The following is a 288,358-nucleotide window of genomic DNA, read 5'->3' as shown; positions in this document are numbered from 1 at the left end:
AAAGAGGTCTTACCTTGTGAGGGGTATTAGGCCTCCATTAGCGCTATCAGTGTACTTTCTTTGAATATCAATACAGATACCCATTCTTTTTATAGTGTTAATTCTTGTTTGTGTGTGTGAGTGGGTTGTCTTAGTTAGGTTTCCAACTCAGCAACCTAACAGAATATCTGGTAGGAAATGTTAATATGTAATGAAAAATTGCACATGCAAAGGGTTGATGATGGGTGCACAAACAAGAACAAAAACAACAAAAGAAAATAATCAAACGAAAATCAGGTTTTCCACCGTAGAGCTCAAACTTTTAGGAATGTTAGCTCGTGACATAATATTAGAACCTCTTACCACCCTCATTCTTTCAATAAAGAAATAAGATTTTGTATAAGTACCAAATACTATCTTTATTAAAATGTCTTCAAAAAACCAAAAGGAGATATTTTCATTAAAAAAATTATTTAAAAGTAATATTCTTTTAAGCTGTACTTGAGCAGCTGAACACGGCAAAACTATTCAGTACAACCAAAAAGGACAATAGTTCAAGAACAAGATATCACAACTGAAAAAAATGTGAAGTCAAGTTCATAGAGAAGGAGTCAAAAAAAAAAGAAAATAAAAACCAGGCCTCAGTTCAAACAAATCATTATTTAACATAGTACACAAGTACTCAACATGAACGTTTCATCAAATAAGTTAAATATACTATAAATTGATAATTATATAAAATTGAGAAAAGTTTGTGAACCTACAAACCTTTAGTTCATCAGCCTCGCCTTCAAGCATGCTTCCATAGTTACGGTGAATCTGGAAGGATTGGTCAATCTGCAGGAATAACTGCCACTTCGTCATACTAATGGGACCAACTTCCAGGTTAAGTCGTAATTCAGTCACTGTTTCGTTCAAAGGTATCAACTTATCCCGGAGTAACCAGAACTCATTGAAATAAACAATTGGATAGTAGTTCCCAGTGAAAGGATCAATGTTCAAGTCTGGGAACCCAAAGTTAAGGAAACTAGGTCATATAAACATATAGTCAGCTAACTTGGACGAACACACCAGTTACTCTGTCGATATACTGGAAAGTCAAACAAAAAAAGAGAAACTCAAAAAAATAAGAGAAATGTCAAAAATAAGACCTTACTGAAAGTGAAATGACACAGAAAGTATTCAGTGATCATCTATAAGTTCTTCATGATTCAATATTAATCTCACATAATGTGAACATTCTATGTTAAATGATAGACAAGACATCCAGAAACCAATGCAAAGAAAGGGAGAAAAATTAAAAAAAAAATAATAATTAATAACAAACAAAGTAAATAATAAGGATACATGGAGCAATGTTTGGCGCTACACCTGTTTTTGGGTACCTACAAACAGTAAAAATATATTATAACAATATGCAGAATCAATAAAAAATACATCAATTAAATGGCTCAGCTACAAACAAATCTAGAAGTTGATCATGGGATTGGTATAGTACAATATATAAACCATAAACAACTATTGATAATTTCCGTTGTAGTTTCAAAAATGTATTAAGATGAGTCAATACATTTCTACCACGGTTGCAATGGCAACTATATGTCTATGGAGCTGCTCACAAGAGCTATTATTACCAAGGTAACACTAAATAAAAATTATTTTAAATTTAAAAAAAAAAACAAAAGAGAAGTACTGTTTAAATTAAATATACAACTAATACCTAAGAGTGAGATTACATGCATAATTCCACAGATATAAATACCTGTTCATCTAGTGCTGTTCAAACAGGTTTGGGAAGGGCTTGCCCCATCAATAGTGGGATAAAAAAACCAAAATCACATTTGGGTTTTGGCTTAGTAGGTTTAACATGGATCAATCAACCCATCAAAACCACAGAGAGAATTATGTGGTAATACTTCACAATGTAACAGTCCATCTGTTAAAAGCTCAAGTTTTGTCTCAAAATACAAACATCAAACACCTTCCCACGAGCCAAAAACTGACAACTAGAAAGAAAACACAGAAATTTAAACAGTAAAAACTCTACTACTAAGATTCATCATAGCATACCCAATTCTGATTTCATCTCAAATTTCTCACTGTTACCAAAGGCTACAGCAGTACAGAGGAATACCAACAAGAATATTTGTCCTTCCTATATAAAGGCACAGAAGGCTCAATCTAAAAAATGCTAGTGAGATGGGCATTATACAAAAAATACTATGGAGAACATACAATTTATGATGAATAAAATAACCTTTTGAGTAGGGATCTACTTAGAATAGATAGTGGGCCAGTTATGAGTGCAGGCCCAACACCAACCCCCGCAAAAAAACCCTAATTTGTTTCCCCCATCCTATCCACCTTTTCCTTCTTTATTCTTTAAGAATAGTAAGAAAAGCAGCAGATGAACTCAATGGTCAATTAAAGGAGACTGACTAGCAGAAAGGCACAAGCTTAGAAGTTGTCACCTCCCAAAACCTCCCTTAAATGAACCTGGTTTCAGGGGTACTTTCATATTCAATGGCCAAAAGCTGGAGTGGCCGCAAAACCCATTTTAACTGCAATTTCAGCTGCAGATGGTGGTGCAACAGTCACTATAGCAAGGAGCTGCTTCATAGTGACTTCCTTTTTGATGGGGTGGCGGCTGCTCCACCACCTAGCAATCGTGGCACTAAATAGCAAATAGGTAACTACGATGGCTACAATATAGATAACCCATATTCCACACACAACTGAAAAATAAATTAAGGACAAATTTATCATTAATAATTGTTTGAAATATGAGAAATATTTGTTCATATTATTTTATAATAATTTGGAGTATCCTAGATGATTTCTTGGGAGTTATTCTTTTATATTTTATGATTTGTTTCCTTATTTAATCAGGATCATCATAATCATAGGGATATCTGATTAGAATTAGACTTATTAGAATATGATTTAAACACAAAGCATATCTATACAATCTCCTATTTCTATTTATTGAAATCAGCTTATATAAAACAGACTCCTTGTGAAGTGGATTGAAGGAGCTAAGATGTACCCTCTAGAGATGGAAGGTTGATGGCAGAGTCATGGGTCACAAATATGTAGGATTCTGATTCATAAGATGTAGATACAATGCCCAGAAATTTAAAGAATTTAGCTGATTTCTTATGAAAATATAATGTTCTTAGTTTTGTAGATTGGATTACAAACTGATGGTTAACTAACTGAATCTTCCACATTACATTTTGTTTAAGTTCCAAACCTACAACCCAATTCACACCAAAAATGAAATCTCATTCCAAATGAAATGCATAACTATTTGCTAACACCCCTCTTATACTTCATGCAAAACTAAATTAATTTATCTGAAATCTCTCTCAACTCCAGCACAACACTTCCTTCAAAAAATTATAATAAGCAGTCATCTAATTTAAACAGAAATTATGTTAACGAAAAAGGCAGAACATATAATTAAAAAAATGTGCCAAAAATTAAATGAATCCCAAGAAACATACTGAGTGAAGTCAGCAACCAAGTTAATTGTTATATTTGGTTTCCAATATGAAACCCATTCCACAGGACCATCATCCTTAGAATCATCATCTTCTTCAGGTTCATCAACCACCTAACAAGAGAACAATCAGTAACATGTCATCATGGAAAGCACTAAACACTAACCAAATGAAAAACTGACAACATGATTGATACCAAACTCATTAAGAACAAAGTAGTTGAATCGCAAATCGTATCACGTATTGGAGACCTTAAATTTAGAATCGTGAATTGTTTATCATGAATAGTAAGATTCATCAACATTAAAAAGTACAATATATATTTAAATATATAAATATGAAAAATATATTTATTAAATTGATTTATTATATATTATTTTACCTTAAATATAAACATCTTTCATTATTATATAGTATGGTACTTTGCGAATACCAATAATGCCTCAATACCCGTCTCTCTGCCAATGTTTTTTAACTACACTTTCCTTTTCGCAAACCTAGAATTTTGCGTTTCAATTTCTCCTTTCTCCTATGGCCACCACGGCATTCAAATCCATCACCAAGAGAACTCCACTGGGAGCCTCCTCCATCGAAGACTCCGCTTCCTCCTCCTTCCTCCACCACCACTACTCCCACAGCTACAGCCGTCCCACCCGCCACTTACTCCCCTCCTGTGACGACGACTGAAGCAAAAAGCGATCCATGGTGTGGTTCAAGCCATAATTCCGGATTCGAAACGCGATTCATGCAACAAATTGTGCGATTAGAAGACAATTTAGGAGCAAAAATGATTCTTCATGCAATTTGTATCATCGCCAGTGAGAAATCGTATTGTTTCATGTATCCGATACTTACTACTATGATTAAGAAAATAAAAATATATTGATTGGTCCAAGTTGTTCCCTGTAAACATACTGAGCCAAATCATAAGGATTAGATCTAGGGGCAACTCTTCTGGCCAATAAGGTTAAGATATAGGATTACAGATTAAGATTTTAACAATAAGTTATGGCCAAAACTTGTAACGACTGATAACAACTACAGAATTAATGACAGCATACTATATGCTTCCCCAAAAGGCTCCATGAATAGGGGGCAAAAGGAATATGAAAACTGTACATTGCATAACAAAATAATACATGGGTTAGATCGTAAGACGAAATAGGATATTTAAAAAGGTAACTGAACTTTTGACATTATGCAGAATAAAATATGATATTTTTATGTTTAAAAAATCAATCACTATAATAAAGATCTTGAGCTCAAGGCAAAGTACCATCATAACAGTTTCACATCAAGCTAATTATAAAAGTGTAGGAGCAATAACAAACCTTGGATGTCACTTGAGCCTCACTAGAATCTGGCGAACTTCCCAACAGACTTTTCTTTTTATCTGCCTTAGACTTGGGCAAGAACGTCACAACAGCTGAGGCCAACAAAAATAAACACAACCCGTAAACGAACTTTGTCATACATATTTAATGCTAAAATATCAATAAGAAGTTAAAAAGGTATACGATGTGTCCTTCCAAATGCTGCCTGAGGCTGGTATTCTGGATCGCTTGGGTCGGGTGAAAAGCCAGAGTGTGCGAAGAAAACATGAGCATATAGACTCCCATTATGCTTCAAAGACTAAAGTAGAAAAAGAAACCATAAATTATGGGAACTAATTTAACCTTTCTTCGAAAAGGAGTGTAAATTAGCCAGGGATAGCTAGCAGTAAGCATTTTCAAGTTTCAATTTTATACCTCCGATGGATTATAGTCCAGAGTAAGAGTCCTGGTACTCTCAGGTCCCCACACAGCATACGGAATATTGCTTTCATGCCATACAAGTGAACTTTCAGAACCAAAGTCATTGAACTTCTCGTTCTCGGAAAGATAAAGCCACATATCCTGAAAAAAAAAATAGCATCCAGAAGACAACCTAATTAACAACAAAAGCAAAAGAACAACAACTAGGAAAGCCTCTGCAGCTCGCGTCAGCATCAGAACACAGACCAGTAAGATAATTACACAAAAACCTAATTTCGATTTTCAGTACAAGTTACTTATTGATACTTCTGATCGTGCACAAAACTACACACTTAACTTCATAACTCTTCATCACACTACGCAGCGAGGAAATTGAAATTCCACTCAATCAAAAATCATAACCTAAAAGTATCATCGAAATCGTATAAGTACCTAACCTACGTACAAAAATCAATCTAAGTGACTGCAAGACAAGCGAATTTAGAGAAATAATAATAATGATAAAATCGAAGTGAGATCATGCAATAAAAGTTGAGTTAGCAGCGCTGAAAGTGTGCGTGTGTGTGTGTGAGAGAGAGAGAGTACCAGAGGCTGTGCTTTCTGAAAGAGATTGGAGATGAGAGCGGAAGGTTCGGTAGGTTTTTTGGGAGAGAAGAATTTAGAAGCGAAGTACCAGAAAACGACCATGCGTATGATTCCTGTGAGGCCGAACCCTCCTTGCGGCTGTTGCTGCCTCCCTTGCGGTGCCTGGCCGCCTTCAACTGCTGCCGCAGGCGGCGCCATCTTCGGCGGAGGGAGAGAGAGAAAGGTAAAGAAAGAGAGAAATATCAGTGATGCAATCGAAGTTTGAAAACTGATACTTCGAGTAAGACGGTATACGAGAAGGGTATTAGTAAAGGGAAAAAGAAAAAGGGAATTATTTTAGAACTCGGTGGCCACGCAATCTTCTCCACCCTCTTTATGCAAATTACGGTTACACTAACCAGCTTACCTAAATATATAAAAACTTAAAAAAAATCATATTTGAAAATCTGTTCCAACAATATTCTCAAAAAAAAATTTAATTTGACAAAAATTATTCACGTAATTATAAAAGTTATCATTCAACGTTATAACATAAAAGAATCATAATCCAATGGTTTATTTATACTTTCCTAATTCAATTTTTGTTATATTTTATAGATCAATTAAAAGCACGTGATTTGTTAAATAAAATAAAATCATTATAATAAAATGAATTTAAATGACCTTTTTTATTATTTTTATGACATATAAACTATATTGGTATTATATATTTAGCAAATGAGTATATTATGAATATATATATATATATATATATATATATATATATATGTATATATATGTATATATATATATATATATATATATATATATATATATATATAAGATACCGGAATGCACAGCACGTAATTAATGAAATTTGCAAAATATTGAAAGTTATGCATTTGAGTAAAAAATATTTAACTTGATATATAATTAATTTGCAAATAATAAATATTTGATAAGTTTTATTGTGAGTCTAAAACTAGCTAATATAAATTCAAATATCAATATACCGATCGATATTTAATTGTGAGTATTTGACAATAGTTCGTAAAATATACTAGTTTGTGTTTGAACTAAAATTAAAATCCAACATCACATCGTATCAGTAAGTATATATGCAGAAAAAGAATTATGCATCTTAAATAGAATATTGATTTTTGTTAGAAGGAAAAACTTTAACTATGAAATACATGAATTATGAATACATATAGCAAATTCTATTTCTATTTTGGTTTAATATCTATTTTAGTCTTTCGGTTTGTGTCTTTAAAGTTGTTTTTCTTTCTTTTAAAAGTTCACTAATGTCCTGTATTCTGTAAAAATGGTTCACGTTAGTCATTTTTTCTTATGGCGTTAAAAACGCTAATGATAGAATTGTCCCCCTAGTGAAAACTGAATGACTTGTACACTTATTCACTATGTGGCACGCTCAACTAATGAGGAACTGCCACGTGGCAGTTTCCTTCCCACTCAAAACTAGAAGCTTCATCACACTTCTCCTTCTTCTGCAATCACTGTAACCTTCATCACCATTAATCAGCCACACTGAATATAAAGCCACATTGCAACCTCCATCGCAACTTCTCCTTCATTACCTTTAGGTTAAAATCCATTCACGAATTGAGGTTGAAGAATATGCTGAAATTGATGTTGAAATTAGGTTCGTGGCTCAATCTAGGCTTTTAGGGCTGCTTTGAATTTTGTTGCCTGGTTGGACTGCGTGACATTAACGTTTGGACTTTCTTGATTTCGTTTCAGGTTGGAATTTGATTATGCTCAAAAGAAACATAATGATGATCTTAGTGATATACCTAAATCACCACAAGTCCCTACTAGGAGGTCAAATAAGTTAAGGAAACCATCTTCCAGGTATACTTCAAATGAGTATGTCACATTGACGGATTGTGAGTGTCGCAACCGAAATCGTGACGGGACAACGATCCAAAAAGAAACGAACGGAGTTTGAAAAGAGATTTTGGAGTCGCCACCATAGTTTATTATGAAAAACTATGGAAAAACCATAAAGAAAGACACGGTCCGCGAAAACCAGATTCTAGGTTCGGGAGTCGGTTACGCGTAGGGAAGGTGTTAGCACCCTACAACGCCTGCCCTACGGCAGTACTTTAACTAAATGCACGAATATGATGTGGTTTTCAAAATGTTTAACTATCCCCTAAAACACAATTATAAATAAACAAAATATATTTTTTAGTTTTTTGGGCCCGACAAGGATTGACCTTGCTCCTACGTATTCTCATTCAAAATGAGAAATCAGGGTTACGTAGTTCTTTTGGAAACTACTTGAAAATTTCGTTTGGAAATTGATTAAAAATTTGTTTTGAAATGATTTTGGATTTTTGGGAAGTGAACCTGACAAGGACTAGCCTTGCTCCTACGTATCTCCACTTTTGGTAGAGAATCAAGGATCACGTAGTTCTGGCTAAAAGATTGTTTTTTGTTTTTGAAGATTTTATACTTTTTGGTATTTTTTTTGAGAAAAAAAAGGTGAAAAGGTTTTTAGCACAAGGACGATGCGAGTGATCACACATGTGCATAACCTTTAAAACATATTTTTATAATTTTATTTGAGAAAGAAGAAAAGGTTTTTAGCACAAGGACGATGCGAGCGATCACACATGCGCTTAACCTTTAAAACCTATTTTTATAATTTTATTTGAGAAAGAAGAAAATGTTTTTAGCACAAGGACGATGCGTACGATTACACATGTGCCTAAACCTTTAAAACATTTATTATTAAATTTTTTAGAAGAAAAGAAGAAAAGGTTCTAACACAAGGACGATGCGTGCGATCACACATGTGTCTAAACCTTTAAAATATTTTATTGTTTTTTTTAGAAAAGAAGAAGAAAAGGTTTTAGCACAAGGACGATGCGTACGATCACACTCGTGTCTAAACCTTTAAAATATATTTTTTTATCATTTCTTATAAAAGTGTATTTTAAAAGTAGATAAATATTTAAAATGGGAACAAAAGAGAGAAGAAGAAATAATAAAATACAAATAAAAATAAAAAATAAAAAAAATAAAATAAAAGGGTAAATAAATAAATAATGAAAACAAAGTACAAAGTAAAAGGATAAAATAAAATAAAAGTAAAATAATAAGTAAATAACATATATATATATGTGTATATATATATATATAAAGGGTGTGAAGGTGCTAAATAAGAAACAGGGGTGCTTAGACAAAAAACAAACTGGGTCAGAGCCCAGGTGGGGAGGGGTGCGAAAATAAGAATAAGGGGGTGCAGGGAAGAAATTCGTTTTTTATTTTTTGGTAACAGAATGGGCCTGAGCCCAGACCAAGGGTATGGATAGAGGGTGCGCGGGTGAGAAACGGGGGTGCGCCAAGGAGAGAAATGTTTTTTATTTTTTATTTTTTTTTATTTATTTTTTTTTAAGCTGGATCAGGCCCAAGGCCCTTTTCACTTCTCAGATTTGGAAAACCCTAGGGGTTCTCACGTCCTAACCCATTTCAGACGCGCACTCCAGAAACTCAAGCTTCTTCCCATGGACGAGAAACCCTAGAGGCACTCAACACTCACTCTGCCTCAGCCTTTGTTCAAACGGCCGACCACCGTGACGGACCCCCGCTCAGCCCAAGGTGTCACCGGCGACCAGGCGCCACTGCCTTCTCTCTCTCGTTTCCCTTCGAAAATGGTAACCCAGGGAGGGGTTCGCCTCCGCCAGCTTACGCACACGGGCCGCCGCCTCCATCGAAACCACCCACTGCGAGTCGCGGCCCGAGGCGTCGCAAACACTCTCGCTTCCCGTCATTCGTCACCGGAGCCACCGTCCGCCACGGCGCCAGGTTCTCTTGTCTCCTTCGTCCACCCCGTCGGAGCAGCTCTGCCCTCCGTCTTCCTTCCTTTCTCTTCTTCACGCACGGCCCAGATTCGCCGTCGGTACACACGGCTGATGCCGGCAACTGCCCTGACTCTACCATCAACGGGCTAGGATGCTAACTGGTACTTCTCTCTTTCGAGTTGGGCTTACCTTCTCACAGATACACCGCCGCGAGACGCAACTTCTTACCAGTACCGTTGATCACCATTACTAGACCACGACATCGTGGCTGGAAATATGGTGCTTCTTGCTTGAGGATTTCATTTTGTTGATGATTGGAGATGGCTTCAGTACAGAATGAGTGAGGTTAGGGAAATGATTTTATCTGTTGAAGATGGTAGGGGCAATGAAGAAGGTGAAGTGTGGATAGAAAATAATGAGTATTGTGTTGTTCTATTAGAAGTGCAGGTGATGAAAGGATGTCGTTGTGTGATGAAAATGGAAGAAGAAGGTGAGGCGTGATTGGGTCATGGTGGAGGCAGGATGATGATGCTTTCGGTAGTGGGTTTGTCTGCGGGTGTGTGGTGATCGAGTGAGAAAAATGGGATGAATTTGACAAATTCTAGAATGGAAAGGGTGGAAATCTGAGAGGGGCTGGTCGATGGACGAAATTGACGAGGATGAGAGTAGATATTGCCTTGTATTTCCATTCCTAATTGAGTTACAAGAAACTGAAAATGAAAGAAACCTTGAATCTGATTCTGAAAAGAGTTTCTTGATCATTAGCTTTCATTTTTCTCTATTCTTGTAAGTTTCTTATGGATGATGATGCTCTCTGGTTGAAGGTTCAAGAAATATTGGTTTCGAATGATCGCTTGATGGATGAAACAAAAGGATGTAAGGGTGATGAAGTAACATAAATGGAGGATACAGAGATAGCATGAATTGACCAATGAGAAGAGTAATCGAGGATAAAGAGGTGTAATATTAATTATCAAACATATCAATCACACATTATATACTCCAGTTAAACACATTTCAAACATTCACATTAATCCGAACCGCCACCAAATAACATAGTAAACTAGATTACATACCTATTGTTGCCACCTTCTCTGTATTGTTTCTTTTTCATTTTCTTTTTCGGTCCAAATCTCAGCCTCTCGTTTTTCTCCTCTTTCTCAGTTCTTAGAAGCCCTTGAAGGAGAATCCCCTTTCCCGTGGTCTGCTCTGATCTCACCCTCTCGTTCTTCTCCCTCTTCTCCCTTCGAATGAGGTTCACCCTTTCCCAGGTTCACCACCACGAATCGTGACTCGTCGCCAGTGAATCCAAGTTTTTGTGAGAGGCGAATGAGTGGGTTCTGTGTGTTGATCTCCCCCCTTTTCTGTACGAGAGGGAGACTTTTGTTCTTGTGGTTGGGCATGATGGAGGAATGAGTTCTTAGCTTCTGAACAGAATCATTTTTTTGAATCTTTCTTTTCCCTTTCATAGGCTAAAGTCATTTGCAACCACTCTACAATCCAGCCATCCTTCCCCCGGGCCAGAGAAGTTCTTTTCATTTTTGTGGTAATCCAGCTAGAGGTAGAGTAGGTATGTGCAAGGATTTGCATCCCAAAAATGGGAGATAACGTAGAGGAAAGGACCGATTTCAGAAAGCTGACTTTGCCTAATCCGTGTTCCATTTTTTTTGCTTATTTTTATATGTTGGACAAGTTATTTAAAGTAAAGAAAGATTAAAATGACAAAAGAAAATAACACTAAATAACAAATTAAAATAACAAATTAAAATAACAAAATAAAAATAAAAATACAAAAGAATAAAAATCTAAAAGATAAAATAAAATGAATCAAAATAACAAAATAAAGGGAGTACAATGAAATAAAATTAGAATAACATAAAATCAAATAAAATAAACAAGATCAAATAAATTTAAACATTATTTATTTAATTAGTTACCCGGACGAAATTGAGTGTTGACAGTGAGAACTTGAGTGTTTTGGAGAAACTTTGGACAATGAAGAGAAATAAAAGTGTGGTTGGATGCAATGTAAGATGATATGAAATCTTTGAATAACAATCACACTTATGACTTGGTAAAATTGTCTAAAGACAAAAGGGATTTAGAGACTAGGTGGATTTTTAGGGTGAAATAAGATGTTATTAGTGGTGAAAGACTTTAGACAGAAAAAAAGGTATTGATTTCAATGAGATTTTCTCACTTGTGGAGAAAATGACATCCATCATAATTGTGTTATGTTTAACTACTACTTGATAAGTTGTCATTGAAGCTATCAAATTAATACTACTTTTTAAGGCAACTTCAGTATTGCCAAGTAGTATTCAAGAAAGTAGATAGGGTTAAAGTAACCCTGAGTCGTCTCCCAACGAATACGAAATTTCCTTTTAATGTTTGAATCTTATGAATGCAATGCAATGTTCAAGAATAAAAATGATGTTTGGAGAAGGTTTAAAGAACAAATAAGAAACTTAAAAATAGTTATGATTAAATAGGCTAATTCCACTGCTTTTCCAAGATAGATTTGTCATCGGTTATTCACGAATAATTGTTGAATTAATTATTGTTTAAGTTTCAAATTAATTAAAGTACATTCTTAATTAATTTGAGGGCGATCATGCAGTTAACCAAAGTAAATTCTCAATCAAATGCAAAACCTTTCTAGATTATTCACAATAAATTCAACCAAAGTACATTCTCAATCAAATTCTATTACGTTTAATCATGTCTATTCTTAAATCTCCTAACCAAATTAAAAGCTAATCAATCAAAGTAAATTCTCAATTGATTAGAGTTGAAATTATTACTAATCAATCAAAGTACATTCTCAATTCATAGTAAAAACCATTTAATCATATGAAAGTTCCTAAATTAAATCAAAGTAGATTCTCAATTAAACCTAGAAACCCTAGAACTCATATAATCAATATGCATGTAGATTCAAACACATTATGATGCAAAAATCTTTGCTTTTAATTTGATAGAGAGATGAAAGACATAGAGATAGAACAACTTAAATCAATAATCAAAATAAACAATTGCATTAACTCAATCTAACCTCAGAATCCATAATGGAATTACAGCAGAATGGCCCTAGATGCTTAGCTCTCCATGAATGGAGTTGAATACAAGATGAAATAAGAGAGAGAAGTGGTGAATGAATGAATGAAGTCAAGTCCCCTTTTCTGCCTCCCCTGGGTCTCTTTATATAGGGATTAATTGGGCTTGGACTCTGAATATTCAATTGACAGAATCTTTTATTTTATATATTCCAAATAACTAAAAGATTTAGATAATTATAACATTATTTGGAAGATATTTTCTGTTGATATTCCCAAATTAAATTAATTCAACAACTGAATTTTATCTTTTAGCTTTTCTGACTTTCCAAAATTGCACAAATGCCCTGAAATCTCCTCTATCTGCACTTTAGCCCCTTTAGAATTCTCCAAAATTGCATCAGAACCCCTGTTTGACTAACTTTGACCAGACTTAAGCAGTGTTGACCAACTTTGACTGAGGAAGAGCGCGCCCAATGAGGGACTGACACGTGGAATTCCCCCTTTCTCCCAAATTAGGGTTCAAATGGGAAAAGGGCTTGCACCTGCGCCTCTACAAAAGAGAGAACGCGCTATTCTTTGTTCGAGACCATGGCTTCGGCCTATGGTGGTTTTGCTAGTGACGCATGGTAGTGGTACAAAGAAGATCATGGAGGCCCTGGTCTTTGGTGGTTTGTTTCTGGATTTGTTTATTGCAGGTGCGAGATACGAAGGTGATGGAGGCGCGACATTGGCGAAGCGGCAATGGTGCGAGGAAGATGGTGGTGTCGCGCCGTGGATAGGATGAAAAGCGCTATCGCTGTGTGCTTTTGGGTTTACTGTGGTGATCCGGTTGCGGAGCGGAAGTGACTAGCGGCTGGCAGTGCGGCGGCGTGGAGGACTCGCGATGGTGGCGGCTTGACGGTGGCGGTTGAAGATGGTGCGACGGTGGCTGATGGAGTAGTGCGTCTCTTAATGGTGCGACAGCAAGGTGATGAGAATCGCTGTTGTGCGTCAATGGATGTTGGCCGTGGCGATGATTTCGGAGGAGGAGACGAACGGTGCTCCGGCGATGGTGGCGACGACGCATGGCCTGGCGGAAGCGGAACGACAGTTGGAGTTTGGATTGGGAATTAAAGTTTCAGATTGTTTGGAGAAGATGATGATGTGGTAGATGGGGGTGATGTGGCAGCATGTGGTTGGATAACACTTAGGGTTTTAGATTGCCACATAGCATGATCTGGTGGAGTCTAGTTTAGGAGGGGTATGTATAGGAAACTTAGGGAGGTGTAGGAGAAAAGGCTTAGTGTTTGGGCTTGGTTGTTGGCCTGTTTCAGAAATAGGAGTGTATGTAGGGATTTTAGGAGGTGCAAATGTAAAGAGTGCCTGTTTGGCCTATTTGAATATTATTTTCCAAACAAAATCTTAATTTGGGCCTTAATTTGCTATTTGGACCAATAAACTTGTAATTTCAGCTGCACAAATAAACATTAGAACATCCAAGAATAATTTATGCGCTAAAACTCACTTTTTACGTCTCTCTAATTCCCAAACCCAACAATTCCAATCATCACAAATTCACTTAAAATCAACCATTTAAGCACATGAATTTTATCAAAAAATTTAATTTTAAAGCATAAATGTGGGCATAAATATGCACTCATCACTACTCTTGATTTAAAGGTTGAGCACATGGATGTGAAGAAAACTTTCTGTCAACACCCAATTCCATCCAGGTGAACAAAAATGTTTTTAGAAAACAAAACGTTTAATAAAAAGAAGGAAATAAAAGTTTCTTTGAAAATTTTAATTTTCTTTTTATAAAAAAAATAAGATAGAAATAAAAAGAAAAAGAAAAGAAAAAAGTTTTATTGTTTGATTTTATTAGGCCCAATTTAATTTTGACATTTTCAATCTCCCATTTGTGTTTTCCTTTTATACCTTGGTTTTTTTAGTCCATTATATGTTATCCACTCATACCACTCCATTTCATTTTTAAACCTTTGTTGACTCGCCTTGAAAGCTTTTGTAAGCATTCTTTTAATAGGCTTCTATGCTTTTAGGCTAATGCTCTTTTCTTTCTATATTACCTCATCATATTATAGCTCTAATTTGTGTACCTTAAGGATTACAACCAACTCTTCTATGCTCATTCCATCTATGTTTTTGATGTTTTGAGCGATTTCACCTGTGGTCTCCACTATCTAAGGAGATTGTGAAAAATTTTGTCAATATGATCAAAATTATCATATGAATTACCGACAGGTTTGAGCTTGTTTAGGATCATTTGTAATCTACTAAATATATTTTGAATGTTTTCATTGTCTAACATGGTAAATAACTCATATTGTCTAGTCAGCAAGCTTAGCTTGTTCCTTTTCACTCGACTCGATCCTCCGTAGGTGATAAAGAATCTTCAAGGGGTACGAATTTGAGGACAAATCCTCTTCAAGAAGGACGATATGATATAAGACTATCTCCTGAAACATATATGAGAAGAACTTGAAGAAGAACATTTGCATCTTAAAGGATCTATGACAAGGTCAAAGATCAAAACACGTCTCCTTGAATCTTTAATCTTATAATCTTTCATGAAGAAAAGAATTTAAAGAACATGAAGATCATAAGCATAATTGAAGAATAGTTTAGGAAATTAAATAAATTTTATTTTTATTTTAATTGCAAACAATTTGTTTATATTTTTCAAGTTATTTTTGGACCTGGTGTCTTTGGGCTTTGTTTTAGGGTTTCTTAGGTGTCTTAAACATTTGTACCTATATACAGGGATATCAAATACACATGTAAACACTTTTGAGTCGTAATATATGCATTTGCGTTTTTGAGAGAATATTCTCTTGGTTCTTGGATTAAAACTCTAATTCTTATAAAAAATTAACATCTTTGTGGTGAATCTTCACTTGACTTATCAATTTGCTAGATTGTGGCTTCCCATGGATAGGATCGTATCATTAGGTGATGACAAAGGTGTCCCAGATTTCTTTAGCCCCCTTGTAGCACTAGTGCGGAAAGGGGTTTAGACGTCCGTTCTTTTGGCCTTTTGACGTTCGACGTTCGCCCGACGACTATGTGGGTGACGTTACTCAGACGTCTGTTGTGTCAGGACGGACGTCTATATAGACGTCCGTCCTAACACAACGGACGTCTATATAGACGTCCGTTGTGCAAGACCGGACGTCTATATAGACGTCCGCTGTGTTAGGACGAACGTCTATATAGATGTCCGGCTCCTCCCTCCCCGGACGTCTACTTGGCTGAATTGTTTGTGGTAGGGGCTGGGGGTTGGACGTCCGTTTGTAACGGACGTCTACTGGGCATTTTTTTTAAGAAATTAATTTATTTTTTCAATAAAACCACACCTGAAAAGCAGAAAAATGTCCCAGAACAATTTTGCAATAATATAAATATGCGTTTCATATAAACAAAGTTCTACTTAATGTGGGGTTCAATCCACTACCAAAACTATCAACATAAAACTTAAACTAAAACTAAACAATGTTCAACAAGAAATAAAACTATTCCTAACTCCATCTTTGCAGAAGATAAGCGGTCCACTCCTGCCTTATCTGTTTAATTGTGTCCTCTGGAATAGGCGATGTACTCTTGAAGCGCTGCAAAATTCAAGAAAGATTCATTATGGTTTCATATATGTTGAAGATGAATTTGATTTGTAATGTATTGAAGGTATACATCATTACCTCATTTCAGTCATCTGTAATGACAGCTCGAATGATGGTCTTAATCCAACACATCACATAGAAGCCACATTCCCATGAATCTAGCTGCTGGTTACACTAAAATCACAAACTAAATAGTTAAGAATTTAGATCATTCAATAACATAGAAAATGAATTAGAAACTATAAATGACTTACAACCTTTGGATACAAAATTTGAACCAGTTGACCACGAGATTTACCAATAACTCTATACATATTGAAAACACAAAGTATAATTAATATGACTATTTTATCATAAAAGTTGAAGGTGAACATCAAATTCAAAGTCATTTTTGAAGAAACACTTACCCTTGAAGCATGGTTCTCAACTCATTTTTCATCCTCCTGTGCAACGAACAAAACCATATAATTTTACATTGTTTGGGAATGATGACCATCAGCTGCCAGTGCGACCTATCACGAAGGACAAATAATTATTCAACTAATTAAGGAAACTATAATAATGAACTGACCACATATAACAACACCTACCCCTCAATGTATGGCACAAGGTATACGTCTCTTTTTGACTCATCCATCCATGTTTGCAAATAATGTTGTCTGTTTTGAAGTGTGTTACCAGACGGTTGAATGGTCTGAGGTTCAACAAATCCGTACATGGAAGACCGACCTTGGTCTACAACGATTGTGTCCATTGACTATCTTACATGCACCACAGTTGAATGATGGAAATATTCAACATCCTGTCTCCCCCAATCACCTCCAATGCATCAGAGAATGTGATATAAACTGGCACATGTGGGGGAAGACCAAATACTCTCAAATCCCAGTATAGTTCTAATGATGCTTTCTTCAATCTGGGTAATTTTGTCATTAACTTTGATAGAGGATCATCCTCCGCTTCAGCCATCTCATCATCTACATCATAAAATTGATAAGATTTCGGCAGCATTTCGCATTGGTCTCCTAAATACATGAAATGAGAATAGTCAACGATGACCACAATCAAATATGCATCCGGAGAACAACACAAGTACTGAACCGAAATTTTATCAATCTTATCCGTAAACTCCAATTGACATCTTATTGCAAATTATGAAAATTAATTTTCTCAAACTGTCCAATCGGACAATTCAAAATTTAACACAAACGATTAAAAGATTAATCGTTTGTGTTAAATTTCAAACGGGAACTAAGTGTCACTCAATGATTTGATACTTATAATAACACAACTAATACATGCATATTCAAAATCCAATAACACATGCACACTTTAGAGTAAAAAACATGCATACACAAAACCCAATTACATGCATACAAAAATTTATCAATAATAACAAGCTAACCTGAAAAGTACATTCGAAATGAAAGGGAGGGAAATCGAGGAGGGAACGACCTAAAACCTCGCCCAAAAACAGTCAAAGAAGCCTGATGACAAATTTATGAACACCGAAAAATGGCGCCACAAACTTGTTTAACAATCGGCAAGTGTGACTGAATCGTATCAAGTAATAAAACTAGGTAAGACCAAGTATCGTTTTCCCAAAGGACTCACGGCCTAGTTAGCTATATGATTTATTGATTATTTAAGACTTGTTAACAATTGATTGTAGGGTTTAAATGCAAAAGACAGTAATTAAACATGTATGCATGAATTTGATCAATGGAAAAGAGGAACACAAACACTTGAATGAATTAGATGGATGAGTATGTTGTTGGGGTTATCAATTTCATCTTATCCACTCTCATATACTTTTAGGAATTCATCATTCTTTTCATCTATTGCTAATGCCACTCTCTAAGTCACCTTGCAAGAAGGCATATCCTTAATTACGAGTTCATAAAATTCCTAGCATTCCTAGTAATTAGTTCTGAAGTGCAGGAGCTTAAAGGTAACCAATATGCTATTGGGAGAAATTCCCGGGATCTAGATTTCCCCGTACGTTCCTGTCAATACCAAATTTCGTCCGGATCGTTTTTGGCTGTACTATAATCTATTATTTATTTCTTTGTATCTTTATTTTTGTTCTCGTTTTTGTCTTGTATTTATTTATTGTTACTTGTTTATTTGTTTGTTATTATTATTTATTATTGTTTGTTTTTTTTGTTTTTATTTATTATTATCGTCATTTTTGTTTTATCTATTTTTATATGTTATCTTATTTTTCTCCATATATATGTATATATATTTTTCTTACGTTATTTTTATTTTAAAATTTTACTATTTAGTTATTGCTTTTATTTTTATTCTATTTTCATTTTAGTATTAAGTAAAGGAAAAATATAAGAAAAAGATTTGAAAAAGAAAGGGAGGTTGGCTGGAACGTGGGGAACAGAAAAGCAAGAAACCGTTTTCTGCAGAGTGGCGGGGGTGGCAGAAGCGTTTTGGTTTTTACGTACGAAATCAGTACGGGATTCGGGCACAGAGAAAGGATCAATAAACACATAGCGAGAGGGAGCAGAGGGGAGGATTTTTCTGGTTTCGGACAGAAAAGAGAGGAGAGTTTGGAGGAAGAAAAGAAAAAAAAGGATTGGACACTGCTTCTGAGGTCCACCATTGTTGGCGCCCGCAAAGAAAGACAGAGGTCGGCTGGGAAGAAGGAGAAGGGATCACCGGCTTCACGCACCTAGCAATAACACAGGAGCTCCAAGAGGTAAGGAACTCCTTCACTGGTTCATACTGTCATATACACTGGAATAAGCACACCTTGCTCGGACCCTGTTCATATAAGCTGGCGACATTGTATGTCATTTTATGCTTGATTTTGCTCTGTTTGAGTATGATATTATGGTGTGAATGTTTCCTTTCTCTGGTCCAATGCATAAGCACACTTCCCCTTTAACCTGAAACATGCTGGATCCATTCCTTGTTTCCTATTCCATCTCTGCCCCCAAAATCATCACCATCTCCATTTTCATCCTACTTGATACACCTATTCACAGTTCCCCTGCATTAAAAGACAACAACAAAACCCTGAACGGAGGAAACCAAATCCATCCCAACTCACGCACCACATCTATCATCCTCCCCAGCCACCACTGATTTCAGTTTCTCTGCTCTTGAAACTCATCCCATTCGGTCAACATGATCACCTCCAACACAATCATCCTCAACCTGCATTGCACAAACCCAACGCCTTCATCACCCGTCATATAGAAACTCATAACTCCAGCCCACCGTTTTCATTTTTACCGTTTGGCCAAAACCATCTCCAACACTGAGCCGTCACCTATCGTCTGCATCTTCGACACCTCTACCTTCAACCATAACCCAGCATTCACCCCTCACATTCATATGTACACAACACACACTCGTAATTTCCAATCTCGTCGAACCAATCAATGCCAAATCAATCAGTAGATAAAAAGGAGAAACGATGAAGATTAGGGGAAGAAGAGAGGGAAAGGTGGTGTTGCAGGGACGGTTAGCAGTCGAGAGAATCCTCGAACGGAGAGGGAGGAAAGTGACGGAGGTAGCGCCGGTGAGGAAGCGCGCTCCGGTTAGAGGCGACGGTGGCCGGCTCTGGCAGAGGCGGCGGCAGGAGGTGCCCAGCGTGGAAAAGCCTCAACCCTAGGCTAGTGTGGGAGAAGCGAGGGAGTGAAAGCAGTGGCGCCGCGGTCGTCAGTTGGGCTGGTGGCGCGAGTTGTCGCCGGCGAGGCCAAGGCGTGTGCTGGTTGAGGCGATGGTGGCCGGCGCTGGTGTAGGCGGCGGCGAGCCCGCGAAGAGAGTAAGAGACCTTGGGTCTCTGGAGAGTGTGTGAGTCGTGGGAGTGAGCTTACGGGAGAGTGTTTGAATCTGAGTGGGTGAGGAATGGAAGGGAAGGTGCCAAACCCCTAGGAGATTCTAGGTTAGAAATCACCCGGGTGGGCCAAGCCCATAAATAACGCACGTTAAGCCTTTTTAGAACGTTCGTCCCCTACCTCCTCAACGAACGTCTGTCCGTCCACTTCTTGGACGGACCATTTGGTGACCAACTCCCAACCGAACGCTCGCCAACAACGAACGCTCGCGAACGCTCGTCATTCAACGACAACAACGAACGCTCGCGAACGCTCGTCATTCAACGACAACAACGAACGCTCGATCCAACGAGCGCTCGTCATTCAACTCCTGACCGAACGCTCGAGCGCTCGTCATTCAGCCCTTTCCCAACGAACGTTCGTCCCCAACGAACGCTCGTCCCAGCGAGCGCTCGTCATTCAACGCCAACAACGAACGCTCGTCCCAGCGAGCGCTCGTCATTCAACTCCTGACCGAACGCTCGAGCGCTCGTCATTCAGCCCTTTCCCAACGAACGTTCAACTCCAAACCGAACGCTCGTCCCCAACGAGCGCTCGTCATTCAACGCCAACAACGAACGCTCGTCCCAGCGAGCGCTCGTCATTCAACTCCTGACCGAACGCTCGAGCGCTCGTCATTCAGCCCTTTCCCAACGAACGTTCGTCCCCAACGAACGCTCGTCCCAACGAGCGCTCATCATTCAAATCCAAACCGAACGCTCGTCCCCAATGCTCGTTCCTCCTCCTCATTCTCAACGAACGTTCGTTAATCCCCGAAACGAACGCTCGTTATTTCACTCCGTTCCCAACGTCCGTTTATATTTCCCCCAACGCTCGTTATTTAACTTCATTCCCAACATCCGTTCATAATTCCCCCAACGCTCGTTATTTCTCCTCATTCTCAACGTCCGTTTATGATCCACCCAACGCTCGTTATTTTTATTCGTTTGTTTTTCTTATTTCATTTTATTCTATTTCATTTATTTTGTCTATCTTATTTCATTTGTTTTATTTATTTCTTTTATTTTTATTTTATTTATTATTTTATTTTCTTCTATCTACTCATTCTACATATTTACTTATCCTAAAATATATATTTAATAATGCAATATTTACAATTTAAATAAAGTAATTTATCAAAATACGTTTTAAAGGTTTAGGCACATGTGTGATCGCACGCATCGTCCTTGTGCTGAAAACCTTTTCTCTTTCTTAAATAAAATTACAAAAATATGTTTTAAGGGTTTAGGCACATGTGTGATCGCACGCATCGTCCTTGTGCTGAAAACCTTTTCTCTTTCTTAATTGAAATTACAAAAAATATGTTTTAAAGGTTTAGGCACATGTGTGATCGCACGCATCGTCCTTGTGCTGAAAACCTTTTCTCTTTCTTAATTGAAATTACAAAAAATATGTTTTAAAGGTTTAGGCACATGTGTGATCGCACACATCGTCCTTGTGCTAAAAACCTTTTCTTTTCCTTAAGTAAAATTAACCAAAAAATATGTTTTAAAGGTTTATGCACATGTGTGATCGCACGCATCGTCCTTGTGCTAACAACCTTTTCTCTTTCTTAAACAAAATACAAAAAAAGGTATAAAATCTTCAAAAAAAAAAAAAACCCGAAAACATCAACAATTTTAAACAACAAATAGTCTTGCTACCCAGAACTACGTGATCCTTGATTCTCCATCAAAAGTGGAGATACGTAGGAGCAAGGCTAGCCCTTGTCAGGTTCACTTCCCCAAAAATCCAAATTTATCCGTAATCATTTTCTCAAACAAATCTTTCAATCAATTTCTCAAACAAATCTCTCAAACATTTTCAAAAAGAACTACGTAACCCTGATTTCTCATTTTGAATGAGAATACGTAGGAGCAAGGTCAATCCTTGTCGGGCCCAAAAAACTAAAAAATATGTTTTGTTTATTTTAGTATTTTATTTTAGGGGATAGTTAAACATGTTGAAAATCACATCATATTCGTGCATTTAGTTAAAGGTACTGCCTTAGGGCAGGCGTTGTGGGGTGCTAACACCTTCCCCACGCGTAACCGACTCCCGAACCCAATCTTTGGTTTTTGTGGACCGTGCTTTATCGTTTTATGGTTTTTCCGTAGTTTTCCAAAATAAACTATGGTGGCGACTCCAAAATCTCTTTTCCAAAAACCGATTTCTTTTTGGATCGTCGTCCCGTCGCGATTCCGGTTGCGACAGATGGCGACTCCACTGGGGAGGGCGAGAGTCAGGCCATTTAATTAGATGCGCGAATTTGACATGATTTTTCTTTGTGTTTTTCTTCCCCCGTTTTTTTTCTTTATTTGTGTTTGATAGTTGGAATAACTGCATGTGAATTGTTGAATATGGAACCCTAGGGTAGAAAACATGTTTATATCTGCCTGGGAATTTTTTCTGGTTGTTTTGCAGGTGGAGGGTTTGGGTATGCATTGCATTCTCCCTTCACACACACACTTTGTGCATATCATGAGTGAGGCCCTATACCCGGGTCTGAGCGTAACTTAGAATTAGAGGAGTTGTGTAGCGGTGTCATTCTGGGATGTACTTCCTGTCTGGCTATCGTGAGAACTCCAGCTAGAGTTTGTTCTCTTCACTTGTGTCTCCTCATCTAGTTGATTACTCGACTGTTGTGGAGATGCTATGAAGGGGGCCATAGCTCTAGTGACCATTGACCTCTAGGTTCAGGAGACCATCCTTGTGAAATTGCATGTACTTGACCTCGAATCCAAGCCATTGAACCTTTATTAGGGCACAAAGGGAGAAACATGTATTCTTGTAATCCTCACGCTGTTCGTTCTCTTTCGAAAATTATGTTATTGCATTTTCATGCCATGCATGTATTTGATTCATCGTGTTGTTTTATAATCATGCATCATATTCATGCATCATTTAGTAACATGTTGGTTTTAGGGGAAATCACAGGTATACACTTGACTTCACACGAGATGGATGTTGACACCAGATCTGATGCTACACTGCATACCAACTCCGCCATTTTAAGAAAGAAGTCTAGCCTAAGGACACATGTTGGAAATTTGACCGGGTTGATAAATTTAGGCCGAAGACTCAAGACCATACAAAGAGAAGCCTTCGGGAGGAAATATGGGAATTTGTTGAGTTTAATGGAGGTGAAAGTACAGTTGCCCGCTATTACAGCTCTAGCTCAGTATTATGATTCTCCCCTGAGATGTTTTACCTTCCAGGACTTCCAGCTGGCACCAACTGTAGAAGAATTTGAGCATATTCTGGGCTGGCCATTAGAGGGTACCAAGCCATATCAGCACTTGGAGCATCATGCCTCTGTTTCTACCCTTGCTGTTATAATGAAATTACAGCCCAATGAATTGGAGAACCGGTTGATAACGAGACATCAAATTCGGGGGCTGACACAAGGTTACCTTGAACAATATTTGCACGACCTGGGCGATAGGGAAGAATGGGAGACCTTCATGGATGTACTAGCCCTCACTGTGTTTGGCATTGTCCTGTTTCCCAAGCTGGAAGACTTTGTAGATTACACTGCTATTGATGTCTTCGTGGCAAAAAAAACGAGATCAGAAAACCCCGTAACAGCAGTCCTCGCAGATGTGTATGGGACTATGAGTTTTTGCCAGGAGAGAAAAGGGAAGAGGATTCTTTGTTGTATGCCGGCGTTATATGCGTGGATGACGGCACGAGTATTTAAGGGGGGTAGTCGATGTTAGAAGTTCACCTGAGAATCTGTCGCATCAAGGAGGTAATGGGTGGGCTCTTTTCTTTGCCGGTTTGAGAGAGGGAAACGTAAAATGGCGCCTTCCTTGGCTTGAGACTAAACCATCTATCCAACATTGTGGCAACTTCCCTAACATACCTCTCATAGGTGCTAGGTATTGTATTAACTACAACCCTGTTTTGGTCCAGAGACAGTTCGGATATCCTATGAAGGGAGCGCCTTCACCAGATTATCTCACAGCCTTCTTCATCTACTATGAGGACGGACATTGTACTGAAATGTTGAGGAGAGTCAGAAGTGCCTGGGAAAATGTGGTGCGAACAGAGAAGGACCTGAGGAGTGGAGTGATGGATAGCAGGGTTAGTTACCATACCTGGATTCTGGAGAGGGTAAGAGAAGTCAAGTTGCCTTTCAAGCCCATCAATGATCAATCGGCGAGTGAAGGGACATTCCAAGCCCCAGAAAGTGAAGAGGTGAAACAGCTGAAGGTTGAGGTGGAGAAATTGAGGGTGAGGAATGCAAGGTTAGAAAATGAATTACAGAAGGCTCGCAATGATTTTGTGGATATGAGGAATGATAACGAAGAAAAGTCACGGGCTTATGAAAACATTGTCAAAAGCCAGAAAGCAGAGAGAGATTATACATTCCGAGTAAAACAGGATCTTGCGGCCGCAAGTAAGGAGTTATCCATGAGGGTGAATGAGAAGAATGTGGCTTTAGAAGAGGGCAGACAGTGGAAACAACTCTATGAAGAAGCCAAGAGGGATAAGAGGGAAGCCCTAAAAAGACTAAGGGAAGCGCAAGTCCAAGTACAAGAATCGGGGCATCAAATGAAGGAAATGGCTACATCATTTGAAGCGGAGTTGAATCAGGAGCGCTGGAAGCTGGCAGAGGCTGAAGGGGAATATCGAGCCATGTTAAAGCAAATGGAGGATTACATCGAGGAGCAGGAGGAGCGATGGAGGTCGATGGATTTTGAAGAAAGGCATCAGGCCTTGATAAAGCGAATGAAAGAGCACATCGCAGAGCAAGAAACGGCCGTAAAGCATTGGAAGGAAAGCTTCTCTCAGTTGGCTACTTTGGCAAATGGGGCAATTGAAGACATCCCCAGAATGGTGTCGGAAGCTGAAGCGAGTACCCACTTCTATAGCCCACCAGTAGAGATAGAGCTTTTTATTAATCACTGTAAACGGTTGATAGACGAGATGAAATCCCTCATCACTCGGGATAGGAATTGATGTATTTAGAGATCTTTATGATTTGTTTCCTTTAGGAAATGTAATGAACTTGTTTCCTTTTAAATGAAAGGTGTGGGATGTTGTTTAGCATCTGCTTGTGTTAATTTCCATCAGTGATGTCATTACAATCTTGTGATTTCCCCCTATTACTAGCATGCATCATCCTTTCTTTTGTTCAGCATGTTTCATTTCCATCTAATTAATTAAAATAATAAAACAGTACGCGTGAGAAAAAACGACGACCAAATTTCCACGACATCCCTACCGGACCCGGGCAAACTCAAAAGCCATGGCAAGCTGGGAGGAGTCACAAGAGTCTCTCAAAACGGATGTTGGCCAGTTGAAGGACCAGATCGGCCAGATCTTGGCGACGCTTGAATCCATGAAGACTGCTGGAGAGTCTTCATCTACGCATGTTGGGGGGAATGCTCACCCTTATCCTCCAATGTTCAACGCTGCGAGCCAATCAGTTCCTTTCCCACTGTATGGTTTACCTCCGGGTTACGCTCCTCCTGTAGGAGAGTACTCAGAAGCTGAGCACGCTTCATTCTCGTTTCCCGCGACTGTCAATGTACCACCAATCGGCACTCAGGGACCTGTCTTAGTGTCGGCTCCCATGGTGGGCACGGGAATGAATGAGACCAACACCACTGATGGAATTCGGGTGACCCCAGTACCGCCTGTGGTTGCTAGGGAGGATTTTTCAGCCGAAGCTGCACCACACGCCACGGTGGTTGGGGGATTCGGTAGCCTCGTTGGAGCTACGGGTAGGTTGGAAAGTCTGGAGGCGAGGTTGAGAGCTGTTGAGGGGGTTGAGAGCTACGGGTTTGGAGATGCGGCCAGATTAAGTTTGGTTCCGGGCTTGAAAATCCCACCTAAGTTCAAGGCGCCGGAGTTTGAAAAATATAGGGGTAACACTTGCCCTAAAAGCCATGTGACCATGTACTGCAGAAAGATGGCTGCGTATGCTCATGATGAGCAGCTACTCATCCACGTTTTCCAGGAAAGTTTGGCTGGGGTGGCATTGAACTGGTACACCCACCTGGAGCCATACCGAATTCGTTGTTGGGCGGATCTAGCTGACGCCTTCGTAAAACAATATGTATACAATACTCATGTTGCTCCGGACCGTCTGCAGCTGCAGAATATGACAAAAAAGGACAATGAAACTTTCAAAGAGTATGCCCAACGATGGAGAGAGTTGGCTGCGCAAGTTGAGCCGCCGTTGTTTGATAAGGAGATGGTGTCGATGTTCGTAAACACACTCCAACCGCCGTTTTATGAGCATATGGTTGGGAATGTATCTGTCAATTTTGCTGACACCATCATCATTGGTGAGAGGATAGAAATTGGATTGAAAAACGGGAAGATAGCATATGGCCCACCTGCAGCCACAAACTACAAAAAGCCCAGTTTCAATCAGGGGAAGAAAAAAGAGGGGGAGGTACATGCTGCGTCGGTAATGCCTGCGTGGAGAGGACGAGCTCCCAATCCTAATTATCGACCATACTTAAACCCACCTCCTTATGCTGCTAACACCACGTTTGTTCACCAAGCTAGGCCTCAACAACAACAAGCGTATTATCCACCGCAGCGTATCCCAACCGAAGCTGCAAGACCGGTCGCAAACATGGGCCCCAATCTGAATGTGGGTCACAACAACAACCCAAGGGGAAATCAGTTTGTTAGGTTCACCCCAATCCCTATGACCTACACTGAATTGTTACCTAACCTAGTCAAAAAGGGTCTGGTCGCCATTTGTCCGATGAAGCCTGTACAGCCGCCGTATCCTAGGGGTTATGACGCGAATGCCAGGTGTAGTTATCATGCAGGAGGCGTTGGCCACTCGACCGAAGGATGTATGGCTCTCAAATACAAAGTTCAGGCTCTGATAGATTCGGGTTGGTTAAAGTTTCAAGAGGACCAACCCAACGTCAATACTAATCCATTGTCCGGGCACGGGAGTTCCTCGACGAACGCCGTCGAGGTTGGAAACCATGATCTGATAAGAGACTGTGGGCGAAATCCGAAGTTCTAGGAGGTTTATCTTTGAAGCTTTGTTGAAGAAGGGCCTAGTGAAGGGCGATTATGATCTGGGTATAGCGTGCGCACTCCATCCGGAGGCCGAGCACTCTATTGAGGAATGTATGGAATTCAAGATTTTTCTACAAGACTTACTTGATAGAAATCTGATGCAAGTGTGCCGCAAGGTCAGAGAGGAGGAAGTATTTGCACAAATTGGTGGAGAATCTGATGTGACTCTACCCGAACCTTTGGTGATCCATTTTACTAGGACCACCCCTGCACTGGTAACTGAAGGAAATCCGTCTGTGGTCATCCGAGTGCCAACTCCTTTCCCTTATAAGAACGAGAAAGCCGTCCCATGGAGATATGGGGCAACTGCATTAGACGAGGGAGAATATGCAAATCCGACTGTGGAAAACATATCAGGCATTGGTGGAATGACCAGAAGTGGTCGAATCTTTACACCACCAGAATTGGCGAGAGAAAGAACCAATGATAGGGAAGCATCAATGGCTGCAAAGGCAAAGGAGTTCTTGAAGGGGAAGAACGTGGAGGCCGAGGAGACCCCCGACACAGAGGAGAAGAGGGAAATATCTGAAGAAGAAGTTGGTGAATTCCTAAAGTTCATACAACAGAGTGAGTACAAAGTGGTGGAACAGTTGAATCGCATGCCTGCCCGGATCTCCTTGCTAGAATTACTCATGCACTCTGCCTCGCACCGAAAGTTGTTGATGAAGATACTCAGTGAGGCTCATGTAGAACAAGGTATTTCTCTGAACAAGTTCGAGGGCATTGCTTGGCAACATCGTTGCTAATAATTACCTCACCTTCACTGATGAAGAGATACCTGTTGAGGGGAGAGGTCATAACAAAGCCCTTCATGTCTCTGTGAAATGCCTGGATCACGTTATAGCGCGTGTCTTGGTGGACAATGGCTCCTCTCTGAACGTCATGCCAAAATCGACATTGGAGAAGCTCCCCTGTGATGGAATGCATATGAAGCCGAGCTCTATGATTGTGAGGGCATTTGACGGCAGTAAAAGGGTAGTGATGGGAGAAATTGAATTGCCCGTTCAAGTCGGTCCTTGTGTCTTTCAAGTGACCTTTCAAGTTATGGATATCCTCCCGGCTTATAGCTGTTTGTTGGGTCGCCCGTGGATCCATTCTGCAGGAGTTGTGCCTTCCACACTACACCAAAAGCTGAAATATGTTATGGGAGATAAGCTGGTGATAGTATCAGGAGAGGAGGACCTCCTTGTGAGCGGACCATCATCCTCCCGTTATATTGAAGTAGCCGAGGAAGCTCTCGAGGCAACTTTCCAATCTCTGGAGATCGTGGGAAACACCTACGTGGAGCCATTCGCGATCAGTCCACATCTGTCGCGTGCTTCTATCATGATGGCCAAAGTCATGTTAAAAGAAGGTTACATGCATGGGAAAGGTTTGGGTAGGTATGGACAGGGGCGAGCATTCCCTCTGAAGGTCGTCGAGAACAAGAATAGGTATGGCCTGGGATACAAGCCCACCAAGGAGGATAGGAGAAGGCTGATAGAAGAAAGGAGGGAGCGCAGTCTGGCTCGGATGGAAAGACGGGAGCCCAAAGTGGGAAGAATTCGTATCTGTGACCTCAAGGAGAGCTTTCGCAGTGCTGGTTGGGTTAACACTGGCCACATAGCAGCTGTGGGAGATGAAGATGGATCGGAAGGTTCCAGTTTCGTGTGGGCCTGCTCCCCGGATGCACGACTCGACAACTGGGAGATGCTGGATTTGCCCGTGATGCTTAATTTGAATAAGATGTAATAACTTTAATTAATCCTATAGCTTTACCCGGGGCTTTAGGATTCATGACTTACGGGTTGACGCTTTTAGTTTATTATGCTCAGCGCGATAATCAAAGTGTGTTTGTTTGTGTTTTATCATCATTTTGCATTCCTCGTCGTTTTTCGTTTATTTATTTCCTTTTCATAAACTCAAATAATGCAGATATGACAATGAATGTTTTGAAAGTAATTATGTTGATATTCCTGATTTTGGGCGCCCCGTCAATAATACGGAAGATGATTGTGATGATGACCCGGAACCCCCTCCTGAACTGTTGAGACTAGTGGAACAAGAGTGTAAGGAGATGAAACCTCACCAGGAAGATGTTGAAGTACTCAATTTAGGGAATGGGGATGAGGTAAAGGAGGTGAAGATCGGTACAGCCATGAAAGCAGAAGTGAAAGAAAAATTGCGTGACTTATTGAGGGAGTTCAGGGATGTGTTTGCTTGGTCTTACAATGACATGCCAGGCCTCGATACAGATATTGTACAACACAAGCTCCCACTCAAGCCGGAATGCCCACCGGTAAAGCAAAAGCTAAGAAGGATGAAACCGGAAATGTCCTTGAAGATCAAGGAGGAGGTACAGAAGCAATTCGATGCAGGGTTTCTAGCTGTGGCGAGATACCCAGAATGGGTAGCAAACATTGTACCGGTGCCTAAGAAGGATGGTAAAGTTCGGATGTGTGTCGATTATCGAGATTTGAATCGCGCAAGCCCAAAGGACAATTTCCCATTACCACACATCGACACCCTGGTTGATAATACAGCCAAGTATTCACTGTTTTCGTTCATGGATGGTTTTTCGGGGTATAACCAGATCAAGATGGCGCCAGAAGATATGGAAAAGACTACTTTTATTACATTGTGGGGCACATTTTGTTATAAAGTGATGTCTTTTGGACTCAAGAATGCTGGGGCAACATATCAAAGGGCGATGGTGGCACTTTTCCATGATATGATGCACAAGGAGATTGAAGTTTATGTGGACGACATGATCGCGAAGTCCGAATCAGAAGAAGAACACGTCCTCAACTTGAGAAAGTTATTCGAGAGATTGAGGAAGTATAAGCTTAGGCTGAATCCCGCCAAATGTACATTTGGAGTGAAATCCGGGAAATTGTTGGGCTTTATTGTCAGCCAGAGGGGGATAGAGGTGGATCCAGACAAAGTGCGAGCGATAATGGAAATGCCTGCGCCTAAAACGGAAAAAGAAGTTCGAGGGTTTTTGGGTAGATTGAATTACATTGCTAGATTCATCTCCCACTTAACTGCTACTTGTGAACCACTGTTCAAGTTGTTACGAAAGAATCAGGCTGTGGTGTGGAATGAGGATTGTCAGGCCGCTTTTGAGAGAGTCAAACAATACTTACAAAACCCTCCTGTATTACGTCCACCAGAACCAGGAAGGCCACTCATTTTGTATTTGACTGTATTGGACAAGTCAATGGGTTGTGTGTTGGGTCAGCATGATGAGGATGGCAAAAGAGAGCACGCTATATATTACTTGAGCAAGAAGTTCACAGACTGCGAACAACGATATTCATCGTTAGAGCGGACTTGCTGCGCATTGGCGTGGGCCGCTCATCGTTTAAGGCAATACATGTTGAGTCATTCCACATGGTTGATATCCAAGATGGATCCTATCAAGTATATTTTTGAAAAGCCTGCTCTTACTGGAAGGATAGCTCGATGGCAGATGCTATTGTCAGAGTATGACATCGTATATGTCACTCAAAAATCTGTCAAGGGTAGCGCACTAGCAGAATACCTGGCTCATCAACCCCTTTGTGATTATCAACCAATGCAACCTGAATTTCCTGATGAGGATATCATGGCTCTATTCGAAGAGAACAAAGAAGACCGAAACGAAAAAGCGTGGACGGTGTTATTCGACGGAGCCTCGAATGTGATGGGACATGGAATAGGGGCAGTGCTTATCTCCCCAGAGCGTCAGTATATACCAATGACGGCAAGGTTGTGTTTTAGCTGCACAAATAACATCGCTGAATATGAAGCCTGTGCCATGGGTATTCGAGCAGCAATTGAGTCTAAGGCAAAAATTCTGGATGTGTATGGAGATTCGGCTTTGGTCATCCATCAACTGAAAGGAGAATGGGAAACTAGGGATACAAAATTAATTCCCTACCAAGCTTACATCAGGGGATTAATGGAGTATTTCGATTCCATCACATTTAACCATATACCTCGAGAAGATAATCAATTAGCAGACTCACTGGCCACCTTGTCGTCAATGTTTGAGGTTGATCAAGATGCAGAATTACCAAAAATCAAAATGAAAAGCCATGCAGAGCCAGCATATTGCCACTTCATCGAGGAGGAGTTAGACGGTAAGCCTTGGTACTTTGATATCAAGCGTTATCTTAAAACCCGAGAATACCCTGAGGATGCGTCTGAAAACGATAAAAGAGCACTAAGAAGGTTGGCCGGCAGTTTCATCTTAAGTGGGGATGTTTTATACAAGAGAAACCATGACATGGTCCTCCTCAGATGTGTGGATGCAAAGGAAGCCGAGTTGATATTGAAAGAAGTGCACGAAGGTACATTTGGTACACACATGAATGGACATTCGATGGCTAGGAAGATCTTAAGAGCTGGTTACTTCTGGTTGACCATGGAAAACGATTGTTGCATACACGTGAGAAAGTGTGAGAAATGTCAGATATATGCAGATAATATCAATGTGCCACCCACTACTCTGAACGTGTTGTCTGCACCATGGCCATTTTCGATGTGGGGAATAGATGTCATCGGAGCTATAGAACCAAAAGCGTCAAATGGACATCGCTTCATACTAGTCGCAATCGACTATTTCACCAAGTGGGTTGAGGCTGCTTCGTATGCCAACGTGACTAGAAAGGTTGTGGTTAGATTCATAAGGAAGGAGTTGATCTGTAGGTATGGGCTACCTAACAAGATCATCACTGATAACGCTACCAACCTGAACAATCAGATGATGGCGGAGTTATGTGAGGAATTCAAAATTCACCACCATAATTCCTCTCCTTATCGTCCAAAGATGAATGGGGCAGTAGAGGCTGCTAACAAGAACATCAAGAAGATTGTGCAGAAGATGGTGGTCACCTACAAGGACTGGCACGAAATGCTTCCTTTCGCTTTGCACGGATACCGCACATCAGTACGAACATCAACTGGGGCCACGCCGTTCTCGCTAGTGTATGGGATGGAAGCGGTACTTCCATTTGAGGTCGAAATTCCCTCCTTACGCGTGTTAATGGAAACTAAGTTAGAGGAAGCTGAGTGGGTTCAAACCCGATTCGACCAACTCAACCTTATCGAAGAGAAAAGGTTAACAGCAGTGTGTCATGGACAGCTGTATCAAAGGAGAATGAAAAAGGCGTTTGACAAAAGGGTGCACCCAAGAGAGTTTCATGAAGGCGAACTGGTGTTGAAGAGGATTTTGCCCATCCAAAAAGATCATCGAGGCAAGTGGACCCCAAACTATGAAGGGCCGTTTGTGGTGAAGAAAGCATTCTCTGGTGGGGCACTAATTCTCACAAGGATGGATGGGGAGGAATTACCGTTACCGGTTAATTCTGATGCGGTCAAAAAGTTCTATGTATGATGATTCCGTGATAAGGGGTTGCCGTTAGCGAATATTAACATTGCCTTTTAAATTGTTGTAATCTGTGTTATTTCATTCAATAAATACCGCATATTAATTTTTGTTCATACTTTCTGAAATTATTGCATGTCGCGCTGAGCTGTTTAGGTAAATAAAGAGGAATTGAAAACGAAAATAATTGAACGAATGTCAATAAAAGCATCACGGGTATTCAGTCGGCTTAGCTCGGTCCTGGTGGGTGTCGTAAAAAAGTAAAAAATAAAAATAAATAAATAAATAAAAAAAAATAAAAAAAAAAAAGAAAGCAAAAGAAAAGACACATGTTGAATTCGTTGTCAATGAGGTTGTCAAGGGCGTAGTGTTTTCGAAAAGCAAAAGCAAAATAAATTTTGAAAATACCAAAGTTGGGTCTTCTCCTGATGCAAGGTTTCGGGGGTAACCATCGTTCTTTTCCGGCTAGAGCATCTGCATTCATACTACTTGAACCCTCAACCTTTTCATTTCCCATTAAAACAAGGGGTTGTCATGAATACAATACTGGGGCAGTGTTCATCATGGTACACATCCCCAACGATCTGTTGATTGGGAGATAAAAAAAAAATAAAAAAAAAATAATAATAAAAAAGAAAGAAAAAAAAACAATGAAGTCGATGTGTCAACCACTACCGAGTTTTATTCCAGGGCTAAGGTCGCGAGAAAGTAAGGTAAGCAAAGATTCAGAGTGACGTGTGGCCATTTTTCTTTATCCAAACGTTAAAAGAAGTTTATCCAATTGCACCCCTTTTGAGCCATAAATTATATTTGTTTTCATCACCCCCGACAAGAATCATTAGCACATCGATGTCAACCTAAAGGGTACATCAAGGGCATCCGAAATCAAGGAGGGGATTTCTGAAAAAAAAAAAGAAGGAAAAAAGAAATAAAAAATATATAAAGTCTCAAAGAAGTACACAACAGAGACAACGAAGCAAGCGACCCAAAAGGGGAAGAAAGAAAGAAAAAAAACAGCAATGAAAATAAAAGGATGCCCGAAGTTTCAAATCTTTAGGAATAGTTGACTCGACACCTTGCAAATGATTCTTGTTGAAACAATTTAACCGCCAAACACTTATTTGAGCCTTCATTATCCATTTCTTTCAAAACCCTTTTACCTTTAGCCACGGTACAAGCCAATAAAAGTCCACGCTGACTGAAGACTGTTTGTCCTAATCTTTCTCACGATTTTAACCCTGAAACGAAATGATGTGGTGAATGACACAATCACTCAAAAGAAAAAAAAAAAAAGAAGGAAAGAAAATAAAAACATCGAAAAGAAAAGAGAGCAAAGACAAAAAATGTGAAGTCTCCCCGTCAATCAGGAATCGCCAAATTGGGGCAATCCTTCCTATCCGAACCTTTCCCCCTCTCCAAATCAAGTTTACTATACGCAACAAAGTTGGGGCAACCCTTGCGGGCCATGCATGTGTAGGTACTAATAACACCTCCCAAAGTAAGAAAAATTCAAATGCTAACCTTACCCACAGGTAGTCATTCAACCATCTGCCTTTCGTACTCATCTCCCGCACCCTTTTCAGGTTCAAGCTAGTGCTAGAGGGAATTTGAACCCCTAGTTACGTTCGCTTCCTTGCATCAAAGAACCCACTGCTCCTTGCCATTATTTTGACTGAATGCATTTCGAACGTACATCGCGTTTGACGTCAACATCGACAACGGATTCCAATGCATAGAATTTTCAAAAAAAAAAAAAAAAAAAAGAAGAAAAGAGGGTGTAAGAAAGAGAAAGCGAGAGCAAAAGAAGGGAACGAAACCAATGGCTCATATGCATTCATGCACCATCATAACATAACATCATTTCATAGAAAGCAAAGAAAATTGTTCAAAAATCCGTAAAGGGAAAATGAAGTGGTGAAAAAGGTTAGCAGACCTTTATATCTAAATCTCTCTAATGTTTTGCTCAGTATCTACCAATGTTTCTTCAAAAAAAATCTGAATCCCAGAGTTGTTTCTACGATAGCTCACCTCACACACAGTCATCCATAGGGTTTGTACACCCTCCACGAGGTTAGTACACCTCATAGCATTCATCCATAGGGTTTGTACACCCTCCAAGAGGTTAGTACACCTCACATCATTTGTTCAGGGTTTGTACACCCTCCACGAGGTTAGTACACCTCATATCATTCATCCATAGGGTTTGTACACCCTCCACGAGGTTAGTACACCTCACACCATTCATCCACAGGGTTTGTACACCCTCCACGAGGTTAGTACACCTCACACCATTCATCCACAGGGTTTGTACACCCTCCACGAGGTTAGTACACCTCATATCATTCACCCATAGGGTTTGTACACCCTCCACGAGGTTAGCACACCTCACATCATTTGTTCAGGGTTTGTACACCCTCCACGAGGTTAGTACACCTCATATCATTCGTTCAGGGTTTGTACACCCTCCACGAGGTTAGTACACCTCATATCATTCGTTCAGGGTTTGTACACCCTCCACGAGGTTAGTACACCTCACATCATTCATTCAGGGTTTGTACACCCTCCACGAGGTTTGTACACCTCGTTCCCCTTAAGCACGGTTTTGGTTTGACGTTTTAAGCCCAGTCTTGTCTGGCGCCTCTAGTTTTTCTGTGATTTTGGGCCCTCTGCTCGGCAATGGTCGTTTATGTTGCAATTTCACATTCTTCATCGATTTGTTTAACCTATGTTTCGTGTTCATTTTACTTCATTTTGCTTCCTTAGAAATCCGGACGAAATTAGTATTTTTTATCTTTACTTATCTTTTACAATATAATATGAAAACATCACTTTGTCATATTATCTAGTAAAATCTAAGTAAAGAGGGGCAGCTGTCAATACCAAATTTCGTCCGGATCGTTTTTGGCTTTACTATAATCTATTATTTATTTCTTTGTATCTTTATTTTTGTTCTCGTTTTTGTCTTGTATTTATTTATTGTTACTTGTTTATTTGTTTGTTATTATTATTTATTATTGTTTGTTTTTTTTGTTTTTATTTATTATTATCGTCATTTTTGTTTTATCTATTTTTATATGTTATCTTATTTTTCTCCATATATATGTATATATATTTTTCTTACGTTATTTTTATTTTAAAATTTTACTATTTAGTTATTGCTTTTATTTTTATTCTATTTTCATTTTAGTATTAAGTAAAGGAAAAATATAAGAAAAAGATTTGAAAAAGAAAGGGAGGTTGGCTGGAACGTGGGGAACAGAAAAGCAAGAAACCGTTTTCTGCAGAGTGGCGGGGGTGGCAGAAGCGTTTTGGTTTTTACGTACGAAATCAGTACGGGATTCGGGCACAGAGAAAGGATCAATAAACACATAGCGAGAGGGAGCAGAGGGGAGGATTTTTCTGGTTTCGGACAGAAAAGAGAGGAGAGTTTGGAGGAAAAAGAAAAAAAAGGATTGGACACTGCTTCTGAGGTCCACCATTGTTGGCGCCCGCAAAGAAAGACAGAGGTCGGCTGGGAAGAAGGAGAAGGGATCACCGGCTTCACGCACCTAGCAATAACACAGGAGCTCCAAGAGGTAAGGAACTCCTTCACTGGTTCATACTGTCATATACACTGGAATAAGCACACCTTGCTCGGACCCTGTTCATATAAGCTGGCGACATTGTATGTTATTTTATGCTTGATTTTGCTCTGTTTGAGTATGATATTATGGTGTGAATGTTTCCTTTCTCTGGTCCAATGCATAAGCACACTTCCCCTTTAACCTGAAACATGCTGGATCCATTCCTTGTTTCCTATTCCATCTCTGCCCCCAAAATCATCACCATCTCCATTTTCATCCTACTTGATACACCTATTCACAGTTCCCCTGCATTAAAAGACAACAACAAAACCCTGAACGGAGGAAACCAAATCCATCCCAACTCACGCACCACATCTATCATCCTCCCCAGCCACCACTGATTTCAGTTTCTCTGCTCTTGAAACTCATCCCATTCGGTCAACATGATCACCTCCAACACAATCATCCTCAACCTGCATTGCACAAACCCAACGCCTTCATCACCCGTCATATAGAAACTCATAACTCCAGCCCACCGTTTTCATTTTTACCGTTTGGCCAAAACCATCTCCAACACTGAGCCGTCACCTATCGTCTGCATCTTCGACACCTCTACCTTCAACCATAACCCAGCATTCACCCCTCACATTCATATGTACACAACACACACTCGTAATTTCCAATCTCGTCGAACCAATCAATGCCAAATCAATCAGTAGATAAAAAGGAGAAACGATGAAGATTAGGGGAAGAAGAGAGGGAAAGGTGGTGTTGCAGGGACGGTTAGCAGTCGAGAGAATCCTCGAACGGAGAGGGAGGAAAGTGACGGAGGTAGCGCCGGTGAGGAAGCGCGCTCCGGTTAGAGGCGACGGTGGCCGGCTCTGGCAGAGGCGGCGGCAGGAGGTGCCCAGCGTGGAAAAGCCTCAACCCTAGGCTAGTGTGGGAGAAGCGAGGGAGTGAAAGCAGTGGCGCCGCGGTCGTCAGTTGGGCTGGTGGCGCGAGTTGTCGCCGGCGAGGCCAAGGCGTGTGCTGGTTGAGGCGATGGTGGCCGGCGCTGGTGTAGGCGGCGGCGAGCCCGCGAAGAGAGTAAGAGACCTTGGGTCTCTGGAGAGTGTGTGAGTCGTGGGAGTGAGCTTACGGGAGAGTGTTTGAATCTGAGTGGGTGAGGAATGGAAGGGAAGGTGCCAAACCCCTAGGAGATTCTAGGTTAGAAATCACCCGGGTGGGCCAAGCCCATAAATAACGCACGTTAAGCCTTTTTAGAACGTTCGTCCCCTACCTCCTCAACGAACGTCTGTCCGTCCACTTCTTGGACGGACCATTTGGTGACCAACTCCCAACCGAACGCTCGCCAACAACGAACGCTCGCGAACGCTCGTCATTCAACGACAACAACGAACGCTCGACCCAACGAGCGCTCGTCATTCAACTCCTGACCGAACGCTCGAGCGCTCGTCATTCAGCCCTTTCCCAACGAACGTTCGTCCCCAACGAACGTCGTCGTCCCAGCGCGCGTCGTCATTCAACGCCAACAACGAACGCTCGTCCCAGCGAGCGCTCGTCATTCAACTCCTGACCGAACGCTCGAGCGCTCGTCATTCAGCCCTTTCCCAACGAACGTTCAACTCCAAACCGAACGCTCGTCCCCAACGAGCGCTCGTCATTCAACGCCAACAACGAACGCTCGTCCCAGCGAGCGCTCGTCATTCAACTCCTGACCGAACGCTCGAGCGCTCGTCATTCAGCCCTTTCCCAACGAACGTTCGTCCCCAACGAACGCTCGTCCCAACGAGCGCTCATCATTCAAATCCAAACCGAACGCTCGTCCCCAATGCTCGTTCCTCCTCCTCATTCTCAACGAACGTTCGTTAATCCCCGAAACGAACGCTCGTTATTTCACTCCGTTCCCAACGTCCGTTTATATTTCCCCCAACGCTCGTTATTTAACTTCATTCCCAACATCCGTTCATAATTCCCCCAACGCTCGTTATTTCTCCTCATTCTCAACGTCCGTTTATTATCCACCCAACGCTTGTTATTTTTATTCGTTTGTTTTTCATATTTCATTTTATTCTATTTCATTTATTTTGTCTATCTTATTTCATTTGTTTTATTTATTTCTTTTATTTTTATTTTATTTATTATTTTATTTTCTTCTATCTACTCATTCTACATATTTACTTATCCTAAAATATATATTTAATAATGCAATATTTACAATTTAAATAAAGTAATTTATCAAAATACGTTTTAAAGGTTTAGGCACATGTGTGATCGCACGCATCGTCCTTGTGCTGAAAACCTTTTCTCTTTCTTAAATAAATTACAAAAATATGTTTTAAGGGTTTAGGCACATGTGTGATCGCACGCATCGTCCTTGTGCTGAAAACCTTTTCTCTTTCTTAATTGAAATTACAAAAAATATGTTTTAAAGGTTTAGGCACATGTGTGATCGCACGCATCGTCCTTGTGCTGAAAACCTTTTCTCTTTCTTAATTGAAATTACAAAAAATATGTTTTAAAGGTTTAGGCACATGTGTGATCGCACGCATCGTCCTTGTGCTAAAAACCTTTTCTTTTCCTTAAGTAAAATTATCCAAAAAATATGTTTTAAAGGTTTATGCACATGTGTGATCGCACGCATCGTCCTTGTGCTAACAACCTTTTCTCTTTCTTAAACAAAATACAAAAAAAGGTATAAAATCTTCAAAAAAAAAAAAAACCCGAAAACATCAACAATTTTAAACAACAAATAGTCTTGCTACCCAGAACTACGTGATCCTTGATTCTCCATCAAAAGTGGAGATACGTAGGAGCAAGGCTAGCCCTTGTCAGGTTCACTTCCCCAAAAATCCAAATTTATCCGTAATCATTTTCTCAAACAAATCTTTCAATCAATTTCTCAAACAAATCTCTCAAACATTTTCAAAAAGAACTACGTAACCCTGATTTCTCATTTTGAATGAGAATACGTAGGAGCAAGGTCAATCCTTGTCGGGCCCAAAAAACTAAAAAATATGTTTTGTTTATTTTAGAATTTTATTTTAGGGGATAGTTAAACATGTTGAAAATCACATCATATTCGTGCATTTAGTTAAAGGTACTGCCTTAGGGCAGGCGTTGTGGGGTGCTAACACCTTCCCCACGCGTAACCGACTCCCGAACCCAATCTTTGGTTTTCGTGGACCGTGCTTTATCGTTTTATGGTTTTTCCGTAGTTTTCCAAAATAAACTATGGTGGCGACTCCAAAATCTCTTTTCCAAAAACCGATTTCTTTTTGGATCGTCGTCCCGTCGCGATTCCGGTTGCGACAGTTCCCATATCGACAAAATCAATAATCATGGCAATGAATGAGTTAAACAAAGCAAGCATTAAGCAAAGAGGAAAATCCCTAACTAAAGATGTAAGAAAGCATGTATCTTAATATAAGATGTTAAAACAAATTCCATATGAGAGTTTCACAAGACTACATTGATTCCCCAACAACAATACAAAGTTTAGTTCACCATATTCATGGTGAAACTAGATGAACAATAATGAAAGAATGAAAGATAGAACCCTAGAAAGAGGAGGAGGTAGCCTGAGCATCCAAGATCTTCCTTCAAGGGGTGGAAAAGAGAGTGTTTGCTTCGTCTCAGCCAAAGATACAAACCCTAGGACGTCCTAAAGCTTATATAATATTCTAAAATATACAGAAAATTAGGCCCAAGCCCAAAATAGTGCCGCTCAGCCGTAAACTACCGCTCAGCGGTAAGTGCGTGAGTTGTTTTCCTCCCCTCAGCGGCCTTTTCACCCCTTAGCGGAGCCAACGTGGGTTTTTGAGTGCCGCTTAGCGGTAAACTGCCGCTGAGCGGTAATTACGGCTTCTTCTTTTGCACTTTTTTGTCTTTTCTGATTCCATCTCTATCCTTCTTCACTTCTTTCACCAAATTCACCTTAAAACCTGCATAAAACACTGAAATCAAGCATAAACCTGTGCAGCTCTCTTATTTCTAAAAATATACCCAAAAGCATGATTTCAAGCTAGTTTCTAAGTGTTAAAGGTTGCTTTTAGTATCATCTTTAAGCATGAAAATAACAGTTTTTCAACTGTTATCACAACCTCAAACTTAGAACTTTGCTTGTCCTCAAGCAAACAAGATGTAACTCAATCTTCTAAGGAGCAACCTAAGCCCATTTTATGATACCACCGCTCAGCGGCACTTTCGTGTTGTGTTTTTCTTCTTTCTAGCTTACCCTAGGTGTCTTCTACTCATGCCCTTCACTTGTTCCCTGCAAGTAAGTTCTCAGAACACTCAAACATTCAATCCCTATCATGCAACTAAAGCAAAATCAAAACAAATAATACAGATAAAATCAATCAATTAGGTTGCTTCCCAGGTAGCTGATGGACAAATTTGTAAGCACCAAAATATGATGTCACAAACTTGTTTCACAATCGGCAAGTATGACCGAATCGTTCAAGTAATAAAACTTGGTAAGACCAAGTATCGTTCTTCCCAAAGGACTCACGGCCTAGTTTAGTTATGTGATTTCTTGATTAGCTAAGACTTAAGAAAACAATGATTGAAATTTTAATATGCAAGACGAAAATAAACATGTATGCATGAATTGATCAATGGCAAATACATAAGATAAACACTTTCAATGGATTAAATGAATGAATATGTTGTTGGGGGTCAATTTCATCTCATCCACTCTCATATATTTTAGGAATTCCTCTTTCAAATCATCATTGTTAATGCCACTCTCTAATGTACCATTCTAGATGGCTTCTCCCTAATCAAATAGTTCATACAATTCCTAGCATTCCTAATGATTAGTTCATGAGTGCAGGAGCTTAAGGCAACCAATATAATGTTGTCAGTAAAATATTGGGAGAAATTCCCCGGATCTAGATTTCCCCGTACGTGTCCGTATCAACAAAACCAATAATCATGCATTAGAATGAGTTAAACAATGCAAGCATTGAGCAAAGAGGAAAAACCCTAACTAATGATGAAAAGAAAGCATATGTCTTAATTCAAAGATTTATTCAACAAATCCATATATGAGAGCTTCAAGAGATTACATTGATTCCCCAACAAACATACAAGGTTTAGTTCACCATATTCATGGTGAACCTAGATGAATAACAATGAAAGTATGAAAGAATAAACCCAATAAAGTGGAAGAGGTAGCCTGAGCATCCAAGATCCTCCTTCAAAGGGGTGAAAGAGAGAGTGTTTGCCTCGTTTCTGCCAAAGATACTAACTAAAGGACGTGCAAGCCCTTAAATACTAATCTAGAGTTACAAAAGATTATAAAAGTCCAAGCCCAAAAAGTGCCGCTCAGCGCCATTTACCGCTCAGCGGTGGTTACGCGTCTTCTTTCTTCCCCTCAGCGGCCATTTTGCCCCTCAGCGGTTCCAACGTCACCTCTTGAGTGCCGCTCAGCGGTAGTTTGCCGCTGAGCGGTGCCTTCGACTTCTCCTTTTTGCACTCTTTCTTGTCTTTTCTAATGTCCTCTCTCTCATTCTTCACTTCTTTCACCAAATTCACCTCAAAACCTGCACAAAAACACTCAAATCAAGCATAAACCTGTCCAGCTCTCTTATTTCTGAAAATATAAACAAAATGCATGATTTCAAGCTAGTTTCTAAGTCTAAAGGTTGCTTTTAGTATCACTTTTAAGCATGAAAATAACAGTTTTTCAACTGTTATCAGTAGCGCTTGTTTAACGTCACGAGCCTGACCCAAAATCCTCCAGCACCCTTCAGTAGATGCAAATCTTTCTTACCAACACCCATCAGTAGGTGTATACAAACATAGTATCCTTCAGTAGATACTCTTCCGCCTAACATCCATCAGTAGATGTAAACCCTGTAACAAACTTATAACAAAAAAAAAAAAATACCCAAAAGTTCAAAATTACATCACCAAACCAAAAATTAAAAATTCTTAAATCACTGGGTTGCCTCCCAGCAAGCGCTCTTTTAACGTCACTAGCTTGACCCAATAAAGCTCATGTTCCATCTTCTTTTTCTTCTTTCTACTGAACTTCTTCAGAAATTTGATCAAACCAGGAACCTGTTGCAGTGTCTCAATCATAGGAACTTTAATCTCCAATTTCTTGAAGATTTCCATAAAGCACTTAAATTTCTTTTCCTTCCTATGATACTTCTTTAGATGAGGATGGCGTTTTTCATATGATTCCTTCTTATTTCCTCTCATCTTCTTTTTCTTACTTTTCTTCTCCCTAAATTTTCTCTTTTTCTTTTCTCTTATTTTTTTCTTCCCTTCTCTTTTTCTTCTCAACTTCTTTATTTTCACACAAATTTTCTTTCTCTCTTCTCTCTCAACCACTTCTTTTTCTTTTCTCTCTATCTTTTCCTCATCTCTCCCTATTTTTTTCTCATAAAAAATCTTGTCACTTTCAGTGACAATGGCTTGACCTTCCTCCTTAGGGTTAACTTCAGTATTAACCTTAAAATCGTTCAATCTCTGACTAATGTAACGAAGGTTCATCTCCATCCTTTTACATGATGCTTCAATGTTTTTCTGAGTGGAGCTGGACACCTGCAAAAACTGCTGAAGTGCGTCCTCCAATGTTGGCATTCTTGCCGATAGAGAGGGTTGTTGTTGCCATTGTTGTTGTGGTTGATTCTCAAATTGTCCGGCAGCTTGCCAAAATTGACCTTGATCCATGCTTGAGTGAGGTTCCCAACAGTGGTTGAGATTACTTTGGTAGAATTGAGTGTCCATATAGTTAAATTCTTGTCCGAATTGCATCCTACAAGCATTAGGCACAAAACTCTAGAAAATATTTGTTAGCACAAAAAGATGGAGAAGATAGATAAAGAATCAGAGATAAGAAGATAAAATAAAAACAGAAAATAAAAACAGAAAATAAAAACAGAAAACAGAAAAAAAATAAAAATAGAAAATAAAATAAAATAAAATAAAAACAGAAAAATAAAATAAAATAAAATAAAAACCAAAAAATAAAAACAGAAAATAAAAACAGAAATTCAAATTTCAAAATTAAAATTCAAGTCAAAGATAATCAATAATCATACAAATGAACTAGTTAAACCACGAGTCCCCGGCAACGGCGCCAAAAACTTGATGACAAATTTATGAACACCGAAAAACGGCGCCACAAACTTGTTTAACAATCGACAAGTGTGACCGAATCGTATCAAGTAATAAAACTAGGTAAGACCAAGTATCGTTTTCCCAATGGACTCACGGCCTAGTTAGCTATATGATTTGTTGATTATTTGAGACTTGTGAACAATTGATTGTAGGTTTTAAATGCAAAAGACAGTAATTAAACATGTATGCATGAATTTGATCAATTGAAAAGAGGAATACAAATACTTTAATGGATTAGATGGATGAGTATGTTGTTGGGGTTATCAATTTCATCTTATCTACTCTCATATACTTTAGGAATTCATCATTCTCTTCATCAATGCTAATGCCACTCTCTAAATCACCTTGCAAGAAGGCCTATCCTTAATTATGAGTTCATACAATTCCTTGCATTCCTAGTAATTAGTTCTGAAGTGCAGGAGCTTAAAGGCAACCAATATGCTATTGGGAGAAATTACCCAGATCTAAATTTCCCCGTACGTTCTCATATCGACAAAATCAATAATCATGGCAATGAATGAGTTAAACAAAGCAAGCATTAAGCAAAGAGGAAAATCCCTAACTAAAGATGAAAGAAAGCATGTATCTTAATATAACATGTTAAAACAAATTTCATATATGAGAGTTTCACAAGACTACATTGATTCCCCAACAACAATACAAAGTTTAGTTCACCATATTCATGGTGAAACTAGATGAACAATAATGAAAGAATGAAAGATAGAACCCTAGAAAGAGGAGGAGGTAGCCTGAGCATCCAAGATCTTCCTTCAAGGGGTGGAAAAGAGAGTGTTTGCTTCGTCTCAGCCAAAGATACAAACCCTAGGACGTCCTAAAGCTTATATACTATTCTAAAATATACAGAAAATTAGGCCCAAGCCCAAAATAGTGTCGCTCAGCGGTAAACTACCGCTCAGCGGTAAGTGCATGAGTTGTTTTCCTCCCCTCAACGGCCTTTTCACACCTCAGCGGAGCCAACGTGGGTTTTTGAGTGCCGCTCAGCGGTAAACTGCCGTTGAGCGGTAATTACGGCTTCTCCTTTTGCACTTTTTTATGTCTTTTCTGATTCCATCTTTATGCTTATTCACTTCTTTCACCAAATTCACCTTAAAACCTGAATAAAACACTAAAATCAAGCATAAACCTGTCCAACTCTCTTATTTCTAAAAATATACACAAAAACATGATTTCAAGCTAGTTTCTAAGTGTTAAAGGTTGCTTTTAGTATCAACTTTAAGCATGAAAATAATAGTTTTTCAACTGTTATCAAAGCCGCCCAAGAACACGCAAGAGATTGCACAAAAACGGATCGAAAGCGATTTTTAATCGGTTCAAATCAAAGATATATCATCACAATGTAATCGGATTGAAAGTCAATTTAAACGGTCCAAAAGAGAGAAAACGCACCTAGAAAATCAATGGTAGACAGCGTTCGCGGAGGGAAGACGATGAACAGTGAGCGTACTGCTCGCGGGTTCGCGTTTCGCATATTAATACTGTGAGACGTCCGACACTCTCGGGCCGGGACGTCTATAATGGAATAGACGTCCGGCCCATCACTAATATGACGTCTTTGGGAATTTAAAATTGATATTCGCGGGGGGTTTTAGATGTCCGTGGTGGGGGGGATGGATGTCTATAATATTATAGAAGTCTATAATATTATAGACGTCCGTGGGAGGGGGACAGACATCTACGAGACTGAATAACTGAACGTTTCAACTCCCTATGTCAGCCCCTTAAACGTCCGTCCTGGGAGGGCCCTGACGCCTATAATAATATAGACGTCCGTGGGAGGGGGGCAGACGTCTTCTAGGCTGAACAACTGAACGTTTCAACTTCCCATGTCAGCCCCTTAAACGTCCGTCCTGGGAGGGGGCGGACGTCTATAATATTATAGACGTTCGAGCCCTCCCCAACAGACATTTAGGGTGCTGATAGGGTGGTTGGAGCATTAATTCTCTATAATATTATAGACGTCCGCCCCCTCCCAAACGGACGTTTAGGGTGCTGATAGGTGGTTGGAGAATTAATTGTCTTCAACCCTTGTTCACCACTCAGACTATCAAAGTCACAATATTAATAACTCAGATCATCACCACTCAGACTTCAAAGTCACAATATTAGTACCTCAGATCATAACCACTCGGACTATCAAAGTCACAATATTAATACCTCAGATCATCACCACTTAGACTATCAAAGTCACAATATTACAATACATCATAGTATTAAACTCCCGACTCAATCATTTACTCAAGCTTTTGTTGTTTCCTTGAATTTTGTCGTACCAAACCTGTTTCGCAAAACAGGGTGATTCGAGCCGTCTTCCATCGCAACTTCAGACCTATCTCCCCGACTCCTCAAGGAATTACGAGTAAAAACTTCGATTAGGCGCACCCACCGAGCACTATACTCACACGAGCCGAAGTCATTGGGCAAGACATCCAACCCTCTCTAGTCCCCGCGTACGAGGAAAGGGTGACACTCGAACCTCAGTCTCCATAGAGACTCAACACACTATCGTATCGCAATACGAACACCATCGATTCGACAAAAATTCTAAGGAAATGACAGAACGCTTGCTCTCACAATATTACCATCACAACCATCACCATCATATATAAAGTCAACTCAATTCATTAACTAATAAATAATTAAATAAATTAATTTAATTATTTATCCTACTGCCGCACCCCTCTAAAATTACTAATTTCACACTTCCATGAAAAACATAATTCTAATACACCCCTTTTTTTTTCTCGGACACCAAACTCGAAATTTTTGGACAACAGGGCTAGCTGCAGTAAAATTTTTAAAATCAGAAATTTAATCTTGCTCTCGTATTCTCAGCTTTGAGGACCTCAATTCCAAGCTAGCTTCCAAAGGTTCTTAGATTTCTTATTAACCTAAAGTGCTTCCCTCTAGGAGCCTTTTTGGTCTTAGAAGGGTTTGAACTAGAGACCAAGCACACACACCCTCCATGCACACTCACATCAACCACTAGACTAGGCTCCATCCGCTGATATAATAGCGCAAACAATTATACTTAAACACTCTTTCAAACTTTTTCGAAAATTAATATAAAACCAATATTAATTTAATTTTCTTCCCTTCCTTAAATATTTCTCAACATTGATTCTCATCACAATTTATTATTTAATACCACAAAATAAGATACTTAAGGTAAGAAATCATTTTATTTATACGGGTCTTACATAATGCATGAATAATTGCTAGGAAGACAAGACATTGTAAACTAGTGATTAGGAGTAGGCTTTATTCACCGAGACATCGGGTTTAAGGTAAATTAGAAAGTGGAATTAACATTAATGAAGAAAGATGAACTCTTGAATACATGAGAGTGGATAGGATAAATCGAAAACCCCAACAACATCATCATGCCATATTTTACGTCAATCTATTTTGCTTCTTTCAATCCAATTGATCAAAAACTTGCATTCATGTTTATTTTCCGCAATTCAAACACAATAATTTCGTTTACAAGTCTAATTTAACCAACAAATCACATAACTGTCTAGGCCTTGAGTCCTTTGGCAAACGATACTTAGTCTTACCATTTTATTATTACTTGATACGATTCAGTACACTTGCCGAGTGTTAACAAGTTTTTGGCGCCGTTGCTGGGGATTAAAAATTTATTTATCAGTAATGCATGATTAGTTGCTAGGGATACAAGACATTGTGAACTAGTAATTAGGAGTAGACTTTCTTCACCGAGACATCGGGTTTAAGGTAAATTAGAAAGTGGCATTAACATTAATGAACAAGATGAATTCATAAATACATGAGAGTGGATAGTGATGCGGACTGTTGCGGCCCGTCAAATTTGTTGTGCAATAAAGAATGCAGTATAGTGTTAGGAAGTGACTTCTAGGTCGTCTCTCAAGGACAAAATGTGATTCAAGTAATAGGTCGAACACTTAGGGGGGGGTTTGAAAGTGATTTTGTGACAGGAAAATGAACTAAATTTAAGCACCAAATTAAACACAACCAAATTTAATTGAAAACATTGAAATAAATGAACAAAGCATTAAGACCGAAAGGTCCTACACATGACCGAACGATTTTACATTGACATCGAATGATCTCTAAAGCAAGTGAGGAAATTGGAAATGCAGAAAGATAAAGAACCACTTGGCTAAAAATGAAATGCACATTGCGTGAATCACTTGGAAAACAATTAATAATTAAGAAAATGCATCTTGAAGCTGGAATAAAAGAAGCTACACTTTCAGCTGGTGTGGACCAAATTAAATACACCTAAATCTAATTAATCTACCACTCCATCACCGCAACATCACTAAGCAAAATGCTTGAACAATAAACAAAATTATAAGGTGGAAAACCAAATTCATTTCAGCTGGAAAAAGAAGATGCATCTAATGCTATTAAATGAAACCTTTTAGGCTAAAACAGAAATGCACATTGTTGGAATAAAGCTTGGAAATTGTAAAACAAAATCACCACCGATTCAAGCATAAACACAATATAAAGAGACCTTTTTAGAGGTAAAGCAAAATAAAAGACAAATCTGCAACCTTAATGTGGCAATGACACTGCTAAACAATAAAATGCATCTTCTTGGAAGAATAGCCATGAAGATTCTAGCCAAGCCGTGGCACCTCTTCACCCAAAATCCAAAGAACCGTGAGTGCACCAAGCTGAAATTAGCGCTTGCTGGCTGGACGTGACCGAGTGCATCTCTAGAAGAAAGGAAATAATTGGCTCCAAAAATAAATCCCAGGACTATGCTGCTTCCTCCAATTAAAGTCAGCATTTTTCCCTTCCAGAAAAGTGAAATGTCCGCCTCCTTCCAGCACCTACAACAGCACATCTTCCTATCTAAAAGCAAATAAATGATTTTAAGCAAAGCTAGCTGCTGTCCTTGTGCTCTTCTCTCAGACAGCGTGCACCATTGATAACGGTTGAAAAACCGTTATTTTTATGCTTAAAATTGATACCAAAAGCAACCTTTAAGACTTAGAAACTAGCTTGAACTCATATTTTTACGTTAGTTTTGTGAATAAGAAAGTTGAAAGTGAATTTAATGGTTTTGTGCAAGATTCCCTTGATTTCGTAGGCTAATTGAATGATTTGAAAGAAGAATTGAAGTACCGAATGATTGGAATGCTAAAAAGTCAACCAGAAACTAGAAAAGTCAACCAGTCAACCAAAAAAGTCAACCAGTCAACCAGAATACGAAAAAAGTCAACCAGACGAGTTTTGGGCCAGTTTTCTGCGATTTTATGATCTGTTTGGGCTTGGACCCGTTTTCTATTATTTTTATGTCCTATTTAAAGACCTAGATGTCTTAAGGTTTGTATCTTTGGCTGGGAGGAAGCAGAAACACACTTTTCACCCCTTGGGGGTAGATTGGGAGATGATGACGGCTCTCCTCTTCTCTTTCTAGGGTTTTTCTATCTCTTTCATTCTTTCATTATTGTTCATCTAGTTTCACAATGAATATGGTGAACTAGACCTTGTATTGTTGTTGGGGAATCAATGTAGTCTTGTGAAAACTCTCATATATGGAATTTGTGTTTTAACATCTTATATTAAGATACATGCTTTCTTTCATCTTTAGTTAGGGATTTTCCTCTTTGCTTAATGCTTGCTTTGTTTAACTCATTCATTGCCATGATTATTGATTTTGTCGATATGGGAACGTACGGGGAAATCTAGATCCGGGGAATTTCTCCCAATAGCATATTGGTTGCCTTTAAGCTCCTGCACTTCAGAACTAATTACTAGGAATGCTAGGAATTGTATGAACTCGTAATTAAGGATAGGCCTTCTTACAAGGTGATTTGGAGAGTGGCATTAGCAATTGATGAAAAGAATGATGAATTCCTAAAGTATATGAGAGTGAATAAGATGAAATTGATAACCCCAACAACATACTCATCCATTTAATTCATTAAAGTGTTTGTTTTCCTCTTTTCCATTGATCAACATTCATGCATACATGTTTAATTACTGTCTTTTGCATTTAAACCCTACAATCAATTATTAACAAGTCTTAAATAATCAACAAATCATATAGCTAACTAGGTCGTGAGTCCATTGGGAAAACGATACTTGGTCTTACCTAGTTTTATTAGTTGATACAATTCGGTCACACTTGCCGATTGTTAAACAAGTTTGTGGCACCGTTTTTCGTTGTTCATAAATTTGTCATCAAGTTTTTGGCACCGTTGCCGGGGACTCGTGGTTTAACTAGTTCATTTGTGTGATTATTGATTATCTTTGACTTGTTTTTGAATTTTGAAATTTGAATTTCTGTTTTTTATTTTTTTTTGTTTTTATTTGATTTGATTTGATTTTATTTTATTTTCTGTTTTTATTTTTTTTGGTTATTATTTTATTTTAGTTTATTTTATTTTTCTGTTTTTATTTTTTCTGTTTTCTATTTTTATTTTCTGTTTTTATTTTTTTCTGTTTTTATTTTATCTTCTTATCTCTTATTTTATATCTTCTCTATCTTTTTGTGCTCACAATTATTTTTAGGGTTTTGTGCCTAATGCCTACAGGATGCAATTCGGTCAAGAATTTAACTATATGGGCACTCAATTCTACCAAAGTAATCTCAACCACTGGTGGGAACCTCACTCAAGCATGGATCAAAGTCAATTTTGGAAAGCTGCCGGACAATTTGAGAATCAACCACAACAACAATGGCAACAATAACCCTCTTTATCGGCAAGAATGCCAAAATTGGAGGACGCACTTCAACAGTTTTTGCAGGTGTCCAGCTCCACTTAGAAAAACATTGAAGCATCAAGTAAAAGGATGGAGATGAACCTTCGTTACATTAGTCAGAGATTGAAAGATTTTAAGGTTAATACTGAAGTTAACCCTAAGGAGGAAGGTGAAGCCATTGCCACTGAAAGTGACAAGATTTTTGATGAGAAAAAAATAGGGAGAGATGAGGAAAAGATAGAGAGAAAAGAAAAAGAAGAGTTGAGTGAGAAAGATAAAGATGAAGAAAAAGAAAAAGAAGTGGTTGAGAGAGAAGAGAGAAAGAAAATTTGTGTGAAAATAAAGAAGTTGAGAAGAAAAAGAGAAGGGAAGAAAAAAATAAGAGAAAAGAAAAAGAGGAAAAAGAAAGTGAGAGAAAAGAGAAAGAGGACGAGAGGAAGAGAGAGAGAATCATATGAAAAACCCTTTCGTCATCCAAAGAAGTATCATAGGAAGGAAAAGAAATTTAAATGCTTCATGGAAATCTTCAAGAAATTGGAGATTAAAGTTCCTATGATTGAGACACTGCAACAGGTTCCTGGTTTGATCAAATTTCTGAAGAAGTTCAGTAGAAAGAAGAAGAAAAAGAAGATGTAACATGAGCTTTATTGGGTCAAGCTAGTGACGTTAAAAGAGCGCTTGCTAGGAGGCAACCCAGTGATTTAAGAACTTTTAATTTTTGGTTTGGTGATGTAATTTTGAACTTTTGGGTATTTTTGTTTTTGTTATAAGTTTGTTACAGGGTTTACATGTACTGATGGATGTTAGGCAGAAGAGTATCTACTGAAGGATATTATCTTTGTATACACCTACTGATGGGTGTTGGTTAGAAAGATTTGCATCTACTGAAGGTTGCTGGAGGATTTTGGGTCAGGCTCGTGACGTTAAACAAGTGCTACCTGGGAGGCAACCAAGTTGATTGATTTTATCTGTATTGTTTGTTTTGATTCTGCTTTAGTTGCATGATAGGGATTGAATGTTTGAGTGATCTGAGAACTTAATTACAGGGAGCAAGTGAGGGGCATGAGTAGGAGGCACCTAGGTTAAGCTAGGAAGAAGAAGAGCACTTCACGAAAGTGCCGCTGAGCGGCAAACTACCGCTGAGCGGCAAACTACCGCTGAGCAACAAACTACCGTTGAGCGGTAGTGTCGCAGAATGGGCTTAGGTTGCCCCTTAGCGGAACCCGAGCCCATTAGGCTATTTTTATACCCTAAGTCACGCTTTTGCCTCTATTTCCAGATTCTTCTCTGCACACACACACTCCTAAACACTTTTACAAAGGTTCTCTACATTTTTCCTTTCATTCCTCTTTAGAAAGTCTCCCTTCCACTCACTTTTTCACTAGTTTTCCATCTAAGTTTAGGGTTGGGAGAGAGCATCATTGATGGGGCTGAGTTTTTCAAAGCATTAGAGCAGGATTTGTGATGGACAAATTTATGATCACCAAAATATGATGTCACAAACTTGTTGAACAATCGGCAAGTATGACCGAATCGTTTCAAGTAATAAACTCGGTAAGACCAAGTATCGTTCTCCCAAAGGACTCACGGCCTAGTTTAGTTATGTGATAGTTAAGAACGAAATATTTGGAGTTTAATATGCAAGACAGAAAATAAACATGTATGCATGAGTTTTGATCAATGGCAAAAGCAAAAGACAAGCACTTTCAATGAAATATATTGATGAATATGTTGTTGGGGGTCAATTTCATCTTATCCACTCTCATATATTTTAGGAATTCAACATTCAAGTCATCATTGTTAATGCCACTCTCTAAATTACCTTTCAAGAAGGCTTCTCCCTAATTATGAGTTCATACGATTCCTAGCATTCCTAATAATTAGTTTTCTTAGCACAGGAGCTTAACGACAACCAATATAATATTGGGAGTAATTCCCCGGATCTAGACTTCCCCGTACGTTCACGTATCGATAAAATCAATAATCATGCATTGAATGAGTTAAACAAAGCAAGCATTAAGCAAAGAGGAAAAACCCTAACTAATGATGAAAGAAAGCATAAATCTTAGATTAAGATGCAAGCACAAATTCCATATATGAGAGTTTCAAAAGATTACATTGATTCCCCAACAAACATACAAGGTTTAGTTCACCATATTCATGGTGAACCTAGATGAACAATAATGAAAGAATGAAAGAGATAGAAAAACCCGAGAAAGAGAAGAGGAGAGCTGTCACCATCTCCCAATCTACCCCCAAGGGGTGAAAAGAGAGTGTTTGTTTCGTCTTTGCAGAAGATACCAACCCTAAGACATCTAGGTCTTTAAATAGGACATAAAAATAATAGAAAACGAGTTCAGGCCCAAACAGATCATAAAATCGCATAAAACTGGCCCAAAACTCGTCTGGTTGACTTTTTTCGTATTCTGGTTGACTGGTTGACTTTTTTGGTTGACTGGTTGACTTTTCTGGTTTCTGGTTGACTTTTCTGATTCCATCTCTCTCCTTTATCACTTCTTTCACTAAATTCACCTTAAAACCTGCACAAAAACACTGAAATCAAGCATAAACCTGTCCAGCTCTCTTATTTATGAAAATATGGATAAAAGCATGATTTCATGCTAGTTTCTAAGTGTAAAGGTTGCTTTTTGTGTCAATTTTAAGCATGAAAATAACAGTTTTTCAACTGTTATCACAACCCAAAACTTAGAACTTTGCTTGTCCTCAAGCAAACAAGATGTAACTCAATCTTCAACCAATTCATATGATGGTTCACTCATTCAAAAATCCTCTTTTTCAAGATAAGTAACAACTTCACTCAAACTTATGACCAAGAGTTCAATCAAGATGTGCACATGCTTTAGTGTTCACAAAGTCATTTAAATTCCAATAAATGCTATTTTTCATGAATGATCAATCAATTAAGCATGGATGTTCATGTGCTTATGGAATATTTCCTCACTAGGTAAAGTGTTTGACTCAACACACAAGTGTATAAGAGGTAAAGTGTTTCACTCATTCACTCCACTATCACAATGTTACATGAATCAACTTTGCCTTTCATTTTACCACAATCAAAAACATTCACAAGCATGCATCATCACAAGGACTTTTCAATGGCTTATAATGTGGCTGGGCTAACAAGAAAATTGGTTTTTCTGGATCACAAAATCCTTGAGTTAAGAGAATCATAACAACACAATTTTTCTTATTCTTCCCAACTTGCCTTGGCATCTACATTGAGCTTTGCTTCTTTTTCTTTTCTTTTCTTTTCTTTTCTTTTCTTTTCTTTTTCTTTTTTTCTTTGCATATTCTTACTTTTTAGCTCTTAGCTCAATGCTTTTCCTTTTTCATGTTTTCCCGACAACCCCAAACTTGAACATTTAACAATACCACACAAGATCTTCTACTTAACTCAAGGTAAAGATTTTCAATCAAGGGTTTCAGTGTATGTTCGAGGCTAAGGGTTCAAAGGATAGAACACAAAGTGTTCTCTTTTAGTGGGCTAACTTTATGAATTTGGCCAATAAAAAGGGTTCCAACAAACGGCCTTGATCACATGATGCAAAACAAGCAATTGATTCAATCATAGAAAACCTGGGCAAAGTCATTCATGCTTTTAAAGTAATAACATTCAATCAATAAAAACTCTGGAGCTCAAAACCTCACATATAAGCGCATTCACATTTGACATACACATCCTACTTAATTTCACAATCACAATCATAATATCCTGCATTTGTTCACAAAGCTTGTGAATCACCTGTATAAGCATTTTAATGTGCACATCTATCTCAACATCAATCAATCACTAATCATCATCAAGCATTACTTATCACACAATCACAGTTAATAGCAAACCATCATAACAAACCATGTTTCCAATAGAGTACATCAAACCCTAATCTAAAACAAAAAATAAATAAGTTTAGAAAACTTAAACCAACAAAAGCATAAGCATATGATAGCATTCATCCGTAAATGCTATCTCAGCTCCTCATCAATCTGAGCTGTCCTCTGTATCTTCCTCTTCTTGGATCTTATAGTCTTGATTCTTTTTGCCCGATGAGGAGGCCATCCCTGCATCAAACATAATTCACAAAACCAAAAGATACATTGTAAAGCATTAGTAAACCACAATGAAGAAATCAGCCCCTTCAATGATGCTCTCTCCCAACCCCAAACATAGATGGAAAACTAGTGAGCAAGTGAGTGGAAGGGAGATTTTCTAAAGAGGGATGAGGGAAAAGTTGTAGAGAACCTTTGAAAAGGTATGTAGAAGTGTGTGTGCTGATAACAGTTGAGAAACTGTTATTTTCATGATTAAAATTGACACTAAAAGCAACCTTTACACTTAGAAACTAGCTTGAAATCATGCTTTTCTTCATATTTTCATAAATAAGAGAGCTGGACAGGTTTATGCTTGATTTCAGTGTTTTTGTACAGGTTTTAAGGTGAATTTGGTGAAAGAAGTGAAGAAGGAGAGAGATGAAATCAGAAAAGACATCAAAAAGTGCAAAAGGAGAAGCCGAAGTCACCGCTCAGCGGCAGTTTACCGCTGAGCGGCACTCAGGAACTCACGGGAGGTTCGCTGAGGGGCAAAATGGCCGCTGAGGGGAAGAAACGTCTCACGCACTTACCGCTGAGCGGCACTTTACCGCTGAGCGGCACTTTTATGGGCTTGGACCTAATTTTCTGTAATTTACGAATAATATATAAGCTTTAGGGTTTCCTAGGGTTAGGTATCTCTGGCTGGAACGAAGCAAACACTTTCTCTTCCACCCCTTTGAAGGAGGATCTTGGATGCTGAGGCTTCCTCTTCACCTTTTTAGGGTTTTATCTTTCATTCTTTCATTGTAATTCATCTAGGTTCACAATGAATATGGTGAACTAAACTCTGTATGTTTGTTGGGGAATCAATGTAATCTTTTGAAGCTCTCATATATGGAATTTGTTTTTGATGGACGAACGCCCGAGGAGAGACCGATAGAAGCTGTGCGAGCATGATTCGAACTACTCGAAGCTTCTTCCAGAGAGATGATGCAGCAGAATTGTTTGGAACGGAGCAAATCTGAGAATGAACACGAAGAACCCTAATCTGGACCTATGGAACCCTAGAAAGGTGCAGAACATCAAATGAACCGATTAATCGGTCCAAAACAAAGATTGAATGGTGGATAATATGAAAAATATTGTTTCAAACGGTGAAATCGAAGGAAACCTAAAGAAGAGGTGTTTTAGGTTTGGAAACTAGAAAAATAGAAAGGAAGCAGAGATCTGGACATGAGATGATACGCGAAGGAGTATGGTTCGGTGAAGAGAAATGTGTTGCGCAAATGAAGAATCCTCTCTCTGATGCGCGAGAGATTAAATGAAAAATGAAGGAGGTGGTAATGAAAAGAAGGTGTGGCGAGGCTTTGCGCGAGAGAACGGAAGACGCGTGGCTAAGGAGCGCTGACGAACGGTAATTATGTGTGATGAGAGAGAAGCACGGTGGAATGGAAAAGGAAAGTGAGAGAGGTGCTTGGAAGGTGGCTAGAGGGAGTCTTTGGACTCTCTAGGGTGACTTTCAAGAGAGAATTGTTTCTATTTCAGAAAACTTAATTCTCATTAATCTCAAAAGTCCTAATACAAGAGAGGAGTTGGGTATTTATAGTAACCCATGCTCCTTAAGAGCTAAGCTAGGAAAGGTAAAAATACAAAAGGAAGACTAAGTCAAGTAGGATTCCATCATGCCCTCCCTCTTAAGAAAAGATTTGTCCTCAAATCTGGCAATCGCCTTATGAAGAAGCTCCACACAATCTTTGGGAGCATGGCCAGCTTGGAGTGGCCTTATTCTTTTAGATCTAGTTTTCTTCCTCCTGGATCAAACACGAATCTGCAATACACATCCAATATATCTTCGGTTAATATTAATCCAAGAAAGAATTTTTCTTTAAAAACAAGAGAATAAGAACTTCTAATACTTTGATTTGTAATCTTTGAAAATTTTAGAAGTCCAAATTCAATTTTATCTTGAGTTAATTGTTTTCTTAAAGATAACAATAACTCAAGATTTGAATTGTCATATTTTGAAAATGTTTTCATAGAGAATATAATGACAATTGGTTTGAAAGAGAAGTCAAAAATTGAAAAGTAATCAATTATTGAAAAAGAAGTAAAGATTTGGAAACCTTCCCTTTTAGGTTCCATGGTCTTTGAAAGAATAGGATTTGTCATTAGTAACAATTTCTCCTTTTCTTTCTTCTCTCTTTCTTGCCTTTCTCTCTTTTCTTCTCTTCTTAATTCCTCTCTTCTTTTCTCTTCTCTTTTCTCGTTTTCTTCTCTCTCTCTCTTCTCTTCTTCTTTCCTTTCTTCCTTTTCTTTTCTCTCAATCTCTCTTTTTCTTTTCTTATCCTTGATCTCTTTAAGTCTTGCCCCAAATTCTAATTCTCTACGAAGAAACCCATGATCATTTAAACTCTCAAGAAATAATTTTCCATCATCAATGGAATCCCTAATTAGTTCTAGGTTTCTTTTTATGCTTGAAGGCACAAACTTTCTTCTCATGCAAGCTTTTAAATCATGCCAATCACGTATGGAGGACTTTCTACCTTTCCTAACATGATATTGTCTTTCATTCCACCACTCTCTTGCATGCACTTCTAACTTAGAGAGATATATACTAAGAACATAATATTCACTCTCTTCATAAAACCAAGGATTTATTTTATCAATTTCTTTCTCCCAAGCTAGGTATGTTAATGCACCTATGTCTTTACCAAATGATGGAAGATTCCTAGCTTGTTTAAACATTTCATCAACTTTATCTAACCTAGAACACCTATATGAACCATAAGAAGACATCTTTGTTTTTAAAAGTTTTCTTAATCTAAAGGGTTCAAAATTTTCACTTAGACAAGTCCCAAGTAAGAGAGGTGAGCTAAAGAGCTGCTTAAGTACCAAGTCTTGCCTTGCCAGAAATGTCTTAGGCTACTAACTAATTACCCCTTAAACTAAAATCACCTTTAGAAACAAAGTACACAACTCAAACAATCACAAACAATTAAACACTAAAAGACTATACTCTTCGAACTCTAGTGTGAAAAGGCTTAGAGTTTAATCCCTTTTAGCCTAAATCACCCCTAAACGTAGAACACAAAATCAAAGAAACAAAACACTAAGGAAACCAGCGAACTCTAATGACCCTACTGATGGACAAATTTATGAACACCAATTTATGATGTCACAAACTTGTTTTTCAATCGGCAAGTATGACCGAATCGTTCAAGTAATAAACTTGGTAAGACCAAGTATCGTTCTTCCCAAAGGACTCACGGCCTAGTTTAGTTATGTGATTTCTTAATTAGCTAAGACTTACAGATAAAATATTTGGAGTTTAATATGCAAGACAGAAAATAAACATGTATGCATGAAGTTTTGATCAATGGCAAAAAGCAAAAGATAAACACTTTCAATGATATTAATGTATGAATATGTTGTTGGGGGTCAATTTCATCTTATCCACTCTCATATATTTTAGGAATTCAACATTCAAATCATCATTGTTAATGCCACTCTCTAAAGTACCTTTCTAGAAGGCTTCTCCTTAATCACGAGTTCATACAATTCCTAGCATTCCTAATGATCAGTTCATAAGTGCAGGAGCTTAACGACAACCAATATCATATTGGGAGAAATTCCCCGGATCTAGACTTCCCCGTACGTGCCCGTATCGACAAAACCAATAATCATGCATCGAATGAGTTAAACAATGCAAGCATTAAGCAAAGAGGAAAAACCCTAACTAATGATGAAAAGAAAGCATAAGTCTTAATTAAAAGATGTAAAAACAGATTCCATATATGAGAGTTTCACAAGATTACATTGATTCCCCAACAAACATACAGAGTTTAGTTCACCATATTCATGGTGAACCTAGATGAATTACAATGAAAGAATGAAAGAATAAACCCTAAAAAGGTGAAGAGGAAGCCTCAGCATCCAAGATCCTCCTTCAAAGGGGTGGAAGAGAGAGTGTTTGCTTCGTTCCAGCCAAAGATACCTAACCCTAGGAAACCCTAAAGCTTAAATACCATTCGTAAATTACAAAAACTTAGGTCCAAGCCCATTAAAGTGCCTCTCAACGGTAAGTGCGTGTCTTGTTTTCTCCCCTCAGCGGCCATTTTGCCCCTCAGCGGATCTCCCGTGAGTGCCTGAGTGCCGCTCAGCGGTAAACTGCCGCTGAGCGGTGACTTCGGCTTCTCCTTTTGCACTTTTTGATGTCTTTTCTAATTTCATCTCTCTCCTTCTTCACTTCTTTCACCAAATTCACCTTAAAACCTGCACAAAAACACTGAAATCAAGCATAAACCTGTCCAGCTCTCTTATTTCTAAAAATATGAAGAAAAGCATGATTTCAAGCTAGTTTCTAAGTATAAAGGTTGCTTTCAATATCAATTTTAAGCATGAAAATAACAGTTTTTCAACTGTTATCACCTACGAGATACACAAATCAAATCAATATTAAAGTATACTCCTATGGTGAAGCTTGTAGCTTTGGCTAACAAGACACATTCACCTGTCTAGCTATGCTAAAAATAAAAGCAAATAAAGTTGCCAAGAGTTTGAAAGAGCACCAAGGACTCTTCCTAAACACTTGGACTTTATAAAAGGCCCTTTTACAAAACAAAAATTAAAGCTAACAGTGGCTAACATAAGCCTATTACAAACAAAATTGAAACTAAAAGAAAGCTATAGCCTATCAGCCTATTACCCATCAAATGGAACAAAAAAAAACAAACATGCACTCTGCTACGGTCTTGTCTGGGTCAGCTACAATCCACTTTTAATGCCAGTCCTTGTGCCAAAAATACGTACACTCGTGTTGCTTTTTTGGCCAGCTTTGGCCCCTTTTCTATCTTCTGGATTATCCTATAATCACAAATGCACAAAACTGCTGTGAGTATTCACTTAGTTAAAACAAATTGCAAAAGAATATACAGGGCAGTAAGAACTTCCCTTTCTCATGGCTGCACAAGTTTTCTAAACTTTCAATTAAAATTCTGCGGCTGCTCAATTAAACTTGTACATAAATTGAATTCCAATGAAAGCAACTCTGCACAGATAATTCACACCAATTCAGCAGATCATGCAATCCAACAATGAACAATTTAAATCTAAAACAGTTTAAACAGTCAGAAGCAATTAAACTAAATAATTCCCTTTAGTTCAAAGCTTCCACATTAAGTTCTTAGGTTGCTATTTTCTCAGTAAATTTCTGCTCAAGCTAAACTCTCGAGTATCAGCTCTGCACACATCAAAATCAAACCAGATTCCAATTCAGCAAATCACAACATCCAACAAATTGCAAGCTATAACACAAACAGTTTAAACAAATAGAAGCAATATAGCTAAGCAACTTCCCTGATTAATGATATTTCTAGTTGTTGGTTTTAGTGGACTTTGTTGTAGGTTCTTCCTTGTGCTCAACTAATCAGCAGATTCATTCTTCATTTTCTCCCTGCACTGATTCGGTTCAGATCTGCTCACAGAAATTACACCAACTCCAGCAAAATACACAAGGACATGGATATTAAACCAGATGCAATAGGTGTAATTCAAAGCTGAACTAAACTGATTTAAACAACCATTCAATTCTAATTTAAATTCTGATCAATCCAATGGGTAAAAAGAAGTATGTACTTAATTCAACCACAACGTCAGAATTGGAAATTAAGTGCTTTAGTCACTTCTTAAAATGGAATGATGCTTTGGCAGTTAAAACAAGTTCATGCACAAGCCTAATTACTCCAAGCAAATCAATTCATGCATAAATCAGTCCATGAACAACTAACTAGGTGGCATGCAAGGGTATGCAATCAATCAATCTGAACAAAACTGAAATCTGCATGTGACTAATACCAGGAAACTATTTTCTATATGCATTTGGAAAAATGATTTCAACAAAGAAAGAATGATGGTGCTAATCAGGACTCAACAGATTTCAACAATTGTAATCAAACCATGAAATCAGTAATCACATTCAAAACATTTAATATCTCAATGATTTCAGCAAGCAGTTTATAATCCAAAATGAATGCAAGGTCAGTTTAAGCAAATCACAACTGCTCCAATCTAATTGATCCAATTTCTTTTCCTGCACAATGAACAATCACAAAACAGTTAGATTAACAATGAATTCTCTATTTCAAAGTGCCAAGGAATTAGGCCAAGTCAGCCACACTAAACTCACTACACTCAGGCTTCTCTTTGAAAGCTTAAATCACTCAAAATGTAAAGGTTTGGAAGGGAGATTCTCCCTTGGCAGTACAAAGCTGGAAAGTCTTTCAGACCACCACCACCTAAGATGCTACCAAGCACACAAACCTTCTTTCAATTTCCAGAAATCCAGAGTGAAAAAAAAAACTTCTCAAGTAATAAAGAAATGGCTAGGCAAAGATCAAAGTACTGGACAGACAGGTAGAACAGAACAGGACAGCCACTAAAGCAAAGGAATTGACAGCACAATACAATAACCACTATAGACAGACTCTAGATTAGATGAAAAAAACAATTAAAGCTCAAATTAAGAACAGCAAAATAGAATACACATGCATTGAGACAAAACTAGAACATTCAACAATGACAAGCAAGAAACAAAGCTTTTGATCACAGTAAGCACTCAAACAGGATCCTAAGATCAATTCTAGAGTAGATTTCAAAAGCAATAAAAAGATCAAGAACAAATTGCAGAATTTTTGTAAACAAATGTTCAAACTGATTCACTTTATTTCAAAATTGTAGTGCAGCATTTAACATTGTTAATTTCAGCCTTATGCACTGTTTTATAATGAAATCAGTAGAATCAACTCCAATTACAAGTGTTACTGCTAGGTTCAAATTCAAATCACTGATTTAGTGGTTGTTTTGTACAAGATTACAAGTACTGCTGATGTGATGCAGATTTTTGTGGACTTAATCATCAACCACTTACAAATTTTAAGCCAGAACAACTTTGACACAAAGGTGCAGTAACACAAGTCAAATCAAATTTAATTCTGCAGAAAAGAAATTAAAGCACTCAGACACAATGACTCTAGGATGTACTGATGTTAGAACTTAGTAATGATCTAATACTAAGTATAGAATACAACCACACACCCAAGACACTAAGACAGATTCAATCTCGGTGTAATTGAAACAAGAGAATGCTGTGTTTTCACAAAGTACCACTAAGCTATGCCATGTATTTCATTGCTTAAGAGATGTGTACTTGTTACTGGCTAGCAGTTCAACTTATAGAACCAAACATAGTTCACAGATAACAATGAATTCAAAGGAAACTTGCAAATCAAAAGTCAATTCTAACTACTGCCAAGTACAAACACCCGAGCTCTTAGTTAAACTTTTCATAGCTCATATGGTATGCATTTGTGAGTAACAGCCAAACTCAAATTAGATATGACAATGCAATCATTCAAAATTGCCAATGGAAATCTGTCAGCCAGCTTATTCATTCGAATGAGTCATAGCTTTTGAGGCTTGACAGACATTACACCAAGGTTAACTTCAAGTACTCACGAAATTGAATACTAAACCAATTAAACACAGATTTAAAATGACAAAATAAGTAAAGCAACATGACATAGACAAAACAGAAGTAGATTTTAAAACTTAAAAGACTCAAATAAGAAGATTCACCGAATTAAAATGAAATAAGACTCAAGACACAGGAAACGCAACTTGGAAACCTAAACGCATGAAGAGATTCAAAATATGAAACACACAAAAAGGATTCGCAACAACTGAGATCAGAAAAACAAATCACGACATTAAAGGAAAATGATGAACAACTCAAAAATTAAAAGAAACAACACAAATTGCTCAGAATCAAAAGCAACCCGAGACAAAATAAGATGAATGAACACCACGTAAATGAAGAAAACGCAACAGAGATGCGAAACAGAAATGCGAAACAGAAACTCAGAATCAAGATATCACAGACACAGATTCAACAGAAGACTTGAATCAACATTACGTGAATCAGAAAAAAATGAATCACGAACAAGAACAAACCAAAAAAACAAACAAACGCGAAGCCAATGAGAAAAAAAAAATTCAGAACAGATAGAACAACTTATCTGTTGACGCGTGCTCGAACCAGGCTCTGATACCACTTGATGGACGAACGCCCGAGGAGAGACCGATAGAAGCTGTGCGAGCACGATTCGAACTACTCGAAGCTTCTTCCAGAGAGATGATGCAGCGGAATTGTTTGGAACGGAGCAAATCTGAGAATGAACACGAGGAACCCTAATCTGGACCTATGGAACCCTAGAAAGGTGCAGAACATCAAATGAACCGATTAATCGGTCCAAAACAAAGATTGAATGGTGGATAATATGAAAAATATTGTTTCAAACGATGAAATCGAAGGAAACCTAAAGAAGAGGGGTTTTAGGTTTGGAAACTAGAAAAATAGAAAGGAAGCAGAGATCTGGACATGAGATGATACGCGAAGGAGTATGGTTCGGTGAAGAGAAATGTGTTGCGCAAATGAAGAATCCTCTCTCTGATGCGCGAGAGATTAAATGAAAAATGAAGGAGGTGGTAATGAAAAGAAGGTGTGGCGAGGCTTTGCGCGAGAGAACGGAAGACGCGTGGCTAAGGAGCGCTGACGAACGGTAATGATGTGTGATGAGAGAGAAGCACGGTGGAATGGAAAAGGAAAGTGAGAGAGGTGCTTGGAAGGTGGCTAGAGGGAGTCTTTGGACTCTCTAGGGTGACTTTCAAGAGAGAATTGTTTCTATTTCAGAAAACTTAATTCTCATTAATCTCAAAAGTCCTAATACATGAGAGGAGTTGGGTATTTATAGTAACCCATGCTCCTTAAGAGCTAAGCTAGGAAAGGTAAAAATACAAAAGGAAGACTAAGTCAAGTAGGATTCCATCAGTTTTTTTACATCTTTTAATTAAGACCTATGCTTTCTTTCATCATTAGTTAGGGTTTTTCCTCTTTGCTTAATGCTTGCATTGTTTAACTCATTCGATGCATGATTATTGGTTTTGTCGATACGGGCGCGTACGGGGAAGTCTAGATCCGGGGAATTTCTCCCAATATTATATTGGTTGTCGTTAAGCCCCTGCACTTATGAACTAATCATTAGGAATGCTAGGAATTGTATGAACTCGTGATTAGAGAGAAGCCTTCTTGAAAGGTACTTTAGAGAGTGGCATTAACAATGATGATTTGAATGTTGAATTCCTAAAATATATGAGAGTGGATAAGATGAAATTGACCCCCAACAACATATTCATATTTAATTGAAAGTGTTTATCTTTTGCTTTTTGCCATTGATCAAAACTTCATGCATACATATTTAATTTTCGTCTTTTGCATATAAAATCCAAATATTTCGTCTTTAAGTCTTAGCTAATCAATAAACCACACAACTAAACTAGGCCGTGAGTCCTTTGGGAAGAACGATACTTGGTCTTACCAAGTTTATTACTTGAACGATTCGGTCATACTTGCCGATTAAAAAAACAAGTTTGTGACATCATATTTTGGTGTTCATAAATTTGTCCATCATGTGCAGAGAAGAGCCTGAAAATAAAAGCATTTGCGCAGCTTAGGGTATAAAAATACCCTAATGGGCTCGGGTTCCGCTAAAGGGTAACCAAAGCCCACTTTGCGATAGTACCGCTCAGCGGTAATTTGCCGCTCAGCGGCACTTTCGTGATGTGCTCTTCTCCTTCTTTGCTTAACCTAAGTGCCTCCTAGACATGCCCCTCACTGGTTCCCTGTAATTCAATGTTTAGAATACTTATGCAAACCCTATCATGCAGCTAAAATGAAACAAACAAAAACAATCAATCAACTGGGTTGCCTCCCAGGTAGCGCTTGTTTAACATCACGAGCCTGACCCAAAATCCACCAACACCCATCAGTAGGTGTTACACACTTACCACCACCCATCAGTAGGTGTTAAAAACTTACCAACACCCATCAGTAGGTGCAAAATTTTCTCACCAACACCCATCAGTAGCTGTTATACACTTAGCATCCTTCAGTAGATGCTATATCCAACTAACATCCTTTAGTAGATGCTATGTTCAACAAAATATTCACAAAATCATGTTCAACAGATTAAAAATTACAAACCAAAATAAAATTAAAAGTTTTTAAATCACTGGGTTGCCTCCCAGCAAGCGCTCTTTTAACGTCATTAGCTTGACCCAGTAAAGCTCAAGTTCCTTCTTTATAGTTGATGTTGTCATCCCACCAACTCCTCAGCTGTTTCCTGTGAACTGTTTTGGTCCTTCTAGAATGTGGAGACTCTATCTCTATCATCTCCTTCTCTTTAAAGCCCTTCACAACCCACAACTTGTTCTTGATTCTTACAGGTGTGCCAAGTTGGAGTCTTCTTTTCTCCCAGTCACCAGGAATTTCTCCTCCTCTTCCAATCTTTTCTTCCTTGTGTACCTGAAACAACAAACAATGGTTACCTGCAACCTTGAGATTTTCATCTTTATGGCTAGTCATGGGTGCATCTTGAAATGCAGCTTTATAACTAGCTTCTTCCTCCTGTGTTTGCGTCTCATCTTTAAAGACGTCTATAACCACTCTCTCCTCCCTGTCCTGGAGCACCACTATACCTTCGTTTACATCAATGATAGCTCTGGCCGTTTTCATAAACGGTCTTCCAAGTATGATAGGTATCTTCTTTGTCTCCATCTTCATCACCACAAAGTCTGCCAAGAACTGAAGTTTGCCAACACAAACTATAATGTCCTCTGCAATCCCACATGGCTCCTTTGAAGATCCATCGGCCATTACTAGATTAACCTTTAGAGGTTTCACATTAACATTGCCGATTTGCTCCAGTAAAGAGTGAGGTATCAAGTTAACACTTGAACCTAAATCAAGAAGAGCTTTCTTCACCCTTTTCTTCCCTATGGTACAAGGGATAGAAAAACTACCTAGATCTGTTGCTTTAGGAGGGAATGACTCTTTTTTAACAGTTATACACTCCTTTGCTTCATCATCTCTACGTCTTTTCTTTGTAGAGATTTCTTCATTAGATTTAGTGTAAACCGTAATCTGTTGCAGAATCTGTTCCCAAGGTGCATCATTATCCACCATTCTGAATAATTCTGTGAAGTCCAGTTGTTTCCCTTGATGGATTGGAAAAGGAAAAGTGCTTTTGCTCTCTATTTCTCTTCTCTCTTCTGTATCTAACTCAACTTTCTCATCATCAACACTCTCTACCACCTTGCACTCTTCTCTGGGGTTAACCTCAGTATTAGCCCCAAAATTTCTATTTGGCCTTTCTTCCACCTGTTTGGTGATCTGCCCTATCTGAGTCTCCAAATTTTTGATAGCAGCTTCAGTGCTCTTCTGGGTAGACTCAGTTTTCTGTATGAAATTGTTGAGAGTTTCCTCCATCCTCATGGATCTTTCATTAAGCATAGATAATTGTTGCCATAAGGTGGGTTGCTGCTATTGCTTATTATATTGACCAGCTTGCCCAGTTTTCCCTTGACCAATACTTGGGTGTGGTTTCCACCCCTGATTGTAGCTTCCTTGACGATACTGATTGGTCATGTAGTTTACATCCTCTACGGCTTTAACTGGAAAGGCACATTGACCATTGATATGGTCGCCTCCACACAATTCGCACAAATGGGTTTGTACCTGTGCAGCAGTGTTCAACTCTTTGGGTAATTGTGCAAGAGTTTTAGTCAGAGTCTCCAGCTGTTGAGTTAGAATTTTGTTTTGAGCTAGCAGGGCATCATGTGTCTGTAATTGGAGAACTCCTTTTTGTTGCATAGGAGCTCCTCTCTCATTGTGTAGCTCATTATCACTAGTAGCCATGTTTTCTATAATCTCTGTTGCTTCCTCTCGAGTTTTCCATTTAATATTGCCTCCTGCTGAGGCGTCCAGCATCATCCTGGTTTGTGAACCAAGCCCTCCAAGGAAAGTTAAGACTACTTCCTGATCTTCAAAGCCATGCGTGGGTGTTTTTCTTAGCAAGCTTTTGTATCTGTCCCATGCATGCCCCAGTGATTCTTCCATGCCCTGCTTAAATGAAGAAATCTCTTGCTTTCCTTTTGTCACCTTAGATTGTGGGAAGTACTTGTTTAAAAATTTTGTGACCACTGCTTCCCACTCTGTGAAACTTTCTTCTGGGAAAGAATTCAACCAAAGCTTAGCATTGCCTCCCAATGAGAAAGGAAACAAGCTAAGTTTGATAGCTTCGTCTGGCACCCCATTAATTTTGACTGTGTTGCAAATCTCATTGAAGGTAATGAGGTGCTCATATGGGCTTTCATGAGATAACCCATTAAATTGGTTGCTTTGCACCAGTTGAATCAGTCCTGGTTTGACCTCCATATTAGCTGCATTGACTCTAGGTCTAGCTATACTGTTAAAGTGCTGAGGTCCAGCTATATTGGTGTAGTCAGCAAGAGTTCTTCTAACATTGTTGTTCTCCATATTTTCTGTGCTATGAACAGAACCTTGTGGTGATGATTGTAAGAGAGTTTCTGGAGAAGGGAAAAGTTCTCTAGATGTTCGGATTCTTCTCCTCCGTCTACTCTCGTCTAGACCTTCAAGCAGAGGTTCTGTTGTTTTCTTGCTCCTTGTTCTAATTGCTTCCTGCATGCACAAGAAAACAAACCCTAGAAAAGATTTGTTAGCACAAAAAGATATAGGAGAAGATATAGATTCAGAAGATAAAAGATTCAGAGGATAAGATAAAATAATATAAAATAAAATAATATAAAATAAAATAAAATAAAATAAAATCTAGGGTTAAATATGTTTTTAGTCCCTAAACTATTGGCCGTTTCTGGTTTTCGTCCCTCTTCCAAAGTAAGGTACAATTTGGTCCTCATTCTTTAGAAAAACGTTCGTTTTAGTCCTCAAAATTTTGTTTTTAGTCCTCGTTTTAGTCCTCAAAACGTTCGTTTTTTCGACTAAAACGAACGTTTTTTAAAGATTGAGGACTAAATTGTACCTTACTTTGGAAGAGGGACGAAAACCAGAAACGGTCAATAGTTTAGGGACTAAAAACATATTTAACCCTAAAATCTAATCTAATCAAATCAAATCAAATCAAATAAAATCTAATCTAATCTAATCAAATAAAATCTAATCTAATCAAATAAAATAAAATAAAATAAAATAAAATCAAATAAGATAAAATAAAATAAAATAAAATAAAATCAAATAAAATAAAATCAAATAAAATAAAATCAAATAAAATCAAATAAAATAAAACCAAATCAAATAAAAACCGAAAAAATAAAAACAGAAAATAAAAACAGAAATTCAAAATTAAAGTCAAATATAATCAATAATCACACAAATTAACCAGTTAAACCACGAGTCCCCAGCAACGGCGCCAAAAACTTGATGGACAAATTTATGATCACCAAAATATGATGTCACAAACTTGTTGAACAATCGACAAGTATGACCAAATCGTTTCAAGTAATAAACTCGGTAAGACCAAGTATCGTTCTCCCTAAGGACTCACGGCCTAGTTTAGTTATGTGATAGTTAAGAACGAAATATTTGGAGTTTAATATGCAAGACAGAAAATAAACATGTATGCATGAGTTTTGATCAATGGCAAAAGCAAAAGACAAGCACTTTCAATGAAATATATTGATGAATATGTTGTTGGGGGTCAATTTCATCTTATCCACTCTCATATATTTTAGGAATTCAACATTCAAGTCCACTCTCTAAATTACCTTTCAAGAAGGCTTCTCCCTAATTATGAGTTCATACGATTCCTAGCATTCCTAATAATTAGTTTTCTTAGCACAGGAGCTTAAGGACAACCAATATAATATTGGGAGTAATTCCCCGGATCTAGACTTCCCCGTACGTTCCCGTATCGACAAAATCAATAATCATGCATTGAATGAGTTAAACAAAGCAAGCATTAAGCAAAGAGGAAAAACCCTAACTAATGATGAAAGAAAGCATAAATCTTAGATTAAGATGCAAGCACAAATTCCATATATGAGAGCTTCAAAAGATTACATTGATTCCCCAACAAACATACAAGGTTTAGTTCACCATATTCATGGTGAACCTAGATGAACAATAACGAAAGAATGAAAGAGATAGAAAAACCCGAGAAAGAGAAGAGGAGAGCTGTCACCATCTCCCAATCTACCCCCAAGGGGTGAAAAGAGAGTGTTTGTTTTGTCTTTGCCAAAGATACCAACCCTAAGACATCTAGGTCTTTAAATAGGACATAAAAATAATAGAAAACGGGTTTAGGCCCAAACAGATCATAAAATCGCATAAAACTGGCCCAAAACTCGTCTGGTTGACTTTTATCGTATTCTGGTTGACTGGTTGACTTTTTGGTTGACTGGTTGACTTTTCTGGTTGACTGGTTGACTTTTCTGGTTGACTGGTTGACTTTTCTGGTTTCTGGTTGACTTTTCTGATTCCATCTCTCTCCTTCTTCACTTCTTTCACTAAATTCACCTTAAAACCTGCACAAAAACACTGAAATCAAGCATAAACCTGTCCAACTCTCTTATTTCTGAAAATATGGATAAAAGCATGATTTCAAGCTAGTTTCTAAGTGTAAAGGTTGCTTTTTGTGTCAATTTTAAGCATGAAAATAACAGTTTTTCAACTGTTATCAATTTGTTTTATCAATCACTTTTGATTTTAGAATAGGATTTGATGTACTCAATTGGAAACTTTGTCTGTTATGATGGTTTGCTTATGATTGTTGTTTGATAAGTAATGCCTGATAATGCTTTGATATTGATTGATGTTGAGATGTGCACATTGGATGCTTATAGAGGTGGTTCACAAGCTTTGTGAACAAATGCATGATGTTGTGATTGTGATTATGATATTAAGCAGGATGTGTATATGTGAAATGTGAATGAGCTGATATGTGAGGTTTTGAGCTCTAGAGTTTTTGTGATTGAATGCTATTCCTTTGGAAGCATAAATGACTTTACCTAGGTTTTCTATGATTGAATTACTTGCTTGTTTGCATCATATGATCAAGGCCATTTGTTGGTAACCCTTATATTAGCCAATTTCATGATTAGCCATTAAAAGTGAACACTAGGTGTTCTATCCTTTGAACCCTTAGCCTTGAATATGATTTGAAAACCCTTGTTGAAAAACTTTACCTTGAGTTAAGATGAGAATATTTTGTGGTATGTATAAATGTTCAAGTTTGGGGTTGTTGGAAAATAAAGGGAAATTGAAAGCATTGAGCTAAGAGCTAAGAATTAAGTATGTGAAAAGAAAAAAAAAAGAAAAAGAGAAAGAAAAGAAAAGAAAAAGCAAAGCTCAATGCAAAAGGAAAGTTGGGAATAAATAAGAATGATTGTGTTTATATGTTTCTCTTAACTCAAGGGTTTTTGTGATCTAGAAAAACCAATTTTCTTGTTAGCCCAGCCACGTTATAAGCCATTGAAAAGTCCTTGTGATGATGTGTGCTTGTAAGTGTTTTTGATTATGGTTAAATGAAAGGCAAAGTTGATTCATGTGACATTGTGATAGTAGAGTGAATGAGTGAATACCTCTGATACACTTGTGTGTTTGAGTGAAACACTTTATCTAGCGAGGAAAGATTCCATGAACATATAAGAACATCTTTGCTTAGTTGATTGATCATTCATGAAAAGTAGCATTTGTTGGATAGTATGTGATTGTGTGAACACTAAAGCATGTGCATGTCTTGATTGAAATCTTTGCAATGAGCTAAATTGAGTATTTACTTGTCTTAAAACGGGAGTTTTGAATGTGGTGAACCATTATATGGATTGATGGAAGATTGAGTTACATCTTGTTTGCTTGAGGACAAGCAAAGTTTTAAGTTTGGGGTTGTGATAACGGTTGAAAAACCGTTATTTTTATGCTTAAAATTGATACCAAAAGCAACCTTTAAGACTTAGAAACTAGCTTGAACTCATATTTTTACGTTACTTTTGTGAATAAGAGAGTTGAAAGTGAATTTAATGGTTTTGTGCAAGATTCCCTTGATTTTGTAGGCTAATTGAATGATTTGAAAGAAGAATTGAAGTACCGAATGATTGGAATGCTGAAAAGTCAACCAGAAACCAGAAAAGTCAACCAGAAAAGTCAACCCGTCAACCAGAATACGGAAAAAGTCAACCAGACGAGTTTTGGGCCAGTTTTCTGCGATTTTATGATCTGTTTGGGCTTGCACCCGTTTTCTATTATTTTTATGTCCTATTTAAAGACCTAGATGTCTTAGGGTTTGTATCTTTGGTTGGGAGGAAGCAGAAACACACTTTTCACCCCTTGGGCGTAGATTGGGAGATGATGACGACTCTCCTCTTCTCTTTCTAGGGTTTTTCTATCTCTTTCATTCTTTCATTATTGTTCATCTAGTTTCACCATGAATATGGTGAACTAAACCTTGTATTGTTGTTGGGGAATCAATGTAGTCTTGTGAAAACTCTCATATATGGAATTTGTGTTTTAACATCTTATATTAAGATACATGCTTTCTTTCATCTTTAGTTAGGGATTTTCCTCTTTGCTTAATGCTTGCTTTGTTTAACTCATTCATTGCCATGATTATTGATTTTGTCGATATGGGAACGTATGGGGAAATCTAGATTCGGGGAATTTCTCCCAATAGCATATTGGTTGCCTTTAAGCTCCTGCACTTCAGAACTAATTACTAGGAATGCTAGGAATTGTATGAACTCGTAATTAAGGATAGGCCTTCTTGCAAGGTGATTTAGAGAGTGGCATTAGCAATTGATGAAAAGAATGATGAATTCCTAAAGTATGAGAGTGGATAAGATGAAATTGATAACCCCAACAACATACTCATCCATTTAATTCATTAAAGTGTTTGTTTTCCTCTTTTCCATTGATCAACGTTCATGCATACATGTTTAATTACTATCTTTTGCATTTAAACCCTACAATCAATTGTTAACAAGTCTTAAATAATCAATAAATCATATAGCTAACTAGGCCGTGAGTCCTTTGGGAAAACGATACTTGGTCTTACCTAGTTTTATTACTTGATACGATTCGGTCACACTTGCCGATTGTTAAACAAGTTTGTGGCGCCGTTTTTCGGTGTTCATAAATTTGTCATCAACCATCTTTTTTTTAAGCTAAAATATAAAAACATTCCTACATAATGAAGCACCCTCCTAGAAGAAAAGAAAGAAAAGGTTTATCCCATTCATCCCCTGAAACGGCGTATGCACCCGTTGGCAAAAGAAAAGTTGCTTCTTTTCATTCCATTGTAACAGCTTGAAGAAAGTGTTCAAAAACAAAGAAGCTCCAAACAACATTGAACAACAAAAGCTAAAGAAAATCCGAGAGAGTGGCGGCTGGACTACACCAAAGTAAAAGTCACCCCTCCTTCCAATGAAAAAAATATGTGATATAAATCTTCTCCGTTCTTCCCAGGTGGCGGCTGGACCACATTAGGCCGAGACACACCTTTACCTCCACGTGCTAGACCTCTTTCTTTGCTGCTTCTACTAGACACTGCCGCTTGTGGGCCGTGGCATTCTCTTTCCCAGCCAGCTGGACTCTCCTTCTTTTCTGGACGTGCACCCCCTGTTGCTGGACGCACCGTGCCCGTGTACTTTTCTAAAAATGAAAGTGAAGTTATCTTCTCAATGGCGGCTTCTCTTTTTCTAAGCACATATGTGCCTTCTTCAGCCAATAAAACTCGTGCCCAGGTCTCCAATTTGCTCATGGGCCCGCTGCTGCCAGCCTTGCCTTGCTGCACGTTGCCAATTCTTCCCAACGCTGGATGAATCAGCCCATCACGCCTATTGGTGGACGTGTTGCCATCTGCTGGACCTCTTCTCTCTTTTGGACGTGGCTTCCTTTTAAAAGCTAAAGACCCATGTGCACCTCTCCAACTCTGAAAGAGCGTGTGCAAGCCGTGGCAGCCGTGTGCTTCCAATGATGAAGCACCCTTTATTCTCCAAGCTAGGCCGTCACCTTTAATTTGCTGGACGTCACTCTCGTTTTCAATTGAAGCACCCCTTTCTCAAAAGCCCAAAGAATAAAATCACCGCAGTGTCCTCCTTGTTGTGCACACTTCTTTTGTTGAATTATGTGACAGCCCTCCAAATGTCCCAAATTGTATTTCCAAAATTTTCCCTGCAATCAATAATGAAAATAATAAGCTAAGATAATTCAAATTAATTAAAATAAGAATTTCTAGTCAAATTAAGAATAATTAGCAAAAATGGGAAAATACTAGACATTCAAGCACAATTCCCTGATTAAATCTAGCACAATAAGCTAAGTGAAATCAAGAAAATATTGACTCATCAATAGGATAAGTCGGAAACCCCAACAACATAATCATTCCATATTTTATGTCAATCGCCTTTGCATCTTTCAATCCAATTGATCAACACTTGCATTCATATTTATTTTCTGCAATATAAACACAATGATTTCGTTTACAAGTCCTGATTAATCAAGAAACCATATGAATTTTTAGACCGTGAGTCCCTAGGGAAACGATACTTGGTGTTACCAATTATTATTACTTGATACGATTCGGTACTCTTGCCGAAATGTTAACAAGTTTTTGGCGCCGTTGCCGGGGATCAAAAATTTTGTTTATCAAGGATCTATACACATTTGATGAGGATGAAGACACAAAAGTGTGCCTTGTGGCAAGAAACCCTAAGAGTACATCAGACGACTCTAATGACAAGGTGGATTTCTCAGACCTACATCTAGTTATTGATGCATACTATTCATCTAAATTATCTAGCACACATAGTGATAGGGAATAACATGCTTAGATAGAACTAGCCTAAGGACAATTAAGAAATGGAAATTGAAAAGATTTAAAATGGAAGAGATAAGGAAGAGATAACTTATGAACTTGAGGACACACCACTTGAAATGATCCAAGATGAGTGCCAAGGTTGGACCTGTCGGTATTAGGACAACCAATATCGTCGAGTCGCGCAGCGGAATAAAATAAGCGTAAAGCGTGTTCAGTCACAACTTAAGTTAATATGGCCCGTTTTTACAAAATAAGTTTTCTTAGAGAAATTTTATCAAACAGTTGATGTGCGAAAAATGTGAAGAGTGTAGGGAGTAGAAAAATTCAACACAGAATTTTTATCCTGGTTTGAATCAAAAGATTCTACGTCTAGTTGTTAATCGCTATAAAAAGTGATTAACGTTTTCACTAAAAATCAGTTTCACAGATTTATAATAGAGTGAATGAAATAGAAAGATAAAACCTTCCTTCGACGAATGAACCGGAAGGGGTGGTTCTTTCAACGAATGAACAAGAAGCGATCAATCTACACTTTCCTTCGACCAACAAACTGGAACAATGAGAAACAATCTTCCTTCGACCAACGAACTGGAAGAACAACAACAATGCCACCTCGAAGAGAATCTCTCCCACCTTTGACCCACAAAGCGCAAGCTTCTCCTATTCACGAGACCAAGCAATGCAATGAACTATCTTTTTGGAACTTCCTCATGCGTTCTCAAAAAGCTCAGAGTTGTTTCTAAAGTGTTTGGTGAAGGTATATAAAGCCTACTGGTCCGAAACTAAAAAGACGCATTACAACTGCCAGTGATAATCGATTATTGTAAGTGATAATCGATTATATGCGAGACTTGGAACAATTTGGATTTTTAACTCTTCAAACAATCGACTCGAGTTCTTCATCTTCTGCCGCTCGGTTTGATTTGTCACAGCCTCCTGCCATTCGGTCTTCAATTATGTTTGGCTAATGTTCAACTCCGTTCGGTCTTGAACTGCTATACACTACCAGGCCTTCAACTACTACATACCGTTCGGTCTTCTAGCTGTATTCGGCCATGAGCAGTGTTCGTCGGCCTTCAATTGCCGAGTGACCATTCAACCTTAATTTGATAGGACCGTTCGATCACGGTCATGCCTTCCACTGCTTGGTCTTGGTCATGAAGTCTACCGTTCGGTGCTTAATGTCTTCTCTTGTGTAGAAATGCTTTTAAACTCTCATACAACAGGAGTCTTCTTATTCTTGACTTTGTAACATCATCAAAATCATTATCTTGAAGATACCAATGCTCCTCATTGGTAACAATCTCCCCCTTTTTGATGGTGATAAAAAATTCCTTGTTTAAAAGGATCTTTGTGTATCTGCATAGAATACAAACTTACAAACAGGTTAGTAGTAACTGCCCTATGAGTTTATTCTTCTCCCCGTTTTTTATCATAAGCAAAAAGCAAGTAGAAGTAATCCCCCTCAAAATGTTCTCCCCCTCAAACAAACAGTTTATGCAAGAAAAAATAACAAGAGAAACTAAATGTACCAAATGAACCGTCCGGAGTTTAATTACAAGAGAAAAACCAATTACTGTGTAATTCTTAAACACCGTTCGGTAACTAATGTACTTCTCCCTATGTACCATATGAAACGTTCGGTCGATATCACAATTATAACCAGTGGAGCATGCGCCGTTCGGTAAATACACCAGACAACTGGCTTAATTATTATAAAATTTGATTTATAATAACGAGAGAGGCAAATACATGATGAAACACCAGAGTATAGAAAAATAACAAGGTTTCTAACAGCCTTATATATCTCCCCCTCAAATGGGTACCAGGTATCACACGATCATGAAATAAGATGTCAAGCAAAAATTTCTCCCCATAAATGTCATATCCCTTTGTTCAAGCCGTTCGGCATGCCTCTGTTACCGCTCGGTTACTATTCTAGACTCCATCTAGCCTATCCTATATTAATTTTTTATTACAAGTCAGGATAATCGATTATATCATGGGATAATCGATTATCTGCGATTAGAGGCTTTCTCAATAGCAAAGAATAATCGATTATACTCTTATGATAATCGATTAAAAACGCTAAGTTTACGAAAAATGCGAAAATTTCAGAAATCTTAAATTTAAGACATGTCTAACACTCTTAGCTCTCTTCTAAGTTCATAGAATCTATCTTTAGGCAGAGCTTTTGTAAACATATCTGCTAATTGATGTAAAGTATCAATGTATTCTATTTGGCAATCTCCCTTTTGAATATGATCTCTTAAGAAATTATGTCTAATCTTAATATGTTTAGTTCTTGAGTGCATTATGGGGTTCTTGATTAAGTTTATAGCACTAGTGTTGTCACATTTCAAAGGAATGTGATCAAGGAAGATATCAAAATCCTCCAATTACTGTTTCATCCAGAGAATTTGGGCACAACAATTGCCTGCAGTAATATATTCAGCTTCAGTGGTAGACAAGGCTACACACACTTGTTTCTTTGAGTTCCATGACACTAAAGAACAACCCAGAAAATGACAAGTTCCACTAGTACTTTTCCTATCAATTTTACAGCCACCATAATCTACATTAGAATATCCTATTAAACTAAGTGAAGCATCGGAGGGATACCAAAGTCCAAATGAGGTGGTCCCTTTAAGGTATTTCAGAATCCTTTTGACAGCAGTTAACTGAGATTCCTTAGGATATGCTTGGTACCTAGCACACACACATACACTTTGCATAATGTCTGGTCTACTAGCAGTTAGATATAGTAGAGATCCTATCATTCCTCTAAACATAGTTTGATTTACTTCTTCACCAGATTCATCCTTATCTAAGTAGCAAGAAGTGGCCATAGGGGTATTGGCTTCCTTACAAGTATCCATACCAAACTTCTTAAGTACTTCTCAACAATATTTAGTTTCAGAGACAAAAGTTCCACCATCCATTTGCTTTATTTGCAGTCCTAAGAAGAAATTAAGTTCACCCATCATAGACATCTCAAATTCTCCGTGCATTATATTTGCAAAACCCTCATACAATGAATCATTAGTAAATCCAAATATAATATCATCTACATACACTTGAACAATTAAGATGTGTTTTCCTACTTTCTTAATAAATAAGGTTGAATCAACCTTACCTTTAGAAAAATCATTTTTAATCAAGAAGGTGCTAAGTCTTTCATACCAAGATCTAGGTGCCTGTTTAAGGCCACACAATGCCTTTTTCAATTTATAAACATGATTAGGATATTTAAAATCCTCAAATCCAGGAGGTTGACTAACATATACTTCTTCTTTAATAAAACCTTTCAGAAATGCACTTTTCAAATCCATTTGATACAATTTAAATTTCATCAAAGATGCATAAGTAAGTAACAATCTAATTGCTTCTAACCTGGCTGCCGGGGCATAGGTTTCATCATAATCTATACCTTCCTCTTGATAGTAGCCTTTTGCAACAAGCCTTGCTTTGTTCTTTGTGATGTTTCCATCTTCATCAAGCTTGTTTCTGAAGACCCATTTTGTTCCTATGACTTGATAATCATCTTGTTTAGGAATGAGTTCCCAAACATCATTCCTTTCAAATTGATTCATCTCTTCTTGCACTGCTATGCACCACTTGTCATCTTGAAGAGCTTCCTTTATATTCTTGGGTTCTATCTGAGACACAAAAGCTACAGTTAAGCAAAAATTATTAAGATTGTGTCTAGTAGTTACCCCTTTTGATATGTCTCCAATGATAATGTCCAACGAAAGTCCTCTTGGTTGTTGATAACTCTTGGGATCAACTTCTTAATGTTCAATTTGAGTCTCCGGTGAATAGTTTTCATTTAGGTACATCTCTTCAAGAGCTTCCCTCAAATAATCCTCATCACCTGCAATCGGTTTATTTGACTCAAGAGGGTTCACCTCAAGGTCCACAATTTCATCAAAGACAACATGTATTGATTCTTCAATTATTAAGGTTCTTCTATTGAACACTCTATATGCTTGGCTAATTAAAGAGTAACCTAAGAAGATTGCTTCATCAGATTTAGCATCAAATTTACCTAGATTATCCTTACCATTATTCAAAACAAAACATTTGTATCCAAAGATTTTTAAGTGAGACACATTAGGTTTTCTACCATTTAACAATTCATAGGGGGTTAATTTAAGAATAGGCCTAATAAGCATCCTATTTAGCACATAACAAGCAGTACTAACTGCATCAGCCAATAAATATTTTGGCATATTAGATTCGTTCAAAAGAGTCCTAGCTAATTCTTCTAATGATCTATTTTTCCTTTCAACAACACTGTTTTGTTGGGGAGTTCTAGGAGCAGAAAAATTATGAGCAATTCCCTGTTCTTCACAAAATTTTTCAAATGATTCATTTTCAAATTCACCACCGTGATCACTTCTCAATGTTTTGATTTTCAAGTCCTTTTCATTTTGAACACGTTTTGCAAAAGATTCGAATGCTTTAAAAGCTTCACTTTTCAAGGTTAAAAAGAATGTCCAAGTAAATCTAGTGTAATCATCAACAATCACAAGAGCATAGTAGTTTCCACCAAAACTTTTAATTCTAGATGGACCAAACAAGTCCATATGCAAAAGTTCTAAAGGATTAGATGTAGAAATCATGCTTTTTGATGAAAAAGATGATTTTGTTTGTTTTCCCTTTTGACATGCAGAGCATAATTTATCTTTTTCAAACTTCAATTTAGGCAAACCAATAACAAGATCTTTTGAGATCAATTTGTTCGAATGTGGCATATGTATGTATGCAACCCTTTTATGCCATAGCCAAGGACTTTCCTTTTTAGCAACTAAACATGTTATACTATGACTAGATGCACTTTCAATATCAATCAAATAAATGTTATTATGCCTAACACCTTGCAAAGAAATATCAGACGAATTCTTAAAGTATACAGTGCATCTATCGCTTTCAAAAGTTACCTTGAGACCCTTGTCACATAATTGGCTTATAATTAGGAGATTGTGTTTGAGACCTTCAACATATAGAACGTCTTTTATTGTCAAGGTGTTTCCTCCTCCAATGTCTCTGCTTCCAATGATTCTACCTTTGTTGTTATCCCCATATGTTACAAATCCTTGCTTCTTTTTCTCAAATGAGATGAACCTTTTCTTGTCACCAGTCATGTGTTTTGAACAACCACTGTCAAGATACCACAATGACTTCTTTGACTTAATAGGTTCCTGCAAAACAAGTTGAGCAAGAATTTAGGTCCCTAATCTTATTATGGGTCCTTGGGGTTAGTTCATACAATCAAGCATCATTTCATAACTTTGACCCATGCATATTTCCCATTTGGAATTCCAAAATGTTTGATGTTGCATTTGTTTGACGTATGACCATGCTTCATGCAATAAAAACAACAAACATCATGCACTTTATTTTTCACGAAAATCCCTTTTTCAACCCAAACTCTACGAGTTCTCTTAATTGTAGACATTTTGTGATTATGCATGTTCTTATTATCATTATTGCTTCTTTTAAAAGTAGTTTTAGCATTTGAGTTAGACCTAGAAACCTTTGCAAGTAGATTTTCAAGAATGTCAATATCAAACATGTGACTCTTACAAGATAAACATTCAACAGGTTGTTCATTTGCACTAGACTCAGACAGTTTAGTTTCTAGATTACTAACTTTCTTTCTTAATACCACTTCTTCATCTAAAGCTTTCTCATATTTAATTTTCAAATCCTTAAAGTCCTTTTTTAGAATTTTATGAGCAACATCTAGTTTTTCAAATTCATTTAATTATTCAAGAAATGCCTTTTGTAAATCAAATTCATCACTTGACTCAAAACTAGAGTCACTTACTTGGCTTCTAGCATCTTTTGAGTCTGCCACTAAACATAGATTTGCTTGCTCATCTGATTCACTAGCGCTTAAAGAACTAGAAGCATTTTCCTCCCATGCTATATAGGCTTTCTTTTCCTTGGGAAATGTTCTTTCTTTCTTTTCTTCACTTTTCTTATTCTTAGGACAATCAGTCTTCACATGTCCTCTTTCTCCGCATCCATACCACTTGATGCTTGATGGATAACCTTGATTTTCTTTTCTTTCTTCACGATACTTATCTTTTCCTTTTACTCTCATGAATTTTGCAAACTTCTTTATCATCAGGCTCATGTTCTCTTCATCATCAGAATCATCATCTTCAATTTTTCTTAAACTTTTTCCCTTAGAAATTTCATATTTGAAGGCAAGGGTCTTTCTTTTGCCTTGATCCTCTTCTGCAGTTAGTCTATTCAACTCAAGCTTGTGCTCACGAAGCTTTCCAAAGAGAATCGCCATTGACATCTGAGTGAGGTTTTGAGACTCCGAGATGGCAGTCACCTTTTTTCCAAGACTTGTCCAATGATTTCAATATTTTTACATTCAATTCATCAGTGTCAAAAGTCTTACCCAATCCTGTCAAGTGGTTCACAATGTGAGTGAAGCTCTTTTGAACATCTGAAATGGTTTCTCCAGGCTGCATTCTGAACATTTCATACTCCTAGATGAGTGTGTTCTTTCTTGCGTGTTTCACGTCATTCGTACCTTCATGTGTGACTTTGAGGATTTCCCACATTTCCTGTGCTATCTTACAAACTGAAATTCTATAGAATTCATCAAGTACAATAGCAGATGAAATAATATTACGAGCCTTAATATGAAATTGGGCTCTTCTATTTTCCTCAACAGTCCAGTTAAAGTACGGTTTTTCTACTTCTACTCCATCAACAATACTTTTTGGAATATAAGGACCATTTTGTACAGCTTCCCAGATGCCTCTTTCAACAGACCTCATAAATATTTCCATTATGACTTTCCAGAATGCATAGTTATCACCAGTAAAAGGTCGTGGTTTGTTGATGGAAGCACCTTCGCAAAAGTTTGAAAGAATATCAAAGCAAGTTCTGATACCAATTGTCGGTATCAGGATAACCAATATCGTCGAGTCGCGCAGCGGAATAAAATAAGCGTAAAGCGTGTTCGGTCACAACTTAAGTTAATATGGTCCGTTTTTACAAAATAAGTTTTCTTAGAGAAAATTTATCAAACAGTTGATGTGCGGAAAATGTAAAGAGTGTAGGGAGTAGAAAAATTAAACACAAAATTTTATCCTGGTTCAAATCAAAAGATTCTACGTCCAGTTGTTAATCATTATAAAAAGTAATTAATGTTTTCACTAAAAATCAGTTTCACAAATTTATAATAGAGTGAATGAAACAGAAAGATAAAACCTTGCTTCGATGAACAAACTGGAAGTGTGCTTCCTTCGACCAACGAACCGGAAGTGATCAATCTACACTTTCCTTCGTCCAACTAACCGGAACAGTGCAAAAACAGTCTTCCTTTGACTAACGAACTAGAAGAACAATAGCATTTCCAACTCGAAGAGAACCGCTCCGACCTTTGACCCACAAAGTGCGAACTTCTCCTATTCACGAGACCAAGCAATGTAATGAATTAGCTTTTTGGATCTTCCTGAAATCACACTGGATTCTCAAAAAGCTCAGAGTTGTTTCTAAAGTGTTTGGCGAAGGTATATAAAGCCTACTGGTCCGAAACTTAAAAGACGCATTACAACTGTCAGTGATAATCGATTATTGTAAGTGATAATCGATTATATGCGAGACTTGGAACAGTTTGGATTTTTAACTCTTCAACCGATCGGCTCGAGTTCTTCATCTTCTGCCGCTCGGTTTGATTTGTCACAGCCTCCTGCCATTCGGTCTTCAACTATGTTTGACCAATGTTCAACTCTGTTCGGTCTTGAGCTGCTATACACTGCCAAACCTTCAACTACTACATACCGTTCGGTCTTCTAGCTGTATTCGGCCATGAACAGTGTTCGGCCTTCAATTGCTGAGTAACCGTTCAGCCTTAATTTGATACGACCGTTCGGTCACGGTCATGCCTTCCACTACTTGGTCTTGGTCATGAAGTGTATCGTTTGGTGCTTAATGTCTTCTCTTGTGCAGAAATGCTTTTAAACTCTCATACAAGAGAAGTCTTCTTATTCTTCACTTTATAACATCATCAAAATCATTATCTTCAAGATACCAATGCTCCTCATTGGTAACAAGACCGCCGCTTGCTTTGCATAAGATAAGATCCAAAATATGACTTAGAGACAGAGTTCTATCTCAAAAGAAGATAAGCAATAATGGAAATCACTCTTAAAATCCATTCAATTCAAAGGTGTCTGATAACAATTGAAAAACTGTTATTTTTATACTTGAAATTGACTTCAATTACAACCTTTATGACTTAGAAATTTGCTTGAACTCATGATTTTGTTGAATTGTTGGAAATAAGAGAGTTGAAGGTGAATTTAATGGTTTTGTGCTAGATTCCCTTAATTTTGTTGGCTAATTGAATGATTTGAAAGAAGAGTTAAAGTACAGAATGGTTGGAATGCAAAAAAGTCAACCAGAAACCAGAAAAGTTAACCAGTCAACTAGAAAAGTCAACCAGTCAACCAGAAAAGTCAACCAGTCAGCCAGAAGGCAGAAAAGTCAACCAGAGTGCAGAAATAATTGCGACCGAGTGGCGCTTAGCGGTAATTTCCGCTGAGCGCTGATGACAAATTTATGAACAACGAAAAACGGCGCCACAAACTTGTTTAACAATCGACAAGTGTGACCGAATCGTATCAAGTAATAAAACTCAGTAAGACCAAGTATCGTTCTCCCAAAGGACTCACGGCCTAGTTAGTTATATGATTTGTTGATTATTTGAGACTTGTGAACAATTGATTGTAGGTTTAAATGCAAAAGACAGTAATTAAACATGTATGCATGAATGTTGATCAATGGGAAAGAGGAAAACAAACACTTTAATGAATTAAATGGATGAGTATGTTGTTGGGGTTATCAATTTCATCTTGTTCACTCTAATATACTTTAGGAATTCATCATTCTTTTCATACAATTCCTAGCATTCCTAGTAATTAGTTCTGAAGTGCAGGAGCTTAAAGGCAACCAATATGCTATTGGGAGAAATTCCCCAGATCTAGATTTCCCCGTACGTTCCCATATCGACAAAATCAATAATCATGGCAATGAATGAGTTAAACAAAGCAAACATTAAGCAAAGAGGAAAATCCCTAACTAAAGATGAAAGAAAGCATGTATCTTAATATAAGATGTTAAAACAAATTCCATATATGAGAGTTTCACAAGACTACATTGATTCCCCAACAACAATACAAAGTTTAGTTCACCATATTAATGGTGAAACTAGATGAACAATAATGAAAGAATGGAAGAGATAGAAAAACCCGAGAAAGAGAAGAGGAGAGCCGTCACCATCTCCCAATCTACCCCCAAGGGGTGAAAAATGTGTTTCTGCTTCCTCCCAGCCGAAGATACAAACCCTAAGACATCTAGGTCTTTAAATAGGACATAAAAATAATAGAAAACGGGTCCAGGCCCAAACAGATCATAAAATCGCAGAAAACTGGCCCAAAACTCGTCTGGTTGACTTTTTCCGTATTCTGGTTGACTGGTTGACTTTTCTGGTTGACTGGTTGACTTTTCTGGTTTCTGGTTGACTTTTCAGCACTCCAATCATTCGATACTTCAATTCTTCTTTCAAATCATTCAATTAGCCTACAAAATCAAGGGAATCTTGCACAAAACCATTAAATTCACTTTCAACTCTCTTATTCACAAAACTAAAGAAAAAATATGAGTTCAAGCTAGTTTCTGAGTGTTAAAGGTTGCTTTTAGTATCAATTTTAAGCATGAAAATAACAGTTTTTCAACTGTTATCAAGCGCCAGTTTTCAGGTGCCGAAATCACCGCTGAGGGGCAAAACTGAAGTGTCGCACTTGCCGTTGAGCGGTAAAAACCGCTGAGCGAAACTTTTATGGGCTTGGGCCTACTTTTCTGTATTTTTTAGAATAGTATATAAGCTTTAGGACGTCCTAGAGTTTGTATCTTTGGCTGGAACGAAGCAGAAACACACTTTTCACCCCTTGGGGGTAGAATTGGAGATGGTGACGACTCTCCTATTCTCTTTCTCGGGTTTTTCTATTTCTTCCATACTTTCATTCCATTGTATTTCATCTAGTTTCACCATGAATATGGTGAACTAAACTTATTTTGTTGTTGGGGAATCAATGTAAATCCTTAGAAACTCTCTTGTATGGAATTTGTTCTTCAAGATCATCTTTATGATACATGCTTTCTTTCATTAATAGTTAGGGTTTTTCCTCTTTGCTCAAAGCATGCATTGTTTAACTCATTCGATATCATGATTATTGGTTTTGTCGATATGGACAGATACGGGGAAACCTAGATCTGGGGAATCTCTCCCAAAAGTATATTACTGATGAACCAATATTTTCCTCACTTCACTTAGTTTAATGTGCTAGAATTAGTTGGGGAATTATGCTTAAACGTCCGGTATTTTCCTGTTTTTCCTAATTGTGCTTAATTTGATCGGAAATTCTTATTTTAACTAATTTGAATTATCTGAGCTTATTATTTTGCATTATTAATTACGGGAAAATTTTGGATAACTTTTTGGGACATTTGAAAGCTAAATGAGAAATGGCAATTGAGCCAATGCATCTTAGCCATTTTTATTTTCGCTGGCTGCCGCGTGAATGTTGTGTCAACTTGTGTGTCTTCGTTTGAGTTCAATTCTTATCCGTTTTCCATGCAATTTTTTTTCATAGTTTCGTCTGGATGTCTATTTTAACATATAGTTTTTACTTTGTTCAAATTCATTCTGTGCTGTTCCCAGTATTTATTTTACTCTCATATGTCAGTCCAGTGATTACTGCTGTTTGTGTCAACTTGTGTGTCTTCGTTTGAGTTCAATTCTTATCCGTTTTCCATGCAATTTTTTTTCATAGTTTCGTATGGATGTCTATTTTCACGTATAGTTTTTATTTTGTTCAAATTCGTTCTGTGTTGTTCCCAGTATTTTTTTTTACTCCCCTATGTCATTCCAATGCTTGCTGTTTGAGTGATTTCTAATCTGTTGCATTGTTTGCTTGTTGTTTAGTAATTGTGGTGGCTGGAATTGATCATTGGATGATGCTAAGACCTCCCAACACTCTTAACCAAGTCCTTTAATTCTTGAATTTTAAGAAGCAAAATGGAAGGGCCCACATAGAAGCACATGGTCCAGCCGAGAAAATGAATTGGAGGTGCTGCCACGTTTTCTTGGAAGTGTCACAGCCCACACGCTGGCAGCAAGGGGTGCACATAGAAGCTGGATTCATTTGGGAAGAGGCACTTACGGCCTTGATCCAGCAAGAAGAGAAGAACACACACGGAACTAGGTCTCCACGGGAATTGAAGCACACGGCCCACACTTAGGAGGTGGCATCCAGCAAGGGGTATCCACGTCCAGCAAGCATGTGGTGGCAAAAAGAAGAAGCTGTCCAGCAGCTTAGAAGTCCAGCAGCAAGCGGATGCACGTTGGAGAGCTCCAAGCCAGCAGCTTTGAATTGGTACAACAGGCCCACACTTCTTCACGCTTCCAGTAGCTTTGGTGTGCACATGGAGGCATCAGAAAAAGGATGGAGGTGCAGCGGCCCACGCGGGAGAAAGTTGGTGTGACCTAGTAGGGGAAGAACTGGAGAAAAAAAAAAGACACGGAGAATGGAGGGCTATGGGTAGCAGCAGGAACGCACTAGCTGTAGCCACCACGGAGGATAGGATGGTTGTTGAATAGAGAGCAGCAGCAGCACGTTAGGTAGTGTGTTGTCACGGAGGGAGAGAAACACACGGCTGGAGGAGGAGAAGGGAAGCAGCACACGCTGCATCCTGGAGAGAGAGATTCATTTTTCCTTTTCTTGGCTTGAGCTGCTGCATCCAGCACGTTGTGAGCAGCAGCCTCCACACTTTCTTTTCTCATTTTTGCTTTACTTGTGCACGCTGATACATTCATATTCACTCTTGTTGGCTTTGGATAAAAGAAAAAAAAAATGTTTGCTTTCATTTTACTGGCACTGATTTCAATTTTGGAACAAAGGAAGAGACACATGTTTTCGTTTTAATCTCTCGGTCACAGCAGCAAGAAACGAGTGTTTCTTTCTTTAGAGTAGTAGCTCAGTTTTCCTTTATAGCATTTGAATTTAATTTAGTAGGTGGCAGCACGTGTGATTTGTATGAGGGAGAGCCGCCACGGAGTTGAGATGGGAGGCATGCGAATTGGAGGAAGAAGTGCTCTAGGTTTTTATTATTCCAACACATGTAGAAGATTGACTCGGTGATGGAAATTTATTTTATTTAATTGGATTGTGCCCATGATTTTGTCCAGAAGTGTCTTCAAATTTAACTAAAGCTATTTTTATATTACATAGTGAATGGATGTGCGTTGGTGCTGTGGGACCACAATGAGCATTTTATTGTTTCTCTAGTTTAATAGCTGCATTTTAATAGGACAATTGCAATTGATGATTCCTCCGCTGCATTTAATTGGTCTAAGCATTTCTTTGCATTAAAATTTGATTATAAATATTTGATTTTATTTTATAATGATGTTTCACTCTTGCAATTCTTATCTAAGCTCATCATTTGATTCAGCAACCAATGTGCATTTATGCGTGTTTCTAATTTTTCTGTTTTAATTAATTCCCACATCTTGTTAGGACCATTTAGTTTCCTGTTTTCGTCCTCTATGTTGTTTGCTCTGTTCGGGTTCTTTAACTTCTTACAATTCCAATTTCTCCACTTGCTTTAGAGGTCGTTTGGTCTCAATGTAGAACCGTTCGGTCATCGGTTGGACCGTCGGTCTTCATGCTTTGTTCATTTCTGTCAATGTTTTCAAGTATGTTTAGTTGTATTTAATTTCAAGTTTTAATTTAGTTCATTTAAAATCACAAAAACATTGTCACAAACCCCCCACTACGTGTTTGATCTGAGACTGAACCAAAATTTGGTCCTTGAGAGACGACCTAGGAGTCACTTCCTAGTACTATACTGCATTCTTTTATGCACAACTTTTGTGGGAGGTGCGACCCTCCCATCAAAATGGCGCCGTTGCCGGGGACTAATGGTTCGGTCTTAGGTCTTTTTGTTGTGTTTGTGTGTGTTGTGTTTTGTCTTGTGTTGTGATGTGATGTGATGTGATGTGATGTTCTGTTTTGTGTGTGCGTGTTTGCATGTATAAATGTGTTGTGTTTTATTTATTTCGTAATTTGTAGTATTTTTCTTTTTCCATGTCTACCTATTCTGATTTCGTGAATACTGCTTGTTTTGCTAGTGCCTCTGATTATGATTCTCCTTCTGCATGTTACTCTGATTGTAATTCATATTCTGCTGATTTCTATGTTGAGAACAATATGACTCATCCTTTAATTTCTGAGAGTGCTCTTTGTGAGCCGGTTTCACTTAAGGAGGATGATCTTCATTGCGATCTCACCCCTGGACTGATACATTTGCTGCCTAAGTTTCATGGTTTTGCAGGAGAATGCCCACACAGACATTTGGAGGAGCTCCACATCATGTGCTCTTCAATGAAACCTCCAGATGTCCCTCTTGATTACATTTTCCTGAGCGCATTTCCGCATTCACTACAAGGAGCAGCTAAGGATTGGAAAGACTCTCTTCCTCTGAGATCCGTTACCGATTGGGGATATCTTGAGCATCAGTTTCTGAGCAAATTTTCCCCTGTGCAATATGCTTACAGCAACAGTCTTGAATGGAATGACCCTACCTTGGGATGGTATGATGCTCCACAACATCAATATCAAGAACCACCATTCCAGAGTACTTTTATGCCTCCACCAGTCCAGCAATACGAGAGTCAGCAGTATAATGCTCCTGCCGAAATAGCTCCTCAGCCTTCTACTTCTGAGCCTACATTGAAGGAGTTGTTGGAGCAGATGACCATGCAGAACTTTCAGTTCCAACAAGAGAACATGCAGTTCCAGCAAGAAATAGGAGCTGCCATTCAGAGTATGACTGATCAGATAGGCCAGATGGCCACTCAACTCACTGAGGAACAGTCTCAAGATTCAGAGTTACCATTTCAGACTGTTCAGATTCCAGATGATGATGATAGTGGCATCAACATAGAAGATTGGGAGAAGAGTCATGAGCTTACTACTGTGCCATCTACTTTCCCATCATCCTATGTCCATACCCTTGCACCTGAGGAGAGTGATGAGTATTTTGAAGAGCAGGCAGAAATAAGCAGTAATCCTGAACCAGGTAGACCACCTTCATCTTCCCACACTTTAGCAATCTTCAAGGAAGAGGAGGTGAGCATACCTCAATTTGATTATATTGATGATTATGTTGTTGAGAGGTATGCTGATGATTATATTGTTGTTGAGTCTGATTTTAATTTTCCCTCTATGCATGATGAGAACCAATTTTTGCTGTCGCATCCGAATGTTTATTCTCCATGCATTGAACATGAATCTGAGTCTGTAGTTGATATTGCTTGTGATTTTGAAATTGATTCATGTTCTGAGGATGTATCTGAGGTTCAGTCTGATAAATTGGGATTGGGTGTTATACCCCTGCATGAAATTTCTGTAGAGCCACATTGCACTAACCCTATTGCAGGAGGTACAAATGAATTTGATCAACAAACACCCACAGTGGAAAATAAAGGTGCTAACACTGACAAAAGCTTCAAGATCAATAGGCACCAGCTGAACCTGCTCATCAACAATCTTTGCTTCTTAGATCCAGCTGTGGATGATATCTCCCTGCTAGATCAAATCTGGAGGATGAAGCAATTCTTCCTCAAAACTTCCTTGCTGGATCCAATGGTGGAAGACATCTCCCTGCAAGTCCAAAATTGGCAACTGCCACCATGATCAGGGGAGTTTTTCTTTTCTCTTCTCCTCCTTTTCCTACTTTTATTGCACTTGTCCATGATGTGTTGATTGTTCTGATTTCTGATCTTATGCTTATGACACATTGAGGACACTGTGTAGTTTAAGTGTGGTCTATTGGGGGAGATTTTTTTATTTTTCTTTGTTAGTTTTTGATTTCTTGGTTAAATTTTTTTTCTTTTCTAGGTTATTTTTGTCGTGTCTTGTATACAGTTGTGCATGATCCTCTTCATTTCTGAACCTTGTTTGGGTTGTAGACTTATCATTTCCTTCACTTCATTGATACTCTGAGATGTTGGAATCCTTGCTTTTCTTTGCTTGGGAAGATGGTTATGATTTTTGAGAGTTGAATTGATTGTGACAGAATTACCCTGTGTGAGATTTGAGCCACTTTATGTTCTTTCTTGTGTGTGATACGTCTCTTGATTGCTTGCGCATATGCCTTGGCTTGACTCTTGTTGATAATTCTTGATTGATATGCATGTTTGGAAGTGATAAAGGCAGTTTTGTTTTTGAGCCTCTCTAGCCAAATAAGCTTACCTTGTTCTGATCCTTTGATAACCCCTTTTGAGCCTATACTTTCCTCATTTCTTTGTTTTGAAGCTCATACACTAGCCCTAAGTGAAAAACCATGATTACCTTAACCTTAGGGAATTTTGGAGCTTTGGAAGTGTTTTGGGAACAAGTGTGGTCTCCTAGGGGTTTCTGATGAATTGGCTGGTTGGTTCCTCTTCTTGTTTTGTGTTTGTAAATATGTTGTGTATCTTGTCTCTTATAGTTGTGTCCTAAACAGAGAGAAAAGAAAGAGACAAGATGAAAAAAAAATACAGAAAAAATGAAAAAAAAATTGTGAATAATTGTGAATAATGGAGTCAAGAAGAGGATTGAAGTAGAGGTTGTGGGTGTGTTTGAATGTGTTTACACTTGTTCCCCATTGCTCCTCTGTTCCTTATGGTTTGTAGCTTCTTATCCAGATATATCCTCCCTTGTCCTTGGCCCCATTACAACCATGAAAAGACCTTTTGATTTGAACATGCGTATGTGCTTGAGTTTTGATATTAGAGGCTTGTCAAGTCTATTTGTGTTTGCTTTCTTGAGTGCATTGAGTGACATTGATTTACCTTAAACACTTGAGAGAAACACTGATAGTGCATCTGTGAGGTTTTGTTACTTTTGATTCACCTCTTGAGCTGATTGATCATTTTGTCATGATTTGAATTGCTTGGATAATTTCATGAGTATCTGCTTTCTCTGATTCTGAGTTGGATATTGTCTACCTCTTTTCTTTGTCCAGATTTCTTGAGGAATGTGTAATTTTATTTGTTTCCTTGTGAGTCTTTATTTTCTGTGTGTCGACGTTGTGTCACCTTCTTAAAAGTCCTTTGACCTATTCCCTGATTTGCATCTTGATTTTGCCCAGGAGTGCAAAAGACTAAGTGTGGTCTATTTTGATGAACCAATATTTTCCTCACTTCACTTAGTTTAATGTGCTAGAATTAGTTGGGGAATTATGCTTAAACGTCCGGTATTTTCCTGTTTTTCCTAATTGTGCTTAATTTGATCGGAAATTCTTATTTTAACTAATTTGAATTATCTGAGCTTATTATTTTGCATTATTAATTACGGGAAAATTTTGGATAACTTTTTGGGACATTTGAAAGCTAAATGAGAAATGGCAATTGAGCCAATGCATCTTAGCCATTTTTATTTTCGCTGGCTGCCGCGTGAATGTTGTGTCAACTTGTGTGTCTTCGTTTGAGTTCAATTCTTATCCGTTTTCCATGCAATTTTTTTTCATAGTTTCGTCTGGATGTCTATTTTAACATATAGTTTTTACTTTGTTCAAATTCATTCTGTGCTGTTCCCAGTATTTATTTTACTCTCATATGTCAGTCCAGTGATTACTGCTGTTTGTGTCAACTTGTGTGTCTTCGTTTGAGTTCAATTCTTATCCGTTTTCCATGCAATTTTTTTTTCATAGTTTCGTATGGATGTCTATTTTCACGTATAGTTTTTATTTTGTTCAAATTCGTTCTGTGTTGTTCCCAGTATTTTTTTTTACTCCCCTATGTCATTCCAATGCTTGCTGTTTGAGTGATTTCTAATCTGTTGCATTGTTTGCTTGTTGTTTAGTAATTGTGGTGGCTGGAATTGATCATTGGATGATGCTAAGACCTCCCAACACTCTTAACCAAGTCCTTTAATTCTTGAATTTTAAGAAGCAAAATGGAAGGGCCCACATAGAAGCACATGGTCCAGCCGAGAAAATGAATTGGAGGTGCTGCCACGTTTTCTTGGAAGTGTCACAGCCCACACGCTGGCAGCAAGGGGTGCACATAGAAGCTGGATTCATTTGGGAAGAGGCACTTACGGCCTTGATCCAGCAAGAAGAGAAGAACACACACGGAACTAGGTCTCCACGGGAATTGAAGCACACGGCCCACACTTAGGAGGTGGCATCCAGCAAGGGGTATCCACGTCCAGCAAGCATGTGGTGGCAAAAAGAAGAAGCTGTCCAGCAGCTTAGAAGTCCAGCAGCAAGCGGATGCACGTTGGAGAGCTCCAAGCCAGCAGCTTTGAATTGGTACAACAGGCCCACACTTCTTCACGCTTCCAGTAGCTTTGGTGTGCACATGGAGGCATCAGAAAAAGGATGGAGGTGCAGCGGCCCACGCGGGAGAAAGTTGGTGTGACCTAGTAGGGGAAGAACTGGAGAAAAAAAAAAAGACACGGAGAATGGAGGGCTATGGGTAGCAGCAGGAACGCACTAGCTGTAGCCACCACGGAGGATAGGATGGTTGTTGAATAGAGAGCAGCAGCAGCACGTTAGGTAGTGTGTTGTCACGGAGGGAGAGAAACACACGGCTGGAGGAGGAGAAGGGAAGCAGCACACGCTGCATCCTGGAGAGAGAGATTCATTTTTCCTTTTCTTGGCTTGAGCTGCTGCATCCAGCACGTTGTGAGCAGCAGCCTCCACACTTTCTTTTCTCATTTTTGCTTTACTTGTGCACGCTGATACATTCATATTCACTCTTGTTGGCTTTGGATAAAAGAAAAAAAAAATGTTTGCTTTCATTTTACTGGCACTGATTTCAATTTTGGAACAAAGGAAGAGGCACATGTTTTCGTTTTAATCTCTCGGTCACAGCAGCAAGAAACGAGTGTTTCTTTCTTTAGAGTAGTAGCTCAGTTTTCCTTTATAGCATTTGAATTTAATTTAGTAGGTGGCAGCACGTGTGATTTGTATGAGGGAGAGCCGCCACGGAGTTGAGATGGGAGGCATGCGAATTGGAGGAAGAAGTGCTCTAGGTTTTTATTATTCCAACACATGTAGAAGATTGACTCGGTGATGGAAATTTATTTTATTTAATTGGATTGTGCCCATGATTTTGTCCAGAAGTGTCTTCAAATTTAACTAAAGCTATTTTTATATTACATAGTGAATGGATGTGCGTTGGTGCTGTGGGACCACAATGAGCATTTTATTGTTTCTCTAGTTTAATAGCTGCATTTTAATAGGACAATTGCAATTGATGATTCCTCCGCTGCATTTAATTGGTCTAAGCATTTCTTTGCATTAAAATTTGATTATAAATATTTGATTTTATTTTATAATGATGTTTCACTCTTGCAATTCTTATCTAAGCTCATCATTTGATTCAGCAACCAATGTGCATTTATGCGTGTTTCTAATTTTTCTGTTTTAATTAATTCCCACATCTTGTTAGGACCATTTAGTTTCCTGTTTTCGTCCTCTATGTTGTTTGCTCTGTTCGGGTTCTTTAACTTCTTACAATTCCAATTTCTCCACTTGCTTTAGAGGTCGTTTGGTCTCAATGTAGAACCGTTCGGTCATCGGTTGGACCGTCGGTCTTCATGCTTTGTTCATTTCTGTCAATGTTTTCAAGTATGTTTAGTTGTATTTAATTTCAAGTTTTAATTTAGTTCATTTAAACTCACAAAAACATTGTCACAAACCCCCCACTACGTGTTTGATCTGAGACTGAACCAAAATTTGGTCCTTGAGAGACGACCTAGGAGTCACTTCCTAGTACTATACTGCATTCTTTTATGCACAACTTTTGTGGGAGGTGCGACCCTCCCATCAATTACCAACCTAGACATAGGAGTATGATAGTTGGTTGCCTTTAAGCTTCTGTTCATTATAATGCATGATTAATTGCTAGGGAGATAAGACATTGTAAACTAGTGATTATGATTAGGCTTTCTTCGCCGAGACATTGGGTTTTAATTAATTTAGAAAGTGGCATTAACATTAATGAAAAGACTGATGAATTTCTAAATACAAGAGAGTGGATATGATGAAATTGGTAAACCCCAACAACATATTCATTCATATAATTCAAATCACGTGTTTTGTTTCTTGTTACCCATTGATCAATACATGCATACATATTTACTTTTGAGTATTTGCATTAAAATCTTAATCAATCGGTTTTGCAAGTCTTAGCTAATCAACAAACCACACAACTGTCTAGGCCGTGAGTCCTTTGGTAGAATGATACTTGGTCTTACCAGGTTATTACTTGATAGGATTTGGTTACACTTGCCGAGGGTTAACAAGTCTTTGACTCCGTTTTCGGGGATTAAAGATTTTTTCATCAGTGTCCACAAAGGAGACCCCTAGGTTGCTTATATAACCTTAGGGGTGAATTAAGTGGAGAGTTTTAAGGGATGTGGAACTTACAATGCTTCCAAGTCTGACCAACAACGTCCTCAAGTGCTTCTTAGTCCCACATCTCTTAATTCTTCCATTCCTAAAGGGTTTATAAGCTTCCTAGCAAGTCTAGAAATCAAAACTATAAACTATGCATGTTTACTTGCACTACAAGCAACAAAAGGAGAAAACTTATTTATTCTTCTTTTCTTTTAAGTCAAACTATGTGAAGTCCCACATTTCTTGTTCTTTAAAGAAAAGAAGAGCTTATAAACTTCTTTACAACCAAAATAAATGAAAGAATACGAAAGAGGCAAATACACGCCAAGAAACCTATTATACTCTTTTTATGCTTCTTATCATCCTTTGCCCTATCTATGATCACATCATCCCCCAAGTTGGAGAGGATTCACCTAAAATCTTGATAAAGCTGCAAAAAAGAGATTAATGACTTGAGATTAAAACTTATAAAATATATTCTTGAAGGCTTAACAGATCCCTCTCATTATCTTCTATATATATTGAAAACACAAGAGTACATGGAACACCAAGAGTCTGCACTAGACCTCTAGGTACAAAACTAGGTACTAATCATTACTGGTCTAGCATACTCGCCTTAATGATGATATGTAACAATAATTATTCTAACACTCCCTCTCAAGCTGGAGCATACAGATTGTATGTACCAAGCTTAGAACAAATAAACTCAATTCGAGGTCCCCTTAATGACTTAGTCAACACATCTACGAGTTGGTCATTTGATCCAACAAACTCGGTACATATTTCTTTTGACAATAAATTTTCCCGAACAAAATGACAATCAATTTCTATATGCTTAGTTCTCTCGTGAAACACTGGATTTGATGCAATGTGAAGAGCAGCTTGGTTATCACAATACATCTTCATACTCTGGATGTCACAGAAGCTAAGCTCTTGAAGGAACTGCTTCACCCATATAAGTTCACATGTTAGTGACGCCATTGCCCTATATTCACCTTCAGCTATTGATTGAGCCACTACATTTTGTTTCTTACTTTTCCATGAGATAATGTTTCCTCCAAGGAAAACACAATATCCAATAGTAGATCGTCTATAAATATGAGAACCTGCTCAATTAGCATCACAATATCTTGATACCTGAAGGCTTCTTTTTTCTTCATATAACAGCCCTTGCCCGGGAGCCTTTTTCACATACCTTAGAATGCGAATGATAGCATTCCAATGGCCAACACATGGAGCTTGCATGAACTGACTAACCGCTCCAACTACAAAAGATAGATCCGACCTTGTAATAGTGAGATAGATTAGTTTTCCAACTAGCCTCCTATATCTCTCCGGGTCGGAGAATAACTCACCTTCTTCTGTTGTTAATTTTTGATTTGGGTCCATAGGATTGTCAACCGGTCTACAATCAATCATGTCTGTTTCTTGCAAAATATCCAGAGCATACTTCCTTTGGGAGATTAAAAGTTTTCAAATATATGCAAAGTGTTTCTACTTAATCGATTGCATGCATCTTGTATTCGACTAAGTCTGTTAAAGTTTTGAAAATTGTTTAAATGCTTGACATAATTGTCACAACGATCATATTTTTGAATATGTTGACCAAGCATTTATTAAAAATTGATTACATTAATTGCGCTTTCAATTAATGCATTTGACTGCTATTAATCTGTTATAATTGTGAATTATATTCGACTAGATTAATATTGTAATCGATTAAAACGCGTCTGATTTGTCTTATACTATATATAGACACATGATTTGATTTCTGTAAGAAGAATTGATCTTGACACTTTCATATCTTTTTCAGTGTGCACTTTGAGATCTTACAAAAGAGAGAAAAGCTCGAAGAATCAAGAATTACCGTGGTGATAAAGTCTTGAGGATTTCTTGTGAAGCAAATGACTAATAAGAAAAGACTGATAATTCTACACAGGAAGGTGCTTTCTACGTGATTAGGAAAAGCTTTGGCAAACGTGTTAAGACCTCGACAAGTGTACCGAATCGTATCAAGTAATATAAAATGGTAAGCCCAAGTATCGTATCATAATGTTGTTGGGGTTTAGATTTCACCTAACCACTCTCATGCATGTAAGAATTCATCTTCTTCATTAAATTGTTAATGTCACTCTCTAAATTACTTAAAACCCAATCCATCGACGAAGAAAGTCTATCCTCAATTATTAGACCACAATCCCTTGCATCCCTAATAATTCATTCTGCATTACGGTTAGGAGCTCAAGACAACCAAAACTCATATCCTCATCCCTGAGCAATACTGCTTTTGGGAGAAATTCTCTAGATCGTGCTTTCCAGGTATTTCCCAATAACAAAGAAGACCATAAAATCATGCCATGAATGATCAAAACATAACAAGCATAGATCAAAGGAGAAAATCCCTAACAATTGATGAAAGAAGCATATATCAATTAAAACCAATTCAAATACATGAGAGTTCACAAGGTTACATCATCCCCCAATAACAAACTGAATTAGTTCCCCCTTGTCATGGAGAAACTAGATGAACAATCGAATAAGAATGAAAGATAAACCCTAAAAACTGAACAGGAGAGCTTCTGCATCCACTTCTACCTCCAAAGAGTTGGAAAAATTTGAATTTGTGTCAATTATGTCAAAAGATACTCCTTCTAGGACGTCCAAGTCCTTACATACAACTGAATTGGATCATGGGCAGCGTTGACACCGCTTAGCGCCCCTACTTAGGGCGCCTAGGCAAGCTTGTGAGAAAACTGGCACTCAGCGCCCCTAAAAGGGCGCCCTTTGTGCGATACATGAAACTAGCGCTCAGGTCCCCTTTCTGGCGCTCAGCTTTAGCTTGACTTTTCTACACTGCGTCATTTTCTCTTCTTCTGCATTCCAACTCCTTGGTACTTTAACTCATCTTTTAAATCATTCCAATGCCTACAAAATCAAGGGAATTTAGTGATAAAATCATTAATTATACCCTCTACTCACTTATTCACAAAACTAAATTAAAAACATGAGTTCAAGCAAGCTTCTAAGTAAAAAAAGATTGATATTTAGTATCAAAATTGAATTACAGATAACGGTATATTCAATCGTTATCAAAACGATGAGTGTTGCTGGTGTTCCCTATGGAGTATACAAGAAGAAGAATATGGTTCTTGACTTTTAGGGGTATCTCAAAGGGGTTGACAGCAGAAGAGGATTGTTCTTGCTGCTTGTCTGTTTAAGTACTACCAATACTTAGATTAGTGAGTTATAGAGGTGATTTACAATTTGACGTGAGGTCCCTATAAAGCCCTTGGTGTAAAAACTCAAATCTTTATAGTGCATTGGCTTCTATCTCGGGTTGAGTGGAAGGAAACTGGATGTAGGCTTGGCCAAACTAGTATAAACTGCAGTTTTTGAATTTTCTTATCCCTTCTCTCTACATTAAGTTGATTATACTGTCATTGCATTCGAATACGCTTACTGTTTCATTGCATACAAATTTACTTGCGTTTACAAGTATGAATACCTCTCAAGCACTCTTCTTCCCCACTCAAAATCAATTACAACAAACAAGAGGTGAACACCCTCACACTCTCACAACCCATAAAGTAATCCCAGCTTCCTATAACCTTAGACCAATCCCAACTCTAAGAAACGTTGAGAGGAATCCCAACTCTCAATGAGAATAAACACAGTCCTCTCCTATAGCACAAATCCACAGGAACTCAATCTACATACTGAAAAAGATAAACTTGATCTTCACAGTAGACACTCTAGTAGTGCAGATATGATCAGAAACCTTTGAGCACACTTCTTGACAGAATCTTGATGTATCAACCCAGATTTAATCCTTGATTCTTCAAGATGGTTCTTGGACGCTTTCTGCAATCAAAACTCAATCAAAATTCAGTTATGAAATTGTATTTTCTAAGATTTGTTTTGAAACAGCGCGCAAGATATCATTTTATAAGATTTTCATAATCCTGACACATTTTAATCGATTATGAATATATGGTAATCAGTTATTGTTAAGACCCCGAAAAGTGTACCAAATCGTATCAAGTAATATAAAATAGTAAGACCAAGTATCGTATCCCAAAGAACTCACGGCCTAAACAGTTATGTGATTTCTTGATTAAATAGGACTTGAAAATAAACTCTTTTGGGTTTAGAATGCAAATACTGAAAAGTAAATATGCATGCACTTTGATCAATTAGACAAAAGTGCAAAGATGAACGGTTTTGATATTATGAGATGATTATGTTGTTGGGGTTAGATTTCACCTAGTTTACTCTCATGTATATATGAATTCTACTTCTTCATTAATGTCAACATCACTCTCTAAAACACTTAAAACCTGATTCCTCGGTGAATAAAGTCTATCCTTAACTTGTATTCCAAATAGTTAATCCTGAAGAACAGAAGCTTAAGACAACCAGAATTCATATTCCACATTTTTGAGCAATACTACTTCTAGGAATAATTCTCCGGATCATGAATTGTAAAATACCTTCCGGTACTAATGCAAATCATACATCATGCTAAAGAATGAGTTAAACAAAGCAAGCATTACGTAAAGAAGAATTACCCTAACAATTAACGAAAGAAGCATATATAATAAAGAATCAATTCAATACATGAGAGTTTACAAAGGTTACATCATCCCCAACAACAAATAGAGTTTAGTTCACCATGGACATGGTGAAACTAGATGAACAATGGAAAAAGAATGACAGATAAAACCCTAGAAATTGAAGATAGGAGTTTCCGCATCAAATTTCGCGTTCAACAGAGCAAGGAGTGTGTTTTTGGGCCTATTTTGTCCAAAGATATGAACCGTAGGACATCCAAGTCCTTAAATAGAACATAAAAATAACAGAAAACAGGTCCAAGCCCACAAGAGTGGCGCTTAGCGCCCCACTAATGCCGTTCAGCGGTGCGCGGGTGACAAGTTACGCTCAGGGTCAGCTTAGAAGGCAAGCAAGCATGGTACGTCTCATTAGAGTTGCCCTCAGCGCCCCTGGAAAAGGCGCCTGGGCACAAGTGATAACAGTTGAAAAACTGTTATTTTCATGGTTAAAATTGATACTAAAAGCAACCTTTACCACTTAGAAACTATCTTGAAATCATGCTTTTGGTCATATTTTTAGAAATAAGAGAGCTGGACAGGTTTGTGCACTCAGGCACTCAGGCAGTCACGTTGGATCCGCTGAGGGGTGATTTGGCCGCTGAGGGGAAGAAAACAACTCACGCACTTACCGTTGAGCGGTAGTTTACCGCTGAGCAGCACTATTTTGGGCTTGGGCCTAATTTTCTGTAATTTTAGAATAATATATAAGCTTTAGGACGTCCTAGGGTTTGTATCTTTGGCAGAGACAAAGCAAACACTCTCTTTTCCACCCCTTGAAGGAAGATCTTGGATGCTCAGGCTACCTCCTCCTCTTTCTAGGGTTTTATTTTTCATTCTTTCATTATTGTTCATCTAGTTTCACCATGAATATGGTGAACTAAACCTTGTATTGTTGTTAGGGAATCAATGTAGTCTTGTGAAACTCTCATATATGGAATTTGATTTAATGTCTTATATTAAGATATATGCTTTCTTTCATCTTTAGCTAGGGTTTCTCCTCTTTGCTTATTGCTTGCTTTGTTTAACTCATTCATTGCTATGATTATTGATTTTGTCGATACGGGAACGTACGGGGAAGTCTAGATCCGGGGAATTTCTCCCAATAACATGTTGGTTGCCTTTAAGCTCCTGCACTTTAAGAACTAATTACTAGGAATGCTAGGAATTGTATGAACTCGTAATTAGGGATAGGCCTTCTTGCAAGGTAATTTAGAGAGTGGCATTAGCATTGATGATAAGAATGATGAATTCCTGAAAATATATGAGAGTGGATAAGATAAAATTGATAACCCCAACAACATACTTATCCATATAATTCATTGAAGTGTTTGTTTTGTTCTTTTCCATTGATCAAATTCATGCATACATTTTTAGTTCATTTGTGTGATTATTGATTATCTTTGACTTGTTTTTGAATTTTGAATTTATGTTTTTATTTTTTCTATTTTTATTTTTTCTGTTTTTATTTTATTTTATTTTATTTTATTTTCTGTTTTTATCTTCTTATCTCTTGTCTTATATCTTCTTTTATATCTTTTTGTGCTAACCAATTTTTCTAGGGTTTTGTTTTCTTGTGTATGCAGGAAGCAATCCGAACTAGAAGCAAGAAAACTGCAGAACCTCTTCTTGAAGGTTTAGACGAGAGTAGACGGAGGAGAAGAATCCGTACATCTAGAGAACTTTTTCCTCCGCCGGAAACTCTGTTACAACCATCACTACAAGGTTCTAACCATAACACAAAAAATATGGAGAATAATAATGCCAGAAGAACTCTTGCAGATTACACAAATATAGCTGGACCTCAACACTTTAACAACATAGCAAGACCAAGGGTCAATGCAGTCAACATGGAGGTTAAGCCAGCATTAATTCAACTGGTGAAGAGTAATCAATTTAATGGGTTGTCTCACGAAAGCCCATATGAGCACCTCACAACTTTTAATGAGATTTGCAACACGGTGAAAATAAATGGGGTGCTGGATGAAGCAATCAAACTTAGCTTGTTTCCATTCTCACTAGGAGGCAATGCTAAGCTTTGGTTAAATTCTTTTCCAGAAGAAAGCTTTACAGAGTGGGAAGCAATGGTGACCAAATTCCTAAATAAATACTTTCCACAATCAAAAGTTAATAAAGGGAAGCAAGAGATTTCAGCATTCAGGCAAGGCATGGAGGAATCACTGGGGCATGCATGGGACAGGTATAAAAGCTTATTAAGAAAGACACCCACACATGGCTTTGATCATGTGCAAGTAGTCCTAACCTTCCTTGGAGGTCTTGGTTCACAAACCAAGATGATGCTTGACGCCTCAGCAGGAGGAAATATCAAATGGAAAACTCCAGAGGAAGCTACAGAAATCATTGACAATATGGCTACTAGTGACAATGAGCTCAACAGTGAAAGCAGATATCTTAGTCAGAAGGAGTTGTTACAATCAAATGATGCTCTGCTTACTCAAAATAAAATTATTTCTCAACAGTTGGAAGAAGTTATTATGAAACTTTCTCAATTACCACAAGAAATACAAAAGGTTTCAATGGTTCAATGGCAACGGCAAAAATGGCAAATGCAATCTACTCCATCTGAGAAGACAACCAAACTTGACGAGACTTTCAAAAAATTCTTGAAGACGAATGCATCTTATTGTAAGAATGTGGAAGTTGCATTTGAAAATATGAAGATCCATATTGAGCGAATAGTTGACAAGATGAAAAATGGTAATATCAGAAAGGAGTGTAAAACTGTTGTGACCAGAAGTGGTAAGGTGCTAGAGGAGAGAAAAAAAGAAAGAGAGGAGAAAGAAAATGAGAGTGAAAAAGAAACATGTGAGTGGAAAGAAAGAGTTGAGAGAGAAAAAAAGAAAGAAGAAGAAGATGAAAAGAAAGAAAAAAAAGAGAGAGAAGAGAGAGATGAGAGACAAAAAGAGTTTGAAAAACCACTTCCTTATCCAAAGAGCTATTCAAGGAAGGAGAAAGAAAAACAATTGGAAAGATTCATGGAGCTGTTTAGGAAGCTGGAGATCACTATACCATTCTCTGAAGCATTGCAACAGATGCCATCATATGCGAAATTTTTGAAGGAACTGCTTACAAAGAAAAACAAATACATTGAGAAGGAAACTATCAAGGTACAGGGTAACTGTAGTGCAATCATACAGAAACTACCTCCTAAGCTTAAAGATCCAGGAAGCTTCACTATTCCATGCACCATAGGAGACTTGGAAGTTGGAAGAGCATTGATTGATTTGGGAGCTAGCATTAATTTAATGCCGTTATCCATGTGTAGAACAATTAAAGGTTTGGAAATCAAACCAACCAGAATGGCTCTTCAACTGGCGGACAGGTCTCTTAAATATCCATATGGAGTGGTTGAAGATGTTTTAGTGAAGGTTGACAAATTTGTATTCCCAATAGATTTTATTGTAATGGAGATGGAAGGGAATAGTGATGTACCTCTCATTCTTGGGAGACCTTTTATGAAGACTGCTAGAGTTTTAATTGATGTAGAGAATGGTAAGCTTAAATTGAGAGTTGATGATGAAGAAGTCACTTTTGACGTATCCAAGGCCATGACATATTCAAATGATGATAAAGCATGTTTTCAATTTGATGAACTTGATGAAGTTTGTATGGTGTAAGAAAGGATGGTGCGGTATGTTTCTCCACTAGAGAAAACTCTTATTGATGCTTGTGAGGATTTAGATGAAGAAGAAGAGAAATTAATTGATGAATGTCTGATGGACTTGGAAACATTGAAAAAGAGTCCAGTGGTAGATCCAATATTTGAAACAATTGAAAAGGAAGAAGAAGTCAAAGCAAAGCCGCTAGAATTAAAAAGATTACCAGCACATCTGAAGTATGTTTTTCTAGAAGAAGATGGAACAAAGCCAGTCATCATTAGTAATTCTTTATCTCTACAAGAAGAAGAACAGTTGATAGAAATTCTGAAAGCTAACAAAGAAGCAATTGGGTGGTCAATCTCAGATCTTAAAGGTATTAGCCCAACTTATTGTATGCATAAGATCTTTATGGAAGAGGATTATAAACCGAGTGCTCAACCACAGAGAAGGTTAAATCCTGTAATGAAGGAGGTGGTTAGAAAAGAAGTATTGAAACTGTTTGAAGCTGGTATCATTTATCCAATCTCTGATAGTGAATGGGTAAGTCCAGTACAGGTGGTTCCAAAGAAAGGTGGGATGACAGTAATTTATAATGATAAGAATGAACTTATTCCTACTCGGACAGTTACTGGATGGCGTATGTGCATTGATTACAGGAAGCTAAATAAAGCCACTAGGAAGGATCATTTTCCTCTTCCTTTCATGGACCAGATGTTAGAAAGATTATCAGGTCAAGCTTTCTATTGTTTTCTAGATGGATACTCTGGATACAATCAAATTGTGGTAGATCCAAAAGACCAAGAGAAAACGGCCTTTACTTGTCCTTTTGGTATCTTTGCTTATAGAAAGATGTCGTTTGGATTATGTAATGCTCCAGCTACGTTTCAAAGGTGTATGCAAGCAATATTTGCAGATCTCTTAGAAAAATGCATTAAAGTATTCATGGATGATTTTTCAGTCTTTGGAAATTCTTTCCAAAGGTGTTTAGCTAATTTGAACAATGTTCTTAAAAGATGTGTTCAGACAAATCTTGTTCTTAATTGGGAGAAATGTCATTTCATGGTAACTGAAGGAATTGTGCTGGGACATAAAATTTCTGCTAAAGGAATTGAGGTAGATAAAGCTAAAGTAGAAGTCATTGAGAAACTACCTCCACCAACAAATGTAAGGGGGATTAGGAGTTTTCTCGGTCATGCTGGGTTTTATAGAAGATTCATTAAAGACTTCTCAAAAATTGCTAAACCATTGAGTAATCTTTTGATGAAGGACGCCCCTTTTGTGATGAATGAAGAATGTTTGAAAGCTTTTGACATATTGAAGAGCAAACTAGTGTTAGCTCCATTAATTGTAGCCCCAGACTGGAATATAAATTTTGAATTAATGTGTGATGCAAGTGATTATGCAATAGGAGTTGTTCTTGGCCAGTGAAAAGAACAAATTTTTCATCCAATTTATTATGCCAGCAAAGTTCTGAATGATGCTCAATTGAACTATGCTACCACAGAGAAAGAATTTCTAGCTATAGTTTATGCTCTAGAAAAATTTAGACCTTATCTTATTGGGTCTAAGGTGATTATCTATACAGATCATGCAGCTATCAAATATTTGTTGACAAAGCCAGATTCTAAGCCACGACTGATTAGATGGGTACTACTCTTGCAAGAATTTGATGTGGAAATCCGTGATAAGAAAGGAAGCACTAGTGCAGAACGGGCTATAGACGTCCGTTCTGTGGGCCTTTTGACGTCCGACCTCCAACGGACGTCTATGCGGGTGACGTCTATGTAGATGTCCGTTGTGCCAGGCTTGACGTTTATACAAACGTCCGTTGTGTCAGGCCGGACGTCTATATAAACGTCCGCTATGTCAGGCCGGACGTTTATATAGATGTCCGTTGTGTCAGGCCGGACGTCTATATAGACGTCCATATAGACGTCCGGCACCTCGAGCCTTGACGTCTACTTGGCTGTATTGTTAGTGGTAGGGGCTGGGGGGTTGGACGTCCGTTTGTGCACTGCCGGAACGGCCTAAGAATGTAGCCCAGAAACAGTCAAAGGGAGGGAAATCGAGGAGGGAACAACATAAAACGTAGCCCAAAAACAGTCAAAGAATCCGCCCAAGAACACGCAAGAGACTGCAAAAAAAGTACCGAAAACGATTTTTAATCGGTTCAAATCAAAGGTATTTCATCACAGAGCAATGTAATCGGATTGAAAGTTAATTTAAACGGTCCAAAAAAGAGAAAACGCACCTGGAAAATCAATGGAGCAGACAGCGTTCGCGGGGAGAAGACGAGCGTAACTGCTCGCGGGTTCGCGTTTACAATATTAATACTGTTATAGACGTCCGCGCCCTCCCAGGACGGACGTTCAAGTGGCTGAGACATGGGGAGTTGAAACGTTCAGTGTTCAGCCTAGTAAACGTCCGCGCCCTCCCAGGACGGACGTCTATAATATTCTAAACGTCCGCGCCCTCCTAGGACGGACGTTCAAGTGGCTGACACATTGGCAGTTGAAACGTTCAGTGTTCAACCTAGTGAACGTCCGCGCCCTCCCAGGACGGACGTTCAAGTGGCTGACACATTGGCAGTTGAAACGTTCAGTGTTCAGCCTAGTGAACATCTGCGCCCTCCCAGGACGGACGTCTATAATATTATAAACGTCCGTCTCGCCCCAGGACGAACGTTCTAACGGCTGACCATGGGGACTGAAACGTTCACTTGTTCAGCCTACTAGACGTCCGTCCCCCCAGACGGACGTTAATAATATTATAAACGTCCGTCTTGCCTCAGGACGGACGTTCTAAGGGCTGACCAGGGGGACTGAAACGTTCACTTGTTCAGCCTACTAGACGTCCGTCCCCCCCAGACGGACGTTCATAATATTATAAACGTCCGTCTCGCCCCCGGACGGACGTTCTAAGGGCTGACATGGGAGCCTAGTAGACGTCCATCCCACTCCCACGGACGTCTATAATATTATAAACGTCCGGCTCGACCAAGGACAGACGTCTCGAGTTTTACTTATTTACGAATATGCAACCGGTCAATTATATACGTTGGGGCTTTTGTGGACGGACGTCTATGGGGGGACGTTAAAAGCCAATTCTGCACTAGTGAAGTGAGAACTTGATTGCTGATCATTTGTCACGGTTAGTCAACAAGGAGGTCACTAGCAAGGAATCAGAGATCTGGGAATCTTTTTCAGATGAAGCACTCATGTATATTCAGCAGAGGCCATGGTTTGCTGATATGGCTAATTTCAAAGCTGCAAGGTGATGACAAATTTATGAACACCGAAAAACGGCAAGTGTGACCGAATCGTTTCAAGTAATAAACTCGGTAAGACCAAGTATCGTTCTCCCAAAGGACTCACGGCCTAGTTTAGTTATGTGATTCGTTGGTTATTTAAGACTTAAGAACGAAATAAGTGGAGTTTAATATGCAAAACAGAAAACAAACATGTATGCATGAATTTGATCAATGGCTAAAACAAAATACAAACACTTCAATGGAATATATGGATGAGTATGTTGTTGGGGTTATCAATTTCATCTTATCCACTCTCATATACTTTAGGAATTCAACATTCTTTTCATCATTGTTAATGCCACTCTCTAAATTACCTTACAAGAAGGCCTATCCCTAATTACGAGTTCATACGATTCCTAGCATTCCTAATAATTAGTTCTTTTAGTGCAAGAGCTTAACGGCAACCAATATACTTTTGGGAGAAATTCCCCGGATCTAGACTTCCCCGTACGTTCCCGTATCGACAAAATCAATAATCATGCATTGAATGAGTTAAACAAAGCAAGCATTGAGCAAAGAGGAAAAACCCTAACTAATGATGAAAGAAAGCATAGGTCTTAAATATAAGATGTAAAAACAAATTCCATATATGAGAGTTTCACAAGACTACATTGATTCCCCAACAACAATACAAGGTTTAGTTCACCATATTCTTGGTGAAACTAGATGAATAATAATGAAAGAATGAAAGATAAAACCCTAGAAAGGTGAAGAGGTAGCCTGAGCATCCAAGATCCTCCTTCAAAGGGGTGGAAGAGAGAGTGTTTGCTTCGTTTCTGCCAAAGATACAAACCCTAGGACGTCCTAAAGCTTATATACTATTCTAAAATTACAGAAAATTTAGGCCCAAGCCCATAAGTGTGCCGCTCAGCGGTAAAGTACCGCTCAGCGGTAAGTGCGTGAGTTGGTTTCTTCCCCTCAGCGGCCATTTTGCCCCTCAACGGATCCCCCGTGAGCTTCTGAGTGCCGCTCAGCGGTAAACTGCCGCTGAGCGGCAGTTGCGGCTTCTCCTTTTGCACTTTTTGATGTCTTTTCTGATTTCATCTCTCTCCTTCTTCACTTCTTTCACCAAATTCACCTTAAAACCTGCACAAAAACACTGAAATCAAGCATAAACCTGTCCAGCTCTCTTATTTATGAAAATATGAATAAAAGCATGATTTCAAGCTAGTTTCTAAGTGTTAAAGGTTGCTTTTAGTATCAATTTCAAGCATGAAAATAACAGTTTTTCAACTGTTATCACAACCCCAAACTTAGAACTTTGCTTGTCCTCAAGCAAACAAGATGTAACTCAATCTTCTACCAATTCATATGATGGTTCACTCAATCAAAAATTTATTTTCAAGATAAGCAAAGACTTCAATCAAACTTTTGACCAAGATTTCAATCAAGATGTGCAGATGCTTTAGTGTTCACAACGTCAGTTAATATCAAACAAATGCTATTTTTCATGAATGATCAATCAATTAAGCATGGATGTTCATGTGCTCATGGAATACTTCCTCACCAGGTAAAGTGTTTCACTCACACACAAGTGTATAAGAGGTAATCGCTCATTCACTCCACTACCACAATGTCACATGAATCAACTTTGCCTTTCATTTAACCACAATCAAAACATTTACAAGCATGCATCATCACAAGGACTTTTCAATGGCTTATAACGTGGCTGGGCTAATCAAGAAAATTGGTTTTTTGGGATCACAAAATCCTTGAGTTAAGAGAATCATAACAACACAATTATTCTTATTTTTCCCAACTTGTCTTTACATTGAGCTTTGCTTTTTCTTTTCTTTTCACATTCTTATTCTTAACTTTTAGCTCAATGCTTTTCCTTTTTCTTTTTCATGCTTTCCCAACAACCCCAAACTTGAACATTTAACAATACCACAAAAGATTTTCTACTTAACTCAAGGTAAAGCTTTTCAACAAGGGTTTTCAATTTATGTTCAAGGCTAAGGGTTCAAAGGATAGAACACAAAGTGTTCTCTTTTAGTGGGCTAACTTCATGAATTTGGCCAATAAAAAGGGTTCCAACAAACGGCCTTGATCATATGATGCAAAACAAGCAATTGATTCAATCATAGAAAACCTGGGCAAAATCATTCATGCTTTCAAAGTAATAGCATTCAATTAATAAAAACTCTGGACCTCAAAACCTCACAAATAGGCTCATTCACATTTGACATACACATCCTGCTTAATCTCACAATCACAATCATAATATCCTGCATTTGTTCACAAAGATTGTGAATCACCTGTATAAGCATTTAATGTGCACATCTATCTCAACATCAATCAATCAATAATCATCGTCAAGCATTACTTATCACACAATCACAGTCAATAGCAAACCATCATAACAAACCAGGTTTCTAATAGAGTGCATCAACCTTAATCTAAAACAAAAGTAAATAAGTTCAGAACACTTAAACCAACAAAAGCATAAGTTCATGATAGCATTCATCAGTAAATGCTATCTCAGCTCCTCCTCAATCTGAGTTGTCCCCTGTATCCTCCTTCTTCTTGGATCTTATAGTCTTGATTCTCTTTGCCTGATGAGGAGGCCATCCCTGCATCAAACATAATTCACAAAACCAAAAGATACATTGTTAAGCATTAGTACCACAATGAAGAAATCATCCCCTTCAATGATGCTCTCTCCCAACCCCAAACTTAGATGCAAAACTAGTGAGCAAGTGAGTGAAGAGAGAGATTTTCTCAAGAGGGAAGAGGGCAAAAATGTGGAGAACCTTGGAAAAGGTATGTGTGAGTGAGTGTGCAGAGAAGAGCCTGAAAATAGAAGCTTATGCGCAACTTAGGGTATAAAAATACCCTAATGGGCTCGGGTCCCGCTAAGGGGAAACTAAACCCACTCTGCGATAGTACCGCTCAATGGTAACTTGCCGCTCAGCGGCACTTTCGTGAAGTGTTCTTCTCCTTCTTTTCTTAACCTACGTGCCTCCTAAACATGCCCCTCACTCGTTCCTTGCAATTCAATCTTCAGAATACTTATGCAAAACCTATTATGCAACTAAAATGAACAAACAGAAACATTCAATCAACTGGGTTGCCTCCCAGGTAGCGCTTGTTTAACGTCACGAGTCTGACCCAAAATCCACCAACACCCATCAGTAGGTGTTACAATCTTACCAACACCCATCAGTAGGTGCAAAATTTTCTCACCAACACCCATCAGTAGGTGTTACAAACTTAGTATCCTTCAGTAGATACTTAACCACCTAGCACCCTTTAGTAGATGCTATATCCAACAAAGTATTTACACAAATAATGTCCACAAATTAAAAGTTACAAAACAAAATCAAAAGTTTTTAAATCACTGGGTTGCCTCCCAGCAAGCGCTCTTTTAACGTCATTAGCTTGACCCAGTAAAGTTCAAATTCCTTCTTCATAGTTGATGTTCTTGTCCCACCAACTCATCAGTTGTTTCCTGTGTACTGCTTTGATTTTTCTAGAATGTGGAGACTCTATCTCTATCATCTCCTTCTCTTTATAGCCTTTCACAACCCACAACTTGTTTTTGATTCTCACAGGTGTACCAAGTTGGGGTCTTCCTTTATTCCAATCATCAGGAACTTTTCCTCCTCTTCCAATCTGTTCTCCTTTATGCACCTGAAACAACAAACAATGGTTACCTGTAACCTTGGGCTTTTCATCTTTATGGCTAGTCATGTGTGCATCTTGAAATGCAGCTTTATAACTAGCTTCTTCCTCCTGTGTTTGTGTCTCATCTTTAAAGACATCTACAACAACTCTCTCCTCTCGGTCCTGGAGCACCACTATACCTTCGTTTACATCAGTGATAGCTTTGGCCGTTTTCATAAACGGTCTTCCAAGAATGATAGGTATCTTTTCTGTCTCCATCTTCATCACCACAAAGTTTGCCAAGAACTAGAGTTTTCCAACACAAACTATGATGTCCTCTGCAATCCCACATGGTTCCTTGGAAGATCCATCAGCCATTACTAAATTAACCTTTACAGGTTTCATATTAACATCGCCGATTTGCTCCAGTAAAGAGTAAGGTATCAAGTTAACACTTGAACCTAAATCAAGAAGAGCTTTTTTAATCCTTTTCTTCCCTATGGTACAGGGGATAGAAAAGCCTCCTGGATCTGTTGCTTTTGGAGGGAATGGCTCCTTTTTAACAGTTATACACTTCTTTGCCTCATCATCTCTACGTCTTTTCTTTGTAGAGACGTCTTCATCAGATTTATGTAAACCGTAATTTGTTGTAGAATCTGCTCCCAAGGTGCATCATTATCCACCATCTTGAATAATTCTGTGAAATCCAGTTGTTTCCCTTGATGTATTGGAAAAGGAGAAGTATTTTTGCTCTCTATTTCTCTTTTCTCTTTTGTTTCTCCTTTGTCTAACTCAACTATCTCATTTTTAGCACTCTCTACCACCTTGCATTCTTCTCTGGGGTTAACCTCAGTATTAGCCCCAAAATTTCTATTTGGCCTTTCTTCCACCTGCTTGGTGATCTGCCCCATCTGAATCTCCAAATTCTTGATAGCAGCTTCAGTGCTCTTTTGGGTAGACTCAGTTTTTTGTATGAAATTATTAAGAGTGTCTTCCATCCTTATGGACCTTTCATTAAGCATAGAAATCTGCTGCCATAAGGTAGGTTGCTGCTGCTGCTTATTAAATTGACCAGCTTGCCCAGTTTGCCCTTGACCAATGCTTGGGTGTGGTTTCCACCCTTGATTGTAGTTCCCTTGACGGTATTGATTGGTCATGTAATTCACATCCTCCACAGCTTCTGCTGGAAAGGCACATTGACCATTGATATGGTCGCCTCCACATAATTCACACAACTGAGATTGTACCTGTGCAGTAGTTTTCAACTCTTTAGGCAATTGTGCAAGTGTTTTAGTAAGAGTCTCCAGCTGTTGAGTTAGAATTTTATTTTGTGCTAGCAAGGCATCATGTGTCTGTAATTATAGAACTCCTTTCTGTTGCATAGGAGCTCCTCTTTCACTGTTGAGCTCATTATCACTAGTAGCCATATTTTCAATAATTTCTGTTGCTTCCTCTGGAGTTTTCCATTTAATGTTTCCTCCTGCTGAGGCATCAAGCATCATCTTGGTTTGTGAACCAAGACCTCCAAGGAAGGTAATGACTACTTCCACTTCATCGAATCCATGCGTGGGTGTTTTTCCTAGCAAGCTTTTGTATCTATCCCATGCATGACCCAGTGATTCTTCCATGCCCTGCCTGAATGAAGAAATCTCTTGCTTGCCTTTGTTCACCTTTGATTGTGGGAAGTATTTATTTAGAAACTTGGTTACCACTGCTTCCCACTCTGTGAAACTTCCCTCTGGAAAAGAATTTAAGCAAAGCTTAGCATTGCCTCCTAATGAGAAAGGAAACAAGCTAAGTTTGATCGCTTCATCTGGCACCCCATTGATTTTCACTGTGTTGCAGATCTCATTAAATGTAGTGAGGTGCTCATATGGGCTTTCATGAGATAACCCATTGAATTGATTGCTCTTCACCAGTTGGATCAATGTTGGTTTGACCTCCATGTTAGCTGCATTGACTCTAGGTCTAGCTATACTGTTAAAGTGCTGAGGTCCAGTTGTATTGGTGTAATCAGCAAGAGTTCTTCTGATATTATTGTTCTCCATATTTTTTGTGCTATGGTCAGAACCTTGTGGTTATGGTTGCAACAGAGTTTCCGGAGGAGGGAAAAGTGCTCTAGATGTTTGGATTCTTCTCCTCCGTCTACTCTCGTCTAAACCTTCAAGAAGAGGTTTTGCAGTTATCTTGCTCCTAGTTCGAATTGTCTCCTCCATACACAAGAACACAAAACCCTAGAATATTTGGTTAGCACAAAAAGATATAGGAGAAGATATAAGATTCAGAGAATAAAATAAAATAAAATAAAATAAAATAAAATAAAATAAAATAAAATAAAAACAGAAAAAATAAAAACAGAAAAATAAAAATAGAAATTCAAAATTAAAGTCAAAGATAATCAATAATCACACAAATTAACCAGTTAAACCACGAGTCCCCGGCAACAGCGCCAAAAACTTGATGACAAATTTATGAACACCGAAAAACGGCGCCACAAACTTGTTTAACAATCGGCAAGTGTGACCGAATCGTTTCAAGTAATAAACTAGGTAAGACCAAGTATCGTTCTCCCAAAGGTCTCACGGCCTAGTTTAGTTATGTGATTCGTTGATTATTTAAGACTTAAGAACGAAATAAGTGGAGTTTAATATGCAAAACAGAAAATAAACATGTATGCATGAATTTGATCAATGGCTAAAACAAAATACGAACACTTCAATGGAATATATGGATGAGTATGTTGTTGGGGTTATCAATTTCATCTTATCCACTCTCATATACTTTAGGAATTCAATATTCTTTTCATCATTGTTAATGCCACTCTCTAAATTACCTTGCAAGAAGGCCTATCCCTAATTACGAGTTCATACGTTCCTAGCATTCCAAATAATTAGTTCTTTTAGTGCAGGAGCTTAACGGCAACCAATATACTATTGGGAGAAATTCCCCGGATCTAGACTTCCCCGTACGTTCCCGTATCGACAAAATCAATAATCATGCATTGAATGAGTTAAACAAAGCAAGCATTGAGCAAAGAGGAAAAACCTTAACTAATGATGAAAGAAAGCATAGGTCTTAAATATAAGATGTAAAAACAAATTCCATATATGAGAGTTTCACAAGACTACATTGATTCCCCAACAACAATACAAGGTTTAGTTCACCATATTCATGGTGAAACTAGATGAATAATAATGAAAGAATGAAAGATAAAACCCTAGAAAGGTGAAGAAGTAGCATGAGCATCCAAGATCCTCCTTCAAAGGGGTGGAAGAGAGAGTGTTTGCTTCGTTTCTGCCAAAGATACAAACCCTAGGACGTCCTAAAGCTTATATACTATTCTAAAATTACAGAAAATTTAGGCCCAAGCCCATAAGTGTGCCGCTCAGCGGTAAAGTACCGCTCAGCGGTAAGTGCGTGAGTTGGTTTCTTCCCCTCAGCGGCCATTTTGCCCCTCAGCGGATCCCCGCTGAGCTTCTGAGTGCCGCTCAGCGGTAAACTGCCGCTCAGCGGCAGTTGCGGCTTCTCCTTTTGCACTTTTTGATGTCTTTTATGATTTCATCTCCCTCCTTCTTCACTTCTTTCACCAAATTCACCTTAAAACCTGCACAAAAACACTGAAATCAAGCATAAACCTGTCCAGCTCTCTTATTTCTGAAAATATGAATAAAAGCATGATTTCAAGCTAGTTTCTAAGTGTTAAAGGTTGCTTTTAGTATCAATTTCAAGCATGAAAATAATAGTTCTTCAACTGTTATCACAAGGGTTATGCCAGAAGATTTAACTTGGCAACAAAGAAAGAAAGTTTTGCATGATGCCTAGCAGTTTGTCTGGGATGATCCTTATTTGTTCAAGATTGGAGCAGATAATCTTCTGAGGAGATGTGTGACAAATGAAGAAGCAGAAGGAATTCTCTGGCATTGTCATGATTCACCTTATGGAGGACATTTTAATGGAGAAAGAACAGCAGCAAAAGTTCTTCAATCAGGATTTTATTGGCCAACTTTATTTAAAGATGCTCATAATCATGCTAGAAATTGTGATAAGTGTCAAAGAGCAGGTACGATCACTAAACGTCATGAGATGGCATTACAAGGCATTTTAGAGGTTGAGGTTTTTGATTATTGGGGTATTGACTTTGTGGGACCTTTTCCTCCATCTTTCAACAATGAATATATTTTGGTAGCAGTGGATTATGTGAGTAAATGGGTGGAAGCATTAACTTGTCCTAAAAATGATGCTAGCACAGTAATTAAATTTTTGAAGAAGCAGATATTTTCACGTTTTGGTACTCCAAGAGTGTTGATTAGTGATGGAGGATCTCATTTTTGCAATTATCAGCTAGATAAAGTACTCAAACATTATGGAGTGAAACATAAGGTAGCTGCACCTTATCATCCACAAACCAATGGACAAGCTGAGGTATCTAACAGAGAAATAAAAGGGATCCTGGAAAAAACAGTGATGTCATCAAGAAAGGATTGGTCACTAAAGCTGGATGATGCTCTTTGGGCTTATAGGACAGCAATGAAGACTTCTATGGGACTATCACCGTTTCAATTAGTCTATGGGAAAGCATGTCATTTGCCAGTAGAGTTGGAGCATAAAGCGTTGTGGGCTTTGAAATTCTTGAATTTTGATCCTTATGAAACTCAAGGGACACGCAGAAGGCAGATCCTGGAGCTTGAAGAAATGCGGTTACATGCATATGATTCATCCAAGGCTTATAAAGATAAGATCAAATTCTATCATGACAGGAAATTGGTAAATAAAGTTTTTAATCCAGGACAACAGGTACTATTATTCAATTCAAGATTGAAGATATTCCTTGGGAAATTGAAGACAAAATGGTCCGGACCATTTGTAGTAAAAGGAGTGCATCCACATGGAGCAATTGAAATATTTAATCCAGCTGCTGATGATCCACAGAAAAGCTGGGTGGTGAATGGTCAGCGGCTTAGCGGCAGTTTACCGCTGAGCGGCACTCAGGCAGTCACGTTGGATCCGCTGATGGGTGATTTGGCCGCTGAGGGGAAGAAAACAACTCACGCATTTACCGTTGAGCGGTAGTTTACCGCTGAGCGGCACTATTTTGGGCTTGGGCCTAATTTTCTGTAATTTTAGAATAGTATATAAGCCTTAGGACGTCCTAGGGTTTGTATCTTTGGCAGAGACGAAGCAAACACTCTCTTTTCCACCCCTTGAAGGAAGATCTTGGATGCTCAGGCTACCTCCTCCTCTTTCTAGGGTTTTATCTTTCATTCTTTCATTATTGTTCATCTAGTTTCACCATGAATATGGTGAACTAAACCTTGTATTGTTGTTGGGGAATCAATATATGGAATTTGATTTAATGTCTTATATTAAGATATATGCTTTCTTTCATCTTTAGCTAGGGTTTTTCCTCTTTGCTTATTGCTTGCTTTGTTTAAGTCATTCATTGATATGATTATTGATTTTGTCGATACGGGAACGTACGGGGAAGTCTAGATCCGGGGAATTTCTCCCAATAACATGTTGGTTGCCTTTAAGCTCCTGCACTTTAAGAACTAATTACTAGGAATGCCAGGAATTGTATGAACTCGTAATTAGAGATAGGCCTTCTTGCAAGGTAATTTAGAGAGTGGCATTAGCATTGATGATAAGAATGATGAATTCCTGAAAATATATGAGAGTGGATAAGATAAAATTGATAACCCCAACAACATACTCATCCATATAATTCATTGAAGTGTTTGTTTTGTTCTTTTCCATTGATCAAATTCATGCATACATGTTTAGTTATTGTCTTTTGCATTAAAACCTATAATCAATTTGTTCTTAAGTCTTAAATAATCAACAAATCACATAGCTAAACTAGGCCGTGAGTCCTTTGGGAAAACAATACTTGGTCTTACCTTGTTTAATTAGTTGATACGATTCGGTCACACTTGCCGATTGTTAAACAAGTTTGTGGCGCCGTTTTTCGGTGTTCATAAATTTGTCAACAGCAAGCCAGAAGCATCCTACGCTGAGGGCTCCAAAAAAGGGCAGTCAAGCGTGAGACAATGTACTTTGGCGCCGAGCGCCCCCAAAGTGGCGCTCAGCGCTGTTGCAATCTCCCTTCTTTGATGCTTTTCCATCTTTTCCTGAGTTCCAACTCCTTACTACTTTCAAATCTTCTTCCAAATCATCTTAATTCTTGTTGAAAACACGAAAGTCTAGCACAAAGTCATCAAATTCACCTTCAACTCTCTTATTCAAAAAGGGTGTTTTTAGTATCAAAATTAAGTATCAAATAACGGTAAATTCAACCGTTATCACAACCCCAAACTTAGAACTTTGCTTGTCCTCAAGCAAACAAAACCTAACTTAGCTTTCAACCAATCCATACAATGGTTTCAACATATTTCAAAACCTTTTCTTTCAAGACAAGTAATTGCTCAAATCAACTTATCACAAAGAATATCAGTCAAGATGAATACATGCCTTGATTCAGTTAAGCTCATTGTGGTGCTCATATAATCACAAAATTCAACAGATGCTATGCTCATGAAATATCAACCAAACAAAGATGTAATTATGCATATATTAAACTATTCCTCACTAAGAAAAAGTGTTTCTCTCAAACACACAAGTGTATATAGAGGTACCTCATTCACTCTACTATGACAATGTGATAACGGTTGAAAAATCGTTATTTTTATACTTAATTTGGATATTAAAAACACCCTTTATGACTTAGAAACTAGCTTCAAATCATGCTTTTGCTTGAGTTATGATGGGTTTTATGTTGGGTTTTCCTTGTTTTGGCAGGAATTTAGAGGAATTGGATGAAAGAAGTTGAAGTAGCAAGGAGTTGGACTTAGGAAAGGAAGAAAAATTGCACAAAAGAAGAATCGCACCCGCCGCTCAGCGCCATTTTCACCGCTGAACGCCAAGCTTAATGTTGAATACATTGTCTCACGCTTAAGCGCCATCGCTGAGTGTCATTCTGAGTGTCGCACTTACCGCTGAGCGCAATTTTACCGCTGAGCGCTGTCTTCTTGGGCTTGGGCCAATTTTCTGTATTTTTTAATAAACTATATAAGGGTTTAGTCGACCTAGGGTTGATATCTTTGGACAGAAAGAGGCGAAATCACACTCCTTTCACCCCTTGGAGGCAGATTTTGGATGTGAAAGCTCCGATCTTCAACTTTTAGGGTTCTATCTTTCATTCTTTTCTTTATTTTCATCTAGTTTCACCATGTCTATGGTGAACTAAACCTCCATTATTGTTGGGGAAATGATGTAATCCTTTGAAACTCTCATGTATTGAATTGATTCTTGATTATATATGCTTTACTTGATTAATTGTTAGGGTTTTTCCTCTATACTTTATGCATGCTTTGTTTAATTCATTCAATTGCATGATCATTGATGTTATCAATATGGATACATATAGGTAAATCTAGAATTGGAGAAATTCTTCCGGAAGCAATATTACCTAGACATAGGAATAGGAGGATCAGTTGCCTTTAAGCTTCTGCGCGAATGTAATGCATGATTAATTGCTAGGGAGTGAAGACATTGTGAACTAGTAATTAGGATTAGGCTTTCTTCACCGAGACATCGAGTTTAAGGTAAATTACAAAGTGGCATGAACATTGATGAAGAAGATGAATTCATAAATACATGAGAGTGGACAGGATAAGTCGTAAACCCCAACAACATCATCATTCTATATTTTAGATCAATCATTTTTGCTCTTTCAATCCAATTGATCAACACTTGCATTCATGTTTATTTTCTGCAATCTAAACACGATGATTTCGTTTACAAGTATAATTTAATCAAGAAATCACATAACTGTTTAGGCCTTGAGTCTCTTGGGAAACGATACTTGGTCTTACCATTTATTATTGCTTGATACGATTCGGTACACTTGCCGAAGTGATAACAAGTTTTTTGGTGCCGTTGCCGGGGACTCGTGGTTTAACTATTCTATTTGTGTGATCAATGATTAGCTTTGACTTGATTTTTATCTTTTTATCTTTTTTATCTTTTTATCTTTTTTATCTTTTTATATTTTTTATCTTTTTATTTTTTTAACCTTTTTGTGCTAACAATTGTTTCTAGGGTTTTGTTTTCTTGTGTATGCAAGATACAATTCGAACTAGGAGCAAGAAAACTTCGGAATCTCTTCTTGAAGGATTAAACGAGAGTAGAAGGAGGAGTAGAATTCGAACATGTAAAGAATTATTTCCTTCTCCGGAGACACTTTTACAACCCTCACCACAAAGATCTAACTAGAGTACTAAAGATATGGCTGGAGAAAATAATGGTAGACGTACTCTAGCGGATTACACCACTGTTGTTGGCCCTCATCACTTTAATAGCATTGCTAGGTCGAGGGTCTGCAAATATGGAGGTGAAACCGGCGTTGATACAATTGGTAAAGAGCAACCAATTTAATGGACTGTCACATGAAAGTCCATATGAGCATCTAACTACATTCAACGAGATTTGCAACATTGTGAAGATCAATGGTGTGTTGGATGATGCTATAAAGCTTAGTTTGTTTCCTTTCTCATTGGGAGGCAATGCTAAGTTATGGTTGAATTCTTTCCCGTAGGATAACTTTATTGAGGGGGAAGCCGTGGTTTCAAAATTTCTAAACAAGTACTTCCCACAGTCCAAAATCAACAAAGGGAAGCAAGAAATTTCTTCTTTTAGGCAAGATATGAAGGAGATGCTAGGTCAAGCATGGGATAGATACAAGATTTGGTTAGAAAGACGCCCACTCATGGCTTTGATGACGCAATAGTAATCATTCTTTTCCTTGGAGGTCTTAGTTAACAAACCAAATTGATGCTAGATGCCTCAACTGGAGGTAATATCAAATTTCAAGACTCCAGAGGAAGCTTTTGAATTGATAGACAACATGGCTAATAATGACAACGAGATGCATAGTGAAAGAGGAGCTTCACCTTAACAGAAGGGAGTCCTACAGTTACAATCTCAACATGCCTTGCTTGCACAAAATAAAATTATCAGTTAACAGTTGGAAGAAGTGACAAAGAAGCTTTCTCTATTACCACAAGAGATATATAATGTTTCAATGGTTCAATGGCACCAAAGTAATTGCAGCAACAACCTACTCTAATTGAGAAGACTATAAAGCTTGAGGAAACCTTCGAACAATTCATGAAGATGAGCTTATCTTATTGTAAGAATATAGAAGTTGCGTTTAAAAGCATGAAGATACACATTGGGCAATTGGTCAACAAGATGGAGGGTTGTGAGAGGAATGCAAACAGTAAATTGAGGTGGAGAGAAAAGAAAAAAAAAAAGAGGTAGATGAGAGAAAAAAAGAAAAAAGATGTTGAGAAACCCCTTCCTTATCCAAAGATTTATTCAAGGAAGGAGAAAGAAAAGCAGCTTGAGCGGTTCATGGAGTTTTTTAAAAAACTAGAGATCACCATACCTTTCTCTAAAGCATTGCAACAAATGCCTTCGTATGCAAAGTTTTTGAAGGAGCTCCTCACAAAGAAATGAAAATACATTGAAAAGGAGACCATTGAGGTGCAAGGTAATTGTAGTGCGATCATACAAAAATTATTACCTCTTAAGTTTAAAGATCCAGGAAGCTTCACCATTCCATGTACTATAGGAGAGTTGGAAGTTGGAAGAGCATTGATTAATTTGGGAGCTAGCATTAATCTAATGTTGCTTGCTATGTTCAAAAGAATTAAAGGTTTGGAACTCAAACCTACTAGAATGGCACTCCAATTGGCGGACAGGTCTCTTAAATACCCATACAGGGTGGTTGATGATGTACTGGTGAAGGTAGACAAATTTGTATTTCCATTGGATTTTGTCATAATAGAGATGGAGGAGAATGGAGATGTGGCTCTCATTCTTGGAAGACCATTTATGAAGACTGCTAGAGTTTTAATTGATGTGGAGAATGGTAAGCTTAAAGTAAGAGTTCAAGATGAAGAAGTGTATTTTGAAGTGTTCAAAGCCATGACTCATCCTAAAGATGATAAAGCATGTTTCCAATTTGATATAATTGATGAAGTTTGTATGGTGCAAGAAAAGATGGTACGTTGTTCTTCTCCATCAGAGAAAACTCTTATTGATGCTTGTGAAGACTTGAATGAAGAGGAAGAGAAATTAATTGATGAGTGTATGATGGATTTGGAGACATTGAAGGAGATCCCAATAGAGGAGGCTAATTTTGAGATGATTGATACCAAAGGAGAAGTCAAAGAAAAAGAAGTTGGAGTTAAATATGTTACCATCACATTTGAAGTATGTTTTCTTAGAAGAAGATGGAACAAAGCTAGTCATCATTAGTAATTCTTTGCTTCCTGAAGAAGAAGAAAAGTTGATAGAAATATTGAAAGCCAACAAAGAAGCTATTGGGTGGTCAATCTCAGATCTCAAAGGTATAAGTCCAACTTACTACATGCATAAAATCTTTGTGGAGGATGACTATAGACCAAGTGCTCAACCATAGAGAAGGTTAAATTCAATGATGAAGGAGGTGGTTAGAAAAGAAGTATTGAAGCTTTTGGAAGCTAGCATTATATATCCAATTTTTGATAGTGAATGCGTGAGTCTAATACAGGTAGTGCAAAGAAAGGTGGGATGACAGTAATCTATAATGAGAAGAATGCGCTTATTCCTACTCGGACTATTACTGGATGGCGAATGTGCATTGATTACAGGAAGTTAAATAAGGCCACTAGGAAGGTTCATTTTCCCCTTCCTTTCATGGATCAGATGCTGGAAAGATTGGCAGGTCACGCTTTTTATTGCTTTCTAGATGGACATTCTAGATACAATCAAATTGTGGTAGATCCAAAAGCTCAAGAGAAGACGAGATTTACATGTCCTTTTGGTGTATTTGCTTACAGAAAGATGCCAATCAGATTATGTAATGCTCCAACTACATTTCAAAGGTGTATGCAGGCAATTTTTGCCGATCTCATAGAGAAGTGTATTGAAGTCTTCATGGATGATTTTTTGGTGTTTGGAGATTCTTTCCAAAGGTGTTTGGCTATTCTTGATATTTTCTTCAAAAGATGTGTTCAAACAAATCTATTGCTTAATTGGGAGAAATGTCATTTTATGGTAACAGAAGGAATTGTGTTAGGTCACAAGATTTCTACTAGGAGGATTGAAGTGGATAAAGCCAAAGTAGAGGTCATCCAGAAACTTCCACCACCAACAAATGTGAAGGGAACAGAAGTTGTTTAGGCCATGCTGGGTTTTATAGAAGATTTATCAAAGATGTCTCTAAAATTGCTAAACCATTGAGTAATTTGCTTGTTAAAGATGTACCCTTTGTGATGAATGAAGAATGTTTGAAAGCTTTTGACATCTTGAAAAAAAAATTGGTTTCGACCCCACTGATTATAGCTCCAAATTCGAATCAAAATTTTGAATTAATGTGTGATGCTAGTGATTATTGATAACAATTGAAAAAATGTTATTTTCATGCTTAAAATTGACACAAAAAGCAACCTTTACACTTAGAAACTAGCTTGAAATCATGCTTCTATCCATATTTTCAGAAATAAGAGAGCTGGACAGGTTTATGCTTGATTTCAGTGTTTTTGTGCAGGTTTTAAGGTGAATTTAGTGAAAGAAGTGAAGAAGGAGAGAGATGGAATAAGAAAAGTCAACCAGAAACCAAAAAAGTCAACCAGTCAACCAGAAAAGTCAACCAGTCAACCAAAAAGTCAACCAGTCAACCAGAATACGGAAAAAGTCAACCATACGAGTTTTGGGACAGTTTTTTGCGATTTTATGATCTGTTTGGGCTTGGACCCGTTTTCTATTATTTTTATGTCCTATTTAAAGACCTAGATGTCTTAGTGTTTGGTATCTTTGGCAAAGATGAAGCAAACACTCTCTCTTCCACCCCTTTGAAGGAGGATCTTGGATGCTCAGGCTACCTCTTCATCTTTCTAGGGTTTTATCTTTCATTCTTTCATTCTTTCATTGAAAAATGTACAGCTCACCAAAATACGAAAAGTTCACTAAGAGGGATCAAAATAGGGATCAAAATAGGGAACTTTTGAAAAAAAGTAGAACCAATTTGAACAGACCCTACGAAAAGAGGGACCAAAACACGTATTAAACCTAAAAAAGGACTAACGTGCATCGTTTTTGCGAAAAGTGGGATCTTAGTGAACTTTTGAAAAAAAGTAGGACCAATTTGAACAGACCCTACGAAAAGAGGGACCAAAATACGTATTAAACCTTCTTTCATTATTGTTCATCTAGGTTCACCATGAATATGGTGAACTAAACCTTGTATGTTTGTTGGGGAATCAATGTAATCTTTTGAAGCTCTCATATATGGAATTTGTGCTTGCATCTTAATCTAAGATTTATGCTTTCCTTCATCATTAGTTAGGGTTTTTCCTCTTTGCTTAATGCTTGCTTTGTTTAACTCATTCAATGCATGATTATTGATTTTGTCGATACGGGAACGTACGGAGAAGTCTAGATCCGGGAAATTTCTCCCAATAAGTATATTGGTTGCCTCAAGCTCCTGTGCTAAATAAACTAATTATTAGGAATGCTAGGAATCGTATGAACTCGTAATTAGGGAGAAGCCTTGTTGAAAGGTAATTTTGAGAGTGGCATTAACAATGATGAATTGAATGTTGAATTCCTAAAATATATGAGAGTGGATAAGATGAATTTGATAAACCCCAACAACATATTCATTCATATAATCCATTGAAAGTGTTTGTATTTTGTTTTAGCCATTGATCAACCTCATGCATACATGTTTATTTTCATCTTTTGCATAGTAAAATCCAATTATTTTGTTCTTAAGTCTTAGCTAATCAACGAACCACACAACTAAACTAGGCCGTGAGTCCTTTGGGAGAACAATACTTGGTCTTACCGAGTTTATTACTTGAAACGATTCGGTCATACTTGCCGATTGTTCAACAAGTTTGTGAGATCATATTTTGGTGATCATAAATTTGTCCATCAAGTTTTTGGCGCCGTTGCCGGGGACTCGTGGTTTAACTGGTTAATTTGTGTGATTATTGATTATCTTTGACTTTAATTTTGAATTTCTGTTTTTATTTTCGGTTTTTATTTGATTTGGTTTTATTTTATTTGATTTTATTTGATTTTATTTTTTTTTATTTGATTTGATTTGATTTGATTTTATCTTATTTGATTTTATTTTATTTGATTTGATTTTATTTGATTTGATTTTATCTTATTTGATTTGATTTTATTTTATTTTATTTTATTTGATTAGATTAGATTTTATTTGATTTGATTAGATTAGATTTTATTTTATTTTATTTTATTTGATTAGATTAGATTTTATTTTATTTTATTTTATTTTATCCTCTGAATCTTTTATCTTCTGAATCTATATCTTCTCCTATATCTTTTTGTGCTAACAAATCTTTTCTAGGGTTTTGTTTTCTTGTGCATGCAGGAAGCAATTAGAACAAGGAGCAAGAAAACAACAGAACCTCTACTTGAAGGTCTAGACGAGAGTAGACGGAGGAGAAGAATTCGAACATCTAGAGAACTTTTCCCTTCTCCAGAAACTCTCTTACAATCACCACCACAAGGTTCTGTTCATAGCACAGAAAATATGGAGAACAACAATGTTAGAAGAACTCTTGCTGACTACACCAATATAGCTGGACCTCCGCACTTTAACAGTATAGCTAGACCTAGAGTCAATGCAGCTAATATGGAGGTCAAACCAGCACTGATTCAACTGGTGAAAAGCAACCAATTTAATGGGTTATCTCATGAAACCCCATATGAGCACCTCACTACCTTCAATGACATTTGCAACACAGTCAAAATTAATGGCGTGCCAGACGAAGCTATCAAACTTAGCTTGTTTCCTTTCTCATTGGGAGGCAATGCTAAGCTTTGGTTGAATTCTTTCCCAGAAGTAAGTTTCACAGAGTGGGAAGCAGTGGTCACTAAATTTTTAAACAAGTACTTCCCACAATCTAAGGTGACAAAAGGCAAGCAAGAGATTTCTTCATTTAAGCAGGGTATGGAAGAATCACTGAGGCATGCATGGGACAGATACAAAAGCTTGCTAAGAAAAACACCCACGCATGGCTTTGAAGATCAGGAAGTAGTCTTAACTTTCCTTGGAGGGCTTGGTTCACAAACCAAGATGATGCTGGACGCCTCAGCAGGAGGCAATATTAAATGGAAAACTCCAGAGGAAGCAACAGAGATTATAGAAAACATGGCTACTAGTGATAATGAGCTACACAATGAGAGAGGAGCTCCTATGCAAAAAAGAGTCCTCCAATTACAGACACATGATGCCCTGCTAGCTCAAAACAAAATTCTAACTCAACAGCTGGAGACTCTGACTAAAACTCTTGCAAAATTACCCAAAGAGTTGAAAACTGCTGCACAGGTACAAACCCAGTTGTGTGAATTGTGTGGAGGCGACCATATCAGTGGTCAATGTGCCTTTCCAGTTGAAGCCGTAGAGGATGTAAACTACATGACCAATCAGTATCGTCAAGGGAGCTACAATCAGGGGTGGAAACCACACCCAAGTATTGGTCAAGGGCAAACTGGGCAAGCTGGTCAATATAATAAGCAGCAGCAGCAACCCACCTTATGGCAACACTTATCTATGCTTAATGAAAGGTCCATGAGGATGGAGGAAACTCTCAACAATTTCATACAGAAAACTGAGTCTACCCAAAAGAGCACTGAAGCTACTATCAAAAATTTGGAGATTCAGATGGGGTAGATCACCAAACAGGTGGAAGAAAGGCCAAATAGAAATTTTGGGGCTAATACTGAGGTTAACCCCAGAGAAGAGTGCAAGGTGGTAGAGAGTGTTGATGATGAGAAAGTTGAGTTAGATACAGAAGAGAGAAGAGAAATAGAGAGCAAAAGCACTTTTCCTTTTCCAATCCATCAAGGGAAACAACTGGACTTCACAGAATTATTCAGAATGGTGGATAATGATGCACCTTGGGAGCAGATTCTACAACAGATTACGGTTTACACAAAATCTGATGAAAACATCTCTACAAAGAAAAGACGTAGAGATGATGAGGCAAAGGAGTGTATAACTGTTAAAAAAGAGTCATTCCCTCCTAAAGCAACAGATTCAGGTAGTTTTTCTATCCCTTGTACCATAGGGAAGAAAAAGGTGAAGAAAGCTCTCCTTGATTTAGGTTCAAGTGTTAACTTGATACCTTATTCTTTACTGGAGAAAATCGACAATGTTAAAGTGAAACCTGTAAAGGTTAATCTAGTAATGGCCGATGGATCTTCAAAGGAGCCATGTGGGATTGCAGAGGACATTATAGTTTGTGTTGGCAAACTTCAGTTCTTGGCAGACTTTGTGGTGATGAAGATGGAGACAGAGAAGATACCTATCATACTTGGAAGACCGTTTATGAAAACGGCCAGAGCTATCATTGATGTAAATGAAGGTATAGTAGTGCTCCAGGACAGAGAGGAGAGAGTGGTTGTAGACGTCTTCAAAAATGAGACGCAAGCACAGGAGGAAGAAGCTAGTTATAAAGCTGCATTTCAAGATGCACACATGACTAGCCATAAAGATGAAAATCTCAAGGTTGCAGGTAACCATTGTTTGTTGTTTCAGGTACACAAGGAAGAAAAGATTGGAAGAGGAGGAGAAATTCCTAGTGACTGGGAGAAAAGAAGACTCCAACTTGGCACACCTGTAAGAATCAAGAACAAGTTGTGGGTTGTGAAGGGCTTTAAAGAGAAGGAGATGATAGAGATAGAGTCTCCACATTCTAGAAGGACCAAAACAGTTCACAGGAAACAACTGAGGAGTTGGTGGGATGACAACATCAACTATAAAGAAGGAACTTGAGCTTTACTGGGTCAAGCTAATGACGTTAAAAGAGCGCTTGCTGGGAGGCAACCCAGTGATTTAAAAACTTTTAATTTTATTTTGGTTTGTAATTTTTAATCTGTTGAACATGATTTTGTGAATATTTTGTTGAACATAGCATCTACTGAAGGATGTTAGTTGGATATAGCATCTACTGAAGGATGCTAAGTGTATAACACCTACTGATGGGTGTTGGTAAGTTTTTAACACCTACTGATGGGTGTTGGTAAGTGTGTAACACCTACTGATGGGTGTTGGTGGATTTTGGGTCAGGCTCGTGACGTTAAACAAGCGCTACCTGGGAGGCAACCCAGTTGATTGATTGTTTTTGTTTGTTTCATTTTAGCTGCATAATAGGGTTTGCATAAGTATTCTAAACATTGAATTACAGGGAACCAGTGAGGGGCATGTCTAGGAGGCACTTAGGTTAAGCAAAGAAGGAGAAGAGCACATCACGAATTACCGCTGAGCGGTACTATGGCAGAGTGGGCTTTGGTTACCCTTTAGCGGAACCCGAGCCCATTAGGATATTTTTATACCCTAAGCTGCGCAAATGCTTTTATTTTCAGGCTCTTCTCTGCACACACACTCCTACATACCTTTTCAAAGGTTCTCTACAACTTTTCCCTCATCCCTCTTTAGAAAATCTCCCTTCCACTCACTTGCTCACTAGTTTTCCATCTAAGTTTGGGGTTGGGAGAGAGCATCATTAAAGGGGCTGATTTCTTCATTGTGGTTTACTAATGCTTAACAATGTATCTTTTGGTTTTGTGAATTATGTTTGATGTAGGGATGGCCTCCTCATCGGGCAAAAAGAATCAAGACTATAAGATCCAAGAAGAGGAAGATACAGAGGACAGCTCAGATTGATGAGGAGCTGAGATAGCATTTACGGATGAATGCTATCATATGCTTATGCTTTTGTTGGTTTAAGTTTTCTAAACTTATTTATTTTTTGTTTTAGATTAGGGTTTGATGTACTCTATTGGAAACATGGTTTGTTATGATGGTTTGCTATTAACTGTGATTGTGTGATAAGTAATGCTTGATGATGATTAGTGATTGATTGATGTTGAGATAGATGTGCACATTAAAATGCTTATACAGGTGATTCACAAGCTTTGTGAACAAATGCAGGATATTATGATTGTGATTGTGAAATTAAGCAGGATGTGTATGTCAAATGTGAATGAGCTTATATGTGAGGTTTTGAGCTCCAGAGTTGTTATGTTTGAATGCTATTACTTTGAAAGCATGAATGATTTTGCGCAGGTTTTCTATGATTGAATCAATTGCTTGTATTGCATCATATGATCAAGGCCATTTGTTGGAACCCTTTTTATTGGCCAGATTCATAAAGTTAGCCCACTAAAAGAGAACACTTTGTGTTCTATCCTTTGAACCCTTAGCCTTGAACATACACTGAAACCCTTGATTGAAAATCTTTACCTTGAGTTAAGTAGAAGATCTTGTGTGGTATTGTTAAATGTTCAAGTTTGGGGTTGTTTGGAAAACATGAAAAAGGAAAAACATTGAGCTAAGAGCTAAAAAGTAAGAATATGCAAAGAAGAAGAAAAAAAAAGAAAAGAAAAGAAAAAGAAGCAAAGCTCAATGCAAATGCAAAAGAAAGTTGGGAAGAATAAGAATAATTGTGTTGTTATGACTCTCTTAACTCAAGGATTTTGTGATCCAGAAAAACCAATTTTCTTGTTAGCCAAGCCACATTATAAGCCATTGAAAAGTCCTTGTGATGATGCATGCTTGTGAATGTTTTTGATTGTGGTAAAATGAAAGGCAAAGTTGATTCATGTAACATTGTGATAGTGGAGTGAATGAGTGAAACACTTTACCTCTTATACACTTGTGTGTTTAGTGAAACACTTTACCTAGTGAGGAAATATTCCATAAGCACATGAACATCCATGCTTAATTGATTGATCATTCATGAAAAATAGCATTTGTTGGAATTTAAATGACTTTGTGAACACTAAAGCATGTGCACATCTTGATTGAACTCTTGGTCATAAGTTTGAGTGAAGTTGTTACTTATCTTGAAAAAGAGGATTTTTGAATGAGTGAACCATCATATGAATTGGTTGAAGATTGAGTTACATCTTGTTTGCTTGAGGACAAGCAAAGTTCTAAGTTTGGGGTTGTGATAACAGTTGAAAAACTGTTATTTTCATGCTTAAAATTGACACAAAAAGCAACCTTTACACTTAGAAACTAGCTTGAAATCATGCTTTTATCCATATTTTCATAAATAAGAGAGCTGGACAGGTTTATGCTTGATTTCAGTGTTTTTGTGCAAGTTTTAAGGTGAATTTAGTGAAAGAAGTGAAGAAGGAGAGAGATGGAATCAGAAAAGTCAACCAGAAACCAAAAAAGTCAACCAGTCAACCAGTCAACCAAAAAGTCAACCAGTCAACCAGAATACGGAAAAAGTCAACCATACGAGTTTTGGGCCAGTTTTCTGCGATTTTATGATCTGTTTGGGCTTGGACCCGTTTTCTATTATTTTTATGTCCTATTTAAAGACCTAGATGTCTTAGGGTTTGGTATCTTTGGCAAAGATGAAGCAAACACTCTCTCTTCCACCCCTTTGAAGGAGGATCTTGGATGCTCAGGCTACCTCTTCACCTTTCTAGGGTTTTATCTTTCATTCTTTCATTATTGTTCATCTAGGTTCACCATGAATATGGTGAACTAAACCTTGTATGTTTGTTGGGGAATCAATGTAATCTTTTGAAGTTGTCATATATGGAATTTGTGCTTGCATCTTAATCTAAGATTTATGCTTTCTTTCATCATTAGTTAGGGTTTTTCCTCTTTGCTTAATGCTTGCTTTGTTTAACTCATTCAATGCATGATTATTGATTTTGTCGATACGGGAACGTACAGGGAAGTCTAGATCCGGGGAATTTCTCCCAATAAGTATATTGGTTGCCTTAAGCTCCTGTGCTAAATAAACTAATTATTAGGAATGCTAGGAATCGTATGAACTCGTAATTAGGGAGAAGATGAATTGAATGTTGAATTCCTAAAATATATGAGAGTGGATAAGATGAATTTGATAAACCCCAACAACATATTCATTCATATAATCCATTGAAAGTGTTTGTATTTTGTTTTAGCCATTGATCAACCTCATGCATACATGTTTATTTTCGTCTTTTGCATAGTAAAATCCAATTATTTTGTTCTTAAGTCTTAGCTAATCAACGAACCACACAACTAAACTAGGCCGTGAGTCCTTTGGGAGAACGATACTTGGTCTTACCGAGTTTATTACTTGAAACGATTCGGTCATACTTGCCGATTGTTCAACAAGTTTGTGACATCATATTTTGGTGATCATAAATTTGTCCATCAATTATGCAATAGGAGTTGTGCTTGGTCAGAGAAAAGAGAAGGTATTTCATACTATCTACTATGCTAGCAAAGTTTTGAATGATGCCGAGTTGAACTATCCTACTATTGAGAAGGAGTTTTTGGCTATAGTTTATGCCTTGGAGAAATTTAGACCTTATCTCATTGGGTATAAGGTGATTATTTATATGGATCATGCGGCCATAAAGTATTTGTTGACAAAGCCGTATTCTAAGCCACATTTGATTAGATGGGTGCTTTTATTACAAGAATTTGATGTGGAAATCAGTGATAAAAAGGGGAGTGAGAATTTGATTGCTGATCACCTATCTCGGTTAGTTAATAGTAAGGTTACAAGTAAGGAAAAAAAAATCTGGGAGTCATTTTCAGATGAGACATTTGTATGTTCAACAAAGGCCATGGTTTGCTGATATGGCTAATTTCAAAGCTGTAGGAGTAATTCTAGAGGATCTCAATTGGCAACAAAGAAAAAAAAATTACATGATGCCAAGGAGTTTATTTGGGATGATCCTTACTTGTTCAAAATTGGAGTAGATAATCTTCTAACGAGGTGTGTGACAAATGAAGAAGCAGAAGGAATTCTCTTGCACTGTCACGATTCACCCTATGAGGGACATTTTAATGGAGAAAGAATAGCAGAAAAAGTTCTCCAGTCAGGATTTTATTGGCCTACTCTGTTTAAAGATGCTCATAATCATGTGAGAAATTGTGATAAATGTCAAAGAATTGGGGCTATTTCAAGACGTAATGGGATGCCGTTACAAGGCATTTTAGAGGTTGAGGTCTTTGATTGTTGGGGTATTGATTTTGTAAGACCTTTTCCACCATCTTTAAACAATGAATACATATTGGTAGCAATGGATTATGTGAGTAAATGGGTGGAAGCATTGGCTTGTCCCAAAACTGATGCCAGCATTGTGATTAAATTAATGAAGAGGCAAATCTTTTCACACTTCGCAACTCCAAGAGTACTTATTAGTGATGGAGGATCTCATTTTTGTAACTTTCAGTTGGCAAAAGTACTCAAACATTATGGTGTGAGGCATAAGGTAGTTGCACCTTATCATCCATAGACCAATGGGCAAGCTGAGGGGTCTCACAAAGAGATAAAGAGGATCTTGGAGAAAACAGTTGCTTCATCAAGAAATGACTGGTCACAGAAACTGGATTATGCTCTCTGGGCATATAGGACAGCAATGAAGACATCCATGGGTTTATCACCTTTTTAGTTAGTCTATGGGAAGGCATGTCATCTGCCATTGGAGATGGAGCACAAAGCTTTTTGGGCTCTAAAAGTTTTGAATTTTGATCCCTCTAATACTCAAAATAAACGTAGAAGGTAGATATTGGAGCTTGAAGAGATGTGGTTGCATGCATATGATTCATCCATAAATTATAAAGAAAAGGTAAAATTCTATCATGACAGGAAGCTGATAAAAAGAGTTTTTATTCCAGGGCAGCAGGTATTGTTGTTCAATTCACATTTGAAGCTGTTTCTTGGGAAGTTGAAGTCAAAATGGTCAGGATCGTTCATAGCAAAGGAGGTGCGTCTTCATGGAGCAATTGAATTGGTAGATCCAGCTGCTAGTGATCCACAAAGAAGTTGGGTAGTGAATGGTCAACGTCTCAAGCATTATTTGGGAGGAGAAGTGGAACGCTTGTCCACAATGATGAAGTTGGTTGATCCTTGAGCTTATTGGGTCAGGCTCGTGACGTTAAACAAGCGCTTACTATAAAACTCGTTTCTTATATGCTTATGTTTTTAGAATAGATTGTGATGTACTCAGTTTGAAACTTTATCTGATGTGATGGTTTAATATTGACTTGTGTGTGATGAGTATTGCTTGAGGATGATTTGATATTGATTGATGTTGAGATTGTGCAGCATATGCTGATATACAGGTGGTTGTTCACAAACTTGGGAGCAGATGCATGATGTTATGATTGTGATTATGATACTAAGCAGGATGTGTATGTGGTGTATTTGGGAAATAAATTAACTTGTGTGAGGTTTTGAACTCTAGAGTTTTTGTGAATGATTGCTATTACATTGAAAGCATGAATGACTTTGCCTAGGTTTCTATGATTGAATAACTTGCTTGCATGTGTCATATGATCAAGGTCATCTATTGTTATCCCTTTTTAGCCAATGCATGATTTTTGCCCAAGAGAGCACAATGTGTTCTATCCTTTGAACCTTTAGCCTTCAACATGATATGAAAACCCTTTGTGAAAATCTTTACATTGAGTTAAGTTGAAAATTTTGTGGTATTGATAAAGGTTCAAGTTTGGGGTTGTTGGGTGATGGACAAATTTGTAAGCACCAAAATATGATGTCACAAACTTGTTTCACAATCGGCAAGTATGACCGAATCGTTCAAGTAATAAAACTTGGTAAGACCAAGTATCGTTCTTCCCAAAGGACTCACGGCCTAGTTTAGTTATGTGGTTTCTTGATTAACTAAGACTTACAAACGAAATATTTGAGTTTAAAATGCAAGACAGAAAATAAACATGTATGCATGAATTTTGATCAATGGCAAAGACAGAAGATAAACACTTTCAATGGAATATATGAATGAATATGTTGTTGGGGGTCAATTTCATCTCATCCACTCTCATATATTTTAGGAATTCATCATTCAAATCATCATTGTTAATGCCACTCACTAATGTACCATTCTAGATGGCTTCTCCCTAATCAAATAGTTCATACAATTCCTAGCATTCCTAATGATTAGTTCATTACCGCAGGAGCTTAAGGCAACCAATATAATATTGTTAGTAAAATATTGGGAGAAATTCCCCGGATCTAGATTTCCCCGTACGTGTCCGTATCAACAAAACCAATAATCATGCATTAGAATGAGTTAAACAATGCAAGCATTGAGCAAAGAGGAAAAACCCTAACTAATGATGAAAAGAAAGCATATGTCTTAATTCAAAGATGTATTCAACAAATCCATATATGAGAGCTTCAAGAGATTACATTGATTCCCCAACAAACATACAAGGTTTAGTTCACCATATTCATGGTGAACCTAGATGAATAACAATGAAAGTATGAAAGAATAAACCCAATAAAGGTGAAGAGGTAGCCTGAGCATCCAAGATCCTCCTTCAAAGGGGTGAAAGAGAGAGTGTTTGCCTCGTTTCTGCCAAAGATCTCTAACTAAAGGACGTGCAAGCCCTTATATACTAATCTAGAGTTACAAAAGATTACAAAAGCCCAAGCCCAAAAAGTGCCGCTCAGCGGTATTTACCGCTCAGCGGTGGTTACGCGTCTTCTTTCTTCCCCTCAGCGGCCACTTGCCTCTCAGCGGTTCCAACGCCACCTCTTGAGTGCCGCTCAGCGGTAGTTTGCCGCTGAGCGGTGCCTTCGACTTCTCCTTTTTGCACTCTTTCTTGTCTTTTCTAATGTCCTCTCTCTTATTCTTCACTTCTTTCACCAAATTCACCTCAAAACCTGCACAAAAACACTTAAATCAAGCATAAACCTGTCCAGCTCTCTTATTTCTGAAAATATAAACAAAATGCATGATTTCAAGCTAGTTTCTAAGTCTAAAGGTTGCTTTTAGTATCACTTTTAAGCATGAAAATAACAGTTTTTCAACTGTTATCACAACCCCAAACTTAGAACTTTGCTTGTCCTCAAGCAAACAAAATGTAACTCCATCTCCAACCAATTCATATGATGGTTCACTCATTCAAAATCCTCTTTTCAAGATAAGTAATAACTTCACTCAAACTTATGACCAAGAGTTAATTCAAGATGTGCACATGCTTTAGTGTTCACAAAGTCATTTAAATTCCAACAAATGCTATTTTTCATGAATGATCAATCAATTAAGCATGGATGTTCATGTGCTTATGGAATATTTCCTCACTAGGTAAAGTGTTTCACTCAACACACAAGTGTATAAGAGGTAAAGTGTTTCACTCATTCACTCCACTATCACAATGTCACATGAATCAACTTTGCCTTTCATTTAACCACAATCAAATACATTCACAAGCATGCATCATCACAAGGACTTTTCAATGGCTTATAATGTGGCTGGGCTAACAAGAAAATTGGTTTTTCTGGATCACAAAATCCTTGAGTTAAGAGAGTCATAACAACACAATCTTCTTATTCATTCCCAACTCTCTTTTGCCTTTGCTTTTGCATTTGCATTGAGCTTTGCTTCTTTTTCTTTTCTTTTCTTTGCATATTCTTACTTTTTAGCTCTTAGCTCAATGCTTTTTCCTTTTTCATGTTTCCCTAACCCCAAACTTGAACATTTAACCATACCACACAAGATCTTCTACTTAACTCAAGGTAAAGATTTTCAATCAAGGGTGTTCAGTGTATATTTAAGGCTAAGGGTTCAAAGGATAGAACACAACGTGTTCTCTTTTAGAAGGCTAACTTTATGAATTTGGCCAATAAAAAGGGTTTCAAAAACACGGCCTTTGATCATATGATGCAAAACAAGCAATTGATTCAATCATAGAAAACCTGGGCAAAGTCATTCATGCTTTCAAAGTAATAGCATTCAACAATAACAACTCTGGAGCTCAAAACCTCACATATAAGCTCATTCACATTTGACATGCACATCCTGCTTAATTTCACAATCACAATCATGATATTACACATTTGTTCACAAAGCTTGTGAATCACCTGTATAAGCATTTTAATGTGCACATCATCTCAACATTAATCAATCAATAAGCATCATTCAATCATTACTTATCACACAATCACAGTTAATAGCAAACCATCATAAGGAACCAGGTGTTCAATAGAGTCCATCAAACCCTAATCAAAAAAAACAAAAACAAAAACAACTTACAAAGTACTGGGTTGCCTCCCAGTAAGCGCTTGTTTAACGTCCCGAGCCTGACCCAAACTTTCAAGGATCCACCAACAACATCACGGTGGACAGTTGTTGCATCTCTCCCCCTAGATAGGGCTTGAGACGTTGACCATTTACCACCCAACTTCTCTGCGGATCATCAGATGGATTAAAGATTTCAATTGCTCCATGCGGATGCACTTCTTTTATCACAAATGGTCCTGTCCATTTTGACTTCAGCTTCCCAGGAAATATCTTCAATCTTGAATTGAACAATAATACCTGTTGTCCTGGATTGAAAACTCTATTCACCAACTTCCTGTCATGATAAAATTTCATTTTATCTTTGTAAGCCTTGGATGAATCATATGCATGTAAGCGCATTTCTTCAAGCTCCAAAATCTGCCGTCTGCGGGTGCATTGAGTGTCATAAGGATCAAAATTCAAGAATTTCAAAGCCCATAATGCTCTATGCTCCAGTTCAACTGGCAAATGGCATGCTTTCCCATAGACTAGTTGAAATGGTGATAATCCCATAGACGTCTTCATTGCTGTCCTATAAGCCCAAAGAGCATCATCCAATTTGAGAGACCAATCCTTTCTGGATGAAGTCACAGTCTTTTCCAGGATTCTTTTTATCTCCCTGTTAGACACCTCAGCTTGGCCATTGGTTTGTGGATGATAAGGTGCAGCTACCTTATGCTTTACTCCATAGTGTTTGAGTACTTTCTCTAGCTAATAATTGCAAAAATGAGAACCTCCATCACTGATCAACACTCTTGGAGTGCCAAAACGTGAGAATATCTGCCTGTTCAGAAATTTAATTACCGTGCTAGCATCATTTTTAGGACAAGCCAATGCTTCCACCCATTTACTCACATAATCCACTGCTACCAGAATATATTCATTGTTGAAAGATGGAGGGAAGGGTCCAACAAAGTCAATACCCCAACAATCAAAAACCTCAACCTCTAAAATACCTTGTAAAGGCATCTCATGACGTTTAGTGATTGTCCCTGCTTTTTGACATTTGTCACAATTCCTAGCATGATTATGAGCATCCTTAAATAAAGTTGGCCAATAGAATCCTGATTGAAGGACTTTTGCTGCTGTTCTTTCTCCATTAAAATGTCCTCCATAAGGTGAATCATGACAATGCCAGAGAATTCCTTCTGCTTCTTCATTTGTAACACATCTCCTTAGAAGATTATCCGCTCCAATTTTGAACAAATACGGATCATCCCATACAAACTGCTTGGCATCATGTAGAAATTTCTTTCTCTGTTGCCAAGTTAAATCTTCTGGCATGACTCTTGCAGCTTTGAAATTGGCCATATCAGCAAACCAGGGCCTCTGCTGAATATACATGAGTGATTCATCTGAAAAAGATTCCCAGATTGCAGACTCCTTGCTAGTGACCTCATTGTTGACTAACCGTGACAAATGATCAGCAATTAAGTTCTCACTTCCTTTCTTATCACGGATTTCTACATCAAATTCTTGTAATAGTAGTACCCATCTAATCAGACGTGGCTTAGAATCTGGTTTTGTCAACAAATATTTGATAGCTGCATGATCTGTATAGACAATCACCTTAGACCCAATAAGATAGGGTCTAAATTTCTCTAGAGCATATACAATGGCAAGAAACTCTTTCTCTGTAGTAGCATAATTCAATTGAGCATCATTCAGCACCTTGCTAGCATAATAGATTGGATGAAACTTTTGTTCCTTTCTTTGGCCGAGAACAACTCCCAATGCATAATCACTTGCATCACACATCAATTCAAAATTTTGATTCCAATCTGGTGCTACAATTACTGGAGCTGACACTAGCTTCTTCTTCAATATATCAAAAGCTTTCAGACAATCTTCGTTCATCACAAAAAGCGCATCCTTCATCAAAAGATTACTCAATGGTTTAGCAATTTTTGAGAAATCTTTGATGAATCTTCTATAGAACCCAGCATGACCAAGAAAACTCCTAATCCCCCTTACATCTGTTGGGGGAGGCAGTTTCTCAATGACTTCTACTTTGGCTTTATCCACCTCAATTCCTTTAGCAGAGATTTTATGCCCCAGTACAATCCCTTCAGTTACCATGAAATGACATTTCTCCCAATTCAGAACCAGATTTGTCTGAACACATCTTTTGAGGACAGTGTTCAAATTAGCTAAACATCTTTGGAAAGAATTTCCAAAAACTGAGAAGTCATCCATGAATACTTCAATGCATTTTTCTAAAAGATCAGAAAAGATTGCCTGCATACACCTCTGAAACGTAGCTGGAGCATTACATAATCCAAAAGGCATCTTTCTATATGCAAAGATACCAAAAGGACAAGTAAAAGCCGTCTTCTCCTGGTCTTTTGGATCTACCACAATTTGATTATATCCAGAATATCCATCCAGAAAACAATAGAAAGCCTGCCCTGATAACCTTTCTAGCATCTGATCCATGAAGGGAAGAGGAAAATGATCTTTCCTGGTAGCTTTATTCAGCTTCCTGTAATCAATGCACATGCGCCAGCCAGTAACTGTCCGAGTAGGAATAAGTTCATTCTTATCATTATAAATTACTGTCATCCCTCCTTTCTTTGGAACCACCTGTACTGGACTCACCCATTCACTGTCAGAGATTGGATAGATGATACCAGCTTCTAGCAGTTTCAACACTTCTTTTCTGACCACCTCCTTCATGACAGGATTTAACCTTCTCTGCGGTTGAGCACTTGGTTTATAGTCCTCTTCCATAAAAATCCTGTGCATACAATAAGTTGGGCTAATACCTTTGAGATCTGATATTGACCACCCAATTGCTTCTTTGTTGGTGATAACAGTTGAAAAACTGTTATTTTCATGCTTAAAAGTGATACTAAAAGCAACCTTTAGACTTAGAAACTAGCTTGAAATCATGCATTTTGTTTATATTTTCAGAAATAAGAGAGCTGGACAGGTTTATGCTTGATTTGAGTGTTTTTGTGCAGGTTTTGAGGTGAATTTGGTGAAAGAAGTGAAGAATGAGAGAGAGGACATTAGAAAAGACAAGAAAGAGTGCAAAAAGGAGAAGTCGAAGGCACCGCTCAGCGGCAAACTACCGCTGAGCGGCACTCAAGAGGTGGCGTTGGAACCGCTGAGGGGCAAATGGCCGCTGAGGGGAAGAAAGAAGACGCGTAACCACCGCTGAGCGGTAAATGGCGCTGAGCGGCACTTTTTGGGCTTGGGCTTTTGTAATCTTTTGTAACTCTAGATTAGTATATAAGGGCTTGCACATCCTTTAGTTAGGTATCTTTGGCAGAAACGAGGCAAACACTCTCTCTTTCACCCCTTTGAAGGAGGATCTTGGATGCTCAGGCTACCTCTTCCACTTTATTGGGTTTATTCTTTCATACTTTCATTGTTATTCATCTAGGTTCACCATGAATATGGTGAACTAAACCTTGTATGTTTGTTGGGGAATCAATGTAATCTCTTGAAGCTCTCATATATGGATTTGTTGAATACATCTTTGAATTAAGACATATGCTTTCTTTTCATCATTAGTTAGGGTTTTTCCTCTTTGCTCAATGCTTGCATTGTTTAACTCATTCTAATGCATGATTATTGGTTTTGTTGATACGGACACGTACGGGGAAATCTAGATCCGGGGAATTTCTCCCAATATTTTACTGACAACATTATATTGGTTGCCTTAAGCTCCTGCACTCATGAACTAATCATTAGGAATGCTAGGAATTGTATGAACTATTTGATTAGGGAGAAGCCATCTAGAATGGTACATTAGAGAGTGGCATTAACAATGATGATTTGAAAGAGGAATTCCTAAAATATATGAGAGTGGATGAGATGAAATTGACCCCCAACAACATATTCATTCATTTAATCCATTGAAAGTGTTTATCTTATGTCTTTGCCATTGATCAATTCATGCATACATGTTTATTTTCGTCTTGCATATTAAAATTTCAATTATTGTTTTCTTAAGTCTTAGCTAATCAAGAAATCACATAACTAAACTAGGCCGTGAGTCCTTTGGGAAGAACGATACTTGGTCTTACCAAGTTTTATTACTTGAACGATTCGGTCATACTTGCCGATTGTGAAACAAGTTTGTGACATCATATTTTGGTGCTTACAAATTTGTCCATCAAGTTTTTGGCGCCGTTGCCGGGGATTCATGGTTTAACTGGTTAATTTGTGTGATTATTGATTATCTTTGACTTATTTTTTTTTTTTTTTTATTTTTAATTTAAATTTCGAATTTTTATTTTATCTTATTTTATTTTTCTGTTTATATTTTTCAGTTTGTATTTTATTTGATTTTATTTTATTTTTTCTGTTTTCTGTTTTTCTGTTTTCTATTTTTATTTTCTGTTTTTTATTTTTCGGTTTTTATTTGATTTGATTTTATTTTAGGTTAGATTAGATTAGATTTTTTTTTTTTAGGTTAGATTTTATTTTTATCTTTTTAGATTAGATTTTATTTTATTTTATTAGATTTTATCTTTTTATCTTTTTAGGTTAGATTTTATTTTATTTTATTAGATTTTATTTTTTTAGGTTAGATTTTATTTTATTCTTATTCTATCTTTTAGGTTAGGTTAGATTTTATTTTATTTTATCTTTTAGATTAGATTTTATTTTATTTGATTAGATTATATTTTATTTTATTTTATTTTATTTTCTGTTTGTATTTTATTTTATTTTATTTTATTTTATGTTTTGATTTTTCTGTTTTTATTTCCTATCTTCTTATCTTTTCAATTATATCCTTTGATTTTTTTTTCTTTTCTCTATCTCTTTGTGCTAACAATTGTTTTTAGGGTTTTGTGCCTAATGTCTGCAGAATGCAATTTGGTCAAGAGTTTAATTATAGGGGCACTCAATTCTACCAAAGTAATCTCAACCAATGGTGGGAACCTCACTCAAGCATGGATCAAAGCCAATTTTGGCAAGCTGCTGGACAATTTGAGAACCAACCACAACAACAATGGCAGCAAAAATCCTCTCTATCAGAAAGTTTGGAGGACACCCTTCAACGATTTTTGAAAAGTTCCGACTCTACTCAGAAAAGCATTGAAGAATCATGTAAAAGGATGGAGATGCACTTTCGTTACATTAGTCAGAGATTGGATGATGAGGTTAATACTGAAGTTAACCTTAAGGAGGAAGGGCAAACCAATGTCACTGAAAGTGACAAGATTCTTGATGAGAAAAAAATAGAGGGAGATGCGGAAAAGATAGAGAGAAAAGAGAAAGAAGAGTTGAGTGAGAAAAATAAAGATGAAGAAAAAGAGAAAGAAGTGGTTGAGAGAGAAGAGAGAAAGAAAATTTGTGTGAAGATAAAGAAGTTGAGGAGAAAAAGAGAAAGGAAGAAAAAAATAAAAGAAGAGAAAAAGAGAAAATTTAGGGAGAGAAAAAGGAAGAAAAAGAAGATGAGAGGAAAGAAGAAGAAATCACATGAAAAATCACATCCTCATCTAAAGAAGAATCATAGGAAGGAAAAGAAATTTAAGTGCTTTATGGAAATCTTCAAGAAATTGGAGATTAAAGTTCCTATGGTTGAGACATTGCAACAGGTTCCTGGTTTGATCAAATTTCTGAAGAAGTTCAGTAGAAAGAAGAAAAAGAAGAAGGAACTTGAGGTTGGGTCAAGCTAATGACGTTAAAAGAGCGCTTGCTGGGAGGCAACCCAGTGATTTAAGAACTTTTGATTTTATTTTGGTTTTGTAATTTTTAATTTGTGGACTTTATTTTTGTAACTATTTTTTGGATTTAGCATCTACTGAAGGATGCTAGGTGGTTAAGTATCTACTGAAGGATACTAAGTTTGTAACACCTACTGATGGGTGTTGGTGAGAAGATTTTGCACCTACTGATGGGTGCTGGTAAGTTTGAAACACCTACTGATGGGTGTTGGTGGATTTTGGGTCAGGCTCGTGACGTTAAACAAGCGCTACCTGGGAGGCAACCCAGTTGATTTATTGTTTTCTGTTTGTTTATTTTTAGTTAGGATTTGCATAAGCATCTTTAACAATGAATTGCAGGGAACCTATGAGGCACATGTAGGGAAGGCACGCAGGTAATGAAAAGAAGGAGAAGGGCACATCACGAAAGTGCCGCTGAGCGGCAATTACCGCTGAGCGGTACTCTCGCAGATGGGCTTTAGTTCCCCTTAGCGGAACCCGAGCCCATTAGGGTATTTTTAAACCCTAAGCTGCGTAATTTCTCAGTCTTTCAAGCTCTTCTCTGCACAAACACTCCCACATACCTTCTCTTAGGTTTTCCACATCTTTTTACTCTTCCCTCTTAAGAAAATTTCTCTTCCACTCACTTGCTCACTAGTTTTCCATCTAAGTTTGGGGTTGGGAGAGAGCATCATTGAAGGGGCTGATTTCTTCATTATGGTTTACTAATGCTTAACAATGTATCTTTTGGTTTTGTGAATTATGTTTGATGCAGGGATGGCCTCCTCATCGGGCAAAAAGAATCAAGACTATAAGATCCAAGAAGAAGGAGGATACAGAGGACAGCTCAGATTGAGGAGGAGTTGAGATAGCATTTACTGATGAATGCTATCATAACTAGAGCAGGAGTTATGCTTTGTGGTTTAAGTTTTCTGAACTTATTTGTTTTTGTTTTTAGATTAGGGTTTGATGTACTCTATTGAACACCTGGTTTGTTATGATGGTTTGCTATTAACTGTGATTGTGTGATAAGTAATGCTTGATGATGCTTATTGATTGATTGATGTTGAGATGATGTGCACATTAAAATGCTTATACAGGTGATTCACAAGCTTTGTGAACAAATGCATAATATCATGATTGTGATTGTGAAATTAAGCAGGATGTGCATGTCAAATGTGAATGAGCTTATATGTGAGGTTTTGAGCTCCAGAGTTATTATTGTTGAATGCTATTACTTTGAAAGCATGAATGACTTTGCCCAGGTTTTCTATGATTGAATCAATTGCTTGTTTTGCATCATATGATCAAAGGCCGTGTTGTTGAAACCCTTTTTATTGGCCAAATTCATAAAGTTAGCCTTCTAAAAGAGAACACGTTGTGTTCTATCCTTTGAACCCTTAGCCTTAAATATACACTGAACACCCTTGATTGAAAATCTTTACCTTGAGTTAAGTAGAAGATCTTGTGTGGTATTGTTAAATGTTCAAGTTTGGGGTTATTGGGGAAACATGAAAAAGGAAAAAAGCATTGAGCTAACAGCTAAAAAGTAAGAATATGCAAAAGAAAAGAAAAGAAAAAGAAGCAAAGCTCAATGCAAATGCAAAAGCAAAGGCAAAAGAAAGTTGGGAATGAATAAGAAGATTGTGTTGTTATGAGTCTCTTAACTCAAGGATTTTGTGATCCAGAAAAACCAATTTTCTTGTTAGCCCAGCCACATTATAAGCCATTGAAAAGTCCTTGTGATGATGCATGTTTGTGAATGTTTTTGATTGTGGTAAAATGAAAGGCAAAGTTAATTCATGTGACATTGTGATAGTGGAGTGAATGAGTGAAACACTTTACCTCTTATACACTTGTGTGTTGAGTGAAACACTTTACCTAGTGAGGAAAGATTCCATAAGCACATGAACATCCATGCTTAATTGATTGATCATTCATGAAAAATAGCATTTGTTGGAACTTAAATGACTTTGTGAACACTAAAGCATGTGCACATCTTGAATTAACTCTTGGTCATAAGTTTGAGTGAAGTTATTACTTATCTTGAAAAGAGGATTTTGAGTGAGTGAACCATCATATGAATTGGTTGGAGATGGAGTTACATTTTGTTTGCTTGAGGACAAGCAAAGTTCTAAGTTTGGGGTTGTGATAACAGTTGAAAAACTGTTATTTTCATGCTTAAAAGTGATACTAAAAGCAACCTTTAGACTTAGAAACTAGCTTGAAATCATGCATTTTGTTTATATTTTCAGAAATAAGAGAGCTGGACAGGTTTATGCTTGATTTGAGTGTTTTTGTGCAGGTTTTGAGGTGAATTTGGTGAAAGAAGTGAAGAATGAGAGAGAGGACATTAGAAAAGACAAGAAAGAGTGCAAAAAGGAGAAGTCGAAGGCACCGCTCAGCGGCAAACTACCGCTGAGCGGCACTCAAGAGGTGGCGTTGGAACCGCTGAGGGGCAAATGGCCGCTGAGGGGAAGAAAGAAGACGCGTAACCACCGCTGAGCGGTAAATGGCGCTGAGCGGCACTTTTTGGGCTTGGGCTTTTGTAATCTTTTGTAACTCTAGATTAGTATATAAGGGCTTGCACGTCCTTTAGTTAGGTATCTTTGGCATAAACGAGGCAAACACTCTCTCTTTCACCCCTTTGAAGGAGGATCTTGGATGCTCAGGCTACCTCTTCCACTTTATTGGGTTTATTCTTTCATACTTTCATTGTTATTCATCTAGGTTCACCATGAATATGGTGAACTAAACCTTGTATGTTTGTTGGGGAATCAATGTAATCTCTTGAAGCTCTCATATATGGATTTGTTGAATACATCTTTGAATTAAGACATATGCTTTCTTTTCATCATTAGTTAGGGTTTTTCCTCTTTGCTCAATGCTTGCATTGTTTAACTCATTCTAATGCATGATTATTGGTTTTGTTGATACGGACACGTACGGGGAAATCTAGATCCGGGGAATTTCTCCCAATATTTTACTGACAACATTATATTGGTTGCCTTAAGCTCCTGCACTCATGAACTAATCATTAGGAATGCTAGGAATTGTATGAACTATTTGATTAGGGAGAAGCCATCTAGAATGGTACATTAGAGAGTGGCATTAACAATGATGATTTGAAAGAGGAATTCCTAAAATATATGAGAGTGGATGAGATGAAATTGACCCCCAACAACATATTCATTCATTTAATCCATTGAAAGTGTTTATCTTATGTCTTTGCCATTGATCAATTCATGCATACATGTTTATTTTCGTCTTGCATATTAAAATTTCAATTATTGTTTTCTTAAGTCTTAGCTAATCAAGAAATCACATAACTAAACTAGGCCGTGAGTCCTTTGGGAAGAACGATACTTGGTCTTACCAAGTTTTATTACTTGAACGATTCGGTCATACTTGCCGATTGTGAAACAAGTTTGTGACATCATATTTTGGTGCTTACAAATTTGTCCATCAGTTGGCTTTCAGAATTTCTATCAACTGCTCTTCTTCTTGTAAAGATAAAGAGTTGTTGATGATGACTGGCTTTGTTCCACCCTCTTCTAGAAACACATATTTCAAATGTGATGGCAATCTTTTCAATTCTGGCGACTGTGCTTTGATTGTTTCTTCATTATCAATTGTTTCAAATATTGTATCTTCCTCTGGACCCTTTTTCAATGTTTCCAAGTCCATCAGACATTCATCGATCAATTTCTCTTCTTCTTCATCCAAATCTTCACATGCATCAATGAGCGTTTTTTCCAATGGTGAAATATTACGCACCATTCTTTCTTGAACCATACAAACTTCATCAAGTTCATCAAATTGAAAGCATGCTTTGTCATCATTTGGATACGTCATGGCCTTGGATACATCAAAAGTAACTTCCTCATCATCAACTCTCAGTTTAAGCTTACCATTCTCCACATCAATCAAAACTCTAGCAGTCTTCATAAAAGGTCTCCCCAGAATAAGAGGAACATCACTCGCTCCTTCCATCTCCATCACAATGAAATCTACTGGGAATACAAATTTGTCAACCTTCACTAGAACATCTTCAACCACTCCATATGGATATTTAAGAGACCTGTCTGCCAATTGAAGAGCCATTCTGGTTGGTTTAATTTCCAACCCCTGAATTGTTCTGCACATGGATAGCGGCATTAGATTAATGCTAGCTCCCAAATCAATCAATGCTCTTCCAACTTTCACATCTCCTATGGTACATGGAATGGTGAAGCTTCCTGGGTCTTTAAGTTTAGGAGGTAGTTTCTGTATGATTGCACTGCAATTGCCCTGTATATTGATAGTTTCCTTCTCAATGTACTTGTGTTTCTTTGTGAGAAGTTCCTTCAAAAATTTTGCATATGCTGGCATCTGTTGCAATGCTTCAGAGAATGGTATAGTGATCTCCAACTTCTTAAACAGTTCCATGAATCTTTCCAACTGCTTTTCTTTCTCCTTCCTTGAATAACTCTTTGGATAAGGAAGTGGCTTTTCATACTCTTTTTCTTTCTGTCTCTCTTCTCTCTCATTTTTTTCTCTCCTCTCCTCTTCTTCTTTTCTTTTTTTCTCTCTCTCACATGTTTCTTTTTCACTCTCACTCTCATTTTCTTTCTCCTCTCTCTCTTTTTGTCTCTCCTCTAACACTCTACCGCTTCTAGTCACAACAGTTTTGCACTCCTTTCCAAGATTATCCTGTTTAATTTCGTCAACTATTCTCTCAACATGAACCTCCATTTTTTTAAATGCAACATCCACATTATGACAATAGGACGCATTTGTCTTCAAGAATCTCTGGAAAGTCTCTTCAAGCTTTGTTGTTTTCTCAACTGGAGTGACTTGCATCTGCCATTTTTGTCGTTCTTGAACCATTGAGACCTGTTGTATTCCCTGTGGTATTCGAGAAAGTTTCATGGTTACTTCCTCAAGCTGTTGAAAGAGAGTTTTATTTTGTTCTAGCAGAGCATCATGTAATGGTAACAACTCCCTCTGATGAAAGTCTCCTTTTTCAATATTGAGTTCGTTGTCACTAGTAGCCATATTTTCAATAATTTCAGTTGCTTCCTCTGGAGTCTTCCATTTGATATTGCCTCCAGCTGAAGCATTCAGTATCATCTTGGTTTGTGAACCAAGCCCTCCAAGGAAAGTTAGGACTACTTCTTCTTCTCTGAAACCATGCATAGGAGTTTTACGTAACAATCCTTTGTATCTGTCCCATGCATGTCCAAGTGATTCTTCCATGCCCTGCTTGAATAAAGATATCTCTTGCTTGCCCTTAGTCACCTTAGATTGTGGGAAGTATTTGTTTAAAAACTTTGTAACCACTGCTTCCCACTCTGTGAAACTTTCTGCTGGAAAAGAGTTCAACCAAAGCTTAGCATTGCCTCCCAATGAGAAAGGAAACAAGCTAAGTTTGATAGCTTCGTCTGGCACCCCATTAATCTTGACCGTATTGCAGATCTCATTAATGGTTGTAAGGTGCTCATATGGGTTTTCATGTGATAACCCATTAAATTGATTACTCTTCACCAGTTGAATTAATGCTGGTTTGACCTCCATGTTGGTTGCATTGACTCTAGGTCGAGCTATGCTGTTAAAGTGTTGAGGTCCAGCAAGATTAGTATAATCTGCAAGAGTTCTTCTAGCATTATTGTTCTCCATACTCCTTGTGCTATTGAACTAGTGCTGGTTTGACCTTCCTGCATACACAAGAAAACAAAACCCTAGAAAAGATTTGTTAGCGCAAAAAGATATAGGAGAAGATAGAGATTCAAAAAATAAAAAGATTTAGAAGATAGAAGATTTAGAAGATAGAATGAAATAAAACCTAATCTAAAATATAAAATCTAATCTAAAAGATAAAATAAAATCTAACCTAACCTAAAAGATAGAATAAGAAAAAAAATAAAATCTAATAAAATAAAATAAAATCTAATCTAAAAAGATAAAATAAAATCAAATAAAAACCGAAAAATAAAAAAAACAGAAAACAGAAAAACAGAAAACAGAAAAATAAAATAAAAATTCGAAATTAAAATAAAATCTAATCTAAAAGATAAAAATCAAATCTAAAAAAATCAAATCTAAAAAAAAATAAAAATAAAAACAGAAAAAATAAAAACAGAAATTCAAAATTAAAGTCAAAGGTAATCAATAATCACACAAATTAACCAGTTAAACCACGAGTCCCCGGCAACGGCGCCAAAAACTTGATGGACAAATTTGTAAGCACCAAAATATGATGTCACAAACTTGTTTCACAATCGGCAAGTATGACCGAATCGTTCAAGTAATAAAACTTGGTAAGACCAAGTATCGTTCTTCCCAAAGGACTCACGGCCTAGTTTAGTTATGTGGTTTCTTGATTAACTAAGACTTACAAACGAAATATTTGAGTTTAAAATGCAAGACAGAAAATAAACATGTATGCATGAATTTTGATCAATGGCAAAGACAGAAGATAAACACTTTCAATGGAATATATGAATGAATATGTTGTTGGGGGTCAATTTCATCTCATCCACTCTCATATATTTTAGGAATTCATCATTCAAATCATCATTGTTAATGCCACTCACTAATGTACCATTCTAGATGGCTTCTCCCTAATCAAATAGTTCATACAATTCCTAGCATTCCTAATGATTAGTTCATTACCGCAGGAGCTTAAGGCAACCAATATAATATTGTCAGTAAAATATTGGGAGAAATTCCCCGGATCTAGATTTCCCCGTACGTGTCCGTATCAACAAAACCAATAATCATGCATTAGAATGAGTTAAACAATGCAAGCATTGAGCAAAGAGGAAAAACCCTAACTAATGATGAAAAGAAAGCATATGTCTTAATTCAAAGATGTATTCAACAAATCCATATATGAGAGCTTCAAGAGATTACATTGATTCCCCAACAAACATACAAGGTTTAGTTCACCATATTCATGGTGAACCTAGATGAATAACAATGAAAGTATGAAAGAATAAACCCAATAAAGGTGAAGAGGTAGCCTGAGCATCCAAGATCCTCCTTCAAAGGGGTGAAAGAGAGAGTGTTTGCCTCGTTTCTGCCAAAGATCTCTAACTAAAGGACGTGCAAGCCCTTATATACTAATCTAGAGTTACAAAAGATTACAAAAGCCCAAGCCCAAAAAGTGCCGCTCAGCGGTATTTACCGCTCAGCGGTGGTTACGCGTCTTCTTTCTTCCCCTCAGCGGCCATTTGCCTCTCAGCGGTTCCAACGCCACCTCTTGAGTGCCGCTCAGCGGTAGTTTGCCGCTGAGCGGTGCCTTCGACTTCTCCTTTTTGCACTCTTTCTTGTCTTTTCTAATGTCCTCTCTCTTATTCTTCACTTCTTTCACCAAATTCACCTCAAAACCTGCACAAAAACACTTAAATCAAGCATAAACCTGTCCAGCTCTCTTATTTCTGAAAATATAAACAAAATGCATGATTTCAAGCTAGTTTCTAAGTCTAAAGGTTGCTTTTAGTATCACTTTTAAGCATGAAAATAACAGTTTTTCAACTGTTATCATTGGGAAATTTGAAAAAATAAATAAGCATTGAGCTAAGTGTTGAGCAAATGAAAAAGAAAAAGAAAAAGGAAAGAAAAGAAAAGAAAAGCTCAATGCAAGGGAAAGTTGGAAAGAAGTAAGAATGGTTGTGAATGAATTTCTTAACTCAAGGATTTTGTGATCCAGAAAAACCAATTTTCTTTTTAGCCCAGCCACATTATAAGCCATAGAAAAGCCCTTGTGATGATGCTTGCTTGTGAGTGTGTTTGATTTTCGTTAAATGAAAGGCAAAGTTGATTCATGTGATATTGTGATAGTAGAGTGAATGAGTGACCTCTATATACACTTGTGTGATTGAGTGAAACACTTTATCTTTGGTGAGGAATAATTCCATGAGCACATGATTACATCTATCCTTAGTTAATTGATCATTCATGATAATAGCATCTGTTGGATATTGTAATATGTGAACACCATGATGAGTTATTTTGAATCAAGGCATGTGTGCATCTTGACTGAATTCTGTTTGATGAGCTGATTTGAGCAATTACTTGTCGTGAAAGAAAGAGTTTTAGAATGTGTTGAACCATTGTATTGATTGGTGGAAGACTAAGTTACATCTTGTTTTCTTGAGGACAAGCAAAGTTCTAAGTTTTGGGTTGTGATAACGGTTGAAAAACCATTATTTTTATACTTAATTTGGATATTAAAAACACCCTTTATCACTTAGAAACTAACTTGAAATCATGCTTTTGCTTAAGTTAAGAGAATGAGAGAGTTGGATGGGTTTTATGCTGGGTTTTCCTTGTTTTGGCAGGAATTTAAAGGAATTGGATGAAACAAGTTGAAGTAGTAAGGAGTTGGACTTAGGAAAGTAAGAAAAATTGCACAAAAGAAGAATGGCAGCCCCCGCTCAACGCCATTTTCACCGCTGAGCGCCAAGCTTGATGTTGAATACACTGTCTCACGCTTATGCGCCATCGTTGAGCGTCATTCTGAGTGTCGCACTTACCGCTGAGCGCAATTTTACCGTTGAGCGCTGTCTTCTTGGACTTGGGCCAATTTTTGTATTTTTTAATAAACTATATAAGGGTTTAGTCGACCTAGAGTTGAAATCTTTGGACAGAAAGAGGCAAAATCACACTCATTTCACCCCTTGAAAGTGAATTTTGGATGCGGAAGCTCCGATCTTCAACTTTTAGGGTTCTATCTTTCATTCTTTTCATTATTTTCATCTAGTTTCACTATGTCTATGGTGAACTAAACCTTCATTGTTGTTGGGGAACCGATGTAATCATTTGAAACTCTCATGCATTGAATTGATTCTTGATTATATATGCTTACTTCATTAATTGTTAGGGTTTTTCCTCTATACTCTATACATGCTTTGTTTGATTCATTCAATTGCATGATCATTGATGTTATCAATATGATTACATATAGGTGATAACAGTTGAAAAACTGTTATTTTCATGCTTAAAATTGATACTAAAAGCAACCTTTAACACTTAGAAACTAGCTTGAAATCATGCTTTTGGTCATATTTTTAGAAATAAGAGAGCTGGACAGGTTTATGCTTGATTTCAGTGTTTTTGTGCAGGTTTTAAGGTGTATTTGGTGAAAGAAGTGAAGAAGGATAGAGATGGAATCAGAAAAGACATTAAAAAGTGTAAAAGGAGAAGCCGCAACTGCCGCTCAGCGGCAGTTTACCGCTGAGCGGCACTCAGGCAGTCACGTTGGATCCGCTGAGGGGTGATTTGGCCACTGAGGGGAAGAAAACAACTCACACACTTACCGCTGAGCGGTAGTTTACCGCTGAGCGGCACTATTTTGGGCTTGGGCCTAATTTTCTATAATTTTAGAATAGTATATAAGCTTTAGGACGTCCTAGGGTTTGTATCTTTGGCTGGGAGGAAGCAGAAACACACTTTTCACCCCTTGGGGGTAGATTGGGAGATGATGACGGCTCTCCTCTTTTCTTTCTAGGGTTTTTCTATCTCTTTCATTCTTTCATTATTGTTCATCTAGTTTCACCATGAATATGGTGAACTAAACCTTGTATTGTTGTTGGGGAATCAATGTAGTCTTGTGAAACTCTCATATATGGAATTTGTTTTAACATCTTATTTTAAGACTTATGCTTTCTTTCATCATTAGTTAGGGTTTTTCCTCTTTGCTTAATGCTTGCTTTGTTTAACTCATTCATTGCCATGATTATTGATTTTGTCGATATGGGAACGTACGGGGAAGTCTAGATCCGGCGAATTTCTCCCAATAGCATATTGGTTGCCTTTAAGCTCCTGCACTTCAGAACTAATTACTAGGAATGCTAGGAATTGTATGAACTCGTAATTAAGGATAGGCCTTCTTGCAAGGTGATTTAGAGAGTGGCATTAGCAATTGATGAAAAGAATGATGAATTCCTAAAGTATGAGAGTGGATAAGATGAAATTGATAACCCCAACAACATACTCATCCATTTAATTCATTAAAGTGTTTGTTTTCCTCTTTTCCATTGATCAACATTCATGCATACATGTTTAATTACTGTCTTTTGCATTTAAACCCTACAATCAATTGTTAACAAGTCTTAAATAATCAACAAATCACATAGCTAACTAGGCCGTGAGTCCTTTGGGAGAACGATACTTGGTCTTACCGAGTTTATTACTTGATACGATTCGGTCACACTTGCCGATTGTTAAACAAGTTTGTGGCGCCGTTTTTCGGTGTTCATAAATTTGTCATCAATAGGTAAATCTAGAATTGGGGAATTTCTCACAGAAGCAATATTACCTAGACATAGGAATGGGAGGATCGGTTGCCTTTAAGCTTCTGTGCGAATGTAATGCATGATTAGTTGCTAGGGAGACAAGACATTGTGAAGTAGTAATTAGGATTAGGCTTTCTTCACCAAGACATCGAGTTTAAGGTAAATTAGAAAGTGGCATGAACATTGATGAAGAAGATGAATTCATTAATACATGAGAGTGGATAGGATAAGTCGTAAACCCCAACAACATCACCATTCTATATTTTACATCAATCACTTTTTCTCTTTCAATCCAATTGATCAACACTTGCATTCATGTTTATTTTCTGCAATCTAAACACGATGATTTCGATTACAAGTCTAATTTAATCAAGAAATCACATAACTGTTTAGGCCTTGAGTCTCTTGGGAAACGATACTTTGTCTTACCATTTATTATTACTTGATACGATTCGGTACACTTGCCGAAATGAAAACACAATGTCAAATAAATCAACTTTGCCTTTCATTTAACCATAATCAAACACACTCACAAGCAAGTATCATCACAAGGGCTTTTCTATGGCTTGTAATGTGGCTGGGCTAAGAAGAAAATTTGTTTTTCCGGATCACTAAATCCTTGAGTTATGAGAGTCATTCCCAAAATCATTATTTAAAAACACACTCTCTCACTACAACAAACCACTCTCACTTCTTCCCAACTTTCCCTTGCATTGAGCTTTTCTTTTGTTTCCCTTCTCTTTTTTTTTATTCTTTTTCTTTTTTTTTCATTTGTTCAACACTTAGCTCTATGCTTATTTTCTTTTTCAAATTTCCCAACAACCCCAAACTTGAACCTTTATCAATTCCACACAACATATTATCAATATAACTCAAGGTAAAGATTTTGAAAAAGGGTTTTCAAATCCTGTTTAAGGCTAAAGGTTCAAACGAATATAGCACTTTGTGCTCTTTTGTTGGGCTAAAATCATGCATTGGCTAAAAGGGATAACAACAGATGGCCTTGATCATATGACACATTCAAGCAAGTGATTCAATCATAGAAACTTGGGCAAAGTCATTCATGCTTTCAAAATAATAGCAATCATTCACAAAAACTATGGAGTTCAATCCTCACACAGGCTAATTCAAGTTCCAACATTTAGATAACATCCTGCTCAATAACACAATCATAAATCATCATGCATCTGTTTCACAATATTATGAGCAACCACCTGTAAATCAGCATCATTCATCATCTCAACATCAATCAATATCATCAGCATCATGAAGCAATACTCATCACAAACATCATTATCAAACCATTACACACAACACAACAGAAGCAAATATAGTTCAGCAATCAGTACAAGCAGTAAAATAGATCCTGTTCTAGCAACAAAATAGCATCCATCAGTAGTGGCTATATATAATGCTCACTCTAAATCCTCTTCCTTTTCATCTTCATCTTCAGCTTCCTCTTCCATAGCTGAAGCTTCAGTTGCTTCAGCTCCATCATCTGTTAGTAGCGCCAGAGGCCATGCCACCCTAACTGCAAAGTCCTCCTGAGATATGAACTATCTCTCAGGAAAGGCGGATGTCAGTGTCCTCAGCAACTCCTGCTCTCCCCTATATAAAGCATTCATCCTCTCCTCCATCAAGAACATGTACATGTCCCTCATCTGGAATGGGGCAGCCTCATGAGCTGGCTCCTGGGCTGACTGTGGTGTTGTCCTATGGGTCCTAGGAGGCTGTGGTAATTTTTGTTATTTGGTGGTGTAATTTTGAACTTTTGTTATTTTGTTTTGGTTATGAGCCTACTTTGGCACAAGCATCTACTGATGGATGCTAGGTGATAGAGTATCTACTAAAGGATACTATGCTACCAGACACTTACTGATGGGTGTTTGAGGAGTTATTCGGTCAGGCTCGTGACATTAAACAAGCGCTTGCTGGGAGGCAACCCAGTTTTCTAAACTCATATCTTTGTATTGATTGTTGAATGTTTGAGGGGTGTAGAGAGATTTAATGTTTTGGGTGAGTGTTGATGTGTGAGTTGGGTAAAAAAATTGCATGGAATTGTGAAAATTTGGAGTGAAAGTCGAGGGACCTTAACTAGGAACACCCAAGACAAGCCAAAAAGAGAGGGGACATATGTCACGCACACCGCTTAGTGCCCTTCTGAGGGGCGCTAAGCGCGACTTTTTGCTGTTAGGGTTTAGACGAGTTGGGCTCAGCGTAGGGTGTGGCCCATTCCACTCTTTTTACTTCCTAGGGTTCGCCCAAGCTCCCTCTTTCAGATTTCACTCTTTCTAAACTCTCCAAACACTTTTCCTAAGCACCTTCTTCTCTTCTCCTTCATTCTTCTCACTAAAAATCCTATTTCTCACTCACTTTGCATCATTCTTCCATCAAAGTTTGGGGTTTTTGCTTGTGGTGCTGTTAGGGTTTTGATCTCTACAATTTCTCTAAGCATTCTTCATTGATTTTGCAGTCCCAACCAAGTAAGTTCATGCATGTTGTGATTTAAAGCATTTGAAAGTTGATTCTTAATGAGTATTGATGTCTATGCATGTTTTGTTGGATTTACTGCTGTTTGAATTGATTGAATGTCAATAGTGATGGTTAGGACTGAGTAGGAAGTGATTGGATAATGTTTAAGGCTAAAAAGGGTCGTGTTTAGGGTTTGATCTAGTTGGCGTTGAGGGCTCTTGTTAGGGGCGCTCAGCACGATTCTACAAGTTTGGTTTTTGTGGTTCTTGACTGTTTGCATGATTTTGGTTCAGTGTAGGTGATGGACAAATTTATGAACACCAAAATATGATGTCACAAACTTGTTTTTCAATCGGCAAGTGTGACCGAATCGTTCAAGTAATAAACTTGGTAAGACAAAGTATCGTTCTTCCCAAAGGACTCACGGCCTAGTTTAGTTATGTGGTTTCTTGATTAGCTAAGACTTAAAGACGAAATATTTGGATTTTATATGCAAAAGACGAAAATTAAATATGTATGCATGAAGTTTTGATCAATGGCAAAAAGCAAAAGATAAACACTTTCAATGAAATTTATGTATGAATATGTTGTTGGGGGTCAATTTCATCTTATCCACTCTCATATTTTAGGAATTCAACATTCAAATCATCATTGTTAATGCCACTCTCTAAAGTACCTTTCAAGAAGGCTTCTCCCTAATCACGAGTTCATACAATTCCTAGCATTCCTAATGATCAGTTCATAAGTGCAGGAGCTTAACGACAACCAATATCATATTGGGAGAAATTCCCCGGATCTAGACTTCCCCGTACGCGCCCGTATCGACAAAACCAATAATCAAAGAAAGCATAAGTCTTAATTAAAAGATGTTAAAAACAGATTCCATATATGAGAGCTTCAAAAGGTTACATTGATTCTCCAACAAACATACAGAGTTTAGTTCACCATATTCATGGTGAACCTAGATGAACTACAATGAAAGAATGAAAGATAAAACCCTAAAAAGGTGAAGAGGAAGCCTCAGCATCCAAGATCCTCCTTCAAAGGGGTGGAAGAGAGAGTGTTTGCTTCGTTCCAGCCAAAGATACCTAACCCTAGGAAACCCTAAAGCTTAAATACCATTCGTAAATTATAAAAAATTAGGTCCAAGCCCATTAAAGTGCCGCTCAGCGGTAAAATACCGCTCAGCGGTAAGTGCGTGTCTTGTTTTCTCCCCTCAGCGGCCATTTTGCCCCTCAGCGGATCTCCAGTAAGCTCCTGAGTGCCGCTCAGCGGTAAACTGCCGCTGAGCGGTGACTTCAGCTTCTCCTTTTGTACTTTTTGATGTCTTTTCTTATTTCATCTCTCTCCTTCTTCACTTCTTTCACCAAATTCACCTTAAAACCTGCACAAAAACACTGAAATCAAGCATAAACCTGTCCAGCTCTCTTATTTCTAAAAATATGAAGAAAAGCATGATTTCAAGCTAGTTTCTAAGTGTAAAGGTTGCTTTTAGTGTCAATTTTAATCATAAAAATAACAGTTTTTCAACTGTTATCACAACCCCAAACTTAAAACTTTGCTTGTCCTCAAGCAAATAAGATGTAACTCAATCTTCAATCAATTCATATGATGGTTCACTTCATTCAAAAATCTTCTTTTCAATGATAAGTAAAAACATCAATCAAACTTATGATCAAGATTTCAATCAAGATGTGCACATGCTTTAATGTTCACAAAGTCATTTAAATTTCAACAAATGCTATTTTTCATGAATGATCAATCAATTAAGTATGGATATTCATGTGCTAATGGAATATTTCCTCACTAGGTAAAGTGTTTCACTCACACAAAAGTGTATAAGAGGTAATCACTCATTCACTCTACTATCACAATGTCACATGAATCAACTTTGCCTTTCATTTTACCACAATCAAAAAATTCACAAGCATGCATCATCACAAGGACTTTTCAATGGCTTATAATGTGGCTGGGCTAACAAGAAAATTGGTTTTTCTGGATCACAAAATCCTTGAGTTAAGAGAATCATAACAACACAATCATCTTATTCATTCCCAACTTTCTTTTGCCTTTGCATTGAGCTTTGCTTCTTTTTCTTTTCTTTTCTTTTTCTTTGCATATTCTTACTTTTTAGCTCTTAGCTCAATGCTTTTCATGTTTTCCCAACAACCCCAAACTTGAACATTTAACAATACCACGCAAGATCTTCTACTTAACTCAAGGTAAAGCTTTTCAATCAAGGGTTTTCAGTGTATGTTCAAGGCTAAGGGTTCAAAAGGATAGAACACAAAGTGTTCTCTTTTAGTGGGCTAATCTTACGAATTTGGCCAATAAAAGGGTTTCCAACAAACGGCCTTAATCATATGATGCAAAACAAGCAATTGATTTAATCATAGAAAACCTGGGCAAAATCATTCATGCTTTCAAAGTAATAGCATTCAACAATAACAACTCTGGAGCTCAAAATCTCACATATAAGCTCATTCACATTTGACATACACATCCTGCTTAATTTCACAATCACAATCATGATATCCTGCATTTGTTCACAAAGCTTGTGAATCACCTGTATAAGCATTTTAATGTGCACATCATCTCAACATCAATTAATCATAAGCATCATTCAGCATTACTTATCACACAATCACAGTTAATAGCAAACCATCATAACAAACCAGGTGTTCAATAGAGTACATCAAACCCTAATCTAAAAACAAAAACAAATAAGTTCAGAAAACTTAAACCACAAAAGCATAATCATATGATAGCATTTATCAGTAAATGCTATCTCAGCTCCTCATCAGTCTGAGCTGTCCTCTGTATCTTCTTCTTCTTCCTCATCTTCATCATCTTCAAATGCATCATCATCATCAGCTTCATCTTCTTCCATCTCTCTAGCTGAAGCTTCAGCTGCTCCAGCTCGTCCTCCATGCACTGGTTCCTCTGGCCAAGCTACCACATTATGGAATTCATCCATAGTCCACCTGTGGGCTGGAGGTGTATCATACATCCCCACAATCATCTCAGCAGTCGCCACCTGCCCTCTGTGAAGGGACTGCAACTGAGAACCTATAGGAGACATATACATGTCCCTCATCTGGAATGGTTCTGCTTCATGTGTATCAGCAGATGTCTGGCTCTGTGCTGGCCCTCTCTCTCTACGAGCCCGGCGTGGTGGAACTGGCTGAGCTGCATCCTCACCTCCACAGTACTGTCTGTAATAGGCCTCATCAATAGCTTTTCTTGGCCTCTCAAATGGTGGAATAGAAGTGTCCACCCCGGCTAGCTTGCAAAGGTGAGTGATCAAAAAAGGATGTCCTAATGGTGCTTTGTTGTTTGAGGTGTTAGCACATACACTAATTTCATCAGCTATCACCTGCCCAATATTAACATTTAAATTTCTGATAGCACAGTAGATGAATAGTGCCCTGCTGAGAGTAATATCTGACACATGTGAACATGGCTGAATGTTGGCATGAGAAAACGCCATCCAATACTTTGCAAGAGGAGTCAAATCCGTCCTCCTAATGTTAACCACTGAGCCAGATCTATTCCTTTGGAAGTGTCCTCCAGGTATACACAATACTCTCTCCACATCCTCATAATCAGCACCTTCCTCCATGCAAAGAGCAAACTGGCACTGCTCACCAGCCCATACAGTGTCCAGGAAGTTATTAATAGAATCAGGATCATACCTGATAGCATGGCCTCTGACATAGCCCAAATAATTCTCAGCTGGATAATCACCAATCTTCTTTGCATTGGTGTAAAATTCCTTTACCACAACTATGTTGGCAGGTGCAGGATAAGTGGCTAGCTTTCCCCAATCATTCCCTAACACTTGCTCTCCAAATTGAGGAGCAAAGTTAGGTATCATTCCAACCTTTCTCTCCATCAGAAGTCTCCTGTCCTGAACCACCCTAAAGTGCTTCTCATGTTTCCTAGAGAGGAACCTGCTAGATTGAGGTTGCTCTGGTTCCTTTTCCTTTCTCTTGGTTGCCATGGTTTTCAATCTTTTTCCTGATGAGGATGCCATTCCTACATTCAAAACACAAACAAAACCACAGAACATGATGTTAATCATTAGTAAAACACAAAACACAACTCCTTTCGAAGCTAAACCACCGCTGAGGGCCAGAATTTCCCCTCAGCGCCACCAGTGCCACATTCCAACACGCAAAAATTCAGAAAAACCCAATCTGGCAGAGTGCCGCTCAGCGGTAAACTGCCGCTCAGCGGTAACTCTGCAGATTTTTTAAAAACTCATTTTAAAGCTATCCTAACTCCACCCAAATGCAATTTTCAGTTTTCCAGTTCATAATCATGCAATTTAATCGGTTCAAACACCAAATATATCATCAAATCATGCAAAGAAATCAAAACCCCTAAATCTTCATGCTTTCACAATCATATTCAAAATCAAAAACCCTAGAATGAACAAAATGCATTTTACTTACTTGGGTGGAGATACTAGATGCAATGAGAATGCTTGCAAGCTAGAATGCTCTCTTCCAACCCCAAACTTGAATGGAACACTAGTGAAAAAGTGAGTGGAAGAGAAATTTTCTTAAGAGGAAAGAGTGAAAAGATGTGGAAAACCTTGGAGAAGGTATGTGGAAGTGTTTGTGCAGAGAAAAGCCTGAAAGTATGAGAACTTGCGCAGCTTAGGGTTTAAAAATACCTTAATGGGCTCAGGTCCCGCTAAGGGGAACTAAAGCCCATTCTGCGAGAGTACCGCTCAGCGGTACTTTCGTGAAGTGCTCTTCTCCTTCTTTTCTTAACCTACGTGCCTCCCATACATACCCCTCATTGGTTCCCTACAATTCAATGTTTAAAATGCTTATGCAAACCCTAACTAAAATAAACAAACAGAAATATTCAATCAACTGGGTTGCCTCCCAGGTAGCGCTTGTTTAACGTCACGAGCCTGACCCAAAATCCACCAACACCCATCAGTAGGTGCAAAATTTTCTTACCAACACCCATCAGTAGGTGTTACAAACATAGTATCCTTCAGTAGATACTTAACCACCTAGCATCCTTCAGTAGATGCTATCTCCAACAAAATAGTTACAAAAATAATGTTCACAAATTAAAAATTACAAAACCAAATCAAAAATCTTTAAATCCACTGGGTTGCCTCCCAGCAAGCGCTCTTTTAACGTCATTAGCTTGACCCAATAAAGTTCATGTTCCATCTTCTTTATAGTTGATGTTGTCATTCCACCAACTCCTCAGCTGTTTCCTTTGAACTGTTTTGGTCCTTCTAGAATATGGAGACTCTATCTCTATCATCTCCTTCTCTTTAAAGCCCTTCACAACCCACAACTTGTTCTTGATTCTTACAGGTGTGCCAAGTTGGAGTCTTCTTTTCTTCCAGTCACTAGGAATTTCTTCTCCTCTTCCAATCTCTTCTTCCTTGGGTACCTGAAACAACAAACAATGGTTACCTGAAACCTCAAGATTTTCATCTTTACGGCTAGTCATGGGTGCATCTCGAAATGCAGCTTTATAACTAGCTTCTTCCTCCTTTGCTTGCGTCTCATCTTTGAAGACATCTACCACCACTCTCTCCTCTCTGTCCTGGAGCACCACTATACCTTCATTTACATCTATGATAGCCCTGGCCGTTTTCATAAACGGTCTTCCAAGTATGATAGGTATCTTCTCGGTCTCCATCTTCATCACCACAAAGTCTGCCAAGAACTGAAGTTTGCCAACACAAACTATAATGTCCTCTACAATCCCACATGGCTCCTTTGAAGATCCATCGGCCATTACTATTTTAACCTTTGCAGGTTTCACTTTAACATTGCCGATTTGCTCCAATAAAGAATAAGGTATCAAGTTAACACTTGAACCTAAATCAAGGAGAGCTTTCTTTACCTTTTTCTTCCCTATAGTACAAGGGATAGAAAAACTGCCTGGATCTGATGCTTTAGGAGGGAATGACTCTTTCTTAACAGTTATACACTCTTTTGCCTCATCATCTCTACGTCTCTTCTTTGTAGAGATTTCTTCATCAGATTTTGTGTAAACTGCAATTTTTTGTAGAATCTGTTCCCAAGGTGCTTCATTATCCACCATTCTGAATAATTCTGTGAAGTCCATTTGTTTCTCTTGATTTATTGGAAAAGAAAAAGTATTTTTGCTCTCTATTTCTCTTCTTTCTTCTGTTTCTCCTTCTTCTAACTCAATTATCTCTTCATTCACACTCTTTACCACTTTGCACTCTTCTCTGGGGTTAACCTCAGTATTAGCCCCAAAATTTCTATTTGGCCTTTCTTTCAATTGCTTGGTAATCTGACCCATTTGAATCTCCAAATTCTTTATAGCAGCTTCAGTGCTCTTTTGAGAAGATTCAGTTTTCTGTATGAATTGCTGAAGAGTTTCTTCCAACCTTGTTGATCTTTCATTAAGCATAGATAACTGTTGCCAAAAGGTTGGTTGCTGCTGCTGCTTATTATATTGATTAGCTTGCCCAGTTTGTCCTTGACCAATGCTTGGATGTGGTTTCCACCCTTGATTGTAATTCCCTTGACGGTATGGAAATTGATTAGCCATGAAATTAACATCCTCCACGACTTCCACTGGAAAAGCACATTGACCATTGATATGATCACCTCCACATAATTTGCACAACTGGGTTTGTACCTGTGCAGCAGTTTTCAACTCTTTAGGTAATTGTGCAAGAGTTTTAGTCAGAGTCTCTAGCTGTTGAGTTAGAATTTTATTTTGATCTAGCAAGGCATCATGCGTTTGTAATTGAAGAACCCCTTTTTGTTGCATAGGAGCTCCTCTCTCACTGTGCAGCTCATTATCACTAGTAGCCATGTTTTCTATAATTTCTGTGGCTTCCTCTGGAGTTTTCCATTTAATATTGCCTCCTGCTGAGGCGTCCAGCATCATCTTGGTTTGTGAACCAAGCCCTCCAAGGAAAGTTAAGACTACTTCCTGTTCTTCAAAGCCATGCGTGGGTGTTTTTCTTAACAGACTTTTGTATCTATCCCATGCATGCCCCAATGATTCTTCCATGCCCTGCTTAAATGAAGATATCTCTTGCTTGCCTTTTGTCACCTTTGATTGTGGAAAGTACTTGTTCAAAAACTTTGTTACCACTGCTTCCCACTCTGTGAAACTTCCTTCTAGGAAAGAATTCAACCAAAGCTTAGCATTGCCTCCCAATGAGAAAGGAAACAAACTAAGTTTGATCGCTTCATCTGGCACCCCATTAATTTTGACTGTGTTGCAAATTTCATTGAATGTAGTAAGGTGCTCATATGGGCTTTCATGAGATAACCCATTAAATTGATTGCTTTTCACCAGTTGGATCAGTGCTGGTTTGACCTCCATATTGGCTGCATTGACTCTAGGTCTAGCTATGCTGTTAAAGTGCTGAGGTCCAGCTATATTGGTATAATCAGCAAGAGTTCTTCTGATATTATTGTTCTCCATATTTTCTGTGCTATTGTCAGAACCTTGTGGTGATGGTTGCAACAGAGTTTCCGGAGGAGGAAAAAGTTCTCTAGATGTTCTGATTCTTCTCCTCCGTCTACTGTCTTCTAATCCTTCAAGCAGAGGTTTTGTTGTTTTCTTGCTCCTAGTTCGAATTGCCTCCTGCATACACAAGAACACAAAACCCTAGAAAAGATTTGGTTAGCACAAAAAGATATAAGAGAAGATATAAGATTCAGAAAATAAAAACAGAAAATAGAATAAAAACAGAAAACAGAAAAACAGAAAACAGAAAAATAAAATAAAATAAAATAAAATAAATAAAAAAAAATAAGTCAAAGATAATCAATAATCACACAAATTAACCAGTTAAACCACGAGTCCCCGGCAACGGCGCCAAAAACTTGATGGACAAATTTATGAACACCAAAATATGATGTCACAAACTTGTTTTTCAATCGGCAAGTGTGACCAAATCCTTCAAGTAATAAACTTGGTAAGACCAAGTATCGTTCTTCCCAAAGGACTCACGGCCTAGTTTAGTTATGTGGTTTCTTGATTAGCTAAGACTTAAAGACGAAATATTTGGATTTTATATGCAAAAGACGAAAATTAAATATGTATGCATGAAGTTTTGATCAATGGCAAAAAGCAAAAGATAAACACTTTCAATGAAATTTATGTATGAATATGTTGTTGGGGGTCAATTTCATCTTATCCACTCTCATATATTTTAGGAATTCAACATTCAAATCATCATTGTTAATGCCACTCTCTAAAGTACCTTTCAAGAAGGCTTCTCCCTAATCACGAGTTCATACAATTCCTAGCATTCCTAATGATCAGTTCATAAGTGCAGGAGCTTAACGACAACCAATATCATATTGGGAGAAATTCCCCGGATCTAGACTTCCCCGTACGCGCCCGTATCGACAAAACCAATAATCATGCATCGAATGAGTTAAACAATGCAAGCATTAAGCAAAGAGGAAAAACCCTAACTAATGATGAAAGAAAGCATAAGTCTTAATTAAAAGATGTTAAAAACAGATTCCATATATGAGAGCTTCAAAAGGTTACATTGATTCCCCAACAAACATACAGAGTTTAGTTCACCATATTCATGGTGAACCTAGATGAACTACAATGAAAGAATGAAAGATAAAACCCTAAAAAGGTGAAGAGGAAGCCTCAGCATCCAAGATCCTCCTTCAAAGGGGTGGAAGAGAGAGTGTTTGCTTCGTTCCAGCCAAAGATACCTAACCCTAGGAAACCCTAAAGCTTAAATACCATTCGTAAATTACAAAAAATTAGGTCCAAGCCCATTAAAGTGCCGCTCAGCGGTAAAATACCGCTCAGCGGTAAGTGCGTGTCTTGTTTTCTCCCCTCAGCGGCCATTTTGCCCCTCAGCGGATCTCCCGTAAGCTCCTGAGTGCCGCTCAGCGGTAAACTGCCGCTGAGCGGTGACTTCGGCTTCTCCTTTTGCACTTTTTGATGTCTTTTCTGATTTCATCTCTCTCCTTCTTCACTTCTTTCACCAAATTCACCTTAAAACCTGCACAAAAACACTGAAATCAAGCATAAATCTGTCCAGCTCTCTTATTTCTAAAAATATGAAGAAAAGCATGATTTCAAGCTAGTTTCTAAGTGTAAAGGTTGCTTTTAGTGTCAATTTTAATCATAAAAATAACAGTTTTTCAACTGTTATCAGTAGGTGACACTAAGGACCCGCTATTTTGCCCTCAGCGCTGTTAAGAAGTAGTGTTCTGAGTTGTTTTAATTTCAAGTACTGATGCTTGATGATATTTACTGTTTTGTGAATTTGTGTGGTGTAGGAATGACTTCTTCATCAAGGAAAAGGGTGAAGACCATTGGACATAAGAGGAAGGATAAGGAGCTAAACAAATTTATTTCCATTGCACATGAAAGGCACTTCCTTATAGTGCAGTATAGAAGAATATTGATGCAGAGAAAAGTGGGACTTATACCAGCATTGGCCCCACAGTTTGGAAGAGAGTTGGAAGGAAGAGCATGGGAGAACCTAGCCTCTTACCCAGCATTGGCAAATGTAGCAGTGGTAAGAGAGTTCTATACAAATGTCAGGGCGTTTGGCACTAAGACTCATAAGTATTCAAGCTATGTGAGGGGTGATGAGAGGGTCGCACCTCACACAAAAGTTGATTGCAAAATTAATGCAGTATAAACTAGGAAGTGACTCCTAGGTCGTCTCTCAAGGACCAAATTGGGGTCAGTCTCAGATCTAAACACGTAGTGGGGGGGTTTGAAGAGTTTGTGAATGCAATTGAACTAAATTAAAATTGAGAATTAAACATAACCGAATATTATAAAAAAAAACATTTAAGTGAATGAAAATAGTAAACCGAACATTACACACTAGTCAGAAAATTAAATTTGGCGTGAAAACTAAATACGTGACCCACACTTGAAATTGCTAAATCATAAATCACATTAAGTTGGAAACAAAATTGCTACATGGAAGTGAAATTGTGAAATTAGAAAAATTATTATTACGGTGGGAATAAAAAGAAGAAGGCAACATCCAAGCTAAAGCTAATAACTGAGAGGCACATTGTGGTTTGGAACTCCGTGCAGCTAAAAAAAAAGTTTAAAGCAAAAGTTTGTGAAGCAATTGAAAATGCAATGCAACTTTAAGCTAAAAATTAAATGCACCGAAAATTGGAAAGCAATGACAAAATAAAAGCTAGCATGTTCCTTCCTATCCGCGTGAAAACCTCCATCCCGAGAAGAATGTAACATCCTCTAAAAGAATCTCTTTCTTTTCCTCATGTGTGTAGCGGCTTTTGTGAACTTCTCAGGTCCAACACCACGAGGTGCCAAGCTCCCAGCGTGACACCTCCTGCTTCCATCATTCTCCTCACTTCTCCAAAAAGATGAAAACTTCTCCTTCAAAATAAAACTAAATGCTTCCAGCAAAAATGGGAGAGTTCCCTCCGTAATCCTCCTGGTCTCCACGGCTCTCTAAGGTGGCTCTTTCCAAAATAACCAAGTCATTCTCTCCCCCTTCCCCTTTCCTCTCCTTAAAAAAAATGTCCAAGCTAAAAAACCAAAACTGAAGGGTGGCGGCTGATGCCTTTTATGAAGAATGAATGCCCTCTTTTTTTTCGTGCTGCTGGATCCAGGTCCGGGCCGTGGTGTCTTCAGGCTGCTGGATGCTTCCACTTTGCTGGGAAAATGAAGATGTGGGCCGTGTTGCTCTCGGTTATGTGCAGCCAGCATGGCTTCTTTGTGCACCTCCTCAATCACCGTGATGAAGCTGGATGGGAGCTGCTACTCAAAAGTGCTGGACTGCTGTGTTGGACGTGAATGAAGCCCCTGGACGCGTGTGCTGCTTGCTCCCGTGTGCTCTTTCATTTTTCTGGCCCGAATTAGCATGGATCTTCCAATTGAAGCACCTCCTTTTGCTGCTGCCAAGCTGGACCTCTTCAATTGGGCCGTGAGCTTTACTAAGCCAATGTAAAATAATGTGAGTGGTGGCCCCCTCATCCCTTCCAGCTTCACGGACTCACACACTTAATTTTCCAAAGAAATATTCTCCAATGTGGCAGCTCGCACTTTTTTTTCTCTTAAAGCACAATTGTGAGATGTGGAAGCCGTGAGTGCCTCCCAAGCTATTGGATTCCTTGTTTAAGAGTGTTGGGAGGTTTTAGCATCATCCAATGATCAATTCCAGCCACCACAATTACTAAACAACAAGCAAACAATGCAACAGATTAGAAATCACTCAAACAGCAAGCATTGGAATGACATAGGGGAGTAAAAAAAAATACTGGGAACAACACAGAACGAATTTGAACAAAATAAAAACTATACGTGAAAATAGACATCCATACGAAACTATGAAAAAAAATTGCATGAAAAACGGATAAGAATTGAACTCAAACGAAGACACACAAGTTGACACAAACAGCAGTAATCACTGGACTGACATATGAGAGTAAAATAAATACTGGGAACAGCACAGAATGAATTTGAACAAAGTAAAAACTATATGTTAAAATAGACATCCAGACGAAACTATGAAAAAAAATTGCATGGAAAACGGATAAGAATTGAACTCAAACGAAGACACACAAGTTGACACAACATTCACGCGGCAGCCAGCGAAAATAAAAATGGCTAAGATGCATTGGCTCAATTTCCATTTCTCATTTAGCTTTCTAATGTGCCAAAAAGTTATCCAAAATTTTCCCATAATTAATAATGCAAAACAATAAGCTCAGATAATTCAAATTAGTTAAAATAAGAATTTCCGATCAAATTAAGCACAATTAGGAAAAACAGGAAAATACCGGACGTTTAAGCATAATTCCCCGACTAATTCTAGCACATTAAACTAAGTGAAGTGAGGAAAATATTGGTTCATCAAAATAGACCACACTTAATCTTTTGCACTCCTGGGCAAAATCAAGACGCAAATCAGGGAATAGTTCAAAGGGCTTTTAAGAAGGTGACACAACGTCGACACACAGAAAATAAAGACTCACAAGGAAACAAACAGAATTTACACCGTCCTCAAGAAATCTGGACAGAGAAAAGAAGTAGATAATTCCAACACAGAATGAATCAGAGAAAGCAGATACTCATGAAATCATCCAATCAATTCAAGACATGGCAAAATGATCAATCAGCTCAAGAGGTGAATCAAAAGCAACAGAACCTCACAGATGCATTATCACTGTATCTCTCAAGTGTATAAGGTAAAGAATTTCAACTCAATGCACTCAAGAAAGCAAACAACAACAGACTTGGCAAACCTCTAATATCAACACTCAAAACATATGCATGTTCAAATCAAAAGGTCTTTTATGGGTGAAATGGGGCCAAGGACAAGGTAGGATAAATATGGATGAGAAGCTACAAACCAAAAGAAATAGAGGAGCAATGGGGAACAAGTGTAAACACAGTCAAATCACACCCAGACCTCTAATTCAATCCTCTTCTTGACTCCATTATTCACAAAATATTATTTTTTTTTAAAATTTTTTTTTTTTCTCATTTTTCTCTATTTTTTTTTTTCATCCTGTCTCTTTTCTTTTCTCTCTTTAGCACACAACTATAAGAGATGAGATATAAATCATATTTCTGAACACAAAACAAGAAGAGGAACCAACTAGCCAACTCATAAAAATCCCTAAGGAGACCACACTTGTTCCGAAAACACTTCCAAAGCTCCAAAATTTCCTAAGGTTAAGGTAATCATGGTTTTTCACTTAGAGCTAGTGTATGAGCTTCAAAACAAAGAAATGAGGAAAGTATAGGCTCAAAAGTGTTTTCAAAGAATCAGAACAAGGTAAGCTTATTTGGCTAGAGAGGCTCAAAAACAAAAGTGCCTTTATCACTTCCAAACATGCATATCAATCAAGAATTATCAACAAGAGTCAAGCCAAGGCATATGTGCAAGCAATCAGGAGACATATCACACACAAGAAAGAACATAAAGTGGCTCAAATCTCACACAGGGTAATTCTGTCACAATCAATTCAACTCTCAAAAATCATAATCATCTTCCAAGCAGAGAAAAGCAAGGATTTCAAACAAATAAGTATCAATCAAGTGAAGGAAATGATAAGTCTACAACCCAAACAAAGTCCAGAAATCAAGAGAAACATGTAAAACTGTATACAAGACAAAACAAAAACTACCTAGAAAAGAAAAAAATTTAACCAAGAAAACAAAAACTAACGAAGAAAAATAAAAATCTCCCCCTATAGACCACACTTAAACTACACAGTGTCCTCAATGTGTTCTAAGCATAAGATCATAAATCAAAACAATGAACAGATCATGGACAAGTGAAACAAAAGTAGGGAAAGGGGGAGAAGAGAGAAAGAAAACTCCCCTTATCATGGTGGCAGTTGCCAATTTTGGACTTGAAGGGAGATATCTTCTACCATTGGATCCAGCAAGGAAGTTGTGAGGAAGAATTGCTTCATCCTCCAGATTTGATCTAGCAGGGAAATGTCTTCCACAGCTGGATCTAAGAAGCAAGGATTGTTGATGAGCAGGTTCAGCTGGTGCCTATTGATCTTGAAGCTTTTGTCAGTGTTAGCACCTTTATTTTCCACTGTGGGTGTTTGTTGATCAAATTCAGTTGTACCTCCTGCAATAGGGTTAGTGCAATGTGGCTCTACAGAAATTTCATGCAGGGGTATAACACCCAATCCCAATTTATCAGACTGAACCTTAGATACATCCTCAGAACATGAATCAATTTCAAAATCACAAGCAATATCAACTACAGACTCAGATTCATGTTCAATGCATGGAGAATAAACATTCGGATGCGACAGCAAAAATTGGTTCTCATCATGCATAGAGGGAAAATTAAAATCAGACTCAACAACAATATAATCATCAGCATACCTCTCAACAACATAATCATCAATATAATCAAATTGAGGTATGCTCACCTCCTCTTCCTTGAAGATTGCTAAAGTGTGGGAAGATGAAGGTGGTCTACCTGGTTCAGGATTACTGCTTATTTCTGCCTGCTCCTCAAAATACTCATCACTCTCCTCAGGTGCAAGGGTATGGACATAGGATGATGGGAAAGTAGATGGCACAGTAGTAAGCTCATGACTCTTCTCCCAATCTTCTATGTTGATGCCACTATCATCATCATCTGGAATCTGAACAGTCTGAAATGGTAACTCTGAATCTTGAGACTGTTCCTCAGTGAGTTGAGTGGCCATCTGCCCTATCTGATCAATCATACTCTGAATGGCAGCTCCTATTTCTTGCTGGAACTGCATGTTCTCTTGTTGGAACTGAAAGTTCTGCATGGTCATCTGCTCCAACAACTCCTTCAATGTAGGCTCAGAAGTAGAAGGCTGAGGAGCTATTTCGGCAGGAGCACTATACTGCTGACTCTCGTATTGCTGGACTGGTGGAGGCATAAAAGTGCTCTGGAATGGTGGTTCTTGATATTGATGCTGTGGAGCATCATACCATCCCAAGGTAGGGTCATTCCATCCAAGACCGTTGCTGTAAGCATATTGCACAGGGGAAAATTTGCTCAGAAACTGATGCTCAAGATATCCCCAATCGGTAACGGATCTCAGAGGAAGAGAGTCTTTCCAATCCTTAGCTGCTCCTTGTAATGAATGCGGAAATGCGCTTAGGAAAATGTAATCAAGAGGAACATCTGGAGGTTTCATTGAAGAGCACATGATGTGGAGCTCCTCCAAATGTCTGTGTGGGCATTCTCCTGCAAAACCATGAAACTTAGGCAGCAAATGTATCAGTCCAGGGGTGAGATCGCAATGAAGATCATCCTCCTTAAGTGAAACCGGCTCACAAAGAGCACTCTCAGAAATTAAAGGATGAGTCATATTGTTCTCAACATAGAAATCAGCAGAATATGAATTACAATCAGAGTAACATGCAGAAGGAGAATCATAATCAAAGGCACTAGCAAAACAAGCAGTATTCACGAAATCAGAATAGGTAGACATGGAAAAAGAAAAATACTACAAATTACGAAATAAATAAAACACAACACATTTATACATGCAAACACGCACACACAAAACAGAACATCACATCACATCACATCACATCACATCACATCACAACACAAGACAAAACACAACACACACAAACACAACAAAAAGACCTAAGACCGAACCATTGGTCCCCGGCAACGGCGCCATTTTGATGAGAGGGTCGCACCTCACACAAAAGTTGATTGCAAAATTAATGCAGTATAAACTAGGAAGTGACTCCTAGGTCGTCTCTCAAGGACCAAATTGGGGTCAGTCTCAGATCTAAACACGTAGTGGGGGGGTTTGAAGAGTTTGTGAATGCAATTGAACTAAATTAAAATTGAGAATTAAACATAACCGAATATTATAAAAAAAAACATTTAAGTGAATGAAAATAGTAAACCGAACATTACACACTAGTCAGAAAATTAAATTTGGCGTGAAAACTAAATACGTGACCCACACTTGAAATTGCTAAATCATAAATCGCATTAAGTTGGAAACAAAATTGCTACATGGAAGTGAAATTGTGAAATTAGAAAAATTATTATTGCGGTGGGAATAAAAAGAAGAAGGCAACATCCAAGCTAAAGCTAATAACTGAGAGGCACATTGTGGTTTGGAACTCCGTGCAGCTAAAAAAAAAGTTTAAAGCAAAAGTTTGTGAAGCAATTGAAAATGCAATGCAACTTTAAGCTAAAAATTAAATGCACCGAAAATTGGAAAGCAATGACAAAATAAAAGCTAGCATGTTCCTTCCTATCCGCGTGAAAACCTCCATCCCGAGAAGAATGTAACATCCTCTAAAAGAATCTCTTTCTTTTCCTCATGTGTGTAGCGGCTTTTGTGAACTTCTCAGGTCCAACACCACGAGGTGCCAAGCTCCCAGCGTGACACCTCCTGCTTCCATCATTCTCCTCACTTCTCCAAAAAGATGAAAACTTCTCCTTCAAAATAAAACTAAATGCTTCCAGCAAAAATGGGAGAGTTCCCTCCGTAATCCTCCTGGTCTCCTCGGCTCTCTAAGGTGGCTCTTTCCAAAATAACCAAGTCATTCTCTCCCCCTTCCCCTTTCCTCTCCTTAAAAAAAATGTCCAAGCTAAAAAACCAAAACTGAAGGGTGGCGGCTGATGCCTTTTATGAAGAATGAATGCCCTCTTTTTTTTCGTGCTGCTGGATCCAGGTCCGGGCCGTGGTGTCTTCAGGCTGCTGGATGCTTCCACTTTGCTGGGAAAATGAAGATGTGGGTCGTGTTGCTCTCGGTTATGTGCAGCCAGCATGGCTTCTTGGTGCACCTCCTCAATCACCGTGATGAAGCTGGATGGGAGCTGCTACTCAAAAGTGCTGGACTGCTGTGTTGGACATGAATGAAGCCCCTGGACGCGTGTGCTGCTTGCTCCCGTGTGCTCTTTCATTTTTTTGGCCCGAATTAGCATGGATCTTCCAATTGAAGCACCTCCTTTTGCTGCTGCCAAGCTGGACCTCTTCAATTGGGCCGTGAGCTTTACTAAGCCAATGTAAAATAATGTGAGTGGTGGCCCCCTCATCCCTTCCAGCTTCACGGACTCACACACTTAATTTTCCAAAGAAATATTCTCCAATGTGGCAGCTCGCACTTTTTTTTCTCTTAAAGCACAATTGTGAGATGTGGAAGCCGTGAGTGCCTCCCAAGCTATTGGATTCCTTGTTTAAGAGTGTTGGGAGGTTTTAGCATCATCCAATGATCAATTCCAGCCACCACAATTACTAAACAACAAGCAAACAATGCAACAGATTAGAAATCACTCAAACAGCAAGCATTGGAATGACATAGGGGAGTAAAAAAAAATACTGGGAACAACACAGAACGAATTTGAACAAAATAAAAACTATACGTGAGAATAGACATCCATACGAAACTATGAAAAAAAATTGCATGGAAAACGGATAAGAATTGAACTCAAACGAAGACACACAAGTTGACACAAACAGCAGTAATCACTGGACTGACATATGAGAGTAAAATAAATACTGGGAACAGCACAGAATGAATTTGAACAAAGTAAAAACTATATGTTAAAATAGACATCCAGACGAAACTATGAAAAAAAATTGCATGGAAAACGGATAAGAATTGAACTCAAACGAAGACACACAAGTTGACACAACATTCACGCGGCAGCCAGCGAAAATAAAAATGGCTAAGATGCATTGGCTCAATTTCCATTTCTCATTTAGCTTTCTAATGTCCCAAAAAGTTATCCAAAATTTTCCCATAATTAATAATGCAAAACAATAAGCTCAGATAATTCAAATTAGTTAAAATAAGAATTTCCGATCAAATTAAGCACAATTAGGAAAAACAGGAAAATACCGGACGTTTAAGCATAATTCCCCGACTAATTCTAGCACATTAAACTAAGTGAAGTGAGGAAAATATTGGTTCATCAAGGGGTAAGAGGATACCCTATGATGCTGACACAATTAACAGGTTTCTGGGTATTGAATGGGCTGGAGAAGAGTGCCAGTTTAAATTAGTTGTTGAAGAAGGCTCTGATTTTGATGATGTGGAGAGGGTATTATGTTGACTTGGAGGGCATTTCCAGAGGAATAGGCAGAGAGTACTTATGCATCTCAAACGGTGCTATTTGACAGTCCTTGCAAAATACTGCATGGCTTTTACACATGCTAGCATCCAGCCCTGCTCCCATGTTTCTGATATTACTACCCACAGGGCCATACTCCTCTATTGCATTCTCAGGGGGTTAAATATTGATATTGGGCAAGTGATAGCCATGGAAATTCAAGATTGTGTCCATTCCAAAAATAATAAGTCACCCTTTGGACATCCGTCCTTGATCACTCATCTGTGTGAGATTGTAGGAGTGAATGTGTCCACACAACCCTTGGAGCGTCCTAGAAAGGAAATGGATGCTTCCTATTACACTCAATATTGTGCACTAGATGAGGTAGGACACCCAATGCCTCCCAGCAAGCGCTTCTTTAACATCACTAGCTTGACCCAATAAATCTCAAGTCACTTCTTTCATGTTGATGTTCTTCTCTTTCATCATCAACATCTTCATGGTCACTGATGGGGCTATTGCGGCCCATACAAATTTGATGTGCAATTATGATAACAGTTGAAAAACTGTTATTTTCATGCTTAAAATTGACACAAAAAGCAACCTTTACACTTAGAAACTAGCTTGAAATCATGCTTTTATCCATATTTTCATAAATAAGAGAGCTGAACAGGTTTATGCTTGATTTCAGTGTTTTTGTGCAGGTTTTAAGGTGAATTTAGTGAAAGAAGTGAAGAAGGAGAGAGATGGAATCAGAAAAGTCAACCAGAAACCAGAAAAGTCAACCAGTCAACCAGAAAAGTCAACCAGTCAACCAAAAAGTCAACCAGTCAACCAGAATACTGAAAAAGTCAACCATACGAGTTTTGGACCAGTTTTCTGCGATTTTTATGATTTGTTTGGGCTTGGACCCGTTTTCTATTATTTTTATGTCCTATTTAAAGACCTAGATGTCTTAGGGTTTGGTATCTTTGGCAGAAACGAAGCAAACACTCTCTTTTTCACCCCTTGGGGGTAGATTGGGAGATGGTGACAGTTCTCCTCTTCTCTTTCTAGGGTTTTATCCTTCATTCTTTCATTATTGTTCATCTAGGTTCACCATGAATATGGTGAACTAAACCTTGTATGTTTGTTGGGGAATCAATGTAATCTTTTGAAGCTCTCATATATGGAATTTGTGCTTGCATCTTAATTTAAGATTTATGCTTTCTTTCATCATTAGTTAGGGTTTTTCCTCTTTGCTTAATGCTTGCTTTGTTTAACTCATTCAATGCATGATTATTGATTTTGTCGATACGGGAACGTACGGGGAAGTCTAGATCCGGGGAATCTCTCCCAATATTATATTGGTTGTCGTTAAGCTCCTGCACTTGATGAACTAATTATTAGGAATGCTAGGAATTGTATGAACTCGTAATTAGGGAGAAGCCTTCTTGAAAGGTACTTTAGAGAGTGGCATTAACAATGATGATTTGAATGTTGAATTCCTAAAATATATGAGAGTGGATAAGATGAAATTGACCCCCAACAACATATTCATATATATATTTCATTGAAAGTGCTTGTGTTTTGCTTTTGCCATTGATCAAAACCTCATGCATACATGTTTATTTTCTGTTTTGCATATTAAACTTCAATTATTTCGTTCTTAAGTCTTAGCTAATCAACAAACCACATAACTAAACTAGGCCGTGAGTCCTTTGGGAGAACGATACTTGGTCTTACCAAGTTTATTACTTGAACGATTCGGTCATACTTGCCGATTGTAAAACAAGTTTGTGACATCATATTTTGGTGATCATAAATTTGTCCATCAAATTAAAATGTAGTATAGTGCTAGGAAATGACTCCTAGGTCGTCTCTCAAGGACCAAACTGTGGTTCGTGAATCAGGTCACACACCTAGTAGGGGGGTTGGTGAAAGTGTTTTTGTCATTAGAAATGAACTAAATAAAAACTGGAAATTAAAGACAACCAAACATAGTTGAAAGCATTAAAGTAAATGAAAACATTAAACCGAACAGTCCTAAAGCAAGGTGTGTGAACTAATTAAACTGCAGCTAATAATAAAGAAACACGTGGTGTGATATTCAAATACAATACTTAAGCTAACAAGAAAATGCTATTCATCACGGAATCAACACTAAAAGAAAAATAATAAAAAAACGTTCAACCAAAACGAAATTTTAATTCCAACTACATGACGCACGTGAAATGAAATTTCCCAAACTAGAATTTGCATCTTACGCTATTGAAATGCATAAGCTAATAAATGAGATAAACATTACAGCGGGAATAAAATTTCTATGCTTAATTTAAGAAATGGAATGCATCTTAGAAGCACCGTGAAGCTGCTCCCATGTGTCTCCCAATAACTGAAGCAACGTCCCCTAGCTCAAGCAAAGAAAAGGAAAATAAATCCTCTCAAGGTGGTTGTTGCACCTCCAAGATTAATAACCGTGTGCTTCCAAAGATCCTGGACTTTAAAAGAAAGAAGAAAAAAACTCAATCCCAAATACGCTGTCGTTGAAGCTATCACATTAATACTACTTTTCAAGGCAACTTCAGTATTGCCAAGTAGTATCCAAGAAAGTAGATAGGGCTAAAGTAACCCTGAGTCGTCTCCCTACGAACACGAAATTGCTTTCGAATATCTGACTCTTATGAATGTTATGCAATGCTTATGAATAAAAGTAATGGTTGAAGAATGTTTAAAGAATAAATAAGAAACTTAAAAATAGTTATGATTAAATAGGCTAATTCCACTGCTTTTCCAAGATAGATTTGTCATATGTTTTTCATGAATAATTGTTGAATTAATTATTGTTTAAGTTTCAAATTAATTAAAGTACATTCTTAATTAATTTGAGGGCGATCATGCATTTAACCAAAGTAAATTCTCAATCAAATGCAAAACCTTTCTAGATTATTCACAATAAATTCAACCAAAGTACATTCTCAATCAAATTCTATTGTGCTTAATCATGTCTATTCTTAAATCTCCTAACCAAATTAAAAGCTAATCAATCAAAGTAAATTCTCAATTGATTATAGTTGAAATTATTACTAATCAATCAAAGTACATTCTCAATTCATAGTAAAAACCATTTAATCATATGAAAGTTCCTAAATTAAATCAAAGGAGATTCTCAATTAAACCTAGAAACCCTAGAACTCATATAATCAATATGCATGTAGATTCAAACACATTATGATGCAAAAATCTTTGCTTTTAATTTGATAGAGAGATGAAATACATAGAGAGAGAACAACTTAAATCAATAATCAAAATAAACAATTGCATTAACTCAATCTAACCTCAAAATCCATAATGGAATTACAGCATAATAGCCCTAGATGCTTAGCTCTCCATGAATGGAGTTGAATACAAGATGAAAGAAAAGTGAGAGGAGTATGAGAGAATGAATGAATTGATTTCCCCTCTGGGTCTCTTTATATAGGGCTTGATTGGGCATGGACTATGAATATTCAGTTGACAAAATCTTTTATCTTATATCTTCCAAATAACTAAAAAATTTAGATAATTATAACATTATTTGGAAGATATTTTCTGTTGATATTCCCAAATTACATTAATTCAACAACTGAATTTTATCTTTTAGCTTTTCTAACTTTCCAAAATTGCACAAATGCCCTGAAATTTCTTCTATCTGCACTTTAGCCCGTTCTGAAATTTCTAAATAAAATCTGATTTTGGGCCTTGAATTGCCATTTGGACCAATAAAACTTATATTCTCAGCTGCACAAATAAACATTAGAACATCCAAGAATAATTTATGCGCTAAAACTCACTTTTTACGTCTCTTTATTTCCCAAACCCAACAATTTCAATCATCACAAATTCACTTAAAATCAACCATTTAAGCACAATTATCCCATCAAAAATTTGAATTTTAAAGCATAAATGTGGGCATAAATATGCACTCATCACACCTCCACACTTATCCTTTTGCACTCCTGGGCAAAATTGATTAATTCCAAGACTTTGTGCTGAGTCATTTTATTCCATATTTTGCATTTGAATCAAAAGAATGAGTAGCACTAGACATAGATCAATCATCTAGACATTACTTTGTCATGGACATGCAAATGAAATCACTATATTATTCACACATAAGTGGACCTTTTTGAATTCCCAAGAAAATAAAATATGAAAGATAACACTCAAGTCAATATGTATCTATTCCTGTCCAACTCTCTCAAGTGTTTTTGGCTTGTGTTTACACTCAAAATACCATTGTAAGTAGACACCCTTGATATTAACAAGACTCTTTCATTCACATACTTCAGAAAACATGCAATTGTTGATCATGAGGGCTTTTTAAAGGTTGTATTGAGGCCAAGGCAAAGGTAGGAAATTTTCTTGGAATTTATGAGCTTTTGAAATTGATAGAGAAAGAGTAATGACACTTGATTTCAAAAACAACTCTATTTCTTGCTCTTTTAAAGAAGATTTTTTTTTCTCTTTTGTTTTAAAACTTCAACTTTTCATCTTCCTTTTTACCCTTTTTATTGTTTTATGGGTGAGGTACTCACCCACACACTTATTCATCACTTTATTTCTAACAGAATCCATTACTCCTTCTTCTTTCCTAAGGTAAGGAACATATGATTCTTCTTTTCTCATTTGACAATGACTGGAAACAAGAAAAATAGGCTTAAGGCTCAAAGGGGGTTCCAATGGATTAATGTTAGGACAAGTTTATTTGGCCAAGTAGCTAAAACAAGAAATGCCTCAATCATATCAAATCATGCATATTCTCCTTAGTTGCACAACACAGAATCAAGCTAACTATTGTAGTATCAACAAAACATGGGCAATTCACACAAGAAAAATAGGTATGGCACATGGTGGTCCATCCTTAACATTAAGTTCAAAACTCACATGGTTCAAATTTCTTTCACAAAAGATTTAATCAGGAAATTCTCAAGTCAACTCAATCAGCAAATCATAGAAGCAATTTACTCATATCAACATGACTCATTTTTTTTTTCTTGAATTCATGATCATTCTAGTTACTGATTGAAACTTTCAAATCCAATGCAAACATTTATTTAAAAACAAACAAAATAGGGAACAAAATTAATTGTTTCCCACACCCCCACACTTAAACTATGCATATTGCTCATTGTATACCTTATATATGGAATGCACAGAAAAAGTATGAGGGAACTTACCTCCTTCATGGTGGAAGGAATGTTAGTAGGACTTCATTGGAAAAGTCATCCTGGATAGGAATGTTATCTTTTCCCTTTTCAATCCTACTAAGATGGTCAACTACTAAATTATGTGACCCACTTTTATCGTGAATAGGAGTCAACTTGTCCTTCTCATTCTTGACCATTGTGATTCCATATTTCTCAGGAACCACATGTATAGGCCCCACACAAGTGCTGTCAGAATTTGAATATATAAGACCTGTTTGTAGCAACTTGGTGTCCTTTTTCATTACAACCCCCACCAGTTGAGGATTCAGTCTTCCTTGAGGTTGTCTCACTGGTTTAACATCCTCCTCCAAAAGTATTCTATGCATGCAAAAAGAAGGGCTAATATTAGGAATATCTCCTAAAGTCCAGCCTATTGCATTCTTGTGGTCTCTAATAACCTGTAATAGTTGTTTTTCCTGCTCATCAGTAAGCAATGCAGATATAATAATAGGGAGTTTCCCATCCCTCTCAAGATAAGCATACTTCAAATGGGATGGTAAAAGTTTCAACTCCAAAATGGGTGGTTGTACCACAGATGGCAAAATTTTACTGCCTAAGGTAATCTCAGCCACCTCAACATCACACTCGAACGCCACAGAGATATCATCTATCAATACCGCGTCCTCAATATCACCTGCTTTACAGTTTTCTTTTTTGTCCAAAATTAGGCACGACATATTTGAAAAAGAAAAATTGTTTACAACATCACTTGATAAGTCAATACAAAACAAAGAATGATCTTTAATCTGGTGCTTCCCAGCTTCCAACACGTTGAACCACACCTTCTCGTCTCCTATCTCCATTGTCAATGATCTTGCATGCACATCTATCTTGGTTCGTGCTTTCATCATGAAAGGTCTTCCCAAGATAATAGTTGTTGGACTGATTCCTTCATCATCCTTCATGTCCAATATATAGAAATCTATAGGAAAAATTAACTTGTCTACTCGGACAAGGACGTCCTCAAGCACACCTGCAGGGTTAACTGTGCTACGGTTGGCCAATTGAATGACCACACCAGTAGTCTTAAGAGGTCCCAAAGATAGAGAAGTAAACACTAATAAAGGCATTACATTTATGGAAGCCCCTAAATCTAGCATGGCATTGTCAAACTTTGAATTTCCAATAACACATGGAACAGAAAACATACCTGGATCCTTGCATTTTCGTGGTATTTCAATATGCTTCTTAATCAAGCTTGACACATTTCTTCCCAAATTCAGAACCTCATTATCCCTAAAACGCCTTCTATTTGTGCAAATTTCTTTCAAAAACTTGGCGTAATTACGGATTTGCTTAACAACATCTAGCAAGGGAATGTTGATCTCCACCTTTTTGAAAGTATTTAAGATCTCTTGGTCTAATTCCTCCATTTTTTTTTCGGTTTCAATCGATTTGGATATGGAGGAGGTGGAGAATAAGATGAAGAAGAATTTTTAGAAGAAGAGTTAGAGGATACTAACCTGAATTTATCAGTGGTAGTCTCAGGTGATGGTTCACTTGGTCCTCCATTGTCATCAATTTGCACTCCTTCTTTCTTCTTATCTTCATACTCTTGGGCTCCTTCATGGCCTTTTACTTGCTTACCCGTTCTCAAAGTAATAGCACTTACATTTTGCGGGTTGATCATTGTTTGTGCACGTAGTTTATTTGACTCCTTAGCCTCTAATTTTTCACCCTCTAAGTCAACTCTACAATTGATTTCTTGATTTCTGAATTTTGCTCAAGTATTATTTTCATGAAATCTTGTAGTGACATTTCAGGTTGAGGTTGCTGCCTTTGTTGAGGTAGAACATAAGGTTGTTTATTCTGTTGATACCTGTTGGAGGACGAATCATGATAATTTTGGTATGGTCTATTTCCTCCAATCATGTTTGCAGCAAAAGCTTGAGATGGGTTTTCCACAGTTGTTTCCACCAAGCTAGGACATTCATCAGTATAATGGTTAGTTGAAATGCAAATTCCACACTTCTTAGCAATTTGTGGAGTTGAGGTTTTAAACAAACTTGCAATCTCATCGAGTTTTCTTTCTAGCTTATTCAATATTTCATCTATCCTATTTCCATCAACTGCAGCATTATCAATTTCATGCACTCCCTTCAACAAAGTCACTGAATTTTCTCTTGTGTCATACTGTTCATTGTCTACTGCCTTCTGTTCAATTAGATCTATACCATCTTCTGGTGACCTGTCTAAGAAAGATCCTCCGCTTGCAGCATCTGCCCATGACCTATCAGTAGGACTTAAGCCTTCATAAAAGCTTAGAATTAAATCTTCCATTTCGAGTTGAGGGCATGAAGAACATAGTTTCTTGAATCTTTCCCAATACTCACTAAGATTCTCTTTATCTCTCTGTCTTATATCTTGAATTTCTCTGCGGATAGCTGATAATCTAGATGCAGGAAAATACTTCTCAAGAAAGAGTCTTTCAATAGTTTCCCAATTTGTAATATGTGCAGAGAGATAATACCACCAATCTTGAGCTGCTCCTTAAAGAGTAAAAGGAAAAGCTCTCATTTTAAGGCTCTCTATTGTGATCCTCGGAGATTTAAAGTTTTCACACAACATGTGAAATTGTCTCAAGTGCTTGTGTGGATTCTCCCTTGATAACCCATTGAACTTTGGTAAGGCATTTAACAAGTCATATCTCAACTCCCACTCCTCATTAGGGTATTCAATGTTACTTCGGATAACTGTATTCTGGGAGGTGGCTAACTGTCTAATGGTTCTTTGTGCCATATTCTTTGGGTTAGGATCAGGTAAAGGATTGGATGGTATGTTTGTGACTGGAGATAATGAAGGTGGTTTGGCTTCAGATGTAAGAAGTGTTCCCTCAGTAGAACACCCAAATTTCAAACTTCTTCACAGCTTACGCAAATTCCTTTCGACTTCTGGGTTAATTTGATAAAATTCTCACGGGTTAGCTCTGGTCATGCACTATGCAATCTGCTTGAAGTTGTTTCTTTGTTACTTCTGTTTTTCTTTTATTCTTGCTTTAGAGAAAGATTTCAAATAAGAGATAAGAGAGACTTCTTGGGTCCACTCCCAGGAAAGAGAGGTGCGTCACAATGGACAACTTAAGTACCAAGTCTTTCCTAGCCAGAGTGTATTCAAACTAGCCTCAAGTATTTGTCAATAGAAATTCTTAATTAAAACAAGAACAAAGATTTTTGCTAAAACAAGAATGACTAAAGGCTACAAAATAACTCAAATTAAATTAAATGTATGTGCGTTAAATAAAATAAAATAAAAATAAAAAATAAAATAAAAATAAAAGTAAAAATAAGAATCAAAATATTCAAAATACTAACTGTATTCCCCGGCACCGACGCCAAATTTGATACACTGTCGTTGAAGCTATCAAATTAATACTACTTTTCAAGACAACTTCAGTATTGCCAAGTAGTATCCAAGAAAGTTGATAGGGCTAAAGTAACCCTGAGTCGTCTCCCTACGAACACGGAATTGTTTTCGAATATCTGACTCTTATGAATGTTATGCAATGCTTATGAATAAAAGTAATGGTTGAAGAATGTTTAAAGAATAAATAAGAAACTTAAAAATAGTTATGATTAAATAGGCTAATTCCACTGCTTTTCCAAGATAGATTCCTCATCGGTTATTCACGAATAACTGTTGAATTAATTATTGTTTAAGTTTCAAATTAATTAAAGTACATTCTTAATTAAGTTGAGGGCAATCATGCATTTAACCAAAGTAAATTCTCAATCAAATGCAAAACCTTTCTAGATTATTCACAAGAAGTTCAACCAAAGTACATTCTCAATCAAATTCTATTGTGTTTAATCATGTCTATTCTTAAATCTCCTAACCAAATTAAAAGCTAATCAATCAAAGTAAATTCTCAATTGATTATAGTTGAAATTATTACTAATCAATCAAAGTACATTCTCAATTCATAGTAAAAACCATTTAATCATATGAAAGTTCCTAAATTAAATCAAAGTAGATTCTCAATTAAACCTAGAAACCCTAGAACTCATATAATCAATATGCATGTAGATTCAAACACATTATGATGCAAAAATCTTTGCTTTTAATTTGATAGAGAGATGAAAGACATAGAGAGAGAACAACTTAAATCAATAATCAAAATAAACAATTGCATTAACTCAATCTAACCTCAAAATCCATAATGGAATTACAGCATAATAGCCCTAGATTCTTAGCTCTCCATGAATGGAGTTGAATACAAATTGAAAGAAAAGTGAGAGGAGTATGAGAGAATGAATGAATTGAATTCCCCCCTGGGTCTCTTTATATAGGGCTTGATTGGGCTTGGACTATGAATATTTAGTTGACAAAATCTTTTATCTTATATCTTCCAAATAACTAAAAAATTTAGATAATTATAACATTATTTGAAAGATATTTTCTGTTGATATTCCCAAATTACATTAATTCAACAACTGAATTTTATCTTTTACCTTTTCTGACTTTCCAAAATTGCACAAATGCCCTGAAATTTCTTCTATCTGCACTTTAGCCCGTTCTGAAATTTCTAAATAAAATATGATTTTGGGCCTTGAATTGCCATTTGGACCAATAAAACTTATATTCTCAACTGCACAAATAAACATTAGAACATCCAAGAATAATTTATGCGCTAAAACTCACTTTTTACGTCTCTTTATTTCCCAAACCCAACAATTCCAATCATCACAAATTCACTTAAAATCAACCATTTAAGCACAATTATCCCATCAAAAATTTGAATTTTAAAGCATAAATGTGGGCATAAATATGCACTCATCACACCCCCACACTTATCCTTTTGCACTCTTGGGCAAAATTGATTAATTCCAAGACTTTGTTCTGAGTCATTTTATTCCATATTTTGCATTTGAATCAAAAGAATGAGTAGCATTAGACATAGATCAATCATCTAGACATTACTTTGTCATGGACATGCAAATGAAATCACTCTATTATTCACACATAAGTGGACCTTTTTGAATTCCCAAGAAAATAAAATATGAAAGATAACACTCAAGTCAATATGTATTTATTCCTCTCCAACTCTCTCAAGTGTTTTTGGCTTGTGTTTACACTCAAAATACCCATGTAAGTAGACACCCTTGATATTAACAAGACTCTATCATTCACATACTTCAGAAAACATGCAATTATTGATCATGAGGGCTTTTTAAAGGTTGTATTGAGGCCAAGGCAAAGGAAGGAAATTTTCTTGGAATTTCTGAGCTTTTGAAATTGATATAAAAAGAATAATGACACTTGATTTCAAAAACAACTCTATTTCTTGCTCTTTTAAGGAAGATTTTTTTTTCTCTTTTGTTTTAAAACTTCAACTTTTCATCTTCCTTTTTACCCTTTTTATTGTTTTGTGGGTGAGGTACTCACCCACACACTTATTCATCACTTTACTTCTAACAGAATCCATTACTCCTTCTTCTTTCCTAAGGTAAGGAACATATGATTCTTCTTTTCTCATTTGACAATGACTGGAAACAAGAAAAATAGGCTTAAGGCTCAAAGGGGGTTCCAATGGATTAATGTTAGGACAAGTTTATTTGGCCAAGTAGCTAAAATAAGAAATGCCTCAATCATATCAAATCATGCATATTCTCCTTAGTTGCACAACACAGAATCAAGCTAACTATTAGAGTATCAACAAAAGATGGGCAATTCATACAAGAAAAATAGGTATGACACATGGTGGTCCATGATAACAGTTGAAAAACTGTTATTTTCATGCTTAAAATTGATACTAAAAGCAACCTTTAACACTTAGAAACTAGCTTGAAATCATGCTTTTGGTCATATTTTTAGAAATAAGAGAGCTGGACAGGTTTATGCTTGATTTCAGTGTTTTTGTGCAGGTTTTAAGGTGAATTTGGTGAAAGAAGTGAAGAAGGATAGAGATGGAATCAGAAAAGACATTAAAAAGTACAAAAGGAGAAGCCGCAACTGCCGTTCAACGGCAGTTTACCGCTGAGCGGCACTCAGGCAGTCACGTTGGATCCGCTGAGGGGTGATTTGGCCGCTGAGGGGAAGAAAACAACTCACGCACTTACTGTTGAGCGGTAGTTTACCGCTGAGCGGCACTATTTGTCCTTGGGCCTAATTTTCTGTAATTTTAGAATAGTATATAAGCTTTAGGACGTCCTAGGGTGATGAGTCGTTATTTCTTGAATTATATTTAGTTTATTGCACTTAAATAAACCAGGGAATTGTGTTTAATTGTCTGTTATTTCCCCGTTTTCCGAATTCTGCTTAATTTGGTCGGAAATTTATAATTGTGCTAATTTGGGTTTTCTGAGCTGATTAAGTGCATTTTTTATTACAGGAAGAATTTTGGAGATACATTTTGGGACATCAGGAAGAATGCAATTAAATTCAAAACTCTCCACACAAAAATTTTAGAATTAATTAAATTGTAATTCAGTAGTTTAGAATTTTTGAATCAACTCTTACATTTTGGGTCAATTTTTGGTAAAGTAGACTAGACCCAAAAGTAGAGAAAGATGACTTGGCATCTTAGGGTTTTTGTGTGGACCCCACCCTTATTAAAAGGGAACTCACGGCCTAAGAGAGGGGGCCAGCCGCCACTTGCCACTCTCTCGATCTTGGTTTTTTGGCTCTTAGTTTTTGGAATTCTTTTGGCAAAAAACGCGGGGATTGATGAACGGAGACACATTTTTCTTTTTTTTTTCTTTTTGCTTGAGCGATGTTCTTCAATGATGAATGAAGAGATGATTTTGACTCTGCATTTTTGATTTATTCATTGCTGCTTCCAATTGGTTACAGAGCTTTTTATTGAATGTTCTTTTCTTCTTGTGATTCTGCACGCTGTTACGGGACATGGGTTGCCTTTTCTTTTATTCCGCCATCTTCATTTTAGCACGTTGAGAAGTGTGGCTTCACGGAGGGGAAGAAGGCCTTTCATTCTTCTTGCTGGTAGCGTGCACACGCTTGTGGGACGAGGTTCAAGAAGGAGCTGGAATGGAGGGTCGCCAATCACACAACACGTTACGGCATTAGGGGAACACTGATTTGGAAGGGCTGGACGTGTGGAGCGTCAGCTGCCACCCATATGGAAGACACGTTTTTACATTGAACATTAAAGAAGTGAAAGCAAGCAATGGTTTTTGTTGGAGGCACGAGCTGCTCACGTCCAACTTAGTGCAGTACGGTGATAGGGAGAAGTCACGTTCAACTTGGTGAATGAACGGTGATGAAATTTTTGGAAGCAGCACGGTCACATCCAGCTTGGAAATAGGAATAGGTGTAACACGCAATCTAGAGAAATGCACACAAGGTGACGGTGATAATTGATTGGAAAAAGGTTGATTCATTGGCTGGAGAAAGGCACACTCGGATCACTTGGTCTTGGAGAAGGAGGCACACATGTGCACACGGAAGCAGCTTACTTATGGATTCAACATTCACGGTTTTCAATGTAAAATTCAGTATTTTATTTCTTAGCTCAACGTTGAAGTTTAAGAGTATTTAACGTATTTTTTTTAGCCGTGATTTTAATTGGTTCAAGCATATGAATTTTTCTTGAAATTTTATTCCAAGTTGCAATGTGTATTTCGTTATTAGCCAAACTTTTTTTTTATTATTATTGCTGCATTTTAATTAGTTCACACATCTTGTTTTAGGACTGTTCGATTTATGGTTTTTATTCATTATGTTGTTTATTTTGTTCGGCTTCTCTATCTTCCTACATTTCCAATTTCTGCAATTGCTTTAGAGACTGTTTGGTGTCAATATAGAACCGTTCGATCATCTGTAGGACCGTTCGGTCTTCCTGCTTTGTTCATTTATTTTAATGTTTTGAATTGTGCTTAGTTGTATTTAATTTCTAGTTTTAATTTAGTCTGCTTGTAATCACAAAAACACTGTCAAACCCCCCACTACTACGTGTTTGAGCTAAGACTCGAACCACATTTGGTCCTTGAGAGACGACCTAGGAGTCACTTCCTAGCACTATACAACATTCTTTAATGCACATCAAATTTGATCGGCCGCGACAGCCCGCATCAAATTTTGGCACCGTTGCCGGGGACCAACGGTTCGGTCTTAGGTCTTTTGTGTTGTTAATGTGTTGTTTGAGTGTTTGTATCTGTTTTGTCTTGTATGTTTGAGTATGTGTGATTTGTTTGCTTAGGTTGTTTTGTGTGTTCGAATTTTTTGTGCTATCGTTTCATGATTTTAGGGTGTTGGGACTTAGTGCATGACTAGGGGAAATCCTGGGCCTATACCACCCTTTGATCCTGAGATTGATAGAACTTTTCATAGGTTAGCTAGGCATTCTAGAAATTTATCTTTAGAGTCTGTTTTTGAGTCTGTTCCATTGGATATTGTGCATCCCACTGCTGAGTACTTTATGCATACTGCATCTACTGCATCTGTTGCATCTGCACTTGATTCTGATTCTTATTCTGTTGTTTTTCACACTGAGAACAATATGGCACAACCTCCACCTCGTGAGAGGACTTTTAGGGAGATGGCTGCACCTGATTTCGATATTGAAAGCTTGTGCATCCAATATCCTGATGAGGACGTTCCATTTATTCTCAAGGCTGGACTGATCCATTTGTTGCCCAAGTTTCATGGTCTTGCAGGTGAGAGTCCTCATAAGCATTTGAAGGAATTCCACATTGTCTGTTCCAGTATGAAACCACATGATGTTCCTGAAGAGCACATCTTCTTGAAGGCATTCCCTCATTCATTGGAAAATGTTGCTAAGGATTGGTTGTATGGTTTGGCGCCTAGATCCGTCACTAGCTGGGATGATCTGAAGAGGCTGTTCTTGGATAAATTTTTCCCAGCATCCCGGACCACAGCTATCAGAAAAGACATAATTGGGATTAGGCAGCTTGGTGGAGAGAACTTGTATGAGTATTGGGAGAGATTCAAGACACTTTGTGCTAGCTGCCCCCACCATCAGATACCTGAACAACTCCTTATCCAGTATTTCTATGAGGGTTTGAACAACATGGATCGGGGTATGATTGATGCTGCCAGTGGTGGAGCTCTTGGAGACACCACACCTGCTGAGGCCAGGCAATTGATTGAGAAGATGGCCTCCAACTCCCAGCAGTTTAGCACCAAGAATGATGCCATTGTGGTGAGGGGCATACATGATGTTGTTGCCCAGTCTTTATCAGCTGTTGAAAGCAAGTTAGAAGGCAAGATTGACTCTCTTACAAAGTTGGTGACACAGTTGACTACCAACCAAAGATCTGCAGCTCCATCTGCATCTGTTGCACGACTATGTGCTATTTGTCCTTCCAGTGACCACTATACAGATGCATGTCCTTCTTTGCAGCACTCTGCTACCTCTGATGCGCCTCAGGCTTATGCTACGAACATCTACACTAACAGGCAGCCACAACAGCAAAATCATGACTTGTCCAGCAACAGGTACAACCCAGGGTGGAGGAATCACCCCAATCTTAGATGGAACAATGCGCCACAGCATCAGCAGCAGGCGCCACCTTTCCAGAATGCTGGAGCACCTAACAGATATGTGCCTCCACCTATGCAACAACACTAGAGGCAACAACAACAGCAGCAGCAAGAGATTCCTTCCCAACCTTCCAGTTCTTCTTCTGAGCTTACCTTGGAGGAGTTGGTGAAGCAGATGACTATTCAAAACATGCAATTTCAGCAGGGGACAAAAGCTTCCATCCAGAGCTTGACGAATCAAATGGGGCAGATAGCTACACAGCTGAATCAGGCACAGTCTCAGAATTCTGATAAATTGCCATCCCAAACTGTGCAGAATCCTAAGAATGTTAGTGCCATCACCCTCAGATCTGGGAAGCAAATTTTTGTGCCCACCATGCCATCTCAGGCACCTGAACGTCCTAAACTTAAACCTGCTACTTCCCACATAAAAGAGGACCAGGCTGGTCCAAGCAAGACATTTGAGGCAGGTGGACCTTCTTCTTCCGGTGGTTCTTCTTCTTCTACCACCACTAGCACATCTCCTACCTTGCCCCACCAGATTCCTCTTCCATTTCATCCAAAGGCGATGCCTAGCAAAAAGATGGAAGAGGTGGACAAAGAAATATTGGAGACCTTCAGGAAGGTAGAGGTGAACATACCTCTACTTGATGCCATAAAGCAGATTCCTAGATATGCAAAATTCCTGAAGGACCTATGCACGCATAAGAGGAAAATGAAAGGAGATGAAAGAATCAGCATGGGCAGGAATGTATCCGCGCTCATTGGTAAGTCGGTCCCGCACGTTTGATGGACAAATTTATGATCACCAAAATATGATGTCACAAACTTGTTTTACAATCGGCAAGTATGACCGAATCGTTCAAGTAATAAACTTGGTAAGACCAAGTATCGTTCTTCCCAAAGGACTCACGGCCTAGTTTAGTTGTGTGGTTTGTTGATTAGCTAAGACTTAAGGACGAAATATTTGGATTTTTATATGCAAAAGACAAAAATAAACATGTATGCATGAGGTTTTGATCAATGGCAAAAGCAAAAGATAAACACTTTCAATGAAATATATGTATGAATATGTTGTTGGGGGTCAATTTCATCTTATCCACTCTCATATATTTTAGGATTTCAACATTCAAATCATCATTGTTAATGCCACTCTCTAAAGTACCTTTCAAGAAGGCTTCTCCCTAATTACGAGTTCATACAATTCCTAGCATTCCTAATAATTAGTTCATAAGTGCAGGAGCTTAACGACAACCAATATAATATTGGGAGAGATTCCCCGGATCTAGACTTCCCCGTACGTGCCCGTATCGACAAAACCAATAATCATGCATCGAATGAGTTAAACAATGCAAGCATTAAGCAAAGAGGAAAAACCCTAACTAATGATGAAAGAAAGCATAGGTCTTAAATAAAAGATGTAAAAACAAATTCCATATATGAGAGCTTCAAAAGATTACATTGATTCCCCAACAAACATACAAAGTTTAGTTCACCATATTCATGGTGAACCTAGATGAATAACAATGAAAGTATGAAAGATAAAACCCTAGAAAGGTGAAGAGGAAGCCTGAGCATCCAAGATCCTCCTTCAAAGGGGTGGAAGAGAGAGTGTTTGCTTCGTTTCTGCCAAGGATACCTAACCCTAGGAAACCCTAAAGCTTATATATTATCCGTAAATTACAGAAAATTAGGTCCAAGCCCATAAAAGTGCTGCTCAGCGGTAAAGTACCGCTCAACGGTAAGTGCGTGAGTCGTTTCTTCCCCTCAACGGACCTCCCGTAAGCTCCTGATTGCCGCTCAGCGGTAAACTGCCGCTGAGCGATGACTTCGACTTCTCCTTTTGCACTTTTTGATGTCTTTTCTGATTCCATCTCTCTCCTTCTTCACTTCTTTCACCAAATTCACCTCAAAACCTGCACAAAAACACCGAAATCAAGCATAAACCTGTCCAACTCTCTTATTTCTGAAAATATGAAGAAAAGAATGATTTCAAGCTAGTTTCTAAGTGTAAAGGTTGCTTTTTTGTGTCAATTTTAAGCATGAAAATAACAGTTTTTCAACTGTTATCAACGTTCCTGAAAAGTGCAAGGACCCAGGTACGTTTTGCATTCCTTGTCTGATTGGAAATAGTAAATTCGAAAATGCCATGCTTGATTTGGGTGCTTCCTGATAACAGTTGAAAAACTGTTATTTTCATGCTTAAAGTTGATATTAAAAGCAACCTTTAGACTTAGAAACTAGCTTGAAATCATGCCTTTTGTTTATATTTTCAGAAATAAGAAAGCTGGACAGGTTTATGCTTGATTTAAGTGTTCTTGTGCAGGTTTTGAGGTGAATTTGGTGAAAGAAGTGAAGAATAAGAGAGAGGACATTAGAAAAGACAAGAAAGAGTGCAAAAAGGAGAAGTCGAAGGCACCGCTCAGCGGCAAACTACCGCTGAGCGGCACTCAAGAGGTGACGTTGGAACCGCTGAGGGGCAAAATGGCCGCTGAGGGGAAGAAAGAAGACGCGCAATCACCGCTGAGCGGTAAATACCGCTGAGCGGCACTTTTTGGGCTTGGACTTTTGTAATCTTTTGTAACTCTAGATTAGTATATAAGGGCTTGCACGTCCTATAGTTAGGCATCTTTGGCAGAAACGAGGCAAACACTCTCTCTTTCACCCCTTTGAAGGAGGATCTTGGATGCTCAGGCTACCTCTCCACCTTTATTGGGTTTATTCTTTCATACTTTCATTGTAATTCATCTAGGTTCACCATGAATATGGTGAACTAAACCTTGTATGTTTGTTGGGGAGTCAAAGTAATCTCTTGAAGCTCTCATATATGGATTTGTTGAGTACATCTTTGAATTAAGACATATGCTTTCTTTCATCATTAGTTAGGGTTTTTCCTCTTTGCTCAATGCTTGCATTGTTTAACTCATTCTAATGCATGATTATTGGTTTTGTTGATACGGACACGTACGGGGAAATCTAGATCCGGGGAATTTCTCCCAATATTATACTGACAATATTATATTGGTTGCCTTTAAGCTCCTGCACTCATGAACTAATCATTAGGAATGCTAGGAATTGTATGAACTATTTGATTAGGGAGAAGCCATCTAGAATGGTACATTAGAGAGTGGCATTAACAATGATGATTTGAATGTTGAATTCCTAAAATATATGAGAGTGGATGAGATGAAATTGACCCCCAACAACATATTCATTCATATATTTCCTTGAAAGTGTTTATCTTTTGTCTTTGTCATTGATCAATTCATGCATACATATTTAATTTTCGTCTTTGCATATTAAACTTCAATTATTGTGTTCTTAAGTCTTAGCTAATCAACAAATCACATAACTAAACTAGGCCGTGAGTCCTTTGGGAGAACGATACTTGGTCTTACCAAGTTTATTACTTGAAACGATTCGGTCATACTTGCCGATTGTGAAACAAGTTTGTGACATCATATTTTGGTGCTTACAAATTTGTCCATCAAGTTTTTGGCGCCGTTGCCGGGGATTCATGGTTTAACTGGTTAATTTGTGTGATTATTGATTATCTTTGACTTTAATTTGAATTTTTGTTTTTATTTTTCTGTTTTTTATTGTATTTTATCTTTTTATCTTTTTAGATTAGATTTTATTTTATTTTATTAGATTTTATTTTTTTAGGTTAGATTTTATTTTATTCTTATTCTATCTTTTAGGTTAGGTTAGATTTTATTTTATTTTATCTTTTAGATTAGATTTTATTTTTTTAGATTAGGTTTTATTCTATTTTATTTGATTCTATCTTCTAAATCTTTTATCTTCTTATATCTTTTCAATCTTTATTTTCTTCTATATCTTTTTGTGCTAACAAATCTTTTCTAGGGTTTTGTTTTCTTGTGCATGCAGGAGGCAATTCGAACTAGAAGTAAGAAAACAACAGAACCACTGCTTGAAGGGCTAGACGAGAGTAGAAGGAGGAGAAGAATCAGAACGTCCAGAGAACTTTTCCCTTCTCCTGAAACTCTCCTACAATCATCACTACAAGGTTCTGTTCATAGCACAGGGAGTATGGAGAACAATAATAATGCTAGAAGAACTCTTGCAGATTACACTAATCTTGCTGGACCTCAGCACTTCAATAGCATAGCTCGACCTAGAGTCAATGCAGCCAACATGGAGGTCAAACCAGCATTAATTCAACTGGTAAAGAGTAATCAATTTAATGGGTTATCACATGAAAGCCCATATGAGCACCTTACAACATTTAATGAGATCTGTAACACGGTCAAGATTAATGGGGTGCCAGACGAAGCTATCAAACTTAGCTTGTTTCCTTTCTCATTGGGAGGCAATGCTAAGCTTTGGTTGAACTCTTTTCCAGAAGAAAGTTTCACGGAGTGGGAAGCAATGGTTGCAAAGTTTTTGAATAAATACTTCCCACAATCTAAAGTGACTAAGGGAAAGCAAGAGATATCTTCATTCAAGCAGGGCATGGAAGAATCACTTGGACATGCATGGGATAGGTATAAAAGCTTGTTACGTAAAACTCCCACGCATGGCTTTGAAGATCAAGAAGTAGTCCTAACTTTCCTTGGAGGGCTTGGTTCACAAACCAAGATGATGCTAGATGCCTCAGCTGGAGGCAATATCAAATGGAAGACTCCAGAGGAAGCAACTGAAATCATTGAAAATATGGCTACAAGTGATAATGAGCTGCACAATGAAAGAGGAGCTCCTATGCCACAGAAAGGGGTTCTACAATTACAAACGCATGATGCTTTGCTAGCACAGAATAAAATTCTAACTCAACAGCTAGAGACTCTGACAAAAACTTTGGCTCAATTACCTAAAGAGTTGAAGTCTGCTGCCCAGATACAAACCCAGTTGTGCGAACTATGTGGAGGTGATCACATAAATGGCCAGTGTGCTTTTCCAGTGGAGGCCGTGGAGGATGTTAACTTCATGGCTAATCAGTTTCCATACCGTCAAGGGAATTATAATCAGGGTTGGAAACCACATCCAAGCATTGGCCAAGGACAAACTGGGCAGGCTAATCAGTATAATAAGCAGCAGCAGCAACCAACCTTGTGGCAACAATTATCTATGCTTAATGACAGATCAACAAGGTTGGAAGAAACTCTTCAGCAATTCATCCAGAAAACTGAATCTTCTCAAAAGAGCACTGAAGCTGCTATAAAGAATTTGGAGATTCAGATGGGTCAGATCACCAAGCAATTGGAAGAAAGACCCAACAGAAACTTTGGGGCTAATACTGAGGTTAACCCCAGAGAAGAGTGCAAAGTGGTCAAGAGTGTAAATGAAGAGATCATTGAGTTGGAAGAAGATGAAACAGAAGAGAGAAGAGAAGAAGAAAGAAAGGACACTTTTCCTTTTCTAACAAATCAGGAGAAACCAATGGATTTCACAGATTTATTCAAAATGGTTGATAATGAAGCTCCTTGGGAACAAATTCTACAGAAAATAGCAGTTTACACCAAATCAGATGAAGGAACCTCTACAAAAAGAAGACGTAGAGAGGATGAGGAAGAAAAGTGTATAACTGTTAAGAAAGAATCATTCCCACCAAAAGCAGCAGATCCAGGCAGTTTTTCTATCCCTTGCATTATAGGGAAGAAAAAGGTAAAGAAAGCTCTCCTTGATTTAGGCTCAAGTGTTAACTTGATGCCTTATTCTCTATTGGAGCAAATTGGCCATGTTGAAATAAAACCTGTAAAGGTTAATCTTGTAATGGCTGATGGATCTTCAAAGGAGCCATGTGGGATTGCAGAAGACATTGTAGTTTGTGTTGGCAAACTTCAGTTCTTGGCAGACTTTGTGGTGATGAAGATGGAAACCGAGAAGATACCTTTTATACTTGGAAGACCGTTTATGAAAACGGCCAGGGCTATCATAGATGTGAATGAAGGTATAGTGGTTCTCCAAGATGGAGAGGAGAGAGTGGTGGTGGATGTCTTCAAAGATGAAACACAAGCAAAGGAGGAAGAAGCCAGTTATAAAGCTGCATTTCGAGATGCACCCATAACTAGAGGTAAAAATAAAAATCTTGAGGTTTCTGATAACCATTGTTTGTATTTTCAGGCACCCAAGGTAGAAGAGATTGGAAAAGGAGAAGAAGTTCCTAGAGACTGGAAAAAATTAAAACTCCAACTTGGCATACCTGTAAGACTCAAGAACAAGTTGTGGGTTATAAAAGGCTTTAAAGAGAAGGAGATGATAGAGATAGAGTCTCCATATTCTAGAGAGTCCAAAACAGTCCAAAGGAAGCAGTTGAAAGGTTGGTGGAAGGACTACATCAATTATAAAGAAGATGGAACGTGAGCTTTAACAGGGTCAAGCTAGTGACGTTAAAGAAGCGCTTGCTGGGAGGCAACCCAGTAGATTTACAAACTTTTGATTTGGTTTTATAATTTGTAATTTGTGAACATTATTCTGGACATTATTTTGTTGGATTTAGCATCTACTAAAGGATGCTAGGTGGTTAAGTATCTACTGAAGGATACTAAGTTTGTAACACCTACTGATGGGTGTTGGTGAGAAGATTTTGCACCTACTGATGGGTGCTGGTAAGTTTGAAACACCTACTGATGGGTGTTGGTGGATTTTGGGTCAGGCTCGTGACGTTAAACAAGCGCTACCTGGGAGGCAACCCAGTTGATTGATTGTTTTCTGTTTGTTTATTTTTAGGATTTGCATAAGCATTTTTAACATTGAATTGCAGGGAACCTATGAGGGGTATGCTAGGAAGGCACGTAGGTCAAGAAAAGAAGGAGAAGGGCACATCACGAAAGTGCCGCTGAGCGGCAATTACCGCTGAGCGGTACTATCGCAGATGGGCTTAAGTTCCCCTTAGCGGAACCCGAGCCCATTGGGGTATTTTTAAACCCTAAGCTGCGCGTTTTTATATTCTTTCAAGCTCTTCTCTGCACTAAGACTCCCACATATCTCCTCTTAGGTTTCCCACATCTTTTTACTCTTCCCTCTTTAGAAAATTTCTCTTCCACTCACTTTTACACTAGTGTGCTATCAAAGTTTGGGGTTGGAAGAGAGCATTCTAGTTTGGAAGCATTCTCATATCATCTAGCATCTCCACCCAAGTAAGTAAAATGCATTTTGTTCATTCTAGGGTTCTTGAAATTGACTGTGATTGTCAAAGCATGAATATTTAGGGGTTTTGATTTCTATGCATGATTTGATGATATATTTGATGTTTGAACCGATTAAACTGCTTGATTATGAACTGGAAAACTGAAAATTGCATTTGGGTGGAGTTAGGACAGTTTAAAAACGAGATTTGCAAAAATCTGCAGATCACCGCTGAGCGGCATTTACCGCTGAGCGGCACTCTACCAGATTTGCTTTTTCTGGTTTGTTGCGTGTTTGAATGTGGCACTGGTGGCGCTGAGGGGAAATTCTGGCCCTCAGCGGTGGTTTAGCTTCAAAAGGAGTTTTGTTTTGTGTTTACTAATGATTAACATCATGTTCTGTGGTTTTGGATTTATGTTTGAATGCAGGAATGACATCCTCTTCAGGAAAGAGATTGAAAACCATGGCAACCAAGAGAAAGGAAAAGGAACCAGAGCAGCCCCATAATGGCAGGTTCCTCTCTAGGAAACATGAGAAGCACTTTAGGGTGGTTCAGGACAGGAGACTTCTAATGGAGAGAAAGGTTGGAATGATACCTAACTTTGCTCCTCAATTTGGAGAGCAAGTGTTAGGGAATGATTGGGGGAAGCTAGCCACTTATCCATCACCTGCCAACATAGCTGTGGTGAAAGAATTCTACACCAATGCAAAGAAGATTGGTGATTATCCAGCTGAGAATTATTTGGGCTATGTTAGAGGCCATGCTATCAGGTATGATCCTGACTCCATCAATAACTTTCTGGATACTGTGTGGGCTGGTGAGCAATGCCAGTTTGCTCTTAGCATGGAGGAAGGTGCTGACTTTGAGGATGTTGAGAGAGTATTGTGCATACCTGGAGGACACTTCCAAAGGAATAGATCTGGCTCAGTGGTTAATATTAGGAGGACAGATTTGACTCCTCTTGCAAAGTATTGGATGGCATTTTCTCATGCCAACATTCAGCCATGTTCACATGTGTCAGATATTACTCTCAACAGGGCACTCTTCATCTACTGTGCTATCAGAAACTTGAATGTTAATATTGGGCAGGTGATAGCTGATGAGATTAGTGTGTGTGCTAACACCTCAAACAACAAAGCACCACTGGGACATCCTTCTTTGATCACTCACCTTTGCAAGCTAGCTGGGGTGGACACTTCTGTTCCACCATTTGAGAGGCCAAGAAAAGCTATAGATGAGGCCTATTACAGACAGTACTGTGGAGGTGAGGAGGCAGCTCAGCCAGTGCCACCACGCCAGGCTCGTAGAGAGAGAAGGCCAGCACAAAGCAGGACTTCTGCTGATACTCATGAGGCAGAACCATTCCAGATGAGGGACATGTATATGTCTCTTATACGTGCTCAGTTGCAGTCCATCCACAGAGGGCAGGTGGCCACGGCTGAGATGATAGTGGGGATGTATGATACCCCTCCAGCACACAGGTGGACTATGGATGAATTCCATAATGTGGTAGCTTGGCCAGAAGAACCATGGCATGGAGGAGCTGAAGCAGCTGAAGCTTCAGCCCGAGACATGGATGAAGATGAAGCTGAGGAGGAGGATGCATTTGATGAAGATGATGATGAAGAGGAAGAGGAAGATACAGAGAGCTCGGACTGATGAGGAGCTGAGATAGCATTTACTGATGAATGCTATCATATGATTATGCTTTTGTGGTTTAAGTTTTCTGAACTTATTTGTTTTTGTTTTTAGATTAGGGTTTGATGTACTCTATTGAACACCTGGTTCCTTATGATGGTTTGCTATTAACTGTGATTGTGTGATAAGTAATGCTTGATGATGCTTATTGATTGATTGATGTTGAGATGATGTGCACATTAAAATGCTTATACAGGTGATTCACAAGCTTTGTGAACAAATGCATAATATCATGATTGTGATTGTGAAATTAAGCAGGATGTGCATGTCAAATGTGAATGAGCTTATATGTGAGGTTTTGAGCTCCAGAGTTGTTATTGTTGAATGCTGTTACTTTGAAAGCATGAATGACTTTGCCCAGGTTTTCTATGATTGAATCAATTGCTTGTTTTGCATCATATGATCAAAGGCCGTGTTTTTGAAACCCTTTTTATTGGCCAAATTCATAAAGTTAGCCTTCTAAAAGAGAACACGTTGTGTTCTATCCTTTGAACCCTTAGCCTTAAATATACACTGAACACCCTTGATTGAAAATCTTTACCTTGAGTTAAGTAGAAGATCTTGTGTGGTATTGTTAAATGTTCAAGTTTGGGGTTATTGGGGAAACATGAAAAAGGAAAAAGCATTGAGCTAAGAGCTAAAAAGTAAGAATATGCAAAGAAAAGAAAAGAAAAAGAAGCAAAGCTCAATGCAAATGCAAAAGCAAAGGCAAAAGAAAGTTGGGAATGAATAAGAAGATTGTGTTGTTATGATTCTCTTAACTCAAGGATTTTGTGATCCAGAAAAACCAATTTTCTTGTTAGCCCAGCCACATTATAAGCCATTGAAAAGTCCTTGTGATGATGCATGCTTGTGAATGTATTTGATTGTGGTTAAATGAAAGGCAAAGTTGATTCATGTGACATTGTGATAGTGGAGTGAATGAGTGAAACACTTTACCTCTTATACACTTGTGTGTTGAGTGAAACACTTTACCTAGTGAGGAAATATTCCATAAGCACATGAACATCCATGCTTAATTGATTGATCATTCATGAAAAATAGCATTTGTTGGAATTTAAATGACTTTGTGAACACTAAAGCATGTGCACATCTTGATTGAACTCTTGGTCTTAAGTTTGAGTGAAGTTATTACTTATCTTGAAAAGAGGATTTTGAATGAGTGAACCATCATATGAATTGGTTGGAGATGGAGTTACATTTTATTTGCTTGAGGACAAGCAAAGTTCTAAGTTTGGGGTTGTGATAACAGTTGAAAAACTGTTATTTTCATGCTTAAAGTTGATATTAAAAGCAACCTTTAGACTTAGAAACTAGCTTGAAATCATGCCTTTTGTTTATATTTTCAGAAATAAGAAAGCTGGACAGGTTTATGCTTGATTTAAGTGTTCTTGTGCAGGTTTTGAGGTGAATTTGGTGAAAGAAGTGAAGAATAAGAGAGAGGACATTAGAAAAGACAAGAAAGAGTGCAAAAAGGAGAAGTCGAAGGCACCGCTCAGCGGCAAACTACCGCTGAGCGGCACTCAAGAGGTGACGTTGGAACCGCTGAGGGGCAAAATGGCCGCTGAGGGGAAGAAAGAAGACGCGCAATCACCGCTGAGCGGTAAATACCGCTGAGCGGCACTTTTTGGGCTTGGACTTTTGTAATCTTTTGTAACTCTAGATTAGTATATAAGGGCTTGCACGTCCTATAGTTAGGCATCTTTGGCAGAAACGAGGCAAACACTCTCTCTTTCACCCCTTTGAAGGAGGATCTTGGATGCTCAGGCTACCTCTTCACCTTTATTGGGTTTATTCTTTCATACTTTCATTGTAATTCATCTAGGTTCACCATGAATATGGTGAACTAAACCTCGTATGTTTGTTGGGGAGTCAAAGTAATCTCTTGAAGCTCTCATATATGGATTTGTTGAGTACATCTTTGAATTAAGACATATGCTTTCTTTCATCATTAGTTAGGGTTTTTCCTCTTTGCTCAATGCTTGCATTGTTTAACTCATTCTAATGCATGATTATTGGTTTTGTTGATACGGACACGTACGGGGAAATCTAGATCCGGGGAATTTCTCCCAATATTATACTGACAATATTATATTGGTTGCCTTTAAGCTCCTGCACTCATGAACTAATCATTAGGAATGCTAGGAATTGTATGAACTATTTGATTAGGGAGAAGCCATCTAGAATGGTACATTAGAGAGTGGCATTAACAATGATGATTTGAATGTTGAATTCCTAAAATATATGAGAGTGGATGAGATGAAATTGACCCCCAACAACATATTCATTCATATATTTCCTTGAAAGTGTTTATCTTTTGTCTTTGTCATTGATCAATTCATGCATACATATTTAATTTTCGTCTTTGCATATTAAACTTCAATTATTGTGTTCTTAAGTCTTAGCTAATCAACAAATCACATAACTAAACTAGGCCGTGAGTCCTTTGGGAGAACGATACTTGGTCTTACCAAGTTTATTACTTGAAACGATTCGGTCATACTTGCCGATTGTGAAACAAGTTTGTGACATCATATTTTGGTGCTTACAAATTTGTCCATCACTTCCATAAATGTCATGCCTCTTTCAATTTTTAGATCTTTGTCTCTTGGCCCTTTACAACCTACGGGTGTGGTCATTCAGTTGGCAAACAGGAGTGTTACCCACCTAACAGGTTACATAGAGGATGTCTTGGTTAGGGTTGGTGAGCTGATTTTTCCTGCCGACTTTTATGTTTTGGAAATGGAGGAGGGATTCTCTCATGGATCCGCTCCCATAATCTTAGGCAGACCCTTTTTGAAAACTGCCCGAACCAAGATTGATGTGTATGCTGGAACTTTATCCATGGAATTTGCTGATATTATGGTTCACTTTAATATTCTTGATGCAATGAAGTTCACAGCTGAGGACCATTCTGTTTTTAAGATTGACATGTTGGATGACATTATTGATAAATATGTTGTTGATGAGTTTGATTCTTTGCATGAGAAAGAGCATTCTTTTCTATCTTCTCTACATACATGCATTGAATCTGAATGTGAGAATGATGTTGATGAAGTTCTTGATATTGATGATGTTGATAATGTAACTGTCATGGATATGGATTTGGAGCCTGATGAGATAGGTGTTCTGCCTTTACCTGTGAATTCCTTGGAGTCAGAATGCACTAACCACTTTGTAGGAAGTACGAATGAATCTGACTTGCAGGCACCTACTCTTGAGTTGAAACAGCTTCCAGATAACCTCAAGTACGAGTACTTGGAGGATGATGAGAAGAAACCAGTGATCATTTCTACCTCCCTTGATTCTGTTCAAGAGGAGAAGTTGCTTGGTGTGGTGAGGAAGCACAAGAAGGCCATTAGTTGGAGTTTGGCTGACATACCTGGTATTAGCCCATCCACATGCATGCATAGAATTCTTTTGGAAGATGGGGCAAAACCAGTGAGACAGCCACAAAGAAGGCAAAACCCCGTGATCATGGACGTCATCAAGAAGGAGGTGACCAAGCTTTTGCAAGCTGGGATCATCTACCCTATTTCAGACAGTCAGTGGGTGAGCCCCATCCATGTTGTGCCCAAGAAAACTGGCCTCACTGTGGTGAAGAATGAGAGGGATGAGCTTATCCCAACTAGAGTGCAGAACAGTTGGAGAGTCTGCATTGACTATAGGAGGCTCAACCAAGCAACCAGGAAAGATCATTTCCCCCTGCCATTCATTGATCAGATGCTGGAGCGCCTGGCAGGTAAATCTCATTATTGTTTTCTTGATGGTTTTTCTGGTTACTTTCAAATAAATATTGCGCCTGAGGATCAAGAGAAAACCACATTCACTTGCCCCTTTGGCACTTTTGCCTATAGGAGGATGCCCTTTGGTCTATGCAACGCCCCTGGTACTTTCCAACGGTGCATGCTTAGCATTTTTAGTGACTTTCTTGAGAGTTTCATAGAGGTGTTTATGGATGATTTTACTGTGTATGGATCCTCTTTTGATGCATGTTTAGACAGTCTGGAAAAAGTTTTGAAAAGATGCATAGAAACAAACCTTGTTCTCAATTTTGAGAAATGTCACTTCATGGTTGAACAAGGTTTGGTTCTAGGGCATATCATTTCTGAAAAGGGAATAGAGGTAGACCCTGCTAAGATATCTGTGATTTCACAGTTGCCTTACCCCTCTTGCGTGCGAGAGGTGCGATCTTTCCTTGGACATGCAGGTTTCTACAGGCGCTTCATCAAAGATTTCAGCAAGAAGGCGCTCCCCTTGTCTAGACTGCTGGAGAAGTATATTGAATTTGCTTTTGATGACAGATGCAAGCAGGCGTTTGATTGCCTGAAGGAAGCTTTGACCACCACACCTATCATTCAGGCACCAGATTGGACAGCCCCATTTTTGCTAATATGTGATGCGTCTAATTATGCATTGGGGGCTGTCTTGACACAGAAAATTGACAAGCTGACGAGAGTGATCTACTATGCTTCACGCACTTTGGATGCTGCCCAAGCAAATTATACGACCACTGAAAAAGAGTTGTTGGCAATTGTTTTTGCCCTTGATAAGTTTAGGTCATATTTGCTTGGATCACCTGTTATTGTGTATACTGACCATGCAGCTCTAAAGTTTCTGTTGAAAAAGGCTGAGTCAAAGCCTAGATTGATCAGGTGAATGCTACTGCTCCAGGAGTTTGACTTACAGATCAAAGACCGGAGTGGAGCACAGAATTTGGTTGCAGACCACCTCACCCGGATTGAGAGAGCTGGGAATGAAGCTGATGTGTTGCCCATCCAGGATGACTTTCCTGGTGAGAGTTTGTTGATGATTTCTTATTCTCACCCCACTCCTTGGTTTGCACACATTGTAAATTATTTGGTTGCTTCTGTTTTTCCTCCCTCAGCATCATGTGCTCAGATTGCTAAAATTAAGAGTGATGCTAAGTATTATGTTTGGGATGACCCATATCTGTGGAAGTTGTGCAGTGACCAGGTTACTAGGAGATGCATTCCGAACAATGAGATTGACTCAGTCCTGCAGTTTTGTCATGCCTCCTCACCTGGTGGTCATCTGGGAATACAAAGAACAGGTCGTAGGGTGCTTGACTGTGGTTTCTATTGGCCTTCCATCTTCAAAGATGCGGAGAGGATTTGCAGCACTTGTGAGCCTTGTCAGAGAGCAGGAGGATCAATTTCACAAAGACAAGAGATGCCTCAACAGCCTATGCTGTTCTGTGAGGTGTTTGATGTCTGGGGTATAGATTTCATGGGTCCTTTTCCTGTTTCTTTTGGTTTCTCTTATATCCTCCTTGTTGTGGATTATGTTTATAAATGGGTGGAAGCTAGAGCCACCAGGACTAATGATGCTCGGGTTGTTGTAGATTTTGTTAGATCTCACCTCTTTTGCAGGTTTGGAGTGCCTAGAGCAATTCTTAGTGATCAGGGAACCCATTTTTGCAACAGATGCATGCAAGCTTTGCTCAAGAAATATGGGGTGACACACAGAGTTTCTACACCTTACCACCCCCAAACAAATGGGCAGGCTGAGATCTCCAACAGGGAGATTAAGAGGATTTTGGAGAAGATTGTCCAGCCCAACAGGAAAGATTGGAATAATAGGTTGGACGATGCTCTTTGGGCCCACAGGACTGCCTACAAAGCACCCATTGGGATGTCTCCCTATCGGGTTGTCTTCGGAAAGGCATGTCATTTACCAGTTGAGATTGAGCATCGGGCATATTGGGTTGTGAAGACTTGCAACTTCTCCATGGACCAAGCTGGAGAGGAAAGAAAGTTGCAATTGAGTGAATTGGATGAGATCCGATTGGATGCCTATGAGAACTCGAAGTTCTACAAGGAAAGGACCAAGAGGTTCCATGATAGCTCCATTGTTAGAAAGGACTTCGAGGTTGGCCAACAGGTTTTGTTGTATAACTCTAGACTCGGCCTTATGGGTGGTAAGTTGAGATCAAAGTGGACTGGACCTTTTGTTGTGACTAATGTTTATCCTTATGGTGCAGTAGAGATCCAAGGTCCATCTGCAGCTAAAAGCTTCAAGGTGAACGGGCATAGACTGAAGCCTTTCCTCAGCAATCCTTCTTTGTTGGATGTAGTAGTGGAGGAGACGTCTTTGGTCCACCCCACCTACCCTCCCATCTGACTCAGGGAGTTTCCTTTCTCCTTCCCTCCTCACTTTTATTGCACTTTGTCGATATCTGATGACTGTTTTGATTGTTTGATCTGCTGATTGTGACACACTGAGGACATTGTGTCGTTTAAGTGTGGTCTATTAGGGGAGGTTGTTTCTTTGTTCATGTTTCGGTTTTTATGTAGTTTCTTGTGTCTTGTGTATAGTTTTGCATGCTTTGCGTGAATTCTGGATTGTGATTAGGTTGTCAGTTTTCCTTCACTTCATTGATACTCTGATTTATTGGATTCCTTGTTATTCTTTGCTTGGAAGATGATCATGATGTTTGAGAGTTGAGTTGATGGTGACCATATTACCTGTGTGCGATTTGAGCCATTTGATGATCTTTCTTATGTGTGATATGTCTCTTGATTGCTTGCACATATGTCTTGGCTTGACTCTTTTTGATGATTCTTGATTGATATGCATGTTTGGAAGTGATAAAGGCATTTTTGTTCTTGAGCCTCTCTAGCCAAATAAGCTTACCTTGTTCTAATCCTTTGATAACCCCTTTTGAGCCTATACTTTCCTCATTTCTTCGTTTTGAAGCTTATACACTAGCCTTAAGTGAAAAACCATGATCACCTTAACCTTAGGGAATTTTGGAGCTTTGGAAATGTTTTGGGAACAAGTGTGGTCTTCCTGGGGGATTCATATGAATTGGCTAGTTGGTTCCTCTTCTTGTTTTGTGTTTGTAAATATGTTGTGTATCTTGTCTCTTACAGTTGTGTCGTAAATAGAGAGAAAAGAAAAGAGACAGGATGGAAAAAAAAGAGAGCAGAAAAACAGTAAAAAAAAATTGTGAATAATTGTGAATAATGGAGTCAAGAAGAGGATAGAATTAGAGGTTGTGGGTGTGTTTGAATGTGTTTACACTTGTTCCCCATTGCTCCTCTGTTCCTTATGGTTTGTAGCTTCTTATCCAAATATATCCTCCCTTGTCCTTTGCCCCATTACAACCATGAAAAGACCTTTTGATTTGAACATGCGTATGTGCTTGAGTGTTGATATTAGAGGCTTGCCAAGTCTATTTGTGTTTGCTTTCTTGAGTGCATTGAGTGACATTGATTTACCTTAAACACTTGAGAGAAACACTGATTGTGTGCATCTGTGAGGCTCTGTTGCTTTTGATTCATCTCTTGAACTGATTGACTGTTTTCCTTGTACTGAACTGTTTGGATGCTTCTTTGAGTATCTGCTTTCATTGACTCAGTGTGGGATTCTGCCTATACCTTTTATTGTCCAGATTTTGAGAATTGTTCAACTATGTTCCTGTTTTGGAGTCTTTGTTGTCTGTCTGTCGAGTCTGTGTCACCTCCCTGATGTTTGAGTAGTTCCCTGGTTTTCGTCTTGGTTTTGCCTAGGAGTGCAAAAGACTAAGTGTGGTCTATTTTGATGAGTCGTTATTTCTTGAATTATATTTAGTTTATTGCACTTAAATAAACCAGGGAATTGTGTTTAATTGTCTGTTATTTCCCCATTTTCCGAATTCTGCTTAATTTGGTCGGAAATTTATAATTGTGCTAATTTGGGTTTTCTGAGCTGATTAAGTGCATTTTTTATTACAGGAAGAATTTTGGAGATACATTTTGGGACATCAGGAAGAATGAAATTAAATTCAAGACTCTGCACACAGATATTTTAGAATTAATTAAATTGTAATTCAGTAGTTTAGAATTTTTGAATCAACTCTTACATTTTGGGTCAATTTTTGGTAAAGTAGACTAGACCCAAAAGTAGAGAAAGATGACTTGGCATCTTAGGGTTTTTGTGTGGACCCCACCCTTATTAAAAGGGAACTCACGGCCTAAGAGAGGGGGCCAGCCGCCACTTGCCACTCTCTCGATCTTGGTTTTTTGGCTCTTAGTTTTTGGAATTCTTTTGGCAAAAAACGCGGGGATTGATGAACGAAGACACATTTTTCTTTTTTTTTTTCTTTTTTCTTGAGCGATGTTCTTCAATGATGAATGAAGAGATGATTTTGACTCTGCATTTTTTATTTATTCATTGCTGCTTCCAATTGGTTACAGAGCTTTTTATTGAATGTTCTTTTCTCCTTGTGATTCCACACGCTGTTACGGGACATGGGTTGCCTTTTCTTTTATTCCGCCATCTTCATTTTGGCATGTTGAGAAGTGTGGCTTCACGGAGGGGAAGAAGGCCTTTCATTCTTCTTGCTGGCAGTGTGCATACGCTTGTGGGACGGGGTTCAAGAAGGAGCTGGAATGGAGGGTCGCCAATCACACAACACATTACGGCATTAGGGGAACACTGATTTGGAAGGGCTGGACTTGTGGAGCGTCAGTTGCCACCCATATGGAAGACACGTTTTTACATTGAACATTAAAGAAATGAAAGCAAGCAATGGTTTTTGTTGGAGGCACGAGCTGCTCACGTCCAACTTAGTGCAGTACGGTGATAGGGAGAAGTCACGTTCAACTTGGTGAATGAACGGTGATGAAATTTTTGGAAGCAGCACGGTCACATCCAGCTTGGAAATAGGAATAGATGTAACACGCAATCTAGAGAAATGCACACAAGGTGACGGTGATAATTGATTGGAAAAAGGTTGATTCATTGGTTGGAGAAAGGCACACTCGGATCACTTGGTCTTGGAGAAGGAGGCACACATGTGCACACGGAAGCAACTTACTTATGGATTCAACATTCACGGTTTTCAATGTAAAATTCAGTATTTTATTTCTTAGCTCAACGTTGAAGTTTAAGAGTATTTAACGTATTTTTTTTAGCCGTGATTTTAATTGGTTCAAGCATATGAATTTTTCTTGAAATTTTATTCCAAGTTGCAATGTGTATTTCGTTATTAGCCAAACTTTTTTTTTTATTATTGCTGCATTTTAATTAGTTCACACATCTTGTTTTAGGACTGTTCGATTTATGGTTTTTATTCATTATGTTGTTTATTTTGCTCGGCTTCTCTATCTTCCTACATTTCCAATTTCTGCAATTGCTTTAGAGACTGTTTAGTGTCAATATAGAACCGTTCGATCATCTGTAGGACCGTTCGGTCTTCCTGCTTTGTTCATTTATTTTAATGTTTTGAATTGTGCTTAGTTGTATTTAATTTCTAGTTTTAATTTAGTCTGCTTGTAATCACAAAAACACTGTCAAACCCCCCACTACTACGTGTTTGAGCTAAGACTCGAACCACATTTGGTCCTTGAGAGACGACCTAGGAGTCACTTCGTAGCACTATACTGCATTCTTTAATGCACATCAAATTTGATCGGCCGCGACAGCCCGCATCATAGGGTTTGTATCTTTGGCAGAGACGAAGCAAACACTCTCTTTTCCACCCCTTGAAGGAAGATCTTGGATGCTTAGGCTACCTCCTCCTCTTTCTAGGGTTTTATCTTTCATTCTTTCATTATTGTTCATCTAGTTTCACCATGAATATGGTGAACTAAACCTTGTATTGTTGTTGGGAAATCAATGTAGTTTTGTGAAACTCTCATATATGGAATTTGATTTAATGTCTTATATTAAGATATATGCTTTCTTTCATCCTTAGCTAGGGTTTTTCCTCTTTGCTTATTGGTTGCTTTGTTTAACTCATTCATTGCTATGATTATTGATTTTGTCGATACGGGAACGTACGGGGAAGTCTAGATCCGGGGAATTTCTCCCAATAACATGTTGGTTGCCTTTAAGCTCCTGCACTTTAAGAACTAATTACTAGGAATGCTAGGAATTGTATGAACTCGTAATTAGGGATAGGCCTTCTTGCAAGGTAATTTAGAGAGTGGCATTAGCATTGATGATAAGAATGATGAATTCCTGAAAATATATGAGAGTGGATAAGATAAAATTGATAACCCCAACAACATACTCATCCATATAATTCATTGAAGTGTTTGTTTTGTTCTTTTCCATTGATCAAATTCATGCATACATGTTTAGTTATTGTCTTTTGCATTAAAACCTATAATCAATTTGTTCTTAAGTCTTAAATAATCAACAAATCGCATAGCTAAACTAGGCCGTGAGTCCTTTGGGAAAACGATACTTGGTCTTACCTTGTTTTATTACTTGATATGATTCGGTCACACTTGCCGATTGTTAAACAAGTTTTTGGCGCCGTTGCCGGGGACTCGTGGTTTAACTAGTTCATTTGTGTGATTATTGATTATCTTTGACTTGTTTTTGAATTTTGAATTGTGAATTTCTGTTTTTATTTTTTCTGTTTTTATTTTATTTTATTTTATTTTATTTTCTGTTTTTATTTTTATTTTTCTGTTTTCTGTTTTTATCTTCTTATCTCTTATCTTATATCTTCTTTTATATCTTTTTGTGCTAACCAATTTTTCTAGGGTTTTGTTTTCTTGTGTATGCAGGAAGCAATCCGAACTAGAAGCAAGAAAACTGCAGAACCTCTTCTTGAAGGTTTAGACGAGAGTAGACGGAGGAGAAGAATCCGTACATCTAGAGAACTTTTTCCTCCTCCGGAAACTCTGTTACAACCATCACCTCAAGGTTCTAACCATAGCACAGAAAATATGGAGAATAATAATGCCAGAAGAACTCTTGCAGATTACACAAATATAGCTGGACCTCAACACTTTAACAGCATAGCAAGACCAAGGGTCAATGCAATCAACATGGAGGTTAAGCCAACATTAATTCAACTGGTGAAGAGTAATCAATTTAATGGGTTGTCTCACGAAAGCCCATATGAGCACCTCACAACTTTTAATGAGATTTGCAACACGATGAAAATAAATGGGGTGCCGGATGAAGCAATCAAACTTAGCTTGTTTCCATTCTCACTAGGAGGCAATGCTAAGCTCTGGTTAAATTCTTTTCCAGAAGAAAGCTTTACAGAGTGGGAAGCAGTGGTGACCAAATTCCTAAATAAATACTTTCCACAATCAAAAGTTAATAAAGGGAAGCAAGAGATTTCAGCATTCAGGCAAGGCATGGAGGAATCACTAGGGCATGCATGGGACAGGTATAAAAGCTTATTAAGAAAGACACCCACGCATGGCTTTGATTATGTGCAAGTAGTCCTAACCTTCCTTGGAGGTCTTGGTTCACAAACCAAGATGATGCTTGACGCCTCAGCAAGAAGAAATATCAAATGGAAAACTCCAGAGGAAGCTACAAAAATCATTAACAATATGGCTACTAGTGACAATGAGCTCAACAGTGAAAAAGGACCTCCTATACAACAAAAAGGAGTTCTACAATTACAAACCCATGATGCCTTGCTAGCACAAAATAAGATACTAACTCAACAACTGGAGACTCTTACGAAAACTCTTGCACAACTACCAAAAGAGTTAAAGACTGTTGCACAGGCCAATCACAATTGTGTGAATTATGTGGAGGTGACCGTATCAATGGTCAATGCGCTTTTCCAGCAGAAGCCTTAGAAGATGTAAACTTCATGGCCAATCAATACCGTCAGGGGAGTTTTAATCAAGGGTGGAAACCACACCCAAGCATTGGTCACGGACAAACTGGGCAAGCTGGACAAACTGGGAAATTCAATAAGCAACAGCAACAACCAACCTTATGGCAACAGATGGCTATACTAAATGAAAGGTCAATAAGGATGGAAGAGACTCTTAATTAGTTCATACAGAAAACTGAGTCTACTCAAAAGAGCACTGAGGCTTCTATTAAGAATTGGGAGACTCAAATGGGTCAGATTACCAAGCAATTGGAAGAGAGGCCAAATAAAAATTTTGGGGTTAATACTGAGGTTAACCCCAGGGAAGAATGCAAAGTGGTGGAGAGTACAAATAATGAGAGAGTTGAGTTAAAAGAAAAGAGAGAAAAGAAAGAAAAAGAAGAGAGAGAAAAAGAAAAAGAAGAGAGAGAAAAAGAAAAAGAGAGAAGAGAGATAGGGAGTAATGATAGTTTTCCTTTTCCAATGAATCAAAAGAAGCAATTTGATTTTACAGAATTATTCAAGATGGTGGACAATGATGTACCTTGGAATCAGATACTACAACAAATTGCAGTTTATACTAAACCTGAAGAAGAAGTCTCTACAAGAAAAAGACGTAGAGAGGATGATACCAAAAAGTATAAAGCTGTTAAAAAGGAGCCATTCCCTCTAAAGGCAAAAGATCCAGGAGGTTTCTCCATTCCATGCACAATAGGGAAGAAGAGAATAAACAAAGCCTTACTCGATTTAGGATCAAGTGTTAACTTGATACCTTATTCTTTACTAGAGCAGATCGGTGATGTTGATGTGAAACCTGTAAAGGTTAACTTAGTAATGGCAGATGGATCTTCAAAGGAACCCTGTGGAATAGCAGAAGATATTATAGTTTGTGTGGGCAAACTCTAGTTCTTGGTAGACTTTGTGGTGATGAAGATGGAGACTGAAAAGATACCCATTATTCTTGGAAGACCGTTTATGAAAACGGCCAAAGCTATCATTGATGTGAACAAAGGTATAGTGGTGCTCCAAGACAGAGAAGAGAGAGTTGTTGTAGATGTCTTCAAAGATGAGAGGCAGATGTAGGAGGAAGAAGCTAGTCATAAAGCTGCATTTCAAGATGTACTCATGACTAGCTCTCAAGATGAAAAGCCCAAGGTTAAAGGTAAGCATTGTTTATTGTTTCAGGTACCGGAAAAAGAGAAGACTGGAAGAGGAAGGAAAGTTCCTGGTGACTGGATAAAAGAACAACTCCAATTGGGTACACCTGTGAGAGTCAAAAACAAATTATGGGTTGTGAAAGGCTATAAAGAAAAGGAGATGATAGAGATAGAGTCTCCATATTCTAGAAGAGTCAAAACAGTACATAGGAAGCAGTTGAGGAGTTGGTGGAATATGGACATCAACCAGGAAGAAGGAACTTGAACTTTATTGGGTCAAGCTAATGACGTTAAAAGAGCGCTTGCTGGGAGGCAACCCAGTGATTTAAGGACTTTTAATTTTTGTTTTGGTGATGTAATTTTGAACTTTTGGATATTATTTTTGTAAATATTTTGTTGGGATATAGCATCTACTGAAGGATGCTAGGTGGTTAAGTATCCACTAAAGGATACTAGGTTTGTTACACCTACTGATGGGTGTTGGTAAGAAAATTTTGCGCCTACTGATGGGTGCTGGTGGATGTTGGGTCAGGCTCATGACGTTAAACAAGCGCTACCTGGGAGGCAACCCAGTTGATTGATTATATTTTTGTTTGTTCTGCTGTAGTTGCATGATAGGATTTTGCATGAGTAATCTGAGCATATTATTGCAGGGAGTAAGTGAGAGGCATGGGTAGGAGGCACCTAGGTTAAGCTAGGAAGAAGAGGAGCACGTCCCGAAAGTGCCGCTGAGCGGTAGTGTCGCAGACTGGGCTTAGGTTGCCCCTAAGCAGGACCCGAGCCCATTAGGGTATTTTTATACCCTAAGCTGCGCTTTAGTGTCTTTTTTCAGATTTTTCTTTGCACACACACTCCTACATACTTTTTCAAAGGTTCTCTACAACTTTTCCCTCATCCCTCTTGAGAAAATCTCTCTTTCACTCATTTTATCACTAATTCCATCTAAGTTTGGGGTAGGAAGAGAGAGCATCATAGCTTGAAAGCATTCTCAGTTCATCTAGCATCTCCACCTAAGTAAGTCAAGCATTTTTCATTCTAGGGTTCTTGAATTTGAATTTGATTGTTAAACCATGAATCTTTAGGGGTTTTGATTTCTATGCATGATTTGATGATTTAATTGAAGTTTGAACCGATTAAACTGAATGATTTTGATCTGAAAAACTGAAAATTGCATGTGGGTGGAGTTAGGACAGGTTAAAAAGAAGTTTTCAAGAATCTGCAGATTTACCGCTGAGGGGTAAATTACCGCTGAGCGGTACTCTGACAGATAACAGATTTTTGCTGAATTGTGTTCTGGATTGCTACACTGGTGGCGCTGAGGGGTGATTTTGACCCTCAGCGGTGGTTCAGCCTCGAAATAAGGTGCTTTCTGTGTTTTAACTAATGATTAACAACATGTTTTGTGGTTTGGTATCTGTGTTTGATGTAGGAATGGCATCCTCTTCAGGCAAAAGATTTAAGACCATGGCATCCAAAAGAAAAGAAAAGGAACCAGAACAACCCCATTCTAGTAGGTTCCTATCTCGCAAACATGAGAAGCACTTCAAGGTGGTCCAAGATAGGAGGTTACTGATGGAGAGAAAGGTGGGAATGATACCTAACTTTGCTCCTCAATTTGGAGAGCAATTGTTAGGGAATGATTGGGGAAAGCTAGCCACATACCCTTCACCTGCCAATATAGCTGTGGTAAAAGAATTCTACACTAATGCAAGAAAGATTGGTGATTATCCAGCTGAGAATTACTTGGGCTATGTCAGAGGCCATGCTATCAGGTATGATCCTGATTCCATCAACAACTTCTTGGATACTGTGTAGGCTGGTGAGCAGTGCCAATTTGCTCTCTGTATGGAAGAAGGAGCTGATTTTGAGGATGTAGAGAGAGTTTTATGTGTGCCTAGAGGACATTTTCAAAGGAATAGAACTGGCATTGTGGTAAACATTAGGAGAACTGACTTGACTCCTCTTGCAAAGTATTGGATGGCATTTTCTCATGCCAACATTCAGCCATGTTCTCATGTGTCAGACATTACTCTTAGCAGGGCACTCCTCCTTTATTGTGCAATCAGGAACTTGAATGTCAATATTGGACAGGTAATAGCTAATGAGATAAGGGTGTGTGCTAACACAACAAACAACAAAGCACCCTTAGGACATCCGTCCTTAATCACACACCTCTGCAAGATAACTGGGGTGGATACTTCATCTCCACCCTTTGAAAGGCCAAGGAAAGCAATTGATGAGGCTTATTATAGACAATATTATGGAGGCGATGAAGCAGCTCAACCAGTTCCACCACGCCGTACTCGTAGAGAAAGAGGGCAAGCACAGAGTAGGGCATCTGCTGAGACACATGAAGCAGAACCATTCCAAATGAGGGACATGTACATGTCTCTTATAGGTGCACAGTTACAGTCTATCCACAGAGGGTAGGTGGCTACTGCAGAGATGATTGTTGGAATGTATGATACACCTCCAGCACACAGGTGGACTATGGAGGAATTTCATAATGTGGTAGTTTGGCCTGAAGAGCAGGTACAAGGAGGCAGAGTTGAAGCAGCTGAAGCTTCAGCTATGGAGATGGAGGAAGATGATGAAGTTGATGATGATGATGCATTTGAGGATGCGAAAGATGAGGAAGAAGAGGAGGATACAGATGACAGCTCAAATTGATGAGGAGCTGAGATAGCATTTATTGATGAATGCTATCATAATTAGAGCAGGACTTATGCTTTATTTGGTTTTGTGTTCTGAACTTATAATAGGGTTTGATGTACTCAATTGGAAACTTTGTCTGGTGTGATGGTTTGCTTATAATTGTGATTGTTTGATAAGTGATGCTTGATGATACTTTGATATGGATTGATGTTGAGATGTGCACATTATATGCTCATACAGGTGGTTCACAAGCTTTGTGAACAAATGCATGATATTATGATTGTGATTGTGATATTAAGCAGGATGTTTATGTCAAATATGAATGAGCTTATATGTGAGGTTTTGAGCTTCAGAGTTTTTGTGATTGAATGCTATTCCTGTGAAAGCATGAATGACTTTGCCCAGGTTTTCTATGATTGAATTACTTGCTTGTTTGCATCATTTGATCAAGGCCATTTGTTGGTAACCCTTATATTAGCCAATTTCATGATTAGCCACTAAAAGAGAACACTATGTGTTCTATCCTTTGAACCTTTAGCCTTGAACATGATTTGGAAACCCTTGTTGAAAAGCTTTACCTTGAGTTAAGTAGAAAATATTTTATGGTATTGATAAATGTTCAAGTTTGGGGTTGATGGAAAATAGAAAGGGAAATTGAAAGCATTGAGCTAAGAGCTAAGAATAAGAATGTGAAAGAGCAAGAAAAGAAAAAGCAAAGCTCAATGCAAAGGAAAGTTGGGAATAAATAAGAATGATTGTGTTGATATGATTCTCTTAACTCAAGGGTTTTGTGATCCAGAAAAACCAATTTTCTTGTTAGCCCAGCCACATTATAAGCCATTGAAAATGTCCTTGTGATGATGCATGCTTGTGAATTTATTTGATTGTGGTTAAATGAAAGGCAAAGACGATTCATGCGACATTGTGATAGTAGAGTGAATGAGTGATTACCTCTTATACAGTTGTGTTTGAGTGAAACACTTTACCTAGTGAGCAAATATTCATTGAGCACAGGAACATCCATGTTTAGTTGATTGATCATTCATGAAAAATAGCATTCGTTGGATATTAAGTGACTTTGTGAGCACCAAAGCATTTGTACATCTTGATTGAAATCTTTGTCATAAGTTTTGATTGAAGTTTACTTATCTTGAAAAGAGGATTTTTGAATGAGTGAACCATTATAAGGATTGGTAGAAGATTGAGTTACATCTTGTTTGCTTGAGGACAAGCAAAGTTCTAAGTTTGGGGTTGTGATAACAGTTGAAAAACTGTTATTTTCATGCTTATAATTGATACTAAAAGCAACCTTTAACACTTAGAAACTAGCTTGAAATCATGCTTTTGGTCATACTTTTAGAAATAAGAGAGCTGGATAGGTTTATGCTTGATTTCAGTTTTTTTGTGCAGGTTTTAAGGTGAATTTGGTGAAAGAAGTGAAGAAGGATAGAGATGGAATCAGAAAAGACATTAAAAAGTGCAAAAGGAGAAGCCGCAACTGCCGCTCAGCGGCAGTTTACCGCTGAGCGGCACTCAGGCAGTCACGTTGGATCCGCTAAGGGGTGATTTGGCCGCTGAGGGGAAGAAAACAACTCACGCTGATGGAATCGTACTTGACGTAGTCCTCGTTTTGTATTTTTACCTTTCATAGTTTAGCTCTTAAGGAGCATGGGTTACTATAAATACCCAGCTCCTCTCTTGTATTGGTACTTTTGAGCGTAATGAGAATTTAATTTTCTGAATCAGAAATAATTCTCTCTTGAAAGTCACATGCTAGAGAGTCCAAAGACTCCCTCTAGACACCTTCCAAGCACACCTCTTTTCATCTCTCATTTTCCAAATTTACATTTGTGCTTTTCTCTCACTCCTCCACGCTGCACCACTCGTCAGAGGCCACATCTTCCACTTCTCGCGTCAGTGTCCAGTGCCTCGCCACATTACTTTTCCTCTTACGCATCAGAGGTAGACATCCTCATTTTTACATTTCACACTCGCAACTTCTTCCTCGAGAGCAATTTCCTCTCTATCGTAAGCTCATTTTCTTCAACCTCAGATTCCACCTTGCATATTTCTCGAGTTCGTCCACTCGAGAGTTCCTCCTTCACCATTCCACATTCAACTTCTATTTTGCAACCCTAGATCCAGACTTTCCACCGATTGTTTTCCCTTTTCTACCGTTTAATCCACTTTCTACTGAGCAATCTAGCTTTCCCACCGTTCAATCTTGAGTTTGAACCGATTAATCGGTTCATTTTGAGTTTTCCCTCTTTTCTAGGGTTTTCTTCGTGTCTCTAAGGTTATCTACCGATTAAACCTTAGATCTTAGGTTTTTCTTGAGTCTGTCTCTTGATTTAGAGCTTCGTCATCATTTTCCGCTGCGTACATCTGTGGAGGAAGCTTCGAAGGACATCGCGACACGCACCTTCGTCCTCTCCTCGGGCGTTCGTCCATCAAGTGGTATTCAGAGCTCAGGTTCGAGCACGCTTCAGAGATAAGTTCTCTCGCGTTCTCTGTTTTCCCGTTGTTTTCGCTTGAGTCCGAGTTGAGTTGTTTCGATTCGGTCTTGGCCGATTCATATTTTGTTCATTTGATTCGCGTTCTGTTTCATGTCATCGTCTGATAGTTTCATCTCTTTTTGATTTTTTGCGTTTTGTTTCGTTCAATTTCTGATTTGTTCATCATTTTCTATTACTGTCTTGTGATCTGGTTTGTGTCTTCATTGAATCAATTCCAGGTGTTTTCTGGTTTGATGTTGAACTCATTTTCTGATTTTGTGCTTGTCTGTGCCTTGAGTCAATGTTTTTTTTATCATTTTATTCGGTGAATCCAATTTGTTTGAGTCTTTTAATTTGAAAATCACATTTCTGTCATGTTCTAGTCTTGTGCTTTGTTTTAATTGTCAATTTAATTCGAGTTTAACTAGCTGATGCTTGTGTTTTGTGATTCATTTGTGTTGTTTGCACTGAGTAAGTTCTGTTCACCTTAAATAAGCTATGATATTTGGATAAATGAGCTTGGTGACAGATTTCAGTGGTGGAGATAATGAATCTCATGTTCTTGAATCTGTTTAATGATAGCTTTGCTTGGTTTCTGCCTAATCAGTAACAAGTGCATACCAAGTGAGCAATGAAAGGCTCAGCCTAGCTCAGTTGCACATTGATTAATTAGCAGATTTGTTATTTGGCCAGCTACACCGAACTGGTTTTTCTTTGAAGTTTGTGTTAATGTTTTGAGTGTGTGTTTGTTCTGCTTGGTATTAGTTCATTGCTAAGCTTCTAGTTTAATCATATTCAAGAGTCATTTGTGTTTGCTGTTTTGTTATTCAAGTTCAATTTCTACAGTTTTGGTTAAGAGTGAAATTTGATGCTAGAGTCAAAAGTTATCAATGAAACCAATTATGTGTTTTCTTTTTATTAAGTTGAACCATTAATCTAATGCAAGTAAAGTGCTGATTTGTAAACTGCATTGATCTTAGTCTATTGTGGATTGTAGCAAGAGCTGTAAGTCAATAACATTTGAAGCAATTAAAGATTAATCCTACTGTTATAAGTTAAAAAAAAAAAGAGTTGAAGGACTTAGTGCAATTCACAATAGCTGCTTCTAATTCAGAACATCAAATATGAAAAATAAAACAAGTTTCTCTGAGGCACAATGTCAAACAGTTTGGTATGCCAATTTATAAATCAAATCTGTTCAGTATTGGTTCAACTTAAGTCCCTTTTCTTGCTTTACTAATCTGTTCTAGTTCTATTCCTTAGGTTCTATTTGTTGTGCTTACTTTGATCAAAAGCTTTGTTTCTTGCTTGTCATTGTTGAATGTTCTAGTTTTGTCTCAGTATAAGTGTAAACTCTGATCTGCTGCTCATAATTGAGCTTTTGTTGCTTCTATTAATCTGGTCTAGAGTTGATCTTGAGTCAATTTCATTATCTGGTGCCTACATTGTTGGTGGTTGTCCTGTATTGTCCATTACTCTGCTTAGCCTAGCCTTTTCTGAAATGAGAAGCTATACACTCTGGATTTTTGGAATTTGAAAGAAGGTTTGTGTGCTTGGTAGCATCTTAGGTGGTGGTGGTCTGAAAGACTTTCCAGCTTTGTACTGCCAAGGGAGAATCTCCCTTCTAAACCTTTCCGTTTTGAGTGCTTTAACTTTTTAAAGAGAAACCTCAGTGCTGTGAGCTTAGTATGGCTGATTTAGCCCACTTTCTTGGCACATTTGTATGAGAGAATCAGTTTTACTTAACTGTGTGCTGACGGTTTACTTGTGCAGGAAAGTGAGATTGATTAAGCTGGAATGCAACCCATTGGACCAAGAGAGAAAGTTTTCTTGCATTGAATCTGATTATTACATTATGTTGCATTCATTTTAGATTTTAAGTTGTTTACTAAAATCATTGGTATATTAATTGTTTGGAATGTGAATGTTGAGTCTTATTTGATAAGACATATGGGAATTTGGTAGATGCATAAGAATTGCAAATAAGGTGCTGATTGTTTTATGAGCATTTCTGGAAGTGCAAATACACTATTTTAAAACTGCCAATTTCTGATTTGCCTCACATTACTCTTTGTCGATTGATTTGATTAGCATGGTCCACTGATTTCTGAATTAGTTTTGAGCTTATTCATTTCTGCATCAACACTGTTTTAACTGCCAATTTCTGCATTGCATCATGTTAATCTTTCTCCATTGATTTGATTAGCTTGGGGTGGTTGTTTAATCAGTTGGACTAAGGATTAAAATCCATATCTTTGAATCTGATGAAGATTGAGTACATTGGCCTATGAGTGCATATCAAAATTTCAATGTGATGATTTGAGAGCTTAAACAGCTGAGATTTATTTGTGCAGATTTCCATTCTGTTTAAATTCATTGTTTAATCTTAGCTGAATTTTCTGCATTACATCATATCATTTTTTTTGTCCATTGGTTTGATCGGGTTTTGATTAATTTGGAATGATTGTTTAATCAGTTTGGTTTCAGCCTTGAATTACACCCATTTGCATCTGGTTTAATATCCATGTTTGTGTATTTTGCTGGAATTGGTGTAATTTCTGTGTGCATATTTGAAATCAGTGCAGGGAGAAAGTGTAGAATAGGTGTGTTGTTGTGTGCAGAGTTGATAAATATTTGGAGTCAAGAATTTTAAGCAGCAGCAGAATCTCAGTAGAGTTTAGAGCAAGCTAAACCAACCATTTAATTAGGGGAGTTGCTTAACTTTCTTACCTTTGGATTGCTTAACTGTTTCTATCTTAGCTGGAAATTGATAGCATTGATGGTTGCTCTGCTGAATTGAGTGTGAATATTTGATTGCAGTTTGTCATTTGAGAGCAAAAGAAATTTATATAGCTGCATCAAGTGCAAGAGACTAGGAGAAAAGGGAAGAATCTTTTATATTGTGTGAAGTTAATCCTCTTGATATCCGTGTGTAGATAAGGTACATTGATTCCAATTGTGATTTGTGATTGTAGGATTATACTGGCTAGGAGATTCAAAAGCATTAATTCCAGAAGCTGTCAAGAAGCAACATCAATGTACGTGTTTTCTTTAGCACAAGGATTTGGCATCAAAAGTGGACTGTAGATGAACCAGGAACAGACCGTGGCAGCTGTTTGAATCTTTTGTAATTGTTTTCTTCTTCTTCTTTTTTATGTGTAATAGGCTTGTGTTAGCCTACTGTTAGCTTTAGCTTTTGTTTTGTAAAAGGGCCTTTTATAAAGTCCAAGTGCTTTGGAAGAGTCCTTGGTGCTCTTTCAAACTCTTGGCAACTTTAACTTGCTTTAATTTTAGCATAGCTAGACAGCTGAATGTGTCTTGTTAGCCAAAGCTACAAGCTTCACCATAGGAGTAGACTTTAATATTGACTTGATTTGTGTATCTCGTAGGGGTCATTAGAGTCCGCTGGTTTCTGAAGTGTTTTGTTTGTTTGATTTTGTGTTCACGTTTAGGGGTGATTAGGCTAAAAGGGATTAAACTCTAAGCCTTTTCACACATTAGAGTCCGAAGAGTCTAGTCTTTTAGTGTTTAATTGTTTGTGATTGTTTGAGTTGTGTACTTTGTTTCTAAAGGTGATTTTAGTTTAAGGGGTAATTAGTTAGTAGCCTAAGACACTTCTGGCAAGGTAAGACTTGGTACTTAAGCATCTCTTTAGCTCACCTCTCTTACCTGGGACTTGTCTAAGTGAAAGTTTTGAACCCTTTAAATTAAGAAAACTCTTAAAAACAAAGATGTCTTCTTATAGTTCATATAGGTCTTCTAGGTTAGATAATGTTGATGAAATGTTCAAACAAGCTAGGAATCTTCCATCTTTTGGTAAAGACATAGGTGCATTAACATACCTAGCTTGGGAAAAAGAAATTGATAAAATAAATCCTTGTTTTATGAAGAGAGTGAATATTATATCCTTAGCATATATCTCTCTAAGTTAGAAGAGCATGCAAGTGAGTGGTGGGATGAAAGACAATATCATGTTAGGAAAGGTAGAAAATCCTCCATATATAATTGGCATGATTTAAAAGCTTGCATGAGAAGAAAGTTTGTGCCTTCAAGCATTAAAAGAAACCTAGAACTAATTAGGGATTGCATTGATGATGGAAAATTATTTCTTGAGCGTTTAAATGATCATGGGTTTCTTCGTAGAGAATTAGAATTTGGGGCAAGACTTAAAGAGCTCAAGAATAAGAAAAGAGAAAGAGAGATTGAGAGAAAGGAAGAGGAAGAAAGGAAAGAAGAAGAGAAGAGAGAGAGAAAAGAAAATGAGAAAAGAGAAGAGAGAAGAAGAGAGGAATTAAGAAGAGAAGAAGAGAGAAGAAGAAGAAAGAAAAGAAAAAGAAAGAAAAGAAAAAGAGAGAAAAGAAGAAAAGAGAGAAAGGCAAGAAAGAGAGAAGAAAGAAAAGGAGAAATTGTTCCTGGCAAATCCTATTCTTTCGAAGACCATAGAACCTAAAAGGGAAGGTTTCCAAACCTTTAATTCTTTTCCAATAGTTGATTACTTTTCAATTTTTAACTTCTCTTTCAAACAAATTGTCATCTCATATTCCATGCAAACCTTTTCAAAATATGACAATTCATATCTTGGGTTATTCTTATCTTTAAGGAAAGAAATAACTCAAGACAAAAGTGAATTTGGACTTCTAAAATTTACAAAGACTACTAGACAAAATATTAGAAGTCCTTATTTCCTTGTTTTTATAGAAAAATTCTTTCTTGGATTGGTATTAATTGAAAATATATTTGATGTTTATTGCAGATTTGTGTTTGATCCAGGAGGAAGAAAAAAGTGAATATAAAAGAATAAGGCCACTCCAAGATGGCCATGCTCCCAAAGATTGTGTGGAGCTTCTTCATAAGGCGATTGCCAGATTTGAGGACAAATCTTTTTTTTAAGAGGGAGGGTATGATGGAATCGTACTTGACGTAGTCCTCTTTTTGTATTTTTACCTTTCATAGTTTAGCTCTTAAGGAGCATGGGTTACTATAAATACCCAGCTCCTCTCTTGTATTGGTACTTTTGAGCGTAATGAGAATTTAATTTTCTGAATCAGAAATAATTCTCTCTTGAAAGTCACATGCTAGAGAGTCCAAAGACTCCCTCTAGCCACCTTCCAAGCACACCTCCTTTCATCTCTCATTTTCCAAATTTACATTTGTGCTTTTCTCTCACTCCTCCACGCTGCACCACTCGTCAGAGGCCACATCTTCCACTTCTCGCGTCAGTGTCCAGTGCCTCGCCACATTACTTTTCCTCTTACGCATCAGAGGTACACATCCTCATTTTTACATTTCACACTCGCAACTTCTTCCTCGAGAGCAATTTCCTCTCTATCGTAAGCTCATTTTCTTCAACCTCAGATTCCACCTTGCATATTTCTCGAGTCCGTCCACTCGAGAGTTCCTCCTTCACCATTCCACATTCAACTTCTATTTTGCAACCCTAGATCCAGACTTTCCACCGATTGTTTTCCCTTTTCTACCGTTTAATCCACTTTCTACTGAGCAATCTAGCTTTCCCGCCGTTCAATCTTGAGTTTTCCGCTGCGTACATCTCTGGAGGAAGCTTCGAAGGACATCGCGACACGCACCTTCGTCCTCTCCTCGGGCGTTCGTCCATCACACGCACTTACCGTTGAGCGGTAGTTTACCGCTGAGCGGCACTATTTTGGGCTTGGGCCTAATTTTCTGTAATTTTAGAATAGTATATAAGCTTTAGGGCGTCCTAGGGTTTGTATCTTTGGCAAAGACGAAGCAAACACTCTCTTTTCCACCCCTTGAAGGAAGATCTTGGATGCTCAGGCTACCTCCTCCTCTTTCTAGGGTTTTATCTTTCATTCTTTCATTATTGTTCATCTAGTTTCACCATGAATATGGTGAACTAAACCTTGTATTGTTGTTGGGGAATCAATGTAGTCTTGTGAAACTCTCATATATGGAATTTGATTTAATGTCTTATATTAAGATATATGCTTTCTTTCATCTTTAGCTAGGGTTTTTCCTCTTTGCTTATTGCTTGATTTTGTTTAACTCATTTATTGCTAGGACTCACGACATAAACAGTTATGTGATTTCTTGATTAAATAGGACTTGAAAATAAACTCTTTTGGGTTTAGAATGCAAATACTTAAAAGTAAATATGCATGTAATTTGATCAATTGGACAAAAGTACAAAGATGAACGGTTTTGATATTATGAGATGATTATGTTGTTGGGGTTAAATTTCACCTAGTTTACTTTCATGTATATATGAATTCTACTTCTTCATTAATGATAATGTCACTCTCTAAAACACTTAAAACCTGATTCCTCAGTGAATAAAGTCTATCCTTAACTTTTATTCCAAATAGTTAATTCTGAAGAACAGAAGCTTAAGACAACCAGAATTCATATTCCCCATTCCTGAGCAATACTACTTCTAGGAATAATTCTCCGGATCATGAAATGTAAAATACCTTCCGGTACTAATGCAAATCATACATCATGCTAAAGAATGAGTTAAAAAAAGCAAGCATTACGTAAAGAAGAATTACCCTAACAATTAACGAAAGAAGCATATATAATAAAGAATCAATTCAATACATGAGAGTTTACAAAGGTTACATCATTCCCAACAACAAATAGAGTTTAGTTCACCATGGACATGGTGAAACTAGATAAACAACGGAAAAAGAATGAAAGATATAACCCTAGAAATTGAAGATAGGAGCTTCTGCATCCAATTCCGCCTTCAAGGGATCAAGGAGTGTGTTTCTAAGCCTATTTCGCCGAAATATATGAACCCTAGGACGTCCAAGTCCTTAAATAGAGCATAAAAATAACAGAAAACGAGTCTAAGCCCACAAGAGTGGCGCTCAGAGCTCCACTAATGGCGCTCAGCGGTGTGCGTCTCGTCAGACTTGCCCTCAGCGCCCCTGAAAAGGGCGCCTGGGCGCGAGCCAGAAGCATCTTGCGCTGAGGGCTCTAGGAAAGGGCAGCCAAGCGTGAGACAATGTACTTTGGCGTTGAGGGCCCCTTGATAACAGTTGAAAAACTGTTATTTTCATGCTTAAAATTGATACTAAAAGCAACCTTTAACACTCAGAAACTAGCTTGGAATCATGCTTTTGTTCATATTTTTAGAAATAAGAGAGTTGGACAGGTTTGTGCTTGATTTCAGTGTTTTATGCAGGTTTTAAGGTGAATTTGATGAAAGAAGTGAAGAAGGATAGAGATAAAATCAGAAAAGAATTCAAAAAGTGCAAAAGAAGAGAAGTCGCAAGTACCGCTCAACGCCAGTTTACCGCTGAGCGGCACTAAAGAACATTTGTTGGCTTTGTTGAGGGGTGAAAATGCCGTTGAGGGGAAGAATCAACACACGCACTTACCGCTGAGCGGCATTATTTTGGGCTTAGGCCCACTTTTCTATAATATTTCAAATAGTATATAAGCTTTAGGACTTCCTAGGGTTTGTATCTTTACTTGGAGAAGACGCAAAACACACTTTTCACCCCTTGGGGTAGAATTGGAGATGCTGACGGCTCTCCTCTTCTCTTTCTAGGGTTTTTTTCTATCTCTTCCATTCTTTCATTATTGTTCATCTAGTTTCACCATGAATATGGTGAACTAAACTTTTCTTGTTGTTGGGGAATCAATGTAATCTTTTGAAGCTCTCATATATGGAATTTGTGTTTAAACATCTTATTTGAGATACATGCTTTCTTTCATTAATAGTTAGGATTTTTCCTCTTTTCTCAAAGCATGCATTGTTTAACTCATTCGATGTCGTGATTATTGATTTTGTCGATATGGACACATACGGGGAAATCTAGATCCGGGGAAATTCTCCAAATAGCATATTGCCTAAGAGATAGGGATATGAGGGTTGGTTGCCTTTATGCTTCTGTGCTTCAGAATTAATTATTAGGGATCCTAGGAATTGTATGAACTCGTAATTAAGGATAAGCTTTCTTCGCAAGGTGATTTAGAGAGTGGCATTAACATTAATGAAAAGAATGATGAATTCCTAAAATATATGAGAGTGGATAAGATGAAATTGATTACCCCAACAACATACTCATCCATCTAATTCATTCAGTGTTTGTGTTCTTCTTTCCCATTGATCATCACATGCATACATGTTTACTTCTTGTCTTTTGCATTTGAAACTTATAACAATTCTTTTACAAGTCTTAAATAATCAAGAAATCATATAACTAACTAGGTCGTGAGTCCTTTGGGAGAACGATACTTGGTCTTACCGATTTTATTACTTGATACGATTCAGTCACACATCCGAGGGTTAAACAAGTTTTTGGCGCCGTTTTTCGGTGTTCATAAATTTGTCATCAAGTTTTTGGCGCCGTTGCCGGGAACTCGTGGTTTAACTAGTTTATATGTGTTATTATATATTATCTTTGACTTGAATTTTGAATTTTGAAATTTGAATTTCTTTTTTATTTTCTGTTTTTATTTTTCGGTTTTTATTTTATTTTATTTTATTTTGTTTTTTGTTTTTTTTTTCGGTTATTATTTTATTTTATTTGTCTGTTTTTATTTTTTTTGTTTTCTGTTTTTATTTTATCTTCTTATCTCGTATTTTATATCTTCTTCTATATCTTTTTGTGCTAACAAATTTTTCTAGAGACTTGTTTTCTTGTGTATGCAGGAAGCAATTCGAACTAGAAGCAAGAAAACCTCGGAACCTCTTCTTGAAGGCTTAGACGAGAGTAGACGGAGGAGAAGAATCCGTACATCTAGAGAACTTTTCCCTCCTCCGGAAGATCTTTTACAACCTTCACCACAAGGTTCTTACCATAGCACTGAGGAGATGGAGAATAATAATGTCAGACAGACTCTTGCAGATTACACTAATGTAATTGGCCCTTAGCATTTCAATATCATAGCAAGACCGAGGGTCAATGCAGCTAATATGGAGGTGAAACCGGCATTAATCCAACTGGTTAAGAGTAACCAATTTAATGGGTTGTCTCACGAAAGCCCATATGAGCACCTCAGAACCTTTAATGAAATTTCCAATACAGTGAAGATAAATGGGGTGTTTGACGAAGCAATCAAACTTAGCTTGTTTCCTTTCTCATTGGGAGGAAATGCTAAGCTTTGGTTGAACTCTTTTCCAGAAGGGAGCCTTACAGAGTGGGAAGCTGTGGTGGCCAAGTTTTTGAATAAATACTTCCCACAATCCAAGGTAAACAAAGGAAAGCAAGAGATCTCATCTTTCAGGCAAGGCATGGAGGAATCACTAGGTCACGCATGGGACAGATACAAAAGCCTATTAAGAAAGACTCCCACGCATGGATTTGACGAAGTAGAAGTAGTCCTATTCTTCATTCGAGGTCTTGGTTCACAAACCAAGTTGATGCTAGACGCCTCAGCTAGAGGCAATATTAAATGGAAGACTCTAGAGGAAGCAACTAAAATAATTGAAAACATGGCTATTAATGACAATGAGCTGAACAGTGAAAGAGGAGCTCCTATTAAAAAAAAGGAGTTCTACAGTTGAAATCCAATGATGCCTTGTTAGCTTAGAACAAAATAATAATTCAACAACTGCAGAATCTCACAAAGGCACTTGCACAACTGCCAAAAGAGTTAAAGACTGTTGCACAGGTTCAACAACAGATGTGTGAACTATGTGGAGGTGACCATATCAATGGTCAATGCGCCTTTCCAGTGGAAGCTTTAGAGGATGTTAACTTCATGGCTAATCAATTTCCATACCGTCAGGGGGACTTCAATCAAGGGTGGAAAGCACACCCAAGCATTGGTCAAGGACAAAGGGGGCAAGCTGGACAAGCAGGGAAATTTAACAAGCAACAACAACAACCAACCTTATGGCAACAAATGTCTATACTTAATGAAAGATCAATAAGGATGGAAGAAACTCTTCAGCAATTCATACAGAAAACTGAATCAACTCAAAAGAGCACTGAAGTTGCTATTAAGAACTTGGAGATTCAAGTGGGTCAACTTACTAAACAGTAGGAAGAAAGGCCTGACAAGAATTTTGGGGCTAATACTGAGGTTAACTCCAGGGAAGAGTGTAAAGTGCTAGTAAGTGTAAATGTTGAAAAAATTGAGTTGGAAAAAGAAGAGAGAAAAGAGAGAGAGAGAAGAGAAAGCAGAAGAGAAAATTTGTGTGAAGATGAAGAAAGTGAATGGAAAGAAAAAAAGGACGAGAGAAAAAAAGAAAGAATCATATTCAAAACCTCTTCCTCATCCAAAGAAGTATCATAGGAAGAAGGAATTTGAGCGCTTTATGGAAATCTTCAAGATATTGGAGATTAAAGTTCCTATGATTGAGACATTGCAACAGGTTCCTGGTTTTATTAAATTTCTGAAGAAGTTCAGTAGAAAGAAGAAAAAGAAGGAGGAACTTGAGTTTTATTGGGTCAAGCTAGTGATGTTAAAAGAGCGCTTGCTGGGAGGCAACCCAGTGATTTAAGAACTTTAGTTATGAACTTTTGTTATTTTTGTTATAAATTTGTTTACAGGGTATAGCATCTACTGATGGATGCTAGGTGGTTAGGTATCTACTGAAGGATACTATGTTTGTATACAACTACTGATGGGTGTTGGTAAGAAAGATTTGCATCTACTGAAGGGTGCTGGAGGATTTTGGGTCAGGCTCGTGACGTTAAACAAGCGCTACTTGGGAGGCAACCCAGTTGATTGACATTATTTTAGTTGTTTTTGTTGATTTTGTTCTAGTTGCATGATAGGGATTGAATGTTTGAGTGATGTGAGAACCTAAATACATTGAGTGAGTGAGAGGTATTAGAATAAAGACACCTAGGGCGAGCTAGGAAGAAGGTAAGTTGAATACCGCTGAGCGCCACCACTGCATAATTGGATGGACTTCCTAGGGCGTGTTTTGGTAGGAACTTTCAGATCTCACTCCTCCCACACACTCTCAAGCAATCTCCCAAGAGTTCCCTTCATTTTTGTTTTTCTTCCCCCTTCATAAAACCTCTCTTCCATTCATTTTTGCATCAAGTTTCCATTCAAGTTTGGGGTTTGGTGAGAGCATTGTTGTTACGGGCTGATTTCTTCATTGTGGTTTACTAATGCTTAACAATGTGTCTTGTGGTTTTGTGAATTATGTTTGATGCAGCGATGGCCTCCTCATCGGGCAAAAGAATCAAGACTATAGGATCCAAGAAGAAGGAGAGGAAGAAGACTCTGATGATAGCATGAGTTGATGAGGAACTGAGATAGCATTCACTGATGGATGCTATCAGCACTAGAGTAGGATTTGTTTTATCTTCTATTTTGTTCTAAACTTATTTGCTTCTGTTAGTAGAATAGTGTTTGATGTACTCAATTGGAAACTTTGTCTGTTATGATGGTTTGCTTATGATTGTTGTGTGGTAAGTAGTGGTTGATGATGCTTTGATATTAATTGATGTTGAGATTGTGCACATTGTATGCTTATATAGATCGTTCACAAGCTTTGTGAACAAATGCATGATGTTGTGATTGTGATTATGATACTAAGTAGGATGTGTATATGTGGAATGTGAATGAGCTTATATGTGAGGCTTTGAGCTCCAGAGTTGTTGTAATTGAATGCTATTACTTTGAAAGCATGAATGACTTTGCCCAAGTTTTCTATGATTGAATCAATTGCTTGTTTGCATCATATGATCAAGGCCATTTTTTGGTAACCCTTTTATTAGCCAAATGCATGATTTTAGCCCCTCAAAAGAGAGCACTATGTGTTCTATCCTTTGAACCCTTAGCCTTGAACATGATTTGAAAACCCCTTGTGAAAAGCTTTACCTTGAGTTAAGTAGAAAATATCTTGTGGTATTGACGAATGTTCAAGTTTGGGGTTGTTGGGAAGTTATGAAAGGGAAATTGAAAGCATTGAGCTAAGTGCTAAGAGCTAAGAACTAGGAAATGAGAAAAGAAAAAGAAAAAGAGAAAGAAAACAGAAGAAAAAGCAAAGCTCAATGCAAAGGAAAGTTGGGAATAAGTAAGAATGATGGTGTTTATATGATTCTCTTAACTCAAGGGTTTTGTGATCTAGAAAAACCAATTTTCTTGTTAGCCCAGCCACATTATAAGCCATTGAAAAGTGATGGAAGACCATCTAAGACGCACATTGGACCTCTTCCTAGAGCCATGGCAAAGAGGATTCAAGAGGAAGAAGGATCACCTACCATTTTGCTTTTATGGAAGGTAATTTACATTGATTCTTTTTCCCATAATTAAAAGCACATTTTTCCTTGCTTTGTAGGATTAATAAAAAGCAGCTGCCAATATAAAGACTTGGGGGAAAAGCTTGCTGCCCAAGCTATCAAACAAAGGTGTTTTACATGTGTGCTGCTGGCCAAAACCACCAAAATAGAATTTGGCGCTTTCCATTTTCAAACTTGCTGCCCAAGAATTCACATGAGCTGTGTGAGCTGCTGCCCAAACCAAAATTGGCGCCATTCATTTCAGTTTAATTGTCATTTCATTTTGAATTTCATTTCAGATTTGAGGCTCTTATTTCCCTATAAATAAGAGACCTCTTTCACCATGTAAAGGACTTTTGAGCTTAGTAAATTGCTGCTGAAATTAACTTCCAGCCCTATTGGTCTTGAATCATTTATTCTCTCTACTTTCTCTTCCCTTTCCTCTAGCTTCTTTCCATTGCAGGAAGGCCTTTTGAGCTGTGAGGTTCCTACACATACTCATTCCACTCAAACACACCAACCATCAATCAATCTCATTCAATTTCCGCTGCATCCACACTGTTGATTTCAATCCGCTGCACCAATACTGTTCTCGGCAAGGTCCAGGTCATTCTAAGCATGGCTAAGCTTCCATCAAAAAGTCCTTGTAATGATGCATGCTTGTGAATGTATTTGATTATGGTTAAATGAAAAGCAAAGTCAATTCATGTGACATTGTGATAGTAGAGTGAATGAGTGATTACCTCTTATACACTTGTGTGTTTAAGTGAAACACTTCGTCTAGTGAGGAAAGATTCCATGAGCACATGAACATCCATACTTAGTTGATTGATCATTCATGAAAAGAAGCATTTGTTGGATACTAGGTGATTGCGTGAACACTAAAGCATGTCCATGTCTTGATTGAAGTTGTTGTCATGAGCTTAATTGAAGTACTTACTTATCTTGAAAAGAGGATTTTTGAATGGAGTGAACCATTGTATTGAGTGGTAGAAGATTGAGTTACATCTTGTTTGCTTGAGGACAAGAAAAGTTCTAAGTTTGGGGTTGTGGTAACAGTTGAAAAACTATTATTTTCATGCTTAAAATTGATACAAAAGCAACCTTTAACACTCAGAAACTAGCTTGGAATCATGCTTTTGTTCATATTTTTAGGAATAAGAGAGCTGGACAGGTTTATGCTTGATTTCAGTGTTTTATGTAGGTTTTAAAGTGAATTTGATGAAAGAAGTGAAGAAGGATAGAGATGGAATCAGAAAAGAACTCAAAAAGTGCAAAAGAAGAGAAGTCGCAAGTACCGCTCGGCGCTAGTTTACCGCTGAGCAGCACTAAAGAACACCTGTTGGCTCCGTTGAGGGGTGAAAATGTCACTGAGGGGAAGAATCAACACACGCACTTACCGCTGAGCGACATTATTTTGGGCTTAGGCCCACTTTTCTGTAATATTTCGAATAATATATAAGCTTTAGGACTTCCTAGGGTTTGTATCTTTGGTTGGAGAAGATGCAAAACACACTTTTCACCCCTTGGGGTAGATTGGGAGATGGTGACGGCTCTCCTCTTCTCTTTCTAGGGTTTTTCTATCTCTTTCATTCTTTCATTATTGTTCATTTAGTTTCACCATGAATATGGTGAACTAAACTTTGTATTGTTGTTGGGGAATCAATGAAATCTTTTGAAGCTCTCATATATGGAACTTGTGTTTAAACATCTTATTTGAGATACATGCTTTCTTTCATCATTAGTTAGGGTTTTTCCTCTTTGCTCAAAGCATGCATTGTTTAACTCATTCGATGTCATGATTATTGATTTTGTCGATATGGAAACGTACGGGGAAATCTAGATCCGGGGAAATTCTCCCGATAGCATATTTCCTAGACATAGGAATATGAGGGTTGGTTGCCTTTAAGCTTCTGTGCTTCAGAATTAATTATTAGGGATGTTAGGAATTGTATGAACTCGTAATTAAGGATAAGCCTTCTTGCAAGGTGATTTAGAGAGTGGCATTAACATTGATGAAAAGAATGATGAATTCCTAAAATATATGAGAGTGGATAAGATGAAATTGATTACCCCAACAACATACTCATCCATCTATAATTCGTTCAAGTGTTTGTGTTCCTCTTTTCCATTGATCAAACTCATGCATACATGTTTACTTATTATCTTTTGCATTTGAAACCTATAATTAATTGTTCACAAGTCTTAAATAATCAACAAATCATATAACTAACTAGGTCGTGAGTCCTTTGGGAGAACGATACTTGGTGTTACCGAGTTTATTACTTGATACATTCGGTCACACTTGCCGAGGGTTAAACAAGTGTTTTGGCGCCGTTTTCCGGTGTTCATAAATTTGTCATCACTAAGCCAGATTCACATTAAAATAGATTTAATTGATTAAGCAATTTATGTAATCGATTATACATTTATGGTAAGTCAAAACATTTGAAAATATGACCGTTATTACAGTTAAGACTTAATTTGAAAACAGTTTTCAATATGTACTAGTTTTAACCCGTTAAGTATATAGTGTAATCGATTAAGTATTACACTTAAGCAAATTTTGAAAGCTTTTTCTTCCAAAAACTCATCACAGGACTCAGCAAACAGATGTTAGCAAAGGCACAAGTTTTAATCGATTATGCGTATAATGTAATCGGTTAAAACTTGCAGTTTGTTACAGTTAAGCATTTTGCTCATATCTAATGAGATTAATTGATTACATAAACACTATAATTGATTACTTCATACAAATATGCTTTGTGCAAGTGATTTTTGTTAGGCTTAATACCATTGTTGGTCCTAATTTTTGTCAGCTTTGTTCGAAATGGTCTTAATTTTTTTAAAATGTTCAATGTAGTCCTAAACATCGTAATTTATGTTCAATCTAGTCCTTTTGGCTAACAATGTTTAAATCGCTAATGGCTAAATGTCCAGCGGAGCAATAAGTGACACATCACCCTTGACACGTCATCATCATCTCCTACCTCCAGAAACCTTAATTTCCCCCTGCACAAAAACCCTAGCCACCACCTAACCCTAACCACTGCCGCCACGCTCACGGCAACCACCATCTTCGCACGTCCATCATTAGATATTTCGAAACCCTAAATAGATGGTTGTGTCGCTTTTCCAAATGCTCCACCACAAGCATCCCAAAACTAAATCGTGAGTTCCTCACGTGATGGAATCCTACCTAACGTACCTTTCTTAGTGTTCTCTTTTTGTATTTTTACATTTCCTTGTATACATAACATAGCTTCCAAGGAGCATGGGTTACTATAAATACCCAGCTCCTCTCTTGTAATGGGACTTTTGAGAATAATGAGAATTGAGTTTTCTGAATCAGAAATAATTCTCTCTTGAAAGTCACATGCTAGAGAGTCCAAAGACTCCCCCTAGCCACCTTCCAAGCACACACTCTCACTTCCATTTTCCATTTCCATGGTGCTTACATTTTCTCTCATCCTCCACGCTAAACCACTACTCCGCTTCCACATCTTCAGCTTCTCGTGCACGCCTCAGCCACGTCTCCATAGCGCACGCGTCAGCTTTTCACATTATAACCTCACACTTATCAGAAACACATTCTTCATTCCCTCACACCTCAGCCACATCGTCATTTTCATTTCACTTGAGAGAGAGATCTCTTCATCGTGAGCCATTGCTTCCATCACGGTAATCCTATTTTTCCTCATAAATCCATCTTCTTCTACCATTTATTTTGATTTCCACTGATTAAAACTTTGTTTCACCTTCAATCCACTTTTCCACCGATTGAAACCTTATTTTCCACCATTAGAACCTTTTCCGCCATTCAATCTCTGTTTCTTACCGTTTAATCAGTCTGATTCAAGTTTCCCCTCTTTTCTAGGGTTCCAACGGTCTATTTTAGGGTTCTTCATGTTTCTAAGGATTTCCACCGAATAAACCATAGATCTTAAGGTTTTCTTGAATCTGTTCATAAATTTCGTTTATTCGCTCTCTGTTTCTCGTTCTTTCTCAAGATCGTCATATTCCGCTCTTTCACTCCCTGGAGGGAGATTCGAGGAGTCTGCATCGCGCCTTCGGTCACTTCTCGGAGTCGCTCTTCCATCAGTTGGCACTAGAGCTCAGGTTGCTTCCACGCGTCAAAGATAAGTATCGCTTTCCTTGTTTCTTTTCGTTTTGTCTTGGTTTGATTTTGATTCTGAGTCACGTTTATGTTTCGCGTCTCTGTTGCGTTTTCTTCATTTACGCGTTGTTCATCATTTTTCCTTTAATGTCTTGAATTGTTTGAGTCTTTTAATTGTTGAATCATTTTGAGTTTTCTGCATCTTATTCTGTGAAATTTGTTTTCATGTGTTTAGGTTTCCAAATTCTGATAAGGTTGCTTGATTTGTGATTGTTTTAAGCTTTTTGTTTTGTGCCTTGAGTCATTACTTTTACTTTCATTTTATTCGGTTATTTCACTTTATTTGAGTTTTTAATTTCTAAATCTATTTCTGTCATGTTCTAGTCTTGTGCTTTGTTTTAATTGTCAATTAAATCTAAGTTTAACTGTGATTCAATTGAGTTTATTGCTTTGAGTAAGATTTGTCCATCATCATAAGATGATGAACGAAGCCTGAGGAGTTCGGACCAACGGAGGCAGCAGAAGGCGATCCGGATCCTCGAAGCCTCTTCGACGAGTGAAGATGCAGCGAAATGGAAAGGAAACACGAGATTGAAGGGGAGAACTGATATCGAACATTGGAAAATCTAGGATCTAGGGTTTAATCGGTGGAAAACCTAGAGACTGGAGGAAAACACGAATCGGACCGATTAAGCGGTGGAAAAGTGAAATGGAACCAATTAATTGGTTGAAGTTGAAGATTGAATGGTGGAAAGTGGTTTAAATGGTGAGAAATGGAGAACGATCGGTGGAAATCAAAGGAAGTGAGTGAAAACCCTAGAAGAAGATGAGGAAGTGTGGTGAACGAAGAGAAGATACCTTCGAAGACGCGTATGGAGTGTGGATCTGTGGTTGGAGACGAGGAATTCTCGAGAGCGAGAATGAGATGCTCTGAGATGTGGCTGGAGGCGTTATGGATGCACGAGGGAAGAAATGAGAGGCGCGGTCTGAAGACGTGGTTGATGCGTTGGAGTGGAGACGTAAAGATGAGCTGACGCATGCAAGATGTGGCAGTGGAAAGTCAGCGCGGAGGATGAGAGAGAAGCACGGTGGAAATTGGAAAAATGAAAGTGAGAGAGGTGCTTGGAAGGTGGCTAGAGGGAGTCTTTGGACTCTCTAGCCTATGACTTTCAAGAAAGAATAATTTCTGATTTCAGAAAATTCAATTCTCATTAATCTCAAAAGTCCCATTACAATAGAGAAGCTAGGTATTTATAGTCACCCATGCTCCTTACAAGCTAACCTATGAAAGGTAAAAATACAAAGAAGGACTACGTCGGGCAGGATTACATCATAAGAAGTGACATTCAATTGAATGAGCTTGATGACAGACTTCAACAGCAGTTTTAATGTCATTTCATTTATCTGAAGCTGTCTTGAGTTTTTTATTACATGTAATTGTATTGTACTTTTGAAATTCTGTGAGCTGAAAGTTGAATCTGCTTGTGGATAGCAAATGAACACCAATTAAGCTATGAAATGTTGCATTGAGCTTGGGTGCAAGATGCCTACAGCAACATCAATCTCTCTTTTTCCAGTTACACCGAAACTGGTTCTTCTTTGCAATCTGTTTTGAGTGTGAGTCTTTTCTGCTTGGTATTAGTTCATTACTAAGTCTCTAGTACAATCATATTCAAGGGTCATTTGTGTTTGTTGTTTTGTTATTCAAGTTCAATTTCTACAGTTTTGGTTAAGAGTGAAATTTGATGCTAGAGTCAAAAGTTATTAATGAAACCAATTCTGTGTGTTTCTTTTTATTAAGTTGAACCATTAATCTGATCCAAGTAAAGTGTTGATTTGTAAACTACATTGATCTTAGTCTATTGTGAATTGTAGCAAGAGCTGTAAGTCAATAACATTTGAAGCAATTAAGGATTAATCCTACTGTTACAAGTTATAAAAAAAAGAGCTGAAGGACTTAGTGCAATTCACAATACCTGCCTCTAATTCAGAACATCAAATATGAAAAATAAAACAAGTTTCTCTGAGGCACAATGTCAAAAAGTATGGTATGCCAATTTATAAATCAAATCTGTTCAGTATTAGTTCAACTTAAGTCCTTTTTCTTGCTTTCTTAATTTGTTCTAGATCCTTTGGTATGTTCTATTTGTTGTGCTTACTTTTATTAAATAAGCTTGTTTCTTGTTTGTCAATTGTTGGTTGTCTTAGTTTTGTCTCTCACTTGTAAAATCTATTCTGCAGTTTTAATTGAGCTTTTGTTGTTTTTGTAATCTGGTCTAGAGTTGATCTAGAGTAGTTGCTCTATTGTGCTGTCTGATGAGTCAATATTTTATTCACTTCACTTAATTTAGTGTACTAGAATTAATCAGGGAATTGTGCTTAAATGTCCGGTATTTTTCCGTTTTTGCCAATTGTGCTTAATTTCATCAGAAATTCTTATTTTAATTAATTTGAATTATCTGAGGCTATTATTTGCATTATTGATTTCAGGAAAAATTTTGGAAATATAATTTGGGACATTTGAAGGTTAAATGATAAATGTGTGCTTGCAAAGAAGAGAGCATGCGGTGGTCCATGAGAACGTTCCAGCCCAGGCATGGGTGCACACGGAAAAGTCCAGCTTGCTGGAGAGAGGCGTTGATGATGGTCACTCATTTCTTCAGTCCAGCAAAGCTTAGGGAGCAGCAGCGAGGTGCTTCATTTTGGATGTTTTTCTTTTAGCATTTTGGAAGAAGAGGCCACGTACACGGACGGAGAGAATGGAAGGTTATGGCTGATGATACGTTGGTGGAGGAAGCGGGATTGATTTTGCTGAAACGGTGCACTCAAGCGTCCAGGATTTTTGGAAGCAGACCATTGCTTACCGAATGGCCATCTAGTTGTGACCTCACGGTCAGATGAAGTTATCAGCAGCAGTAATCATATTCTGGGACTAAAAGAGTGTGGCCACGTCAGTGTTAGGGTGTAGATTCGGTTAACAAGGTCTTTGGGTCAAAGCTTAGGACTTTGGTCCCCTTTTTAGGTCATTTACTAGGGCAAGCCCATTAGAAGGGTATTTTGGTCTTTTGGGTATATAAAAACCCTAAAATCAGATTTCTCAACTCTCTCCCAACGCCACTTGCAATTTCAGAACTAGGGAGCTCTTCTTCTTCCTCCCCTTTGGGGAGGTTTAGGTTTTGGTTTCTTTCCCATTTTCATGTATTGAACTCAGTCTCTTTGAAATTTTCTAGTTGAATCTATTTCTCCACTCAAGTTTCTTATTCATTTTACGCTTTTACTGTTCATTGTGCTGCAAGTTTTACTGTTCATCATCTCTTTCACGCTACCATGGCAGGATTTTATTGTTCATGCTTGCTTTCAGTCGCTGGTTCCATTCAAGTTTATGTTTTTGGGTTCGCGTTTTATGCTTAAGTTTAATTTGTGCATTCTAATTCACTGCAATTACGTTTCTGCATTGTGCGTGTTTACTGTTCATGCAATTGCGTTTCTTCTGGGTTTTGAATTCTGCACGTTTACTGTTTCTGCCTTTACTGTCGTACCGTTCGGTCTGTTAGAGACCGAACGACTCCTTCAATTATGCTTACGTCTACCGTTCGGTCACTCTTTAGAACCGTTCAGCTTCTGTGTTCGTGCTTATAATAATTGTTGTTTAGAGACCGCTCGGTCTTAATGTTCATACTGTTCGGTCACCTGTAGGGCCGTTCGGCCTTTACCTTGCTATTTAAGTTACTTTAACCGTTCGGTTCGACTTTCCTGCATTTCTATTTCGTTGGTTTATAGGTCGTTCGGTCTCCATGCTTACCGTTCGGCCCATTCTTAGAGCCGTTCGGTTTCTGCTTGCAATGATCGGTGTTTATTTGTGCTGTAGTTTTTACTATTACCGTTCGGCTTGTCTTGTTTGTTTCCTTTAGCTTGTAGGCTTTTACACGTAATACCGTTCGGACATACTTCTGTGTATGAGCGTTCGGTCTGTTTGTTGTTGTAAGCGACTGTTCGTCTCATTTCAGGACGTTCGGCCTAGGTGCACAACCGTTCGGTCTCTAACTTCACTGTTAGAGGTCGTTCGTCCATTTGTTTGTTCTGCTTTTATTATCGTTTCTCTGTGACGTTCGGCTCATTTTGTTCCTTGTCAGGACGCTCGGTCTTTATCGGCCGTTCGGTCTCAATGTTATTACCGTATGGTTTTTACTTCTGTGTAATTTGTAGTGCACCGTTCGGTCAGTGCTTTAGACCGTTCGGTCTTTTTAATCACCGTTCGGTTTTAACACTTATGGTTAGAACCGTTCGGTTTTCTGCTTTCAGATTTTAATTTTGTTAGTTGTCTTTAACTTCCTCCAATTTTAATTTAATTTAATTTTCCTTGTAAAAACACTTTCAAACCCCCCCCCCCCACTACGTGTTCGACCTATTAACTGAACCACAACATTGGTCCTTGAGAGACGACCTAGGAGTCACTTCCTAGCACTATACTGCATTCTTTTATGCAATCAACTTTTGTGTGAGGTGCGACCCTCTCAACAAAATGGCGCCGCTGCCGGGGACCAAAGGTGGTTCGGTCTTAGGTTTTTGTTGTGTTAGTGTGTGTTGTGTTTTGTCTTGTATTGTGATGTGATGTTCTGTTTTGTGTGTGCGTTATTGTGTGTGCGTGTCGCATGTTAAATTGTGTTGTGTTTTGTTTGTTTCGTAATTTTTAGCATTTCCTTTCTACCTTTCCCCTTCTCTTTCCATGTCTACCTATTTTGATTTTGTGAATACTGTTTATTCTGCCAATGCCTCTGATCATGATTCTCCTTCTGCATGGTACTCTGATTGTAAATCTGCTGATTTTTATGCTGAGAACAATGTGGCTCATCCTCAAATTTCTGAGAGCTCTCCTTGTGAGCCGGTTCCACCTACAAAGGATGATATTCATTGCGTTCTAAGCACTGGACTGACATATTTGCTCCCTAACTTTCATGGTTTTGCAGGAGAATGCCCACATAGACATTTGGAGGAGTTCCACATCATATGCTCTTCAATGAAGCCTCCACATGTACCGATTGATCACATGTTATTAAAGGCATTTCCGCAATCATTACAAGGAGCAGCAAGGGATTGGCTTTATTGTCTTCCTTCAGGGTGTATCACTTCTTGGGAAGATCTTAAGCGATTGTTCTTGGATGAATTCTTCCCTGCTCGGTATGGTTACAGCAACGATCCTGGATGGAATGACCCTAGTTTGGGATGGTATGATCCTCCACAGCAATATCAGGAAGCACCATCTCAGAATGCTTGTATGCCTCCGCTAGTCCAGCAACAACAACAGCTGCAACTTTATGAGTTTGCCCAGATAGCTCCTCAACCTTCTACTTCTGAGCTTACATTGCAGGAGTTGTTGGAGGAGATGACCATGCTGAACCTTCAATTTCAGCAACAACAACAACTGCAACTTTATGAGTCTGCCCAGATAGCTCCTCAACCTTCTACTTCTGAGCTTACATTGCAAGAGTTGTTGGAGCAGATGACCATGCAGAACCTTCAGTTTCAGCAAGAGAACAGAGCACACCTTCAATGTTTGAGCAATCAGATAGGGCAGATGACCACTCAACTCAATCAGGAACAATCTCAAGATTTAGAGGAATCACCATTTCAGATTGTTCTGATTCCTGATGATGTTAGTGTCATCCACATAGAAGATGGGGAGCAGAGTTATGAACTTACTACTGCGCCACATACTTTCCCACCTTCAAATGTCCCTACTCTTGCATCTGAGGAGACTGAGAAAGATCTTAAGGAACAGGCAAAAATAAGCAGTAATTCTGAACCAGATAGACCACCTTCATTTTCCCACACTCTACCAATCTTCAAGGAAGTGGAGATAAACATACCTAATTTTGACTATGCTGTTGATGATTATGCTGTTGATAGGTATGTTACTGATAATCATATTGTTGCTGAGCATGTTTTTAATTCTCCCTCTCTGCATGATGAGAACCAATTTTTGATATCAAATTCATATGTTTATTCTCCATGCACTGAACATGAATCTGAGTCTGTGGTTGATATTGTTTCTGAATTTGAAAGTGATTCATGTTCTGAGAGTATATTTGAGGTTCAGCCTGTTACACTGGGATTGGGTGTTATACCCCTGCATGTAATTTCTGTAGAGCCACATTGCACTAACCATGTTGCAGGAGGTACACACGAATTTAATCAACAAACACCCACTATTGAAGACAAAGGTGCTCACATACACAACAGTTTGAAGATCAATAGACATCGGCTGAACCCGCTCATCAACAATCTTTGCTTCTTAGATCCAACTATGGAAGACGTTTCCCTACTCGATCAAATATGGAGGATGAAGCAGTTCTTCCTCAAAACTTCTTTGTTGGATCCAATGGTGGAAGACATCTCCCTACAAGTCCAAGATCGGCAACTGCCACCATGACCAGGGGAGTTTTCTTTCTCTCTTCGCCCCCTTTTCCTACTTTTATTGCACTTGACCATGATCTGTTGACTATTTTAAATTCTGATCTTATGCTTATGACACATTGAGGACACTGTGTAGTTTAAGTGTGGTCTATTGGGGGATATTCTGATGGTTTAATAGGTTCGGAGGTCCTTATATTTGTGGGTTCGTTTCAATTGGGTCCTCCAATTTTGAAAGTGATCAATTTGGTCCCTGATTTAACAAAATTGAGTCAATAATACCCTTTCCGTTAAATGTAATGGACGGCGTTAACTTTTTAAACATGTAGCATGTTGAGGCATCCTTTTATTTGCAGGTTGCACAGTTTTATTTGAAGGATGCTTCAACATACCACATGTTAAAAACGTTAATGATTTTTCTTTGTTAGTTTTTGTTTTCTTGCTTAAATTTTTTCTTTTCTAGGTTATTTTTGTCGTGTCTTATGTACAGTTTTGCATGTTTATCTTGCTTGCTGGATTTTGTTTAAGTTGTAGACTTGTCTTTCACTTCACTTGATTAATACTTATTGGCTTGAAATCCTTGCTTTACTTTGCTTGGGAAGATGATTATGATGTTTGAGAGGTTGAATTGATTGTGACAATTACCCTGTGTGAGATTTGAGCCACTTTATGTTCTTTCTTGTGTGTGATATGTCTCTTGATTGCTTGCGCATATGCCTTGGCTTGACTCTTGTTGTTAACTCTTGATTGATATGCATGTTTAGAAGTGATGAAGGCAATTTTGTTCTTGAGCCTCTCTAGCCAAATAAGCTCACCTTGTTCTGATCCTTTGAAAACCCCTTTTGAGCCTATACTTTCCTCATTTCTCTGTTTTGAAGCTCATACACTAGCCCTAAGTGAAAAACCATGATTACCTTAACCTTAGGGAATTTTGGAGCTTTGGAAGTGTTTTGGGAACAAGTGTGGTCTCCTTGGGGATTCTGATGAGTTGGCTAGTTAGTTCCTCTTCTTGTTTTGTTTTTGTAAATATGTGGTGTATCTTGTCTCTTGAAATTGTGTGTTGAATAGAGTAAAGAAAAGAGACAGGATGAAAAAAAAGAGAGTAGAAAAACAGTAAAAAATGAAAAAATTGTGAATAATTGTGAATAATGGAGTCAAGAAGAGGATTGAATTAGAGGTTTGGGTGTGTTTGACTGTGTCTACACTTGTTCCCCATTGCTCCTCTATTTCTTTTGGTTTGTAGCTTCTCATCCATATCTATCCTCCCTTGTCCTTGGCCCCGTTTCACCCACAAAAGACCTTTTGATTTGAACATGCATATGTTTTGAGTGTTGATATTTGAGTCTTGCCAAGTCTGTTGTTGTTTGCTTTCTTGAATGCATTGAGTTGAAATTCTTTACCTTATACACTTGAGAGAAACACTGATAGTGCATCTGTGAGGTTTTGTTACTTTTGATTCACCTCTTGAGCTGATTGATCATTTTGCCATGTCTTGAATTGCTTGGATGATTTCATGAGTATCTGCTTTCTCTGATTGATTCTGTGTTGGATATTGTCTACTTCCTTTCTTGGTCCAGATTCCTTGAGAACTGTGTAATTCTGTTTTTGTCATTGTTAGTCTTTGTTTTCTGTGTGTTGAGTTGTGTCACTTCCCTGGATGTCCTCTGAACTATTCCTTGATTTGCGTCTTGATTTTGCCCAGGAGTGCAAAAGACTAAGTGTGGTCTATTTTGATGAGTCAATATTTTATTCACTTCACTTAGTTTAGTGTGCTAGAATTAATCAGGGAATTGTGCTTAATGTCCGGTATTTTTCCGTTTTTGCCAATTGTGCTTAATTTCATCAGAAATTCTTATTTTAATTAATTTGAATTATCTGAGGCTATTATTTGCATTATTGATTTCAGGAAAAATTTTGGAAATATAATTTGGGACATTTGAAGGTTAAATGATAAATGTGTGCTTGGAAAGAAGAGAGCATGCGGTGGTCCATGAGAACGTTCCAGCCCAGCACTAGTAGAAAAAGACCTTTCTATAACGAACCTATTATAACGGATAAAAATTATCCATTATAATAGGATATATTATAACGTAGTTTTATAAATTAGTTATAATATAAAACGTGATGGCAAATTTGTAAATAAGTTTAAGACATATTATAACGTAGTTTTAAAAATCAGTTATAATATAAAATGCGGTGGCAAACTTGTAAATAAGTTTAATACATATTATAACGTAGTTTTAAAAATCAGTTATAATATAAAATACGGTGGCAAACTTGTAAATAAATGTAAAACCTGTAAATAAATGCAAAACCTATTATTAACTTATTATAACGGAGTTTTAAAATACAGATATAATATCTCTTCTTCTTCGCTTATTTTTCACATTTCCCTCCCTATATTTCATTTTACTTTACCTCTCACTCTCATTCTTCTCTTCCGTTCATCTCATCCCTCTCACTCGCATTTCTCCGTCTTTAAAATTAGGGCAGGAAGGGGGCATTATTGTGGTTGGTTTTCACTCGCATTGAAGCAGTACGAAGGTATGATTGTGCACTATTTTGCATTTTTTCGTTGATTGATTTCCCTTTTTGGGTTTGTCTTTGGTCCTACTGGTTTTTGGTTTAACAGGTATCGTCGTTATTGTTCTAGGATTGCGATTTTGGCATCCTTGTGTAGGTCAAAACCTTAGTACCGGTTCCATCTTGGTGATTATCGCGATTCCTATTTTTTTGTGTGAGGTGCGTTTTGGAGTGCTGCAGGTAACGTGGTCCCTTCAATTTTTGGTTCTGATTGCTGTGTGTGGCGTTCTCATTTGAGAAAGTTTGATTATTTTTCAATGGGCATTGAAATTTGGGGTTTTAGGGTTGATGTTGGGAGAAATTGTGGGGTTTAGGGTTTGTTGTTCTGTGTTGGGACGCTTTTCAATTTGGTTTTGTCCTGCCTAATTAGGTTGGTTTTTATTGGAGACCTTTGAAGCCTCTAGTTTTGAAGGAAATATTGATCTTTGTGGTAAAAGTTGTCCTGGGTATAGGATTCTTTGTAGGATTTCGGGCCTTATTAGGACCGATTCTAATTTGGAAACCTTGGAGACTTGCTTACCTGAGGTTTTTGAACTGAAATGTTTTCAGAAATCTGTGTGCCAATTTTAGTTCTTCAAATGTTATTCCCAAATCAATTTTTTTACTGCTAAAATGCTCATTTTTGTTCAATTGCTAGGCTGCAGGCTTTGGCACATACTACCCTGAACAACCCACCTTCATCGTCTTGAGGCCTGAGAAAAAATTCAAGTTAGAAAAAATTCAAGTTAGAAAAAATTCAAGTTAGACTTGTGAAGCACACAGCTGCTATTCAACAACAGTTTGATTCTACTTATTCTCCTCTGGCCTTGACGTTGAGGGTATGTACAGAATGGTTATTTTGAAAATAGCTATGATGAATTTTACCTTCAATGGGTTTTTCCTCCTATATACATTTTTTTCCTATTCTATTACTTCGGATTCTATTTTTTATCTCCATTTGCAAAGATATTGTTACACTTTTGTTTTAATTAGTTTTTATGATATATGGTTGAATAATCTGTTTTGATGATATATGGTTTAATTAGTTTTAATTAGTTTTTATGATATATTGGTTCCTTTTCTGTTTTTATGATATTTGAGAAGCTAATTAATTATGAAATTCTATCGTGTAGTGGCTGGTTGTTTCCTTTTTTATACCAATTAATACTATTTATATCAATTAATTTTATTTAATTTTACATTTGTTTTGCAGGTGGCTGGTTGTTGACCTTTTTTGTTGTGTTCCTATTTCAAATTTCAAGTAAGAGACTCTTCATGTTACAAGATGTTGTATAAGTTGCTGGTTTAAATGTATTTTCATAATGTGTTTCATTACAATTTTAATTTTATTATTTTATTTGTAGATTTTTAATGATTCATCTCTCATGGGAGCTGCAGACATGGAAGACAAAATGAGCTTCTTTTATTTTAAGTGTTAGTAGAAATTTGGCTAGAATTCAATAGTGTATATACATTAATGTAATATTTAAATTTAATATATAGTTTTATGTATAAATGGTATTAAATTATTAGATGATTTAATGTTTGAAATGAATTCTATTTTGTTAGTATCATTAAATTTGTTTATTTGAAGCTATATTGATTATAAATTGATTGAATGAGATGTACAGGAATATTATTATAATTTTCTTGGATGTCAAATGTAATAATCAATCAATTTTTTTTTCCACAAAAAAAACATATTATAACGTACAAAAATATATACGTAATAATAGATCATATATTATAACGTACAAAAACTTTTACGTCATTATACCTTCCTACGCATATTATGACGGACTTCAGAAACTACGATGTAATATGTTCACATATTATAACGTAAATTTCTGCTACGTTATAAAATGCGCAGACTTACTATATCGCCCAGAACTATATCCCCAGTAACTACGTTATAAAAAGTCATTTTTGTACGTTATAAAATGTCATTTTTCCACTAGTGCAGGCATGGGTGCACACGGAAAAGTCCAGCTTGCTGGAGAGAGGCGTTGATGATGGTCACTCATTTCTTCAGTCCAGCAAAGCTTAGGGAGCAGCAGCGAGGTGCTTCATTTTGGATGTTTTTCTTTTAGCATTTTGGAAGAAGAGGCCACGTACACGGACGGAGAGAATGGAAGGTTATGGCTGATGATACTTTGGTGGAGGAAGCGGGATTGATTTTGCTGAAACGGTGCACTCAAGCGTCCATGATTTTTGGAAGCACGGCTGGAAAGAAAAAAGCACACGGGCACTCATTGTTTGAAAACTTAGTGCACACCTAGGCTTGGCCGAACGGTCAGCCTAATACCGAACGGTCACCGAATCTGAGAGTCATGACCGAACGGTCTTCGGCCGAACGGGCGGTGAATGAGTACCGAGCGGTCTGTTGAAGCTTGCACTTAGGCCGACCACTACAAATCGAGCGTCAACGAACGGTCTGCCAAAGTCACTACCGAACGAGTTGAGAAAGCACTGCTAGAAGCCTCTACTAAACATGCTGCATTTCATCCACCGAACGGTCTGTGTTGCACCGAATGATCAGAAAAACATGTAGAGCATGCCGACCGAACGGTATACAACATGTCCGACCCCCTTATGACCGAACGGTCTGAGGAAGTCTACACCGATCAATTCCTGAGCCTGCAGACCATTGCTTACCGAACGGCCATCTAGTTGTGACCGAACGGTCAGATGAAGTTATCAGCAGCAGTAATCATATTCTGGGACTAAAAGAGTGTGGCCACGTCAGTGTTAGAGTGTAGATTCAGTTAACAAGGTCTTTGGGTCAAAGCTTAGGACTTTGGTCCCCTTTTTAGGTCATTTACTAGGGCAAGCCCATTAGAAGGGTATTTTGGTCTTTTGGGTATATAAAAACCCTAAAATCAGATTTCTCAACTCTCTCCCAGTGCCACTTGCAATTTCAGAACTAGGAAGCTCTTCTTCTTCCTCCCCTTTGGGTAGGTTTAGGTTTTGGTTTCTTTCCCATTTTCATGTATTGAACTCAGTCTCTTTGAAATTTTCTAGTTGAATCTGTTTCTCCACTCAAGTTTCTTATTCATTTTATGCTTTTACTGTTCATTGTGCTGCAAGTTTTACTGTTCATCATCTCTTTCACGCTACCATGGCAGGATTTTATTGTTCATGCTTGCTTTCAGTCGCTGGTTCCATTCAAGTTTGTGTTTTTGGGTTCGCGTTTTATGCTTAAGTTTAATTTGTGCATTCTAATTCACTGCAATTACGTTTCTGCATTGTGCGCGTTTACAGTTCCTGCAATTGCGTTTCTTCTGGGTTTTGAATTCTACACGTTTACTGTTTCTGCCTTTACTGTCGTACCGTTCGGTCTGTTAGAGACCGAACGACTCCTTCAATTATGCTTACGTCTACCGTTCGGTCACTCTTTAGAACCGTTCGGCTTCTGTATTCGTGCTTATAATAATTGTTGTTTAGAGACCGCTCGGTCTTAATGTTCATACTGTTCGGTCACCTATAGGGCCGTTCGGCCTTTACCTTGCTGTTTAAGTTACTTTAACCGTTCGGTTCGACTTTCCTGCATTTCTATTTCGTTGGTTTGTAGGCCGTTCGGTCTCCATGCTTACCGTTCGGCCCATTCTTAGAGCCGTTCGGTTTCTGCTTGCAATGATCGGTGTTTACTTGTGCTGTAGTTTTTACTATTACCGTTCGGCTTGTCTTGTTTGTTTCCTTTAGCTTGTAGGCTTTTACACGTAATACCGTTCGGACATACTTCTGTGTATGACCGTTCGGTCTGTTTGTTGTTGTAAGCGACCGTTCGTCTCATGTCAGGACGTTCGGCCTAGGTGCACAATCGTTCGGTCTCTAACTTCACTGTTAGAGATCGTTTGTCCATTTGTTTGTTCTGCTTTTATTATCGTTTCTCTGTGACGTTCGGCTCATTTTGTTCCTTGTCAGGACGCTCGGTCTTTATCGGGCGTTCGGTCTCAATGTTATTACCGTATGGTTTTTACTTCTGTGCAATTTGTAGTGCACCGTTCGGTCAGTGCTTTAGACCGTTCGGTCTTTTTAATCACCGTTTGGTTTTAACACTTATGGTTAGAACCGTTCGGTTTTCTGCTTTCAGATTTTAATTTTATTAGTTGTCTTTAACTTCCTCCAATTTTAATTTAATTTAATTTTCCTTGTAAAAACACTTTCAACCCCCCCCCCCCCCCACTACGTGTTCGACCTATTAACTGAACCACAACATTGGTCCTTGAGAGACGACCTAGGAGTCACTTCCTAGCACTATACTGCATTCTTTAATGCAATCAACTTTTGTGTGAGGTGCGACCCTCTCAACACTGTCATTGCTTTGTTGTTGTCCTGTTCTGATTTCGGACTTGGCCTTAGCCTAGCCATTCTTGATTGAGTAGCTTTTACACTTTGGTTTCTGGAATTTGAAAGAAGGTTTGTATGCTTGGTAGCATCTTAGGTAGTGGTGGTCTGATAGATTCTCCAGCCTTGGACTGCCAAGGGAAATTTCCCTTCCCAACCCTTTCATTTGTGTGATTTAAATTTCTAAAGAGAAGCCTGAGTGTAGTGAGTTTAGTGAGGCTAAATTGGCCTAATTCCTTAGCACTTTGAAGTAGAGAATTCATTGTTAATCTAACTGTTTTGTGATTGTTCATTGTGCAGGGAAAAGGAGTTTGAGTGATCAAACTAGAGTAGTTGTGATTGTATTCATTTTAATCTGCTCTTGCATTCATTTTAGATTATAAACTGCTTGCTGAAATCATTGAGATATTAATGTTTTGAATGTGATTGCTGACTTGAATACTGTTGCATACCACCTAGTTAGTTGTTTTAGCTATGCATGCACTAATTTGTGCATGAACTGATTTGTTTGGAATAATTAGATTGTGCATCTGTTGTTTGGAGTAAAACTGATTTCATGATTTTTAAGAGCCATATCTGATTTGAAAAGCTGACCAAGCAGTTTATTATTACACGTTCTATTTTTTTCCCGGTTTGGTATTTTGATTTGTGCCATAAGTCAGGTATTATAGTGTTTGTAGATTTGGATTAACTAATCTGAATTCTGAGTTAGGAATTGCAAATATTATTCTGAATTGGACATATTTCTGAATTGCATTAGATTGATCTAAGTTTGATTAGCTTAGGGTGGTTGCTAAAATCAGTTTGGTTTAGCTTTGACTTACACCTATTTGCATCTGGTTTAATATCCATTTCCATTTATACCTTGCTAGAATTTGGTGTGAAAATTTAGTGTGTAGATCTGATCTGTTTGGGAGTTTAGTTGGAATTACACAGTTAGAAGCAGTCTTATAAATAGGGAAGTTGCTTAGCTTACCTAATTCTAATTTGCTTAGCTATTTCTGAATTTCATTTGACATTGCTTTGCATTGTGTACTCTGCTGAACTAGTTGTGAATTTTATGTGTAGTTTGGGAAAAGCCATATTGATTGTACTATAGCAGATTGTAAATTGTGAGCTGATTCAGTGAAGACAAGTAGCATTTGTAACTTGATGTGCAAAACTATTTTGGGCTTACAATTTAAGAGCAATAAGGATCTTTAAGTTGCACTAATTGTACAATACCAAGAAAGGGAAGTTCTTACTGCTATATCTTTTTGTGCAAACTGTTTGACTAAGGGTGTAAGTGACAGTAGCCTTGTTCATTTCTGTTGTAGGATGGGAACAACGAGCTTCTTGATCTAGACCAAGAGAGTTGAAGCAACAAAGTTTATCAACAAAGCTGAATGAACCAGGACCGTAGCAGCATTTGTATTCCTTTTGTATTTGTTTGATCCATTTGATTTGTAATAGGCTTGTGTTAGGCTACTCATAGTTTTAGTTTTGTCCTTAATTTGTAAAAGGCCTTTAAAAGTCTAAGTGCTTTGGAAGAGTCATTGGTGCTCTTTCAACTCTTGGCAACTTTATTGTTTGAATTTTTGAATTGTGTTCATGTTTAGGGGTGATTAGGCTAAAAGGGATTAAACTCTAAGCCTTGCCACATTAGAGTCTGTAATTAGGAGTCTAGTCTTTGAATGTGTTTGTTTTTTAGTGGTGTCCTTTGATTTTAAAGGTGATTTTAGTTTAAGGGGTAATTAGTTAGTAGCCTAAGACATTTCTGGTAAGGCAAGATTTGGTACTTAAGAAGCTCTTTAGCTCACCTCTCTTACCTGGGATTTGTCTAAGTGAAAGCTTTTAACCCTTTAGATTAAGAAAACTTTTAAAAACAAGGGTTAAATATGTTTTTAGTCCCTAAACTATCAAGCAATTTTGCTTTTAGTCCATCTTTCAAACTAAGGTACTTTTTTGTCCTTCTCCTTTAGAAAACCTTAATTTTTTGTCCTCAAAAACCAACAACGTTAAAAAGAAGCTGAGCTGACTAACGGTGAAGTGTTATGTCATTTTTTTTTCTGACGCTGAGTCAATCTGTTCCTCACCGTTCGGTCACCATCATCATTCAGTCACCATCACCCTTCGGTCACCATCACCATTCAGTCATCATAACCGTTCGGCCATTACCAATACCATTTGGTCACCATCACCATTCAGTCATCATAACCATTTGACCATTAACAATATCGTTCGGTCATTACCGTACGGTGAGGAACAGATTGACTCAGTGTCAGAAAAAAAAATGACATGACACTCCATTGTTAGCCAGCTCAGCTTTTTTTAACGATGTTGGTTTCTGAGGATGAAAAATTATGGTTTCCTAAAGGAGAAGGACCAAAAAGTACCTTAGTTTGAAAGAGGGACTAAAAACAAAATCGCTTGATAGTTTAGGGACTAAAAACATATTTAACCCTAAAAACAAAGATGTCTTGTAATAGGTCGTCTAGGTCATCTTGGATAGAAAATTGTGATGAAATGTTTAATCAAGCTAGGAATCTTCCATTCTTTGGTAAAGACATAGGTGCATTAACATATCTAGCTTGGTGATAACGGTTTAAAATACTGTTATCTGTGATGTAATTTTGATACGAAATACACCCTTTTTGGCTTAGAAACTTGCTTGGACTCATGCTTTTTCATTAAGTTGGGTGAATAAGAGAGTTGAGGTTGAATTTGATGATTTTATGACTAATTCCCTTTGTTTTGATAGAAAATGAGTTAATACAGGAAGCAGAGATGAAGTGCTAAGGATATAGAGCTCAGAAAGGCCTAGAAAAGCACCAGAAGAGGGAACCGCACGAAGCTTGGGCGACCTGCTGGAGGCTTGAGCGTCGGACCCCCGAAGCTTGGGCGAAATTGGAGGCTCGAGCCTTCTGGAAATCGATGTCCACCGCCAGGGCGGCCAAATTGGTCGCCCGAGCATCGCGCGTTGCTAATCCGGCCCAATTTTTGCTCTATTTCGGCTCTTTTGGACCGAACCCTGTTTCTACCCTTTTCCAACTTTATTTAAAGGACCCAGATGCTCTAGGTTTTGGATCTCTGGATGAAGCAACACAACAGCACACTCTTCTACTCTCTAAAGGCGGATTTGGAGGCGAAAGCTTCCTCTTCTACTCTTAGGGTTTCACTATCTCATACTTTTCCATTATTCATATAGTTTCTCCATGTCTATGGGGAACTAAACTCTATTTGTTGTTGGGGAATGATGTAACCTTGTGAACTCTCATGTATTTGAATTGATTCTTAATTTATATGATTTTTCATTAATTATTAGGGAATTCATCTCTTTAAATGCTTGCTCTATTTAACTCATTTAGTAGCATGATTTATGAATTGCATCAGTGCCGGGAGGTTCCTTACAATTCAGGTTCTTGTTGAATTCTCCCTAGGATAATATTTCTCAGGGATGAGGGTATGAGTACTTGGTCGTCTAAAGCTCTTGATCTTCAGACTTAATTTTCTAGGAACGCTAGGAATTGCACGAACTAGGAATTAAGGCAAGCTTATTGCGCCGAGGGATCAGGTTCTAAGTAATTTAGTGAGTGATGTTAATATTAATGTAAAAAGAAGAATTCTTACACTAGTGGAAAAAAGCTATTCTATAACAGACCTATTATAACGGATAAAAATAATCCATCATAATAGGTTGACCGGTGGCAGAATTGTAATAAACGTAAGACATATTATAACGGAGTTTTAAAAATCAGTCATAATACATAACACGGTGGCAAATTTGTAAATAATTTCAAAACGTATTATAACGGAGTTATAAAAATCAGTCATAATATGAAACGCGGTGGCAAACTTGTAAATAAGTTTTAAACCGTATTACAACGTAATCTTGGATAACTGTTATAATATATGAAAGGGTGAAAAATTTTAGTAAAATATTATAACTGGTTTTAAATATCAGTCTTAATATTTCTCTAAATTGATTTTCCCCTTTCTCTCTACAATTTTAGTCCCATAGTGTCGCAATCTTTCTCAGTGTCGTCGAACCCTAATTCTCTCTCAGAGTCCAGTCCGCTGATGGCTTCGCAAATGGCGATCTTCCTCCGCACGCGTTCTGTTCTCTTCTCAAAACTCTCTTCCCTCGTCAAAACCATATCCACTTTCCCGTCCTCTCGCAGGAGCCTCAGTTGGCGGATCCCGCTCCTCTCCCTCCCAACCTCGCCTCCGACAGCCCTTTCTACCACCAAAACTGGCGCATCTCTTCCTCTCTTTATTTCTTTCTCCTTTGAAACCCTCTCTTCCTGAGAGATTGGTTTTTCACAGCGACGAGGTACTTTGATTTCGTGTTTCTGTTGGTCTGCATTTTCGTTTCATGCAATGCATTTCATTCTCTTTGATGTTCTTGGCGCGTCGATTGTGTTATTTTCTTTTGTTCTTTAGTTTAAGGGTTTTAGGGCTGGCTAGGTTCAGAATTGACGACTCGTTTTTGGGTGAAAATGGGTGCTTGATGGTTCAAGCGTTGGTGGATTCCGAAGGGAGGTTCGTGGATATCTCAGCTGTGTGGCCAATTACCATGAATCCTGAAACCATTTAGTGTGAGAGTAATATAAAAATTTTGTTTTTCTCTGTTATAAATTTGGTATGCTGTATCTGTTTTTTTTTAACATAAAAATTTGTGTGTTTAATAGTTTCTTGGTTTGTGAGGTATAATTGGTTCTTGAAGAGTAGAGTTCTCAGTATTATAATGCTTATATTTTCTAGTCTGGTTGTTAAAGGGTATGATTTTTATAGTTCAGTTGCTACATTATATAATTTTCGGAGGGATAGTTGACATAGGGATGATATTAAGGTGTCTTAGCTAGTCTAGAAAGGCCTCTTTATACCCTAATGAGCTGAAAACACTTGTGTGAAGGTAAGTTAGTGCTTATATCCATTTCAGAATTTAAAATTATGTATAATTCTGATATGAACTGCCATGGACTTGTATTATTGATGTGACTTTCAATTCACCATAGAACCTTGTGTTTGGTTGGATAGGTGGTGATGTAAAGTATATTAAGAGTAGTGGTTTAAAGCTGGTACGTGCGTGAGTGATGAATGGGTGTTTAAAAGGAACTGAATAATTTTATTTATTTCAGAACACTAGCAAGTACTGGTTTGGGTGGTCAGCTTTCTGGAGATATTGGATCACTGTCTGAATTGGAGATTTTGTAAGTATTTTATTCAGTATATTCTTTTGCTATATCTACCAAAGGCAATGATCAAGTCATAAATTAAGAACATGTTAAAATTGAAAATAATGAGGAACAGAGGAAGTTGCGATGAATAATTTGCTTTAAAATGAATAATTTAGCTTAATGGTCATGCATTGCATAGAATACGATTCTGCAATAATTATCCCAGTGATGCAGATAAGTACAAGTTTCATTAAAAGATTCATATCCATTAATGGTCATGTAGATAATTTTTGTAGAATGCTAGTCCTTTTAAAGAATAAAGTTTAGTTTTGAAATAGAAAGTAGACATTTCAGCTTTGATTTTAAATGAATTGTGTATTTCAACTTAGTTTAGTTTTGAAACATTGTTTTAAGCTGTCAATTAATAAAAAAAATCATCCTTGGTTTGACTTTTGAGATGGTCATTATTATAATCACAGTTTGTAATTGAATATTATTATAACAAGACCAAAATTCACATTGTCACTACATGTATATATTATTGTTCATTGGGAAAGATATCATATAAGTTTATGATTACACAAGCTTGTAAATCATGTTTGAGATCTTATTCTGCATTTTCTTACAGATAACAGAATCGGGCACATTCCTGTGATTGATGAGAAGGGGATGATTGGAATGGTGTCCATTGGAGATGTGGTTCATGTTGTGGTGCGCGAGCACCGTCAAGAGTTTGAGCATTTGAATGCTTTCATACAAGGGGGTTATTAGATGTTGATGATGGTGAAAATCTCTGAAGAGCACTGAAGCTAATTTGGATTAAGTAATAAGCCTGAGTGTTTGTAAATATGTTTGTGATTTCAATTCTATCAACATTAACCCCAATGGTGTAGCAGCATATTAATAATAACAACTGGATGCATTTTGAATCTGTTTTCAACTCTCGAAAACATATTTCACATGGTAACTTTTCTTTTTGCCTTGTCATGGATGCCACAGTTTAATACGTTACTTTTATACGTAATATTTTCAAAAAAGTGCTTGAAAATAATTAAGAAAATAAAAAAGAAACTCCATTTAAATCTGCATTCACATTATCAGGATGTCAATTATAATAATTTTTTTTTTAAAAAAAAAACATATATTATAACGTACTAAACAATGTACGTTATAATATGTTGATTCTGAAAACTGCCCATATTATAACGTACTTCAGAAACTATGTTATAATATGTGGAACATATTATAACGTAAATTTCTGCTACGTTATAAAATGCGCAGAGTTATTATATCGCCCAGAACTATGTCCCCAGTAATTACGTTATAAAAGATCATTTTTGTACGTTATAAAAAGTCATTTTTCCACTAGTGTTATATACATGAGAGTAAACTTGGTGAAATCGAACCCTAACAACATAATCATCTCATTTTATAAACAACCTCTGTTCATCTCTGTGTTAGCCTACTATTGATCAATTTGCATTCATATTTAATTTTATGTCTTTACATTTGAAACCAACAAACTCATTTTATTTAAGTCTTAATTAATTGAGTTATCTCACAACTGTTTAGTGCCGAGAGTCTTCAGGGATACGATACTTGGTCTTACCATTTTATATTACTTGTGCGATTCGGTACACTTGCCGATCCATCAACAAGTTTTTGGTTTCGTTTCTGGAGATCAAAAATATTGTCAACACTTGGGAAAAAGGAATTGCTAAAATAAATCCTTGGTTTTATAGAGAGTAAATCTTATGTTCTTAGCATATATCTCTCTAAGTTAGAAGAGCATGCAAGTGAGTGGTGGGATGAAAGACAATATCATGTTAGGAAAGGTAGAAAGTCCTCCATTCGTGATTGGTATAAATTAAAAGCTTGCATGTGAAGAAAGTTTGTGCCTTCAAGCAATAAAAGAAACCTAGAATTAATTAGAGATTGCATTGAAGATGGAAAATTATTTCTTGAGAGTTTAAATGATCATGGTTTTCTTCGTAGAGAACTAGAATTTAGGGAAAGACTTAAAGAGATCAAGGATAAGAAAAGAGAAAGAGAGATCGAGAGAAAAGAAGAGGAAGAAAGGAGAAAAGAAGAGAAGAGAGACAGAGAAAAAAAAACAGAGAAGAGAAAAAGAAGAGAGAAGACAAGAAGAAGAAAGAAATAGAGAAATGAAGAGAGAAGAAGAGAAGAGGAACGGAGAAAAGAAGAAGATAAAAGAAAACAAGAAGAGAGAAGAGAAGAAGAAAAGAAGAGAGAAGAAAGAGAAAAGAAAGAAAAGGAGAAATTGCTACTGATGGCAACTTTGACTCCAATCATGGAACCAAAATTTAAAATGGAAGGTTTTCAATCTCTTAAATCTTTTCCAATCATTTCTAACTCTTCTAATTTTAATTTCTCTGTCAAACCAATTGTTGTTATATATTCTATGCAAATATTTTCAAAATAAGGCAATTCAAATGTTGAGTTATTGTTATCTTTAAGAAAACCAGTAACTCAAGACAAAATTGAATTTGGACTTCTAAAATTTTCAAAGATTACAAATCAAAATATTACAAGTTCTTATTCTCTTGTTTTTGTAGAAAATTTCATCTATGGATCAATATTAATTGAAGATATATTTGATTTGAATTGCAGATTCGTGTTTGATCCAGGAGGAAGAAAAGTGGATCTAAAAGAATAAGGGCACTTCAAGATTGCCATGCTCCCAAGACTGTGTGGAGCTTCTTCATAAGGCGATTGCCAGATTTAAGGACAAAACTTTTTTTAAGAGGGAGGGTATGATGGAATCCTGCCTGACATACCTTTCTTAGTGTTGTTTACATTTCATTGTATACGTAGCTTAGTGATAACAGTTGAAAAACTGTTATTTTCATGCTTAAAATTGATACTAAAAGCAACCTTTATACTTAGAAACTAGCTTGAAAGCATGCTTTTCTTCATATTTTCATAAATAAGAGAGCTGGACAGGTTTATGCTTGATTTCAGTGTTTTTGTGCAGGTTTTAAGGTGAATTTGGAGAAAGAAGTGAAGAAGGATAGAGATGGAATCAGAAAAGACATCAAAAAGTGCAAAAGGAGAAGCCGCAAGTACCGCTCAGCGGCAGTTTACCGCTGAGCGGCACTCAGGAAGTCATGGGAGGTCCGCTGAGGGGCAAAATGGCCGCTGAGGGGAGAAAACTACTCACGAACTCACCGCTGAGCGGTACTTTACCGCTGAGCGGCACTTTTATGGGCTTGGACCTAATTTTCTGTAATTTACGAATAATATATAAGCTTTAGGGTTTCCTAGGGTTAGGTATCTTTGGCAGAAACGAAGCAAACACTCTCTCTTCCACCCCTTTGAAGAAGGATCTTGGATGCTCAGGCTACCTCTTCACCTTTCTAGGGTTTTATCTTTCATTCTTTCATTATTGTTCATCTAGGTTCACCATGAATATGGTGAACTAAACCTTGTATGTTTGTTGGGGAATCAATGTAATCTTTTGAAGCTCTCATATATGGAATTTGTTTTTACATCTTATATTTAAGACCTATGCTTTCTTTCATCATTAGTTAGGGTTTTTCCTCTTTGCTTAATGCTTGCTTTGTTTAACTCATTCAATGCATGATCATTGATTTTGTCGATACGGGAACGTACGGGGAAGTCTAGATCCGGGGAATCTCTCCCAATATTATATTGGTTGTCGTTAAGCTCCTGCACTTGATGAACTAATTATTAGGAATGCTAGGAATTGTATGAACTCGTAATTAGGGAGAAGCCTTCTTGAAAGGTACTTTAGAGAGTGGCATTAACAATGATGATTTGAATGTTGAATTCCTAAAATATATGAGAGTGGATAAGATGAAATTGAACCCCAACAACATATTCATATATATATTTCATTGAAAGTGATTGTCTTTTGATTTTGCCATTGATCAAAACCTCATGCATACATGTTTATTTTCGTCTTTTGCATAGTATAATCCAAATATTTCGTTCTTAAGTCTTAGCTAATCAACAAACCACACAACTAAACTAGGCCGTGAGTCCTTTTGGAGAACGATACTTGGTCTTACCAAGTTTATTACTTGAACGATTCGGTCATACTTGCCGATTGTAAAGCAAGTTTGTGACATCATATTTTGGCAAGTACTTTCCACAATCAAAGGTGACAAAAGGCAAGATGGAGATTTCTTCATTTAGGCAAGGCATGGAAGAATCACTGGGGCATGCATGGGATAGATACAAAAGTTTGCTAAGAAAAACACCCACGCATGACTTTGAAGAACAGGAAGTAGTCTTAACTTTCCTTGGAGGGCTTGGTTCACAAACCAAGATGATGCTTGATGCCTCAGCAGGAGGCAATATTAAATGGAAAACTCCAGAGGAAGCCACAGAAATTATAGAAAACATGGCTACTAGTGATAATGAGCTGCACAGTGAGAGAGGAGCTCCTATGCAACAAAAAGGGGTTCTCCAATTACAGACACATGATGCCTTGCTAGCTCAAAACAAAATTCTAACTCAACAGCTGGAGACTCTAACTAAAACTCTTGCACAATTACCCAAAGAGTTGAAAACTGCTGCACAGGTACAAACCCAGTTGTGCGAATTGTGTGGAGGCGACCATATCAATGGTCAATGTGCTTTTCCAATTGAAGCCGTAGAGGATGTTAATTTCATGGCCAATCAATTTCCATACCGTCAAGGGAACTACAATCAAGGGTGGAAACCGCACCCAAGCATTGGTCAAGGACAAACTGGGCAAGCTAGTCAATATAATAAGCAGCAGCAGCAACCCACCTTATGGCAACAGTTATCTATGCTTAATGAAAGATCAACAAGGTTGGAAGAAACTCTTCAGCAATTCATACAAAAAATTGAATCTTCTCAAAAGAGCATTGAAGCCGCTATAAAGAACTTGGAGATTCAAATGGGTCAGATTACCAAGCAATTGGAAGAAAGGCCAAATAGAAATTTTGGGGCTAATACTGAGGTTAACCCCAGAGAAGAGTGCAAGGTGGTAAAGAGTGTTGATGATGAGAAAGTTGAGTTAGATACAGAAGAGAGAAGAGACATAGAGAGCAAAAGTACTTTTCCTTTTCCAATCCATCAAGGGAAACAACTGGACTTCACAGAATTATTCAGAATGGTGGATAATGAAGCACCTTGGGAACAGATTCTACAGCAAATCACAGTTTACACAAAATCTGATGAAAACATCTCTACAAAGAAAAGACGTAGAGATGATGAAGCAAAGGAGTGTATAACTGTTAAAAAAGAGTCATTCCCTCCTAAAGCAACAGACCTAGGCAGTTTTTCTATCCCTTGTACCATAGGGAAGAAAAAGGTGAAGAAAGCTCTCCTTGATTTAGGTTCAAGTGTTAACTTGATACCTTATTCTTTACTGGAGCAAATCGGCAATGTTAATGTGAAACCTGTAAAGGTTAATCTAGTAATGGCCGATGGATCTTCAAAGGAGCCATGTGGGATTGCAGAAGACATTATAGTTTGTGTTGGCAAACTTCAGTTCTTGGCAGACTTTATGGTGATGAAGATGGAGACAGAGAAGATACCTATCATACTTGGAAGACCGTTTATGAAAACGACCAGAGCTATCATTGAAGTAAATGAAGGTATAGTAGTGCTCCAGGACAGAGAGGAGAGAGTGGTTGTAGATGTCTTCAAAGATGAGACGTAAGCACAGGAGGAAGAAGCTAGTTATAAAGCTGCATTTCAAGATGCACCCATGACTAGCCATAAAGATGAAAATCTCAAGGTTGCAGGTAACCATTGTTTGTTGTTTAAGGTACCCAAGGAAGAAAAGATTGGAAGAGGAGGAGAAATTGCTAGTGACTGGGAGAAAAGAAGACTTCAACTTGGCACACCTGTAAGAATCAAGAACAAGTTGTGGGTTGTGAAGGGCTTTAAAGAGAAGGAGATGATAGAGATAGAGTCTCCACATTCTAGAAGGACCAAAACAGTTCACAGGAAACAGCTGAGGAGTTGGTGGAATGACAACATCAACTATAAAGAAGATGGAACTTGAACTTTATTGGGTCAAGCTAATGACGTTAAAAGAGCGCTTGTTGGGAGGCAACCCAGTGGATTTAAAAACTTTTGATTTGGTTTTGTAACTTTTAATTTGTGGACATTATTTTTGTAAATATTTTGTTGGCTACAGCATCTATTGAAGGATGCTAGGTGGTTCAGTATCTACTGAAGGATACTAAGTTTGTAACACCTACTGATGGGTGTTGGTGGATTTTGGGTCAGGCTCGTGACGTTAAACAAGCGCTACCTGGGAGGCAACCCAGTTGATTGATTGTTTTTGTTTATTTTAGTTAGGGTTTGCATAAGCATTTTGAACATTGAATTGCAGGGAACCAGTGAGGGGCATGTATGGGAGGCACGTAGGTTAAGAAAAAAAGGAGAAGAGCACATCACGAAAGTGCCACTGAGCGGTAATTTACCGTTGAGCGGTACTCTCGCAGATGGGCTTTAGTTCCCCTTAGCGGAACCCGAGCCCATTAGGGTATTTTTAAACCCTAAGCTGCGCAATTTCTCATACTTTCAGGCTCTTCTCTGCATAAACACTCCCACATACCTTCTCCAAGTTTTTCCACATCTTTTCACTCTTCCCTCTTAAGAAAATTTCTCTTCCACTCACTAGTGTGCCATCAAAGTTTGGGGTTGGAAGAGAGCATTCTAGCTTGGAAGCATTCTCATTGCATTTAGTATCTCCACCCAAGTAAGTAAAATGTGTTTTGTTCATTCTAGGGTTCTTGAATTTGAATTTGATTGTCAAAGCATGAATATTTAGGGGTTTTGATTTCTATGCATGATTTGATGATATATTTGATGTTTGAACCGATTAAACTGCATGATTATGAACTGGAAAACTGAAAATTGCATTTGGGTGGAGTTAGGACAGCTTTAAAACAAGATTTTCAAAAATCTGCAGAGTTACCGCTGAGGGGTAAGCTGTCGCTGAGCGGCACTCTGCCAGATTTGGTTTTTCTGATTTTTTGTGATCTGGAATGTGGCACTAGTGGCGCTGAGGGGAAATTCTGGCCCTCAGCGGTGGTTTAGCTTCAAAAGGAGTTGTGTTCTATGTTTTACTAATGATTAACATCATGTTCTGTGGTTTTGTATTTGTGTTTGAATGCAGGAATGGCATCCTCTTCAGGAAAGAGATTGAAAACCATGGCAACCAAGAGAAAGGAAAAGGAACCAGAGCAACCCCACTCTAGCAGGTTCCTCTCTAGGAAACATGAGAGGCACTTTAGGGTGGTTCAGGACAGGAGACTTCTGATGGAGAGAAAGGTTGGAATGATACCTAACTTTGCTCCTCAATGTGGAGAGCAAGTGTTAGGGAATGACTGGGGAAAGCTAGCCACCTATCCTGCACCTGCCAACATAGCTGTGGTAAAGGAATTTTACACCAATGCAAAGAAGATTGGTGATTATCCAGCTGAGAATTATTTGGGCTATGTCAGAGGCCATGCTATCAGGTATGATCCTGATTCTATCAATAACTTCCTGGACACTGTGTGGGCTGGTGAGCAATGTCAGTTTGCTCTTTGCATGGAGGAAGGTGCTGATTATGAGGATGTGGAGAGAGTACTATGCATACCTGGAGGACACTTCCAAAGGAATCGATCTGGCTCAGTGGTTAACATTAGGAGGACGGATTTGACTCCTCTTGCAAAGTATTGGATGGCGTTTTCTCATGCCAACATTCAGCCATGTTCACATGTGTCAGATATTACTCTCAGCAGGGCACTATTCATCTACTGTGCTATCAGAAACTTAAATGTTAATATTGGGCAGGTGATAGCTGATGAGATTAGTGTGTGCGCCAATACCTCAAACAACAAAGCACCACTAGGACATCCCTCCTTGATCACTCACCTTTGCAAGATAGCTGGGGTGGATACTTCTGCTCCACCATTTGAGAGGCCAAGAAAAGCTATTGATGAGGCTTATTATAGACAGTATTGTGGAGGTGAGGAAGCAGCTCAGCCAGTTCCACCACGCCGTGCTCGTAGAGAGAGAGGGCCAGCACAGAGTCAGACGTCTGCTGAGACACATGAAGCAGAACCATTCCAAATGAGGGACATGTACATGTCTCTTTTAGGTGCATAGTTATAGTCTATCCATAGAGGGCAGGTGGCTACTGCAGAGATGATTGTTGGAATGTATGATACACCTCCAGCACACAAGTGGACTATGGAGGAATTTCATAATGTGGTAGCTTGGCCAGAAGAGCAGGTACAAGGAGGCAGAGCTGAAGTAGCTGAAGCTTCAGCTATGGAGATGGAAGAAGAAGATGAAGCTGATGATGATGATGATGCATTTGAGGATGCGGATGATGAGGAAGAAGAGGATGATACAGATGACAGCTCAGATTGATGAGGAGCTGAGATAGCATTTACTGATGAATGCTATCATAATTAGAGCAGGACTTATGTTTTATTTGGTTTTGTGTTCTGAACTTATTTACTTTTGTTTTAGAATAGGGTTTGATGTACTCAATTAGAAACTTTGTCTGGTGTGATGGTTTGCTTATAATTGTGATTGTTTGATAAGTGATGCTTGATGATACTTTGATATGGATTGATATTGAGCTGTGCACATTACATGCTTGTATAGGTGATTCACAAGCTTTGTGAACAAATGCATGATGTTTTGATTGTGATTGTGATATTAAGCAGGATGTTTATGTCAAATGTGAATGAGCTTATATGTGAGGTTTTGAGCTTCAGAGTTTTTGTGATTGAATGCTATTCCTTTGGAAACATGAATGACTTTGCACAGGTTTTCTATGATTGAATTACTTGCTTGTTTGCATCATATGATCAAGGCCATTTGTTGGTAACCCTTATATTAGCCAATTTCATTAACCACTAAAAGAGAACACTGTGTGTTCTATCCTTTGAACCCTTAGCCTTGAACATGATTTGGAAACCCTTGTTGAAAAGCTTTACCTTGAGTTAAGTAGAAAATATTTTGTGGTATTGATAAATGTTCAAGTTTGGGGTTGTTGGAAAATAAAAATGGAAATTGAAAGCATTGAGCTAAGAGATAAGAATAAGAATGTAAAAGAGAAAGAAAAGAAAAGAAAAAGCAAAGCTCAATGCAAAGGAAAGTTGGGAAAAATAAGAATGATTGTGTTGATATGATTCTCTTAACTCAAGGGTTTTGTGATCCAGAAAAACCAATTTTCTTGTTAGCCCAGCCACATTATAAGCCATTGAAAAAGTCCTTGTGATGATGCATGCTTGTGAATTTATTTGATTGTGGTTAAATGAAAGGAAAAGACAATTCATGTGACATTGTGATAGTAGAGTGAATGAGTGATTACCTCTTATATACTTGTGTTTGAGTGAAAAACTTTACCCAGTGAGGAAATATTCATTGAGCACATGAACATGCATGTTTAGTTGATTGATCGTTCATGAAAATTAGCATTTGTTGGATATTAAGTGACTTTGTGAAACACCAAAGCATGTGTACATCTTGATTGAAATCTTTGTCATGAGTTTGATTGAAGTTTTACTTACCTTGAAAAGAGGATTTTTGAATGAGTGAACCATTATAAGGATTGGTAGAAGATTGAGTTACATCTTGTTTGCTTGAGGTCAAGCAAAGTTCTAAGTTTGGGGTTGTGATAATAGTTGAAAACACTAGTAGAAAAATGACATTTTATAACAGACTTATTATGACGGATAAAAATTATCCATCATAATAGGGAGATATTATAACGTAGTTTTTTAAATCAGTTATAATATAAGACGCGGTGGCAAACTTGTAAATAAGTTTAAGACATATTATAACGTAGTTTTGAAAATCAGTTATAATATGAAACGCAGTGGCAAACTTGTAAATAAGTTTAAAACATATTATAACGTAGTTTTGAAAATCAGTTATAATATAAAAAACGGTAGCAAACTTGTAAATAAGTTGAAAACCTATTATTAATGTATTATAACGGAGTTTTAGAAATCAGTTATAATATCTCACGTTCCCTCTCACTCTCATTCCTCTCTTGACGTTCCCTCTCACTCTTATTCCTCTCTTCACGTTCCCTCTCACTCTCACTCTCGTTCCTCTTTCCTCTCACTCTCATTCCTCTCTTCACGTTCCCTCTCACTCTCATTCCTCTCTTCCTCTTCGTCTCATCCCTCTCAGTTGCATTTCTCGGCACTCCTCACTCGCATTTCTCAACACTCCTATGTACTCGTGTTCTTCTCGGCTCCGAGAACACTCCTTCCTCCGCAAGACTACTTGTGGCTCTACTGCCTCTTCCTCGAAATCTCTGAAGTTTGACCAAGTAGGTTTTATGATTCACGGTTGTTTTTCCCTAATTTGTTAGGTTATTCTTCTATTAATTTCACTAATTTCTTAGATTGGTGGGGATTGTGTTTCGATTGGTGGAGAAATTAGCGGCGTTAACACGAGAGAGAAGGAGAGTTTGTGTAGATCCAAAACTTGTTGCTGACCATTTCGTTTTACTTCTATACTTCTTGGTTCTGATTCCTTGTGACTTTCTTTTTTCTTGCCCTTTTTAAGAAAAGATTGTTTATTGATACGTTTGACGGCTTCAACATCAATTCTGTTTTTGTTTGCTTTTTCCTTTACCATTTGGCACCTGCACAATCTTTTGCTTTAATTTCATTTAGTTTTTAAAAATTTCCTGGATGAAATGCTGCAGGTGGACTTGGAAACTGCAGAACCTGAAGCTAAAAACAATGAACAAACAAGTGGGTTGGAATGGTCTTTTAAATTTGTGTACTATATCCTGTGGAATTCAAAATCCAAACATTGTAATTTGTTGCGCAGATGAATCGAAGTTTGTTCGTGTAGCATTTCAGTTGCAAAAGAATTGTGACTTCGGAGAACAGTTTCTTATAGTTGGAGATGATCCTACGCTTGGTTCATGGGACCCTTTAGAAGCATTGCCGATGACATGGTCTGAAGGACATATATGGACTGCTGAGAAGGTGAGTAAAATCTGATCAGAATTGGAAAGTATTTTCTGATAGAGAGAACACAAAGAAATTTTGTTTGTGCTTTCCCTTATGTAATCAGGATATGCTTGTTGGGAAGTCAATCCAGTTCAAGTTCATATTGAAAGGAAAAGAAGGTGATATTATTTGGCAACCAGGATCAAATAGAGTCATCCACACTTGGGAAACCGTGAATACAATAACTGTTTGTGAAGATTGGGAGAATGAAGAACTTCAGAAAATAACAAAGGAAGAACGGCTTGCTGAACCGAATAAGGAACCCCAGATTGACTCTGAAGTGTCTGCTTCTGCTGAAATTTTGGATAATCCTCACAACGAACTGGATTCCAATGCATATGAAATAAAGGCTTTTGAGATACCACTTACTGCACCAGTCACTGATAATAGTAGTTCTTTCTCCACGGAAATTCGTTATGTTATTGTTGCAGAAAATATAATTTTCCATGAGGATCTCATCAAGAATACTAACAGTAAATTGAATGAAAAGATTGAACGGAGTGAAGAATCAGCTGATAGTGCAGGAAATGATGATATAATTCATGATCTTGGAAACAATGGAAGTACTGCATCACTCAATGAGGAAGGGACAGTTGTGGAAAGCAGCTTATTATTTGATTTTGAAGGCGGTCCTGTTCTTATACCTGGCTTAACAGTACCACCAACTGAGCCAGCAAGTGAGGCAAGCCAAGGTGAAAAAGTTCAAGAAAAGACTTCCAAGGACATTTCAGTTGAAGGTTCTGAAACTGATCTGGAGCAGAATCCAAACCTGAGGTAAACGCTTGATGAGTATGATTTTCGTTGTTTTGAAGAACAAGTAGTTTGGAGCTTGAGTTTTGGAGTCCTTGTGGACAATGTGATTAAGTAATAACAGAATTGTTCTGTTTTGTTCTGTTCTGTTTGTATCATCATCTACCTTTGATCAATAAAGGGAATCCCAACATTGTGTCCTTCACATTGTTTCTCATATACACAATAAATGCATTTATGGCAAAGAAGGAAGGAAGAAAAGAATTTTTCCTGTTTAATTGTTTTCACTAATTAAATGAATCTTAACCATTGATGGAATGCTCTTCAACTATAATCAGGGGATGCTGTATGATAATTTCATTGGATGGTCAAATTTAATAATCAATTTTTTAAAAAAAGCATTTATTATAACGTACTAAGTAATGTATGATATGGTAGGTTGATCACATATTATAACGTACAATAATATATATGTAATAATATATAACATATTATAACGTACAAAATCTTCTACGTTATAATATCTTCCACCTATTATAATGGACAAATGAAAAATTTGTTATAATAAACTGTGTATATTATAACGTACTTCAGAAACTACGTTGTAATATGTTGAACATATTATAACGTAAATTTTTTCTACGTTATAAAATGCGCAGACTTACTATATCGCCCAGAACTATGTCCCCAGTAACTATGATATAAAAGATCATTTTTGTACGTTATAAAAAGTCATTTTTCCACTAGTGAAAACTGTTATTTTCATGCTTAAAATTGATACTAAAAGCAACCTTTAACACTTAGAAACTAGCTTGAAATCATGCTTTTGGTCATATTTTTAGAAATAAGAGAGCTGGACAGGTTTATGCTTGATTTCAGTGTTCTTGTGCAGGTTTTAAGGTGAATTTGGTGAAAGAAGTGAAGAAGGATAGAGATGGAATCAGAAAAGACATCAAAAAGTGCAAAAGGAGAAGCCGCAACTGCCGCTCAGCGGCAGTTTACCGCTGAGCGGCACTCAGGTAGTCACGTTGGATCCGCTGACGGGTGATTTGGCCGCTGAGGGGAAGAAAACAACTCACGCACTTACCGCTGAGCGGTAGTTTACCGCTGAGCGGCACTATTTTTGGGCTTGGGCCTAATTTTCTATAATTTTAGAATAGTATATAAGCTTTAGGACGTTCTAGGGTTTGTATCTTTGGTAGAGACGAAGCAAACACTCTCTTTTCCATCCCTTGAAGGAAGATCTTGGATGCTCAGGCTACCTCCTCCTCTTTCTAGGGTTTTATCTTTCATTCTTTCATTATTGTTCATCTAGTTTCACCATGAATATGGTGAACTAAACCTTGTATTGTTGTTGAGGAATCAATGTAGTCTTGTGAAACTCTCATATATGGAATTTGATTTAATGTCTTATATTAAGATATATGCTTTCTTTCATCTTTAGCTAGGGTTTTTCCTCTTTGCTTATTGCTTGCTTTGTTTAACTCATTCATTGCCATGATTATTGATTTTGTCGATACGGGAACGTACGGGGAAGTCTAGATCCGGGGAATTTCTCGCAATAGCATATTGGTTGCCTTTAAGCTCCTGCACTTTAAGAACTAATTACTAGGAATGCTAGGAATTGTATGAACTCGTAATTAGGGATAGGCCTTCTTGCAAGGTAATTTAGAGAGTGGCATTAGCATTGATGATAAGAATGATGAATTCCTGAAAATATATGAGAGCGGATAAGATGAAATTGATAACCCCAACAACATACTCATCCATATAATTCATTGAAGTGTTTGTTCTGTTCTTTTCCATTGATCAACTTCATGCATACATGTTTAGTTATTGTCTTTTGCATTAAAACCTATAATCAATTTGTTCTTAAGTCTTAAATAATCAACAAATCACATAGCTAAACTAGGCCGTGAGTCCTTTGGGAGAACGATACTTGGTCTTACCGAGTTTTATTACTTGATACGATTCGGTCACACTTGCCGATTGTTAAACAAGTTTGTGGCGCCGTTTTTCGGTGTTCATAAATTTGTCATCATTAGCGCGTACAACAAACCAAGAAGGGGGTTGAATTGGTTTCTTATCACAGATCGTTTCTTACAATTACATAAGTTCCTTAAAATTAATTTAAATAAATTAAAGAGTAATGAAAAGAGAAAATTGCACAGGTAATTTTTATACTGGTTCGGATCTCACAGATCCTATGTCCAGTTGTTAATCTGATCCGAGAATTAACGCCGCACTAGCACAAACCAAAAAACGGTTACAATCACAAAGAAAATAAACAAGTTTAAGGTTAGAACACCTGTCTTGTTACCCAAAGAGATGAAACTCACTTCCCCAACAACCCACAAGGGATGAACACCTCCTCCGAATGCTTCACGAAGGACACCTAATTTGAATCTTCACAAAGGATGAACACCTCCTTTGAATCTTCACAATGGATTACAAGCTTTCAACTCAGCAACAACAACAACACTCAATCACACTCCCCGTGAAAGTTCTCGCTCTATTCCAAATGTCATGTTCTCAAAGCCACAACACAAGGGTTACACAAACCCTAAAATCACTTATCTAAGCACATAACAAAACAAATAATATTTTCGAAATAAACATATTTTGTATTCTATTCCAAGTAAAGAGTGTGTTTCGAATAAAAGCTCTATATTCCATACTCAACCTTTAAGCACTTATTAACTTCATGTGGCATGACAAAAATACAACGGCATAAACAAGCATTATTGTAAGTCATATACATAAGCAAAATTATTAGTACTATCATACAAAAATACCAACCTTGATGTCACCACTATATTGAGCAACTTCACCACTTTTCTCTATTTTAGATAAATAAACAACATAGATATAAAACAAAAAATCAAAGAAAAGGATAACAAAAAAACAGAAACCAAAAGATTCGTAAAACAGAAAAAAGACAACTACAAAAACATATTCATTCCAATGAATGACACAAAACACCCAACACACAACCTTGAATGGTGCTTCGATGAAATGAACAACGATAACAAAAACCAACAAAACCCACAAAACACAGGTTTTTGTGCAACAAAAGGTTAAAAAAAAGGTTTTGCAAAAAAGTTTCGAAAAGGCAAAAACATAACACAATGACAAACAAGAAAATCATAGAAGATCAAAGGATCAACACAATGCAACAAACAAAAAAATCACGAGAAATTGGGGAGGAAGGTCTTTGGAATGCAAAGGGTTTGAAAAACTAGATTTTCGAATGATAGAGTTTGAAAAGGACAAAACTTTCAATTTCGTACTACTATCCTCTGCAAATTACAATTCCACGTTATCAAAAGTTAATTAAAAAACACATATGCTTATCCATCAGAAATATGTGTGCTACACACGTTTTCATTTCAAGAAGTCATGATTATATTCTTTTTTCCTATTTGAGTTGAGCTTTATTTTATTTTCGTTTGTGCTTTTTTTTTAAACGTTGTGAGACTTGTCAAAATTCTTTTATATTTTGTATTCCTATGTGTATTATATATAGATAGATTGAGTATTTATGATTTTAGAAAACTAAATAATAAAAGATGTCATCAAGCGACTAGAGTGAAACGGGTACGCCGCTTCCCACTTCTTATTTGAATAAAGAAAACTCAGCCCATTCCGGCACTGCTGCGGGCGGTCACTTTTCCGGCGAAGTAACCTTCATAAACGGTGGTGACTAATGTCTACTCGAACTCATCACTGCCACTTTTCACATTGCACGTCTCATGTTTGTGAAAATGTCAAGAGACACAATTACCCTTCTCTTTTTGTATAAGAAGGAAGAACTAGAAAGCTCAAATGCTAAGCTTTTGGTTGCTTTGACCACAACATTCAATTTTCACACGATAGTCTAAAACTATGCTTGGACGGGATATCAGGACATGGGGTTCAATCGTTTGGAGCTTGTGTTTAGATGCAAGACACAACAAAGCCTTGTCTCTTTTCCACCTCTGCTTAAAGAGTTATGAAGCTTTTAAACCAGATCACATTGTCATGGTTGCCATTCTCAAGTCTTGTTCTACTCTTTTGGCTCCCAAATTGGGCAGAGCTGTGCATAGTTGTGTTGTTAAACAAGGTCATGTTTTTTGCCAGGTTACCAATAAAGGGCTGCTCAACATGTATGCCAAATGAGGCATGCTTGAGGACTGCGTCAAGTTGTTTGCTCAACTCAATCACCGTGACTCTGTTACTTGGAATATTGTTTTGTTTGGATTTTCAGGTTCCAACAAATGTGATCCGGATGTGATGAGGATATTTAAGATGATGCATACTGGTGGGGAGGCAATGCCAAATTCTATTTCTGTTGCTACTATCCTTCCTGTTTTTGCTCGTTTGGGGAACCTGGATGCTAGATTGTGTGTGCATACTTATGTTATCAAGTCTGGTTTCGAACAAGATACCCTCGTTGGAAATGCTCTCCTGTCAATGTATGCAAAGTGTGGGCTGGTGTCCCGAGAAGCATATGCTGTCTTTGATGATATTGTTCACAAAGATGTTGTTTCGTGGAATGCAATGATTGCGGGCTTGGCTGAGAATGGGTTAGTGGAGGATCCATTCTTGTTGTTCAGTTCAATGTTGAAAGGGCATATGCAGCCAAATTATGCGACTACTGCAAATATTTTGCCTGTTTGTGCCTCATTTGATAAGAGTGTTGCATACCGTTGTGGAAGGCAGATCCACTCTTATGTGCAACAGTGGCCTGATTTGTCAGCTGATATTTCTGTCTGTAATGCTTTGATTAGCTTCTACTTAAAAGTTGGGCAAATGAGGGAAGCAGAAGCTTTGTTTTGGACAATGGATTCAAAGGATTTGGTCACGTGGAATGCTCTTGTTGCAGGGTACACATCAAATGGTGAATGGTTAAAAGCACTACATCTGTTTGGTAATTTAGTATCACTTGAAATGTTATTGCCAGATTCTATGACCATGGTCAACATACTTCTAGTTTGTGCAGAATTGCAAAATATGCAGGTGAGGAAACAAATCCACGCTTATATTTTCAGACATCCTTTCCTTTTTTATGATACTTCTGTTGGAAATGCTTTAATCAGTTTCTTTGCAAAATTAATAAAAAAATAAATGCTTTTATTAATTTTTTTATAATATTAATAAAAAAATTGATTTATGTTTTTGAAACACATTAAAAAATAACTTGAATCTACTAAAATTATCTCATTTAACTTCAATAGAATAAATTTTGTATTTAACATATAGAAAATTATATAATTGATATTGATGATAACAAAAAAAGACTATAGATATTGTTAATTTATAAATTACACTAGTCTATGTTGACAAAAAAACCCTGACAATTAAAAAATAACAACAGTTGACTTTAACATGAAAATAAAAAATATACAACATCTTATCATATGATATCGTTAATTTTATCCAAGTTAATGCCATTCCAACTACAACAATGCATACAAGAGAAAATACGAATATTATATATATATATATATATATATATATATATATATATATATATATATATATATATATATATATATATATATATATATATATGAGAAAGAAAAAGCATAAAAAAAATGTAACTTTTCATGTTTTAAGTTTTAAATTTATTTAATTTTAAATAATAAAACTAACCTCGAAGATACTAAAATTTCAATTGCCTTTAAAACTTCCTTTCTAATCAATATTTTTCTTTCATAAAACGTTTCGAATCCTTTATAAAAAATGAATTATTCTCAAAACAATTTCTATCCAATCATAATGTAAAGATGAGAAAAATCAGAAAAGATATATGAGATCGTCTCATTTTTTTTATATAAGGCGCTTTAAGAAAATAAATGAAGTGATATTATTTCGCATAGTATAAAGAGCATTTTCTTGTTTTCCTCAAAAACAACTAAAATATGTACCCGAAAAGAAATGAAAAGAAAATTTCCCAAATTGCACATACAATAGCCTCAATTTTAAAGCAGCCATTTACACTTTTTTTCAGTCAAAGCATTAATGACGTGATTAAGTTTATAAAAAATATTAAAAAGAACAGCAAAAAATCCACACAACAGAAACACAACCATCTAGACTCATCATGACCCACATTTGATAAGAAAGTAACTCAATTGCATGAAATATAACTTCCAATTTGCCAAAACACCAATTTAAAATTTTAACATGGTTTGTGTTTCCAGGCATGGACCCAAATGTTGACAAGTACCAAAGAAAATAAAAAGACATACTGAATATGTAGTAAAATGTCTGGGCACTCTATTTCTTGTCTACTGGTCAGGCTGTGTTTATATGTTTGTATGAGTCAAAGCAAAGACCCCAACATTAGTTAGTCTAGGAAGGGGAATACTTTTCCATGAGCTTGGTAAGTTCCTCATCAAACTTCTGCTCATGCTCCACCTCTTCCTCCCAATGCCTCTTCTTCAAAGCAGCATAACCCACTTGATGGGCATGCAACAGTTTCTCCTTTTCAGCAACAAAATTCTCCATTTCTTTATCTTGAACCTCAACAAATTTTAGATATTCTTCCACCCTACATCAAATTCACCAAAATCCATTGTAAAATATCATGCCATGCCCTGTCCAAATAATTTTTAACCCACTAGGGCAGCAGGGAACTTGAGTTCTGATTATGTGAAATTAGTTTTTCTGTAAAAACAATACTCTTTAATGATTCAATTTTCTACGTAACACTTTCACAAACTTTATAGATGTGAATATATCATTAGTCCAATGGAAGGAATAAAAATTACATACTTGAGTCTATATTCCTCCGCATTTGCATGACCAGTAGTGCTTGACTGCTTCACCTTCTCACGTTCCTCCTGTTGCATCTTCTCAAAATCTTCTTCCCTTTCATCCCTTGAATCATGAATGATCTTTATCTGGTCCTTGAAAAATTGCTCTTGCATATACATCTTTCATGATTGACAGAATACAATAGTGAGAAACGTTACCATAAAAGAAAAAATATGATAACCTAGAGATCATTTAAGATTGTTAGATATATTAGATTATTAGATATCTTATCTTTATCTTTTATCTATAGTTAGTTTGTTATTATTCTTTATTTGAATTTTGAACTTAACTCATATTCTTCTATTATAAATAGAGTACCTTGTGTCTACATAGTTTTTACTATATTGAACAAAGACAAATAACAAATAACATTTTTGTCTCTTGAAGAAAAAACATGTTAAGCTCAGGGTCATTGGAAAAGGTAACCCAAGAAGGCAAGAACATGGATGGAATCATTCAATCAATTTGTTCTGGAAAACTGGGTTAACGGTGTGTGCCCCAGACCGATAAAAGTAACAAACCTAGATCCAAATATTTACAGGATTTTGTGTTTCTCTTTCAAGGCATCATTATATAACAAGCATTTCGATAGATAACATAATGCAAATGTAGGCCAGTGCAACCATATCATTGCTCATTGATTATTTTTTTACTTTTAATGAAAGCAGGACAATATAGTAGTAACAACGTGACATTTAGGTGGGAAATAAATGCAGATATGCAACTCTATCTTTAATTAAGTGATGGTCTGATTTGACACATCAAACAGAAATTCAATGGGTACATGAAGCACATTTTCATAAGCAAAATATCTCACAAAGGAAGATAAAATATGTGACCCTAACCTTAGCTTATCCACTATTGTACTAACACATAAATTACAGCTCAAACTTTTGAACAAAACAATCAAGCAGAAACACATTTTAACCACAACTCGCTGACAGCAGAAATAATACGCTACAAGTACATCCGAGTAGCAAATATGCACAAAGTAACCACTTTACAATAAAAATAATAACCATAAATACTGTCTGATCTTAGTATTACCTCTTCTATAGTCTCTTCATGTTGCATTTTAGTTCTCCTCCGCACTATGCGGTTCTCCTCCATTGTCTTGCGCAGCTTTTCAGACATTTTACCAATGGATTCTTCAAGAGTTTTCGTGTGTTTAGTTGTTTTCACAACCTTGTTCTTAAAATATAGAAGTTGTTGGTTGTCTTCATTCATTTGGCGAATTTGGTGTACAACCATCTCCTGGTATGATCTCATGTCAAATTTTAGTCTAGATTTACCTACATGATTTCAGATGAGAAGAGATGACAAAAGCCAGCTTATACTTTGTAAACATAAATTAACCTGCATATATAGTACACAACAATTTGCACAGTACAAATAAGAAGAAAAGTAATGAGGAAAGAGGAAATGAAACCTTGGCTATGCCTATTGAAAAAGTCAAGATCTTCTTTTGTAGCCATGTAACCATAGAGCTGGCGCTTTCCCCCAGGGAGATATAAATTAGGGCGATTGAACCAAGAATCTTTATCAGTTCCTTGCTCTGTAAAATGCTTGTCCAGACGCTCTGCCTCTAGATAGCCGCTGGCTGATGCTTCAAATATCAACACACTCATCCCTCGATGACCTTGTGGGCCGTAAGAGTGGCGAGCTTTAACAGCAGCATATGTGCTAAAATAATCAAGAAGTTCTTGGTTACCCATACCTATCCACTGAATAAAAAGAACAAATCCGGAGTCAACATACAAGCAGTAATGTGTGAAATTTGTGAACGTTATGCTCCATACATACAAACCAGCAAAATATTAACATGACACTGGTAGTTATTCATCATTTGACACCAATAAAAATATACACCTTATCATTTTCGTCCTGTTCAAGCTTCGTATTCTGAATGATAACCATTGGAGGCCAAACTATTTCATGATCTTTTTCTTCTTCTTTCAAACCTTTCCATTTTCCAAATGCCTCCCCAGCTGGAATTACTGAAGTACCCCTCCTGCGTAATTCCTCATCCAAAAGTATAGCAAGTTCTCGGTGAATCTTCACCCTTTTAGATCCCTTTGTTTTGGCATGTGTCACCAAGGGCTGCAGTCCTCTGTACCAATCAATAGCTCCAGGACCACCTTGACAAGCTGGACAATGCCACTGTCTTTCTGGTTCATTAATCTGTTCAACAGTCAAGCCATCCAAATTCTCAAAGAACTTCCTAAACCATTTGTTCTTCTTACGTGTCTCATGACTCTTTTGACTAACATCAGAATCATAGTCATCACTCATTAGATCATCATCAGTATCTTCCAAAGCATCTGAGTCCTCTTCATCATCATCATCATCATCAACATCATTATTCTGTTCAAGTTGTTCAGGTGCTATTTCATTCCTTACATTGGGCTGTATTGCACCAGGTCTGGATTGCCAATTCCAGCCATGCTCAAGTGGAGGCCGAATTAAGGGATTTGGAGGCACATAGTTGCCTTCATATCCACTTGTTGCTGACTGAGGCCTACCATTTCCTCTGCCAGCTGGTCTCCTAAAGTTGGCATTTTGTGTCTGCCAGGAATTTCCAGAAGATCTTCCAACTCCTCCATGATTCCGGATGCCTGGCTTTTGAGCCATTTCTGCATTCACCCAAGTCTTAGGATTAGAATTATGGGCTGGCGCCCCCCATGGCTTTGCAGCACTGCTTCCAGCTCTGTTCTTCGATTTTTTTGCATATACCTCCCATTCACCATCATCTTGTCCTGAGTTTAGCATGGTGTCAGCAACACTCTGAGTCAACTGATCAATACTAGGCTGAGATTCGGATATGCTCTTCCCTTTGGACATATCATTGTTAGCCATTTTGGGTCTCCCACTCCCTCTTTTCGAACTCATTTGTATATGCTCTGTTCTGTATCATTATTTTTGTGTGTTCAGTATAACTTACGGAATACATAAAGTGCACACAGAATCATAAAACTGAAGGAGCTTGAAAAGAAACAATGTCAGATAATCCATCAACTACAATAAAAAAAGGAAAAACCTACTTTAATTTTACTTGGCAAATAGCAGTCTTAATCTACCAACAGCTGTTGACACAAGTAAATCAAAACAGTGTAGAAATTCATTCAATAAAATATTACATTCTCAAACAAGGAAAATAATCAACACCTCATATTATGAACTCAAAACATTGAAAGAAGGAGACACAATAAATAAGATATAACTGAAGGGGAAATATCAATGGAATAATACAGAAAGACCAAGGCAATAATGTGTGTGGTTCACGTGATTTATGTTTGATTAGGGTACATAATCAATTCAGCCCACAAATTCATATCACCAAGATAAATAATTGTATAATACCACATAAAGTGTAGTAAATTGTACAAAAGTCATAATACTAAGCAAAATAGTGAATTTAATAACAAGAGCCATGCAATTATAAAAGAGGAGAAGAAAAATACAGCAAGAAATGGCATCATAAGGCCAACTATCTGAACTCAGTGAGCAAAACACAATTTACCCACTTTGGTCACCATTTTCCATGATTTTGACTGGAAAAAAGCATCACTGCAACCACAACTGCCAGGTGCAACACGATGAACATTGGATGGCAAGGTGCTGCAACCTGCTGTAGAAGAATCAAACTATTCATGTGTGATACAAGATGCAATTCACACAATTCATTTGTGATTCAAATGATTCATGTTCAATTCAGCCACATAATCAATTCAGCGAACAGATTCTCATCACCAAGCTGAAGAGTCGTATCATGAATTGTACAATACTAATTAAAAGTCATAATTTTGAGAGAAATAGTGAATTTAATAACAAGTTAGGAAAATAAAAGAGGAGGAAAAATACAGCAAGAAAGGGCATCATAAATGTAGCTATCTAAACCATATCCGAGTTTACGTTTCCAATCATGGTTGCCGAGTTAACTCGGTACCAAACTCGTTTTTGGACTGAACTCGGTAGAATCGGACATGAACTCGGTAGAATCGTTTGGAATGGCGATTGCACAGCGATTTAGCGAGTTCGAAAATAGCCAGAAACGAAGAAAAGAAGGGTCGTTTTGTTTAGGGTTTAAAACCTGATTAGTGTTCTTTGTTTCTTTTTCACTCCACCACTGATCTTCGTCGCTCGTGATCAAGCTCCGCTCTGTCCGATTGTCGTTCGTGATCGCGCTTGGTCCGGTTGCTGATCGTGGTCGTCGTCGCTCATTCAGTCGTCCTGCGTTGTCGCGTTTCGTCCCCGTCATCGTTCGTCTGGTTTGTGATCACTGTCACAGTGGCCGCCGTCATCGCCGCCATCCTCACCGCCTTCCTCGCGTCACAACTTCTGGTCTGCCCTTCTTCTTCGAGCCGCTGGTGGTGGGTGAAGTTTTGTTATTCTAAAATTATAACCCGTGAGCCTGTGTATGATTTTATTAGGAAATGAATTTTTTATTCTTTTATTACATAAACCAAATATACTTATGTTTTTACTTTTATGTGAATGATTTTTATTGAAATTGAAATTTATATTGTTTTATTAGATTTTTTATTTTAGTATGTAAATGATTTATTAAAAAATTATATTCTCATAGTTTTATTAGAGGAATGAAAGTTTTTGTTTGTTTTTTTAAATTCTAAGTCCTGCCATTTTTTTAGTGAAAACATTTAAAACATATCAAATTTAAAGGAAACTAATGCAAGTGTATTTTCATTTCTAACATTTGGAAACAACGATGTCCAACATTCATGAGAGAAAGACTTAGACGAAGATGATGACAAAGATAATGACGTCATCATTAGAGGATAGAGGAATAAACATAAAGACTTTGATATTTCTATTTATGTTTAAAATATTTCTATGAATTTATGTATTTTAATTAATATATTTGTATGAAAAATATTTTTATTAATTTATATTTTTTTTCATACAAAAGTAAACTCTTACGAGTTTATAAGTCGAGTCAGCGAGTCCAGTTTACTGGACTCTCACGAGTTTACGTAAACTCTCGAGTTTGACAACCTTGATCTAAACATACAGGTGAAAGAAATGAAAACAAAACACAAAGACAAACAAACACACACATATATAACAGAACATAGAGCCTTTTGAATGTCAACAACACTGACCCCAAAGGATGTGAACTGTGTAGAGAACACAGAACAGTATGCCTAAGTTCCACAGATTGTGATTGGCTGGAAACTCAACCAGGGAGGAGTTCAACAGGTGGGCTAGAGATGCAGATTAGAGCTCTAAGTCAGATGGTTTGCGTTGAAGACAGAAGACACCAAAGAGAGTTGTGCACTGTTTAGCCTTTCTAAGAACTAATTGGGCAAATAGGGTTACTATTCTGATGAAACAAAGAGAGGGCGAAATCTCAATATTAACATCTTAAATGGAACCAGACAACATCATTATAGAAACTAATGAGAATAGTGTAAAATTTAGCCATTGAAAGGACTGAGTGGGGAAATAAGGTTAGTATTATGATGAAATAAAAGGGGACAAATTCCAATATTGCCCACCTTAAACAGCACTGAGCGACATCGTCAAAGGGCCAAACAAACAGGTTTAGTACATGGAAAATTTCAAAAGATTAACAGCTGGAAAGCCGACAATTCCATGTGAAAGGGGTCACAAATCAAACCATGATACTGATCTGCTCCACTCCATGGCATACAGAAACGGCACCAACACCACATGAAATTGTTTGAGGAGATGGGGTTTTGTACATAGAAAGAAGAATAACAGTTAGGATGACCACAATTCTATATCAAAGAGATCACAGTTTGCACTGCATTAACAATGGCATACAAAAGCAGCACCAGATACATCATTTGAGGGGCCAAATAATCAAGGTTATGCAAATGGAGGAGAAAAAGTAGCAACTAGGATGCCCACAATTCTACATATAAGCGGCCACAATTTGCTCTACAACCATTACATTGTACTGCTCCACCACAGCCCACACAGAAGTGGCAGGGGGCTGTGCTGATGTATCACCACTATAGGGGTGAATGGTGCTCTATTGACTTCTATTAATTAAATGAAGGGGTAATGCATGTAAAGCGAGGAATTTCAATGTACCACTACAAAAAGACGAATTACACTGCAATATCACAAAAGGACCATCACAATGGGCTTCAAGGAATAACGCTTTTACAATCAAATGTAGGGGAAACACATATGACGAGTGGATCTCAATTAATACCACAAAAACACAAACATATGAGTGAAAGGATAATGAATGCTTTTACATGAAAACTAATCAAATGCAAGGTTAAAAAGCATAAATTCATTCTTCAAAAAAAAGGCCAAAATGTATTATGAAAATTCAGAGCTTTCAAAGAAAGATTCACCATAAAACATTCAGGCTGTTTGAAAGCCCCCAAAAATCCAAAACTTGGAACAGCCAAATCCTTTGGAAAGACCCAGTTATTGTTGTGACTATCATTTTCCTTCTACTCTACTCCATCACATTCAACCATAAGTAGAAATGCGGTTAAACGTGAAAACAATCAGAAACAAAACCAAAGAATATTTTCTTCTAAAACTAACACAACGGCAACTGAGTCGAACCCATGTCATTCTTTCCTTCTTACTTTTAGTTTTAACAAATTCATCGCCTTTACATGAAAGAAAAGCATGATGCAACCAAACTTTCCTAACATAATCATCTAAGAAGCAAGAACCAATGCAGGTAGCAAACAACACATAACAGGGGACAAATCGACACCGTATTGGCACATCGACCACATCCGAAATCACAAGAAAGTAAGAAAATTGAAAATCGACAACAGAAAGCAAAAAGAATCACTAATGATCGCAGTGAAGAAGGCCCAACGAAAATGCGGTAGTTGAGACTCACGCGCCACCAGGGTGGCAGAAAGCGAGTAGCGAGTGAGTAAGTGAACAAAGCGTCAAATGTGGGACAAATGAACGTTAGAGGAAGACTAAGGTCTGGTCATAAAATATGGTGCAGGATGTGAGTGGACTTCAAAATTTAATTTAATGTGATTTATTTGGGTACAACAAAAAATAAATAAGAAATATAAATAAATAAAACTCATAAACTTGGACACTAAGGACATGTACCAACCACCAAGGAAACCACAAAAGCTTTTGCTTTCCCTTTCAGGATTATATTTTCGGCAAAATTTAATCATATCTATTATTTTTTCTTATTTTGTCTTTAGTTCTTATAATATTTTTAAATGATCTACAAATGCATTTATTACATTATACAAGAAAACGAATAGATAAAATATTAAATTCTATGACTATTTAATTAGAATTACAAAATTATTATATTTATTGATTTCTAAACATATCTTAAAAAATATATAAAAGATATTAAAGTCAGGGATATAGTGCTCATAATACAATCCAATAAAGTTTATCTCTTATCAAAATGCACAAATTTGAATTTTTATCTCTTATCAAAATGCACAATGCACAAGTTTGAATTTTTTTTTATTATATCAAATATAATATCATTTAGTTCCTTATTTATTTTCATCTTTTTGCCCAATTTGTATAATATTATTATTCTTTCTCTTTATCAAACATATCTCAATATAATGTATTGAACCGAAGTTTTAATTTTAATGTGAAAGTTTGCAAAGTATTATAAAAACTAAGTCTTTCTATTGAGTTTGTATTGTATATATCTTATCAATCACGACAACATAAGAATTGTTCCTAACTGAATGCTGGTTAGTATGCTAAATTGATATGTAATTGGTTTGTATATATATTCGATTAAGACAATATCATGTTAACTATTTATTATTCACAATAATTCATAATTAACTACAATAATTTAAGATTAATAGGTTATTAGGCCACGTGGTTTAGACCGATCCAAGTAAGGACTCATGAACAGTAGTATAAATAACACAATTTTTAAGGTATGCAATTTATATTCATTTATTACTAGCTGATGCATTTGGTTGACTTGGAAGTTAAAGTGTCTTTTGTAGGTACAATCCCTCTCTAGTCTAAAGAGAACGAGTACGTTATACCAATGAGAAACAATGATCCGTTGAAGAGATTTTGATGATGATGAACATAAAGACCGAAGACTTGAAGAATCCAATACTTTAAACGTTAAAAGCATTCTTTATAGAAAGCATTTGTATAGGAGTTATTTTTCAATTGTAAAGCAATTAGAAGTTTCATAACTTAGTGATTTCTTGTGGCAATAATCGATTATCATAAGAGATAATTAATTATCACAAGTAAAAGTGGAAAAAGGGTTCTTCTCGACAATAATCGATTATCATAGGGACAATCGATTATTACTGCAAGTTTTGATATTGTCTAGGGTTCGACAATAATCGATTATCACGTTTTTCAAAACTCATAACGACTCGAAATATTATCACTTGCAGTTGGGAATTGTCTTTTCATTTTCTAACCCCTAACCTATATATAGAACCTTCCTAAACCTTTTAAAGGTTACCTAAACCATTTGAGAGCAGAAAATTGTTTTGAAGAAGTTCTCTAGTTTAAGTGTGAGCTTAATCAAGTCTTGAGAAAGGAGCTTGTGGTTAGTGTGTCTAAAGGTTCAAGCGGTTCTCTACAAGTTGATTGAGGTGATATTCATTCCATCATGTGTAGAAAGAAGGTGTATTTTGTTCTTATTGTTTTATCATTCTCATTCTAATCTAAAACTGATTTATAGTGAAAAAGTTAATCACTCTTTTATAGTGATTAACGATTCGACATAGAATCTTTTGATTTGAACTAGGATAAAATTATGTGTGTGCTTTTATCTATCTCTGCATCTTTTATTCATAAATTATGTGTGTGCTTTTAAAAGAACAATTCACCCCTCCTATCTTGGTTATTGTTCATTTTCACGCTCCGTTAAACATTCCACTACGCGATACCAATTCCTACAATTGGTATTAGAGCTTGCTTTGATAGTTTTTCAAATTTTATGAAAATGGCCGGACATAACCAGGTTTATGCTGAGGGTGCTTCTATCAACAGACCACCACTTTTTACTGGTGATAGTTATGCCTTCTGGAAAGTTAGAATGCAAATTTTTATGGGGTTTGTTGACAGAGGCATATGGAAAGTAGTTGAAAATGGTCCTTTTATCCCAACTAGAACTGTTTATGGTGTTGAACAAGGAAAACCTTACTTGTCTTGGACTGTTGAGGAAAATAAAAGAGCACAATTTGATATTAAGGCTAGAAATATTATTTCTTCTGCTATTGTGCTTGATGAATTCTATAGAATATCTATTAGTAAGACAACACAGGAAATGTGGGAGGTTCTCAAAGTCACTCATGAAGGTACAAATGATGTAAAGCGTGCAAGGAAGAACACCTTGATCCAGGAGTATGAAATGTTCAAAATGCAATCTTATTTTAGGACTCCAAGAGGGAAAAAACGTCAACAACAACTCTCCTCATAAGCATTTTAGATTAATTTAAGTTGTAAATTCGTTTTTAAGTATTTTTGGACAGATTTGCACAATTGGCCCATTTTTGGTCATTTTGGAATAGGCCCAAAAAGGGGGCCTAACCTATGTTTTAGTGTCTAGCAACCACCATCCTTAGTTTCTCTCCTTCATTCTCTTCTTTTCGATTTTTTAGTTTCTGGATAGAGTTCCTATGAGGTTTCATTTTCGTTTTATATATTGAACTCATTTTAATTGCAATTAGATAGTCGATTTCGTTTCTGCACTTGGATTCTCGTTTTGGGTTCCTCTTCTACTTTCGTTTTCACATTACAATTTTGAATTCCATTGTAATTTTGTTTCCCATTCAGTGTTCGTTTTCCCCATTTCGTTTATGAATTAATTTCTATTTTCTGGTTCCATTTCGTTTTCCAATAGCTGCACTTAATTCGTTTTGTTCTCTGCGTTTTAATTGTGCACCTGCGTTTTCATTACCTTTGTTGATGTTTATAATACGTTCTATTGTGTTGAATTTTATTGAAATGGAAGCTTGAATTTGCTGGGTTGGACATTAGGGATGTTGCATTGTTTCATGAGATTATTGTGCTTAATTGTAATTTTGTTCTTGTGTGCCTTGCATCATAATTTAATATGTTTTGCACTTGCAATTAGGACACGCTTAGTGGACTAATTGTGTTTAATTCTCACTTAGTTAATTAGTCTGGTGCAAAGTCGATTAAATAAGGTCATTGCATTTGCTTAATTCACATTTTATGAAAATGTGATTAGTCTTCGCTTAGTTGGTTACTTCTATTGGATTAGGGGTGAGAGGAACGATTAGTTATTGTTAATCTAGGATTGAACCAAATATAATTGAACTAGTGGCCAACCTTTCTTCAATTGGTGTTTTAATTCATGTTTGAGTTAATTAATTTAGTTTGCATAAACTATCCAAACCACCCCACTACATGTTTAACCTATTGCCTAAACCATATTTGGTCTTGAGAGACGACCTAGGAATCACTTCCTGGTATATATTACACTTTAATTGCATATTAATTTGATTCAGGTACGACCTCGATCAAATTTGGCACTGTTACCGGGGACCAACAGTTTAGTCTTAGGTTTTGTGTTGTGTGTGTGTTGTGTTCTGTTTTGGTGTGAGTTAATTGTGTTTTGTTTGGTTTTATTTGTTACATGTTGATAAGTCATAATTAAGAGAACTGGATACTCTTTGGCATGTTTTCAGATGAAAATTCGATGGAATAATGTTTTTGCGTGTGATTAATAGTGCGTGATTAGTACCTAGTTTTTCCTAATTAATTGGCATTTTTGGTTTTGATAGCTAGAGTTGTTATTTTTCTTTGAAATTTTTTGTGGTCACTTCTTTTGGTCCATATTTTGATAGAAAAATCCTAGAAGCACTTGTAGTAGTCTCAATTTTGTTTTGTGAAAAATAGGTTTATGAAAACTTCACGTCGACGTAACTTTTGCTCACAATGTCAGAATTGGACGTATTATATACGCTTTTTAGGTAGAAAAACACGAGTAATCCATTCAAGCTTCTATGCCAATTGCCCCTACCTCCAATAATAAAAAGAGGTTGTTTTCTATTTCTTTTTTATTTTTGAAGTTTTATTTTCCCTATCTTTCATATTTTCCTGCATTGGTTGACATAGTTATACTTTGAATTTGCTTTGAAATTTTTTGTGCTATCTTTTCATGATTTTAGGGTATTGATCACACAATTTCAGTTCATTTGGATAAGGTTTGCATATACTTGCAGTTTATCGCCCTATGTTTCATTGTGTTGACTTTTGTTGATATGTGTAGACTAAATGCATGACTAGAGGCAATCCTGGACCATTACCATCCTTTGATCCTAAAAATGATAGGACTTTTCATAGATTAGCTAGGCATTCTAGGAATTTATCTTTAGAGTTTGTACCTTTCGAGTTAGTACCATTAAGTTTGAGCAGTCTCCTTCTATGTCTACTACTCTATACTTTGTGCATACTGCATCAACTACATCTACATCTAAATTTGAATTTGCTTTTTTTCATCATACTTAGAACAATATGCTGCAACCTCCACCTCGCGAAAGGACTCTTAGGGAGATGGTTGCACCTGATTTCACATATGAAAGCTTGTGCATCCAATATCCTAATGAGGACGTGACATATGTTCTCAAAACTTGATTGATCCATTAAGTGCCCAAGTTTCATGGTCTTGCAGGTGAATGTCCACACAAACATCTGAAGGATTTCCACATAGTATGTTCAACAATGAAGCCTCCATATGTTCCTGAAGATCACATCTTTTTGAAGGCATTTCCGCATTCACTAGAGGGTGTAGCAAAGGATTGGTTGTACTACCTTACGCCTAGATATCACCAGCTGGGATGATCTTAAAAGATTTTTTTTGGAGAAATTCTTTCTAGCATCCAGGACCACATCCATAAGAAAGGACATTTATGGGATTAGGCAACTAGGTGAGGAAAACTTGTATGAGTACTAAGAGAGATTTAAAAAGCTATGTGCAAGCTGCCCACACCATTAGATATATGAGTAACTCCTCCTTCAAAACTTCTATGAAGGTCTAGACAACATGGAGATGAGTATGATAGACGCTGCTAGTGGTGGAGCCCTTGTAATGGTAAACTCATAGCCAAGGGTCCAACCACTTGAAATATGTCCAAGCTCCTTCAAGAGGAACCACCAATAGAAGGTGAAAAAAAGGTGTGTTTCACTTGGGCCATCATGGAAGAAGAAGGAGTAGTATAGGATTTAGGCCTTCTATTCGGCCATGTAGTGTAGGTTTCATTAAGGCTTGTCTTAAGGCCTAAGTAGCATATGATTTTTCCTAAGTTAGATATCCAAACCAAGTGGAAAGTGTGTGTCATGTGTCATGCTTCCATGGGAGAGGATTTGCTTTCATCTTGGAAAATAGTAATGTTATGTTGCCAAATTGTAGCCTCATTCTTCCTTGATCAAGATTAAAACAACCCTAAAGGCCCTTCTAGTCACCTACCTAATGGAGTTGGCCTAACCTTTCCTTAAACCTTAAAACTACACATCATCTCCATCCTATCACTAAAAGTCGTGAGCCTATCACCACACCACCATCATTTGCACATCATATCACCCCTTTCCCACCCATTTTTGCAATCATATCCATAATAGGGACCATCTCCTTGCTTCCTCCTAAGCTTTGGCCCAACCTAGCTCAAGGACGTTGCCATCACCTTGTTGACTGTTGATAATATTTTTGATCTCCAGAAACGAAACCAAAAACTTGTTAATGGATCGACAAATGTACCGAATCGCACAAGTAATATACAATGGTAAGACCAAGTATCGTATCCCTAAAGACTCCCGACACTAAACAATTGTGTGATAACTCAATTAATTAAGACTTAAATTAAATGAGATTGTTGGTTTGAAATGCAAAGACATAAAATTAAATATGAATGCAAATTGATCAATAATAGATAACACAAAGATGAACGAAGGTTGTTTATAAAATGAGATGATTATGTTGTTAGGGTTTGATTTCACCAAGTTTACTCTCATGTATATAAGAATTCTTCTTTTTACATTAATATTAACGTCACTCACTAAATTACTTAGAACCCGATCCCTCGGCGCAATAAGTCTGCCTTAATTCCTAGTTCGTGCAATTCGTAGCGTTCCTAGAAAATCAAGTATGAAGATCAAGAGCTTAAGACGACCAAGTACTCATACCCTCATCCCTGAGAAATATTACCCTTGAGAGAATTCAACAAGACCCTGAATTGTAAGGAATCTCCCAGCACTCATGTAATTCATAAATCATGCTACTAAATGAGTTAAATAGAGCAAGCATTGAAACATATGAATTCCCTAATAATTAATGAAAAAACATATAAATTAAGAATAAATTCAAATACATGAGAGTTCACAAGGTTACATCATTCCCCAACAACAAATAGAGTTTAGTTCCCCATAGACATGGTGAAACTATATGAATAATGGAAAAGCATGAGATAGTGAAACCCTAAGAGTAGAAGAGGAAGCTCCCGCCTTCAGATCCGCCTTTAGAGAGTAGAAGAGTGTGCTATTGTGTTCCTTCAGCCAGAGATACCAAACCTAGAGCGCCGAGATCCTTTAAATAGAGTCGGAAAAGAGTAGAAATAAGGCTCGGTCCAAAAGAAGTTGAAACAGATAAAAAAATGCGCCTATTTCACGACGCACGCTGCCCGGGCGCCCATTTTTGGCTGCCCGGGCGGTGGGCATCAATTTCTGGCCGCCCAAGCCTCCATTGGCCGCCCAAGCTTCGCGGTTGACTTTTCTACACTGTGGTTGACTTTTCTACACTCTAGTTGACTTTTCTGCATTCCAATTATTTGGTACTTTAATTCTTCCTTCAAATAATTCTAATAACCTACAAAATCAAGGGAATTTAGTGATAAAATCATCAAGTATAACCTCAACTCTCTTACTCACAAAACTAAAGCAAAAACATCAGTCAAAGCAAGTTTTTAAGTCAAAAAGGGTGCATTTAGTATCAAAATTACATCATAGATAACGGTATTTTAAATCGTTCTCACTGGTATGACACCTATTGAAGCCAGACATTTGATTGAGAAGATGACTTCTAACTCCCAAAAGTTCAGTGCAAGGAATGGCCCTATTGTTGTCAGGGGACTTCATGATGTGGGTGCTGATTCTTCATCATCTACAAATAAGAAGTTGGAGAGCAAGTTTGATGCTCTTGTGAGTTTGGTGACCTAACTGGCCAGTAATTAGAGACCTACATCTACATCTATTTCTCGTCTATCTGGCATCTGCCCTTCTAGTGATCATTATGGAGATGCTTGTCCATCTTTGCAGAAATCTATTGGCCTTGATGCACCTCAAGCCTATACTACAAACATCTACAACAACAGACAGCCACAACAATAACAACAAAATTATGATCTATCAAGCAACAAATACAACCCAGGGTGGAGGAATCACCCAAATTTGAGATGGTCCAATGCTCCACAATAGTAGCAACAACAACCACCACCATTCCAGAATCAGAATGTTGCAGGTCCAAGTAGGCCTTATGTGCCTCCACCTGTCCAACAGTACTAGAGGAAACAACAACAGCAAGATATACCTGCCCAACCAGCTCCTCAACCTTCTACTTCTTCTAAGCCTACATTGGAGGAGTTAGTGAGGCAGATGACAATACAAAATATGCAGTTTCAAATGGAGACAAGAGCTTTCATTCAAAGTTTAACTAATCAGAAGGGGCAGATGGCTACACATGTCAATTAGGCAGAGTCTGAAAACTCTGATAAACTACCCTATAAGACTGTGCAGAATCCGAAGAATGTTAGTGTCATCGCCTTGAGATCTGGGAAGCAGGTAGGTCTAAGTAGGAAATTTGAGGTAGGTGGATCTTATTGTTCTTCAGGTGGACCTTCTTGATAAGTTTAGATCTTATTTTCTTGCTTCACCTATTATTATGTTTACTGACCATTGATAACAGTTGAAAAACTGTTATTTTTATGATTAAAATTGACACTAAAAGCAACCTTTACACTTAGAAACTAGCTTGAAATCATGCTTTTCTTTATATTTTTGGAAATAAAAGAGCTGGACAGGTTTATGCTTGATTTTAGTGTTTTTGTGCAGATTTTAAGGTGAATTTGGTGAAAGAAGTGAAGAAGGAGAGAGATGAAATCAGAAAAGACAATAAAAAGTGCAAAAGGAGAAGCCGAAGTCACCGCTCAGCGGCAGTTTACCGCTGAGCGGCACTCAGGAGCTTGCGGGAGGTCCGCTGAGGGGCAAAATGGCCGCTGAGGGGAGCAAATAAGTCACGCACTCACCGTTGAGCGGTATTTTACCGCTGAGCGGCACTTTAATGGGCTTGGACTTGACTTTTTGTAATTTACGAATGATATATAAGCTTTAGGGTTTCCTAGGGTTAGGCATCTTTGGCAGAAACGAAGCAAACACTCTCTCTTCCACCCCTTGGGGTAGATTGGGAGATGGTGACAGCTCTCCTCTTCTCTTTCTCGGGTTTTTCTATCTCTTTCATTCTTTCATTATTGTTCATCTAGGTTCACCATGAATATGGTGAACTAAACTCTGTATGTTTGTTGGGGAATCAATGTAATCTTTTGAAGCTCTCATATATGGAATTTGTTTTTACATCTTTTATTTAAGATCTATGCTTTCTTTCATCATTAGTTAGGGTTTTTCCTCTTTGCGTAATGCTTGCATTGTTTAACTCATTCGATGCATGATTATTGGTTTTGTCGATACGGGCACGTACGGGGAAGTCTAGATCCGGGGAATTTCTCCCAATATGATATTGGTTGTCGTTGAGCTCCTGCACTTATGAACTGATCATTAGGAATGCTAGGAATTGTATGAACTCGTGATTAGGGAGAAGCCTTCTAGAAAGGTACTTTAGAGAGTGGCATTAACAATGATGATTTGAATGTTGAATTCCTAAAATATATGAGAGTGGATAAGATGAAATTGACCCCCAACAACATATTCATACATTAATATCATTGAATGTGTTTATCTTTTGCTTTTTGCCATTGATCAAAACTTCATGCATACATGTTTATTTTCTGTCTTGCATATTAAACTCCAAATATTTTGTCTGTAAGTCTTAGCTAATTAAGAAACCACATAACTAAACTAGGCCGTGAGTCCTTTGGGAAGAACGATACTTGGTCTTACCAAGTTTATTACTTGAACGATTCAGTCATACTTGCCGATTGAAAAACAAGTTTGTGACATCATATTTTGGTGTTCATAAATTTGTCCATCAAGTTTTTGGCGCCGTTGCCGGGGACTCGTGGTTTAACTGGTTAATTTGTGTGATTATTGATTATCTTTGACTTATTTTTTTTATCTTTAATTTAAATTTCGAATTTATTTTATTTTATTTTATTTTTCTGTTTATATTTTTCAGTTTATATTTTATTTGATTTGATTTTATTTTATTTTTCTGTTTTTCTGTTTTCTGTTTTTATTTTCTGAATCTTATATCTTCTCTTATATCTTTTTGTGCTAACCAAATCTTTTCTAGGGTTTTGTGTTCTTGTGTATGCAGGAGGCAATTCGAACTAGGAGCAAGAAAACAACAGAACCTCTGCTTGAAGGATTAGAAGATAGTAGACGGAGGAGAAGAATCAGAACATCTAGAGAACTTTTCCCTCCTCCGGAAACTCTGTTGCAACCATCACCACAAGGTTCTGACAATAGCACAGAAAATATGGAGAATAATAATATCAGAAGAACTCTTGCTGATTACACCAATATAGCTAGACCTCAACACTTTAACAGCATAGCTAGACCTAGAGTCAATGCAGCCAATATGGAGGTCAAACCAGCACTGATCCAACTGGTGAAGAGCAATCAATTTAATGGGTTATCTCATGAAAGCCCATATGAGCACCTTACTACATTTAATGAAATTTGCAACACAGTGAAAATCAATGGGGCGCCAGACGAAGCAATCAAACTTAGTTTGTTTCCTTTCTCATTGGGAGGCAATGCTAAGCTTTGGTTGAACTCTTTTCCAGAAGGAAGTTTCACAGAGTGGGAAGCAGTGGTAACAAAGTTTTTGAACAAGTACTTTCCACAATCAAAGGTGACAAAAGGCAAGCAAGAGATATCTTCATTTAAGCAGGGCATGGAAGAATCACTGGGGCATGCATGGGATAGATACAAAAGTCTGCTAAGAAAAACACCCACGCATGGCTTTGAAGAACAGGAAGTAGTCTTAACTTTCCTTGGAGGGCTTGGTTCACAAACCAAGATGATGCTTGATGCCTCAGCAGGAGGCAATATTAAATGGAAAACTCCAGAGGAAGCTATAGAAATCATTGACAACATGGCTACTAGTGATAATGAGCTCAACAGTGAAAGAGGAGCTCCTATGCAACAAAAAGGGGTTCTCCAATTACAGACACATGATGCCTTGCTAGCTCAAAATAAAATTCTAACTCAACAGCTGGAGACTCTGACTAAAACTCTTGCACAATTACCTAAAGAGTTGAAAACTGCTGCACAGGTACAAACCCAGTTATGCGAATTATGTGGAGGTGATCATATCAATGGTTAATGTGCTTTTCCAGTGGAAGCCTTGGAGGATGTTAATTTCATGGCTAATCAATTTCCATACCGTCAAGGGAATTACAATCAAGGGTGGAAACCACATCCAAGCATTGGTCAAGGACAAACTGGGCAAACAAATCAATATAATAAGCAGCAGCAGCAACCAACCTTTTGGCAACAGTTATCTATGCTTAATGAAAGATCAACAAGGTTGGAAGAAACTCTTCAGCAATTCATACAGAAAACCGAATCTTCTCAAAAGAGCACTGAAGCTGCTATAAAGAATTTGGAGATTCAAATGGGTCAGATTACCAAGCAATTGGAAGAAAGGCCAAATAGAAATTTTGGGGCTAATACTGAGGTTAACCCTAGAGAAGAGTGCAAAGTGGTAAAGAGTGTGAATGAAGAGATAATTGAGTTAGAAGAAGGAGAAATAGAAGAAAGAAGAGAAATAGAGAGCAAAAACAATTTTCCTTTTCCAATAAATCAAGAGAAACAAATGGACTTCACAGAATTATTCAGAATGGTGGATAATGAAGCACCTTGGGAACAGATTCTACAGAAAATTGCAGTTTACACAAAATCTGATGAAGAAATCTCTACAAAGAAGAGACGTAGAGATGATGAGGTAAAAGAGTGTATAACTGTTAAAAAAGAGTCATTCCCTCCTAAAGCATCAGATCCAGGCAGTTTTTCTATCCCTTGTACTATAGGGAAGAAAAAGGTAAAGAAAACTCTTCTTGATTTAGGTTCAAGTGTTAACTTGATGCCTTATTCTTTACTGGAGCAAATCGGCAATGTTAAAGTGAAACCTGCAAAGGTTAAAATAGTAATGGCCGATGGATCTTCAAAGGAGCCATGTGGGATTGTAGAGGACATTATAGTTTGTGTTGGCAAACTTCAGTTCTTGGCAGACTTTGTGGTGATGAAGATGGAGACTGAGAAGATACCTATCATACTTGGAAGACCGTTTATGAAAACGGCCAGGGCTATCATAGATGTAAATAAAGGTATAGTGGTGCTCCAGGACAGAGAGGAGAGAGTGGTGGTAGATGTTTTCAAAGATGAGATGCAAGCAAAGGAGGAAGAAGCTAGTTATAAAGCTGCATTTCGAGATGCACCCATGACTAGCCGTAAAGAAGAAAATCTTGAGTTTTCAGGTAACCATTGTTTGTTGTTTCAGGTACCCAAGGAAGAGGAGATTGGAAGAGGAGAAGAAATTCCTAGAGACTGGAAGAAAAGAAGACTCCAACTTGGCACACCTGTAAGAATCAAGAACAAGTTGTGGGTTGTGAAGGGCTTTAAAGAGAAGGAGATGATAGAGATAGAGTCTCCATATTCTAGAAGAACCAAAACAGTTCAAAGGAAACAGCTGAGGAGTTGGTGGAATGACAACATCAACTATAAAGAAGATGGAACTTGAACTTTATTGGGTCAAGCTAGTGACATTAAAAGAGCGCTTGCTGGGAGGCAACCCAGTGAACTTTTGATTTGGTTTTGTAATTTTTAATTTGTGAACATTAGTTTTGTAATTATTTTGTTGGAGATAGCATCTACTGAAGGATGCTAGGTGGTTAAGTATCTACTGAAGGATACTATGGCTGTAACACCTACTGATGGGTGTTGGTAAGAAAATTTAACACCTGCTGAAGGGTGTTGGTGGATTTTGGGTCAGGCTCGTGACGTTAAACAAGCGCTACCTGGGAGGCAACCCAGTTGATTGAATATTTCTGTTTGTTTATTTTTAGGGTTTGCATAAGCATTTTGAACATTGAATTGCAGGGAACCAGTGAGGGGCACATATGGGAGGCACGTAGGTTAAGAAAAGAAGGAGAAGAGCACTTCACGAAAGTGCCGCTGAGCGGTACTTTACCGCTGAGCGGTACTCTCGCAGAATAGGGTTTTAGTTCCCCTTAGCGGGACCCGAGCCCATTAGGGTATTTTTAAACCCTAAGCTGCGCATTCTTTCACACTTTCAGACTTTTCTTTGCACAAACACTCCCACATACCTCCTCCAAGGTTTTCCACATCTTTTCACTCTTCCTTCTTAAGAAAATTTCTCTTCCACTCACTTTTTCACTAGTGTGCCATCAAAGTTTGGGGTTGGAAGAGAGCATTCTAACTTGGAAGCATTCTCATTGCATCTAGTATCTCCACCCAAGTAAGTAAAATGCATTTTTTTCATTCTAGGGTTTTTGATTTTGAATATGATTGTCAAAGCATGAAGATTTATGGGTTTTGATTTCTTTGCATGATTTGATGATATATTTAATGTTTGAACCGATTAAACTGCATGATTATGAACTGGAAAACTGAAAATTGCATTTGGGTGGAGTTAGGAAAGCTTTAAAACAGGTTTTTTAAAAATCTGCAGAGTTACCGCTGAGGGGTAAACTGCCGCTGAGCGGCACTCTGCCAGATTTGATTTTTCTGGTTTTGTGTGATCTGGAATGTGGTACTGGTGGCGCTGAGGGGGAATTCTGGCCCTCAACGGTGGTTTAGCTTCGAAAGGAGTTGTGTTTTGTGTTTTACTAATGATTAACATCATGTTCTGTGGTTTTGTATTTGTGTTTTGAATGTAGGAATGGCATCATCTTCAGGAAAAAGATTGAAAACCATGGCAACCAAGAGAAAGGAAAAGGAACCAGAGCAACCCCACTCTAGCAGGTTCCTCTCTAGGAAACATGAGAAGCACTTTAAAGTGGTTCAGGACAGGAGACTTCTGATGGAGAGAAAGGTTGGAATGATACCTAACCTTGCTCCTCAATTTGGAGAGCAAGTTTTAGGGAATGACTGGGGAAAGCTAGCCACTTATCCTGCACCTGCCAACATAGCTGTGGTTAAGGAATTTTACACCAATGCAAAGAAGATTGGTGATTATCCAGCTGAGAATTATTTGGGCTATGTCAGAGGCCATGCTATCAGATATGATCCTGATTCAATTAATAACTTTCTGGACACTGTATGGGCTGGTGAGCAGTGCCATATTGCTCTTTGCATGGAGGAAGGTGCTGATTATGAGGATGTGGAGAGAGTACTGTGTATACCTGGAGGACACTTCCAAAGGAATAGATCTGGCTCAATGGTTAACATTAGGAGGACAGATTTGACTCCTCTTGCAAAGTATTGGATGGCGTTTTCTCATGCCAACATTCAGCCATGTTCACATGTGTCAGATATTACTCTCAGCAGGGCATTCTTCATCTACTGTGCTATCAGAAACTTGAATGTTAATATTGGGCAGGTGATAGCTGATGAGATTAGTGTGTGCGCCAATACTTCAAACAACAAAGCACCACTGGGACATCCTTCTTTGATCACGCACCTTTGCAAGATAGCTGGGGTGGACACTTCTGCTCCACCTTTTGAGAGGCCAAGAAAAGCTATTGATGAGGCCTATTATAGACAGTACTGTGGAGGTGATGATGCAGCTCAGCCAGTTCCACCACGTCGTGCTCGTAGAGAGAGAGGGCCAGCACAGAGCCAGACATCTGCTGATACACATGAAGCAGAACCATTCCAGATGAGGGACATGTATATGTCTCTTATAGGAGCTCAGTTGCAGTCCATTCACAGAGGGCAGGTGGCCACTGCTGAGATGATTGTGGGGATGTATGATACACCTCCAGCCCACAGGTGGACTATGGATGAATTCCATAATGTGGTAGCTTGGCCAGAGGAGCCAGTGCATGGAGGAGGAGTGATGGACAAATTTATGAACACCAAATTATGATGTCACAAACTTGTTTTCAATCGGCAAGTATGACCGAATCGTTCAAGTAATAAAACTTGGTAAGACCAAGTATCGTTCTTCCCAAAGGACTCACGGCCTAGTTTAGTTATGTGGTTTCTTAATTAACTAAGACTTACAAACGAATTAATTGGGGTTTAAAATGCAAGACAGAAAATAAATATGTATGCATGAATTTTGATCAATGGCCAAAAAGCAAAAGATAAACACTTTCAATGAAATTTATATATGGATATGTTGTTGGGGTTCAATTTCATCTTATCCACTCTCATATATTTTAGGAATTCAACGATCAAATCACCATTGTTAATGCCACTCTCTAATGTACCTTTCCAGAAGGCTTCTCCCTAATCACGAGTTCATACAATTCCTAGCATTCCTAATGATTAGTTCATAAGTACAGGAGCTTAACGACAACCAATATAAAATTGGGAGAAATTCCCCGGATCCAGACTTCCCCGTACGTTCCCGTATCGACAAAACCAATAATCATGCATCGAATGAGTTAAACCATGCAAGCATTAAATAAAGATGAAAAACCCTAACTAATGATGAAAGAAAGCATAAGTCTTAATTAAAAGATGTAAAAACAGATTCCATATATGAGAGTTTCACAAGACTACATTGATTCCCCAACAAACATAAAGAGGTTAGTTCACCATATTCATGGTGAACCTAGATGAATTACAATGAAAGAATGAAAGAATAAACCCTAAAAAGGTGAAGCGGAAGCCTCAGCATCCAAGATCCTCCTTCAAAGGGGTGGTAGAGAGAGTGTTTGCCTCGTTCCAGCCAGAGATGCCTAACCCTAGGAAACCCTAAAGCTTATGTATCATTCGTAAATTACAAAAAGTCAAGTCCAAGCCCATTAAAGTGCCGCTCAGCGGTAAACTACCGCTCAGCGGTGATTGCGTGACTTGTTTTCTCCCCTCAGCGGCCATTTTGCCCCTCAGCGGACCTCCCGTGACTTTCAGAGTACCGCTCAGCGGTAAAATACCGCTCAGCGGTGAGTGCGTGACTTGTTTTCTCCCCTCAGCGGCCAATTTGCCCCTCAGCGGACCTCTCGCAAACTCCTGAGTGCCGCTCAGCGGTAAACTGCCGCTGAGCGGTGACTTCGGCTTCTCCTTTTGCACTTTTTATTGTCTTTTCTGATTTCATCTCTCTCCTTCTTCACTTCTTTTACCAAATTCACCTTAAAACCTGCACAAAAACATTGAAATCAAGCATAAACCTGTCCAACTCTCTTATTTCTAAAAATATACAGAAAAACATGATTTCAAGCTAATTTCTAAGTGTGAAGGTTGCTTTTAGTGTTTATTTTAATCATGAAAATAACAGTTTTTCAACTGTTATCAAGGAGCTGGAGCAGCTGAAGCTTCAGCTAGAGAGATGGAAGAAGATGAAGCTGATGATGATGATGCATTTGAAGATGATGAAGATGAAGAGGAAGAGGAAGATACAAAGGACAGCTCAGACTGATGAGGAGCTGAGATAGCATTTACTGATAAATCCTATCATATGATTATGCTTTTGTGGTTTAAGTTTTCTGAACTTATTTGTTTTTGTTTTTAGATTAGGGTTTGATGTACTCTATTTGAAACCTGGTTTCTTGTGATGGTTTGCTATTAACTGTGATTGTGTGATAAGTAATACTGAATGATGCTTATGATTAATTGATGTTGAGATGATGTGCACATTAAAATGCTTATACAGGTGATTCACAAGCTTTGTGAACAAATGCATGATATTATGATTGTGATTGTGAAATTAAGCAGGATGTGTATGTCAAATGTGAATGAGCTTATATGTGAGATTTTGAGCTCCAGAGTTGTTATTGTTGAATGCTATTACTTTGAAAGCATGAATGATTTTGCCCAGGTTTTCTATGATTGAATCAATTGCTTGTTTTGCATCATATGATCAAGGCCGTTTGTTGGAAACCTTTTTATTGGCCAAATTTGTAAAAGTTAGCCCACTAAAAGAGAACACTTTGTGTTCAATCCTTTTGAACCCTTAGCCTTGAATATACACTGAACCCTTTGATTGAAAAATCTTTACCTTGAGTTAAGTAGAAAATCTTTTGTGGTATTGTTAAATGTTCAAGTTTGGGGTTGTTAGGAAAACATGAAAAGCATTGAGCTAAGAGCTAAAAAGTAAGAATATGCATAGAAAAAGAAAAGAAAAGAAAAAGAAGCAAAGCTCAATGCAAAGGCAAAAGAAAGTTGGGAAAGAATAAGATGATTGTGTTGTATGATTCTCTTAACTCAAGGATTTTGTGATCCAGAAAAACCAATTTTCTTGTTAGCCCAGCCACATTATAAGCCATAGAAAAGTCCTTGTGATGATGCATGCTTGTGAATGTTTTTGATTGTGGTAAAATGAAAGGCAAATTTGATTCATGTGACATTGTGATAGTAGAGTGAATGAGTGATCATCTCTTATACACTTGAGTGTGAGTGAAACACTTGACTTAGTGAGGAAATATTACATGAACACATGAACATCCATGCTTAATTGATTGGTCATTCATGAAAAAGAGCATTTGTTGGGTATTAACTGATTTTGTGAAACACTAAAGCATGTGCACATCTTGATTAAACTCTTGGTCATAAGTTTGAGTGAAGTTGTTACTTATCTTGAAAAAGAGGATTTTTGAATGAGTGAACCATCATATGAATTGGTTGAAGATTGAGTTACATCTTATTTGCTTGAGGACAAGCAAAGTTTTAAGTTTGGGGTTGTGATAACAGTTGAAAAACTGTTATTTTTATGATTAAAATTAACACTAAAAGCAACCTTTACACTTAGAAACTAGCTTGAAATCATGCTTTTCTTTATATTTTTGGAAATAAGAGAGCTGGACAGGTTTATGCTTGATTTCAGTGTTTTTGTGCAGGTTTTAAGGTGAATTTGGTGAAAGAAGTGAAGAAGGAGAGAGATGAAATCAGAAAAGACAATAAAAAGTGCAAAAGGAGAAGCCGAAGTCACCGCTCAGCGGCAGTTTACCGCTGAGCGGCACTCAGGAGCTTGCGGGAGGTCCGCTGAGGGGCAAAATGGCCGCTGAGGGGAGCAAACAAGTCACGCACTCACCGCTGAGCGGCACTTTAATGGGCTTGGACTTGACTTTTTGTAATTTACGAATGATATATAAGCTTTAGGGTTTCCTAGGGTTAGGCATCTTTGGCAGAAACGAAGCAAACACTCTCTCTTCCACCCCTTGGGGTAGATTGGGAGATGGTGACAGCTCTCCTCTTCTCTTTCTCGGGTTTTTCTATCTCTTTCATTCTTTCATTATTGTTCATCTAGGTTCACCATGAATATGGTGAACTAAACTCTGTATGTTTGTTGGGGAATCAATGTAATCTTTTGAAGCTCTCATATATGGAATTTGTTTTTACATCTTTTATTTAAGATCTATGCTTTCTTTCATCATTAGTTAGGGTTTTTCCTCTTTGCGTAATGCTTGCATTGTTTAACTCATTCGATGCATGATTATTGGTTTTGTCGATACGGGCACGTACGGGGAAGTCTAGATCCGGGGAATTTCTCCCAATATGATATTGGTTGTCGTTAAGCTCCTGCACTTATGAAATGATCATTAGGAATGCTAGGAATTGTATGAACTCGTGATTAGGGAGAAGCCTTCTAGAAAGGTACTTTAGAGAGTGGCATTAACAATGATGATTTGAATGTTGAATTCCTAAAATATATGAGAGTGGATAAGATGAAATTGACCCCCAACAACATATTCATACATTAATATCATTGAATGTGTTTATCTTTTGCTTTTTGCCATTGATCAAAACTTCATGCATACATGTTTATTTTCTGTCTTGCATATTAAACTCCAAATATTTTGTCTGTAAGTCTTAGCTAATTAAGAAACCACATAACTAAACTAGGCCGTGAGTCCTTTGGGAAGAACGATACTTGGTCTTACCAAGTTTATTACTTGAACGATTCGGTCATACTTGCCGATTGAAAAACAAGTTTGTGACATCATATTTTGGTGTTCATAAATTTGTCCATCAACCATGCAGCTCTAAAGTTTCTCTTAAAGAGGCTGAGTCAAAGCCAATACTATTTAGGTGGATGCTCTTAATCCAAGAGTTTGATTTGCAAATCCAAGACAGGAGTGGAGCACAAAACTTAGTTGCAGACCAGCTCAGCAAGATTGAAAGAGTTGAGGATGAAGTTGATGTGTTGCCCATTCAGGATGACTTTCCTTATGAGGGTTTCAATTTCTTACCCTACCCCTTGGTTTGCAAACAATGCGAATTACTTAGTTGCTTCTATTTTGCCTCGCTTAGCATCTCATACTCAAATTGCTAAAATCAGGAGTGATGTTAAGTACTATATATATGATGATCCATATTTGTGAACGTAGTGCAGTGACTAGGTTTCTAGAAGATGCATACCTGACCATGAGATTGACTCGGTCTTGCAGTTTTGTCATGCTTCCTCACCCACAAAAGGAAGATGAAAGGAAATGAAAGAATCAACATGGGCAGAAATGTATCTACACTCATAGGTAAATTTGCTCCACATATTCCAGAAAAGGGCAAGGACTCAGGTACATTTTGGATTCCTTGTGTTACTGGAAACAGTAAATTTGAAAATGTCATGATAGATCTAGGTGCTTCCATCAATGTTATGCCTCTATCAATTTATAAATCTTTGTCTCTTGGTCCTCTGCAACCTACGGGTGTGGTCATTCAATTGGCTAATAGAAGTGTTGCCCACCCAACAGGTTACATAGATGACGTTTTAGTTTGGGTTGGAGAATTGATTTTTTCTACAGACTTTTATGTTTTGGAAATGGAGGACAGTTTCTCCCAAGGATACACTCTAATCATTTTAGGCAAGCCATTTCTAAAAACAGCCCAAAATAAAATTCATGTGTATTGT

The 288,358-nt window shown here is 37.7% G+C and overlaps 5 protein-coding genes, 1 long non-coding RNA gene and 3 pseudogenes across 8 annotated transcripts in view; 6 read left to right on the top strand and 3 right to left on the bottom strand.

Moving 5' to 3' along the window:
- The window catches only part of LOC124844622 (uncharacterized), a 9,606-nt gene extending 3,437 nt beyond the window's left edge, over positions 1-6,169 (bottom strand). The window contains exons 1-7 of the mRNA XM_047321595.2: positions 5,822-6,169; positions 5,231-5,377; positions 5,000-5,114; positions 4,814-4,908; positions 3,486-3,595; positions 1,327-1,364; positions 748-983 (exon numbers count right to left, since the gene is read on the bottom strand). Coding sequence (XP_047177551.1) covers positions 748-983; positions 1,327-1,364; positions 3,486-3,595; positions 4,814-4,908; positions 5,000-5,114; positions 5,231-5,377; positions 5,822-6,019 — 939 coding nt within the window. The 5' untranslated portion in view covers positions 6,020-6,169. The remainder of the gene's footprint in view (positions 1-747; positions 984-1,326; positions 1,365-3,485; positions 3,596-4,813; positions 4,909-4,999; positions 5,115-5,230; positions 5,378-5,821) is intronic.
- Positions 6,170-49,806: 43,637 nt separating this feature from the next.
- On the top strand, positions 49,807-50,465 carry LOC148203829 (uncharacterized; annotated as a pseudogene).
- Positions 50,466-71,339: 20,874 nt separating this feature from the next.
- On the bottom strand, positions 71,340-173,398 carry LOC148203828 (uncharacterized). Its single transcript, XM_088107777.1, has 4 exons — positions 173,109-173,398; positions 134,198-134,339; positions 132,876-134,104; positions 71,340-72,003 (listed from the first exon to the last, which is right to left on the bottom strand). The coding sequence occupies exons 1-4, from the start codon at positions 173,396-173,398 to the stop codon at positions 71,340-71,342; spliced, it is 2,325 nt and encodes a 774-aa protein (XP_087963903.1).
- Positions 173,399-180,942: 7,544 nt separating this feature from the next.
- LOC148203827 (uncharacterized) lies at positions 180,943-235,353 on the top strand (annotated as a pseudogene).
- Positions 235,354-242,456: 7,103 nt separating this feature from the next.
- Positions 242,457-244,495, top strand: LOC148203826 (uncharacterized). Its single transcript, XR_015784536.1, has 3 exons — positions 242,457-242,784; positions 243,593-243,664; positions 244,260-244,495. It is a non-coding gene; the product is annotated as an uncharacterized LOC148203826 (long non-coding RNA).
- Positions 244,496-253,844: 9,349 nt separating this feature from the next.
- Positions 253,845-255,476, top strand: LOC124844986 (uncharacterized). The gene is made up of 4 exons (XM_088107776.1): positions 253,845-253,943; positions 254,325-254,373; positions 254,453-254,613; positions 254,702-255,476. Exons 1-4 carry the CDS (start codon positions 253,845-253,847, stop codon positions 255,413-255,415), a joined length of 1,023 nt encoding a protein of 340 aa, XP_087963902.1. The 3' UTR covers positions 255,416-255,476.
- Positions 255,477-259,272: 3,796 nt separating this feature from the next.
- Positions 259,273-260,493, top strand: LOC124844984 (putative pentatricopeptide repeat-containing protein At5g08490 pseudogene; annotated as a pseudogene).
- Positions 260,494-261,482: 989 nt separating this feature from the next.
- LOC124844985 (protein SUPPRESSOR OF GENE SILENCING 3-like) lies at positions 261,483-266,588 on the bottom strand. 3 transcript variants are annotated; one of them, XM_088106580.1, is made up of 7 exons: positions 266,279-266,588; positions 265,713-265,816; positions 264,058-265,093; positions 263,618-263,912; positions 263,236-263,480; positions 262,147-262,307; positions 261,483-261,922 (listed from the first exon to the last, which is right to left on the bottom strand). In XM_088106580.1, exons 3-7 carry the CDS (start codon positions 265,075-265,077, stop codon positions 261,724-261,726), a joined length of 1,920 nt encoding a protein of 639 aa, XP_087962706.1. In that variant the 5' UTR covers positions 265,078-265,093; positions 265,713-265,816; positions 266,279-266,588; the 3' UTR covers positions 261,483-261,723. The 3 variants fall into 3 exon arrangements, with proteins under 3 accessions (XP_087962706.1, XP_087962707.1, XP_087962708.1); XM_088106581.1 differs by lacking the exon at positions 265,713-265,816; XM_088106582.1 differs by lacking the exons at positions 265,713-265,816; positions 266,279-266,588 and adding an exon at positions 265,650-265,672.
- A 4,541-nt stretch (positions 266,589-271,129) lies between these two features.
- Positions 271,130-271,606, top strand: LOC148203825 (uncharacterized). Its single transcript, XM_088107775.1, has one exon. It carries the CDS (start codon positions 271,130-271,132, stop codon positions 271,604-271,606), a length of 477 nt encoding a protein of 158 aa, XP_087963901.1.
- Positions 271,607-288,358: the final 16,752 nt, after the last annotated feature.

Source organism: Vigna umbellata, chromosome 2 (assembly GCF_029865625.1).
Source record: "Vigna umbellata cultivar VRB3 chromosome 2, Vumbellata_1.0, whole genome shotgun sequence".
Lineage (NCBI taxonomy): Eukaryota > Viridiplantae > Streptophyta > Magnoliopsida > Fabales > Fabaceae > Vigna > Vigna umbellata.
The sequence above is the reverse complement of the archived record's forward strand: the minus strand, read 5'-3'. Positions and strand labels throughout refer to the sequence as shown.

Bases quoted from the DNA above. Each gene is read 5' to 3' on its own strand.
- LOC148203828 (XM_088107777.1), bottom strand. From the start codon at position 173,398: ATGTCGTGCCTAATTTTGGACAAAAAAGAAAACTGTAAAGCAGGTGAT. The intron at 134,340-173,108 runs CCACAAGAATGC...AACTGTTATCAC, and splicing joins CTATTACAGGTTATTAGAGA to CAACAAAGAAGCAATTGGGT. The intron at 72,004-132,875 runs GTATATTCAGCA...CTTTTGAGAAAG, and splicing joins TTTTCAGATGAATCACTCAT to GGGTGCTTCAATTGAAAACG.
- LOC124844985 (XM_088106580.1), bottom strand. From the start codon at position 265,077: ATGAGTTCGAAAAGAGGGAGTGGGAGACCCAAAATGGCTAACAATGAT. The intron at 263,913-264,057 runs GTGTATATTTTT...CTTTTTATTCAG, and splicing joins AACAGGACGAAAATGATAAG to TGGATAGGTATGGGTAACCA. The intron at 261,923-262,146 runs GTATGTAATTTT...AATTTGATGTAG, and splicing joins GCGGAGGAATATAGACTCAA to GGTGGAAGAATATCTAAAAT.
- LOC148203825 (XM_088107775.1), top strand. From the start codon at position 271,130: ATGGCCGGACATAACCAGGTTTATGCTGAGGGTGCTTCTATCAACAGA.
- LOC124844986 (XM_088107776.1), top strand. From the start codon at position 253,845: ATGTACTCGTGTTCTTCTCGGCTCCGAGAACACTCCTTCCTCCGCAAG. The intron at 253,944-254,324 runs GTAGGTTTTATG...GAAATGCTGCAG, and splicing joins AATCTCTGAAGTTTGACCAA to GTGGACTTGGAAACTGCAGA. The intron at 254,614-254,701 runs GTGAGTAAAATC...TTATGTAATCAG, and splicing joins ATATATGGACTGCTGAGAAG to GATATGCTTGTTGGGAAGTC.